At 37.4% G+C, this 267,491-nt stretch overlaps 8 protein-coding genes and 1 long non-coding RNA gene across 9 annotated transcripts; 5 read left to right on the top strand and 4 right to left on the bottom strand.

Moving 5' to 3' along the window:
* The first annotated feature begins 37,942 nt into the window (after positions 1 to 37,942).
* On the top strand, positions 37,943 to 47,088 carry LOC121372703 (IST1 homolog). Its single transcript, XM_041499172.1, has 3 exons — positions 37,943 to 38,338; positions 38,826 to 39,255; positions 43,670 to 47,088. The coding sequence occupies exons 1-3, from the start codon at positions 38,070 to 38,072 to the stop codon at positions 44,060 to 44,062; spliced, it is 1,092 nt and encodes a 363-aa protein (XP_041355106.1). The 5' UTR covers positions 37,943 to 38,069; the 3' UTR covers positions 44,063 to 47,088.
* Positions 47,089 to 52,112: 5,024 nt separating this feature from the next.
* On the bottom strand, positions 52,113 to 87,325 carry LOC121372702 (exportin-4-like). Its single transcript, XM_041499171.1, has 25 exons — positions 87,275 to 87,325; positions 81,600 to 81,705; positions 80,641 to 80,782; positions 79,897 to 80,038; positions 78,402 to 78,518; positions 77,702 to 77,858; positions 76,903 to 77,015; positions 76,176 to 76,333; positions 73,209 to 73,383; positions 70,577 to 70,753; positions 69,664 to 69,803; positions 68,142 to 68,290; positions 67,198 to 67,378; positions 63,979 to 64,138; positions 63,299 to 63,468; positions 62,031 to 62,205; positions 61,091 to 61,295; positions 60,178 to 60,266; positions 59,429 to 59,495; positions 58,937 to 59,053; positions 57,724 to 57,824; positions 57,375 to 57,505; positions 55,756 to 55,873; positions 55,233 to 55,325; positions 52,113 to 54,685 (listed from the first exon to the last, which is right to left on the bottom strand). The coding sequence occupies exons 1-25, from the start codon at positions 87,323 to 87,325 to the stop codon at positions 54,488 to 54,490; spliced, it is 3,432 nt and encodes a 1,143-aa protein (XP_041355105.1). The 3' UTR covers positions 52,113 to 54,487.
* Positions 87,326 to 87,756: 431 nt separating this feature from the next.
* Positions 87,757 to 98,141, top strand: LOC121372701. Its single transcript, XM_041499170.1, has 5 exons — positions 87,757 to 87,872; positions 89,271 to 89,616; positions 92,074 to 92,391; positions 93,132 to 93,458; positions 94,032 to 98,141. The coding sequence occupies exons 2-5, from the start codon at positions 89,484 to 89,486 to the stop codon at positions 94,349 to 94,351; spliced, it is 1,098 nt and encodes a 365-aa protein (XP_041355104.1). The 5' UTR covers positions 87,757 to 87,872; positions 89,271 to 89,483; the 3' UTR covers positions 94,352 to 98,141.
* Positions 98,142 to 105,092: 6,951 nt separating this feature from the next.
* On the bottom strand, positions 105,093 to 116,198 carry LOC121372700 (39S ribosomal protein L40, mitochondrial-like). The gene is made up of 5 exons (XM_041499169.1): positions 116,087 to 116,198; positions 114,173 to 114,265; positions 111,403 to 111,573; positions 108,612 to 108,810; positions 105,093 to 106,072 (listed from the first exon to the last, which is right to left on the bottom strand). Exons 1-5 carry the CDS (start codon positions 116,137 to 116,139, stop codon positions 105,959 to 105,961), a joined length of 630 nt encoding a protein of 209 aa, XP_041355103.1. The 5' UTR covers positions 116,140 to 116,198; the 3' UTR covers positions 105,093 to 105,958.
* A 9,837-nt stretch (positions 116,199 to 126,035) lies between these two features.
* Positions 126,036 to 143,782, top strand: LOC121369708 (organic cation transporter protein-like). The gene is made up of 11 exons (XM_041494759.1): positions 126,036 to 126,216; positions 129,767 to 129,986; positions 130,864 to 130,964; positions 131,323 to 131,481; positions 132,288 to 132,408; positions 132,719 to 133,005; positions 133,931 to 134,134; positions 135,044 to 135,270; positions 137,974 to 138,155; positions 140,311 to 140,462; positions 143,070 to 143,782. Exons 1-11 carry the CDS (start codon positions 126,074 to 126,076, stop codon positions 143,146 to 143,148), a joined length of 1,875 nt encoding a protein of 624 aa, XP_041350693.1. The 5' UTR covers positions 126,036 to 126,073; the 3' UTR covers positions 143,149 to 143,782.
* An 8,159-nt stretch (positions 143,783 to 151,941) lies between these two features.
* Positions 151,942 to 152,604, top strand: LOC121370721 (thyroxine 5-deiodinase-like). Its single transcript, XM_041496138.1, has one exon. The coding sequence runs from the start codon at positions 151,971 to 151,973 to the stop codon at positions 152,562 to 152,564; it is 594 nt and encodes a 197-aa protein (XP_041352072.1). The 5' UTR covers positions 151,942 to 151,970; the 3' UTR covers positions 152,565 to 152,604.
* A 27,482-nt stretch (positions 152,605 to 180,086) lies between these two features.
* LOC121372699 lies at positions 180,087 to 200,097 on the bottom strand. The gene is made up of 4 exons (XR_005957968.1): positions 199,958 to 200,097; positions 195,688 to 195,733; positions 186,997 to 187,048; positions 180,087 to 180,559 (listed from the first exon to the last, which is right to left on the bottom strand). It is a non-coding gene; the product is annotated as an uncharacterized LOC121372699 (long non-coding RNA).
* A 24,109-nt stretch (positions 200,098 to 224,206) lies between these two features.
* Positions 224,207 to 226,753, top strand: LOC121369707. Its single transcript, XM_041494758.1, has 2 exons — positions 224,207 to 224,219; positions 225,150 to 226,753. The coding sequence occupies exons 1-2, from the start codon at positions 224,207 to 224,209 to the stop codon at positions 225,917 to 225,919; spliced, it is 783 nt and encodes a 260-aa protein (XP_041350692.1). The 3' UTR covers positions 225,920 to 226,753.
* Positions 226,754 to 240,128: 13,375 nt separating this feature from the next.
* LOC121372698 (S-adenosylmethionine decarboxylase proenzyme-like) lies at positions 240,129 to 265,523 on the bottom strand. The gene is made up of 12 exons (XM_041499168.1): positions 265,369 to 265,523; positions 259,772 to 259,858; positions 254,920 to 255,046; positions 254,649 to 254,723; positions 252,649 to 252,676; positions 251,673 to 251,715; positions 251,249 to 251,303; positions 250,516 to 250,596; positions 248,799 to 248,891; positions 247,650 to 247,724; positions 246,456 to 246,536; positions 240,129 to 245,407 (listed from the first exon to the last, which is right to left on the bottom strand). Exons 1-12 carry the CDS (start codon positions 265,473 to 265,475, stop codon positions 245,264 to 245,266), a joined length of 996 nt encoding a protein of 331 aa, XP_041355102.1. The 5' UTR covers positions 265,476 to 265,523; the 3' UTR covers positions 240,129 to 245,263.
* Between the last annotated feature and the right edge of the window lie 1,968 nt (positions 265,524 to 267,491).

Genomic DNA, 267,491 nt, shown 5'->3' with positions numbered 1-267,491 from the left:
AGTTACGTCGACACCCCTGAGTAGAGTTAAATTTCGCAGCGTACAAAGAAACGACCACGCAAAATCCATTAAAGTGTCTTAATCAGGTTCTTGCAATCCAAAGATCTTGGTTTTAGGCGTTTTTTGAAACTGGATATATACCAGAAAAATCTTAAATAACCTTTACGAATTTCCCCAAAGCGCTTAACTTGGTTAGTTGTGTATTTGAGTAAGAAACCGACCATACAAGAAGTCAAAACTGCAATTCTAATATCACGTACGTGTGTCAACAACCCACGTGTTATCCAAAATAATGCATGGTGTTCTCACCAACGGATGTGTAAGAAAACAATATCATGGCTGATGTAGATACAGTTAAATGTTGAAAAGGATAAGTGGAATTCATGAACGAAAACAAATATTAAGCTTTTTTGAGGTGCACTAACATTATAAAATTCTATGCATATTTATAAAGATATACAATGTGGAACACGTAAATCAAACCATTCAAATCTACTTCTAATTCATGGTAATACACTGTAGTTCTGAAATGTTTCTTACACGTTTAAAACTGGGTTTCTGAATATTTTACCATCGGTTGATGATCCTACCCTGAGTTTGCTGTCATCGTAACATGTTTTCAACTAACAGATCCCTTCTAACGACTAAAATTACATATAAAATACTTCATGTTGTTGTTTGGAATATAAGTATCCGTTGGGCTTTCTGAGAAAATAAAATGTCAGTAATGAATATTGTTAAACCATCGATTACTTCTATTTGTTTTCTTTTTTCTCTTCCTTCAGTTTATTCAATCGTTTCTCATAAACATTTACTTTATTTATTTATTTATTTATTTATTTGTTTGTTTGTTTGTTTCTCACAAACATGTATTTATTTATTGAAAAATTGCAGTCGCCGTTATTGTAAAATTTAATGTTTGTAATTAGGATAGGACCTCGTAAGTTGGATAACTCGATTCCAATCCTTTTGTATATATACATTATATTCAATAAAATATGTTTTCAATCAAATAATTTCGTACGTGAGACTATATATATATATATATATATATATATATATATATATATATATATATAATATATATATAATTTTATTATATTTTTTTAAATCATATTTGGAAATTAAATGGATTTTGAGCTACTAAAAATCAGAAGCACATTGATTATATAGACAATTAATTATATTCTAAAAAAAACCCCAAAACCACCTGAAACATAGCAAACCAAAATTCACATGTCACCAGTTTTCTCAAACTCTTTTTCACCCAACGATTTTTCATATATGTGCGCGCGCATTCGAGTATATGTATTTCATTTATCACCTAAAACCGAGTGTTTCGATTATAATCAGCGATTCGTACGACAATAAATCAACAAATTGGTGGGTTCCTTCTGTGCACCGTGCTGTTCGGCTTTCTAGAGCAATGTCAAATGTGACAAAAGCCAGACTTCGATCAGCAGTTATCTCCCGATCAGGACCGGCCGGGTTACACCTGCTAGTGTTAAGAACAAGCCACCTCATCATTGTCAAAGGTAATTTGTTCCCTGATAGTCCCTAACAAACAACAAGACGCGTAGATGGAGATCTGCTACGCCATAAAGAACATTTTGACAGACCGTCAATGACAAACGACCATTTGGTGACACTGTAATGTTCAAGGTATCGTAATTTACCTGAAAACACCTTTGTGCGGGTAATAAGTTCTGCTTATTTCAGCAGATCTTCAAATGTAATTGTTTAAAATTTATTTGGGGGAGACTGTTAAACATGACTTGATATAAATTATGGTGGTGTTGGTTAATGAAAGTAAAATTTTATTAATTAGTGGACAAATCACCTTAGTAAAGGTAATACATTCTGATTACTTCAGCAGATCTTGAAATAGAATTAAAGCGAAATCTAGTAAACATGTCGACATAAATAATGGTGATGTTGGTTAATGAAAGCAAAAGTGTATTAATTAGTAGACAAATCACCTTAGTAGAGATAATACGTTCTGTTACCTCGGTAGATATTGAAATACAATTAGTTAAAACATTAAAGTGGAAACTATTAAATATGTCTTGACATAAATAATGGTGATGTTGGTTAATGAAGGCGGCATTTCATCAGTTACTAAATAAAACAAGCAATAAACTTTGTGTTAGTATATAGAACTTCTTTGTACAGTTACTACGTTCTGCTTACTTTTATAGATTTGTTTATTTCATTAAAGTGAAAACTATTACATAAGACAACTGATGTTAATTTTGGTCAACCACGGTGGTATTTCATCAATTAGTAGATAAAAACTCTATTGTATGTACAGGTTATTTAAGCAAATCTCAAACAACATAACAAACAACACTAATATAATATAGTAGAAATAGAAATATTACCTTTACTAGACATTTTAAAATTCAGATGTCAGTTTAACTTTTACTTGTAAAAAAAATAATAAAACAAGTCGCGCCCACCCACCCCCCAAAATAAATAAATAGTTTAAATTCAGATGTCAATTTAATTTTTGCTTGTAAACCACCCCCCCTCCCCCACACACACAAAACAAACAACCCTGCCCCCCCCCCCAAAAAAAAACACACCTAAAAAAACACCTTAAAAAACCCTTAAAAAAACAACCCAACCAAACAAACAAACAAACAAAAAACCAAAACCAAAACCAAAACAACAACAAACAAACCAATAAATAAAACAAAGACGGATACATGTATAAACTGATACACTTAATCTTTAAGAAAATCACATACTAAATATCGACATAAGGATAATATGTGGAGTGGGGTTTAGCTCAGTCGGTTGAGTGCTCGCTTGAGGCGTTTGCGTCGCAGAATCGAACCACTTAGGTGGATCCATTCAACTGATTGGGGTTTTCTCGTTCCAACCAGTGCACCACAATTGGTCAAAGTCCGTGGTATGTGCTTTGCTGTCTGTGGAAAAGTGCATATAAAAGATCCCTTGCTGCATTATGAAAAATGTAGCGGGTTTCCTCAGATGACTACGTACGTGTCAGAATTACCAAATGTTTGACATCCAATAGCCGATGATTAATTATCAATTTGCTCCAGTGGTGTTGTTGGGCAAAACAAATTTTAAAGATAATATGTAGATATATCTCATACATTTTCTCTTTTTATATCCGTAGTTAATATCAATGTTTTATTATCCATTTACAACAAAAATAGATGCTAGTTAAAAAGGAAAATAAAAACAAATTTTGTAGGTGGGTGTATAAGAGAGAGAGAGAGAGAGAGAGAGAGAGAGAGAGAGAGAGAGAGAGAGAGAGAGAGAGAGAGAGAGAGAGAGAGAGCGCAACAACCGACAGGTCTAGAGAAAGACAGAGGGAATTTATGTGCATCTACCTCTATCTCTTACTGTATGTTGTTCTCTCTCTCTCTCTCTCTCTCTCTCTCTCTCTCTCTCTCTCTCTCTCTCTCTCTCTCTCTCTCTCTCTCTCTCTCTCTCTCTCTCTCTCTCTCTCTCTCTCTCTCTCTCTCTCTCTCTCTCTCTCTCATTCACCCCACTCTCCCATTCTCACTATGATCTCTCTCTTTCTCTCTCTCTGTGTATGTGTGTCCTTCCCCTTTTTACACTACGCGTCCTGACGGCGGATATCTCTCACTTTGATAACTTCATATCCAAACACTTTTCCGTCTCAATTAAACTTGATTTTTGACCCCATCTCAAAGCCCCTTAAGGACTAAGCTCATCATGGAGTTTTATTGGCGTTGTATTAAGAGATCGCGTGCCGGAGCGCGCGCTGTCATTCGCTCAGATGATCGAAGTGTCTAGTTGCGTGCACGGAACGAAACGACTTAGGCTTTATCCCTGTCAAGCCGGCGAGCGGCGGGCACTCCATTACAGGGCGATTCTTCATCAATTTATCCGTAATATTTTTCTTGCTGTATTTAATTTTGCTTCCTATTACTACTGGAAACTGCATCTGCATTAATCAGTTATATAGATGCAGTCCTGTTTTAATGCTTGTCCTTTAACTGTAACTTTTTACGTGAAAAATGTACATACATACATACTTACATCCGTCTTACAGTAATATATAAATATAAATATAAACACTGCTGTATTTTGAAATATTCATAGGTCTTATGTTCTTGTGGGTGTTTTTTTCTTGTTTTTCTCGGTATTGTGTTCTATATTACTGCAAACCTATAACAAATTGACGTCCAAAAGAAACCATACCAATACTCTAAGAAACTATTGAAGAAAAAAGTGTTGCATGTTCAAAACATATATATTCGTGAGAATGGTGTTTTGACATGTTGTGGACACAATTGCATTCCATAAAAGCAGACACATATTTAATCACAATTTTATTTCGGTTATCCATATTATAAAGTAATTTAAATAACTATTTCTTGGTATAATTTCTTTTGGATGTCAGTACGTTGTTTTTTTTACCACAAATATATACTGTAAAATAAATGGAGAATAGGTATTTTTATATCTATATATACTTCGAAAAATGTTCAAAAGACAGTCTGCCGAGCGTTTAACAATTATTAAATCCACAACCACGATGTTTGCTTTGCTATTTGGACACACAACGAACATATAATATTAATGTTAATTTTAGGAAAGGTTAAGTTTAAAATGTAGTTTTACCCATTTCAAAATGTTAAATGCAGTGTTTTCGCAAATAAATGTAATGTCCAATGTATATATCATGACAGTTTTTAATATATATATATATATATATATATATATATATATATATATATATATATATATATATATATATATATATATATATATAAAACAGCTAATTTTATAAATTATATATTATTGCTCGCTGAATTCGCTTTTTGGCATTACTTTAATGCGGATAGTGTAATAAACTTTAAATATATATTTTGTGTTACATTGTTATACATTTTTTTTTACATTATATATTTGTAAACCTGTTCGTTTACCTTCCTTGACATTATATGCAAAAACGTGTTAAATAAAACATTTCCTTCCTTTTTTCCTTAAATCCATTTGAGAAATAATCATAAGGTCTTCCAGGCACATAATTTATATTCTAAATGAAATATTGTGATATGTACGTAACGAATTCGTATATATGTACATAGATGAATAGTAACCCACTGCGTCGCTAGCCATCATTCATGGACAATTAAAGTACTTATTTATTTATTTTTGTATATTTATTCATTTATTTGCTTATTTACTTTTTATTTACTGATTTATTAAATCTGCTAAAATTGTTTTTAGTGCAAATAAAACAAAAATATATACATTTATTATGTCAGTATCGAGTTGTTATTTTTCTTCTTCTTCGTCTTCTTTTTCTTACCCCTGCGCGTGCTGTAACCTCACCGTGGTGCAGGGGTGTAACATTCTCTTTGAGAATGGCCAATACAGCACAAATTGAAATTTTGAGTAAAAGTCAGTATCTATCTGTGATATTTGTATTTTTGCAAAGTTCTTTACACTGTTTTTATTTAAATCTTGAATTTTTATATTGATGTTGAACATCACATTATTTTTTACTTTACCATAGTGTGACACCCAATAGCCGATGTATTTTTCGTGCTGGGGTGTCGTTAAACAATCATTCATTCATTCATTCTACTTATTATTATTTTATTATATTTTATATGCAAGAAATTTTCTTCGGCAGTCTATCATTTTCTTCAATAGTAAGTGCTGCTTCTATATCTAAAATCAATATTTTTCTAGTTTTTGGCAGCATAGACGTTAGGCCTGTTGTCTGAATAACAAGTAAAACTATTTCTTTTTAATAATTAACTTTATCAAATCCAATATAGTCGGTAAGTCGATATTTTATTTATTTATTAATAAATATTAAATTTACTATGATATTAAAAAAAGAAAGAGAATAAATTATAGTTTAGAAACGAAATGAGTCTACACCTAGGAACAGATTTGCAATGTACGTGTACAAATACGTTTTGATATTTTACACAATATCCTCCTTCTTCCGCTACTGTTTTGTTTTGTGAAATTCGACTAAATTTAATTTCTAAGATATTAGAATAGTCGAAAAATTATGGAGTTCTCAAGGTTTAAGATGTGTAAAGAATGAAGCATTTACGAATTTTATTTTTATAGTATTAAAAACATAAATGACAAGATCGATTGGCTTAGTTCGAGCTTGAATCCCGTTATGAATATTTACATATTAAATTTATCTACGCGTTAAATATATAAATATGCATTACCACATTGTACTTCCAACTTTCCTTGCATATTTTGGACAGGAATGCATATTTTCATTTTTGCTAACATGATATTATATGTATTCAAAATGAACTGGTTTTAGGCTATGGGATATTCATAAGAAACGGTAACGTGACAAGAAAATCGATGTAAATACGTACATCCGCACACTTTGCAAGAAAACAAAAAAACATAGCAAGTTGACGATGGATAAAGATTTAATCACAGGTCTTTCAGTATTTGCGATCTCTCGTGAGAGGGCCTATTAGGGCTATTTCTCGTTCCAGCCACTGTTCCACCACAGATATGTACTATCCTGCCTGTGGGATAATGCATATAAAAAAAAACGTTCTATTAATCGAAAAGAGTAACCCATGGCGGGTTTCCTCTTTCATTATCTGTGTGGTCCGATCTTAACCATATGTCTGACGTCAAATAACCGTAAATAAAAATGTACCGAATGCATAACTAAATAAAACATTTCTTCCTTCTTCCTTTCAATATCTGCATCGTGAAAATGCCTGTACTGATATAAAATATATCACACAGGTTAAGGCACCGTTATTATTAGTTGAGCCCTGATGGATCCACCACATTGTTTCCCCCACCTATACACAGTGTAAATAAATATGTGATTGGTGGGTGTATACTGAACAACCAAAGAAACGCCAATGTTACTTTAGTTTTCTTTAATTTATTTTAAATTATTCAGTTTGAATCCCATAATGTTTTGTATACATTAAAGGGACATTCCTGGGTTTGATGCAATTTTTAAGATGTTACCGACTAACAGAGACTTTTTAACGATTGTAATTACATATCAAATATATTTGTCTGTATAAAATATTAGTGGCTGTATATTAACGTGTTTCTGATCTTCTAATATTTGTATTAGGTTAGATTTCATTTTATTTCCTAAAATATTGTTTTTTCGTACGTACGAAATAATTTGAAGACAAAATCCAGTTTGGGCTTCTTACAAATATTAAGACGACCAGAAACACATTGAATATACAGACATTGATATTCTAAACAAGAAACTATATTTAATATGTAAGTTTAATCGTAGAAATATTTTATTAGTCGGAAACATCTTACAATGCAGCAAAGTCAGGAATGTCCCTTTAAAATGATCATTGTCTTGTGGACATTTTAGTCCCATTTTAACAGTCTGTTTACAGAATTAATTGAATTATGAGAAAAAAGAAATATATTAAAATATTCGTGGTGTTTTTTTTTAACACACACATACACACACACACACACACACACACACACACTCCGCACCTTCCCTGTAATAAATTCTGAAACAGACTTTACAAACACTTGCTTTGAGGCGTAAATTAAAAAGAAGGTTTGCGCAATGATTTAAATAATGAACAGTATGTGCCTTCTGATTTAATGATACACATCATCCCTCAGACAGTTGAAGAAAGTCTGAATTACAATGGCATTTCTTTACCGTTTGCCTTTTTAGTGTACAACACAATCATTATGCATCTATCTGAGATTCAGATTTTAGAATAACTTACAGTCAGAAATTGCAAATGGTTAAAACCTATCTTCATTTACAACAGCAGTAAAACTAGATATTCCTTGCGTTCAGCAATAAAACTAGATGTTCCTTGCGCTCCATTATCCTGTTCCACTGGCAATATAAGAGAAAGTAGGTTGCACACAAAGCTAAAACACGGATGTAGTAATTCAAAAGCTGACATATCGAGTTAGACTTATTATTGATTCTTCGTGTAGTCGACGATATTATCTAGAAAACTGGGGGGGGGGGGGGGGGGGTTTGAACGTTTTTTGTAGTTGTTTCGCCATATTAATTTTTAGTACGCCTAAATGGTAAAGATGTATTAAATCATGAAGATAACCAAGTAATAGTTTTGCATGCGTATAAATTTAAATTATACGTGTACTAGAATAAAACGCATCCGTTGATTAGCCCCCTCGGTGTATCTTTCTCTGATATACTTCTTAAAAATTAAATACTGTGTTGCATGCGTATAAATTTAAATTATACGTGTACTAGAATAAAACGCATCCGTTAATTAGCCCCCTCGGTGTATCTTTCTCTGATATAGTTCTTAAAAATTAAATACTGTGTTGCAGGAAACTACCATATCCCTCGAGCGTTACTTTATTATGTTTTTCTATGACAAATTTCTTCTCTGTCATGTCATATAATATGACCAGTGGAGTAATAAAGTGTTTTGTTGTTGTTGCTAATTATTGTTTTCCTTGTCAAAGTCAATGCCCGTCGACTGGCATATCAAAGCCGTGATATGTGCAGTTCTGTCAGTGGAAAAGTGCATATAAAAGACCCCTTGCTGCCAATGTGAAAACGTAGACGGTTTCCTCTAAGACTATACTTTAGAATTGTCAAATATCAAAACGAACATTAATTTTTAACTTTTCGTTAATTAGTGAAGATAAAGTATTTTTATACATACGAATAAAGTACGCTGTCTTATGTTTTACAAACATGCTGTCACGTTACTATGGTCAGTTACCACGGTTTTTCTTTGTCTTTGTTTTTCTTAAATTTTCTATTCCGTTCGTAATATTATTACGGTATGGAGAGATTTCGAGCCAGGTAAGTTGAAATGTACCTAATCTATTTTTTGAAGGAATAAACTTCCAGTATGTTTAAATTGAATATAACTGTATTCATTATTATAATGATGTTTATTAAAGCTCAACGAAAAGCAATTATAAAAATGATTTATCTTATAAGGCAGAGGACACAGTTCTTCAATTATTATTTGATGGCACATTTCTTTCATTTCAATGCACGTTTCTGTAGTAACCAAAATAGGATACTGTTTTTATATATTTTTAAAATAAATTTTAAACTCGTTCTTTTTGTTCTTAATAAGAATACTTTATATATACAATACAACACATATATATATATATATATATATATATATATATATATATATATATATATATATATATATATGTATGTATATATGTATATATATATGTATATATATGTATATATATATATATATATATATATATATATATATATATATTCTGTATATTCTGATTTAAAAAAAATCGATGCGTACAGGTACACCGTTTTGCATGGCAAGTTCGTGACTTCCGCCAGTGCTGCGACTAAATAAAAGAGGTAAATTCGCAATAAAACAAGGTTTCGTGATAATAGTTTTGTCTACAACGTGGTTTCGTGCATGACCGGCGTGTGTACGTGTCGAAGAGAAATGACGAAAATCCAGCAAGTTCTTTCTTTTACCAAACCTTCGGTTCCAACCGTCATGCAATGTGGCCAGGGAGAGCGCGTGCAGCGAATTAAGGTGTTGGTGCGATGGTTTTAAAAGTGAGATGAGCCGCTCTCGTGCAGTGTCCATTTCGAGTAAAGTCTTGCAATAAATATCGTAACACGCAAACCAAGAAATCGTGTGCAGGAACCACCAAGCATGTGGATATGGCCAATTAAATCTATGTATCATTGGCAGTTGAAAACGAAGGCGCCACGTAAATTGCACGCGGCATGCAATATATGTCAGGATAAAAATGCGACCTCCATTGCTTTGGAAGTTAGTTTGAGTTTAACGAAAGGCGAGAAACGAAGCTGGAATTTTGTTCTGAAAACTAAACGGATTTTAGCTGCAACGGAATCTTGAAGAATTTCTTCATATATTTTCAAGCACGGGTAGCAATGCCGTCATCGTTGACAACCAAAAAGGGATATACACGTGCGATTGTTTATGAATTTCTAGAAAAAACCCAAACCACCTGTTTTTGGATCATTTGTATTGTTTTTGGATTATTTTGAATTCCACACGCATAAACTATTTTGTATTAAAATTCGTTGTCGTTGGAATTAATTGTTGTATGAAAGGTATTTGGATATTGGCTATTTTCCATATCAAATTATTTCGGAACAGCCGTGCAGGTAGGGAACATGACACCACTGCATGCAAGCGTTCTGGGATTCTTGTTTTTCTTTCTTAGCAACAGTAAACAAATGGTTCATAATAAGTTGTATGGGTTTGTTTAATAAGTAGTGTGTATAAAGCTATCTCTTTCAAGTGTTCCACAATTACACTTTATATCCGAAAATAAAACTTATTTTTACTCTTACAATTTTATGTTATGTTTTATGGTTGTTGTACTTGTTTGTCATTGTTGTTATTATTGTTATTATTCATTTTATTATTATTATTATTATTATTATTATTGCTATTGCTATTGCTATTGCCATTGCTATTGCTATTGCTACTATTATATAACGTGTTACTATGTAATTTATATATTTTAGAAGTATCTTATTTTGGGAGTATTTAATCTAAGATCAAAATTGTCTTGATATGGCTTGTGTTTTTTAATAACTTACAAATAAATCTATAAAATGTTGTATTTGTTTTCATTTTATTTTTTGCATAATAATTGTATTATTGATTTAATATGATATTATATATGTAACAATAAGTCGTTCATTTGTTTTATATTACAACGAATAGTGATTGATTTTAATATATATAATTGTGATGGTATTTGTTTGGGGTTTTTTGTATTGTTTTCAATTGTATGTTTCGGCGGAAGGGTGTATATTGTGTCACATCAGCTTTAAACTATTGCGCATCTTACTGTCGTGTATATTGCATTATACTTTATAGTTTACTGCTATATGTGCTATTCATTTATCAGAAATGATCACCCAAACTTCAAATTATGTACACTTATGAAATTCTTATACGATATGTAGGAAATAATGTAATAAATGTGATAGACTGATTATTTTAAAAACCCATGAATTAATGCAAACATATTACACACGGAAATTGTTGGAAATAATTTAAACGATATAAAATGATTATACGTAGTGGAATTATGTATTAAATTTCATATATAAAACTACAATTAATATTTGAAAATTATTTTTAAATAATAATTTAAAGCAACTTTGTTTTGCTTATAATTATTAACAAACTTTTTGTTATCGTTTCTTGGCATGTTTATTTTAAATGCATGCTTGTATTTGATGGATTAGCAACCACTGTTGCAACACCCCCACCCCCACACAACCCCCACAACCCCCCAACAAAAATCCCCCCAAAAAACCCTCAACAACAACAAACAAATAAACAACAAAAAACACACACAAACAAACAAACAAACAACCCCAACAACAAATAAACTAAAAAAATCCCCAACAAAATCCTCAAAAAAACAAAACAAAAAACCCCCAAAAAACCACGCAGTTATAGTTTATATTTGTTTATTTGTTTGTCACATATGGGATCGGGGTTTTCCGTTAAAATGTATATTCATTCTAGACTTCATTTTAACACAAACAGTTGATGATTTACAACAACAAAAATCAATATTTATCTAATTACATTAGCGATAATGACGGCAGTGCATGCATTTTTTTAATTAAAATTTTAGCATTGTTCACAATTTTGTATACATGTGTTCAAAAATAAGCAGAAGAAATTCACCCTCTCTCCTGCTTCCTTCACACGTGGAAATGATAGATAAAATAATGCCCTTTAAAATCACCGAAGAATGAACACATTTAACGGACGGACAGATGGACAGACAGGTGAACAACATTTTTATAACAAATACTTTGACGCAGAAGCAAAAGGCAAAACAAGATTTATTATCATCATTACAGAGACATGCTGCTATTGCATTACATGAAAACATTTGTGTTACAAATACGCCTGTATATATACGCAAATACGACTTTCTTTCATTCTGGTGAATTTGCTATTAATAAAACTTAACCAATCTTCATTAAATCAACTCGCTCGATGCGCGGTCGGTGTGGGATCGATCCCTGTCGGTGGGCCCATTGGGCTATTTCTCGTTCCAGCCAGTGCACCACGACTGGTATATCAAAGGCCGTGGTATGTACTACCCTGTCTGTGGGATGGTGCATATAAAAGATTCCTTGCTGCTAATCGAAAGAGTAGCCCATGAAGTGGCGACAGCGGGTTTCCTCTCTCAATATCTGTGTGGTCTGTAACCATATGTCTGACGCAATATAACCGTAAATACAATGTGTTGAATGCGTCGTTAAATAAAACATTTCTTTCTTTCTTTCATTAAATCAGTTGTATGTAAAAAAAATATACTTACTTTACAACTTCTAGCTTAAATTTAAAAAAAATTTAAATCCAGTGTTACTGGTCGGCCTTGGTGTTTTTAATAATTCAAAATGCACTTCACTTGGAATAGAAGAAACAGAGGTTTTGTTTAACGACACCACTAGAGCACATTGATTTATTAATCATCGGCTATTGGATGTCAAACATATGGTCATATCGAGACAGTCATAAAGAGGAAACCCGCAACATTTTTCCATTAGTAGTAAAGGATCTTTTATATGCACCATCCCATAGACAGGGTAGTACATACCACAGCCTTTGATATACCAGTCGTGGTGCACTGACTGGAACGAGAAATAGCCCATTGAGCCCACCGACGGGGATCGATCCTAGACCGACCGCGCATCATGCGTGCGCTTTACCACTGGACGTACCAGTAACAGTACATGTGGCCTCAGATTACAGTTATCTTCCCATTTGGTTGTCCAAAATCCGGAAGTTTCACCGCGCAAGTAGTCTGCTGTTTGACTGTGATTATTTCATGGCAGACAGCTATGAAGTGGCAACTGTTTGACTGAAGTGACAGGGGATAGCATGTAGTTTGTAAACATGTGTAACTTGTTGACATTGAAGACTTGTTTGTGGTAATTCCGGCCCATGCAAAAGTAGTGCTTTTTGTGTAAAATGGGTGTACTCCGGCCTGGTTTAGAGGGTGTGTCTGTTTAAACCAATATGCTGGGAGAAAGAGCTGGACAACAGGGGTTGTCCTTTTCAGGGTATGTGTCCCCCATGCAGGCAAAGGTACATACAAAACTTCACGGGCCTGCTGATATTAATAAAAATGTTATAGCCACTAAGGCTATATAGAAACATATAGCGAAATTAATTGTGGTCTGAGGCCATGTATAAGCATTTCTTTGACCTCATTTTACTAGCATGATATTATGAATATGAAAATAATTCTTGGCATTTAGTTTAACATTTTATGTATTAATACATTTCATTCAGCTCAATTTTGAATCATTGAATATTTTGTCTGTCGCACTAATTTTGATTGCATTAAAACTGTATAAATTTATACTAAAAACAATTATTTCATCGTACTAAATTTTATAACATATTATTCATTTAACAGGTAAATTGGTGGCTGGAAATTAGTAGGGTTTTAAATTCCATTAACCAGTATTGCAAATATTTATTTAATTATATATGTTATATTATTACAAAGGTTACAACTTAAAAAAATAAAATAACTTGAACTTGAACTTATAAGATGGATCGCCTTTGGAAGAACCGCAGGCTTTTTCTCGTCCCAATCAATCCCCACAACTAGTATATCAAAGGTTGTTGTATGTGCTGTCAACTGTAATGGAAAGACGATAAAAAATATCAGTTGGTACTATGAAGTAAGGCTAACCTAAAAGGAGACAGCGGGTTTCCACTTTAGGTATCCAGACCAAGTGTCGCAATAACCATTTATTTTCAACACCAAATTGAAATGTACTGAATTATCGTCAAACAAACTACATTTATTTCATTTTATTTTTCAAAGAGCACGTGTATCATGTGTTGCTAATATCCTAGACCGTAAACGTTTGTAGGTGACACGTTAATTGGCATACACCTGTCAGCCGATCTACGGTGATAATGACAGGGTGTTAGGTAATGCTTGACCCTCACATCGGTGGTCTGCGATTTTATGCATATTGTTATTGACATTATCAGAGGATAGACGTTTTTTCCAAACCTTCCACCCACAGAATTAAACAAATATTATATTGCAGAATCCTATAGAGTGTTTTTAAATGTAATGTTCACCGTGTATAAAAACATTTCTATGTTAATAAACAGACATCTACTTGTAGTGAAAGAAATTAAGTTAATTTTAAACCAGTTATTCGGAGGAGAAAAAATATATATTGTTGTAAATCAAGATAAAAACATTAAGGTATTTCAATGTCGATGGTAATATTAGTAGAGTTTGTAACGATTACTTTAATAGTGGTGACAAAGTGACGGCACTAAGCCGATTTTCATAATAAATATGCTTCTGCCGCTGCTGATGATCATGACGATGAAGACGACGACGACGATGATGATGTTGATGAAGGGGAGGATGAGGGTAGTAATGGTGACGTCCACGACTGTGATGATAATGGACATGACGATGATGATAATTGTGATGATGATGATATGGTACACACTGATGGTGGTCACAATTATGATGACTAGTGGTTGCCGCAGAATTGATAGTAAACGCGAAGGTAATATGACTTCCCACTGGCATGTTAAACGCAATATATATATATATATATACATATGTGTATGTGTGTGTGCATAAGCGCACGCGTGTGTGTGTGTGTGTGTGTGTGTGTGTGTGTGTGTGTGTGTGTTTGTGTGTGTGTGTGTTAATAAATATTATAAATGAAAACAAGTAATATATATATTCTGATAGTTTAAGCATAAGTAGACATACGCTGGAAATATTTAACGAGCAGTTTTTAAAATAATCTACGTGATAATTTTAAAAGTTAATTTACAGTGAACATAATGATATTTACATGATATCTTAAATCTGACTGATTTTAGGCATACATTAAAAATAAAATAGGCACACGATTCAAATCGGTTTCAGGTAAATACTTTTCAGTTCACGCAAGCGTTGGTCTCTCGTTGTCATCATGTCGTCACGGTTGATTACAACAAATAGAAGCAAATCATCTGATAAAAGATGGCCCCTGGCAATTTTACAAAAGTACGGCGATGTCAGTAATGCGTCAGTCGGGAAGAAAAAGAGGAAAAAATCACTTGATGAACATCGCCTATTTTAACGAGTTTCTCTGCAATAAGACAAGCCAAGCCGCTTGATTAGTGGCGCGAGACGGCACGTGCGATACACGTGGGGAATCCCCTAAGGGTTTTCTTCTGATGTTAGGACCGCTTGGCAGAGGAAGATAACGATCGCAATTTGATTTCTCCCCTATCCCGTGAATAATTTATTTTGACGGTGCTCTACGCTGCTTGATGGAAATTACTGCACTACCGCATACTCGTTCGTCCTTATCCCGGGACAGGTGTGCAAAAATTTACCTTGATTAGATTTTTGCCAGTCGGCACAGGTAAATTAGAATTTAATCAAACGTTGGGGGCAGTGTAATTGAATTGACGTGTTGTTCTTACTGGAATTAGCTTTCAGCCCATGTTGCTAAGTACGGTGATATTAATTATTCCTTTTGTTGCAGAAAGTCCATTTCGCCGTATGCGAGTGAATCTAGCTTCACAAACTTGGACCAACTGGGCATGTCGGTTAATTAAAGAAAGGGAAATTAAGGACATATGTTTATATTTCTGTGATTGCGGTTCCATGGGGTTATTGTCGGTCTCATTAAATGTAAGTTTTATTGCCGTCTGTCGGAGTCTATGAATCCAATTTGGAAGCAGAGTATAGCATAATGTAGTGCATTTGCTGCTCCAGCCATCCTTGGTCGACGCTCTCTATCTCTGCCTAGTTTATATGTTGGTTTCGGAAAACGACATATAAACCATCCCAACTCCGGACTCTGTTGCTGGCGATGTCAAAAGCCTCTTTGACCTTTAGTGATCAAAGAGTACCAAGACTGTTGAAGCTGTACACCACAACTGGTATGTCAGATGCGACGTGCTGTCCTGTAATGCGTTCTGAATTAGGCCACGAGATTGGGGTTGCCATGGTGCCACCTTGAACAAGCTGCTTATTAAAGTAACTTGGCTATCTTAGAGCATATTAAAGATTCTCTGATACATTCTAGGTACAATGATTAAAGTATTCAATAAAAGGTCGTTTCTTTGTGAATCTTACAGTATGGTGTGACATTCATGTCTAGAACTTATTTGCTTGTTTTCTTGTAAATTCTCAAATCAAGTCAGGTGAATTTTATTTCTGAGTGTATAACCATCTACAAACACGTCCGTCACTCTGCAGTCTAAACGTCCAAATCAGTTGGTTTTGAATTGCCACTCATCTTGACAGTTCCATGGGATCAATTTGTAAAGAATTTGTAAAAGGTTCTTACAATAAAAAATATTACAACAAAAAAACCCAAACCTCACTATCATCACATTTTGGCGCGTGCCAAAATTAATAGTCTCATAAAGACATTGTCTTGAACTTTCATAAACACCAGGAAAACAAAACCATGAACATACTTGATGCACAGAAATGAATATTCAGACCTCGGCGTGAAACAAGTGATTGGAGTGATTGATTGCTCCTTTAAGTTACATTACGTAGAGCCATTTAAAATATTTATTACCATACTGATACCATATAAATTCACATGCCAAGAGGAGCTCAAAATTACTGTCCATGAACTAGTCTCAGGAGAGATAGGGAGCGGGGTGATAGCTCCCCATAAATGGCGAGTCTGGATATATTCTAAGCAGGAAATTGTAAGTTTCAAACAAAAGCACTCCACTGTTTGTTAGGGACCATTAATTACAATGGTGTTCGCAAACTTTCACAACTGAAGTGTATGAGGATGTAGATTTAATATTCAGTGTTTAACTAAACTCCAACTTCGCGTTGGAATTTTGGTGCATGCCATGGTAGTGGTTAAGTTTAACTTAGTTTTAAAAGTAAGCTTCAACGTAGACACATATACTTGGAATTGTGGTGCATGCCATGAATAGTGTCTAACTTTTAAAAATAAGATTCAACATAGACGCATAGACTTGCAATTGTGGTGTATGCCTTGGATTGGACTTCGAGGGAATTAACAAAAGAAGAACATTGAGGAAGCAGAGAGCGAGAGAGAGAGAGAGAGAGAGAGAGAGAGAGAGAGAGAGAGAGAGAGAGAGAGAGCGACCGACCGACCGACCGACAGAGGCAACGATATGGACTGTTTATGCATGTGTGTGTGTGTGTGTGTGTGTGTGTGTGTGTGTGTGTGTGTGTGTGTGTGTGTTTGTTAATATTCGTTCCCAGGGTTGAACACCAACACTGACGTAGGTCAGAACCTATGCCCATTACTGGCTTACTATAAATTGCCGTTTTGCGAGTCGCAGGTTAAAGCTATAACTTGCCGTACCTTTCCTTACCATAAGCTACTGGTAACGAAATAATCCTTGAAACCTTAACCTGTGTTTCTTTAATTATATTCAGGTAACACCTACATTTTTCTTTATTGTGCCTTATACAAAATGGTGATAAAAGAAACTGAAAGATAATCTTCTGTGATTTTCTCACTAACGATCGCGCGTTTGAAAAAAAAATCAATTATTTCCACAGTAGTTCCTATCAGATGTAACGTGCAACGATCAAAGGAGCAACACGAAGATACATACGAAGATAGTATTGTGAAGAGCCACAAAGAAATGATCTTACAGCACCAGACTGTGTTTTAATCTGTTGTTAATCTGGTCACCAGATGGACATATTCACAACGAGTTCACCTTGACAAAAGTGTTATACAGACAGGTAGACAAAGAATCGACATCACAACAAATCGTTATAGCTTGTTTTACATATTCCATTGTTGTCTCGTAGTGATATTTGGTCTTTACGTCCTTTGTTTCCAAAAGGTAAAAAAACCAAAAACAAATTGAGGGATTAGTTGTTGTTCGGGCCTTTTTTCATTTCTTTTTCTTGGAGTTTTATTGTTTGAATAGTAGTTTTTGACTTTGAATGTTGAGCATGGCCTTATTAACAATAAATACAATGACATGTTGATGCAGGACCCATGAAATACACCGACAGATAAAAGACGGATAGACTCGCATGTACACATTCACAATCATCCTTTGGTGGCGAAATGCCCTGTACCAAGTGGTATACCGACGTTATTTGTATTTTATATATTAGATATCTACCTTATCTTTCGTTCATATCTAGTGTTGGTAGTCCAGTCAGCACGTGCCCTAACCCCCAGTCTCACAAACCCTGGGTCCGCCCCTGACCTTTGTACAACAAATGTATATAACATACACAGATAATAATACATAAAGTTTGTTTGTTTGTTTTGTTTAACGACACCACTAGAGCACATTGATTTTAATAATAAATAAGACATACAAGATACACGGATAATATATTAGACAAGACATACACAAAGAACAATAGGTAAGACAACATCACAAGTAATAAATAAATAATGATTAAATGAATGTATAACAACACCCCAGGACGAAAAAATACATTGGCTATTAGGTGTCAAACTAAGGTAGATAACAGTAAATAAGACGTACAATAAACACACAATATACAATACAATAATAAGATGTATGTACTGTATACATAATGCTATATTGTTTGTAAAACAACTATTTTGTTGTAAGCATTGCTTCACGACTGGTATTTCAAAGGCCGTCGTATGTACTACCAGACCAACTGCTCCTAACAAGGCTTCTAATAGCCGTTTATTAATCGTGTCTGTAGGGGGTGCACATCCTGTCCTGGACAGAGATGCCGGCCGAGACCGACACCTGTGCTCTTGACAGGCGTGCGCTAAAACAGCTTGCTCTGAATGTGCACGTTAAACCCTATGACCTGACTTGGGGTGCATGGTGTAAAACAGTTCCCTTTCTTTCTGTCGTAAGATACTCGTATATGATGGGTTTCGTTGGCAGTCATAATGCGTACTTAATATGTAGAGAAGAAAACCCATTGTGTTTTACAACTGCAATAAGAGTGTAGTACATTCTAAATGATTATCTGGTTATTTAAAACTGCAAGCTGACGCTAAATATGCAAGAAATTGACTACTGTAATAGAATGTAGCACATACTGAACTGGTTATTTAAATAAAACGTTTTAAGTGATCTGAAACTGCAAGCCGATGCTAAATATGCAAGAAACTGGCGATGTCACCAGATACTTTCTCGTTGTGATTCACAATCAACATGATACGCCACCAAGAACAAAAGAAAATAATGAAACGTCCAAAGTATAATTAGCATAAAAATGTTTGATTTATGTTGACGCCAAACTAACGCCCCTAACGTCCACGTCCATCATTAGTACGGCGGGCTAGCCAGTTCTCGAGTGATCGCGCCAAGTCTCGCGTGAGCACCGCAAAGACGGGATGCTGGGCTTATTATGTCGCGGCTTGGGCGATGAAATCCCTAGCTGAGAACTTAAGAATATGGCCAATCTCTGACAGAGATGAAAGATCCCTCGCGAGGACGAGGTGTCAAAACACTGTCAAAGTTACGAATACGATTTAGCAAATTCCTTGTATCCACGCGGGAATACTTCTCATACGGAACATTTGCATTCAGACCACACATTGACCGCTTGGAAATGCAGAGGTTAATTTGTGCTGGATCCTATTAGTGTATTCTTTATCATTCAGTCAAAGATACTTTAATGTATGAAAAACAATGTTTAAGCAGACGGCAAGAAGGAATTGGGTAAATGAAAACAAATGCTCATCCGTGGCCAAATATTAAAATTAAGATTGTATTTTTTGAACAATACATGATATGAATAAAGTTAAGATAGAAATATTTTAAATAACGACACACACTCAACATATTTTTATTTACGGTTATATGCCATCGGACATAATATTATGGTTAAGGGTCACACAGATAATGAGAGAGGAAACCCGCTGCCGCCATTTCATGGCCACTCTCTTCGGTTAGCTGCAAGGGATCTTTAAAACCCACAATCGTACAGACACGATAGTACATTCCACGGCCTTTGTTACATCGATTATAGAACACTCGTTGCAAATAGAACTAGCCCAATGGGTTCACCGACAAATATATAACATGAGGCAGTTATTAGATGTTAAATTCTAGCACAGTTATCCCTGAACCAACAGTCAATAGCACTTGTATACAGTATAATAAATTTCTGTGCTGTTTTTCTGTTCCGCCTATCCGTCCGTCCATCCATCCATTTATATAGCCTACACATCTACTAGTGCATAAACATAATATTCAAGCATTATTAAATAGTACAGACACAAAGGCATAGCCATGTACCTTCCATATTAAAGAGTCTCTGATACATTCTAGGTACAATGATTAAAATATTCAATAAAAGGCCGTTTCTTTGTGAAAATAAAGAGAGAGGAAAAAAAGAAGAAAACAAAAGAAAAGATATTCCTTTCTTTGGAATTACCGTGACGCCGTCGATCTGACAGTTAAAGTAGGCGGAAGTGTCTTCAACGATTACCCCCGAACCACTCCCACTTTCGTCGGACACTTTGACAGAATTTATTTCCGGAAAAATATTTCCTTCAAAGAAGACGCATTAGAAAAGAAAATTGTGCCGCGCTGTTTAATAATTCTAAAATTATTGCAGCTTTTATAGATTTGCGAGATTAAAACCTTACAAAATGTTACATTTGTGGAGGGAAATACTATACAAGTGTACGTCGTCGTTAGTATTTTGTTGTCGCAGACTTTACCGGATGACAAAAGTAATTATTTTTCTTCCGTTTGGCAGTATTGTGCTTGACGACAGTCGCTTTTAACAGCCTTAGCTATTAGTTCAGTCTTTAAAGAGAAAGAGAGAGAGAGAGAGAGAGAGAGAGAGAGAGAGAGAGAGAGAGAGAGAGAGAGAGAGAGAGAGAGAGAGAGAGAGAGAGAGCGAGAGAGAGCGAGAGAGAGAGAGAGAGAGAGATAGAGAGAGAGAGAGAGGTTTCACCGCTGTTTTAATTCCATATTCACGGTCCAAAAAGACCCGTCTTTATTACTTATTTAGATACATGTACATCAAACGTATAATAATTCATGTTATTTATATTATATATTTATTTAATTATAATTATGGTTTCTAAGGTAACATTAATTGTTAAAAGGAACTTAATTATTAGCATGTTAAATGTAGGTTTTTCTTTGTATTTTGTTTATTGTCTTGCGTGTGAGTGCGGGTGCGTGTGTATATATATATGTGTGTCCGTGTGTGTTTGTGTATGTATAATGGCTGTGGCAATATTCTTATATATATATATGTTAAAACAAATTATATACGTTTTAAAAAAAAAACATGCCTATTTTTTGTTTAGTACTTCTAGCATGTGCTGTACATTTTACCTTTAACTTTCGTCACATATAATCTGCTTCAATTCCGACATTTCTATCCTGTCCCTTCCTTTAACATGTATGTGCAAATCATTATATTATTTTAAAAAGATTTCAAAAGTAACAAGACTTATATGAAATGTATGTTTGCTAAGCACACCACGTAACAAAGGAACATACTAAATATCTGCATAGGATGTCATCTCAATGTTGACCTGCACTACTTTTAAATTTGTTCTGTTATTTCAAGCAACAAAGCAACTGTTTTAGGCAGTAGACAGAAATGACGAACAAGCTTGAAAGTGGACCAAGTACCTACAGAATGTACTAGGTCAATGAAGATTTAATAATCAATACATAAACATTCTAATACTTCCATTAAAGTATGTTAATATTCTAAAGAAGTCCATCGCATTTATAAGATTACCAAAATTACATTCGACAGTTTCAATATAATTCTGCAATATTCAACGTCGACTTCATTGACTATTTCCTGTATAATTTAAACCACAACTTATATTACACTGCGCCGACATGTCAACAGCCCATTGTATTTAATAAATATTTATTGTCGTCAGCAGAGTAACTATGATGTTGTCTTCACCAGGTTCCCTCGTCAAGGGTCGTCGCAGCTGAAAACCTCGTCGCTGACGCATCTATATGTGAATAGATGCTGGCAAATAAATCTGCTTCCGTTCTATTTTGAAGAAGGCAATAGGACAAAATGTTCTTTTGTCACGCAAGAAACCTTTAATGTTACTTGTAATGGTTTCTCTTTGGAATCTAGTTATGTAGAGACATTCCATGCATGGTCACCAAGACAACGAAGAGAGGGAGTTGTATATTCTAGCCTCAGTTATCAAGGGTCTGATCAGCAATGCTAATTGAAGGAATTTAGTAAATGTATATCTAACTTTGCATTTTGAATAAACATTGACTTCACATATGCCTGTAAGTATCGAAACGTACTGTTTACGGTCACATTTGAACCATCTAAAAACCTATAGGCCTTCAGTTCATATTAAAATCTTGGGTGTTTTCAAACCAAATGTATACATTTCGATACTCAGTTACTGTTAATTCCAAATATATCTATTAAATCTAACGTTTTCACTCGTAATAAATAAATACAAAATATATTTATTTCCACATGCTTGTTAATTATTTAAGTCAAACACTCATAATTAAAAAATTCGCTTCTAATCGACACTAACCCTTCAGTCTTTCCAAGCGCGCTATACATATTGGAATAAAACCCAAACCAATACTTTAATAACACACAGACGCTACTATAGTGGATAAAAAGTATTTACGAAGAGGCACAGATCAATACGTTTAGAAGCCATCAGAAAAAAATAATCTTTATTTCACTATGAAAATCCACCAACAGGTAACATCAAATGACTATATAGCCGGAATAAGAAAATATATACTAGTATGCATATACACAACACTAGGCCGTCAAGTCATAACTACATATTCTAAATAGATATACGTTTTAAAATAAAATATCCAGAAGATCAACTTTAAGAGGGGAAGTTACTATTTATAATGTCAATCAATTCCAATTCCAGTTTGTTTTTAAGAATACTGATACATTTACAATTGATGAGTTCATTCGGTTTAATCACATTATGTATAAAAAACATATTGGGTTGTCTTAGAATTTGTTACATACAGAAATATAACGAAACTGATCTCTGATATTATTTATATTACATAACGCATATGTTCTTTGTTCTCTCTTTTACAATTTACCTTTTTTTTCAATTGCATTATCAAACCATGATGAAACTAGGTTTTTGCGACAAATAAACAATCCCTTCTTTGCAAGTGACGCCAACAACTCGCTGAAACTGTTATAATGATTTTTGTTAGTCCTAACTTTTAAAACATTGCAGCCGATCACATGCCAAATACATATTCGATGAAAACAGTGGCTGGTAATCGAAGAACAAGCATAGGTTAAAACGAAAACAACCAACAGTCGAGTAGATACGTCCTTAGCTTCGAACATATTCATCAGTTCTGTTTTATTGTCTTTTCTTTCTTTCTTTCTGTTTTTTTTTTTTCTTCTTTATTTCAATTATATTCATTTCTGTTTACATTTAAATTGCATAAATATATTACTATATTGTGATATGTATGTATTATGGAGAAGATCTAGAAAGTTGAAAAACCTATGTTTAATCCATTTGTTTTTTAAAAGTAATACGTTATGTCTTAACAAATCAATTAATTCCTCTGTGGATTTATCCATTCATTTACCCATGAACCACACCCCGCCAGCTGTAACCACCCACCTACTCACTAATTAAGTTATCCGTCCGCGCGTCTGTACATCCATTAATGTGCTTAGTGGGTCATCGATCTCGTATTAAACAGAGCACAGAAAAATAAATCATTTCCGCGACATTTATATTTGTAAGGAATCCGGTCGGTTCTGAGACAAGTGGGTGGATCGCCTGCTGGATAAAGTTGCATAATCTTGTCAACAACAAAAAAATACTCATCAAAATTAATTAAGGGCAGTAGGTATTTTCGGCAGTCGCTTGACGTGTTTCTGTCACAGGATCGAACCTTCTCGGTGAACCCATTCTTTGATATATTTTGTTTCGTTTGAACCAGTGCCCCACGACTAGTATATCAAAGGCCGCGTGATTCACTGGTTAGAATCTACTCAAACAACGTTTAGAAATAATACATTATTCAAGCTTGTTAACATAGCATTAGGAAAACTTTAATACAAAGTCTACTGGCTCTGAATGAATTTTGTTTAATGTATTACAGGGTACTTCTATTTGAAAATTATCATTCCCTCCTTATAATAACAGTTCTGCACACGTGACGTATGCTTCATTGTTCTCACGTTAGAAGCTTAAAACGGTGTCTTCGAGTAACTTTGGCGTGCATTAGAATGTTTTTCATATTGAATTTTAGTACGTATCTTTTAGAACTAAGTAGGCCTACATCTTGTTGAATGATCACAATAACGACACAGATCCAGGGGGATTTCGGGGACATCGCAACACACACACACACACACACACACACACACACACACACACACACACACACACGGCTTCTGACAAATATTAAAACTTATTTTAAAGTGCTTATCCGTAAGTGCAAAACCTTCTCTCTTTTGTTTTTGTTCTTGTGGATAAGTAGTTTTGTAAAAAAACACAATCCCTGCAACAACAAAAAAAACCCCGTCTTGATCAGTGCCTGCAAAATGTGACAATTACTCAACGCTTTAGGTCATCATGAGCAAAAGCATCTACTCGTTTTGGATTGTCAAATGCAGGACGCAAAAATAAATTTCACAAGTCACCCATAGATACTCAATTATATAGAGACCGACAATGAAAAATTAGCGGCAGTAAGCAACACCTTTATACTCATTTAGGGGTATTTGTTACATAAAAAATATCATTTTATTTATATACCCATTTTAACATTAAATGGCTTTTATTCCAGATGTATGATTACAATACTGAAATGAGCAGGATCATAAAAAGTGCGATTTTGCCATAGAAACGTTTCGGTTTTGTTTGTTTGTTTGTCTTTATTGTTGTTGTTTTTTTGTTTTTTGTTTGTTATAACATCCGCAATAACTTTTTACTTTCAATTCTTTATGAACAGCTCATCAGTAAAACATAAATAAAAAACTGTGAAATGTTAAGTGGTATATAGTAGAAAACAATATAAATAAACGTGAAAACAATACCATGAATACTGCATATGTTAAAACCAATAACGTACTATTACCGAATCCGCCTAAAATGTTAAACTTTTAATAATCTTTCCAATAAAACTAGGGTGACTAGAGGTGACTGTTTGAATAATATAATTAATGTTGTCATATAATACACGGAAAATATTTACATAAATTAAAAAAAATTCACAAAACATACCAAAACAAAGTTTAATGGAAAGCTATATAAGGGGCCAACATGTTAAATGCGTGGCGTTACGGTTAATGCGAACGTGTGTTGTACATAACATCTACCCATATATTTTAATTCTGAAACTGGAAGTTCTTTTAATTTCGTAACGTAAACATTTTGGTTTATTTTCTGTTGTTTCAACGAATGAATGAATCAATCAAACATTTATTTTCACATATGAATGAGATCAAAAATACATAAACACACAAATATACACCCTCTATAAAAAAAATAAAAAAAATAATCTAACAAAACCTGATGATTAATACTGTCAGGTTAAGTTCTGGAGACTAAAAGCAGAAAAACGTTTGCATTAAAATATCTCATAACAGCATTGTCATATTAATGGCGCAATATGAAATGGGCAGAGGATTTGAAAAAAAAAAAAAAAAAAAAAAAAAAAAAAATATATATAAAAAAAAAAAAAAATATATATATATATATATATATATATATCCATCGAAAAGAAGCAAGTGTTTACGTAAATGATAACAAGCTCCATCTTGTTTGGTTCTGGGCACACCTATATCATGGCATAAACAGCTGATGACAAAATGTCATGTCTTTTCGTTGCTTGTGACAACTTCTCTGCTACTCACTACTATTATTATAAACAATACACTGTTCATACTATATTGTGTTATCATTGAATATCCCCTACTTACTGTGAACCTATATCCCCCACCCCCTTAGACACGGCTGTACAAGAGGACAACTTTGGCCTGGATAATCCTGCTATAGATGTCTATTGGCGCAGGACGACCACGAACCTCGGACGGACAGCTATTTACAACAGTGAAGAGAGAAGAAAAAAGTCTCGGCCGCATTGATCAAGTGTATGATTTCTCAATTTAAATATCTGGCATGTCACGGAATCCCAATTCTAGACTGATAATAGTCTCATTCTTATCTTATTAACTTTCATATAACCTCCCACGGCTTCGATGATCCGGTCGAAATTCGGCGTCATTCTCTCTCCGTTGTCGGTATTAGGGAATCGCGTGCGGGAACCGAAAGCTCGCGTGTAAACTTCTTGCACAAATGTCCACTTGAAGTTGCGACTGTAAAAGGCAATGTCGGACTGTTCCATCGCCCATTGCTGGCCAATTTATCGTCTGCTGCATCCGCCAAGAAGAGGACTCCCACTTCATAATTGCTTGTCTTTCATTTAATTAAGGGTGATTAACAAACTAATTATTTTAAAATTATCGGTTTTGGTGTTTAATCAAGTTCGGCGCGTTAGTAATGCCCCACCATCACGAAGAGTCCTTCAGACGGGCCGTTATGGAAGAAAATTCAATTATGTTCAAGAAAGTCGCCGTAATTTGATATAATAACTAAGGATACGGAGAAAATGATGAAATGACAACGAAGAGGGAAATTGTTCTGTCGTTGACGTTATTTATGGTAAATGCTGGTAGTAGAAAATATACGGTACACGATTTTAAAAGCCTGCCTTCGTTCACATCAATCAGTAATATTAGCAATGTTAATTATTTTTAGTAGAAACAATGTATTTTAAATGATGAAAAAAAAGTGATAAAGTTTAATATTAATTTTGTTTTAATGAGTTTAGAAAGTGGTAAATGTATATCAAAGGACCGTGGAAGTCGGACGGTGGATATGTTGAAAGTGACGAGGGTGGTGTGTGGGGGGGGGGGGGGGGGGGGGGGGGAGGGGGGTTGTCTGATACAAACCCCTCTACATTCAACATCCTGTTTTGTAACGACAGAAAATACGGTGTTTAGAACTACTGTAGTTTTAATACTGGTTTCTATTTACTGTCAACGTTTAGCCTGGACTGCTAACAATATTTAAAACAACAACAATAATAATACAATTTTTAAGAAGCAAAAATCCATATATACACGTCGCCATTTAAAAATATTTGTGAGCATTTGCGCACCCTCCCCCCCACCCCCCACCCCACCCCCACACACATCCGCCGTCAGGACGCGCAGTGAAAAAAAGGGGAAGGACACATACATAGAGAGAGAAAAAGAGAGAGTGGGAATGAGAGTGGGGTGAGAGAGAGAGAGAGAGAGAGAGAGAGAGAGAGAGAGAGAGAGAGAGAGAGAGAGAGAGAGAGAGAGAATGAGAGTGGGGTGAGCGAGCGAGCGAGAAGAGAGAGAGAGAGAGAGAGAGAGAGAGAGAGACCCCAACATTATATAATATATACATTATTTTAAAATAAAATTTTCAGCCAATCGCGAGTACAGTAGTGGTAGGAAATGGTGCTAATTTTATAAACAGTTGTGAGATTCACACTGCTATCATACTGCTAGAATCCTCACATAATGGACTTTAAAAAAAAAGACCCAGCATTTTGCCAAAATGTGGTACCGATATTCGAAAATTTTGGTCCTGGCACTATATTGGCATTTCTAGGTTCGAATGGGTGGACTTCCCCCAGCACTCTCCCCTTAGATCCGCGCCTGGTGTTTAGAACTGTTGCATGCTATAAAGAGTTTACGTCTTTAAACTCTAATAGCGTTCAACATACATGTAATTTAAATGACCGCACGGTAGTAGCTGACGCTCACGAAACGCGGCTAGCCGGTGTGCGTGTTGTCGCGTTGTAGCGTCACGTAATGAGAGTCGTCTACACGAAACGCACCCATCTCGCTTTCTATCTCAATGAGTTGTGGACAGCTCCATGCGTTTTCTGTTATAGAGCATTTGCACGTCACCTCCACCCCCCCCCCCACCACAACCGACACCCTCCCTCCTTCTTTCCCACGCGTTTCGTTCATGAAGAAAAGTCCAACAAGTCGATTTTAATGGTAATTTATCGTACGCACGCAAAATATGACACGAAACAAAAGTTACTTTCAAGTCACGAAATACTAAGAGAAAACAAATACAGTGAAAGAAAGAAGAAAAAAACAACGATTGACCTTCGCAGTATTTATGGTATAACTTAATATCAAAAGAGAAGTCTGAAAGTTGCGTAACAACCCAATTTTTTTTTTTTTAATGTAAAATTTATAGGCCTACCTTGAATTACATAGCATAACACAACGTAACACGTACGTTTTATTCCCAAAGAGACATACATATGGTACATGCCCACAAGACCCCCCCCCCCCCAACAAAAAAAAACAACCCCAACAACAACAAACAAACAAACCCCAAAACAACAATAACAAAACAAACACACACACCCCAAAAAACCCCAACAACAACAACCCAACCCCCCTCCCCCCCAAAAAAAAACCCCCACAAAAAACAAAAACCCAACCAAACAACAACCAAACCAAACAAACGAAACCAAAAAACCACAAAAAAACCCCCACAAACAAAACAAACAACCTTGTCTTCGTCCAATATATTATTGACTAGGCCCACAATATAAATGTATGATTATATATTTTTGCAAAATTCAATCAGTGTGACCAACAGGTTAACGCATGGCGTCACAGTTTGAATTTGAAATGTATCTTGATATTGTCAAGGAACTGTCTGCTGTTTTAATGATCACGCGATGACGATTGTCTATGTAGGCTTATTTTATTATTTTCGCAAAGGTTTTCTGAAGAAAGCACTGTTTACGCCGAGTTGTATCACATTACAATTCTGATATTTTTTAGTTCATTATACAAAGATTATTTTTTATCGCAAATACATATAAAAATAGCGAGATATGACACCAGTAGTGCCTTGGTACTACTGACACCTGCACATTGGAGAAGGCACCTCTTAAATCTTTTCAAGGTCAAGTACTTTCAAAAGAGGTTATTGAAGACTTGTGGCCGAAGGACAATACTACATGAAATAGAATTTAGCTTGTAAAAGAACAAGACGTCTTGACCCGATAAATAATGTTTCTTCACTAGACTGACTACTCTAAAATTGATTATTTTTCTCTGAAAAACAAACTCGTCCGTTATGATGGGGGACAGTGAACAACATAGAGGAAAACAAAAGAGCACAGTAATATGTATAGGGTCTTTCCCAGCTAGACAGTAGTAGTAGTAGTACTGGTAGTTTATGAACATCTTCAAAACAGATGTTTAAATCAGCACTTGTGTTGTCATCAGGGCCGTAGATAGCGGGGGGGGGGGGGCAAGGGGGCAATTGCCCACCCCCACCCCCCCAGAAACAAATCCGGAAAGCATTATAGAAACTTAAAGAAAATTCTCTTCTTAACTGTTTAAGGAGTTTTAGACTATTAACTACTCAGTTGCACCCCCCCCCCCCCCCCCAAACAAAGGGACATTCCTGAGTTTTCTGCATTGTAAGATGTTTCCGACTAATAAAATGTTTCTACGATTAAACTTACATATTAAATATATATTCTTGTTTAGAATATCAGTGTCTGTATATTCAATGTGTTTCTGGTCGTCTTAATATTTGTAAGAAGCCCAAACAGGATTTTGTCTTCAAATAATTTCGTACATACGAAAAAAACATATTTTAAGAAATAAATATTAGTATAGTATAAATGTTAGAACGATCAGAAACACGTTTAATATACAGCCACTAATATTTTATGCAGAAAAATATATTTGATACGTAATTACAATCGTTAAAACGTCTCTGTTAGTTGATAACATCTTAAAAATTGCAGCAAACTCAGGAATGTCCCTTTAAATGTAGTCACGTTTAAAGTGCAAATAATATTTTCACAAAATAAGACTCTGCGTGTGTGTGCGCGCGCGCGTGCGTGCGTGTGTGTGTGTGCGCGCGCGCGCGTGTGTGCGTGTGTGTGATAAACGCAGCGGATTCAGATTATAACCATAAAGGGAATCTAAGAGGAAGTGTAAAAAAAAAACCCAGGATAGCCCTTCTCCGAAATAATATTTTCTGCATTCACCAAATCTAAAGGTATTAATATCAGGAAGACTGGTGTGTAAACAATAACAATTATAATACAAGAATCTATATATAAATAATTGCATAATAAAGAGTACATGAAATTCCATTGGTATAACAATGTATGTTTGTGATATGTATGTTTAATTAAAAAATATCTTTCATTCATCGTCATACACTATATAAATATGCCCATAATTGTTTTTAAAATATGCTTATAGGATCAAAAAGGCGAGATTCAACGTGAATACAGAGAAAAGAAAGAAAGGAGCAGGAACGAGAGGAGAAAAAGAAAATGTTTCTTTATCAACACCCAGGTGAATTTCAAAATACTAACTGCTATAAATCGATGTTTAATATAATAAAAACAACACTTGGTTATTATACAGAGAAAAGGCAAATATGAATGTACATGTAGTATGGTGTAAATAGGTGCGCTTTAAATAGAAATATGGCAAACAAATATATTTCCAAACAAGCTACAATATTTCGCAGATAAAAAGCAAAATTCAAAACCCTATTTTGGATCAGAAAAAGGTTAAATCACTTTTCCCATCAACATTCGTAAATTTATTATACAATTTGTTAAAATAAATATATATATTTGTTTTACAATGTTTAATAACATTAATATTAAGACTATTATTAATTTATTATTAATTTAGTAACATTTTCCCAACCTTTGAGTAAGTTCTGTCAGTAATAGAAAGTATAATATGTGTAACTAAATTTTGTTAGGATACGTCAAAAATAAATTACAACTTATTAAAAGAAATTCAAATCTAAACTAGTTAAATGCAATTAAACTTACATGCATACGTTTCAATGACAAGTAAATACAAATAAAATGTTATTTAAATTTATTTATATTTTTGTTTCTAGTAATTTTACTAAAATCATCTTTTCAATGAACATCTTTTAAAAACGTAGATTCGTTCTTTTTACCGACATATTTACGTAAGTAGAAACAATGCAATTCTAGAACTGGTTAAAAGAAACAATTGTTGATTAGATTGGATGATAAGAACACAACTGTATAAATTTCATCAACACATATTGCACTATAAAAATGGAACATCAATTCATTAAATGAACCCATAGAAACTGCTTTCCGTCTTATGAAAAATACATGAATGAAAATGTAAATTTCCTGCAATAGAAGCCAAATGCAAACACTACAGAGACGATAATTAATTGTACGAGAAGGGAAATGTGGAATTTGTAAATTATTCATTTTAATAGAATGGCCTGTCAAGACACATTGAATTAACTCGTCGCAATTCCATCGCCGTGCTATGCTGCAAGCCGGGCCAAACAGACGGCCGTGGTTTCTCCCGTAATTAGATTGATTGGCTCCTACAGGTGAAATGGTTTTCAATCAAAGATTTCACCGGTGTTTTCGCTTCGCCGGTGTCCACTACCTGTGTTGTTCTCCGTCGATCTATGTTTCTAGTCCAAAATGCCGATATTTTTCATCGTCTCGGGAGAATTATTGCACACAGGGGAGGCATTATTATTCCATAAAGTTGTTTTATTCAAAGAGAATCTAATTGAATAGACGAATCTCACCTTCGTTACCGGTATGAGCAAATTTCTCCAGAGGAATAGAAAAGAAATGAAAAACTCGTTTTTATTTCTTACCGGCGCTCTGTAATTCGCAGAGTGATTAAAGCCGGGAATTTGATTAATACAGAAAAGTCAGGTTGTTAAAACTAATACAGTCTTTCAGCTAGGCCTATGCTGTTTTACACACATTCTTGAATACAACAAATATTAATTGAAATATGTAGGATTTAAAACTAAAACATTTTTGTGCTTTCATAGTTTTCGAGGAATATTTTATTTTGGTGCAAATAATAAAAGTTTTGCATTATTGTTTTCATGGAGAATTTATATAAATTTAAATTTAACATAGCGTATATATAGACACTCTTCGCCAACCCACACCCCAAGAAGGACTACATTTTGTGAATTTATGTAGAACATAAAAATAGTACTGATCGAAACAATACCGGTAATTTGACAATTTGTACAATTCGTGTCGTGGCTTAAGCAAAATAGTTGCAAACAATATATTTAAAGTTCTCAACAATGCTTTTAATAAAATTAATGAATTAATAATAATAACTTTGTTCACACTTTTTTAAAATACTTAAAATCCAATTTTAAAAAGTACATTTCTTGTAAGCAAAATGGGTATAAAGGTGTTGGTAAATTGTTTTCATTAATTCTTTTCGTTCATTGATATTTAATAAACCCTTGAAGAATTTTTGAAGAATTAAAAAAATAATAAACCGATTAAAAAACAAAACAATTAATTACCAACTTATAACTTAATTGTAAAATAAAAGAACGATACGAATTGAAATGTTTGCGAAAAAGAACAGTAAAACATCTCAACATTCAAAACTAGTTTACTATTAGGCCTAAAATACCAGCAGTAAAACAACGATGTTGTAACTGAATTATTAAAAGTAACGTCATCGAGGCATAAATTAGGGTGTATAACCAACGCACGTTTTTAACAGGTCTGTTACTAATATTAAATGTTAAAGGGTTATTAAAAAAAACCACCAAAAAGAAAATAAAAACACAAAATACAAATTTAGTTTTTACAAAAATACCAAAAATACAACCCCCAAAAAGTTTAATGGTGAGTTGTATGCAAAGTAGAATATTGACATTTTTCACAAAAGCAGTTTATTACATTGTGTATTGATGGAGATATTGTCATTTTGATACTTTATTTACTTTTAAAATGGCAACACGTAATGTTAAAAAAATGCTATACAAGTGAGAACCTCCTCAACATCAAATTCTGTCGTACGTGTCATCAATGATGGTCGATAGTCACACCCTTGCTATTTGTATACAGCCCATAATTATTTTTATAGGACAAAAAACACTTCTTTATTCCTTCCAGTGTTATTTTTGCCCCAACATTTCGAAATTTCATTTTAAGTTGCCCCGACTGCAACCCCGTGGTCTATTCAACATGGGACGCTCTCTCCAAGAAAGTCTATAATGGTGGTGTGGACAATTTCACCTGTAGAAAGCTGTAAAAGGAAATCTCGACATGTTGAGGGCAAAATAACACTCTAAGAAATAAAGTTGTATATTTTATCGTGTAGCAAAATACCTAGGGCTGTAAGGGGGAAATGTGGTAAAGTCGACCATTGTGCTGTTGATGTTGAATAGGTTTTCATTGGTGTATAATGTTTCAACATCATGCGCCAATTTAAAGTGAGACATAATATCAAAATGAACATTGTTCATCGATACACGACATAATAAACTAGTTTTGTACAAAATTGTACTGTTGTGCTACAACTGACATTAACAATAACTAGTTTTTACGTTTTAAAGTTATGGTAGGCCTACTAACTCTAAACAGAAGAGAGGAAAAACAAGAAGAAAAGTAAAATGCGTGAGAGAGAGAGAGAGAGAGAGAGAGAGAGAGAGAGAGAGAGAGAGAGAGAGAGAGAGAGAGAGAGAGAGAGAGAGAGAGAAGAATAATAGTAAATTTATTTTAAATTTCAAAACAAAACAAAACACAACAAAACAAAATCAATGCAACTTAAAATATAGATGGAGAGTTATTAGCAAATAATCAGATTGTAGCTTTAACGCATACAACATTTTCGAGTATACCCTGGGTGCAAAATGCGTACCCTCTGATAAACTGTGAAACCCAATACGTGCTATTTTCACAGCAGAACTGCCGTCGTCTGGGTTGGGGGAATGGAGGGGTCAGTGGCGATATGAGCTCTCCACATCCGGAGGCGCTCTGTACAACAATCGCAAGGCCAATAAATCGTGAATTTTTTCTTTATCGCCCGACAGATGATATTGGATAATCTTTTGTCGAACTCACAGAAAAGTTATCAAGTCATGACGGGTATCGCCCGTCGTAATTTACTGCCGCTGCAGTCAGACACCGTAACTAACTGTTATACGCTGGGTGAACTGAAGCTTGGGTGTTGGGGTCAACGTAGCCGAAAACTGGTGAACAAAATCCGCTGGTAGAAGTAACCAGGGCCGACCTTTCGCGAAACGAAGTTAGTAACTTCTCCCATTTCGTCGTCTCAAATTCGGGCGGGATTTAGTCGAGTAGTAGGCCTATTGTGGGGTGCAGTCAGTTTATGAATACGTATTTTATTGGGGGTGGGGGGTGGGGGTACTAAGGCCTTTGCTCTGAATGATTTTTTAAGGTAAAATTCAATCATTGCCCTATAAACATCCAATGTTTGCCCTGAAAAATTCAGTGTTTGCCCTGAAAAATCCAATAACAAAACACGTTTCCCTGAAAAATCCAATAACAAAACACGTTTCCCTGAAAAATCCAGTATTTGCTTAATTCCTAGACCCTCCACTCATCTCATGAGTGCAATATACGTGAATGGATAGGCTAACTAGTATAGGCTGGATTTTGCATTAGTGGTGGATAGAGGAGTGTCCACATAAAGACGGTATAGAGTATAGCGTCCCTCGTGCATTACTCGGAAATGGGTATGCCAGCGAATATCAAAAGTTGTGCTCTATCTTGCTATGGCAATACATGTAGTTTCTGGTGCAAAATCAGAAACTTTGCCCATAGCAGGCGTGTTTGAACCATACCGGACAAAAACCACATGAACATTGATTAATTATTCTTCTCTTCCTGTCAGTTGTAAAGCGCTCGCTTGATGTGTGGTTGGTTTGGGATCGATCCCCGTCGGTGGGCCCAATGGGCTATTTCTCGTTTAAGTTTGTGAATTCAGGTTTTTGGGGTTGTTTTTTTTAATTCTCTTTGCAGCCCATGTACTTATAGAAGAATTCAGAGTAGAAACGCTCATGATCCCCTCCGAAATAATGGAGTATTCCATCAATCAGTCCACAAATATAAATATTCATACGACTCTAAAGACTATATGTAACAATTATCATATGGTTGACATCCAATAGCCGATGATTAATAAATCAGTGTGTTCTAGTGGTGTTGTTAAACAGAACAAACTTTTTCTTTCTGTCAGCTATTAAAAAAACTACATATAAAAAGATCCCTTGATGTTAGTTGGTGGAAGTAGACTGCAGCTGTAGCGTGTATTCTCTCAGTTTGACAAATAGTTTTAGAGAGGAAACCCTGTACATTTTTCCATTTGTAGCAAAGGGATCTCTTATATGCACCATCCCACATATAGGATAGCACAAACCACGGCCTTGGTATACCGTCAGTGGTGCACTGGCTGGAACGAAAAATAGGGGATCGATCCCAGACCGACCACGCATCAAGAGCGCGCTTTACGTCGCGCCCCGTATGTATGTATGTATGTGTGTGTGGTGGCGGCGGTGCGTGTGTGTGTGTGTGGGGGGGGGGGTATGAATTTAAAAATTTGAAAGTTTTTAACGACTTGATTTATTAATGGATGTCAAACATTTGGTAATTTTGACATAGACCCTATAGTCGTAGAGAAGAAACCTGCTACATTGTTCTAGTAGTAGCAAGGGATCTTTTATATGCACCATCCCTGCGTCTGCGTGTGTGTATGTGTGTGTGTGTGTGTGTGTGTGTGTGTGTGTGTGTGTGCGCGCGCGCGACAACGATGACAGCTATACAGCGTTCGGCTTAATTTCCCCACGGCTGGTGTAGTTTGCGAAACGCAACTGATATAAAAACATATCCAGCAACGACAGAAGAGTTATCGCTCTTGAAAACGAGTTTCAGAGAAAGGAATCTATATTGACAATTAAAACTTCAATTCGCAATTAAACATTCATATATCACGAGCAAAACACCAACCAATGGACAAGGCAGATGTTACCCAATGACATTTTGTTATTGCAGTATGGGTTAAGCCATCGGACTACAGGCTGGTAGGTACAGGGTTCGCAGCCCGCTACCGGCTCCAACCCAGAGCGAGTTCTTAAGGGCTCAGTGGGTAGGTGTAAGACCACTACACCCTCTTCTCTCTCACTAACCACTAACCAACTAACAATTAACCCACTGTCCTGGATAGACAGCCCAGATAGCTGATGTGTGTGTCCAGGACAGCGTATTTGAACCTTAATTGGATATAAGCACAAAAATAAGTTGAAATGAATTATTGCAGTATGGGAGGGTCCCAGTAGCATAGCCAGAGGGGTGGGGGTATATAGGCCGAGTCCCCAATCAAACCTCCCCCACCCCACCACATTGAATATTTTATGGTCACCCCACAACACAACTGTTAGACAGTATGGTTGGACCTCCACCTACGTGGATGACCCCTCCCCCCACCCCCAAATATAAAATCATGTCTATGTCAATGAGACGGTAGTGATACGATACGTATTCTATATGTGGGCCGTGATACGATACGTATCCTATATTGTGGCCGTGATACGATACGTATCCTACATGTGGGCCGTGATACGATACGTATCCTATATTTGGACCGTAATACCTACCACACAGCTATATAGAATTGCAGACGAATTACTAGCACATTTCCCCCGAATAACTCTATCGTTTTTGCGCGAATTTGATAATTTGGTCCAGCACTAGAGGAGCAGTTGCCCCACCCCAAACCCCCAACCCCGCCCCCGTCTCATACGCTTATGTTTGTAATGGTATGACAAGGATTTTACAGGCTATTTTAAACATCTTTGATTAGCTGATTGGGAATTATGTGTTAATGGAAAATATGTTTTAACTTCGAAAAAGGAATACAATAAATATATAGTTTGGGACTACATAAGTAACTTGAGATAACGTGTCTATATTTATGTCGAAATTTGAAATACACACAGTCGTGGTACAAACATCCAAAAGGCAGTGTTGTTTTGCTAAATAGACGGGGTTTTTTTGTGAGAATACAAAATAATTAAATTAACGAATTATATTTGTCAGGTGTTTGCACATGATTAAGCAGATCGCATTGCAAATTGTATTCTAACAGTTGATTTCGAGAGCTTTTTACAGCAATGTTTTAAATATTATCTAAGTGAAATATACTAATTACAAAATTAGCAACAATAAAAAAAAATTATAAAAAAATAAAGTTATTAAACGTAGCTGATGATTTGTGAACGGAGATGGAAATTTTCTGGAACACGAAATCAAAAGTAATTATTATCATGATATTGTTCACTGTATTAAAATAGGGTTGCTTTTTCAATTTAACTTCAGTTTTGTGCTTGTATCCAAGTATTAAGGTATACACGCGCTGTCATGGGCATACACCTGAGACCACGGCTATCTGGGATATATGTCCATAACATACATCTATCGTTATATAGGGCCTGTGCGTTGTTATATCATGCGTTAAGATCCTTCATGATATCCTGGGTAAATTTCACCCATAATGCACCCGTGAACAAATTACTACTAGAAGCGAAGCTCTATAGGCACCAGAAGATACTAGCAACTGGGGTGAGGACTCATTATGTTACCTTTCAGTTGGGATGGAGTGGGGGGTAATGCACAATATCCATACCCTCACTAGGTATTTCGGAACAAGGTAAAATTAAAACTAACATTTCTCCAGAAATTCATATTTTGACTCACAAATAAATACATTATATTGTACATAAACATTGAACTGTAAATATGTGGACCAACTTTACCATATTTAATATTCACGACAATTCACACAAATATTATTAACCCTCGATAGGGCCTACATAATTAATTAGGCCTACATGACGATACCAATGTGCATCGATTTAGGACAGCACATTTATTTATTTATTCATTCATATTTTCATTCCTTGATTTTATAATATATTCCACATTGTGTTAATACCAAAACAAAAATTAAATAACAGTAACAGACGCAGCAGCTGAAAATTAATTTTGTGATTCGTTCCAGTTTGAAATACAATAAAGGTTTTGAAACGTTTTGTGACGTCACAACATGTCTGACATCAATGTCTTGTGACAGTGTTCCAAATATAAACAGGACTGATTCATAACCACGCTACATACGTTTACAGATTCGACATTTTAAGTTAGTTTAGATATCACCAGAAGGAGAACAAGATGTTTAAAAGCAGCGCTAATTACAGTAAACTGAAGACTAATCTGCGATTGGTAATCAACCGCTTAAAACTGCTGGAAAAGAAGAAAACCGAGTTGGCACTGAAAGCAAGAAAGGAGATCGCTGATTACATCTCGGCCGGTAAAGAAGACAGGGCGAGGATCCGGGTGGAACACATAGTACGGGAAGACTATTTGGTGGAGGCCATGGAGTTGCTGGAGATGTATTGTGATTTGTTACTGGCAAGATTCGGACTGATACAAACTCAAAAGTAAGTTTCCACTTCCGCCTTTTTGTTGTTGACATACAGATAACCGCCAAAAGTTTATTAAAGAGACCTGCTGCCAGGCATTGTAACATGGTTCTGACAGACAGACAGAGCAGGTTTAGTGATTAAAATTACATATAAAAGATCCCCATTTGTGCCTGTTTTGTTGTTGACAAAAGTTGATTAAACTTCTGACTTCTGGATTAATTAATGACATAAATGGCTGTGATATGTGCAAAACAGTGGAAAATGTGAATGTACTGTAGGCCTATGTGGTATACAGTGTCGGCTTGCGTGACATTGGACGTGATATGTCATCTGCAGTAGTCAGAAGGTTAATTGAAAGACACTGTTGAATTTACTGCCATTTTAATACTGGTTCCAACTGACAAAGCGCTTTTAGCAATTAAAACATCACTGACCATATGTTACATTATTATCACTGATAAACAGTGTTCTTATTTATATCCTTTCCAATAATGTTTTTCAGGGAGCTGGATCCGGGACTTGAGGAGTCTATTGCTAGCGTAATCTGGGCCACACCCAGACTTCAGGCTGATGTGTTAGAGTTGAAAACAGTTTCCAATGAGTTTACAGCCAAGTACGGCAAGGAATTTGCACAGGCTTGCCGAACGAACGCTTTGAACCAAGTGAGTGAGAAACTGATGCACAAGCTGAGTGTGCAGGCGCCACCTAAGATGCTGGTAGAGAGATACATGATGGAGATCGCCAAGACGTACAACATTCCGTTCGAACCGGATCTGTCCGTCATGGCCCAGGACGAGATATTTGCCGCGGAAAACATGCTGATTGATTTGGGCGATGACAAAAATGAAAAAGGAGGCAGTGGAGGAGGACCAAGCGGTGGGATGGGAACACTTCAGCCATTAGCTACAAATACAACCCCCTATCCTACACAGGTGTGTTGATCAATTGCTTCATACTGTAACAGATTCTGTTAACTGCAACATTCAGTGTAGTATCAGAAAATATACAGAGGCTATTTCATGGGTTTTTACGAATATGATTTTTATGTCAACTCGTGATGTGTGAAAACCATATTTTCACAAATTGCGAAGCGAGTGAAAATATGATTTTTACACATCACAAGTTGACATTAAAATCATATTCGAAAAAACACCATGAAATAGTCTATTTATTATATACGTACATCTTTCCTAATTTTTGACAATATTTTTTGCTTTTTGTTAATATCTTTCATTTATCCATGATATATTTCTTCCGATGGAACATTTTCAGAAAACTTACATAACAATAGACTTTTTGAAAGAAATTTGAATTAAAATATCTGTATTTAATTATTTATTTAATAATATTGCTGTGCAATCATTCCTGACAAAGCGATCCTCAAAAAACTCCACAAAAATAAAACGAATCAAATGCTGTTAAATTTTAACTTACACTTAATGACAGAACATTGTGTCATCATTATTTAGCTTCGTATTCAATTCGTTTTAGATATTTTATCGTAATTGCACTTGGTACATTTGTTTAAATTACATTTTTTTATTTTTCAAATATGATCAGATGCATTGGTAATCATCAAACTTAAATACGAAGAAAGGAGGCAAAGGGAGATAATTTAATCATGAACTTTGCAAAAAAAATTAAATACGATTTCTATATTTTCACTGTAGCTAAAATCAAGCCCGTAGCAGGAGGTGGTGGCCAGGGGTCCCGGGCCCCCCAATAATTTTGGCTGGGTTTTTTTTTTTTTTTTTTTTTATAACCTGTACATCTCGACTGAATGTAAAAGTTGTAGCGAGACTAACGGATCGAGATTAACGGCGAGAGTTACAGTAATGGACAAATAACCTTTGAATGAGGCCCCTGGACCCACCCCCCCAAATAACCCGCTCCTTCAGCGCTTGTTCAATTGCCCCCCCCCCCCCCCCCTCTCCAATAATGTCCACCATGCTACAGGCTTGATTTAAATACAGTGAAACTATGACGTTTCACAGGATATCACTTTTATGGTTTCTGTAGATCTATATATATATTTCATTTCTATGCATATAATAAAATAGTATACAGCAGCTATTAAAACAAACAGAAGTTCAGGTATCTGAGAAATTAATATTTACACAATATCAATGTCTTCATTAGGCCAAAAAAAAGAAGTTTGTTTCAGGTAACGTGGCCAAAAAAAGTAGGGTGGGTAGGTAGGTAGGATTTTTTTTTTTTTTTTTTTTTTTTTTTTTTTTTTTTTTTTTTTTTTTTAGTTCAAAGAAAGGTTACCCTACCTTAAATGTGTTTGCCAAAGAAAAACTCAGTCTCAAGATGAAAGACATGAAGGCAAGCTGTCTGAAAAATCTTAGTTTACTCTTTGCAGCCAGAGAGAAATAAAAACAATCTCACTGTCAATGTCAGTTTTAAGTTTCACATGCCATTTTCAAAAGACAGGAAAACAAAAAAAGTTCAAACTATTCCTTTCACCAATAAAAGTCAGTAGATGACTGCACAGAAACTTCACAGCTTTGTCCAGTTTTGTCAGAGGATGACTGCACAAATTTGTCCAAGTTGGTCAAAAGATGTTTGCACAAAACGTTCACAGATTTATCCAGTCAGTAGATGACTGCACAAAAACTTCACTGATTTGTCCAACTTGTATTGGAAATAACAAAACAATACTAATTTTGTGTGCAATTTACAAATCAATCGGCTTAGAAATGAATAACTTGTAGTAAATTTCATAGTAATAAAAAACGCGTTCCTAACCCAAGTACTCTGACTGTAAGAGAGCTAGACGGACATTTGGACATAAATAATGAGAGCGTGTTTATGTTCAAATGTCCGTCTAGCTCTCTTACAGTCAGAGTACTCGGGCTAAGGCGTTCCCTGTGGGACGGACTTATAGTTTTAATGTTTATTAGCCTATTGAACGGACCCATGCTAAAACCACTCAAATTAATTTATTCCCAGTTAACTGAAACACTGAAATAAACGTGAACTGTTTAATGTTAGTGGTTATTCTTGAATATTCCGTTTAATTATTACCCATGCTCAGCAGTTAATAGGCCTATCTACATCACTGGCGTAGGAAGCGGCATTGATGGTTTATATATTAATTTTATACGTGTGTGTACCCACCCACCCCACTTTTTGATATCTTCTTACAGGCTATTCTGGGTACTAGGCCTAAGCAGTAGCCAACAACGAAAATTGTACCAAGTCTTCTTCAAATGACCTTCACCTTTGCATGTGGAAAAAACGCGATGACTTGTAGTCTGTGCATGTGGTATCGAGAAATCCTTTATTGTTTTGTTGAGATCGCACGTTGTTGTTTTTGGAAAATAAACCTACATTGTATGAGATGACTGGAGTTACGATAATACGATATATTTTCCTCTATAGGCCTACAGTATTTAGCAGTTTGTAATAAAAGCCGTTTAATCGCCACACATGTTACCGTACTGTCATGCGATCTCGTGTGTCACCAATTACCATGGTACCTAATAAGAGCATGTGTTATTAACAGTGTTCTACACTTGGTTTTATAACTTACTCTTCTTTGGCTAGTGGACAAACAAAATTTACTAGCCAAGCTTAAAATGTTACTCGCCACAGTGCGACACTACTCATTTTGTATCATTTATGAATGTGTTGTAAGTATCTGGATTGTTTTTCGCCAAATTACTAAAATCAACGATGAGTTCCGAATTGTACCGACAATTAATACGGAATTCACAGTGATCAATCGGACAACTTCGTAAATAGTGAAATGTTCCGACTGCACAATGCTGTCAACAAATTTCATTTCTTTTCGCTGCTAGGACTCTGAACGCACATGGCAAATAATTTAATACTTAGACGTTTTTGGAGTCAGTCGCCAGATGGCGACAATAATAAATTCAATCGGTCGCCACGCCAACATTTTGGTCGCAACGTAGAACACTGGTTAATGATTCCAATTTCAGTGGGGGTGTATAAAAACCATCGCTGCTGCCCCCCCCCCCCCCCCCCCCATACACACACACCCCTCAACCTCCATTTAACACACACACTGACATGTAAGAGTTATCCTACTTGAATACTTCTGTCGTCTGCTTTGTCGATCCGCCACCACAACTTCTCTGTGTGCTTCACCCCACCCCACCCCAGCAGAAAAAAAAAAGTTCAGGGTCGGTGGCAAAATTTAGGGTCGGTCGGGTGACCAGAAACAAACCATTTTTTTTGTTTGGCCTTAGTAAGTGGTCATAGTGACTTTTGGCAGTTATTGCTACTTGTCAAAATAACGTCTTTGGTCAGTTGTAAACTCAGTTTTCAATGGATGTATGGTATGTTTTTTGATAATATATGACAAATGTATAATAAACAGGGCTTCTAGAATTTTTATAAAATCCACTAGCCATGGGATCAGTGATTAAAAAAATTAATAGCCACGATTAAAGATTCACTGGCCCTACTTTACTTTAAGTTAATACATTTTTATTAACTAAAAATAAGAATCATATATGTCACCTAAAGAGGGAGATAGAGCTTTAAAACATTAACATTGAGGGGTTGGGGTGAGGGCAGGATATTCATATTTACAAAATAAACTTAACTACAACATTTGACAACACAAATTTCCACTGGCCATTGGGCAAGGCAATAGTAGTTATTTACTAGCCCAACATTGAAGATGATTAGCTTCGGGAGTGGGGCTACCATAATCTAGAAGCCCTGTAATAAATAGAAAATGTCACGGTTTTTTGTTTTGTGAAATATATTTATATCTCATCTCGTGAAGTCTGCAATTTCATATCGCACTTGTGCATTACATGTATACCGTATGATTTCTTTAATTAATTTTCATAAACTTGCTGAAAACCGTAGAGAATTATCAGATTTAATTACCTCCCTTTTTTTTCTTTTTTCTTTTTTGCCCAGACTTTAATTAAACAAAAAACTTTCTCCAAATCCTTAACTGTTTCATGGCCAAACCATACAAATATTGATATTCATCCGAGTTAAAAATCTGCAAATATTGTAGTATTCACCTGAGGGCTAGCTTTCATTGTGACCTACATACATGTATGTACTTGTATACACAGCACATGTAACCTGTAAATTCCATTGCATTATAATATTGCTAATGTACATAATTATCTCTATCCTGTTGAGTTGTATTGTTTCCATACGACAGGCATTTAAGAATATAAATTATGCTTATCCAATTTCGAACAAGTAAACCATGTCCTAAATTAAATGTGCAAACAAAAATAAGTTGTGCAAAATGAATCCTGTGCGATTATCCACAGATTTTAGAGGAATGTGCTATAATTTTTATACATGTACAGTGTAAGATTATTTTTGTTTTCACTCTTTCAGTCGTCGTCTTCTGGCAAAGTGGCACCACCACTTCCTGGCCTTCCTCCTGCAGCTTCCCCTTCTGCCCCTTACCCGCAGTCAACCCCCTACCCCCAGTCGACCCCCTACCCTCAACCGACGCCATACCCAAACGGCTACCCAGATCCTGGCCAGTCTCAGCCACCACCCCCATCATTCAATCAGCTCTACAATGAGAAGCCGGTGCCAATGCCTCGCGGTCAGGGGCCGAATCCCGGTCCCAGGGTGGAAGACAACTTCCCTGATCTGCCAGCCGTGCCAACCAACACATTACCCGATCTGGGAAACACGGTCGGTTCACAGTCCGCTGGTGGGGAGGACGTTGATTTTGATGACCTTACAAAACGCTTTGAGGCTTTGAAGAAGAAGAAGTGAAAGCCTAATGTTAAGACAATGTGGTATAATGTTTTCTGTACATTCTTGTATAGATTATTTTCATTGACTGTATTAATGGAATTCGATACTAGTAATGTATATTATATTGCAAGTACAATAACTGATGCATTAGGTCGGTGCTTGGTTTAAACAATATTTTATTTGTCAAAACAACATACTGGGATTGGTCAACAGGCTTAGCCTATATTAAGACCTCTCCCTATGACCTCTCCCTAGGTCAGTATTTGCCGGCCTATCTACCATGTATCCAGTTTCAATGAACATTAAGGAGAGTTTCTGCCAGAGGATACGAAGGGTAAAAGTATGTGCCCTATAATTTTGGAAAATAATGGATATATTTTAATAAAGTTTAGAAAAATTAGAGTGAAAGAACTGCTGTTTAAAATTTGTGAAAGGACATGAAATGCAGTGTGTCAGTTCAAAAGATTTAAAACCCATAACCACCTATAGAGGCACTTATGATCGGTTTGGTTTTTAGATTCCATTACATTCTCTCAAATTATTTTTTCGCAGAAAGCCTGAAGGGATAATGTCATTTTCAAAACATTCTTTAAATATGAATTTCATTGAAACAGTTCTTTACATACAGGATTCCATTGACAGTGGTTGATCCTGGTCTGGGCTAATCAACAATATCAAATTCCAACTGCCGACCACCACTTGTTACACAGTTTGTTGTTTTTATTAAATTGTAAGTACATTGTACATGTAAGGCTCGAACATTATGGTGACAAAAAAATTAATTGCTGTAGTTACGATATGAATTGCCATAGATGAGGACTTTTAGCTATGGCAGTTTTGTGCCTCTGGATAAAAATTATTGTCATCAGTGGAAGAAATAAATGTTGGTTTTTATTTTGTGTTTATTTGTTGCAAAAGCTACTGGTTTAAAATTGCTTTAGGCAGGCTCAAAATTGTCATTGGTGAGCATTGTGTCTATGGCAGGCACGAAATTGTCATTGGTGAACATTGTGTCAATGGCAGGCTCAAAATTGTCATTGGTGAGCATAGTGTCTGTGGCAGGCACAAAATTGTCATTGGTGAGCATTGTGTCTATGGCAGGCACAAAATTGTTATTGGTGAGCATTGTGTCTATGGCAAAAACCTTTCAAAATTTCTATAGATAAATTCTCAAGTTCGAGACCTGGCATGTACCTTCCACATGTTACTTCCACCAGTCATAAATGTCTAGGCAGAACCCTGCTTTACTAGCCAGAGAAAACCCCCAACATGATATGCCTTTCATGTAGTAGTTTTATATGTTACATTAATTTATTCGACAGGGTTTAAAGTTCCCATCCTCCCCTCATTTCTAAAAATGCACTCTGGGAAACTAACCCAAATCCTGCCAGTTTGAAGAGTGGGTCACTACACTGTCTCTCTAACCGCTAACCAGTCCAGGGCAGCATTCTTGAACCTTTTTTGGATAGAATTCAGGAAATTAACGTGAACAGGGCATCATTGTGAAAAATGCTTCTAGATTTAGTTCGCGATAATATCCTGTTGTGAATATATTGTGTTGCATTTATAAATATATTGCTGCATTAGGAAAAATGTAGTGGGTTTCCTCTGATGATTACATATCACAATTGCAAAATGTTTGATATCCAATAGCCGATGATTAATCAATGTGCTCTAGTGGTGGTGTTAAACAAAACAAACTTTATAAATATAACTAATGAAAAAAGAAAAATATCACGTAAACTTGTTAAATACTTGCATTCTTGTTTAGCAAGGTTGATAGTGCACTAATGACAAAATACATTACAAATATAATATGCAGTTAAATATCTTCTAAAAAAAAAATGTCTTTCTTTGTAATAATTGGCAACAAGACTTAAAATAAATTCAAAATTTTATTGGCAAGATAACTAATTGAACTTGATCATACCAAATGAGAAATGCATGTCTTTTTGTCAATAAATACATGTACTTAATGACACGGACTAGTTATTAGTGTAAATATTTTCATCTGTTACATGTATTGTGAAATTACACTTTTTTTTACTTAATGACACGGACTAGTTATTAGTGTAAATATTTTCATCTGTTACATGTATTGTGAAATTACACTTTTTTTTACATGTTAATTATTTTTTGTTTTTTTATAGTACTCTGTAGCAGTAGGAAAAATTATTTTGTTGTAAAATATAATAATACATACCGAGGAAGGAGTGATATTAATATTTTAATTAGTTTCACTGTTGTATATACAACTATTCAGTTAATCATTTAATTTTTATCCTACTACATAAAAAATGTATGTATCAATTTGTCATATTGTTCAGCATAGAACTAGTAAATTGTTATTGTCAGATTTTGGAAGGATGGGGAGAAAATTGGGCATCAAAATATGTTACTGATAACCTGTATTTTTCAACACATTTATCAAGTTTACTATTCTTATTTATATATTATTATCATTCCTTCACAAACACACTGGTCTTTGTTATTCATTCATGTCAATGCAGGGCTAGCTCTGGGTTAGCAAGGAAATTCGCCAAATTGTCTGTTAAACTTAAACAATTAAAGAAATCAACAGTTATTTTCCGAAAAATGTCAGTTATTACATAAAATTATTTTGCCAAATTAAGATCAAATTCACCGATTGCTTTCAAAATTAGCAATTGTCGAATTTGGCGAGTGCCAGAGGTAGCCCTGTGACACTGTTCTCGTGCTGATACTTAGGTGTATCATTTATATTTAAACAGCAAACTTAAGATGGTGGTATTTTTGTGGAGAACAAAGTACCATGCTAGACTTTCTTGACATGCAGTAACCTGAATGACTATTCACAATTTATTTCGATGCCTTGGAAATTTATGTGTGTAAGACATTATGCTTGGCCTAATTTATGCAACTGATAATGTATAAGATGTGTATATATATATTTATAATTAGACCAGTGGTCACCAATAATGGTTTTAGAAACAGTACATTTCTATTGTATATTTGTGTTTTGCTACATACATGTTGTGTTGTGGAATACAATTTGTGATATTGGAGTTGTTTTTCATATACATTTATTTTAATACTTTACAAGACAGAGAAGGGACAGGATTCTTTAACAATACGGCAGCACATTTTAAAATTGTTCTTTTGGTGTGTAACCTGGTTATGTTGATACTTAGTCAGTACAGTGAGAGAAAGCAGACACAATGCTTTTGCTACATAGGCTACTCTTACTGGGATCTTTTATATGTACTTTCAGACAGAACAGTGAATACTATTGTCTGATTTTCCAGTTGAAGGCACCAACTAGGATACGGAAAAACCAAATCATCACAAAAGCCTTTCAGAGTGATCAATCCTACAGCCTATCATATCTCAGACGAGTGCACTCCTACGAAGCCTCACTGATTAAAAGGTTTTGGGTTTTCTTGTTTAATGACGTGATTAGAGCACCTTGATTTATCACCTACTGGATGTCAAACAACTGATAATTGTAACTTAGTCTTCAGTGCAAAACTGATACATTTTTCCATTAACAATAAAATAATCTTTTGTATGCACTTTTCTGCAGACAAGACAGCACATACCATTACCTTTGATATAACAGTCATGGGGCACTCGATAGGATGGAGGAAAAACATCAGACCACACAGATAAAAAAAATCTTTGCCGTTAATTGATGCAGTGTCCAATGTGGTAGCAGGTTTCTGCTCATCTTCTCTTGACATGGTGCCATAAGAAGTTGAGGCATATTTTAATGGACAGCAAGGCTTTACCAGAGCTCTGTTGGCATGTTCCTAGTGAAAGAAACTTGGAATGATGAAATGTTTTCTTGTAAACAGATGTGGGGTATAGCTCAGTGGTAGAGTGTTTGCTCAAGGTGTGATGAGTTGCAGTACTGTATACACTGTTCAGATTTATTAATCATCAGCTATTGGATGTCAAACATTTGGTTAATTCTGACATGTATTCTTAAACAGAAAACCCACTACATTTTTTCCATTAGTAGCACCACCTCATAGACAGGATAGCACACACTATGGCCTTTGATATACCAGTGAACACTTTACCACTGGGATACTGGATTAAACTGTTGGGGGTCAGTCCAAAAGAAGTCTTTCAGAAGTCTCATTTTGCATAAACACTTTTTTATTTCTGTATTAAATTTAGGATTACCTGAAATGTTCTCTTCTTGGAGGCCTCAACAGGAAAGAAATATTTGTTTAATGCAGAGATGAAAATAGCTTACAAAAAATATTGGTAAAATTATTGGACAATAAATTGGCGACCCCCAATCAAAATGTATGCAAAGTATCGGCCAGAACCATATTGTATTTTCTGTTTGAAGAATATTGAACGTTTTGGAAAAGGCGGAAAACCCAAAAACACTATACAGACTGTTAAAATTCAGGAATTCTGGATAAATGTGGAAAAGTTTCATCTGTTAACAGCACAATAGTGTCTAGCTATTGATATGTCAGCACTTAGTAAACCCACTGTAGCCAGGTTTACCTTCCAACAGGTAACAAGCCATCTTTTGAATGTACTTGTCTATACATGAGTACATACCATGCATGAACCGTACCAGCCATAGAGAACTGGTGGATTTGGACCAGAGGGTCACAGACCCTGCAACAAGCTACACCTGGGACAAGTGCTTTACCACTGAGCTATATCCCAAACAAATGTAAAAGGGGTTGTGGACTAGAATCATTTGCACACCCGGCGAGTGCTTTACCACGGAGCTATATCCCAAACAAATGTAAAAGGGGTTGTGGACTAGAATCATTTGCACACCCGGCGAGTGCTTTACAACTGAGCTATATCCCAAACAAATGTAAAAGGGGTTGTGGACTAGAATCATTTGCACACCCGGCGAGTGCTTTACCACTGAGCTATATCCCAAACAAACGTAAAAGGGGTTGTGGACTAGAATCATTTGCACACCCGGCGAGTGCTTTACCACTGAGCTACATCCCAAACAAATGTAAAAGGGGTTGTGGACAGAATCATTTGCACACCCTGAAAACTTCTATAAAATAACAAAACAAATATTGCAAAATAAAACAATGACTTTATTCTGTTAATGTCTGACCTGACATACATACAAAAAAAAAAAAAAAAAAAAAGCCAACAGACGAAAATCTTAGTGTATTTATCATCCTAACTGCAGTGATTAAAAAATATATATATATAAGTACCCTTATTGTTAAAGTGATCAACTGCCTGCATGCATAGTCATTTCCACATACACCACATCTGTGCATATAACAAAAAAACCTAAAAAAATTAATTTAAAAAAAAGTACACGCCAACAAACTGTACAGCTAAAAAATGTAACTCAGGTTGTTGGTGTTACTTGTCAAAGACATGGGACTAGAAGTATTGAAGACGCACAGAAAGTGACTATTAGATACCATTTATCTCCCATCCGTAGCTATCCAAGACGGACAATCCATGACGTCGGCCCATGCGGAATAAATTAAGGATTGTCTTTTATTCCATTTACTTTCACTGGGGCAAGAGCAGAAAAATAATAATTGCAAACTGTAAATCGGCAAAGCTGTTCACACATAAGTTTGACTATTAATTTTTCTTTCTTCATACCAGATGAACATAAAGAAGTAACAGACAATCCTTATAATTAAATTTGAAACATACCTAATAATAACATTAAAAGTTCATTTTTTATTTTGAATTATTTTTTATTCTTAAATAATGCCTAATAAGACAAATTATCAATATAAAGTAACGTCATCAGATATCATGTAGGCTGACATTAGTTTTTACGTTCATTGAGAAATGAACAAACATAGGTTGCTATGGCTGGACCAATGGTATGACGTTAAATTGTAATCAATGTAAAGAAAAGTTTATTATTCTATCTTCTATGATCCTGTGATCTAGTTGGCCTAAGTAGTTTTGGCATAGGATGTTTTTATTTATTTCAACAATAAAGCAATACATCTCCCCTACTGGGCCGAATAAATTTTCATAGCCCCTAAATTCAAGAGCCATATCTCTGTAAAAACTGCCATAAATTGCTATCAAAGTTAAATTTCATCTCTAACAGTATGTGATAAAGCTATAAAAAAAAAAATTCATCTCAATATCTTCTGAAGTTTAGACATTGCCAAAAAAAAGAGTATAGAAAACAAATTTTGATCTCTCCTAAAGTTGCCATGAAAGTCAAACTTGATCTGTAATACTGTCATAGAACATGATAAAGCTATACATAAAATGTTAGTTCAATATCTTGAGGCATTGGCAAAAAGGCCTGTAATTTTAGTTTTTAGTATCTCCTAAGTTCAAGAGCCATAACTCTGTTAACAAGAGTACCGGTGAGGTACATGATACACCCGTCAGGAGTTCGATGGAAAACCATAGATATTAATGAATATGTTACGGGTATGATTCAATTCTAATTATGCCAAATGTTTTGCAATGAATGAGATGGATGAGTTTGTTTTGGACCAACTACTGATGATAATATATCCATTGGAGAAGGCGCTGTCTGATTAATCAAGTTATTGTTCTTTATTAGAAAGGGAAATGTTATTGATCTGCAATTCTGGGAGAGTAAACCATCCAGAAAAGTAAACTGTCCTGACTTCTTCAAAGGCTAAACAAGATTTTCAGAATATAGACAAATTATTTGATTTATTTGTATCACAGTGACTTAGTAATTGTATGTGACACACCACCATCCCAAGTTGTTCCTATATGTAAGGTTTGATGGTCATGTATGCAAGACCTGGTTCGGACATAACTCGAACATAAATTAAAAAACATATACCCCCCCCCCCCCCAAAAAAAAAAAAAACACCCCACAAACCCAACAACAACCACCATCATGCATACTTCACACCATTGCATAAATTCTAATTAAATTCTTTTAAAAAAGAGCTTAAAACATTACTACATTCAAAAGCGAATTGCAGCATTCTATTGACAAATTCACATAAAACATGACATGAAATTTGCATGTACAAGTACATAATTATTTTGCATGTAAATATACAGAGCTATAAACGTTCCTGCAAATGCTGATTTTTTTTAATATAGCTGTTTGTACAAAACCAGTATCTTAAACTGGACGGAAATAAATATAAAATAAAACGTTTATCATCCGTAATAACTGTACCCTAACTATACTCAAGATTTTGTTTGTGTGTGTTGCCAAAAAACTTCTTTCTTTTTTTTCACAACTGTTTAACAAAACATATTTGTTTTCATTCACCGTGTTACTCGTTTTGAACGCGATTGAAACATGAAACACGTTTCTGTTTTTGAAAAACAATTTTATGTGCCATGTGTGCTAGGCTTAATGAGAAAAAGAGCTCACCATGCTTTTTGACATGTTACGTCTTCAACACTGGTCATTTAGTGGGTTAATCACTGAACCTTTTGCTGGTAGGTAGTGGGTTCGCATACCAGTACCAGCTCCCACCAAGAGTTTTAAGGGTTAGCACCTACTCACGTCATATCTGTCTATACAAGTTATTTGTCTATACAAATTGGGTTTCCGTGGAATCTTTTAAGGCATTGCTCACAATACAATTCATTAAAGAATACACAATCACACACGCCATTCAGCATTTTTTTGTGAAATATACAACACACAAACAAATAATAACATATCAAATTTTCTGCATTGTGTGTAGAGAAAAAGAAAATTAATTGCACTGTTTGCACAAAAACTCACATATAATTATACAGCACCACAAAACGTTTTTGATTTCTGTGAAAGACTGGACTGACGGCCATGAAGAAAATGATGCAACACGTATGATGATGATTATTACTGCTTGAGGTAAGGCCACATAAAACGATGAGATGATTTCAATAACCACACATTGGAAAAAGAGTGAAGGTGTGGTCTAAACATTCCATCTTAATGAACAGTCTAGAATGCACAGGGTTATACTTAGTGGGGGGCAATGGGGAGGGGGGAGGGGAGAGATGTAACCCCAGAAAATGTTTAACAATTCCCTTTTTTATATAAGTGTCCTATTTGTACCTAGTGTTGACCCTGTATTACTGTGGCCCGATTCGTTTTGTACTGCCTTGCCCCCCCCCCCCCCCCCCCCCCCCCCCCCATTATTTTAAGCCCTAATGCATGTGATTCATCATGGGCAGGAGAAGTTTTTGAAGGGAATGCAATTTAAAAAAAAAAAAAAAAAAACCCACGGCTACAACACTACATTTCCAGAGCTCCAATCTAATGTTACCAATAATTTTTATTTGACATAAGATTTTACTAGTACATTCTGTCAATTTATCTTTTTGACCATTGATGTATCAAAAATATACTGATGATCAATTGACTGTATTTCATTTAAACTAACATGCATTATTACATAGGAAAACCCAGCCGACCACAATGATTTCATCTCCAACACTAAAATACAAAGAATAATTATCATAGGCATATCCATCCATTAAATGCTGGATTTTTGGCAAACTTTAAAAGTTTGGTGAGATGGTGAATACCACAGCTCGCCCTCCCCACACCCAGATCTACCCTATTAATGAATATACATCGAGGAACAGGTGCAGCTGTATAGTCTCATGACTATTTTAGTGGGCAGACAGCCAAGATATTGTGTATGTGCCCAGAGCAGCTTGCTTGAATCATAACTGGATATAAGCAAAAAAATTAAGTGAAAATAAAAAAAGGTAGTACGAAGATTCACAAATAGTGTCATGTTTTTTTTGTTTGTTGTTTTTTTAACAACCCTCTCCACACCATACCTAAAAGCATTTTATAAAAAATGCTGATTTTGTAAAGCATTTTTTTAACAAAAATTTTTGCTCGTTTACAAGCATATGTTCGCAGTAACCCCTTCGTCATACAAACTGCATACTGTTGTAAAAAATGTTGAAATTTGTGAACTAAAGAATGTCTTTAAAAACAACAATTGATAAAATATATAAACTATTTTGAATTAATGGAGCACAAGGTTGAATATAGCAGGAATTAAAACCCAAATATTTAATAACAAAAAAAAACCTAAATCATTGACATATTCTATGTCAAAATACCAAAAAAATTGAATCTTCCTCGTTAAACAGGCTGAATATTGAATGAGGATAGAGTATACACATCATAAAATATAGTTCTAGTGAAACAGCTGTACATGGAAGGACTGAGGGACAGACAATATACCAATTACAAGAAATTGATTAATGCTCATAAAGTATACTTAAAATTTACACGATTAAGTAAAACAAAAAGGTTTACATGCCAACTGAGCTTTGTGCTTCATACAGAGGCGTTCTCATCATGCAATTAGTCGCACGCGACTGAATCGTACTGTGAGACCATCTAAATCGGAATGACTTTATAGCCTTATACTTATTAGTCAGTATGATTAATTGAATAGTGAGAATGCCACTTAAACTATAAACATGTTAAGTACCGTAGGCGACACATAGTGGGCTGAATCTACAAAAGGTCATCATCGTGCATTTATTTTAGATATGTGCAATTATTGTAATGGACAAAATATGATCCTAAATTATTGAATGCATGTCAGCTTTGGGAAATTACACGTGACTAAGGGATAATAACCATTTGTAAATTCAACCCACAATGTTTCGTCTATACATGTGAGACTGTTACTAATAAACAACAACAAATGGTTGATGAACCTGCAAGCATACAATACATACACACACCTACACACGCCACATACCAAACCACATGCAACCAGCATTAACCAGTAAGACTTTAACCTGTTCTATCACTAACTAGGTTAAGATGTGCTGAAATGAGTAAATTTCAAATACATCTATCAGTGGACTGGTGCTTTATCTACTGGCTTCTACACACCTAATCTGCTTTACAGATGGTCTTGAAAACAACCTGGTTGATTCAAAGACTTTACACATGTGATGTGTTCAGTGCCTTGGAATGTACTCTCAGGAGTTTGTGCAATAATTCTTCTTTGCTTGTAACAATTTTAGTAATTTTTACAAAGTATCAGTAAAATATTTATTCCAAGTCTTAAGCTTTCCCTCATTAAGGATTTTTTGAATCATAATTATAAACAATCCTCTTAAACAACCATAAATTAATAGTCACAAAAGTTACTATAACTTTGGAATCTTTTCAGTTTGAGAACTGAATAACAGTGTTAAAATATACTGATATAAAATACTTGTACAAATAGAAAATAGCTTCATGCATGTTCAACCACCAAACTGGCAGCGACAAGATTACGAATCTGTGTTTATTTGTCACAATAAACTGTAGCATAATGTGATAGCTGAGACATACGCCAATGGAAAGCCCACCAGTGGAAAACCCCAAGGAAATCCACTGCCTAACGAGATGGCTGGATGGAATGTCTCTGAGTATACTGTATTGCCTGAAGGCACTTGTTCTACAAAATGCATCTTAATATCATAAAAATAGAATAAATAATATGTCGTGTGTGTTCCACTGCATCACTTGACACAGAGAAAAGCACGGACGTTGATGAGAAACTGGTCGAAGTTGTGCATAAAAGTGATCTTGCTGTGTCGGTTTATTGTCATGTTCAGTGTGGGCGGAGTCAGGTTATTGAAAGCTTCGAGCAGACGCTGCTTGTAATCCGGTTCCATCTGGTTCTGTAGGAGCTGGTTCACAAGGTCTCGGTACTGATCCTGAAATATTGATACAAACTGATTTTTACTCTCTATATTAAAATAACGGTGTCAAGTAGCACAATGCCTCAAATTATATCTGAATTTTAAAATATACCTTGAATAACATGCCTGTAAAAATATGAATTTTAAAATATACCTCGAATAACATGCCTGTAAAAATATGAATTTTAAAATATACCTTGAATAACATGCCTGTAAAAATATGAATTAAAAAAAATTCATCTACTAGTAGAAACACAATAATTTGTTGAAAAATCTATAGAAAAAACCCAAAAAGAACCAACCAAACCTTGATTTTTTAATTTTTAATTTACGTAACAAAAAAGACATCCATTCATATTCTGTTTCTATAAGTGAAAAAAAAAAATGTTCGGTTATTTTTACAAAAGGACTTTATTAAATCTTCACACCCATAAGTTAGTAACTGCATCAATAATTTACTAAATGGATGCTGCTGTCTTGGCTTAATGACAACACTGTATGGACCATTGAGCAATGGAATGTATGTAGGCAACGCAGTGGCTCCGTACTGGGTAAGACGAACCTGGTGACAGCAGATGAGACAGAAGAATGTGCAGCTGGCCGTCTCGAGCAGGTCCATGTCAAAACTCTCCAACAGCAGCATGTGGAATACCAGCTGAAGAAGGAAGTCAATGTTTTATTTAACGACACACTGAACACATTTTATTGACGGTTATATGACGTCAGACATATGGTTAAGGAAGGAAGGAAGGAAAAATGTTTTATTTAACGAAGCACTCAACACATTTTATTTATGGTTATATGACGTCGGACATATGGTCGAGGACTACACAGATATAGAGAGAGGAAACCCACTGTCGCCACTTAATGGGCTACTCTTTTTGATTAGCAACAACGGATCTTTTATACGCACCATCCCACAGCCAGGATAGCACATACCACGGCCTTTGATATACCAGTCGTGGTGCACTATCTGGAACAAGAAATAGCCCAATGGGCCCACTGATGGGGATCGATCCCAAACTGACCGCGCATCAAGCGAGCACTTTACCACTACCCCTTCTACTAGGGAATTCTATCCTTACCTTGAGAAAGTGTGACAAGGCTGCCAGGAGGTAGCTGTGAGTGATGTTCGTCTGGAAGATGTGCGAGGCCAGCGAGGCAATGATCTCCAAACACATCTTGGTGATGTCCGGTCCAAATCTGCACATGGTTAAGGAATATGGACAGACAAAATTACAAACAGTTAGGCTTCTAATTCAAAGAGATCCAACCAAGAGACGAACAATATCAGAAAAAGAAAGATCAACAAACCTAATACAGCCAAGACAAATAACAGCTAATAATACAACCAAATCAGACTTGTGAGAAAGTGAATCATGGTGGATACAACTGTCATATTAAAGTTTGTTTTGTTTAACAACACCACTGGAGCACATTGATTAATTAATCATCGGCTATTGGATATCAAACATTTGGTAATTCTGACAAGTAGTCATCAGAGGAAACCCGCTACATTTTTCCTAATGCAGAAAGGGATCTTTTATATGCACTTTTCCACAGACAGAACAGCACATACCACAGCCTTGATATACTAGTTGGCTGGAACGAGTAATAGCCCAATGGGCCCACCGACGGGGATCGATCCTATACCGACCGCACATCAAGTGAGCGCAGTACCACTGAGCTACGTCCCACCCTCAACTGTCATATTGGGACCACACTTAATATACACTCCACAAAATTAGATGTGGTAAAAACAAATACAGCTTCTTCTGTTGCAAGATGTTCTTAAACTTAATGATTTAAACAACAATATAGAGTGAACAAAATGACCATCGTAAGGAACCAACATGTAACGAGTGTTAGCCATATGTGCATTTTTGTATTCTTTTATAACTTCATGAAAAAACCCAACACGTGCGAGATCTTTACGTGCATCCCAGGTTAGATTTTACTGAAACAATGTTTAGAAGTGATCATAACTTGCTAAAATAATACAACTCCAGCAATTAATTATCAAAAAATTTACTGACCCTTAATTAATCTTTTTGAGTATATCTGAAAAAGTTAGAGAAAACCCCCCAAATATAATTATTTGCATGTTGACCATTCCAGATATGAATAGTATTATTGGTAATAAATATTATTTTAATTACAGTGTTGTGTTAAGATAGGATAATAGTTCACCTAGGTCATAGGACCGATTCATATTAGTCGATCCCTTGGAGTTTTGTACCTCCTGAACAATTCACCACATCTGGAATAGCAAACGTCATAGTATGTGCTTTCTTGTTTGTGGGAACGTGCACATACCAGATCCTTGGAGTTTTGTACCTCCTGAACAATTCACCACATCTGGAATAGCAAACGTCATAGTATGTGCTTTCCTGTCTGTGGGAACATGCACATACAAGATCCTTGGAGTTTTGTACCTCCTGAACAATTCCCCACATCTGGAATAGCAAACGTCATAGTATGTGCTTTCCTGTCTGTGGGAACGAGCACATACAAGATCCTTTGTTTCTCTTCATGCTCGTTTACCACAGATATCAAGTGGACAAATAAACAGCTATTTTCTCTCACTAGTTAAACTAAGTGTCAAAATAAACATATTTTCCTAGTGCATATATCAATATTTTAAGAGTTGTTAAAGGTGTTGTTAAACAGCTATTCCTCTCTTTCTGAGTGTTGTCAAGGATACATGGACAGCCCAAGCTCCACGGATCCCATCAGAGTCTTGAAGAGGTCGGCTGGAAGACTGGTGAACTTGTCGGGGTGGACCTCGCCCAGGAACGACACCAGCTTGAAATACTGCGAGCACAGTGACGGGAACTGAAATCACAGGCAGTATATTACTGTATAATCAGGGAGGTGATACTAATATAAAATCACACTGAAATGATCTTTAAAAAGCTAAAAATTCGATAAAATACTTGATAACTAATTTCTTTGTTTCAGGCCTTAGCACTTATAATTAGTATTATTTAATGCAAATCAGAATGTACGATCACTTGTTTGTTAGAGAGGTGATAGAAAGTGAAGATCAGTACCTTGAGCAATTCTTCATTCATTAAAGGCACAATGATATTTAGACCATAGAGAACGACATCAGCTGCAGACATCTGACCTCCGCCTTGCGGAACTCCCTCTTCTGAAACACACAGATCACGGTTATTGTAAACGCACAGATCACAGTCATTGTACACACAGAGAAATAACTGTCATTGTAAACACAGAGAAATCACTGTCATTGTAAATGCACAGAAATCACCGTCATTGTAAACACAGAAATCACTATCATTGTAAACACACAGAAATCACTGTCATTGTAAACATACAGAAATCACTGTCAATGTAAACATACACACATCACGGTCATTGTAAACACACACAAATTACTGGGGGGTTTTTAAAAACATAAAACAACAATTCTACTGAATTTGCTTAACATGCATCTAGTAACCTTCACAGGTTCAACTATGATCAAAGTTTCCTGATGTTAAACAGTTTGAGTTAAGTGCAAAAAGTTAATATAAAACTCAAAGCAAAAATTGAAAAAGTAAATTGGCAGTAAGATGTAGAATCAAATTCAGAACAAAATATTGTTCTTCATGCATTACAGGTGCATGCGGTACTTCACATGGGAAGTCAGCAATGACATTTCATTGTGCCATCATCCCACCAGAGGTTGTCTATTTCACTAAACATACATCTGAATGTGACAGGGGTGGGACGTAGCCCAGTGGTAAAGCATTCGCTTGATGTGCAGTCAGTCTAGGATCGATCCCCGTCGGTGGACCCATTGGGCTATTTCTCGTTCCAGCCAGTGCTCCACAACTGGTGTAACAAAGGCTGTGGTATGTAATATCCTGTCTGTGGGATGGTGCATATAAAATATCCCTTGCTGCTAATAGAAAAGAGTAGCCCATGAAGTGGCTACAGCAGGTTTCCTCTCTCAATATCTGTGTGGTCCTTAACCATATGTCCAACGCCATATAACCGTAATTAAATGGGTTGAGTGTGTCGTTAAATAAATCATTTCCTTCCTTCCTTCCATATGTCCGATGCCATATAACCGTAAATAGAATGTGTTCGAGTGCATCATTAAATAAAACATTTCCTTGCTGAATGTGACCTAAATTGTAAAAAAGGTCTAAAGGAAATTGATGAATGGCATGTCTCAGAAGAAACCCACAAGTTGATAATCTATTCTAACTGCTTAACTATTAGAAATATAGCAGAGACTACAGCTATAAAGGTCACCTGATTCTCCAAAATCAATGAAGTCCTTTGACAGGAGATTGGTCAACAGTTCCATGACAATGAGGATGTCGTTGTACTTGTTCTCTTCTTCATCACTGAACTCCATCACACGCTTCCCTGAAACAAACAAAACAATGGCTAGTGGATGCTGAAGCATAGGAAATAACACAAAAATATAAAATACAAAATAATTTGTTAAAACCGATTATACCTCTTGACATACAGGGGATCCTTGATTCACTGTGCCCCATCACCAATTTAATGCACACCACCAACTTCCACTCATGTACTGTTTGTATATATGTAATTCCATCCACACGACAAACACACATTCACCTTCCTTCTCCCTCCCTCCCCCCAATCTTTGTCTCTCTCACACAACAAACGCACAATCTCACACTGTCTCCCCACTTTCCCTTTCTCTCTTCCTCTCACTCTATCTATCTCAATGCCATAACAGTTTTCTATAAATTATTTTACTGAAGACTGTACCTGAGTTGTGTTTGGAGTACATCTGGATCACCGACAGACAGAGATCATAGAGTTTTTGAGACTTTGTCTGAAATATAAACATATTCGTTTTAAAAAGGTACCTGCATCATCGCATAGTATTTCTGTTCTACATTTAGTCTGGCGCAGTAATGTTTTCAAATCTAATCTTGTGATATTTGTCAGACACTCTGCAACCTGAAATATTCAAATCTTACCAAGTAAACATTAAGGTTCAAAATCAGTTATCAACATTCAAATACAATAGATTATTTCTAATTTGTTTTATAAAAACAAGAGTACCGGTGAGGTACATGATACGCCCATCAGGAGTTAGATGGAAAACCATATCTATATTAATGACTATGTTACGGGTATGATTCAATTCTAATTATGTGAAATGTTTGCAATGGGATAGATGAACAGTTTGTTTTAGACCAACCACCATTCTTAGTTGTTCCTACATGTGAGGTTTGATGGTCCTGTATGCATCTACATGCAAAATATGGTCCGGACAAGGATTTACTGTTATGTGCAGTTGACTGTGAAAAGTAGGTCACAGTAATCTAGTAATAGAACATGACACACCGCAATCCCAAGTTGTTCCTACATGTCAAGTTTGATGGTCCTGTATGCATCTGTATGCAAGATATGGTCTGAACAAGGATTTACTGTTATGTGCAGTAGACCGTGAAAAGTAGGAGATGGGCGTATAAAAACAACAACAAAAATGCTCTACCAGCCATGCTTACCTCTCCAAGATAGCACAGGTGTCTGTTGACAACTTCCGAGAAGAGTTCAAGAATAAGCGGCACAACATCTTCGTAACTGTGGTACACATCTGCAAGACAGAAAATATCAAAAGCACATCACACATTATACAGTGAAACTGTTTAAAAGCTGTTTAACGAACTCAGGACAGTCTCTGTAAGGGGTGTGTCACAGACAGCATTAAGGAGAAAAATTCATCTTGTGAATTGGGAAGCAATCTGGATGCAAATGTTACAAATTCAACTCAGAAGCTGTTCTAGACTGCTTGTACTGATAAACTGATAAATAATTTTATAAAACTGTAAACTAATAATTTTCTCTCTCTTTTTCATTTTTAGGATATCTTAATTTAATATTGGTTGTCCAAATGTCAACACTTCTGTAAGATGGAAAGCAAAAGCTGCTTGTGAAACTAACTTTCCGAAAACACATTATCAGGGTTTCTGTCAGAGGGTACGAGGGGTAAAATTACTTGCCCTAAAATCTTGGAAATTAATAAATACATTTTTAAAATTTTCAGAAATATTATAGTAAAAGAAATGCTGTTTAAAATTCATCAAAGTACATGAAATGTAATGTCCAATTTCAAAAGATTTCAAACCCATTACCACCTAGTAGGGGCACTTACATGTTTTGTTTTTATTACATACCCTTGCATTATTTTCTGGCAAAAAGCATGATTATGTACTTTGCCTTTTGCTACTTGTCAATTTCAAACCTTTGCTCCATGAACCTTAACTGGACACTCATACTCGTAAACTCCATTAACATGCCTCTTTCCAATTAAGGTTCAGGCACGTCTCTCTCCCACACCCTATCTCTGGCATGGCCATTGGTCGAATGTGGGACAGCAACTGGACATAAGTGTGACAACAAATCTAAATGAATCCGTACCCAGAAGTTTGACGCTCTCGGCCAGCAGTGGGGAGAGAAAGAGGAACATCCGGTCGAGATTGTCGACCCTTGACCCTTCCGCGATGCCGAGCAGGGTCTCCAGCAGCACGATGACGTCCTCCTTCACCTCGCCCGTGTGGCGCAACTTTGTGAAGTTCTTGTTGCAGACTAGAGAATAAAACCTGTCATGAATCGACTGGAGAACCTGACGGAAAAAACATTAAAGAGAATCATTTATTATTCTGCGCAACTTTTCAAATTCATAGACTATACTAATGAATGAGTGAGTGAGTGAGTGAGTGAGTGAGTGAGTGAGTGAGTGAGTGAGTGAGTGAGTGAGTGAATGAATAAATGGATTGTTTAATGGCATTCCAAGAACATAAAAATATCAGCTATTGGGTGATAAACAAAGGTAAGTATATGTACACTTTACATTAAAGTCCAAGTATCATTAAAAAGCGTGTTCTGTATAAAGCAAATTCTATTCAGACAAGAATGACAAATCATGCTAATTTAGAAATTTAGCAAAATTATGTTTTTTAGTGATATATAACCAGACAGCATAAATGAACTGAAAATAGGAAGATTTATGGAGAAGTGAATGAATAAAAGGAAGAATGAATGAATGAATTTTTTTAATGACACCCCAGCTCAAAAAATAAGTTGGCAATTGGATGTCAAACCAATTACACAGTATTAGATGGAAAGACTGTAACCAAATCCACAGAATTTGTCTAAACTGCAATGTATTATTCATATTATCTTGAATTTCTTGAAATGTTATTTATCAATAACCTCATCAGTTTGAATGAAATGGGCTGTTGGATTTACTCAGGGGCATGGAATATTTGAATTCTATGTTTTAAAAATTAGTGATAGTGTTAATGTTTAGGTTGCTAAGTTATCTAGGGATCGTACTTGCAAAGTATATTACACTTACAATTTTCCAGTACTCTTCCCGTAGAGTCGAGTCGTTGAAGCCCGACCCCGCCAAGACTAGAGCTTTAGTGAGCAAACGACGACATGTGGACGTGAGGACTGAAACCGTGCTGTCATTGGTAGCTTCCATCTTCGCCAAGTTCCACAAGAGATCACTTTTCACTACATAAGAGGCTCTGAAAAATCCAATCATATTAAAAGCTCATGGTTTAATCAGGGTTATCAGGTCTAGTGTTTGAAAGAGGAAACCTGCTGCTGCCATACACTATTCCTTTCAACCAGCAGTAAAGGATCTTTAATATGCATGTTCCATGAATGACAGGACACCACATACCATAGATTTTAATATTAACTGAAATGGAAAAGAAAGAAATATTTCTTGACCATTCAGCACATTTTAAAATATGGCTATCTGGTGTCCAACATATGATTATTTTGATACCTTGTTTACAGATAATGCAAATCTACTGCTACCACATGGGTTACTACTACTGAAAAGCAGCAAGAGATCTTTTATTTTCCAACACACAGGGCAGTACATTCCACCACCTTTAATGTAGAAGTTGTGGTATGACAAAAAGAGGGTTAAAGATCCTTCGACCACTCTCATCTCATATGAACTTTCTGCCTCATAGTCTGCTAAGAAAAACTAATAAAATTCCATATTAGAATTTGGACATCTTATATCTTATATAAAATAAAAAATGACCAGAGTACAATAAATATCTATCAGCACTTCTTACCAGATGCTAACATAATTAAACATTAATGTCACTATTTTCATCATGTTCAGATTTCTCTATGTACCGACACAAAATAGTCAATGTGTATTTCTGTGCTGGGGTGTCATTAAATATTCGTCCGTCCATCCATTCATTCATTCATTCATTCTCTATGTACACAAAAGTGAACATGGCAAATAATTTTACCAGATAGAAAGAAAAGTTTTATTTAACAATGCACTCAACATATTTTAATTTTGATTATATGAAGTCAGACATATGGTTACGGTTCACAGATATAATTAGAGAGGAAACATGCTGCTGTCACACCAAGAGCTGCTCGTCTCATTTAGCAACAAGGGATCCCTCGGACCAATGCCTTTGTTACACCAGATGTGGAGCACTGGCTGGAATGAGAAATAGCACAATGGACCTACTAACAGTGATCGATCCTAAACCAAATACTTTACCACTGTGCTACATCCAAAAACAATTTATGGGAATGAATGCGCCAAACACGACAAATAAAGTGTCTGATTCTCAGCACCTGGTTTTGTGATCCACCAGCGCCACTAACAGCTGCAGTGTGTCTTCCATGAATTTCTCCTCCGCACTCCACACTGTCAGATTGGAGATGACTTTTTGAAGAAGAAACCCGATCGTCCACTGTGCTCCCTCTGTATCACGACCAAACGCGGCCGACAGAGCCATGCTGATCTGTAATACAAGAATATTCAGCATCACCTATCTTCACACTGATGGTTTATATTAACTGGAAATCGAATTGCTTAATCGTTTCATGTTTGTGCAGGAATGATGTCATGGATTCATCCTTTTTATACATTTAGACATCATACTAACAGCAGCGTGCAGCATATCCACAATGTAATTAAATTAAAGGCACACTGCATGCTAAAATGAAGTTCACACAACAGAGCTCTTAAAAATTATGTCAACGACTGTTTCAGCTAAAATGATAAAGGAACTGTTTTAACACTGGTTCAGCATATGGTCTTTCACTTCTCACTTTAGCACATATATAATCATTTTTAAATATACTACTTGGAAGACAACATAATCCACTTGCAAGATATCTGAAATCATAAAATGTTTGTAAGCAAGCAATTACTGCTAATAATGCTATGGATGTTTGTTTCCATTATATATTACATAAAATGTAAATATAAACAATACACGAAAAAAGAAGAAATACTGTCAGCACCGTACCTGTGAGTAAAAGTTTTCGTCGGGTAACAAGTAGACTCTTGCCCATCTGCTGAGGAACCACATGGCGGTCCTGCCAACCTGCGGACTGAGGCAGTCGGTGAGTTTGACGTTCACCGCCCTCGTCTCCACCTCACACAGCCGAAACACCGCTGAGATCAATCTACAAGGCATGAAACACATAGAAATAACACAGGGTAAAACAATTAGAGAATCATCTATAAAAACAATTTGACTTAACACAATTAGAGAATCATCTATAAAAACAATCTGACAACACAATTAGAGAATCATCTATAAAAACAATCTGACAACACAATTAGAGAATCATCTATAAAAACAATCTGACTTAACACAATTAGAGAATAATCTATAAAAACAATCTGACTTAACACAATTAGAGAATAATCTATAAAAACAATCTGACAACACAATTAGAGAATCATCTATAAAAACAATCTGACAACACAATTAGAGAATCATCTATAAAAACAATCTGACTTAACACAATTAGAGAATAATCTATAAAAACAATCTGACAACACAATTAGAGAATCATCTATAAAAACAATCTGACAACACAATTAGAGAATCATCTATAAAAACAATCTGACAACACAATTAGAGAATCATCTATAAAAACAATCTGACTTAACACAATTAGAGAACAATCTATAAAAACAATCTGACTTAACACAATTAGAGAATCATCTATAAAAACAATCTGACAACACAATTAGAGAATAATCTATAAAAACAATCTGACAACACAATTAGAGAATAATCTATAAAAACAATCTGACAACACAATTAGAGAATCATCTATAAAAACAATCTGACAACACAATTAGAGAATCATCTATAAAAACAATCTGACAACACAATTAGAGAATAATCTATAAAAACAATCTGACAACACAATTAGAGAATAATCTATATAAAAACAATCTGACTTAACACAATTAGAGAATCATCTACAAAAACAATTTGACTTAACACAATTAGAGAATCATCTACAAAAATAATTTGACTTAACACAATTAGAGAATCATCTACAAAAATAATCTGAATTAACACAATTAGAGAATAAACTATAAAAACAATCTGACTTAACACGGCCGAGATCAATGCACAAGGCACGACTACCAGTAAACACATGGAAATAACACAGAACGAAACAGCGAATCACTTATAAAAACAATTTGACTGAAGACACCAAAACACATTTTAAACATATGATTATTGTAACACTGGATCAAGATAGAGGAAACCTGCTACTTGGACCACTGATCCCGACTATGGTCCTAAACCTAGAGGTAAGCCATGTTATAAGATCAGTGACAGAATGCTCACTCAGTGGGTTACAGGATCAAACACCCTCCATGGACTCAGGTTCCACCCCCCCCCACCCCCCATTCCAAGCATGCCTCATGACGAGTCATTCAAAGGTAGTGGTATGTACTGTCCTGTCTACAGAAAAGTGCATATAAAAGATTCTTTGCTATTAGAGAAGTAAGCTTACATGACGCCAAAGGGTTTTCTTGCTAGGATAAAAATCAACCAAATGACAAAATAACCATATGTTAGACATCAAATCATCAAATAATTGTAGTTTAAAATATGCAGAGGAGTTACTCAACAAATATTCTTTTGTTATCTTTCCGAAAGTTCATCAGAAATGTACACTTTAATTATTACCGAAACATCATAATTGACCTACTATTATGTTCTGTGTTTGTGTATATAAGAACTATTTTTAATGGTACCTGACAACATTGTCTGTACACTGTTCATTGCCCGATATACCACTCATGTTAACAAACCAATTGTTATGTTTTGTGTTTGTGAATATAAGAAACATGTTAAATACCTAACAACATTGTCTGTACACTGTTCATTGCCCGATATACCACTCATGTTAACAAACCAATTGTTATGTTTTGTGTTTGTGAATATAAGAAACATGTTAAATACCCGACAACATTGTCTGTACACTGTTCATTGCCCGATATACCACTCATGTTAACAAACCAATTGTTATGTTTTGTGTTTGTGAATATAAGAAACATGTTAAATACCTGACAACATTGTCTGTACACTGTTCGCTGCCCGGTATACCACTCATGTTAACAAACCAATTGTTATGTTTTGTGTTTGTGAATATAAGAAACATGTTAAATACCTGACAACATTGTCTGTACACTGTTCATTGCCCGATATACCACTCATGTTAACAAACCAATTGTTATGTTTTGTGTTTGTGAATATAAGAAACATGTTAAATACCTGACAACATTGTCTGTACACTGTTCATTGCCCGATATACCACGCATGTTAACAAACCAATTGTTATGTTTTGTGTTTGTGAATATAAGAAACATGTTAAATACCTGACAACATTGTCTGTAAACTGTTCATTGCCCGATATACCACTCATGTTAACAAACCAATTGTTATGTTTTGTGTTTGTGAATATAAGAAACATGTTAAATACCCGACAACATTGTCTGTACACTGTTCACTGCCCTATATACCACTCATGTTAACAAACCAATTGTTATGTTTTGTGTTTGTGAATATAAGAAACATGTTAAATACCCGACAACATTGTCTGTACACTGTTCACTGCCCTATATACCACTCATGTTAACAAACCAATTGTTATGTTTTGTGTTTGTGAATATAAGAAACATGTTAAATACCTGACAACATTGTCTGTACACTGTTCACTGCCCTATATACCACTCATGTTAACAAACCAATTGTTATGTTTTGTGTTTGTGAATATAAGAAACATGTTAAATACCCGACAACATTGTCTGTACACTGTTCACTGCCCTATATACCACTCATGTTAACAAACCAATTGTTATGTTTTGTGTTTGTGAATATAAGAAACATGTTAAATACCTGACAACATTGTCTGTACACTGTTCGCTGCCCGGTATACCACGCATGTTAACAAACCAATTGTTATGTTTTGTGTTTGTGAATATAAGAAACATGTTAAATACCTGACAACATTGTCTGTACACTGTTCGCTGCCCGGTATACCACGCATGTTAACAAACCAATTGTTATGTTTTGTGTTTGTGAATATAAGAAACATGTTAAATACCTGACAACATTGTCTGTACACTGTTCGCTGCCCGGTATACCACGCATGTTAACAAACCAATTGTTATGTTTTGTGTTTGTGAATATAAGAAACATGTTAAATACCTGACAACATTGTCTGTACACTGTTCGCTGCCCGGTATACTGCTCATCCATTCACCAGGAGAAGCTAATACTTTTAAAGTCGTATGAATATTTATATTTGTGGACTGACTGATGGAATATTCCATTATTTCGGAGGGAATCATGGGCGTTTCTCCTTCTGATTCTTCTGTAAGTACATGGGCTGCAAAGAGAATTAAAAAAATTAAACAAATCTTTGGTTTGTTTTAACAATGTAAACCAACTCATTGTTTCAGTAGTTAGTATTTTATTTTTAACATATTTCTTATAAAATGAAAGTCAAAGGTTTATTTTGTTTAACAACACCACTAGAGCACATTTTCTTGTTAATCATCAGCTATTGAATGTCATTATCAGCTACTGGGTGTCAAACATTTGGTCATTTTGGCGTATAGTATTAGAGATGAAACCCACTACATTTTTCCATTAGTAGCAAGGGATCATTTACATGCACCATCCAACAGACATACCACGGACTTTGATATACCAGTCGTGATTCTCTGGCTGGAATGAGAAATAGACCAAAGGCCCCACAGTATTATAAAATGGAAAATATTTCTGTAAAATATTGCTAATAAACTAAATTGTAAATTAACTATAAATCAGTATATCCTACCAGTTAGACCAATTAACTGTAAATCAGTGTATCCTACCCGAGTCAGAACCATTAACTGTAAATCAGTGTATCCTACCCAAGTCAGAACCATTAACTGTAAATTAGTGTATCCTACCCGAGTCAGAACCATTAACTGTAAATCAGTGTATCCTACCCGAGTCAGAACCATTAACTGTAAATCAGTGTATTTTACCCGAGTCAGACCCATTAACTGTAAATCAGTGTATCCTACCAGAGTCAGAACCATTAACTGTAAATCAGTGTATTTTACACGAGTCAGTGCCAATAACTGTAAATCAGTGTATCCTACCTGCGGCTAGGATAAGCCAGTGAATATCTTCGTGGAGAACGGTGAGGATGGACATGTCAATTGTTGCATCGTGTAAACCGATGGACGATCTCTGCTGCTGGAAGCGCTGTAACTGGCCGTGTAGTCTGCTCACACGATCTTCTAGAACTCTTTAAGTGAAGATAAAACAAGCCAGTGAATATCTTCATGGACAATGACGAGGTAGACATGTCAATAGTTGAATCATGTAAACTGATGGACGATCTCTGCTGCTGCAACTCTGGTAAGTCAAAGTAAGTGACACAGTTCATGACTTCTCATGACTTTTGAAATGTATTTTTCAGGACCCTTTTTTTAAGAATTTTCAAAAAATTTCTGTGAATATCAAAATAACGTAACGATATTACAATGTCTGAATCTCTTCTTATTTTTAAAATTAATTTTCTATTTTTAAAATTATTTATCCATTTAGATTAGGCCAGCTTTCTTACTGTCATATTTCTGAGATACCTTTCGGCTATATGCACTAATCTAGATCAGATAAAAATTTATTATTGTCCATTTTAACATTCTAAAATGAAGTGTTACAAAGTATTATAAACATAACAACAAACATGAATATTGTATGCAATTAACACACAAGTTTATTAAAACCATAGTAACAATGTTGTCTTTGTATTTTGTCTACGTAAATGATGCCATAATATGGACATGACTGTTAAATCAAAGGCTTTGTGCAAAAATGCATACATGAAATATCCCTTTCTGCTGATAGTCAAGAATTCAGCAATTCACCTACAGTGAATAAAGAACTAATTTGTGATGTAACATTCAGGATTAATCTAGTTCTTAGAATTTTTTTTAAAAGTACATATTTTTGTTTTTAAACATGCATTGTGATGAACTTCACAGATGCACATATAACCACATTTTCATGGAACTTAATTTATATTTTGTGAAGGAATGGACTTAAAAACATGAAAACTTAACTCTGGAGCTAAATGCAATGGTCAATGTCTTGGCTGCCACCATAAAAATTGGATAAGCAAAACCTACATCTCACCTTTTGACTTCACTAAGGCAAGACAAGAAATGAAGCAGGTTTCCTTCGAAGATTACTAGTGTGTGTCATAATGATCAAATGTTTAACATCTAGTAATCAATGTGCTCTAGTGATGTAATTAAACAAGACCAACGGAGCAGGGGGAGGGGAGCACAAGCAATATTTTTACCTTTATTTATTTTGATTTGGTAAAACAAAAGTACATTTTTGTCCTCGAGTGGATAGGGCAGTCCCCCCAACCCTACCCCCCTGGCTCCTACAGGCCTGCATCATTAACATTATAATCTTGCTGTGTGCAGGGAACATTTTCTTCAGTATTGCAAAGTGATTCTCTACGCAAATTTGAGAGGTTGCTACCCAATTCTAAAACATTAAAAACTAGTTACTAATCAAATTTAAAATTCATGACTGTTGCTAATCAAACTTTTGAAAACTAAATGTTTCCTGAGGTGAGAAGACATCCTCAGTTTTATTTCTTACTTGGCGAGAAGAGGAATGCTGTGTTCTGGAATCAGTCGACCGAGCGTCCCGACACAGCACAGCTGATCCTGAAACCTGTCACGGTCGTCTTCTTCTATCTCATCAATCTCTTCGTCATCGTCGGTGCCACTGCAAGACGTCTACAAACACAAGTGACACATTCTTGTCAAAAATCATTGGAAAAAATCAGTTTCTAGTAACTTTTTAAAAATTAATTATTTAAAAATAAAAAGGATAAAATAACCATTCAAATGTTTGTAAACCATTTTAGATCATAATACATTATTGGAGCTATTTCTAATCTCTTGTAACTTTCTGTTGCGACTTCTTTTACAACAGGCTACATAATGAATTGTTTTTTAACCTTCATAAAAGTAGAATATTTTAATTTTCAATACTTTGAAATTAGGGGCAGAACATAGCCCAGTGGTAAAGTGCTTGCTTCATGCACAGTTCATCTGGGATCGATCCCCATTGGTGAGCCCAATGGGCTATTTCTCGTTCCAGCCAGTGAAACACGACTGGTATATCAAAGGCCATGCATGCTATCCTGTCTGTGGGATGGTGCATATAAAAGATCCCTTGCTACTAATGGTAAAAGTAGCGGATTTTCTCTCTAAGACTATATATGTCATAATTATCAAATGTTTGACATTCAACAGCCAATAATTAATAAATCAATGTGCTCTAGTGGTAACATTAAACAAAACAAATTTTTCTTTGAAATTATTGAAAATAAATTCTTTAATGGATAATGGGGCAGAGTACGTGCTTTTAAAAAAACACAAATCTTTTCCATTTGTTAAACATAATTTAACAGAAAATTATATAATTTAAAAACAAAAGAAGCTGAAATCAGTTTAATTTTTTTTTTTAAATCTCCTTCCCGGTGATTTATTCCCACACTACGCACCGCGGTCCTGACCCCGTCGGGAGCGCTGATGTGACACTGTACATAGGAGTTGAACACCTCGGTGGCATGAGGTTTCAACGCGCCGGCCGGCATCTGATTCAAGTCGGGCACCAGCTGCATCCAAGTCTCCAGCATCTTCTCATACCCCTCCATGTGGATTGTCTCGTCGCGGTTCACCTGGTAACAAATAGTATCTATATTACAATGGTCAACCATAAATTTTAGAAAAATGTTTACTTTTCCAACACAATAAATTTCTTCAGGCGGGCAATTTTTTAATACTTTAAAAAAACTAATTGTCCACCTAAAGAAGTTCACTGGAACTGAAAACGTTAGTGGAATTAAAATAAATACATTTTTCTTCTATATTTACTTATCTAGTGTGCTGAATTCTTATTTTCTTATATTTTCGAGTGTTGAGCACTATTATAGCCATTTTTGTCCTTTGATATTCTACAATTGTTATAAATATTTTTATTTATATATACTCAACAACGAAAGTTTAGCTAATGTTAAAAGAAATGGCATAAAATTTATAAATTAGCCTATTTTTATTAATTAGTATTTACATCTGAAATGTGTACTATTTACAAACAACATAAACTCATCAACCTTTGCCTTAACACAACAGGAGTACGTGGTTTTCTTTTACGTTTATTCAACCATGGAAAATTTTGACGTCATAAAGGATATATATATATACTCTTCAAAAAAAGAAACGCAAAAGGGTACAAATGGGTTATAACTCCGATTTTATGTTTCCTACCGGTTCATGCTTTGTGAATATAAGGTCATTGCATGTCCCAGACACATTCCCACGGTTACATTCGATAAAACGCAGCTACTGTACAATAAAGTTCCAAAATGTGAATATTCGCAAACACGCAGCCACGTGCAAACCATGTCACCACTGCACGTGCGTTGTCTGCACGTGCAACATGAACACCGACAGTATAAAAGTGCAGGGTGTTCGCTTGCCTGGCCTCTGTATCTGGCCGACAGTTGACAATCCAGGACATGCCACGTCTCAGTGAACCGCAGAGAAACAATGCCATCGGCCGACTAGACGCAGGCGAATCCAGAACGGCTGTTGCCAAGGCATTCCATGTGTCCCCAAGCACCATCTCCAGACTGTGGGGCCGTTACCAGCAACATGGATCAACACGTGACCTCCCTAGATCCGGTCGACCACGGGTCACTACCCCCGGGCAGGACCGCTACATCCGGGTACGCCACCTTCGGGAACGATTGACTACTGCCACCTCCACAGCCGCAGCAATACCAGGTTTGCGCAGGATATCCGACCAGACCGTACGGAACCGCCTACGTGAGGTAGGAATTCGTGCCAGACGTCCAGTTCGAGGTGTCATCTTAACACCACAACACCGTCGACTCCGACTGCAGTGGTGCCAGATTCATCGACAATGGCCTCAACTGCGATGGAGACAGGTGTGGTTCAGTGACGAGTCCCGATTTCTGCTCCGACGTCATGATGGAAGATGTCGCGTGTATAGGCGTCGTGGTGAACGTTATGCGGCAAACTGCGTGCAGGAAGTGGACAGATTCGGCGGGGGTAGTGTCATGGTGTGGGCAGCCATCTCACACACTGGCAGAACTGACCTGGTCCACGTGCAGGGCAACCTGAATGCACAGGGCTACATTGACCAGATCCTCCGGCCACACATCGTTCCAGTTATGGCCAACGCCAACGCAGTGTTCCAACATGACAACGCCAGGCCTCACACAGCACGTCTCACAACGGCTTTCCTACAGAACAACAACATTAATGTCCTTCCTTGGCCATCGATATCACCGGATTTGAACCCAATTGAGCATCTATGGGACGAGTTGGACCGACGCCTCCGACAGCGACAACCACAGCCCCAGACCCTGCCCGAGCTGGCAGCAGCCTTGCAGGCCGAGTGGGCCACCATCCCCCGGGACGTCATCCGTACTCTGGTTGCTTCAATGGGCAGGCGGTGCCAGGCAGTTGTCAACACACGCGGAGGCCACACCCGGTATTGACTCCAGATGACCTTGACCTTGGTGGTGTGTCCTATCACTTACTCACAATGGACTAGAGTGAATTGTGAACAATCCTGCAACATTTGGTAATTATCGGACTCACCATTCAATAATTAAATCAATTCTCCAAATGTTACGACAATGTGGTTTTGCGTTTCTTCTTTTGAAGAGTATATATATATATGCAACAAGACCTGTCTAAACCAGATTACACAAGAGACCTAATATTTATGTGATTTAGACAGGATCCGGTGTTTAGAGGATTGTATTATAGAATTTAGAAAATTTGGGACCATGAAACTTGGCAGGTTTTGGCAGGATTCTGGTTTGTTCAGGATCTAGTTTAGACAGGTTTAACTATATACATTAAAATGACCAGTGCAATACAACCAGTAAGATGCTACCACTATTTTGAGTCATGACACATATGCAGTATGTATACATGTATTACATCACAAAAAGCTGTTTGAGGGCCAGCTAGATTTCTTCTTCTGCATTCAAGCTATAGCTGATCATGTCCGGTTGTGGTGATAAAAAACACTGTCTCTGTCCTGCTATATTTAACTTGATGAGAGGTTAGGTTAACGTATACAAAGTAATGACTAACCAATTCCTCAAGAGCGGCTTGTCTCCCCAGTGAACAGGTTAATCGAGTCATGCAGTCAATGAACGCCTGGAAGTGACCCGGGGGCAGCGACATAAAGGATGAGATCGGAAACATCATCACCAGGTTCTTAAAACTGTTAGCCACTCCAAGGTTTTCATAGTCTTGAAGATCAATGCTAAAACAAGAAAAACTGTTTATTATAGCATGAGATATTAGGATTGACGAATAAAAACACATGCCAAACACTAAATATGTTTTGTAAACTTAATTTTTTAGATATCCATTAGAGACAGTACTGTGCACCCTTTTGATAGGACATGACAGTTTGATTGGCCACTTCATGGTGATGACCTAGACATCAAAGCTAAACCTTTAAATGAAATTAACACTATCAATACTGGTATCTGCTTGTCATATACAAGTTAATTGTGCAACTGCAAGGACATGAATAAGTTTTAGCTTGAAAAGACATTTGAACTTCTTTTAATCTTGTGTTTTAAAAATATGTTTAAAGTAGAATATTACACATTTTTCATTTACCTTACAACTTATTGACTAAACAATAATCCAACTTGTTTTTGATTGTTATCTCCATTTTAACAACATCTTGGTAGATAAGTATACCTAATGGCCACCATGTAGTATTATGTAGTATACATAAGATATATAAAAAAATAAAAAAATCTTCTTAACTTTTACTAAATGGAAAGTGCTAAAATTTAAATTACTTTAATATCATAACAAGACTGAGCTAGAAATGAGCATAATGCCTACCTCTGTAATAACTGGAGGAAACCGTCAGTGTACACAGTAAGATACTTTAATATCATAACAAGACTGATGGAGAAACGAACATAATGCCTACCTCTGTAATAACTGGAGGAAACCGTCAGTGTACACGGTAAGATATTTATTATCATAACAAGACTGATGGAGAAACGAACATAATGCCTACCTCTGTAATAACTGGAGGAAACCGTCAGTGTACACGGTAAGATATTTATTATCATAACAAGACTGATGGAGAAACGAACATAATGCCTACCTCTGTAATAACTGGAGGAAACCGTCAGTATACACAGTAAGATATTTATTATCATAACAAGACAGATGGAGAAACGAACATAATGCCTACCTCTGTAATAACTGGAGGAAACCGTCAGTATACACAGTAAGATACTTTATTATCATAACAAGGCAGATCTAGAAATAAGCATAATGCCTACCTCTGTAATAACTGGAGGAAACTGTCAGTATACATGGTAAGATACTTTAATATCATAACAAGACTAATGGAGAAACGAACATAATGCCTACCTCTGTAATAACTGGAGGAAACCGTCAGTGTACAGTAAGATACTTTAATATCATAACAAGACTGATGGAGAAACGAACATAATGCCTACCTCTGTAATAACTGGAGGAAACCGTCAGTATACACGGTAAGATATTTATTATCATAACAAGAATGATGGAGAAACGAACATAATGCCTACCTCTGTAATAACTGGAGGAAACCGTCAGTATACACAGTAAGATATTTATTATCATAACAAGACAGATGGAGAAACGAACATAATGCCTACCTCTGTAATAACTGGAGGAAACCGTCAGTATACACAGTAAGATACTTTATTATCATAACAAGACAGATCTAGAAATAAGCATAATGCCTACCTCTGTAATAACTGGAGGAAACCGTCAGTATACATGGTAAGATACTTTAATATCATAACAAGACTGATGGAGAAACGAACATAATGCCTACCTCTGTAATAACTGGAGGAAACCGTCAGTATACATGGTAAGATACTTTAATATCATAACAAGACTGCTGGAGAAACGAACATAATGCCTACCTCTGTAATAACTGGAGGAAACCGTCAGTATACATGGTAAGATACTTTAATATCATAACAAGACTGATGGAGAAACGAACATACCGTATTGGACCGGAAATAAGCCCAGGGGGCCAAGATAACTCATTGTGAGCTTAGCATGGGGTGGGCTTATTCCCAGACAAGGGGCCAGTTTTGTTGAGAAAAAAAAGAAAATAATAATTAAAATAAATAATAATAATTAAATGAACTAGGAAGAAAACAAAAAACGTTCAGTAGCATATCTATTAATTAGTGTCCCATTTGTTATTAATAAATAATAATTGTTTATCAATTAAATTGTTTTTTTTTTACTAGTATCTAATTATCAGAAACACACCTTCTATGTTACAATTACTTACCAGTGCTGTTTATTTACATCCAAAATTTAATGCTGAGAAGACTTAAAACAACAGCAATTAACAACAAATTCAAAAGCGTATACACACGTTTCTGACACAGGCAGCCAGCTTACACTACAAAAAATTGTCAATCTAAGGTCATTGTTCTTAGCCAATCAGAATATGGTATTTGCTTAATTAGCATTAACTGCGACCCAGTGTGGTGGTAAAAATAGACACTGGTTTTTAGTTCATACTTGGCTTGGATACTTCAGAGAAATACTGCAGGCATGAAATTGAAAACAATGTTACACACTGTTATTGTTAGACTGCTAAATCTCACTGGTGGTAAAATATTGTGTTACATTTGTGTTTAATTATCTGCAGGAGGTATGACCTTTTAAATGAACTTTGAGCAAATGTGCAATTTCGTGTTATTTATAAGGGGACGAAGTTGGGGATGGGCTTATTTACGAATGAGGGCCTAATTTCTTAAATGCTATCAAAACGGAGGGGGGCTTATTCAAAGACATGGGCTTATTTCCGGTCAAATACGGTAATGCCTACCTCTGTAATAACTGGAGGAAACCGTCAGTATACATGGTAAGATACTTTAATATCATAACAAGACTGATGGAGAAACGAACATAATGCCTACCTCTGTAATAACTGGAGGAAACCGTCAGTGTACACAGTAAGATACTTTAATATCATAACAAGACTGATGGAGAAACGAACATAATGCCTACCTCTGTAATAACTGGAGGAAACCGTCAGTGTACACAGTAAGATACTGGGTCTTCGCCTTGTCATCAGCAAACACTGAACCATTGAGCGAGGCAAGCTGTGAAAGGCACTGCATGGAGTGGTGGGCCATTTCAGAATTGTGGCGAGCTTTCTTGTGAATCTACAACATGAGAACAAAAATCTTCAATATAAATATTTGTTATAATAAACCAACTAAATCATGGAAATCTGAACACAGAAATAAACAATGTAATAAATTAGATATATCAAGTTCTTTGTGCAGTAAGCAATAAGGCTTATATAAGCTATTAAGCAAAACAATAAAATAATAAGCAGCCAAAAGCTTTTCCATTTCCTTGTCATGCTAACCCCCTCTGATTATGGCCTGCCCTTGTAATTCAACAGCCAGTTACACTATATCCAACAAATTTGTACAAATAATACAGAAGCAATCAGAGTCCTGTTGTTATTATTATATTATACATCAGTGTGACTGCAAGACTGACAAATAAGTTCAAATTCAGTTTACAAAAACTTAAATTATCATAATTTTATATTTAGTATTCCATGTATAGCATCTATGAAACTACAAATATACTGAAGATACCCTTTGGAACAATTAACAGTTGAAGAATTCATAGACCAGTGGTAAACACTAATATTTACTGACAAAACACAAGTTCCATCACAAAATAATGCTTGAAATTCCATTTTATTTTACGTACTCACCTTGAAGAACATGTTAAGCATATCAGCATCTAGAAGTGTGCTCCTCCATGTTTCGTTTGGTCTCAGTGTGATGTTCTGGTTACTCTCAAACGACCCAATGTGTTTGCGGACTACTGCTTAATGTTAAAGATATACAGAGGATATGTCAGGTTTTCTTCCATGCTGAGTTTTATTTCAGTAAAAGAAGTATGCACTTAGTAGTCGCTCATATAATAAATAAAAGTGATTTGAAATTGGCGATTTCAATAGAAACCAAATGAAATCTTTTATTTATTTATACATAACATTGGTCCAATTCACCTCTATTCACAAGAGGAACAATAATTACAACTAATCAACATTTGATGAGAGAAACAATATTAATACAAACTACCAAAGGATTAAGGTTTATAACTAATATAACCAATAACGAGCAGTTTTCTTTTTAAACCAATGATAAATTTTAAACAAAAGAAGAAAACATACTTGATATACATAGGTAATGCGTTCATACTCTTTGTTACCAATCAAATTCCTGAGTTTCCATGACTTTTTAAAAGCATTTTCTTTGATCTCTTGAAGACGTTTCAATGATTTATATTTATGTAATAACAAAACATCTAACAATATCACAATGTTTTGATGGGAACTACCAATCATTTCTTCTGTGATTTTAAATAATATAAACTTGATTATCAACTAATTTTCATTTTCCATGACCCAACTCAAAATTTCATGACTTTCCATGCCTGGAAAATTACTTTTGCATTGAATGGTATTATGTGGTACAAGTTGTGAGATTAGTGAATAAAAAAGATACATGTTTTGGGTGTAAATTCCCAGCAGAGAACTTGCTCTGCGATAGACAGCACTCTGTTTAGGACGGCGATAGCTTCACGAGTCAGAGGATTCGGTTCCTGGTCGATCTCATGCAGAACTTGGAGACAGAACATGAACACTTTCTTCAGGTCATGCTCCTGCAACATCAAATAATCAAACAAATGAGTGTGTTTACATCACAAAAATTATGAGTAAAAACAAAAAAGACAACAAAAAAAGACACGCAATAGCTGAAGTATTTTTTCTGCTGGGGTGTCATTAAACATTCATTTATTCATGGAAACTATGAAAGTATGCCAATAAATTAGTCCAAGTCTTGAATCCAAGTCATATGTTCCAAATGTAAACACAAGATTTTTCTTTACATCAGATGTGGAACTCAACTGTACATATGAAGAGGTCGTTTGCAAAATATGATATACACCAATTTCCAGATTTTGTATTTAGCAGAAAGTACAAGCCATCAATAGGATAAGGTTTCCGTCAAAATGCAATTTATGCCCATTGAACATTTATGATGTTCAAACCGCACTACTACATCAAGTTTCCACAAAACCATGGTATTCTCAAAATGACATAAATGTATATATAGTAAGTTGGAAATAAACTCTTCATATCAAAACTATTTATGGACTTCCCAGGAAAAAGTCAACTCAGTTGTACACATGAAAACTGTTTACCTCAAAGGCACGTTTACACCGTATGTGGAACTCCCACGTAAACCCTACACTGCTTGTTCTACTGGAACTGGAATACTCATTCAACAAGGCTGTCAGCATGGAACACGCTACGAGTTGCTGGAAAAAAAAGAAGAAAAAGTCAATTATAACAATAAAATATCTGTATGTTCCTGATTCACCTTTTCATCTATTATAAAGTTTGCTTGTTTTGTTTAAAGAAACCACTAGAGCACATTGATTAATTAATCATCATTGGATGTCAAGCATTTGGTAACTGACATATACACATGTAGTCATCAGAGAAAACCTGCTACATTTTTTTATTAGCAACAAAAGATCTTTTATATGCACTTTCCGACAGACAGGAAAGCACATACCACAGCCTTTGACCAGTTGTGGTGCACTGGTTGGAACAAGAAAAAAAAACCCAATTAGCTGAATGGATCCATCGAGGTGGTTCGATCCTGCAACACAAGTACCACAGGTGAGCGCTCAAATCACTGAGCTACATCCAACCCCAGATACTATGGTCAATGTATGTAACATCCCAAATGCATGTTAATATATGATTTTAATACAAATCTTTGAAAAAACCCACCTAGTTTTCTTTCTGTCATAAGAAAAATAAAACCTGCCTAAGACCCAAAACACTGAGCTTGTCAATTTAACTAAGCCATAAAGACATCATAGTTGCATGCAAATTTTTTATAGCTTATTTGTTATGCATTATTTTAAACCATAAGAATAAATATTATCAGTGTGCTAGGAAGCCACAAAATATTGTTAAAATACTTCTCAAAATACAGAACATATATGGCGATTTAGAAAAGAATAATATTTAAATAATGTACAAGACGGTACAATAAATTTGATTGTTTCATTAACAAGGTACTCCATGTATTCAAATGATCAGAAAGCCAGGCATCGAAATAAACAGTGTCTTTTAAGCCCTGCTCTAGTAGGCATAAAATACACACCTGATATCCTTTATGACACATTTATCAAGTATACAGTTCCCTTTTTCTTTTCTTTTTTATTAAAGCCCTTTAACAGATACTAATACTAACACTAATACTTCAATATTCATTCCTACTGATCCTTGTATGTGCATCGTATCTGAATAAAACACAATTATTTGGAATATTTGTTTTGTTCCATTAATATTGTCAAGAATGAAGTTCTTTACTTTGTTATCATGTGGAAATCTGGTAATATGAACAACTATTTTCGAATTATTCAAAAGCATTAAAAACAATATTATAATCCCAGTCTTACTTTGAGAATGTTCATACTCTGCTTCAATATGTACATGCTGCTTCTTTTAGTATCGGGGCTAGCTCTGGGTGTGCAGAAAATTAAGCCAAATTACCCATGGGATCATACAAAATACCAATCATTATTTGAAATGATTTTGCTACATTGTAATTGTTTTTAAAATGTGTTAAATGTGGCCAGTGACAGCTAGCCCCGGGTATTACTACATGACTTGACTGACCATGGTGACATTGCCAGAGCCAATGAGCTGAGTGACGTCCTGGAACAAACTGTCGCAGGTCGTGCCCTTTGTGTCGAGCGTGCTCCGCTTGAGAATCACTGCCACTGTCTGCAGCACCTGTTCTCTGACGTAACTCTGCAAACTAAACACCATCATTAAATCATCAGTTAGTCAAGCTGTCTGACGTAACTGCAAACTAAACACCATCATTCAGACATCAGTTAGTCAAGTTCAAGCATAAAAATGTACTCACTATCAGTGTCACTGACATTAGCTATTAAACAGAGTAAAATATCCCAGACTATAAAGGCTTTTCAAAACACTACATTTTCTTGCTTAGATCATCAATTATTGCAAATCCAATGTGTATCTAGTCATCCTGGTGTTTGCAGCAGCTCCTCGGCAATGAGACCAATTAAAAGGGTTCTTTACCATTTAGGTACAGTGTGCTTAGACTGTTTTTCCAGCATGGCTTTCTGGCACCTTTCTATTAGCCAACTGCAGTAGAAAGTTTTGTCTTAGTGTGTATTTACAAACAGGACATAAGGACATAAAGCAACTGAAATTAAATTTCATTTCATCCAATGACAAATGAAGGATAAACCACTAACGAGCTTTAATATAAAGTCTGAACAGGTTCAGATAAAATAATCTTCATAATTAAGCTGATTGTGAAAAGTAAACTAAGAAATAACTCCTAGAAACTTGTTTTCATGTTTAAACCACGGTTTTTACGATGGTTACCTGATATTCTTGGTGATGTACCGGAGCAGAAATGACCGAAGAGACTCCACATCTTCAGCAGACAACAACGTCCATTCTCGTACAATGGCCTCCTTGATTGTAGTTGCCCCTTGAAACAGCACATAGTCAATTTTGCTGTTTTCTATCAAAATAGAAATACTCATACTATTAAACTGCATACGGTGTTGTGAAATTGTCTTCTTTTAACAAAATATTTTTATGCCGTAAGAATCTGTGATATTTGCCTTAGAGCTTAAGAGAATTGCCCAGAAAAAAATAAAAATAAATAAATAGCAAAATCAACTCTAACTGTGGAAGGTAATTCTTACTCTTAGTGTGTGAGAATAACCAACCAGTTTTAGTGGATTAGTTTTGCATCACCAACTCGATCCACTTACATGTAGTACGTATATCTGTGTACTCCAATAGCAATGAATAAGTCAGAAATTATTCAATAAACAGAATACAGATGGCAAAAATCAACAACCATTAGATTAGTGACGGTTAAATGAATACAAAGAAAGAAGTGTTTTATTTCACGACGCACTCAACACATTTTATTTACGGTTATATGGCGTCAGACATATGGTTAAGGACCACACAGATTTTGAGAGGAAACCCGCTGTCGCCACTGCATGGGCTACTCTTCCGATTAGCAGCAAGGGATCTTTTATTTGCGCTTCCCACAGGCAGGATAGCACAAACCATGGCCTTTGTTGAACCAGTTATGGATCACTGGTCGGTGCAAGTGGTTTACACCTACCCATTGAATTTTGCGGAGCACTCACTCAGGTTGTGGAGTCGGTATCTGGATTAAAAATCCCATGCCTCGACTGGGATCCGAACCCAGTACCTACCAGCCTGTAGACCGATGGCCTGCCACGACGCCGGTAAAATGAATACAAGACTATGAACCAATTATGTAGTATATCACCAACAACAGATATCAATGAGCTTACCCATTATATACTTGCAGGTTGTGTAAGGTAGTTTGGTCTTCCTGAATGACAGTATAACATTCTCTGCGGCATGCCTCTGCTCAGAAGTTACGAGATTTGGAGGTGCCTGGAATGATTAGTTTCCGAATTAGTAAATAATAAAAATACATGTACTGCAAAGGCAATTGATCAGTGTGTAGTATTCGACATGTGTAGTTAATCAGTTATCACTCTTTCTTTAAACTGATCATCATAGAGATTTTCTCAAGGTATTAGACGCAACACGGTAAATATTCTTTCTTTCATGAACACTGTACACAGCAGACCAAAACCATGCAAGTAAACACAGGCATATTTTTATCACCTGTTGTGATAATATAAAATATAAAGGTTTGCTATTATAACATACTATTACAACATCCAACATTTCATGAACACTTGCAATAATTTTCAATCCACTGAAAATCCTTTCAAATGTCTGAATTCTTTATACAGTTTATGAAGAATTTCTTTATAAACTATATAAAGAATTCAGACATTTCAAAGGATTAGAAACAGTTAAAGTTTGTTTTGTTTAACGATACCACTAGAGCACATTGATTTATTAATAATTCGCTATTGGCTGTCAAACATTTTGACCTAATATTATAGTCTTAGAGAGGAAAGCCCAATCTAATTAAAATTAGCTCCACTATTACATGTGGATCTAACAGCATCCCGTTGGAGATCATGTCCAGTTGACCTTTCATTCGACCAATCAAAACCTTACTTGCAAAATCATGCCAGTGATTTGAAAAGAATTTGAAAACATTCAGGATTATGCCGAGGGTATACGAAATGATTCAGGTGAAATACGAAGTATGCCGGGAATTGCACCACGCCGCCTTGTTGAATTATCGCCTGATGATAAACTTAAAATAATTCAAAAGTTCGAAAGTGTAACTGTTTTATTGGCAGTTTTATTAGTTACTATATATCAGTAAAGACCACCAAACAACAAATGGTTTACTTCAATACTGAAACCTCTGTAAACTGGATACCCCTCAAACCGGACTTTTTCCTTAGTCACATGGCTGTCCGGTTTTGAGGGGTTTCACTGTATGTATGTATGTATGTATATATATATATATATATATATATATATATATAACAAAAGAAAAGAAATGTACGTGTGTATCACTCTATGTATTTAAAACAATTTTAAAGAAATAATTTCCTTTTACATGGATCATGTAAAAGGAAATTATTTCTTTAAAATTGTGTGAGTGAGCGAGTGTGTGAGTGAGCGAGCGTGTGTGTGTGTGTGTGTGTGTGTGGGTGGGTGGGTGTGCGCGCAGTCTGCTTCAGCAACTACCTGCTATAAAATGGTCATCTGCCATCTGATATTTGTTTTCCTTTCTGAAAACTCTGTTTGACATGGATAATAATATAGCACTTAACCATAGCATTCATACAGTTTCCTTTAATATGCTACATAGTGCATCTATACAAGAGGTAATTTAACCCAGGTTAAAGCAACTTAGGTTAAATATGTGTAGTCTAGCAGAAGGCATATTGATATAGATCAGTTTACTAACGGTCATGGTATTTGCCTCCATCTCCTTTCTCCAGTATATTGTCAAAAATTAGTTCTGTATTTTAATTGCAATAACAATTCCAATACAGCACAAGACTGAACAAGAAAATATCTGCAATATCCACTTTGACTAGATGTAAAACACCACCAATATATATATTAACCATTATTTACTCAGGTAAGTTTTTGTGTTTTATTAATAAATATACCACGTTAAACCCTATTATTAAAACATTTGTATGTTTGTTTGATGAGGTAACACTATGTTTTAGTAGGCTGTAGCCCGTGACATGAAAAATAACTGAGGGGAGTTATTAATTGTTCCCATAACTTAGATTATGGGGGCAATTTAAAATATTATTAATATTCACATGCAAAAGGGAGCTGTATATTATTCTCCTTGAACTAATCTCAGGGGAGTGATGGGTAGCTAGAGAGGGATATATCTCCCCTTAGATGACAAGTTCTGAGGTTGGCTATATTTTGTTATTGCTATTTTCTTTTTGCCTGCATTCAATTGGTAAGGAAGGCCAACATCATGAGATAATTTCACAATCTGTAAAAACTAAATCATTTCATTATTTCAAGAAACGGGTGGGGGTTTTTAAGAATAAAATAATGTATTCAGTGGAACATTTTCACTGTTGCCATTACATCCAGGGCTTCTAGATTATGGTAGCCCCACTCCCATGGCTAGTGATATTCAGTGCTGGGCTAGTAAATAATTACTATTGCCATGCAGGCCTTTCCCCAGGATTTTTTTAAGGCGCTTACATTTTTAGCATCAGTATAACACAAATCAAGCCAAAATAAGTAGGGTAGTGGGTTGAAAACAGTTAAGTGTTTGCCTTCAATCCAGCTAATCATGCTCTTTTTTAAAAACGTTTTTTTAAAGTAACCCATCAATTCCCCACCCCCAACAATTTCATAATTTCATAATAATGTTAATAAAATTAAAATTTACAGTCTTTTTAAAATACAGCTAACTTATTAAATGTCACCTCACAGTCTTACAAATATATATCTAACATTATCTAACAAATATGATTATTGTAAACTAATTCAGTGTACGTTTAACTGCAATTTGTATAAATACTGCATGTTCATTTCCCGCAATCGCGATCTCTCGACCATAGGTACAAAATTAACAAAGACAAAGGAAATAAATGAAACTGCCGTTAGGTATTCATTGTCATTGATGCAAACAACTATTGTTTTTCTACAAATTTACATCAAGATTTACTTCTGTGTGATCGTATTGTTCAATGTCCGCAACGAAGCCTCTTGACACGTGGGTGTCAGCTGACTATGAAGTGTGACGTATATTTGCATCGAGAGCTTTCCTCGGTTCAACCAACGAACGTTCTTCCTAATGTTCGTGAACTATTTGATTGGTGTCCGTCGTGTCCATTTGGTTTAACGTGAAGCACACAAACCAGTGTAGCGAATGTTTTGTTTTCGCTCGATCTGGCTGAACTCAGCTCTTGGGATAGCCTACATGTCTTTCAGCCTTGAACTGTCAGGTGTATTCAAATTGACAGGCATTGTCGGTTTGTTTTTATTACTTTGGTTCAAAGACTTTACAAAGTTAAAATAACAAGTTACAGATCTTCCAGACATTGAATTACCGTCACATTGCTGTCATACATGTCGAATGCATGCCGTTAAAATTAATAACAGTGATTATTAAAACAAACATCATAACGCCTACGCTGTATTCTGAATTTTCTCGTTACCGGTTGCGAGATCGCTATTACGCTAATTGAATATTTGGTATTATTATTATGTTTGAGCTGTCGGATAGATTATGTAACCGTTTGTTCACATCGGAAGATAGAAAATAGTTTAGCCAAAATTTTAGCCACTTGCAAATTTTATTAGCCTTTTTTTTTTCTTTTTAATTAGCCAATTGATAACTTGGCTACCAACAGCGTGAGACGTGGATGTTTTCAGTGTGTGGGAGTTTTGGGAATGGGGTGTTAGGATAGAAATGACTGATTGCCAACGTAACTGTACTTTTAAAAAGTGCTTCACCTATCGTTTATTCAGTTAAACGGAACAGTTGATTCTGTCAATGGGCATCTTCTTTGATCGACCTTGAAGCTTGATTGCTCGGCATGGGGATCCCGTTAGGCGTAAGCACCTTCCTGATGGATTAGCGGTCCCAGTAGATATGGTAAAATTACTAAACACCAGTTGTGAGCAGACTGGTCCATTGTTAGGTATTTAGGACGTGTTTTACCTGTCATAGTAATTAGGTGTGCTTGATATACTGGTACACAATTTGTTTGCAAGAGGTAGTCGACTGCCATGCTCGTACTTGTGAAAATAGTTTTTCTAAAGCACTTCAAATCAAGGTGTAGTGGCAATTGATTTAAGGAACTTCCACGCCATCAAAGTGCTTACTTTATGGACCAAGGCGTGTTGGGCCGCTACACCTAACAGTCCTGGGGAAACCCCTGCCATGCCCGATGGCTAGTAAAAAAAACCCGAGATAAAATGTTGCAATTAAGTCCGTTTTGTAAATATGAATATCTGGACCTCATCTCAACCCCCAATGTTAGTGTTTTTAAGCTCTATCTCCCTCTTTATGTGACCTATCTGATTATTACTATTATTTAGTAAAATTGTATTAACTTAAAGTAAAGTAGGGCTAGATAATTTTAAATCGTTGCTAGTAAATTTTTAAAATCACTGATCCCATGGCTAGTGGATTTTACAAAATTTCTAGAAGCCCTGGGGTTGAAAATTATATTTTTTTACCACTATCCCAAAGGAATAGTGAATTTCAAAAAACACTATTCCGTCTAAAAATGTACTATCCCTTCAATTATTAATGTACCACTAGTTTTCCTGACTGTGCTATGTTGCCCTGTACAACACTATGTAACGAACAATTGTTTAAATACCAGTTTATGCATTACTGCGTACTAGCTGGAATTACAAACGAACTCACTCCAAGACGTTTATTTTGTACATAAGTGCATGAGAAAGGTCTTAGTAGCGTGAGGATTTGTTCTGCAGAAAAATGTAGCTGAAGAAAAAGTGTAAGCGGAATAGTCGCAGGCGATTTTCAGTATTCCGTGCTTTATTTTCACGACGGAATATTGGAAGAATTATTTTACTATTCCGTTTCGAAATTTATTATTTGCGGAATAGCGTAAAATTCAACCCCTGCTATATAATAAGAATGACAATAAAAATACTGTAAATTAAAGTTGTAAAGTAACAACTTTGCAATTATTTAATTATTACATTTTATTTGGAAATAAAATAATTATGCCAAATCATAAAAATAATTATCTTAAATCATGCATACAAATTATATATTTTGTAGCCCAAATCATATTTATTATAATATTAATAATTATCTTATCATGTCAAACTTGTTAAAATTTATAATTAATATTACCTGAAAAGTGCATCAACAAAAATTATATTCTTCCCAACCTGCCTCTAGTCAGATCCCCTCGACATACAAGCTATACGGAAACACATCGGTAATAAATATAGATTATACTAATTCAGATTCCTGTTGTACGTTTCTCTTATTATTTATATGACAACCTAAGCTGCTATAATACTCATAAGACATGCTGCAACTATGTGTTAGCTACAGAAAATAAATGACAATATGCAAAGCATGCAAAAAGTTAATATGATAACTTTATTCTATGTAAAACAGTAATCACAAAGGCTTTGCTTCACCCCCAAAGACCCGGATGACCGGTAACTAGGCCGTGTGACATCACGCCGGTTCTGAGAATTGCCACCCCCCTTTTTTAGACAGCAAGAAGTGAAGAACACTGAAGATTTTGGAAGGACTTTCCTTAGGCACTGTGACTGACCCTAAACCTAACTATTTATAATGTTCTTTATATGTGACAGTGACGAAGGAAAGTCCTACCAACAGTCTTAACATAACGAAAAAAACATACTAAATAACCGACAAAAGGTAATGTTCGAAATTGGATACAAAAACACTAACAAACGATTTTTAACAGCTGGCTTGATTTTTAAGTTAAATATCTGAGAATATTTGAATATAATAGTAATAACGTGTGTACATACAAGGTATATTCACATATACCAGCATCATGTATGACATTTTAATACAAACCAAAATAATATGTGATGCTTGTTCAAGTTCAATCATCGCATGATGCGCCATATTCGTTTTCTTCTTTACGTATTTCCCTTTTAGATTTGCGCCTACATGATTGTAGGTAGTGTCGATTAAACTAGAAACATTGTTACACGTAGTTTGAAATTTAAGGGGAGTGTATTTAAAACGATGCGTATATCGAACAGATTTACAGATGTTAGAATATACTATTTGTACTATTTTTGCAATTGGAAGGGCAAAGGAAATTACAGTTTCGCCATTTACGGAAGTCAGTTCATAGTGTTTTAAAAGACAAATTATATAATCGTTCCCGTATATCCCCAATATGTTACGGAGATGGGGTGGGACGGCTGTGCCATTTATACCACTGAACCGTACCACCTATTCCTGCGCTTAAACTCGGGGTAACTTTACACTGTTAGGGACGTTGACGATACTCCTAATAAAAAAAAGGAGGAATGTAAAACCAACCCATCAGAAGCGTGTGTGTAGTACTTTAGTATTTAGAATGTCGAAAATACAAACGATTAACAAAATGTTTGATGATTTTAGTAAGACGTAAACCTTAAACAATAGTCGTGAAAAACAATGGGTAATACTTCCGATCGTTCTAGCATTTAGGGTTTGCGCTTAGAGCGATGCGTGTTGGCAATGCCAGTGTTTGAATGGTGAATGATACATCATTTATTCATTACATGATGATGTATAAGTCTAAAAAAAGACCCTACGGGGGTGGGGTGGGGGCGCGATATAACTCAGTGATACAGCGCTCGCTCGATGCGCAGTCGGTCTGGGATCGATCCCCGTCGGTGGGCCCATTGGGCTATTTCTCGTCACAGCCAGTGCACCATGACGGCTATATCAAAGGCCATGGTATGTGCTATCCTGTTAGTGGGATGATGCATATAAAAGAACCCTTGCTGCTAACCATATGTCTGATGCCATATAACCGTAATTAAAATGTGTTGAGTGTGTCGTTAAATAAAACATTTCCATTTCCATGTATAAAGAGTGCTTCCCGGAACCTCGCTCTAAACCTAAAACTAGTTCATCAAGATTAACATTGACTGCAAGTCGAAGTGCAAGACTTGTGCCTGTACTTCGACTTGCAGTCAACGTTAATCTTGATGAACTAAAACTAACCCTAAAACTAACCATAACCCTAACAATGGGGGATGGGGAGAGGTAATGGTAGGATATTTTACTGCTCAGTTAAAATATAAATTTTATTGTGGGCATCAAACATAAATATATTTATTATCCACATAGTCCAGATATACAGGGGAAAATAACCCATATGACACACGACTGTCATGTGATAATGATTTTACTTGCACGACGTAATTTTGGGGAACTACTTAATAACTTAATGTGGCTTCCCGGGTCTTAGTTGAGTAAATGTCATTTCGTTGTCTCCTTCTGGTTATGTTTGAAAATTTTCCACATGGTCCCAGGGCTAGACGTTAGCCGTAGTCCAGGGTGTTTTTGACCGTCCTTGTTATTCATAAAAATAATATGGTTAATGTGAATAATAAAGAAATTATTACACTCGCGTGTGAATCGTATGGATTTTACAAAACTTGTGTCAGAATTCATATATTACCCTTGCTCTTGCTTTGGCAATATAAGAATCCAGACACTCGTTTCGTAACATTGTACGTTTCGTAACATCAGTACGACACACAGTGTAATGATCTCTATATGTTATACCCACAAAATTAAATGTTATTTAAAATTATGTACGGTAGTCTATGCAAAATGGAAAAGATGCAGAAACCCACTAGACAAAACTAATTACTGTGCCCCCCCTCACCCCACTCCACCTGACATCACCACTTCTAGAACAACCCTAATTTTGCATTTTTGTTCTTCACCTAATATTGGATGATGTTCTTGTCCATACTGCAGTGTTGTTGAACACTCATTCATTATTCCTGTATTTGTGTGCATGTATTTCTCAGCAATAAAATCAGTTTCTTCCTGTTTTCAGATAAATATAGGACTGCATACAAATGATAAGTTCATCCACTCCAAAGGACTACAACTAAATGTAGCTGAACTGTCCAAAGACCTATAAAAGATTGGTGTTGGAAACACACAAACATCATTTATTCACAGCTTTAACAGTCCTTAAATAGGTGGACGTAAAGTTCTGTTGCCAGTCAGTTGGACATATCTTATCAGTGAAGTGGATTTGACAGTTATGACAACGATGGATGAGAAAGTGGCCATGTTTGATATGTTAAAAAGTCGGTTTTCTGATCAGCTGAAGAATAGTAACTCAGAGAATTGCACAGATTTATCAGACCAAGACGAAGTGGATGTTGAATCAAACGGTTTGAAATGTTTTTATGTTCTACTTTGCTAATAACTGTGCATTTGCAAATGTTTCTTTATTTTACTTTGCAAATTATTTATTAAATATTCAAATTATATCTTAATGTATATTGGCAGATAAACTGTGACATAATTTGAATATTTAAGAATTTAAGAGTACTTTTTTTATACACCCATCTATGATGGGTTGTATTATGGTATGGCGTTGTCCATCCGTACGTCCATCTGTTAACTTTTTCTTGTCTGGACTATATCTTGCATATAGATGCATAAACGACCATCAAGCCTCACATGCAGGAACAACTTTGGATGGCGGTGTGTTGTGTACTATTACTAGGTCACTGTGACCTACTTTTCATGGTCTACTGCGCATAACAATAAATTCTTGTCCTGACCAGACCGGCGTCGTGGTTAGGCCATCGGTCTACAGGCTGGTAGGTAATGGGTTCAGATACCAGTTGAGGCATGGGATTTTTAATCCAGATACTGACTCCAAACCCTGAGTGAGTGCTCCGCAAGGCTCAGTGGGTAGGTGTCAACCACTTGCACCGACCAGTGATCCATAACTGGTTCAACAAAGGCCATGGTTTGTGCTATCCTGCCTGTGGGAAGCGCAAATAAAAGATCCTTTGCTGCTAATCGGAAAGAGTAGCCCATGTAGTGGCGACAGCGGGTTTCCTCTCAAAATCTGTGTGGTCCTTAACCATATGTCTGATGCCATATAACCATAAATAAAATGTGTTGAGTGCGTCATTAAATAAAACATTTCTTTCTTTGTCCTGACCACATCTTGCATACAGATGCATACAGGACCATCAAACCTCACATGTAGGAACAACTTGGGATGGCGGTGTGTCACATACTATTATTTGGTCACTGTGACCTACGTTTTATGGCTTACTGCACATAACAGTAAATCCTTGTCCGAATCATATCTTGCATACAGATGTACTAATGAAATCACAATTTGTCCAGAATTTGTTACTCACTTGTCCTGTCCATAAAATATAATTACTCTTCCAGTATGCAATTCAACACCGACAATACATATGCTAATTTCTTGGCAGTTCTGTATTGTTATCAGTGTTAACATTACATACATAAACTGTTTCTCTGCCAATATAAATGTCACCAGAGTAACCATGCTAAACAAAATTTCCCTTTCTAATAAAGAACAATAACTTCATTAATCAGACAGCACCTTCTCTAATGGATACAGTATCATCAGTAATTGGTCCAAAACAAACTGTTCATCCATCCCGTTGCAAACATTTCACATAATTAGAATTGAATCATACCTGTAACATATTCATTAATATCTACCGGGTATGGTTTTCCATCAAACTCCTGATGGGTGTATCATGTCAAAAGTCAGTTATATACATGTATTATAAAATGTCAAAAAGAGTTATATGAGTTATGGGATGCAGTAGTCCAACATTGGTTAAGGAATTTTTATTTTTATTAAAAACAAATCAAAATAAACTACTACATTCAAGATGTGGCTATTGAAGTTATAATTATGTGATTGTTTAATATTTTTACACCTAACCAAATAATTATCACTTCCATAAGGTCATTTCAGTTTCCCTACTGGTGCCATGGAGGGCAGGAGCTGTACGTTTTGTCTGCACATATCTGTCCAGCAGACTCTTTTGTTGTAATGCCTGAAAATATTGAGCTGAAATTTTGTGTATAGCTTTATTGAGTAGAGTTACAGAGCAGGTTTCATTTTGTGTATAGCTTTATTGAGTAGAGTTACAGAGCAGGTTTCATTTTGTGTATAGCTTTATTGAGTAGAGTTACAGAGCAGGTTTCATTTTGTGTATAGCTTTATTGAGTAGAGTTACAGAGCAGGTTTCATTTTGTGTATAGCTTTATTGAGTAGAGTTACAGAGCAGGTTTCATTTTGTGTATAGCTTTATTGAGTAGAGTTACAGAGCAGGTTTGATTTTGTGTATAGCTTTATTGAGTAGAGTCACAGAGCAGGTTTGATTTTTATGGGGATTTACCTTTTTTGACAGTTATGGCCTTTGTACTTAGGAAATACCAAAATGTGTTTGGTCCAGTAGACTAGTTAGTGTTTTCCCTAGCTTGTTTTAGCATGGTGCCTTTTTCAGTAATTAATTATAAAATTGCCTTTATAAAACACCCAAAATGGTATTATTAATTAATAAAATATGCCTTTTATATCTTTTGCCATTCATTTATTAAAGCATGAACATAAATTACATTAATCTTTATTTCAATTAGTTTTTGTGTATTTTTAATGAAAAACAAGTGCCCAGAAAATGGTGAAAATGCCCCAAAAGTATTTGGTCTACCATGCCTTGCCTACTTTCTAGGGAAATCACTACTAGTGGACATGAATTGTTTTAGCAGGATGCTTGTTTTTAATGGGTATCACATCCCAGTTTTGTGGTTTTATAACTGTGCTGTCTGGTTTTGTTTTTCAGCCAATGACAACATGATGTCGAAGGCCCACAAAGACGTTCTCCAGGACAGCCTGACTGTGTTAGTGGACAACATGGTTCCTGATGACCTCTTCAACCTCTTCATCTCCAGGGATATCCTCACCTCGATGGATGTTCGTCGTATCAGGGCCGGCTCCACATGGGAGGCCGTGAACACCGAACTCATTAGCCACATCATGAGGAAGTCCGACTTCGCATTCACAGCATTTGTAGAATCTTTGAGACTCTCATGTCAAGGTCATTTGGCCGATCTGCTGGAACACAGTTCAGTCAGAGAGGAACAACAAAAGAGACCAGGAGGTTTAGTGTGACACAGTTTTATAAATTCACATTTTAAAAAGCAATTTTTTTAAATAATGTTTTGCAGAAATAAATGGGTGTTTTGTGTAACATTAGCATAAGGCTGCATACCACCATTCACTTTTGCATGCATTTCAGTACAATATGTATGTCAGAATATATTCTATGAAAACTACAGTATTGAAACAGCTGTATGACTCGTATGTTTTGGCTATGAGTAAATATGGTGGGTTACACATGCTTGTGTATGCCAGCTGTTAACTAAGAAGAACTAGCAGTCACTGGACAGTATACTCTTTCTGAAATTTAAAAGTACTGAAATTTGAATGTGAATGGCTTGAAAGGTCATTTGAAAATGTTAGCATGTTACTGGTACCATAAAAATTGAGAGTGGGACAGCCGGAAGGATTACTGGTAGAGGTAGAATGGGGACATCTTTAAGACTCAATGAGCTAAATTTTTGTTGAGTATAATAGCTTATGCATACGTCGGCTTAGATACTATTAATAAAGTACTTCCAGTACTACAAAAGAACACAACTGCATTATACTTTCTTTTTTTTTTTTTTCTTTTTTTTTTGTTCCAGTTGAAGATGTGTAGCCTATGTGGCGACAGCGGGTTTCCTCTAAAAAACAGTGTCATAATGACCATATGTTTGACGTCCAATAGCCGATGATAAGATAAAAAAATCAATGTGCTTTAGTGGCGTCGTTAAATAAAACAAACTTTACTTTTTTTAGTTGAAGATGTAATGTCTGCAAAGAAAAAACAACTCATCAATAAGCAGCGACCTCATCTAGTGAGTGACATGACGCCAGATGAAATCTACAACGACCTCATTTCCCAGAAAGTGTTGACCCTGACCGAGGTCAGTCGGATTAAGGAGAAGTGGAGGGAGGCCGCCAATGAGGCACTGTTGGACTACATTGTGCGGCGGTCAGACCGAGCGTTTGGAGTGTTCGTTGACTCGCTGAGAAAGACTCAACAAGAACACCTGTCCAAACTGTTGGAGTTACCGACCGATTCGTCTACTTCAGAGCCGGTAGTGAAAAAATTAAAAGTTAAAGGTGTGTTTCTTTTTCATTTATATAGGTAGGGTACGGATTGAGTGTTAGTAATTGGAATTTGACCTAAAATATGAAAGGTGTTTCATTCTGAAGAAACAGTTAAGTATTTCAAATTATCTCATAAGGTTATTCCCTTAAAAATACTTGATTTATTGTAACCCGACCTGTAATTTTAAGAGTTGTTTAATTTGGGTTTTTTGAGTGTTAGTTCTGTATATTGCAGTGTAAATCAAAGAAAAACATGAGGTCAACTTGGCATAAGGTGTGTTCTGACTATACAATGTTTAGTAATGATTTGTAGTATGTGATTTTTAGTAGCCTTCTGTCTTGTTGCAGAGTTCTTGTGCTGCGTAACAGTTGCATATAGAATCATTATGATTTAGCCGTTTTCACAAAACAATGATAGCAGACTATAAGTTGTTACTACAAGTCACTCAGTGAAAATGCACCTTTAGAATTAAAGTACTTTGTATGAATTAAAGGTAATTGTCTTTTAACAGTTGACCCAAAATTGGGTTACTTCAAGTTATTACAATCTAATTGTATCAGGGTTTTCATTTATCTTTTGAACAGAAGATGAGAAAGAAGTGAGTTGTGAAGCAGACGCAGAACCCCAGGATGCACATGTCTGCACGTTGGAGGATGTTCAGAACCAGATCGTGTTGATGGCGGAAAGTGCATTCGGAAACATCCGCCGGAAAGACGACACTCAAGAATCGTTCGATCAGTTCTGTAGCGAAATGGCTCAGACAACAACCAGTATTAATAATTCACTGGAACTGGTGCACGCTCTGAGGACATTCTGTGAACAGTCCCCGGTAAACGAGGACGAGGACAGTTCTGCTTCAAGTACTGCTGATAAACTCGCATCAGCAAGACTTGCTAATACATGATCCAGCCATTTTGAACCTTTGTAAATAGTGAACAAATGTGTACAGTGAAACCCCTCTAAACTAGACGCCTGTGGAACCAAGTAGAAAGACTAGCTATTAGATGTATCTGGTTTTGAGAGGTTGTGTTCTGTACTGATATTTAAGAACTGTTCTGATATTTAAAAGGAGGCTCTGAAAACATTTCTCTTTTTTTAGGGAATTCCAATTTACCCTGAGTTACGTTTCCGAAGTGGTTATAGGTTAATGTACACTCCCTTACAAAGAAAAACAAAAGTTGTTAGATTTTGTGTATGTCACATTATCCAGTGTCTCTCTAATTCTTGGAATTTATGGAATATCTCAATTTCAGTGCAAGCAAGGCAATCCATGCCACTCCTGAAGGTGACCTCCTTCAGCGTTGGTACTGAATTAGCCATGTCTTTCTGGTTACCTAGAATTGCCAAATGAGCATGCCCGTTTTGGTGGGGTTTTTTGCAGTAGTAGCTTGTGTTCTGTGATTGAACTTTTATTCTCTCTAATTCTGGTAGGCCTGGCAATCAGGTAGATGGTCAATTGATTTGTTGGTTCTTTGTGGGTTTATCCTATCCTATGATGGATATAATATGTCTTTATATTTGTACATCATGAAACTTAGGCATTTTCGGTTGAGGTGTTTATTGTCTGTGAAGTTTTCTGGATTGTTGGATGTGTTCAGTATGCTGATGTAGTTAACACACCTACACAGTGATACATTTTGGTGGAAGATGACTTCTTGGGTAACTGGCATGTTTGGAAGAGTAGAACATGCTGAATTATAGTCTTTCCATATTACTTAGACTGAAATTGATCAAGTCTTTCTACAAATAATTAAGTTGTGAATGAAGTTTGTTGCACCTCTGATGTACCTGTTGGTAAGTTCCACAGTGAAAAGGACTTTTAGTTACGGTTGTACACATTAGAATCTTCAAGAACATCAATATCTCGTTTTACAGTGTACATTAGATTATCTTCTTTGGTATATTCTTGAAATGGTCTTTGAGAATGTGTAATTGCTGGTCAAGTGTGTCAGCTTTTTCAGTGTTGCTCTGGATCAGTGTTGGTGGGTTAACGTTGTTGTTAAATTTTTGATGGGAGCTGTATGGCTTAGAGTTGTCATTTCTATTTGGTGGATTCTCGTTATGGAGTTTGTTGCTGGCAGACTACTGGATGGAGGCCCCATCTTTTTCTTGGGCTTTCCTAACAAGCTTTCTGTCAGTGTTATCAGGTGTTAAATGCTGAATTGGTAACAGATTCTGTATACCTCAAAAGCTAAGAGCAGTTCTAATTAGCCGTTACTTTTCAGGGGGGTAAAGATGGTACAATGTTTTGTTCAATTCACTGAACATTTGGTTCACAGACTCTGCAAGCCTGTTGAGCTGGGCACCGTTTCACGAAGCAATCTTTGCGCTAAGAACACCTTAAATGCACAAATAACCTAATGCAGTAGACATTCTTTCCATTTGTCTATACCAAACTTAATTCTGTTTTGCCTTGCCTGAGCTGTGTGTTTCTTTTTGGTGGGGTTGCTAGCAATGATATCTCTCTTTAAAGTAAAAGTTTACATATTGAATGCTTCACCATATTCAGTGAATGCTTCACCATACAGGGTGCATACACCTTTGTCAGGATAAAATTCAAAGCTTTTTTCAGGACTTTCAAGGCCATTTACATATACATTACCATCAGGTAGCCATCTATAAAATGAATGTGATGAATGCTATTACTGTCCATCATTGTGTCTTGATTTTCTGCAGTTGGTCATCTATTTCTCTATCCTAACTGCCTACTTGTATTCTTTTCTCTCTAGCTGATTTTCTGAGACTGTTTGAATTTCCAGTTGCTTCATCTTTCTCAGCAAAGTTGTCTGCAGATAGTTGCAAGGCTTCTGAATCTTTCTTGCACCGGTTTTTTTTGGGGGCTATTCCAGCACATCTGTAGCTGCCTTCCTTTTCAGCCTAGTTTCCTCACTGACTGTTTTGTTTCGCTTTTCATCTAGGTAAGAGTGCTACTGTGTCCTGGCACTCTCTACAGACACCATCAGTTTCTGGCTCCAGCTGATGTTATTGATGCCGCCAAGAGAACAAATGTGGTCACACACCATATGCTGTGCAACAAATGACTGATCTTGTAGGTTCTCCACTTCCACTTGCTTGTTAACAGAGAAACCACCTCTCCACACTTGCTTGTCCATGAGACAGGAGAAGGAGCATGGCAACAACCTTCCACAGGATGCGGTAGGCCGGCTTGTCAGCCAGGTGTTCCTTGAGGCTGGTGGAGGCAGGATCAAACTCACTAAACTGAGCCTTGTTTGAAGCCACAGTTACATCCAAAAAGTCTCGCAGCTGCTGCAGCACATCGTTGCACAGATCCTCCTTGATCCGACTGGCTGCCACTGAGAAATCTAGATGTAGTAATCTAGAAATTGCTGGTTACACGGCGATCTTTCAAAATTTTCAAAGCTTTTTTAGAAACGATACCTATTTTACCTATCTGTTCTGAGTACAATATTGATACTGTCATCACTCTCCTGCTTGTGGCAATATTTTGACACATTCATATGTAGCGGCACTAAGGGTTAAAAGTGACTTTGCCTTTTGATGTTTTAATACCAATGTCGGTTTCTTCTTGTCAGTTGCATGGGTTTACTCCCATTTGGTCCAAGTGTTAAATAAACAGTAGAAACGAATGAGTCACTGATTGGCTAATTACCTGCCGTATTCCGGTGATATGGAAAAGTTGGACCTGTCCGCATTTCATGTTTTTGGGTTTTTTAAAGTGTCACATGGCAGTAAACATAAAACTATACAATACTGACATAAAACGATGTGCTGTAAGACTTCCAAGAAATACAGAAGTCCTATTAAAATATACAACTTACAAGTAAAATATAATCTGGACATTAATAAGAACACAAGATAAAGGAATAAGGCATTTAACATAGCATTTGAAAGTAAATTAAAATTATTATAGAATAACTAAATAACGTGTGTTTATCCAAGTTTTAATTAAAAATCCAACTTGTGTTTATCCAAGTTTAATTAAATATCCAACTTGTGTTTATCCAAGTTTAATTAAATGTTTGGTAGGTACTGGAGAGGAGTCGTTTCTCCTGTCTGCAGTTGTGTTTTGAAACCCAACAGGTGGTTGTTATCCATTTCCCGATACACTCTCTTCCTGGAGGGTGCAAAACCGTCAAGTTGTCAGATGGTCAAACAATCTAGTGTATGTGATGATCTGTCGGTCGGATGGCAATACATAGACATGGGGCTAGGTATGGGATTCAGAACGAGCATGCAGTATCTTAGTGCGATTCTTGGAGTACACATATCCATTTATTAAAACTTGGTGTGCACCAAACGAAGACATGACAAACTTGACTTACTACTACTAGACCAGCCATAATGATACTGTACTTGGTTGTTGGAGTTATACTCAGCATGCAAATTTATACTGTGTTTATGTTGGGTACGGGTATATTGTTTAAACTACACCAGAGAACTGTTCAGAGAGTATTTCCAAGATTATACCCCAGGCGAGATGCGTATTCATTTAAACCTAAGCGAGCCCTTCTCCAAAACATGCTTTATCAGGGCTCCTTTACCTGATAGCCAGAAGCACGTTCATTAACTAATTAGGTAATGCCAGGTTGTCATCTAAGCGAGCCCTTCTCCAAAACATGCTTTATCAGGGCTCCTTTACCTGATAGCCAGACGCACGTTCATTAACTAATTAGGTAATGTCAGGTTGTCATCTAAGCAAGCCCTTCTCCAAAACATGCATCAGGGCCCTTCTGATAGCCAGAAGCACGTTCATTAACTTTAGGTAATGCCAGGGCTCATCTAAGCAAGCCCTTCTCCAAAACATACTTTATCAGGGCTCCTTTACCTGATAGCCAGAAGCACGTTCATTAACTAATTAGGTAATGCCAGGTTCTCATCTAAGCAAGCCCTTCTCCAAAACATGCTTTATCAGGGCTCCTTTACCTGATAGCCAGAAGCACGTTCATTAACTAATTAGGTAATGCCAGGTTCTCATCTAAGTCACCACTCTTATGGTTGTTTTTGACCAAATGGGATGATACCATTGCATGTAGCTGGTTTTCATTGCCTTTGATCTGCTCAGTTCAACTCCGTCAGTGGACCCATTGAGCTATTTCTCATTCCAGCTAGTGCTCCACAACTGGTGTAACAAAGGCCATGGTATGTATTGTCCTGTCTGTGGGATGGTGCATGTAAAAGATCCCTTGCTGCTAACCAAAAAGATGTGTTGAGTGCGTCATTAAATAAAACATTTCCTTTGCTCAGTTCAAAGTTATTTACTTTTACTGTTGACCGATTTGTTATTATTTGTTGATCAGACTTTGGATTGGTCATGTGCTTCTTTATACATAATCAATAGTTATCACACATCTTGTGGTCATTCCACCATTTTGTATTTTTAATGACTGTTATGGTTTTGATACACCTGTTTAAGAATTGACCACGATTATTTTTCAGTGCATGCAAATATGAACTGAAAAAACAATGTGCATACTGTATGACTCCGTGAAGAGAGTCGTACAAAAAGTGCACATCTGGGGGGGGTTTTCGGTTCATACTTGCAGGAACCAAAAAATAATTGTGGTCAAATCTTATAATTAAATTCATATGCATATTTTAACAGTACATGTCTCAGTTTATTTTGTTTAGTTTTAAATACGCCTGTAGTATTGTTTATATAAACTTCAATGATACTTGTGTCATGTAAGAATGTAATCATTTGTTCACTATTATTTGAATCAAGCAATTTAACACCATTTCTGCTAGTTTTAGCTGTGTGCATTTTGACTGCTTGTTCAGTTATGTTTGAAGGATTTGTCTGATTTGTGTTTAGTTTATATTTCATGAATGTAAATGAAGGGAACGAAAAAGTAAAGTTTGTTTTATTTAACGACGCCACTAGAGCACATTGATTTTTTATCTTATCATCAGTTATTGGATGTCAAACATGGTAATTCTGACACTGTTTTTTAGAGGAAACCCGCTGTTGCCACATAGGCTACTCTTTTACAACAGGCAGCAAGGGATCTTTTATTTGCACTTCCCACAGGCAGGATAGCACAAACCATGTCCTTTGTCGAACCAGTTATGGATCACTGGTCAGTGCAAGTGGTTTACACCTACCCATTGAGCACTTACTCGGGGTTTGGAGTCGGTATCTGGATTAAAAATCCCATTTATGCCTCGACTGGGATCCAGACCCAGTAACTACCAGCCTGTAGACCGATGGCCTAACCACGACGCCACTGAGGCCGGTATGAAGGGAACATGTCAAGCATTTACACGGGGAAACTGTTTAATTTTTGTCAACAGCTGTAAAACAACACTTGCAAGTAACTTTCATGCGTGAATTTTCCTACATTTCTTTGCCCACAGAGTCCCATTACATTTGTGATTTTTTCCCATCAAAGTAAAGTTTGTTTTATTTAACGACGCCACTAGAGCACATTGATTTTTAATCTTATCATCGGCTATTGGACGTCAAACATATGGTCATTCTGACACTGTTTCTAGAGGAAACCCGCTGTCGCCACATAGGCTACTCTTTTTTACGACAGGCAGCAAGGGATCTTTTATTTGCGCTTCCCACAGGCAGGATAGCACAAACCATGGCCTTTGTTGAACCAGTTATGGATCACTGGTCGGTGCAAGTGGTTTACACCTACCCATTGAGCCTTGCGGAGCACTCACTCAGGGTTTGGAGTCAGTATCTGGATTAAAAATCCCATGCCTCGACTGGGATCCGAACCCAGTACTTACCAGCCTGTAGACCGATGGCCTGCCACGACACCACCGAGGCCGGTTTTTTTCCCCATCAATGCGTATGTCTACTCTGCTGTAGTATTTTCTATTAATTTATTGTATCAAAAAGTGCACTATTACATCAGGGTTCATATACTTTATCACTAACCAAATTCCATGAATGTTTCAAGGCATTTTCCATGACCTTTTCAAGGATATTTTTTACAATCCTCGCTTAAATGTATGGGTATGTTTTTTTAAAGAGAATAACTGTATTAAGCATATACATAATACTTCCCATATGTGTATAACGTTTTGGTAATTGTCTTTTAATGTTAGAAAACTGTCTTCAAGTATAAACTAAATGAAAAAAAATTGCAACTGTTCAAAACATATTTACATGAAGAAGTTTAGTTTATTGTTCTTCTTTTTCTCCAAGTTTTCAATCTCTGTGTTGATTTCCTGGATTTCTGTCTCTTTATCTTTAGCTAGACGTCTCATGGCATTCGACTTTATAATGAAGGAGATGTTGTGTTGTTCTGCCTTGTCCGCAAAGCTGTCGGCCTCTGTTTGCAGTGACTCTATGTCCATGGTCAGTCTCCTCCTCTTCTTCACCAACACATCTATGTCTGAATCGAGGCCCATCTTCTTTATCGGCATGTTTTTTCTGTCACTTTTTTCTTTTCCTCCTCCAGATAGACATGGTAGCATTGCTGTCCCTTTAGCTGATGAAGCCAGCAGTTCATTGTTTGAAACAATGTTTTTCAGACCACCAGCATAGGTAACATGATCATGAATTATCCTTTGGCTCCTGAATGACTGCTCCCTCATGTTTTCAACCATGATCTGCTGGTTGGCGGAAAATCCTCTCCACTGAAGCTTGTTCGTGAGATAAAATGGGGAGACTTGTCACAACCATCCACAACTTTTCCATCTGTGGATCTTTTCCCAGCATAAAGCAAAGAATCCAGACGATTACACTTGATGTTGAAATGAACTTCCTTCATGAAGACGAATCCTTTCCAGATATTCCTCAAACAGGCATTTCAGTGTGTCGCAGTGATTTTCTCTCAAACGTTTCGCTTCTACCAACTTTGTCAGTACATTCTTGAACTTGTCTGCAGCAGCTTTCTTGTCATTTTAACATCAATTTTGGATTTAAACAAGACAAATTCCTGGCCAAACTGTATGCAATTGGTGTTTTCTGTTGTAGCTTTGAAACAGTCTTTTGCATAAAATGTTGCGCCTGCATCCTAAGTCCATTATTTAGGAGCAGGACGTGGCCCAGTGGTAAAGCGCTCGCTCGATGCGTGGTCGGTCTTGGATCGATCCGTCGGTGGACCCATTGGGCTATTTCTCGTTCTAGCCAGTGCACCACGACTGGTATATCAAAGACTGTGGTATATACTACCCTGTCTGGAATGGTGCATATAAAAGATCCCTTGCTGCTAATCAAAAAGAGTAGCCCATGAAGTGGCGAAAATGGGTTTCATCTCTCAATATTGGTGTGGTACTTAATTGTATGTCCGACACCATATAACCATAAATAATATGTGTTGAGTGCGCCTTTAAATAAAAGTTATTAAAACATTTCCTTCCTTCCTGAAGTCCATTAATTGCCTATAACTCGACTTCTTTTGTCTTTTCAGTTGATTCTCCACTGCAAACCGTTTCTACCTTACAGTAGTCAACCAGATTTTTCATCTCAAAAACATCAATTTTTGTTTAGTATGTCCAATTTCACAAATCTCCTCATTAATGATGTTATCATCTTGTGCAGGTGATCTGATAAGAATGGCAACAGAGGGTTATCACTTTGAAACAAAGTTAAGAATGGATTCAGCCGTTTTACCACAGACTCAAAGAAAGCCATCTTGGCTCATTTCATGCAGCAGCATTGACAATTTCAAATGATTTTGATTTTGGTTCTACAAATGATTTATCACTTAGAACTTTTGTTACATAAGTAACGATGGAGGACCAAATTTCTTGGGCTCTTGTCACCACTGGTACGGTTTCCAACCATCGGTGTCAACACAATTTCAACCTGTCTGATCCAGTTATGCTCATGAAACAGGGTTCATACACTTAAAGGAAGTCAAAATTCCAGGGTTTTTCAAGCACTTTCCAGGTCAACTTTACCAAAATTCCAGGACCGTACCGAGTTTCCACAGGTCGTTAAACACGCAAGTGCCAACCATCTTTGTGGGTTTACAATAGTTTCATTAACGTGACATGCTCCCTGAACTTGCTAAATACCCAGCGGCAAAAAGTGACAAACTTTCTTTTCCAATATGGCGACGCTGTCGCTTGGATCTCGTGGCCGCGTGATCCTCGCATCGCAAGATAAAAAACAACAACAAACATTCACACGTCAACCGAGCCGGTAAACATCGATTGGCCGGACGATTGGCATTTGATTGTGCCACAGAAATGAAACAAATAATTTAATTACATGTTAAATAAAGTAAATAAAGCCTCCGTTTTAGGCGTTTATATTTTATTTGACATCAAATTATCATTTTCAAGGGTTTTCCAGACCGCAAGATGATTTTCAAGGGTATTCAAGCACTGGAATACATTAGTTTATTTTTAAGGGTTTTCAAGGGTTTTAAAGGCGCGTACGAACCCTGATAAAATCATCTCTTCTTGCCAGTGTGTCAGAAAACAGCCAGTACATGGCAGATAAAATGTCATCAGTTAGCATCTCTGAGGCTTTTCCTCCATGTTTAAATGCATTATGCACCACATGCAAACCACAAGAGCCAACATCCAAAAACCGTATGGCATTTACATCCTTTTTTTTGCAGTTCATCCGAGAGCATACGATGAAGCTTCCAGTTGACATTCGGCCCATCCATGGATATCTGTATTATTTTTAATACCTCCAGACCATTGTATTTAATACCAGCTGTTAGTTTATGTGTCACAATTGTATTGCTTTTTGCATATTTCACAATAGCTAGTTATAGTTGCCTGAATAATCCGGCTAGTTACAAAAAAATAGTGTGAGTCGGAAGTGTAGGCATGGCTTAAAGTAAGCACCTCTAGATTGCTATAAAGTGTGTAGATGCAAAGAAAATTTAATTATATTTTTTTTAAACTGGATCTTGTTTACACCTATATGATCAGTGGGTGTTCTTGTTTATCTTATTTATCTTTGGTAATTTCTGAGAGACTCTTGTTCCAGCCAGTGCACCACGACTGGTATATCAAAGTCTGTGGTATGTACTATCCTTTCTCTGGGATGGTGCACATAAAAGATACCTGGCTACTAATGAAAAATGTAGTGTTTCCTCTACGACTATATGTTAAAATTGCCCAATGTTTGACATCCAATAGCCGATGATTAATAAATCAATGTGCTCTAGTGGTGTCATTAAACAAAACAAACTTTTTCTGAGAGACTGAAAAACATTCCCATTATGATGGAAAGTCTGTATATTTCAAAGCAACTGGGATGGAACTGGAAATATTGAAACAAATATAAAGAATGTTTTATAGGGTTTTGAAAAGTAAGGGGATGTTATTCTGTGCTTTTTATTAAAGTAAAAAATATGGGAAATTTTTTATGTAGTACTAAAATCTGGAATTTCAGGTAAAAATAAAATACAGATAAAGTAGAATATAACAGAAAGAAATGGCCAAAATTTTAGAGAAACCCGATGTAAAATTCACAATCAGTTCTGTGCAAGCAGAATTTAGTATATGTTTATTCTAGTGTTCCCGACTGTTTAGCCATGATGTTTAATATACATATATGCAAGTTGATGAATACAAAGCATCATAAATTAATTGTTGACAATACAGGTTAGTGCTAGTTTAGACTGAAAATATTATACATGTACATATATGTATATATTATATTTTTACCTTAGAGAAGTCATGAGTGTCACCTTTATAATAATCATTGGGACTTTTTGACCAAACATCTGTTTTTATTGTTATACATGTATACATATATTTTTAAAATGTTTTAGATGCTGTGTTCCACTGCCAACATTCCATGGTCTTACTGCCTTTTATTTTTAATCTATATACTTAATGGAGTTGTGATTTTATATTGTTTTTGCACATAATATAGATATAAAACATTTTAGATCTTCATGTACTACATGGATTTTTAAAAAATAAACTGATTAATTCAATTTAATTTATCTTTTATTCATAATTTATATCCTTTACTGTGAGGCTGTCGGGACAAATTGGGCAGTTGGATTCACAGGTCCTGTTCATTCCGGAGGGTTGGGGACTTCTCCAGATGCCCAAATATACCAAAAGGTCTAAAGCTGTATTTAAGTGGAAGGAACACTTTGACATCTTTTCACCTTTGCTGTTATCGTAATAAACGTTAATCGACTTTAGAATGGACATGGCTAAGGTGGATTAAAAATTGTTTGACAAATGCATCAAGCTTTTTTCTTTCAAAATGTAGTTACAATTTGTTTAGGTCTGAATAACGTATTTTAAGTAACACTTTTCTTTGTCGATACTGGTGTCATCTGGTAGTCTGATATTTAATGTCTGGGGTTTGTTATAATTTATAATCTGAAAAATTAATGTACAGACCAATATGCCATGCTAAAAAATTTAACATAATCTGCCAGTTGTCATCCCTTCCTTCCATGTGTTAGTTTTTTGTCTTACACAGTACTGTGAACCATACGGCTCATGGAAATGCTGCTTTTGGTATCCATAGAATTGGTCTGTGCCCACTCCATGCCAAAATATTCACACAAATGGAAAAGGTCTCTAAAGCTGCCCTCCTTTTTGATTGCCAAGGTCACTAGGTCAGTTTTTTTTGTTTTTAGTACATTTGTCATGGCTTTAAAGTGTTTTAATATTAATCTTTAAAAAAGGATCTCACGCTACACATTTCAGCATAAAAAGTTTGTCATATGCATGATCATATTGAACCATAGATCACTAAAAAGATCAAGCCACACAATTCTAAAACCTTTATTGACAATCCAAAGGCCATACAATAAAACCAGATATTTATCTTTTGTGTTTATGGTATAGGTCTACTGTACAGTACACCTTTCAGTCATTAAATGTCTGTCACATGCCCTCCTAATGAACCTGGACCCTTATTATATACATTTAAACATTAGAGCAGCAAATGGCACTCAAAAATCACAAAATGTGATTTGTGATCATCCGTTTTATAATCGGTTTTTATTTTGCATATTATTTTTTTTAAGTATTTCAGATATGTTCAGATTTTTTATCCATGTTTATCTCAAGTTTTCAACATTGTTAAATTAAAAAGTTATATTACGAGTCTCATAAGGAGACTAATTTTGTGACTAATATCTCAAACCACTTTTTAATTTCGAATATGAAGGGCTCAAAACGGCCTGTGGCAAGTTCGCCATATGCGACCAATGTCCTGTTTGGGCAACTTAAATATTAAAAAGTAATGGCGTCATTATTTGGGCAATCTTCTTTAGAGCTATAACATATGAGACACTATTAATATTTGTATTGCATATATTTATTCCACATTAAAATCTTGCTCGTGGTTCATGGTTTGCTTACCTTAATTTGCCAACATCCATTATTATTTGGGGGGCTACCATATTTGGCAAGTTTCGAGCCCTGAACATGTGCTTCCAAATTAAAATTTGAGCCTTGTAGGTAGGGTTGTCAGGTAAATTCAGATGTGAGTGAAGGGTGGATGGATTTGAACAAAATATTTGTTTCACTATGTGCCAGACATCCTAGTTATGTAGTTGGTTAGTAAGTTACACTATTTTGAAGAAAATACAATATACAATCATGTTTAACACTGGGAAGAAAACAGTTCTTATTTAAATGTTTTAGTTGTGTTGATGTAATCTCCATCAGGAGGTTCATAATCCCCGATGGGTGGGGTGTGCACGGGTCCATGTAAAACCACCGGAATCAGCCCTTCATCCATCTACAAAGAAAGGAAAGGAATGTTTGATTAGTACCGGTAACGCCCAGCATATTTTAAATTACAGTGGTTACCATTATTAGGTATGGGATACAATCAATGCAAATCTACAGTGAGAAACGGACCTCATCATTTAAGAGGAGCCATCACTCCCCGAGACTAGTTCAAGGAGAGTAATGTTTAGCTCCCTTTAGCATGTGAATTTATCCACCAATCGGGGCGGGACGTAGCCCAGCGGTAAAGCATCCGCTTGATGTGCAATCGGTCTGGGATCGATCCCCATCGGTGGGTCCATTGGGCTATTTTTCGCTCCAGCCAGTGCACCACAAGTGGCTGTGGTATGTGTTATCCTGTCTGTGGGATGGTGCATATAAAAGATCCCTTGCTGCTAATCGAAAAGAGTAGCCTATGAAGTGGCGACAGCAGGTTTCCTCTCAGTATTTGTGTGGTCCGTAACCATATTTGTGATGGCAATTGGCAGTGCCGCAGCAAAAAACCTTTTGAACAATTGATCTTCAACAGCATTTTTATCATTATCAGGTATTTATTATTCTTTGTACAAAATTGCTGTCGCCAGGTGATCTGAATTTTTATAGCTGGTTATATGGTATCAGTATGGATGTATTGTAAATGGTTGCCCACAATCACTTCCGTAAGTTTTTTTTATGGCAAGGTTTGGAGAAAAGAATCTTACTGCTCCCACATAGAATACTCGGGATAACGCGCAGCAAGAGGTACTAATATGCACTCAGAATAACACCCATTATGATGGTCTGTAACATACAAACCGTGGATACTAAAGAGGGATATATCATTTGACCCACTGCAACTCAAGATAGCACTCTACAATGATCTGCACCATGTCCACATTTGCAATATTTGCAAAACACAAAATGTTTTCCAGCAGACTAAATATAAAATAATCAGACCTGCAGACCTGATGCAGGGCTTCTAGATTATAGTAGATCCACTCCCATGGCTAGTGTTATTCACTGTTGGGCTAGTAAATAACTACTATTGCCATGCCCGATGGCTAGTGAAAAACATTTTGTAAATATGAATATCTTGACCTCACCTCAAACCCACAATGTTAGTGTTTTTAAGCTCTTATCTAACTCTAGGTGACATATCTGATTATTACTGTTATTTAGTACAATTGTATTAACTAAAAGTAAAGTAGGGCTAGTGAATTTTTAATCGTGGCTAGTAAATTTTTAAAATCACTGATCCCATGGCTAGTGGATTTTATAAAAATTGTAGAAGCTCCGGACATGGATGAAACCAGTAATGGAATCAACTAATAAAAAATGAGCTTCAATTTATAACATTCCCAGTCTGGAGCTCCACGCGGTAAGACGTGTTTGTTTCGCTTGTGCACACTGCACGTGCATGACTTGGGGGTCCTTCATTTCGTTGCTTTTGTCAGCGAAATGAAGTTTTCTACTGGGATGTATGCAGCCATTGGAACAGATTGAACGCTGGAACGCTTCTCGTTTCGACAGCCTGCACCACCAGGTTGGATTCTTTTTTTAGCGAGATTCCTTGCCTCCACGTCTTTTCTCCGTCTGTCGACTTGTTTTTTTTCGTGACTTGTATGACGGCCATTCTGCAGAACGCCACGGTTGTTCGCGTTTAGTCCCTACATGTCCGAGCCTGTCCTAACAGCATTGGAAGATTGACCGCCCCACTCTAAGAAGAAATAGAAGTGGGGTTGGCCCCTACTACTCTTTTTCTAGACTTTACCTTGCTTTATAGTGATACCATCTCGTATTCCTCCGGAGTCGGGCCCGTCCACACCACTATACCAACCCATGACGACTGGACTATACCCTAATCAGATACTCTCTCTCGTTCAGATGGATCCGGCTTCTCCAGATCTGTGTTTCAGCACAGCACTATACCTTCAACGTCTATCGACTGTCAATCTAGGGGTTTTCTTGACGGGATGCAACCCATCTCATTCCTTTAAGCTGTGCACCCAAACGGCCTTAATGAGGCCACTCACGTGGACATATCGATCGGACTTTAAACTTTTAGATCTGCGTTCAAAATGTTATGTCGAAATTACTTCTTTTTTTAAATATTATTAAATAGTCCGATCCTCTCTTCTTTCTCTTATTTAATTTTGGACTGTCCTTCTAAAATGCTTCAAATTATATAAATATTCGGCCGAGCAGTCAATTCTTTTTATTTTTGGCTTGTAACCTTTTTATTTTTTTATTTATTCTATTAACTTTTTTACTAATTGCTATTTTCAAAATTCTGCCCATTTTCACCCCCCCCCCCCCCCCCCCCCCCCCCAGTCAGGCCACAGATCTTATCGGAGGTCGGACTCGGGATGGGCGTGTTTGAAACCCTAGTGGTATATGGGCACGTTAAACTAGTTATCATCATCATCAATTTGTAATTCTGGGTTTTTTGCACCTTCATCTATCTAATATGTTTCAACAAGTATTATTTTTTATAAACTTAAAAACTAATAAAGAGACCGACCATATGACCAGTAAAACTGTATATATTGGTCATCATTAACCATACTGACCTGAATGGCTTGTTGATACAGGTCCTCCGATTCGTTCCTCAGCTCTGTCAGCGCCCGCTGTTGGTCCTCAGTAGCCAGCTTTATGATGGTCAGCTCGTGGATGTGCTGTTTGAGCTTGTAATTACACCACGACTTATGTAGTGCAATGCGAGCTTCACCCTCCTCAAACAACAGAGCACTGGTCTCGCGCTTTCGTAACCTACAGAAATAAGGAATTAAAAAATCATTAATTTTTTTTTTTTTAAATGACACCATTAGAGGACACTAATGGATGTCAAATGAGATAATTTCGACCCGTCTTCAGAGAAAACAGTTGACATTTTTCCATTGGTGGCAAAGGATCTTTTATAAGCACTTTCCCATAGACAGGATAACACACACCATCAGGTTTTCTGTCAGAAAATAATTTGTGGATAAGTATTAAAACTAAAAGCAAAATGGATCATAAGTGGTTTATGGGTATGAAATCTTTTAAAACTGGACATTGCATTTCAAGTTCTTTGACAAATTTTAAACAGCAGATATTTCACTATAATCATTCTAAAAATTACAAAAATTTATCCTTGGGGTATGTAATTTTACCATTTGTACCCTCTGGTAGAAACTGTGACCATGACCTTTGATATACCAGTCATTCGGCACTGGTTGGGGAAAGGACAGAACCCAACCCAGGTCTGTTCAGAGGGTCAATCCAAGACCCTAACACCTCAGGTGAGTGCTCTATCTACTGAGCTACATTCCACACGTAAACTATTACAACTATTACATGTCTAAAACTATTAAATGAAAAATACTACAGACTAACTTTACTTTAGGTACTTGGGAACTTCCAACTAAATCAGGTTATCTGAAGTGTGATTGGGACCTGAAGTTGGGCCTGAAATACTGAAGCTATGTGACCGAGGCATTTTTGCCAATACAGTAATTACTAACTTGAAACAACCGGCCTTGGTGGCGTCGTGGTTAAGCCATCAGACATAAGGCTGGTAAGTACTGGGTTTGCAGCCCGGTACCAGTTCCCACCCAGAGCAAGTTTTAATGACTCAGTGGGTAGGTGTATGACCAATGCACCCTCTTCTCTCTCACTAACCACTAACAATTAACAACTAACCTTCTGTCCTGAACAGACAGCCCTGATAGCTGAGGTGTGTCCAGGACAACGTGAACCTTAATTGGCTATAGGCACAAAAATAAGTTGAAATGAAATGAAAACCCCAAAACTCGTAATACGATTCTAATTTATTATCCAGTATTAATAATTATTGCTTTTATCTGGAACTTGTTTTAATACCTGAATGTGCAAATGTCTAATATATGTATCAGGGATAAAGCGGTTATTCATCAAATCGCAAAATGCGAATTAAAACTAAATTTATCAAATATATTTCATTTATATAAATTCTCCAAAAAGCCTGTTTGAAACCATGTATCATTTGTAGATCTGTTAATTTTGTCTGCACATCTTTGGGTGACTAACTGAAATTGACATTTTGTTCAAGCTATTCTGATCAAATTCTCCAAATTGCCAATAGGTTTTGTTGTCCAACTTAAATTCTGTTTATACGATAACCATCACCAGCTTGACAGTCTGGGCAATTCAAATTGTAAAAGAACAGACCATAAAGCTGGCCTACACCATGGCACTACCTAACAATCACTCAAACAAAAAAGAAAGTAAGCAGTTGATGGGGAATCGGTGGCAGGTTTTTGTGGAGGGTTTTTTTGGTGTTTCCAAAAAGAAAAGGAAAGCAAGCCAACCTACAGGCAGGATTCACCCTGGAAATAATTTTGTTTTAGCCAGTATTCAGTGTATTTGTTGGATTTTTTTTAAGGGGCTAATTTAAACCACATTTTATTAGTAAAATACTAAATGATGTAGTCACTTTATTATAATACTGTAATTATCAATTGGCTAATCTGGCAATGAGCAGGTTAAACAATGTAAAAGTTTAAAGTTTGTTTTGTTTTCACAATACCACTAGAGCACATTGGTTTATTAATCATCGGCTATTGGATGTCAAACATTTGGTAATTTTTACATATACCGGTTTGATGTTAACTGTTATACAGTGCATGATTGACTGAGTTTTTGCTCTCGGTCTGATGTTAACTGTTACAAAGTGCGTGACTCACCGAGTTTCTGCTCAGTCTGATGTTAACTGTTACAAAGTGCGTGACTCACCGAGTTTCTGCTCAGTCTGATGTTAACTGTTATAAAGTGTGTGACTTACTGAGTTTCTGCTCTCAGTCTGATGTTAAGTGTTACAAAGTGCATGACTCACTGAGTTTCACTCTCAGTCTCATGTTAACAGTTACAAAGTGCGTGACTCACTGAGTTTCTGCTCTCAGTCTCATGTTAACTGTTATAAAGTGTGTGACTTACTGAGTTTCTGCTCTCAGTCTGATGTTAAGTGTTACAAAGTGCATGACTCACTGAGTGTCTGCTCTCAGTCTGATGTTAACAGTTACAAAGTGCGTGACTCACTGAGTTTCTGCTCTCAGTCTCATGTTAACTGTTATAAAGTGTGTGACTCACTGAGTTTCTGCTCTCAGTCTCATGTTAACAGTTACAAAGTGCGTGACTCGCTGAGTTTCTGCTCTCAGTCTCATGTTAACTGTTATAAAGTGTGTGACTTACTGAGTTTCTGCTCTCAGTCTCATGTTAACTGTTATAAAGTGTGTGACTCACTGAGTTTCTGCTCTCAGTCTCATGTTAACAGTTACAAAGTGTGTGACTCGCTGAGTTTCTGCTCTCAGTCTCATGTTAACTGTTACAAAGTGTGTGACTCACTGAGTTTCTGCTCTCAGTCTGGGATCTCCCTCGATCTCCATCACAGGCTTCAGTTGTCGTCCCTGTTTCTCCAGTCTCTTGATTTGTTTCTCTATTCTTTTTCTCTTCTTCTGTTCCCGATGTAAGGCCAAAGTTGGGTCCAAGCGCCTCTTTTTCTTCATTGGTTCAGCTCTGTGAAATTGAAAATTTAATTAATGCTAACAAAATTTATATTATGATCCAGGGCTCACCCTGGATAAAAAATACCTGTAGCCAAAATATTAGCCAAATGGAATTTTTATTAGCCATATTGAAAATGCTTTAGCCAAAATTGTTTTACTGTATAGAGTATTTATATATGAATATGAAAATGCATCTTTTTCAGCTAATTGTGTACAAACTGGAATAAATCTGAATAACAAAACCGTATTACCTGATCAAAATCAAAGACAGCAATGGGGGTAGGGGCAGTTAATATATTACTTTGATTTTTCAGCGGTGGGAGGATGGGGTGATGCATTATCTTCAGAGTTGGAAGCCAGTACCCCGTACATCTGCCCCCACTTCTAAGGCCTATGACATTAAATTAACAAACATACAGAAATATGGGGGGTGGGTTAATGTTTATGGAGGGTGTTTTTTCTTCTTTTTTTCCCCCAAATAAAAAAACGAGTGGGTTTTTTTTTTTTTAAATATAGAGCTCATTATTTCTTGAAATAGCTATCTTTATGTTTAAATTGCTTCTTTTTTCTTTTCTTTTTTTTAAGTGACCCATCAATTCCCCACCCCCAACAATTTCATAATTTGCGCCATGTTGTTGTTGTTGATGTCAGCGTCGTGTTAAATGCTTGTGATTTCTGTTTGTAAAATACCTAGGCTAAGAATGCCGACTTCACAGTATATTCCATTTATTAAAAAAAAAAATAATAATAATAAATTTTAAAAATAATTTACGGTCTTTTTAAAATCCAGCTAACTTATTAAATTTCACCTCACAGTCTTACAAATCTATATCTAACAAATATGATTATTGTAAACTAATTTTATTCAGTGTACGTTTAACTGCAATTTGTATAAATACTGCATGTTCAGTTCCCGCAATCACGATCTGCATGCGTGCTCTCGACCATGGGTACAAAATTAACAAAGACAAAGAAATAACCAAAACTGCAGTTAGGTATTCATTGATGCGAACAACTATTGTTTTTCTACAAATTAACATCAAGATTTACTCCTGTGTAATCGTATTGTTTAATGTCCGCAACAATGTCTCTTGACACGTGGGTGTCAGCCGACTGAAGCCTGACGTATTTGTGCCGAGAGCTGTCCTCAGTTCAGCCAACGAACGTTCTTCCTAACGTTCGCGAACTATTTGACTGGTGTCCGTCGTGTCCATTTGGTTTAACGTGAAGCGCACAAACCAGTCTAGCGAACGTTTTCTTTTCGCTCGGTTTGGCTGAAATCAGCCCTTTGGATAGCCTACATGTCTTTCGGCCCTGAACTGACATGTGTATTCAAATTGACACGCATTGTCGGTCTGTTTTTATTACTTTGTTTCAAAGACTTTACAAAGTTAAAATAACAAGTTACAGACTTTGATTTTATACATGTTGAATGCATGCCGTTAAAATTAATAACCGTGATTATTAAAATAAGCAAACTTCATTAGGCCCACGCTGTATTCTGGATGACATCGTTTCTCGTTACTGGTCGCGAGATCGCTATTACGCTAATTGAATATTTGGTATTATTATGTTTGAGTGTCGGATAGATTATGTAACAGTTTGTTCACATTAAAAGACAGAAAATGACTTAGCCAAAATTTTAGCCACTTGCAAATTTTATTAGCCATTTTTTGTCAAAATTAGCCAATGGCTAATTTGGCTACCGACAGCGCGAGCCCTGATAATCATGAATAAATTGTTACCAATATAACTTCATTAGAATCATACTGTATGATTATACTGGATAACTTAATACTGTAGCCATGCCAAAAATACCAAAACCACTAGATTGATTAATTAATCATCGGCTATTGGATATCAAACATTCGGTAATTCTGACATGTATACAGTCTTAAGAGACAAAACCTGCAAAAATTTTCCATTAGCAGAAAGGGATATTTTATATGCACTTTCCCACAGACAGAAAAGCAATATCATGGCCTTTAACCAGTTGTGGTGCACTGGCTGGAACAAGAAAAAACTCAATCCATTGAATCGATTCACTGAGGTGGTTCAATCCTCAGACGTGCACTCAACCAAAAGAAAAAAAAGAAAGATGTTTTGAATTACTTATAATTATAATTATGTAGCAAATGGGTTCTAAATGAACCACTACATAATTATGCCTGGCACTCACCAAATTCACCAATTAGATTGCAAATTTTAAAAGCTGGTGAATTTTATTTTAATTTGGTGAAATACTTTAATGTACTAAATGATATTTTTTAATTGAAATTAACTGGGTTTCTGCAGTTTTTGAAGTTTAATGGATAATTTGGCCAAATCTTTCCACTTACCCAGATCTACAAAATGTATGGTAATCCTGCAAGGATTACAACTAATATTGTGAGAAGAATGATGGAAAAAGATGGTGAAATTTTTTCACGCCTGCTCAATTTGCTTGTTCACATCTCAATTTTTTTGGCCCAAATGCGAACATTTGCACTGGCACTGGTGGGGGGAGGAGGCATCTTTGTATGCTTATGGGGGGCAATGCCCTGAATGTATACATGCACATGTATGAAGCAAGCATGCCAATTTACATGACTTATAAAGCAAATACTGACCCGAGTGGAGCTGTAGCACGAAACAGAAGTGCGCTTCTCTGTGTGTGCAGACATCGGCATTGTACTGGTTTCACAGATGACGCTAAAGACAACCTGGAAAATAGCATCTGTTGGATTAGTTTACCGACTGATTATTAATTTGTCCTGCTTATTTTCAGTACTGGTAGCAGTCCGGTCATAATGACAGGGATAGAAACTAACTCTCACCTCCACCATCCTGCAACGTAAACATGAATTTAACATGCACAGATATGTCAATTTAGAACACTATCACAGTGTTATATAATTCTGCCAGAAAGAAATCTTTTGCGTATGGCGCTATAGAAATGAATGCAACCACAGTCAACAGGGAGTATGGGGCCCTCCCCCAGAAAGAAAATGGGTTACATTTAGTGTTAGGGTTAACAAAATCATATAGTAATGATGAGAGTAATTAATTTTGTCAAAAGGTTACCTTAGAAAAAAAAAATTTGGGTATTTACCCTCTGGCAGAAACCTAGCCCGAGTACTCTGACTGTAAGAGAGCTAGACGGACATTTGGACATAAACACGCTCTCATTACAGTCAGAGACCAGCATATGTCTTTTTTTGGCAATTCCTGACTACCAAACGGTAGGCAACGAGTCCCGCTCTAATACCACAACAATCCTATGTTTGACGTCAAATACCTTTACATCAATCATTTTCGAGTTAAGTGATACAAAAAAATCCACATATTAATCACTAATACACTTACTACAGAAAGAAACCCGACAGCACCCACATTTAGCTACGCTTCGTGACACTCAGTCGCAACAATTGCAAAGCTCGGCGATCTATTTCGAGACGTAGACCACGTGATCGCGCACTGGGCGATTCCGCCTTGTGCAGCAGTTACAGGGGCCGTCTCATATCAAGCGAAGTTACAACATGGAAGAGTTGGCTAATGCCGTTTTGGATGAATTTGGATTTCATTACGTCATTAAACCAAAACAATTACACATTATTGATTCCATTTTGAATTTGAAGGATACATTTGGGGTGTTATCGACAGGATACGGCAAAAGTATGTGCTACGTACTGCCTCCTCTTATGAGACGACCCCTGTAACTGCTGCACAAGGCGGAATCGCCCAGTCTCGAAATAGATCGCCGAGCTTTGTAATTGTTGCGACGGAGTGTCACGAAGCGTAGCTGAATGTGGGTGCTGTCGGGTTTCTTTCTGTAGTATGTGTATTAGTGATTAATATGTGGATTTTTTTGTATCACTTAACTCGAAAATGATTGATGTAAAGGTATTTGACATCAAACATAGGATTGTTGTGGTATTAGAGCGGGATTCGTTGCCTACCGTTTGGTAGTCAGGAATTGCCAAAAAAAGACATAGGCTGGTCTCTGACTGTAATGAGAGCGTGTTTATGTCCAAATGTCCGTCTAGCTCTCTTACAGTCAGAGTACTTGGGCTAGCAGAAACCCTGTATCATATATGACAACTTGTGATGTGTGAGAAAGACATCCAAATTTTAGCTTGATTTAGTTTTCTTGACCTAATAATTGTTACTCGCCTGTAAACAGTCGCCAGTGAATAAAAGTTACTCGCAAATGCGAGTGTTTCACCTATTGAGCCCCGACTAAACAAGAGTACAGGAAACAGTCAACGCAAGACATACTAGTTCTTGATTCTATTTTAGTGCTCACTGATAGTGTATTCAATGGATTCCATTGTGTTATGTACAACGATAAAAGTACCCGATCTATCATAATGGAACGGTAAGTTACGGTTTTCGGTCCACTGAGTCTTGACTTCTGCGTGAAGCAGGCGAAGCTCCTCACGTTATTATAAACTAGTTGCTGCCGACATTTTGAAAGTATTGTGTCCCTTAAACAGAATTCTCAAAAGTTTCATAAATATCACAAACAATATTACGCGTTTTACCTTAGAAATTGATTACAAACAACTTGCAACTTTGACAACATGGGCGCTGCCATTGTTACTGCTTCGTTCGAACATTACCCCCACTAAGCTAGAGCACCTATCCATATCGAAACTTGAAAAGTAGTGTACGTTCGTATTACATGTATTAAAGTATTTTCAAATCTTCCAGAGTGCAATATTTTACCAGGGAAAAATAAAAACTGTAAAACCTCTGTTATTTTGGTAACAGAAGGAACTTGTAACAGACTGAACAATACTGCACGAAATCATTTGATTTCTCTCTCCTGTCAAAGTATTTTCTTTTTCTTTTTGCTTAACGACACTACTAGTGCACATTGATTTGTTAATCATTGGCTATTGGATGTCAAATATTTGGTAATTTTGACATATAGGCTAGTCAAATCCGCTACATTTTTCCATCAGTGAATGTTTTGGGTAATATTCTAAAGACCCATGGTACAAACTATAATCATCCCATTATAAGACATACTGGTACCTGGGCAAAAGTAAATAAAGAACATATAACTTGATTATAAATCTAGTTAAAGATAAGTTACAAATAGAAAATACATATTTTATAAAAATAATGAAATTGATGACAAATGTACATCTTGGCAAATATGCTAGAAGTAACAATACCAATGTGAGACAAATACTGTTTTTTAATAACTTAGATGTTTATAACCTCACTAAACTACGTGTCTCCCTCCAGCTTTTTATATATATATTTTTAATTTAATGTTCTTATTTATGCTCCAATTTAATTTGCTATGGATTCATTCAAAACGATGCATTCAACACATTTGTATTTATGGTTATATGGCGTCAAACATATGGTTAAGGACCACACGGATTTTGATAGGAAACCCGCTGTAACCACTACATGGGCTACTCTTTCCGATTAGCAGCAAGGGATCTTTTATTTGCACTTCCCACAGGCAGGATAGCACAAATCATGGCCTTTGTTGAACCAGTTATGGACCACTGGTCGGTGCAAGTGGTTTACACCTACCCATTGAGCCTTGCGGAGAACTCACTCAGGGTTTGGAGTCGTATCTGGATTAAAAATCCCATGCCTCGACTGGGATCCGAACCCAGTACCTACCAGCCTGTAGACCTATGACCTAACCACGACGCCACCGAAGCCGATTAAAAGACTAGATCGAATATGACATAATACTTTTTAGAAATTCGTTAGCGCTGGTAGTCATATTGAATTTATTTCAAAGCTCACTGATTAAAACATTTCAAATGTAACATATAATTATAACAATTTATATATACGTAAAATATAGCAATTTATATAAAAAATATATATATATATATATATATATATTCCGTTACTTATCAACCGTTTTATTGGACAAACCATTATGTCTAAATTATTTATGTGCATTTTAGAAGAAAATGACATGTTAAATGAAGAATGCAGAGCAAAGCCTGTAGAATCTGAACGGGTATACAAAAGGAAAATGTTACACATAAAATACAGTAAAGTTTGTTTGTTTAACGAAACTTCGGAGGCACATTGATACTTAATCATCGGCTGTTGGATGTCATATATATGATCACTACAGTTTAATTTCCAGTGTTCAACATTATCAAAGAATTATAATGTCGGTCAGTATAACAACTCGGATAATGACGAACACATGCGCTTATCAAACTTTATTTTAAAACTACAGTTTGACTTTGTTCAGTCTCGTCATAAACTATTTCAACGACGTTAAATTACGGGGGCGTGGGAGTGATTTTAATATTTACTACAGAGCATACATACATACCTATTGAGGACAAACATTGAAAAATTGTTGGGGGGGGGGGGGGGGGGGGCATGTCCAAAAATCCTCCGCCAAGTGATGCCCACTCCAACACACATTACACACCTGAATTCACCGGTCTTGTTTTCTAGGTTTTCAGTTGCAACCGGCGAATGCGGTAGGCCTACCATCGCTAAAGAATCGCTGACGCCGTCAGTGACCCGTTTTGACACTTGCAGAGACAGTAGCAAAGAATTTGCGCATATCCATGACAACTGCTTAACAAGTGTCACAAAATCAAATAAACTTCTAACATTAGCTGCGGGCATTCAGCGTGAAAATAGATTCGTAATCTGAATGGCGGGGAGGGGGGGGGGGGGGGGGGCACACTATGTATGTATGTATGTATTGATGTATGAATATCTATATATTGTATGTATGTCGAGGTTGATTGTTACATACACAATCATATTAACACACTGGCGCAGGGATAATTATATCCTTTCTGGCCTCACAAATTGTCCCATGCCGTTGCTGGGACTCGAACCTATGGCACCGAATCGTCCGCAAATTACAGACTAATCACCATGCGTTCTGAGCTATCCAGACATCCATACAAAGGATGTTGTTTAACACAACCACATGCATGGGGCCTACAATCTACGCGCTCGATCTCGCTTACGTGCATGACACAGTGGGCAGACCAAGCACTGACTAGTATGTATTGATGTATGAATATCTATATATTGTATGTATGTCGAGGTTGACAGTTACATACATAGATATTAACGCACTTGCGCAAGGGATAATTAAACCTTTTGTGGCCTCACAAATTGTCCCATGCCGTTGCTAGGATTCGAACCTGTGGCACCGGATCGTCAGTAAATTGCAGACTAACCACGATGCGTTCTGAGCTATCGAGGCATTCATATGTATGTATGTATGTATGTATGTATGTAACTGGGCAACGTGCGGGTAATTTCTAGTCACAATAATAATATGAACTCGACGTTTTGTTTATTGTTGGGGTTTTTTGGTCAACACAGAACACATAAAACAAAGCGTCTAGACGGTATAGTCTGTAGTCCATGCTATTGGTAACATTGGTTGGTAACTTGGTATGAGTATAGGCTGTATAGTACTACTATACAGCTTATACTCGTGGTTTAGTTTTAACATAACGCAATAATGTCTTGGCTCTAATAAAATAAACCTGTTTTCGGGAGTTGGTCCCCCACTCCAAAGTGTGGGGGACATATCCCCCCCCCCCCCCCCCCCCCGTCTTCCACCAAGTGACGACCATGCGTGTAATAGTCTCTATTTAGTACACATATGTGGCAGCCATCTTGAAATAATCGAAATATTAGCTGCCAGCATATTTTGGGGGTCTGCAGCCTCGAGTTATGTAAGATCAGTTGAGTTAACGTTGCCACTTTGTGCAGGAAATGCTTTGAGTGTTCTTATAATGTATATTTTTATATACTAGTAACTATGGACCGGTCTATATATAATCAAACCAAAATGTGTTTGTGACCCCCACCCCACCCCCAACACACACATACTTCATATATAGTTCATATATATGGAAATGTAATAAATCTCCGTAAATCAAATTTTATATTTATATGCTACTGGTATAATGAGTTTGACAAAACCATTGTATAAACTGTGTAATATCACCATGGCCGTAGCTAGCGGGGGAGGAAGGCAAGCATCATAGAAACTTAAAGAAAATTCTCTTCTTGACTGTTTAAGGAGTTTTAGACTATTAACTACTCAGTTGCCCCCCCCCCCCCCCCCCCGCCCCCCGAAACAAAAAATCCTAGCTACGGCCCTAATAACACTGGATTGGGACATAGTTGAACACGTGCGCGTCCAATAGTTCACACCGTTTAATTAGGTTGATCCATATGGGCAACATAAAACATTATGTAGTTACATTTAGGCTTGTCAAAACATTCTTGTAACAGGTGTATTTCATTATCTACTGTATTCGGGTGCGGATCCAGGGGAAGGTTGCTATGTGCACACCATTCACACGAATATCGAAGTGCCGCCAAAATAAACGGTGTTGTTGCACCCCTCCCAATGTGGCTAAAATATAAATCTAAATCCTGGCTTCAACTGAACTAACAAGCCGACCAAGCCTATATTACATTTCCCCCGTAGAATAGGCGTGCGGCCTCCTATTGTTTGAAGAGGGGGGGGGGGGGGGGGGCAGGCTGGCTTTTGCCCGATTTAAACAAAAATGGCCGAATCTGCATAACAACATGTCATATTAGTATTACTGTCAAACAGCTAAATAAAGTTGCGAACGAATCACTATGCATTTTTTTCCCATGGATTACGACTAATTTTGAGAGTAGAATGATGGAAATACATAGTAAAAAGGTCTCAGGTTAGCACATTTCCCCCTAATATTTGTATTACTTTTGCCGGAATTTGAGGTTTTACTCCAGCACTAGAGGGGCAGTTATCCCACCCCCAGCCCCCTGTCTCGTACGTTTATGCCCCATAGGACCGTCCTCTCAAACGGTTTTTGGTGCAGCCCTAGCGCGGTGCCGGTGTGGAACGATGTACCCCTCCCTGAATACAATAGTTGCCTCTTTAAACGATGTACTTCCTCCCTGAATACAATAGTTGCCTCTTTAAACGATGTACCTCCTCCCTGAATACAATAGTTGCCTCTTTAAACGATATACCTCCTCCCTGAATACAATAGTTGCCTCTTTAAACGTTGTACCCCCTCCCTGAATACAACAGTTGCCTCTTTAAACGATGTACCCCCTCCCTGAATACAACAGTTGCCTCTTTAAACGATGTACCTCCTCCCTCAATACAATAGTTGCCTCTTTAAACGATGTGCCTCCTCCCTGAATACAATAGTTGCCTCTTTAAACAATGTACCCCTCCCTGAATACAACAGTTGCCTCTTTAAACGATGTACCTCCTCCCTGAATACAACAGTTGCCTCTTTAAACGATGTACCCCCTCCCTGAATACAACAGTTGCCTCTTTAAACGATGTACCTCCTCCCTGAATACAATAGTTGCCTCTTTAAACGATGTACCCCCTCCCTGAATACAATAGTTGCCTCTTTAAACGATGTACCCCCTCCCTGAATACAATAGTTGCCTCTTTAAACGATGTACCTCCTCCCTGAATACAATAATTGCCTCTTTAAACGTTGTACCCCCTCCCTGAATACAATAGTTGCCTCTTTAAACGATGTACCCCCTCCCTGAATACAATAATACAATAGTTGCCTCTTTAAACGATGTACCCCCTCCCTGAATACAATAGTTGCCTCTTTAAACGATGTACCCCTTCCCTGAATACAATAGTTGCCTCTTTAAACGATGTACCCCCTCCCTGAATACAATAGTTGCCTCTTTAAATGATGTACCTCCTCCCTGAATACAATAGTTGCCTCTTTAAACGTTGTACCCCCTCCCTGAATACAATAGTTGCCTCTTTAAACGATGTACCTCCTCCCTGAATACAATAGTTGCCTCTTTAAACGATGTACCACCTCCCTGAATACAATAGTTGCCTCTTTAAACGATGTACCTCCTCCCTGAATACAATAGTTGCCTCTTTAAACGATGTACCCCCTCCCTGAATACAATAGTTGCCTCTTTAAACGATGTACCCCCTCCCTGAATACAATAGTTGCCTCTTTAAACGATGTACCCCCTCCCTGAATACAATAATACAATAGTTGCCTCTTTAAACGATGTACCCCCTCCCTGAATACAATAGTTGCCTCTTTAAACGATGTACCCCCTCCCTGAATACAATAGTTGCCTCTTTAAACGATGTACCCCCTCCCTGAATACAATAGTTGGCTCTTTAAACGACGTACACCCTCCCTGAATACAATAGTTGCCTCTTTAAACGACGTACACCCTCCCTGAATACAATAATACAATAGTTGCCTCTTTAAACGATGTACCCCCTCCCTGAATACAATAGTTGCCTCTTTAAACGATGTACCCCCTCCCTGAATACAATAGTTGCCTCTTTAAACGATGTACCCTCTCCCTGAATACAATAGTTGCCTCTTTAAACGATGTACCTCCTCCCTGAATACAATAGTTGCCTCTTTAAACGTTGTACCCCCTCCCTGAATACAACAGTTGCCTCTTTAAACGATGTACCCCCTCCCTGAATACAACAGTTGCCTCTTTAAACGATGTACCTCCTCCCTGAATACAATAGTTGCCTCTTTAAACGATGTGCCTCCTCCCTGAATACAATAGTTGCCTCTTTAAACGATGTACCCCTCCCTGAATACAACAGTTGCCTCTTTAAACGATGTACCTCCTCCCTGAATACAACAGTTGCCTCTTTAAACGATGTACCCCCTCCCATAGACAGGATAGCACATACCACGGCCTTTGGTGTACCAGTCGTGGTGCACTGTCTGGGGCGAGAAGTATCACACATGAAGTTTGTTTTGTTTAACAACAGTACTAGAGCACATTGATTAATTAACCATCGGCTATTGGATGTCGAACATTTGGTAATTCTGACTCGTAGTCAACAGAGGACACCCGCTATATATTTTCCTAATGCAGCAAGGGATCTTTTATATACACTTTCCCACAGACAGGAAAACACATAACACGGTCTTTGACCAGTTGTGGGGCACTGGTTGGAATGAGAAAAAATCCAACCAGTTGAACAGATTCACTGAGGTGGTTCGATCCTGCGACGCAAGCACCTCAGGTGAGTGCTCAACCGACTGAGCTAAATCTCGCCCTCCGTATCACACAATACCTGGCAAGTAGGGCAATGCTAAACACATTATTATGTAACAGCAAGCACGTAGACAACAGCAACTAACTTTCTACATTCAAACAATCACAGACGCGTGTTCAGGAAATTATGTATGGTGGGGGTCTAGATTATGGAGGGGAGGTCCAGGACCGCGAGTGCCATAGGCGCGAAGTCACGCGCGTGGTGTGTGGATGGGTGGGTGGGGTGGTGGTGGTGGTGGTGGGGGGGGGGGGGTGTCTTTCAAGTATTGACCTTCATCAACAAGGCGGGAGAAAGTGAACATTGGGATGGACCGACTAAATGAGATCGAAGGTCTCGAATTTCTAAACAGTTTAGGGGATATGCCCCATCCACCACTCAACCCCCACTCCGGAAAATGTTTACAACCACATATCCTCAAATGCAATTTATTGCATTGTTACAAGCACAATACATTATGAAAATGCTGGTAAAAACTTTTTAAATCCATTTTTCACAACTAAATTAATGAGACAAATACTTTCTTATAATAATTATTACAGTATATTAATAACAAAAAGTCAATAATTTTCAAAATAGTATTTTCAAGTGACTATGTCGGACTTTGTATTTAAAAGTTTAACTGAACTGGTTTGACTCCCATAACCAATAAAAATAATATATTTTGTTGGGTACCTAACTTTGAATTTGGCCCAGGTCAGTATTGATGTCCTCCCTGCTATTATATTAAACTTCATATTAACCAATATATTTTTTGATTTGGTAAAATTATTGAAATGGTGCAGTCGTGAACAAGCTCCATGCTGCTAAGTCAATCCTGGGATTGGCAGTCCTCCTACAGGCGGTGCAGGAAGTATCAAGTGGTCTTGTGTTGTGTTCACATTGGCCATGCACATTTAACGCATCGATTTATGTTTAAGGGCCCGCCTCATTGTCAGTGTACGGTGACAGTGCGCCAGATTTCGGCGGAGTGTATTCATCTGAAGCCGATGAAAAAACACAAAACATTTGGCAATTTGTTTTTATTAGAACCTTTTAAATTCTACCCAGAATTAATTTTAAAGAGAGAGAGAGAAAAATTGCTTTGAGAAGGGGAAGATCCTATACCCGACCCCGCCCCACACACCACCCACCCCACCCTCCCACACGCGCACCTGAATCAACACGCCGATTTACATGGCTTACGAATCGAATACTGACCTGTTGACAGCTGATGCAGGTAGACGTACTCCGTGTCTAGATACCAGTATCACTGAATACGAACAGGTGTATACTGTTTTAAAATATCGGAGGTACCTTAGTGTCATTCGAGCATCGGGTTGTCAATCTCTTATCTTTTTGCAACATCAGAGGTAAGAAATACATAAATTATTTGCTTAAGATGACACAGTGACACAGATTGTTTGGGTTTTTTATATTAAGCTTCTAATGTCTGTCATTGTTTTTATAGTAAAACAATCCTATTTAAGATCAGACATTAATGATTGCTTTTACAATTGGCAACTATATATATATCATGTGTGTCGTTTGGGCCGACTTTCGATAGAGGAAGGAATATAACAAAACTTATAGTTTCTGTTGTTAACTGACACTACACCGGAAAGTAAAAGGCAAATGCATTGGATAACTGGGATTATAATTATTGTCATGTTAGTGTATATTCTGTAATATAAGATAGTGGAATTTAACTACTAATGTAACTATAATTTCGACACTTTGTCCAGGGAATAAGAGAAGACGTCGATTGCCATTTCATTTCAACTTATGTTTGTGCTTATATCCAGTTAAGGTTCAAGCATGCTGTCCTGGGTAGGTACACACACCTCAGTTATTTGGGCCGTTTGTCCAGGACAGTGAGTTAGTTTTCAGCCCGGTGTTGATTGTCGTTTTATGTGTGCCATTATATAATTATTGACGATGGAGGATGCTTAACCACGTCTGATAATATATGCAAGTATGCAGACGATGTATGTACGAGCAGACACTGTATGTGCGAGGGGCTGTTACAAGGTGTGTTGAACTATCTGCTGCAAGCGATGACAGACCTTTACTTGTCAGTAGAATTATTTTTGACCTCGGTGCATTTGGCTCAATTATCCCTCAAGCTGCAATTAATAACCGGCCCCGGGTTGTGTCGTGGTTAAGCCATCAGACATAAGGCTGGTAGATACAGGGTTCGCACCCCGGTACCGGCTCCCACCCAGAACCGTAATTGATATAAGCAAGAAAATAAGTTGAAAAGAAGTGAAAATAACTTCAGGCTGGCCCATCAACCCCCATTTTTGTGACCTTTAAACACTCATCAACTGGGATATAATCATCCTTGACGTCAATGAATATGGCCCAGTTATCCTTCAAGATACAATGAGTAACTTCTGGCTGGCCCATTAGCCACCATTTTGACAACCTTCTAACTTCCATCAACTGCAAACCAGGTACCACGAAAGAAGGTGTTTAAATTCCAGAATATATATAAAAACCACCAACCATACAATATCAGTTATCACTTTTACCTTCTTTGTTGAGAAACTGATAACGGTTCTTTGTTCCAAGCTGGTCAAATTCACGTTGTAAATATAAAAACAAGAAGAATCATGTTATTTGTAGGACAGTTGTATGAAAGATCAAGGTTTCCGAAAAACTCAAATTTATGATGATGTACCAAACTTTGGAATATAGGTCAACGAACGTTTTAACAGCCTCTCGTAGAGTCTATTTAATTTCAATAACGCTAATAATTATACGGTAGACGTTGGGGTTTTTTCTGCATTAAAAATGTTTCAGCCATATTTTATTTGGAAAACCCCCACAAAATCGTAGCCACTTAGTAACAAAAGTACCTTACCTAGCGCGGAGAAATTCGAAGAGGTAGCAAAGGGGTCAAATATAACAAAAAGTGTTATTTGTAGTTCAAAAGTGTTCTTTTTGTGTGTCTAGAAAAAAGGGTCCCCTATTGCTGCGCCCTAATTGTTTTTGTACAGCCTCTTACTTAGGCTAGATACGTCCCTGGATAAGCAACCAAGTTGTTTTATTTAAAGTGTCATATATCAGGAGCGTCGGAAGGAATTTGACATTGGGGCGGCGAAGAGGGTGGGTGTGGGAGGGGAGTCCCCCGCTTGCAGGTGGTGACGTAGGGGTGTTCCCGCTTGAAACTTTTTCAAAGATATCTACTTAAGATATTAAACAGAAAGAACACTAAAATATATACGAGACACGTTACACGCAGCACACCTAGAATTTTACGAAAGTTTTCAGTCGCGATTCTTTATAACTTGCAAACTTGTATTATACTGGCGTTTGCAGCTAGCGAACTATACTCCCACAATTAGGGATAATGTTTATTTCTTTTAAGGAAAATTGAGACTTTAAAAAAAAAGGTATTGCCGAAATAATATGACTGATGATTCACATTTTATTTACAGACTGTCTGGTGTATATAGCCAGCTCAAATTGCCGAATTATAACCATGCAGTTTGATGATATTCTTCGACATGTTGGCGTGTTTGGGCCGTACCAAAAGCGAATATGTTTGTTGGTCATGATTCCCATAGTAGCTCTGGCCATAGACTCCATGAATGTTATCTTCGCTCTTGCAACACCCGAACACAGGTGAGAGCGAGCATAATGAACAGGTGTTAAACTAGCAGTCTTTACATTATTTTAAATATTTAAACATTTAGGAGAGGTCATTAGCTTGTGTTTTCGTCCCAAGACGCGCAAATCCATGCTTTCTTTAGATTTTATCTGCATCTAGGTCACACCTAAACGCATTTTAATGAAAAAGACAACGTTTGAGAAACGCTGGAATTAATATTGATTGTCGGGTTCCCATTTACAATAGAACACGCACATGCATTACGAGATTAAAATGTTAACAATATTATTTTAAAGTTGCCTTTTTCATTTTATAGCTAAACTGCTTGGTTTAAGTATCTTTGATTCAGTAAGAGAATGTAAGGTCTGAAATTAAGTTGTCTACTATATTGCGGCCTTCGATCAGAAAGCAATCATTTAAACGGATACATGATACACGATTTATTGAAAAATAAATCCATATTGTGTTAGTGATCAATTTTTGAAGATTCGGATTTTAAAAAACCCACAATTATTTTAACCCTCTGTAACAGAAAACGCCTGACTTAATTATACAAAATATAAATACATTATTTGGCGATACCAATTTAACATTATAAACCAAGAAACGTCTAATGTTCATAGCAGTCCAACATTTCATTACTGAAAGCCAACGTTTTAACCGATAAAACTGTTTACCTTTCTCACTTTAATTCTTCAGTTTTCTCTTCCTCTGATTTGTCCTATCTGTGGAGAAAGTACGTATTAATTGCCCATTGCTGATAATCAAAGACAAATGTATTGGGTTATCCGTGAAGACTGTACACGATTTTCAAAATACGTTTGACATCCAGTAACCGATGTACTAATGTTGAAAGCATCTTTAAACATGTTAAATAAGATTCTGGTTTGTATAATTAACACACTGCTGTCTTTATTGGTTAATCGTGTTATATATTTCAGTTGTATAATGAAGAAAAGGGTATTTAAATAGGCTACGCCAGCTGTTAAATATTAACAGAAATAAATACACATGTAGTTAGAATTAAAATTGTGTGTTTAATATAGCCACGAGGTTTGAGTTGATAGTGAAATCACACAAGCTTATGATAACTTTAGTTCAGTTTGTATTTTTAATCAATAGTATAAGGTGGGAAAACGTGATTGCCTTTTTTTATAATATTTTGAGTCATATTATTTGTCTCAGTTGCTATAAAGACCGGAAATAAAGGACCATAATGTTTGTTTAAAACACATTCACATATTGTATGTCTAAATAGCTAACTAATGTTCATCTGCTTTAAATCTGCAATTGTATTTTTTGAGGAGTGTTGACTTTCAAAATGTGTGTTAACATTAAAGTTAAATAATGTTGCCGAAATGTTCAACGTGAGACAGATATATGTGCAGGCGTGACAGTTGACCAAACGCATGGCCAACATGAACACTCATTGAATGCTATAATGCCTGAAATAATATCGACATTGGCGTCGGATAATACCAGCAACTGTAGGGACCAGTTATATATATATATATATATATATATATATATTGAACAAAATAAGAAACTTCCGCTAACTTTGCTTGAACATAACTTGATGAAAGCAAACCGGGGGAATAATTGTTATATATGCGTTTAAAGAGTGTTCCATGATGCATCGTTTGGTGCAAAAATCATGGCCATAGGTTAACAGAAAGAAAGAAAGAAATGTTTTATTTAACGACGCACTCAACACATTTTATTTACGGTTATATGGCGTCAGACATATGGTTAAGGACCACACAGATATTGAGAGGAAACCCGCTGTCGCCGTTACATGGGCTACTCTTCCGATTGGCAGCAAGGGATCTTTTATTTGCGCTTCCCACAGGCAGGATAGCACAAACCATGGCATTTGTTCAACCAGTTATGGATCACTGGTCGGTGCAAGTGGTTTACACCTACCCATTGAGCCTTGCGGAGCACTCACTCAGGGATTGGAGTCGGTATCTAGGTTAACAGAAACTGGGTTAAAAAAAAAAAAAAAAAAAAAAACCCACTTAATAACGGGTATGACCACCTCTTGAATTGACCACTGCAGTGCATCGCAGGCGCATAGAATTGACTAAAGTGTTGATTTCTGCCTGTGGAATATTGTTCCATTCCTGAATGAGCGCTTGACGAAGTTCGTTGACGTTAGCGGGTGGGTTGGGACGACGCCTCAATCGTCTGTCCAGACTATCCCAGACATGCTCGATGGGGTTGAGATCAGGACTTTCAGCGGGCCAGTCATCAATGAAATCAATGTTATTTGTCCTAAGAAAATTTACAGTGTCTCTAGCTGTATGAGAGGTGGCATTATCATGCTGAAAAATCGGGATGTTGGCGTTGTTATGGAACAGAGGAATGACGAGATGAGCGAGAATGTCAACGCTGTAACGTTGAGCATTTAAATTGCCATCAATGACGACTAGTGGTGAACGATAACCATGGGCAATGGCTGCCCAGACCATGACAGAACCCTCACCCCCGAAACGATCTCGTTCAAGAACACAACAGTCAGCATAGCGTTCATTTCTCCTACGGTAGACGCGCACCCTGCCATCACGACGTTGTAAAGAAAATCTGGATTCATCCGAAAAAAGAACGCTATTCCAGCGTCGCCGTATCCAACGAGTGTGTACACGTGCCCAATTAAGACGATTTAGACGATGACGTTGCGTTAAAACGCATCCGACGTAAGGACGTCGTGCATGTAAACCGTTCTCCCACAGACGATTACGAACAGTTTGCCCACTGATTCGGTTATTATGAAGCCCAGGTGTGTTAGCAGCAGTAGCAGTGGCAGTTTGGAATCGATTGCGCAAGTGCGTGTTCATGATATTGCGGTCTTGACCACGTGTTGTAACACGCGGACGTCCACGACGTGGCAAGTCGTTGGTGCTTCCTGTTGTTCGAAATCTTACGCGAAGATTTCGTATCGCTCGACTAGAACTCCCAACATGCCTTGCAACGTCTTCTGTCGACATGCCAGCATCAAGCATGCCAATCGCCCGTTCGCGTAAATTATTGGGTATTCTTGGCATACTACAAATGCTACAATGTAAAAAACGTTAATTTTTTATAAATTTTGAAACGTTTTCGTTCACTGGACAACAATGTCAGTAAGACAAGTAAAACAAATTGACCGAATACTACACGGGACATGTCGAACCATGCATGCACGTGCAAATTGAATTTTACGTTGTCGACGATTAACAGTGCAAAAATAATCGATAAAATTCATGAATCCTGATAATACAGCTAATACTACCTATATAATTTCATTACACAATGAATTCTTTAACACAACAAATACTATATGTACAAATCGGAAGTTTCTTTTTTTGTTCAGTATATATATATATATATATATATATATATATATATATATATATATATATATATATATATATTATAATTTATTTTTGGGGTTTTTAATGTTTAATGGGTATGGGGACGCAATGCATGATCTCCAAAATTGAGGGGCCCAGTACCAGAATCCCACCCGTTTACGAAGCCAATGATTGGGTTATCTTTAAACCGACATCCGTTTCGTTTCTTAAGGTGTTCTGTAGCATCTTTGTCAAATGACACGTTTAGAAGTCAAGGTCAATGGCACGATGATCTAGTAAACCAGTCTATGCCAACTGAAGACGGAATAACTTCCAAGTGCTACACATTCGCCAACCACAGTGATGTGGCGTCGACACAGAACAATTCTCTATCAAAATGCTCTGCCTGGGTGTTTGACCATAGCGTGTACGAAGTGGCAGGTGGGGAAGAGGTACGTGGTGTCTTGTTCTGTTGTCCTGTTTATTTTAAAGTATAATAAAATTTATATTTAAAAATGTTTTTTCCTTAAATTAATTTAGTCGTCTGTCAGTCACTCACGAATTTAATCTAAATTTGTAAATACATTATACTTAATTAAATTAAATTAAATTAAATTAAATTAAATTACCTATGTACTAGTTAGCTTTCTTATTTACCTATTTGTGTAGGTCTCTTTAAATATTGTATGACACTTTAACAATTTCAGGCATCAGTGACTAAAATTATTTTGGAACAATATCTTATTTGCATACATATTTGGTAAAAATGACGTGTATTTATGAACGTTTGTTATTGTTAAATCACGTTTATCTTTATTACAAAATGATGTGTACTTAAAATAGCACCATTAATAAGAATATTAACCATTAAATTTAATTCACATTGTAATTAATCTCTTAGTCAACATTCTCCTTCGAGGTGAGAGTGTATGCCTGGGTGGTTGTGTTTGTGTCAGTAAATATTAGACGTGTCCAAACATTGACTGGATTAAATTTAAATTAACTTTTAAGTACCGGCTTCGGTGGCCATAGGGTAGGGAACTTATGAATGGTAGGTACCGGGTCCCACCCAGAGCGAGTTTAACAACTCAGTGGGTCAGGTCAGGTCATAGGGTTTTACGTGCACATTCAGAGCAAGCTGTTGTAGCGTACGCCTACTCAGTGGGTAGGTGTAAGGCCCTTTTATAGTTGAGGCGTGTGCCCAGGACAGTGTTGGAACTTTAATTGGATATAAGCACGAACATAAGTATACACAAACAAAATTTTAAGTTAGTGTTTTAGGTGCAAACCTGACAGCAAAATTTAATGTATATGTTTCTTTGATTTTAGTTTTTGCTGGTATGTGATCGGACATATCTTCGTTCGTTGAGCACCTCAATTAGCTACAGTGGCAATTTAATGGTGTTTGCGTTAGGAGTGTTATCGGATATGTGAGTATGTTTGTTTTGTTTGTATGTTTGTGGGGTTTCTTCTTATTATTGTTGTTGTTGTTGTTTTGTTGTTATTGACGGTTGTTGTTTTGTTGTTGTTGTTGTTTGTTTGTTTGTTTTAACCAATACTGTTATTGAATTCAGTAGTCTTTTCAACCAATACTGTTATTTCATTATGTTACGAACTGAAGATTTGGTCTATAGTGTTGTTGCCAGTGTTGTTGTTCTTGTTTAATATATGTGTGTGTGTGTTTGTGTGTGTGTGTACACACATGTTTGACCTTGTGTATATATATAATGGCTGGGCAACTAATTGTAGTGCTGGACATAGTTAATATGTGATTTGCTTTTTCTTCAGAATAGGTCGTCGGCGATGCTTCTTTCTGGTGGTGCTCTTGAGCGCAGTCTCTGGTGCTGGGAAGGCGTTTTGCAATACCGTCGAATGTTACACAGCTCTTCACTTCATAAACGCAATAGGAAGAACAGGGGTCTACATGACTGGTTTTGTTATATGTATGTATAAATGTGAATGACAAAATCGTATTCCGATATCAAAGTCGAATCAAGGCACAAGGCAGAGTCGAAAGAACGATAGGCAAAGTCGCGATTACTTCCATGATCCACTCTCAAGTGCCCGTCCTTAGGAGGACCGCCAATCCGTAACATGATGTTTCATCCCTCTTGCACTGCCCGAAGGAGGACTACCATTCCCAAGACTAGCTTAGAAAACTCAAACTTACACAGGATAGAGCTCAATGGAATATACACAGCTGTGGTGACATGCACCCATTAATCATTGTAAAAACAGTGATGATATCAGGTGTTCGCGAAAGGTGAGCATATCCTGCCCTATCGGTGGCACCTGTCATGAGCACAGCCTACAGCCATCAAGTCCATATATGAAATGATTTTCACCAAAAAGACGAAGAGGCATGTACAAGGTCATAATACGGTATTGCATCAGACATCATTTTAGCATTGATGCGTCATATCGTGAAATACAGTTCTTGTTTAGGACTGTACATTACTATGGAACAAGAGACTATGTTTAAACCTTTAAAATATCATAGTTATAAGTTCAATATGTGTAATCAATAATTACATACATAAACTATGCATAAATAACTCTAGAATAGCAAAGTTGTAATGTGCTTGCACAGAGTCGCATTGAGGATGGCCAGATCCCTGCCTTATCATGGCGTAACAAATCTTATAAAATCGGTGAATCCACATAATCTCGCACGTTTACTGCCAGCAAATAGATAGGGCTCTTAGAGGATTCAATTTGACAGTGTATCATCAATGTAAATGTATACTATACAGATGGTGTATGGAATCAACAGTGACAGTGATGGTCTTGATGTTAGCGATGCTGGTGGAGATACTGATGATGACAGTGATGGTCTTGATGATAGTGATGATGGTGGAGATACTGATGATGACAGTGATGCTTTATTTTTGTTGTGTTTGTCGAATAATGCAAAAGAGAGTATTTAGTCATTTTAAGCCAGACATTTCGTGTCATAGTCAGTGGGCACCTGATTTAACATTTTGTACCTTAAATACTTTTGATCATTGCGTGTTATAGTCATTTGGTACCTAATTTACCATTTTGTACTGAAGTACTTTTGGTAATTTCGTACCATAGTCATAGGATACCTAATTTACCATTTCGTACCTAAGTACTTTTGATCATTTTGTATACCTGATTTACCTTTTTGTACCTAAGTACGTTTGATCATTTTGTGCTACAGTTATTTAATACCTGGTATTGGATTTACCAATTTCGTACCTCAGTACTTTCAGCTATTTCGTGCCTATCATGTCTTTCATACTACATCACATTGGTTATTGTCTTCTACATTCCTGCAGGTATGGAGTTGGCTGGACCTTCCAAAAGAGTTGTCGTTGGCATGGCAGCGGACTTTGCATGGATTGTTGGTTTGCTGATCCTCGGAGGTTTAGCTTATGTCCTGAGAAACTGGCATTACATCCAGCTGTGTCCAGCGGCGGTGAACTTCCTTTACCTCGCCATGTGGTGGTAAGATACACGTCCTATAGCAGAACATTAAAGGGACAGATACTAGTTTCAGCCCATGAAAATTAATACAAAGTTTTGTTAATCTATACACCTGTAACACATTTGGATAAAGTTACAATTGAGTGAAACATGAGTCTGTGACTTTGAAATGGTGAAATACCCTTTAAACATAAACTAAAACTCGACTCTATAACTGTTACCTCTCAGATGCACGTGCGTTTTAAAATATTTTTTTGAATGAGAAATGCATTTTGTGATATTAAAAACACTAGGATGACCAAAAACATTTCGAATATACAGAAATGAATAATCTAAATAATAAAATCTAAGTAAACGGCTCCAACAGTAAAAAGTATGCCTTAGTGTTTAAAAACTAGGGTATGTCGCTTTAAAAATACTTACCTTAGTTATTCTGCAGTGTAAATGAAATGGTGTTTTGGTGATTGATTTAAACCGAAAATTAACCAATGTGTGTCAGGCCTTTAAAAATTGAAAATTTGTGTAAACACAAAGTTTAGAAGTTACGCAATTTTGTTTTTTAAATTCAGTGACCCATTTCAATTCGTGTAACACGTTACGATCATGCAAATCATGTCCTAAATGGGGGACGGGGTACAGATAACTTTCTTATGTGTTTATTCCAGCGTTATTCTATAGTATTTTATGCATGTATATTTAGTTTATATTTTTTAAGTATGTCAACGTGTACATACAAAGTGTTTTGTGCATTTATTCTAGGTTTATTCCAAAATATGTCAAGCTGTGTTTTGTGTGTGTGTGTGGGGGGGGGGGGGGGGGGGGGTTATCATTGTTATTGTTTGAGGGTTTTGTTTTGTTTGGTTGTTTTTTGTTTTTTGTTGTTGTTGTTTTGTTTTGTTTTGTTTTTTGTTGTTGTTTTGTTGGGGGGTTTTGTTGTTTTTTCTAGGATTATTCCAGAATCTCCACGGTGGCTCCTAGCTAAAGGTCGCAGCGAGGAAGCCAAGGTGATTCTTGAAAAAACAGCGAAAGTAAACGGAACAGATATGTCCATCTCTGAACTGATTAACACGAACTCGCCGAGAGAGAAACTGTTCAGCCTACTCACTGGTCGCACGATGCTCATCAGAGCACTCATTATATACTTCAACTGGCAAGTTACCACTGATACCAGTTTTCATTTTAGTTTCCAGTTGAAGTTGGGTGAGCAGTGCCGTCCGTAACTAGCCAATATAGCGAGTTGGTGGGGCAGTTTAAAAAAGTGTCGGTTACTGAGTTACTGGACATTTAAACAAAAATGGCAGATTTCGTGTTTCTTTCTTATTTTGGGGATGGTACCCGCTAGATACTTCTCTGGGTTAGGAAAATATTGTTTTTATTATTTTGCAATGAAAGGCTTTTACTTGTGTTATATATTAGTTAGAACAAATGTGGGTGGTATACTTAGGGGTTTTTTTTTTAGGGTGGGATTCTTCAGCTATTTTTTTATGGGAAGGGGAGTGGGTCTTATCATAGAGTTTCCTGTAGTCTTCTGTCTTTAAGAAGCCAAAACATGGATATTTATCTTTAAAATTCAAGAGCGAAATTTTCATTATTTAAACGAGCGTAGAAATATTATTCACTCTAACAAAAATTGTACAATATTGTCCGGGACCTTAACGTTTGTGTCTCCGTGAAATTGCCAAATTTGAACGTCTGCCAATCGTCACTTTTAGAACAATATTTTACAAGAATTTTCGTTTGCATTTAACCGATTTTCACAGAATTATCAAAATATGCATTAAATTGAATCCATTTTTCTTCACTGATGTAGAATCTTTATTCTAGTTAATGCGTTTATCTTCACTGATGCAGAGTTTTATTCTAGTGATATTAATTTTTCTTCACTGATGCAGCTTTAGTCCAATTAATGTATTTTTCTTCAATGATGCAACATTTTAATCTAATTAATGCATTTTTCTTCACATAACAATCATTCATATACATGTATGATATATTTACTCTTGTTTTAAACCTACCATTTTTCGTGCTGGGGTGTCTTTAAATATCAATTCATTTCCAGGTTTATGATCAGCTTGGATTATTACGCCCTTACTTACAATGTCACAAACCTCAGTGGTGACATCTACCTCAACTTCACCATCGGCAACCTGGCGGAACTGCTGGGCTACGTCATCGCATTCGGCCTGCTTCACAAGATTGGGAGGAAATCTTTCCACGCCAGCAGCATGATCATAGGTGGCGCTGCCTGTATCGTGACGATATTTCCGGTCTTGTACTGTGACCAATGTGAGTACTTTGGAAGTGTATATGTTTACAGTTGCATTCTGGGACATTTTAAATCAGCTTTTGAAACAATGCTGAGCAAGAGTTGTATTTGGGACATGATTCTCTGATTCCCTACCACCATAAGCGTGCGAAACAGTGGGCAGCCCCCCCCCCCCCTTTTTTTTTACCATGTAGTCCGAAAGGACTCAGAAAGTGTGGTTCTTTCTACATCCAAATATTGTTACATACGCTATATATATATATATATATTAATATCCAAAATATATTTATAATACGTAGATTGGAGGTTTTATATATGCACTCATTGAAAAGAAGAAACGTTCAAAATAATCACATTGTATGAAAAACTTGGAGAATTGATTTAATTATTGATTTCATGTTATACATTACCAATCGAGGTCAGCATTGTTCATTTGAAATGTCAAGTCCATGGCGAGTAAGTGATCAACACACCACACAGGTCAAGGTCAAACTGGAGTCAATACCGGGTGTGGCCTCCGCGTGTGTTGACAACTGCCTGCCGCACACCTCCTGCCCATTGAGAGCAAGGTTCCGGATGAAGTCCCCTGGGGACGTTGTTGTAGGTGGCCACGACGGCCTGGCGCTCGGGCAGGGCTGTGGCACCACGTTGTCGCTGGGCGGAGGCGTCATGTCCAAACCTCGTCCCACAAGTGCTCAATGGGGTTCAAATCCGGGCTTAAAGCTGGCCAGTCCATTGTGATGATGTTGTGCTCTGCCAGGAAAGCCGTGGTGGCCCGTGCTGTGTGTGGCCTGGCGTTGTCGTGCTGGTAAACCATCTGCGGTGGCGTTGGCCAAAAGGGACCACCACAGGCGTGAGGATCTGGTCGATGTAGCCCTGTGCATGTCAGGTTGCCCTGCCGTGTCCTCAGGTTGTTCGAAGATGACACAGTTGTACACGTGTCCCCAGATATGGCACCCCACAGCATGACGGACTACCCCCCCCAATCGGTCCCTTCCCATGCACACAGTTTCCGCATAAGCGCTCACCACGACGCCTATACACCCTCATCTTCGATGACGTCGGCCCTAGCAGAAATCAGGACTCGGCTTTCGTCGAACCACACCTGTTCTGCCACTGTCGGTTGAGGCCACTGTCGATGCAGAACAGCCCCACTGCAGTCGGAGTCGGCGGTGTCGCTGTGTGAAGATGACATCCGAATGTACGGTCGCACGACAGTTCCTCATGTATGGCGATCAGTACGGTCGTGGTCGGTAGGAAACTGCGCAAACCTGGTATTGTCTGCCGGGCTGTGGAGGTGGCAGTAGTCAACCGATCACGAAGGTGAGTACGGACGATGTAGCGGTCCTGGCGCTGTGGTAGTGACCCTGTGGTCGGCCGCTACGTGGACGGTCGACGACGTTGTTGTTGCTGTAGAAATCGGTCCCACAGACTGGAGATGGTGTCGGGGACACACCGAAAGCACGTGCAACGGCCGTTCTGGATTCGCGGCCTCCAAATTCCCCAAAGCTCTATGTCTGCGGTTCAGCGTTAAGACGTGGCATGTCCTTGTATCAACTGTCTCCAGTAAAATGAGGCCAGGCAAGCTGTCTGGCGTTTCTTTTATACTGTCGGCCTGGTCAGTGTTTCACGTGCAGATTCGCACTTTCATGGTCCACCCGGTTTTGCACGTGGCTCGATTTTGCGAATCGTCACATTTTGGCACGTGCGTGACGTCACACTGTACTCGTTTTTTCGATGCGTTACCGTGGAATGTGTTTACGACTGACAATGACCTTATATTCACTTAAAGCATGTACATAGTTAGGAAAATAAAATGGGTTTTTTAATATTTTAAAATTTTTGCGTTTCTTTTGGAGAAGAGTATATATATATATATATATATATATATATATATATATATATATATATATATATATATATATATATATATATATATATATATATATACAGTAGCTGGTATTCAAAACTTGTGGCACCATGTTTCAATCGTTTCTCAAATGAAATAGTGCAACAGTTGGACACACAAACCAAATATGTATAACCTACCGTACTCACTAAATCCCGATTGAAGTACTTGCATTATTAATAAAATAAATCTTCCAACGACAACATTAAAAAATTGCCCGCCATTTTAAATTTGCTGAATAGAGGGAAGCAACTCGCCTGCACATTAAGAAAAGTATTGACTTAATGTGCGCCCTGCACTATTTACCATGTATTTCCATCATTTAACCTTAAAAATTAGTTGTAATCCATGTAAAAATGCGCACTGATTCGTTTCCAACCCTTTATAGCTATTTGGTAGTAATGCTAATATGATTAAATGATTTTTTTTTCAAGATTCGGGCATTTTCGTTTAATTCGGGCAAAAACCAACAAGTTCATACGCCTATGCCTATCACGACTACCCTGATGATATAAATGTAGTGAAAATTAGCTATTGTCATTACTACTACCTCTACCACTACCACCACTACTACTGATGCTACTACACTTACTATTACTACTACTACCACTGCTGCTTCTTCTACTACTACTACAGCTGCTGCTACTTCTTCTATTACTACTACTACTACTGGTGCTGCTACTACTACACTTACTACTACCACCACTGCTACTTCTATTAATACTACTACTACTGGAGATTACTACTACAAAGAGATTATCACTCTAGTCTGTTTCGATATCGTCGATATTATGTATTTGATATACATTCTTAGCTCTGGCGTGGATTACGACAGCGCTGTCGATCGTCGGGAGACTGGCCATATGCTGCGCGTTCGCCACCATCTACATCTACAGCGCCGAGCTGTTCCCCACAGTCGTCAGGCAGTCGGCGGTGTCGGTGTGCTCCGTGTGCGCCACCATCGGCGGGATCGCGGCGCCGTACATCGCAGAACTGGTAAGTAATGTTTCACATTTAAAGGTAGAGTCTCACGGCAGTTAACCTTTGAAATAACACAAAATATAAATTTATATACTAAAAGTTTGTTACGGATCACATATTATTGTTTTACCATGGAACACGTTAGATCTTAATCCCGAGTTTGCCTAGACTTTACTGGCCATCGTTCCAGGGTGTGCAAAAGGTTTGGTGAACCATACAATGCTGCCTACGTTCATGAACATGACCGCAATGATGGTGGGTGGGTGGGTAATGGTCTAGCGAAGGATCAGCTAAAATGGGGAAAAAAACAATGATTTAATGGTCTAGCGAAGGATCAGCTAAAATGGGAAAAAAAGAATGATGGTGGGTGGGTGGGTGGGTAATGGTCTAGCGAAGGATCAACTAAGTTGGGGAAAAAACAGTCTCGATGTCATGCTCAGAGAAACAACTGCAGTTTTCCGTTACGGGATGACATACTGGATCCATATGTTCCGCCATACGCAGGTGCTTTGTGCCCTGGCTTCATTCTCATGCACGTCAATGTACGTCTACATCAGGCTTGGGTCATTAATGGCTATTGTCAACAGGAAACTACTGTGTGAGTGGAGTGGCATGTTCGGTCTCCGGACCTCATTCCAACTGAACATGTCCAGCACATGCTGTAGGTTGCCGTTTCACACCGACGATGCTTGTGGCAAGTAGTTCTTACACACGATGTTGATATCGTGGTTCATCAGTCAGAGACCAGCATTGTTCGTTATCTGTGACGACCTTCACGTATGATGGCCGAAAATACAGTTTTGAGAGGTGTGCTGATCATAGACCTTGCAGCTCATTTTCCCTCTCTCTGACTGGAAGGTTTCTTGCAATTTTCCATTCACTAAACATTTAATTGTGACACATTATTATTATTTAGTGATTAATGTCGAACCAGTGGCGTAGCCAGTGACGTGATCCGTGTAACTCTCCCTTTAGTAAATCACTTCGGCGGACACACTGGATACCCCTCCCCCGCCCCACCCCTTCATCCCAACCAGTGCTCCCAGTGGTATATGTTGTCTTGGCTGTGTTAAAGTGCACATAAAAGATATCTTTCTGATAATGGAAAAAGGTAGCAGGATTCTTCTGAAGACCGTGTCAGAATTACCAAATAATATTATTCGAAAGCCGACGATTTAAGTAGAGCCTAATCAATGAACTAGTGGTGTCGTTAAACAAAACATACTTAGCCTTTTTAGCAGGTTAGCTGATGTTATCGATCTTGCCATTAAATCGTTTTCTCCTTTCAGAGCTCGAACTTAAGAATGTATTAATACGGTAATCGTGAAAGGCACCAAATCGTAAGGCTCATATGCTTCAGCATTCACTCATTTCTGCATTTTTCACCACGTGACTACATGCTCACCAGGGGGCGTATTGCAGCATGGAAGAAAAATGGCAGTGCCCATTATATACAGTAGTCGGCACATTGTTATCGTTTTATTAATTAAATATGTCAATGTACTTGTTGATATTAAACAATAATGTACATTAAATATAATTGAATATGCCTACTAGGCCAAATGTCTTGCTTAACCTCTCCTTTAAGCCCCATTACAGTAAAAAAAATAACAAAATATCAACAATTAAACCCAAAATTAAAAGAAAAAATATATATCCTTTTAACCGACATTAATAATATTTGGTAAATTCTTTTACCTACTTGGAATCTTTACAATGTGTTGAAACAGTAATATGTGCTGCAACAAAAAGTCAATGAAGATTTGGCATCTGAAAGGTATGAAGCGCAGACGTGAAGGTTGGTTTGCTTGGTTTGGTTTTCTTGTTGTTGTTTTTGATTGTTTGGGGTTGTTTTTGTTGGTGTTGTTTTTTTTTTTTGTGGGGGGTTTTTTTTTTGGGGGGGGGGAGAGTTTTTATTATTATTATTATTATTATTATTATTATTATTATTTTAAAAAGTTGTCTTTTGACTTAAGAAATGTAAGTGCCTTCGAACCTGTTAATCCTCACCCCTAGCTGATAGCTTACCATGTTTAGTCATTCAATCATTCACTGATGTTTTGACTAATTAGGCTAAATAAATAATTCATTAATTTTTACTGAATATCCAGATACGTTAATGAATAGTTTCAGAAATCTTTCAAACATATAATTTGTTTACTTGATTAAGGGGGTTCTACTTGGAGGAGAACTAAAGTCGGTTTTGCCCCTCATTGTGATTGGCACGACGTCACTAGCTGCCGGAGTCATGTCGCTATGGTTACCGGAAACGCTGGGTGTCAAACTGCCCGATACTGTCCAGGACGCCATAGCTATTGCGAGGTACGTACGTCATCCGAGGTCATACGAGGCCTTAAGGCGGCGCCACACAATACGAGTGCCACTTAACAGAATGGCCGATCGCATAGCAACCGATGAAATCGTCATGTTTGTCTTGTCACAGTTGGCTGTTCTCGTGGCTATTCTCGTACTAGGCACTCGTATCGTGTGGCGTTGTCTTTAGTACCTTGATATATATAGGCCGATTTTAAAATATATAGAGGGCGGGACGTAGTACAGTGGTAAAGCGTTAGTTTGATGCGCGATCGGTCTAAGGTCGATCTCCACGGGTGGGCTCATTGGGCTATTTCTCGGTCCAGCCAGTGCCCCACGACTGATATATCAAAAAGCCGTGGTATGTGCTATCTTGTCTGTTGGATGGTGCATATAAAAGATCACTGGCTACTAATGGAAAAATGTAGCGAGTTTCCTGTCTAAGACTATACGTCAAAATTACCAAATGGTTTACACCAATAGCCGATGATTGATAAATCAATGTGCTCTAGTGGTGTCGTTAAACAAAGCAAACTTTAGCTATATCCGCTTGGCACTTCTAACCGGGGTGCTTTCATAACAAAATAACATTACATATAATAATTATAGCGGGTTTCCTCTCTAAAACTGTGTCAGAATTACCAAATGTTTCACATCGAATAGTCGATGATTAATAAATCAATGTGCTCTAATGGTGTCGTTAAACAAAACAAACGTTTAATATTCATAAAAAATAATTTAAAAATATATATTTATGGAAAGAAATAAGGGAACACATAAATAGTAAGAGCAATTATTACCTCATGCATATTCAACATAACTTCCGATTGATTAATGTTGTTACGTCACGTGTGATTCCGTTTGAGATCATATTGCACTGATCTGGTTTTGAGAACCTATATATCATGATATTGCACTATTTCCTTGTAAACATGGGGAATCTCCGAGAAAAATACTTGTGCATGCTATACTCCATAGTGATTGATGTTTTGTTTTTGTTTTTTTTTTTTTTTTGTATCTAATTTGTGTAATTATTTCTTATTAAATTGATTGAATTAATAAAACAATTATGGCCCTGTGATGAGACAAATATATTTTACGAGGCACAAAAAAAAATCGACCTTGGCTCCGGCGTTGGTTAATATCATTATTATTGCTCCATTAAACATCATATCAGTCTCATCACAGTGACATAATTGTTTATTATCGACTGCTTCTAGAACCCTCGTTTACAGCACGAGGAAGTTAACTGAGTTACAGACTTTTAATTCAGTCCCGCAGAGGCGGGACGTAGCCCAGTGGTTAAGCGCTCGACCGAAACACGTTCGGTATAAGATCGATCCCCGTCGGTGGGCCCATTGAGCTATTTCATCCAGTACACTACAACTGGTAAATCAAAAGCCGTGGTATGTACTATCATGTCTCTAGGATGGTGCATGTAAAAGATTCCTTGTACTAATGGGAAAATGTAACAGGTTTCCACTACCACTGTATGTCAGAATTATCAAATATTTGACATCCATTAGCCCATGCTTAATAAATCAATGTGCTCTAGCGGTGTCGTTAAAACAAAAACAAAATTTCAGCCCCACATTAAGGCTCTGTGTTTTATAAAAACATGACTAAAGCAGTAGGGAATTAAATTTGGTATCAAATGTCATGTGTTCTTTATATTTCTTATATGGCTCTATATTGATTTATCTTACATTAAAATACTAGTGATATACAATGTATATAGCATATTAAAAGGCAAAAGTTATTGTGACATGGATTGTTTGGAGTAATAAATTTGTGAATGGAATTATGGATGTAAACCAGAGAAAATGTGCATGAAACAGCTCGAAGAAATGCAACTAAGCAGTTGTTGCAGCGATTGCATGCTTTGTGCAACAAACATGGAATATTCGGGAGAAATCATGCCGTGTTCACCATAAAAGGCCAGACATTCATTTGCAAATCATTGGAACTCTGTGCAGCCTTCAGAAGTCCAGAAGTCAGAAAAACACCATTAGTGAACTGTTTGATGCAATTTCGTCATGCCACGCCTCAGTGACAATGACAGATGGCGAGTCATAGGGATGCTTGAATCTGGGACCTCGCAGCGTGACGTCGCACGTCAATTCAACGTCCACAGAAACACCATATGACACTTATGGCAACGATATCAACAAAACAACCAGGTCAGGGACCGTCCCCGTAGCGGCCGACCACCCGTGACAACCCCTCACCAAGACACATGGATCCTAACGACGCATCTGCGAAACAGGCATTTCCAGGAACTTTCTCCAGCATTTAATGGCCTCAGTTAGACGACAGTGCCAGACCTGTATCAATCTTCAAGATGAACACACTCGCTAGTGACTGTGTGAACTTCGCTCTGGACCCCATCTAGTGATGTGGCTCATTTGCATATGGCAGGTGCGCCCTTTTCATGGACTATTGCTCGTTTCCATACCTTCGGACATTTCTCTTGTCATATTATAACATTTCATACACGGCAGTAAAAACTTATCATCAATTATCTTTGTCTTTTGTGTGTCACAATAACGTTTGCCTTTTTTGTACATTTGTATTCCTATTTTCCCGTGGAAATGTATAACCATTTTATAATTTCAGAAACAATAGGACGACCACTGTGACTGATGGGACTATGCCAATGCAAAGACTAGAACAAAGAAAAGAAACCAAAGCCTGATTTTTACTTATATTATCATATATACAATAAAGATGAATAAGGACGTACGGCCAAAACGAAAAGTCGGTCTCTGGTCAGACCAAAGTTCCGTGCGGCAATGCGGGTTTTTTTAAAGCGTGGATTTCACAGATAAGGTGGGAATATTTGATACAGACATAAGGGGCATATTTGAATTGAAATCAGTATGCACGCCTTAGTTCATATGCGCGATGGCAATTTGGCTCCAAATGCGCTTTTACGCCATAGCAAGAAAAGTCCGGCAAAAATCGACGTCATACCTTTGAAACTTTTGTTACTTGAAACTTTATTTCGGTACACTCAGGCCGTCAAACAACAGCATATGAGGAAGTATTGTTCAATGGGTATTTACAGTGACAAGTAGGCCTACCGCGGGGAAATTAAAAAACAAATGTTGACGCGCGCGCTGACCAGAGACCAGAAATTTAAGTTGCAGTCTTGTCTTACTATAATTATAATGCAATTTGCTGATGTGAAATACAGACTATTGTTTTAATAAACTCCTGCTTCATACAAACTTTGAAATTCAAACCAATGGACGAACATAATGTCCATAATAAATTAGTATGGTAAATGGTTAAATAAATATATTACTTCAAATTGCAGCTTTTATAAAACTTGGAAATGAAACGAACACCTCAGTACATTTGGCATCTAGAACATATATTTATTTCTACACATGGTTGAGCGAGAAAGAGAAGAACCCCGCTTCAGTTGCACATGCTTCTACCGAAAAAGCAGCAAGGGATCTTTATTATGTACTTTTCAACAAACAGGACATTAAACACCACAGCTTTTCAGTTATCAATCGTGGTATATTAGTTGGAACGGGGGGAGGGCAAGGCCATTCCTTCTCTTATAACTTGGAATGAACTCATTATGTGCATTATATATCGTTGAATATGAATACCAGTCCACAAGCCTTTCCTAAGCATTCCTTAAAAGAACGCGACACATTCTGACATCCTACCAAATTGAATGAATATGTATCAAATACAGTGGCTGTGGGTACTTTGTGGCATGCTTCCACCAGAGAACTGTTCAAGCACGCTTGTCGTGGGCACAAAGTCTGACTTTGCCAGAAAGATATGTCCAAGACAGGGAGTGGGGGGTTTCGAGCTGTATGAAATACTTATGAACAATATGGCATATATATGCAACTTGGTGTCGGCTCATTACGTTCTGGTAGCTATGTTACTTTTTATAAAGGCTCTTCGTCTTCTACGTTCGACGGTTAGATATCATGATTCGGAACATCCTCCTCAGGTGTGCGGTTGTTCTCAGAATTAGGTCTTAGGAATTATGTAGTTATGCAACGTGATCTTAGCGCTAAGGTCGCCTTTACTTAGGTTTAAATGCACAAGGTAGTTATGCAACGTGATCTTAGCGCTAAGGTCGCCTTCACTTAGGCTTAAATGCACAAAGTAGTTAGTTATGCACTTAAGGTGATCTTAGCGCTAAGATCGCTTCGAGAAATGGGGTCCAGGGCCCCATTCCACGAAGCGATCTTAGTGCTAAGATCATCTTAAGGGCATAAGGTAGCTATGCACATACGATGATCTTAGAGCTAAGATCGTTTCGTGGAACGGGCCCCAGGTCTGATTTCACAACTGGATTGGTAGTAGACAGGGTTCTAGAACGTTCTGCAATACGCCGGTCGCACAGTGAGGATCCAGCAACACCAATCCCTCTCAGGTGTGCTGTCGGTCTGTATTGCCCTGTACTCTACCGGCAAGTGACAGTTTGGCCTGTACAGCTATGTTGGTGAGTGGAGTCTTGGTAAAGAAGGGAATGTTTTAATTTAACGACGCACTCAACACATTTTATTTACGGTTATATGGCGTCAGACATATGGTTAAGGACCACACAGATATTGAGAGAAAAAACTCGCTGTCGCTACTTCATGGGCTACTCTTTTCGATTAGCAGCAAGGGATCTTTTATATGCATCATCCCACAGACAGGATAACACATACCACGGCCTTTGATATACCAGTCGTGGTGCACTGCTGGAGCGAAAAATAGCCCAATGAGCCCACTGACCGAGCATCAAGCGAGCGCTTTACCACTGAGCTACGCCCCGCCCCTCTTGGTAAAGAATCTAAAATGCAACACATAATCATCACGGTGTGATAAAACACGTGTAAACAAAAATCTCTTGAAAACTACACGACGGTTTAGTCCCCCGTGAAGCACGGACTAAAAGCACAAGTACAGATGAACGGACCTATACTTTGATCTGTTTCTCTTAGTCCATGTTATTTCTCATAGAAAATAAAAGGAAGGAAGGAAGGAAATGTTTTATTTAACGACGCACTCAACACATTTTATTTACGGTTATATGACGTCAGACATATGTTTAAAGCTGTATCCTAACTGGACGCGTGCGACACAAGCGATGCGAGCGATTTTTTTTAGAAACCATTGATTTCAATTGCTGCATCCTAACCGCACGCCGTAGGAATTTTCTACTTTTTGTCGCACGACACGAGCGACAAACGTATATTAACTAAACAACTTTTACTTGGCGGTTTCAACTGTTGATAATAATTTTAAAAAGAAGACTGTTGTTATGGTCGCGTCTGGTTAGGATAGAAATATTGTCGCGTCGCTCGCATCGCTCGCGTCGCACACGTCCGGTTAGGATACAGTTTAAGGGGCCACACAGATATTGAGACAGGAAACCCGCTGTCGCCACTTCATAGCTACTCTTTTTCGACTAGCAGCAAGGGATCTTTTATATGCACCATCCCATAGACAGGATAGTACCACGGCCTTTGTTACACCAGTTGCAGATCAGTGCCTGGAACGTGAATTAGCCCAATGGGGCCACCGATGGGGATCGATCCTAGACCGACCGCGCATAAAGCGAACGCACTACCACTGGGCTACGTCCCGCCCCTCATAGACAATAAAACACGTCACAGCCTTTTGTGTATAAGTCGTGGGGTAGTGGTTGGGATTGGGAGGGGGGGGGGGGGTGACAATTCTGTCCACTAAGGGGGATTGATCCTACTATAGTCCGCACCTCAGGAGAGCGTTTTACCACACAACCAGACCATATTATGTTAAGGTTTTCAAAATCAGTATCAACATTTTGTATCATAACAACTTAAGAATGCTGTATGCTTCAAATTGTGTTTCAAAGATTAAAACAGTCATTCGACTTCAGTCTGTATATATATGCAACACGATATTTGTTCAAATATTCAGCCACAAAACGTTAACGTTTGCGAAATATTTTATTGGTTCCCAACGTTGCCATTTGGTTTAAACCAGTCTAGCGGACGTTTTTCTGCTCGGTCTAGCTGAACGCAGCCTTGAGTTACGTTCAGCAAGACATAGCTGAAAAACGTCCCCAGACTCGTTTATGCGCGTCACGGTATTGTTTGTTTCAAATTATTTTCGTGCTTATATCCAATTAAGGTCCAAGCACGGGTTAGTTGTTAGTGGTTAGAAAGTAGTGGCTAGTGTCCGCTATGTGGGTCACAACTACTTCACTTGTGTCCATGACCTTATGGCATTTTAAACCCACTAATAAAAAGTCGGTTAGTCGGTTAGACGTATAAGTGTATGCGCCTACAGGCTATTGTTTTGATATTATATTACCAAGTGCACACTCACGTTCTCAAATAGGTAAGATAATATTCAAATATTACCTTACGCTCGAGGGGAGTGGGTGTAGGTCATATTATTATGCGGCAGGTAGTTGTACTGAAAAGTGATACGTAATGCATTTTCCCTCCACTTTCTTTCCGTCTCTCTCACAAACACGGCACCGGCCTCGGTGGCGTCGTGGTAGGCCATCGGTCTACAGGCTGGTAGGTACTGGGTTCGGATCCCAGTCGAGGCATGGGATTTTTAATCCAGATACCGACTCCAAACCCTGAGTGAGTGCTCCGCAAGGCTCAATGGGTAGGTGTAAACCACTTGCACCGACCAGTGATCCATAACTGGTTCAACAAAGGCCATGGTGTGTGCTATCCTGCCTGTGGGAAGCGCAAATAAAAGATCCCTTGCTGCTAATCGGAAGAGTAGCCCATGTAGTGGCGACAGCGGGTTTCCTCTCAAAATCTGTGTGGTCCTTAACCATATGTCTGACGCCATATAACCGTAAATAAAATGTGTTGAGTGCGTCGTTAAATAAAACATTTCTTTCTTTCTTTCTTTCTCTCACAAACACACTCGCACAGACACTCACACAGACACACATACACACACACACACACACACACACACAATGAACGATCTGGTGGGCTTTTTGTTTTTGGGGGGTTATGGCGGGGGGGGGGGGGGGGGGTCTATTAATTACCGTATTTGTGTGTTTAAAACTAGTTTCATTTCGATCATCAAACGGATGCGATCTGACGATGGAACGATGGTTTTCCTCAGTTTTGTTGTGAATAAATGCGTTCATGTATTAGTACAAGCCGTCACATAGGCTGGTCTAAAACACGGAAAGAAAGTTTTACATTAGTACAAGCCGTCACATAGGCTGGTCTAAAACACGGAAAGAAAGTTTTACATTAGTACAAGCCGTCACATAGGCTGGTCTAAAACACGGAGAGAAAGTTTTACATTAGTACAAGCCGTCACATAGGTTGGTCTAAAACACGGATAGAAAGTTTTACATTAGTACAAGCCGTCACATAGGTTGGTCTAAAACACGGAGAGAAAGTTTTACATTAGTACAAGCCGTCACATAGGTTGGTCTAAAACACGGATAGAAAGTTTTACACCAAAACTGCTGAATATTGACTTACATGAAAGACATAGCATGCTTAGTTTTATGTTTGTGTTTAAACGCTGTCATCAAATGTCTCGATATGTTTAAACACTTCGATTTATTTCTGTTGTTGTGCGAGTGTACCATATACCACATCCTTACAACTATTTCAAAATATTGGATCGAAGCGTTTGAAAATATTAGGGAATTTCCTGAAACGAGTTTATCACATATATAAAGGTAATGATACTGTGTATTTGATGCACCAATGATGTTCTTAGCTAATAATGAGCTAGTATACACTAAACATATACATCGAAGCTAACATTTAATCCGCGCATTAGGCCAGACTGCGATATGTGCTCTCTATTACTTGAAATAGATAGATATCATAATTTATTACACACCAGTGCAAGATATTGCTGTCATGACAATCACTCAATATCTAACTAGTGTAATATTGGCGTGACGTAGATCACTTGCTGACCCAATTCGTAGAAACATAATGTGCATTAGGTCTCGACATCTGCATACGTCTGCGTTGCGGCTTGTTTGCAGTTTGTTTGTAATAAATAAAATACTAAACAAACTTGCCTATCATACCATTTTTTTTTTTATGAAACTCGTGAACAGTGTTGGTATTCCAAAACTGTTCACTCATTTCATAAAAATGGTATGACAGACAAGCTCGTTTAGTATTTTATATATACCTTACATCCCAGAGATTAGGTAAATTACGTAATATGCAAAATATAAACAAATGACGTTTTATGGTAATCCTAAAGTTGTATTAAATTTAGTCAGATGTGTAAATTTTGCAATGCAGAGACGCCAATCACTGCTATAACTACACGTGTTTTTCTATTTTTTTGTTTAACGACACCACTAGAGCACATTGATTTATTAATCATCGGCTATTGCATGTCAAACATTTGGTAATTTTGACATATAGTCTCAGAGAGGAAAACCACTACATTTTTCAGTTAGTAGCATGGGATCTTTTATATGTACACCATCCCACAGACAGGATAGCACATACCACGGCTGGAGCGAGAAATAGCCCAATAGGCCCACCAACGAGGATCGATCCCAGACCGACCACGCATCAAGCGAATGCTTTACCACTGGACCACATCCTGCATCCACCCTCTCCCTCCCCCCACTCTTATGAAGACAAATTAATGTTCAAATGTCTAGCTCTCGAACAGCAGAGTACTCGGGTTAGCAGACGTACACATAATAATATCTGCAGCAGGGCACTGTAAGTATTTTACAGAAATAATGCTGAAATTATTTTTAGGGCGAACTACCTTGAAATCAATACGTAATGTATAGTGTCCTCTTGGCCTAATTGTAAGTGCCGATTCACAATGCGACCGCCAGTCGTTTTTATCACTATTATCGCTGACCCAGCATATCACCGTTATTTCGATATAGGTTATTAGGTGAGCAAACATGTGTCGACATACATAGTATACAGGCTAACATCTTTGGACATAGCTACAGGTAGGTAATCTATATTGTGAAATATTCCTATTATATATATATATATATATATATATATATATAGTAGTACAAACCAATCTCACGAACATATAGATATGATGTATTTTAAGGCCTTTATAATATTATAGGTTCTCTTTTAAAATGTTGCAGACCTTCCCTGAATATTGTAGGCATTACCTCCCTAGAAAAATCCTGCATTGGCCCCTGGTTATAATATTTATGTTTAGTTTAAATAATAAAGAGTCATTGATTATTCAGCACTGAATCTCACATGGAGCTGAATCTGTGCTTCTATATAAATCTCTGCCGAGCTGAGATCGATTTACTGAACCATAGTTAAAAGTATCGATGAAATGGACTAATCAAACGTGTGTGTTCGGCAGCCATCGAAAGTTCTAATATCCAAAAACGGCATTTTAATGCGGAGGAGTGGGACGTAGCCCAGTGGTAAAGCGCTCGTTTGAAGCGCGGTCGATTTGGGATCAAACCCCTCGGTGGGCCCATCGTTCCCGCATGAGCACCACGACTGGTATATCAAATGTCGTGGTATGTGTTATCCTGTCTGTTGATTGGTGCATATAAAAGATCCCTTGCTACTAATGGAAAAAAAAATGTAGCGGGTTTCCTTTCTATGACTGTCAAAATGACCATATGTTTGACATCCAATAACCGATGATTTTTTTTTTTTTTTTTACACACCCGTTGGTGAGAATACCATTCGTTATTGTTTATAACACATAATGCTAACCCATATACATGTAATAACAATTTAAAGACACACGATTGGCTGCTCCTATGTGATGACCAGGTATATCCAGCCAGCCGTTTTTCACTAAACGTTCGCAAACTATTTTGACTGGTTCCGTAGTGGTAATTCGGTTTACTGTGCAGAGTAAAAGGTAATCCAGCAAACGTTAGCGACAAACGATTGTACTTGCCCCAGGTCGCTCCTGTCATACCATCCAATAAAAAGCACAGTCGAAATTGATTGCTTTGTGACGTATAAGTTAACCTGAAATTGACTTCTCTGTGACGTGTAAGTTAACTGCAAGCACAAACGTCGTAAATAGGTTTTAGCTGCAAAATACGTTTAAATTTATTTTAATTCTGTCTTTTTAAGAATTTGTAAGAAATAGAATACTACATTCGTGGCCTTTAGATACCAGGGCCCGTGCTTATAAAACATTTAGAGTCGACTCAATCTCTAATGACGTCACACGCATACAATTTGTATGGCGTTGTCATGACATTACTGTCTCAGACACTATTAGAGTCTTGAGTCTAGACTAAAAGTTTTATAAGCACGGGGCCAAGCTGGTCAGTTATCTAGAGCACTTTGATTTATTAATCATTGGTTACTGGATGTCAAACATTTGGTCATATAGTCTTAGGGGAAACCCGCTACATTTGTCCACTAGTAGCAAGCGATCTTTTATATCCGCTATCCCACAGACAGGATGGCACATACCACGGTCTTTGATATACCAGTCATGGTGCTCTGGCTGGAACGAGAAAAGCCCAATGGGCCCACCGACGGGGAGTCCGACCGCGCATTAAGCGAGCGCTTTACCACTGGGCTCCGTCCCGGCCCTGTTTTCGTAAGTGTGAAATTGTTAGAAGTAAAAATCCATTTTGGCCACTATTAACATTGGGATGATTAGAAACAACATGTATGCACATATATTAATATTCTGAACAAGGAAATGTATTTAGGAGATCAGAGAATTTCTAAGTAAGCTGTGTAACTTAATACGAACCATTTATGAAATGGTCATAAGCGTACGAGACCGGGGGGGGGGGGGGGGGGGTTACGGGGTTAGGGAGTTTAACTGCAAGTACTAGAGCAAAGTTTCGCATTCCGGAAAAAAACGATGGCGAAGTCAACAAAACGTATTTCTATAATTCTAATCACAATATCAGTTGTAATCCATTCGGTCAAAAATCATCTCTCTCCTGCCCCTGCCATTACAAAAATGGGAGCTCGTACGCCTATAGCAATGGCAGCAAAGTGGTATAATATATACAGTGTTCGAAATAAGCACTTGTTCGTTTGTCCCGATAAGTGAAAATCTATTCGGACAAGCAAAATGCGCCTTGGCTGTTGTCCATTGGACAAGTAGAAATTTTCAGTGTAATCCTATTTTGAGCAATCAAAAACATCATCCTGGTACTTGAATAAAACAAATCATTTATTTGGACAAGTGAAAATATTGGTGGACAAGTAATTTCTAGATATATTTGTTCGGTGGACTAGTGAAAATATTGGCGGACAAGTAATTTCTAGATGCATTTGTCCGGTGGACTAATGAAAAATTATTCTTATTTCTATCACTGCTATATAAGGTATACATTTGCATATCGTGTTATTGTTTGTTTTCAGATAATAGTATTAATATCGGAGGACGGCTAGATTTACAGCAATGATCCGTAAAAAACTATTCCTTGCGGGGCGCCTTCTTCACTTATTGTATTCCTTCAGTAGATTCCTCTTTGTTTTACTCTGGTGTAGTATTTCTCCAAAGAAAAAGAGACAAATGGCTGTAGAAGATCACAGAATAGGCGCCACCACCAATATGACGGTGGAGGACTACGAAGATAACATTCTCACCGTTGGCCACGTAATGCAGGTTTTCCACGCCAGATGGCTCGATATCTTCAAGACGGCCTCGCTGCACGAACGGGCCCCAAACCCAGGCATCTATTCGCTGGAAACGGCCGTGAAGCACCGGCTGCTGGATCTTCAAACCCAGGGCCGTCCTCTGGTGCTGAACTTCGGAAGCTGCACCTGACCCCCGTTCATGGTGAAGCTGGAGCGGTTCTACGACATCGTCAATAGCTTCGCCGACTCCGCCGACTTCCTCATCCTATACATAGAGGAGGCGCATGCGACGGACGGGTGGAAGATCAGCCACAACACCGACGTCAGGCAGCACAAGACGCTGGAGGATAGGTTCCAAGCCGCCAGGATCCTGGCGAGGACGAAACCTCCGTGCCCCATATACGTGGATGACATCACAGACGACGCCAACGTGCAGTATGGGGGACTGTATGAAAGGCTGTATATCATACTCGATGGTATCGTGGTGTACCAAGGAGAACGTGGGCCGGTTGGTTACAAGCTAGAAGAGGTGGAGCAGTGGCTTTCTAAACATACTGGGTCGCAGTAATAACTGTACTGAAGGCTAATTTTCCCCCAATTTAAGCATTAGCTGGAGGTGATTTCACAAACATCGTACGTTTACGTTTGTGACTAATATAAGGCGCAAATTCCATTTGGCCGTTATTCTTATGCCTAACGGTTATGCCTGGTGTGTGTGTGTGTGTGTGTGTGTGTGTGTGTGTGTGTGTGTGTGTGTGTGTGTGTTATATTCTTTAAAAAAGTAGGGGAACCTGAAATATCAACTATTAGTCTGAACATACCTTTTGACCACAGACCTCCTAGTAAAGAACGTTCAGGTCTGTTTATCAACACACCGAAACACATTCCATAGTTTGCACATGCATCACGCAGTTGCCCCGTACACGTGCGTGGGTTGTCATTCTCGATTTCATACAATTTCCAGGAAGGTCCATTAATCACCGTGGAACATTATTTCTGTCAATCTTTTTCATTCTGTTGATCATACAGTTGTTTTTGTTTTGTTTTTAGTAATTTTTATTGTTTGAATTTGCGATTTACTGATAAGAAAAATCAACTTTCCAATTTCACTTCTGACCCCAATCGTCTTTCAATATCTTTGGTGGTCATAAAACCTACTGTAATACTGAACTACCGGTTGTAATGTTTGCCTAATTAATTCACTATTATTATATAACCATTCCCCACAGCTAATATATCTTACAATTTTGACAATTGTAAATTCTTATTAGAGTTCCCCTACGTTTTATGTAGAATATATATATATATATATACACGTATATATATATATATATATATATATATATATATATATATATATATATATATATACTCTTCAAAAAAAGAAACGCAAAAGGGTACAAATGGGTTATAACTCCGATTTTATGTTTCCTACCGGTTCATGCTTTGTGAATATAAGGTCATTGCATGTCCCAAACACATTCCCACGGTTACATTCGATAAAACGCAGCTACTGTACAATAAAGTTCCAAAATGTGAATATTCGCAAAAACGCAGCCACGTGCAAACCATGTCACCACTGCACGTGCGTTGTCTGCACGTGCAACTTATTCAATTATTTGAACACCGACAGTATAAAAGTGCAGGGTGTTCGCTTGCCTGGCCTCTGTATCTGGCCGACAGTTGACAATCCAGGACATGCCACGTCTCAGTGAACCGCAGAGAAACAATGCCATCGGCCGACTAGACGCAGGCGAATCCAGAACGGCCGTTGCCAGGGCATTCCGTGTGTCCCCAAGCACCATCTCCAGACTGTGGGACCGTTACCAGCAACATGGATCAACACGTGACCTCCCTAGATCCGGTCGACCACGGGTCACTACCCCCGGGCAGGACCGCTACATCCGGGTACGCCACCTTCGGGAACGATTGACTACTGCCACCTCCACAGCCGCAGCAATACCAGGTTTGCGCAGGATATCCGACCAGACCGTACGGAACCGCCTACGTGAGGTAGGAATTCGTGCCAGACGTCCAGTTCGAGGTGTCATCTTAACACCACAACACCGTCCACTCCGACTGCAGTGGTGCCAGATTCATCGACAATGGCCTCAACTGCGATGGAGACAGGTGTGGTTCAGTGACGAGTCCCGATTTCTGCTCCGACGTCATGATGGAAGATGTCGCGTGTATAGGCGTCGTGGTGAACGTTATGTAAACTGCGTGCAGGAAGTGGACAGATTCGGCGGGGGTAGTGTCATGGTGTGGGCAGCCATCTCACACACTGGCAGAACTGACCTGGTCCACGTGCAGGGCAACCTGAATGCACAGGGCTACATTGACCAGATCCTCCGGCCACACATCGTTCCAGTTATGGCCAACGCAACGCAGTGTTCCAACATGACAACGCCAGGCCTCACACAGCACGTCTCACAATGGCTTTCCTACAGAACAACAACATTAATGTCCTTCCTTGGCCATCGATATCACCGGATTTGAACCCAATTGAGCATCTATGGGACGAGTTGGACCGACGCCTCCGACAGCGACAACCACAGCCCCAGACCCTGCCCGAGCTGGCAGCAGCCTTGCAGGCCGAGTGGGCCACCATCCCCCGGGACGTCATCCGTACTCTGGTTGCTTCAATGGGCAGGCGGTGCCAGGCAGTTGTCAACACACGCGGAGGCCACACCCGGTATTGACTCCAGATGACCTTGACCTTGGTGGTGTGTCCTATCACTTACTCACAATGGACTAGAGTGAATTGTGAACAATCCTGCAACATTTGGTAATTATCGGACTCACCATTCAATAATTAAATCAATTCTCCAAATGTTACGACAATGTGGTTTTGCGTTTCTTCTTTTGAAGAGTATATATATATAGGTCGCGAACATGCGCTAAAGTGCGTATTCGCGCAGAAAAACACGTCATAATATTAATCCGGTTTTACAGTATATATATATATATATAGAGAGAGAGAGAGAGAGAGAGAGAGAGAGAGAGAGAGAGAGAGAGAGAGAGAGAGAGAGAGAGAGAGAGAGAGAGAGAGAGAGAGACACACACTACGTGATTGTGAAATAACTGGTATAGGATGCGGAATGAAGAATAGTTTTAACTCTATTATGTTTGATATTTGAGTTCTGTTTATATTCACTTATGTTTGTACACAGCGTGTTGGCGAATGTTGAAGATAGTTATGCAACTGAACTCAAGTTTCAGTTTGTAGCTGATGAAATTTCAGTCTAAAAAAATGAGGACAGAAGTGGATGGGGCGCTACAACTGTAACTTTAGTATTGGGTTTGGAAAGAGAATTTGTTCAAACATATTTCAGAATAAACTATTATATTACATATATTTCTGCTGTTGTTATTGTTGTTGTTATCACATAGCGCTTTGTTAAAGTTTGTTTGTTTGTTTGTTTGCACGTAAGCGGGCTGTTTTTAATTGGGAACAACTCATTTTGCGTGGTCTTCCCTAAATATTTTTTGTTTATGTTAATTTAGTTGGCTGTATTTTAAATAGAGAAAAATACATGAGTGGCCGTTAGATACCATTTAACTAACAACGAGTTGTTTTAAAATGTATACACAAAGAAAAAAGTTAAGCACCCCTAGATGTAATTAGTACTGAAATAGCTCCATTCGTAAAAAATTGCAAATTACGTGACGAATATGTCAAGAATGGTGTTCCGTTGAAATAATAGGAGAGTACAATGACAACTACGACATCCCACAACAGAACGACATGCACGTCCATCATGCCACCCATGCTGGATCTTGTCACCACCCAAGGCAATCTCAATGGTGATCGGTACATTCGTAACGTCCTGCAACCAATTGTTGTGCCGCATTTTGACAACCATCCACTCGCCACCAGACCTCTGTACATGGATGACAAAGCTAGGTCACATCGTTCCCAAGCAGTAACAGTTTTGCTCCAAACTGAACCATGAGTCCTGACCTAAACCCGCTAGAGCATGTTTGGGACATCTTTTGGCGTTTAGTACAGGCAATGACCCCACCTGTACAGACTCTGGCACAATTAGAGGCAGCTTTTCATCGAGAATGGCAGCAGTTGCCCATGCAGCAGATCAGACGACTTACTGGAGGGATGAGACGAAGGGTGGAAGCTGTCACCCGGGCACGTGGTAGGTTTACCCGTTATTGATGATTTGTGTCATGAATGTCATCTGTGAACTTCAAATGACATTTTTCATCATCAATCATGATGTTGACTTGTGTTTCTGACTCTGCACCTCCATACTTATTGTGCCTCAGTTTTTGGCTCAAATACAGCACATTGGAATTCTTCTCAGAATCATGATTAAAATTTCAAAATTGGATACACTTGTTATGTTTTCTTACTGTCAAAGATGTATTCTTGCAAAACACATTTGTTTTTCCGAGGTTATGTTATCAGGCTTTCAACGCCAAACCTGACTGTCAGGTTAACTATACGTTACAGTCTAATCGCGCTGGGTTTTTTATTGGACGTATAGCATTGGTGATCTGGTCATCACCTAGGAGCAGCCAGTCGTATGTTTTGAAATTGTTACCACACGTACATGTGTTAACAAGTATGTGTAATCATAAGTAACATATGGTGTTCTCACCAACGGGTGTGTAAGAAACTATTTATTTGACATTCTCCATTTTATGAAGGTACGAGGCTATTTATGTAGGCAGGCTATTTTTCAACATTATTTTGAGCCAGGCGGGTGGATTGTAACCCGCGTAATTAACACTTTACTCGAGCAATGACGAACACGGGTAATAGCTCGCCTTAAAACAAGAAGGGCAATGGTTTATTTTACGACGGACACTCGAGCTGCAAGAGTAGCTGTCCTGATTAAAGAAAGAAAGAAATGTTTTATTTAACGACGCACTCAACACGTTATTTACGGTTATATGGCGTCGGACATATGGTTAAGGACCACACAGATATTGAGGGAGGAAACCCGCTATCGCCACTTCATGGACTACTCTTTTCGATTAGCAGCAAGGGATATTTTATATGCACCATCCCATAGACAGGATAGTACACACCACGACCTTTGATGTACCAGTCATGTGGTGCATTGGCTGGAGCGAGAAATAGCCCAGTGGGCTCACTGACGGGGATCGATCCCAAACCGACCGCGCATTAAGCGAGCGCTTTACCACTGAGCTACGTCCCGCCCCTACTTTAAAACAAATGCAGCTATGAATCACTATCATAACAGGGATTCGCGATATCAAACGATTGAGAAAGTTGAGCATATCCTGCTCCACTGATGGCACCTGTCATGTTTAAATGTAACATTTGTCAAGCTGTTGTTTTCTTCTTAACAATGGAAAATGGTTAAGGTTTAGCCATATTGGAAATTCAATATGGCCGCTCATCAAACATGGTGAGATGACATTAATCAAATCCTTTGAAAATCGACTCCAATGCCAGTGCTGGCTGTATACGTGAGTGACGTCAAATGACACTCTCGTTTTGATCATACGACATACTGCTTTAATGTCAGCGTATGAAGGCAGACTGTACCTTCTGGCGAACTAACATTGACAGTCCTTTGTATGGATATCAGCTCGCGTTCAAGACGTGATCAGTTGTACGCATGCGTCATAACCAATTAGCGACCCAAGCGCTTTAGGCTATTATTAAAAAAACTGAAAAAACAAATCCTCACAGATTTGGTCTACCAACGTCTTCTACTCTTTCAAATGTGAAGTGTGGGTCGGGGTAGGTGTCATTTTAAGTAATAAGCTTTCAGTAATACTTTAACATGCACCATTTTAAAAGAAGAAAAAAATCTAGCACCTTCCCTAGTTAAATTATAGATCCGCCCCAAACTTTGGTGGAATTAATTTCTGTTTTGATTGCACACACTGGACCTCAATATTGTGTCCATGAAGTAAATAGTTCCTGGTTGTTGGTCGCAGAATGGAAAAAAGAAATGTTTTATTTAACGACGCACTCAACACATTTTATTTACGGTTATATGGCGTCAGACATATGGTTAAGGACCACACAGATTTTGAGAGGAAACCCGCTGTCGCCACTTCATGGACTACTCTTTTCGATTAGCAGCAAGGGATATTTTATATGCACCATCCCATAGACAGGATAGTACACACCACGACCTTTGATGTACCAGTCATGTGGTGCATTGGCTGGAGCGAGAAATAGCCCAGTGGGCTCACTGACGGGGATCGATCCCAAACCGACCGCGCATTAAGCGAGCGCTTTACCACTGAGCTATGTCCCGCCCCTACTTTAAAACAAATGCAGCTATGAATCACTATCATAACAGGGATTCGCGATATCAAACGATTGAGAAAGTTGAGCATATCCTGCTCCACTGATGGCACCTGTCATGTTTAAATGTAACATTTGTCAAGCTGTTGTTTTCTTCTTAACAATGGAAAATGGTTAAGGTTTAGCCATATTGGAAATTCAATATGGCCGCTCATCAAACATGGTGAGATGACATTAATCAAATCCTTTGAAAATCGACTCCAATGCCAGTGCTGGCTGTATACGTGAGTGACGTCAAATGACACTCTCGTTTTGATCATACGACATACTGCTTTAATGTCAGCGTATGAAGGCAGACTGTACCTTCTGGCGAACTAACATTGACAGTCCTTTGTATGGATATCAGCTCGCGTTCAAGACGTGATCAGTTGTACGCATGCGTCATAACCAATTAGCGACCCAAGCGCTTTAGGCTATTATTAAAAAACTGAAAAAACAAATCCTCACAGATTTGGTCTACCAACGTCTTCTACTCTTTCAAATGTGAAGTGTGGGTCGGGGTAGGTGTCATTTTAAGTAATAAGCTTTCAGTAATACTTTAACATGCACCATTTTAAAAGAAGAAAAAAATCTAGCACCTTCCCTAGTTAAATTATAGATCCGCCCCAAACTTTGGTGGAATTAATTTCTGTTTTGATTGCACACACTGGACCTCAATATTGTGTCCATGAAGTAAATAGTTCCTGGTTGTTGGTCGCAGAATGGAAAAAAGAAATGTTTTATTTAACGACGCACTCAACACATTTTATTTACGGTTATATGGCGTCAGACATATGGTTAAGGACCACACAGATTTTGAGAGGAAACCCGCTGTCGCCACTACATGGGCTACTCTTCCGATTGGCAGCAAGGGATCTTTTATTTGCGCTTCCCATAGGCAGGATAGCACAAACCATGGCCTTTGTTGAACCAGTTATGGATCACTGGTCGGTGCAAGTGGTTTACACCTACCCACTGAGCCTTGCGGAGCACTCACTCAGGGTTTGGAGTCGGTATCTGGATTAAAAATCCCATGCCTCGACTGGGTTCCGAACCCAGTACCTACCAGCCTGTAGACCGATGGCCTACCACGACGCCACCGAGGCCGGTTGGTCGCAGAATGGATGCAAAGTATGGCAGCGATGACATTTAAGTCCAGTGTCTTACAGTGTAGGCTGAAAACATACGAATATTGATTTGTCATAGTACGTAACATCTGCTTCAACATAACAAAACACTGTGTTTAAAATATTAAAGAATAAATGCATAGCTTCTAGACCACATATATGCATTTGATAGAGGCAGTATATATAACATTATTTCATAACGTAAATCAGGTGCGTATGCAGGGAGGGGTCTAGACTGGCGAGTGAACTTTTATATTAACGAAAGCAAAAACACCAGCCCACCCGCACGCACGGATAAAATGTTTTAAATTATAAATAATAATAATAAAATAATAAATTAAAAACCCCAATTATATTCCTTCTTTCTATCGTTACTTTCTTTCCATTTTTTGGGAGTGGGGAGAAGAGTGTCGCCAAAATATTTAATATCAAAATGTATTTTCTAACATTAGGTTTCACTTGTTTCTCTTGATATATAACTTTTGTTCCCTAGTATATTCGTAAGGAAAGTAGTGTCCATAAATTCTTGCGCCGATTGTCTGGTAGTGAAGTTTAGTTCTGAGAGAACCAATTGACTGTTTATGCATCGCTTCTTTTAGGAATATTTAATTATTGAAGAAAAAAACCCTCACAATTTATAGTGATTTTTTTTCCTTTGTCGGAAGAAATGAACTTCAGTTTTAATCGTTTGTGAACACTAAAATGTGCATTCTCAAACTTACATAATAGGACTTCCCACCAAACTTATTTATAAAAAATTTCTTTTAAATGTAAGGATTATACCCAGAACAAGATAGCCATAAACATTTCAGTTAAATAATTTAATTTACTAGGAGAGAAAACCAATATATATCGGGTGGGCAAAAAAAAACCCAAACAAAAACAAAACAAAACAATACAAAAAGAAACCAACATCAAAAACAAAACAAAACAATACAAAAAGAAACCAACAACAACAACAATCCACTGTACTCCTTTTTACTGATTAATAATTTGGAAAGAATTTAAAGGAAATGGTTTATTTAACGACGCACTCAACACATTTTATTTACGGTTATATGGCGTCGGATGGAAAGTATTTAAGCCCAGACAATATCATTTAGCATACAAGAACATGTATGTGTGTATATTGTATGGCAATTGGAAAATCTTCAATAGACGACGAAATTGGGTGCGTTCAGTTAAGATGAACACTTCGTAACGTTCTTTCAGATAAATGTTGCCGAAGACATTTTTTTGTATTATTTGCAATATGCGTGTAGCTCATGATCATCTGTTTCTTACGGAATTAGTCGTCCTGAACGCGACTCTGTTTACACCATATAAGCACATTACAATTTCTGTATTCCTGAATTATTTATACAAATATGCAATGCAGCATGGGTCGATTAATGTGTAACTAGAACAGATGACACTTTTAACTATGATATAACATCTTTAATTGTCACCAAAAAAAAAAAAAGAAGAGAAAAGTTTGTTTTGTTTAACGACATCACTAGATCACATTGATTTATTAATCCTCGGCTACTGAATGTAAAAAATGTGGTAATTTTGACTCGTAGTCATCAGAAGAAACCCGCTACATTTTTCTTTATGCAGCAAGGGATCTTTTATATGCACTTTCCCACAGGCAGGAAAGCACATACAACTGCCTTTGACCAGTTGTGGTGCACTGGTTGGAACGAGAAACAAATCACTTGAATGGATCCACCGAGGTGGTTCGATCATGCGACCTTGAATAATTGCCAAGGCCATGTCAGGTGTTTGATGGAAACAACTGGGTCTGTTGACATATGATAGTCATATCACGTGCTCTAAATGTTAATCAGAATGTCAATGTTTCATTTAAATTCAGTTCATTTGAATTACCAAGGCCTTGAACCTGCTTCAAAGCGACTGGTCTAATGAACGGAAGAAATGCTCATTTCGATGTCCACGTGTGGTGTATATTAGCTAGTTTGATAAACTAGTGAAGAAATGCTCGTTTCGATGTCCACGTGTGGTGTATACTAGCTAGTTTGATAAACTAGTGAAGAAATGCTCGTTTCGATGTCCACGTGTGGTGTATACTAGCTAGTTTGATAAACTAGTGAAGAAATGCTCGTTTCGATGTCCACGTGTGGTGTATACTAGCTAGTTTGATAAACTAGTGAAGAAATGCTCGTTTCGATGTCCACGTGTGGTGTATACTAGCTAGTTTGATAAACTAGTGAAGAAATGCTCGTTTCGATGTCCACGTGTGGTGTATACTAGCTAGTTTGATAAACTAGTGAAGAAATGCTCGTTTCGATGTCCACGTGTGGTGTTAATTAGCTAGTTTGATAAACTAGTGAAGAAATGCTCGTTTCGATGTCCACGTGTGGTGTATATTAGCTAGTTTGATAAACTAGTGAAGAAATGCTCGTTTCGATGTCCACGTGTGGTGTATATTAGCTAGTTTGATAAACTAGTGAAGAAGTGCTCGTTTCGATGTCCACGTGTGGTGTATACTAGCTAGTTTGATAAACTAGTGAAGAAATGCTCGTTTAACTTGGTCCAGCGTGTGGTGATACGTACTAGCTAGTTTGATAAACTAGTGAAGAAATGCTCGTTTCGATGTCCACGTGTGGTGTATACTAGCTAGTTTGATAAACTAGTGAAGATATGCTCGTTTCGATGTCCACGTGTGGTGTATACTAGCTAGTTTGATAAACTAGTGAAGAAATGCTCGTTTCGATGTCCACTTGTGGTGTATATTAGCTAGTTTGATAAACTAGTGAAGAAATGCTCGTTTCGATGTCCACGTGTGGTGTATATTAGCTAGTTTGATAAACGGCCTTTGTTACATCAGTTGTGAAATACTTGCCTGGAACGATAAATAGCACAATGGGCCCACCATCGGCGATTGATCCTGGACCGACCACGAATCAGGTGAGTGCTTCACCACTGGGTTACGTCTCACCCACCGCCAGGGATGAATAGCAACCAACGTAAAAGGTACGAAAGTACACCTGTAAAATATTTCTAAAAAGCTCTTTTTGTCTAATTCAAGAATATACTTCATTAATATACTTTGCTGGGGGGTTTTAGTGTGTTTTTATTATTTTATTTACTGCTCTCTAGATAATTTATGACAGTTACGGCTCTGTTCAGGTTTGTTAAAAACGAATACTTCGCAATAAACGTAATGAACATGCATCGCTATCAGTGTCAAAAATGATTGCACGGTTCAAATACAAACCACAATATCCAATGTCTTGATAATAGACAGTGAAGCACATTTGCGATCAATTTGCAAAACTCCTGGACAGCTAGCTATTATTCGACTGACAGCTACATATCGCATACCCCACGTCGGCGGAAGTTCAGATCAAGTTGAAGGGTATAATATTATTTACAAAAATTACTGGTGTGAAGGCTAAACAGGGCTAGTGCAGTCTCAGAAAGTAGCATTTAATATACATTTCCGTATGATTGTTATATTGATACTTTGTAACCCCACACCTCTCATGAATAGTATGGCACATCTAAATATCATTATATCCTGAACAATCAATCAATCCGATACATATATACATTTGTTGTGATTAATGAAAAATATATTTATTGGACTTAAAATAACAATTTATGAGAGGAAGCCATTGATTGGTACTTTTGTCTGGGTTTTAATCCTGATTTTGTTCTCGTTACACATACAATTGCAGAAACACACAAAATGGTGTGAAATGCGTTCACTACATGCTCAATCATGCTGCATGCAATGCACGTGAAATGTCTGAACTGAACTGAACTGAACTTTATTTACACTTTGGCCGTAGTCTACGGCATATGAGGATATATATACATACAGCAGTCAATATAGTTGTAACAAGATGGTGGGTGTACATAAATGTACATAAATACAATAAATACATATTAATAAATACAAAAATTACACAGAATATCAGCCAGAGGATTTGAAAGTATTCATAATTAGATTACAAAATATAGAAAGTTTTCTAAGGACACCAGCTTTTTTAGAGTTGAATAATTTATAAAATTTACATATATTTGGTTTAGACTGACAGAAAGATGGTAAGTAACGCTTTCTTTCATACTTAAAAAACAAACATGTAAATATATAATGAAACTCATCTCCGATATCGTAATTATTACACAATGGACATATTCTATTTTGTAGTGGTACATTTTTCCAATGTACAATGGTAACATCTGCCCGTTTCAATTGGAAGATTATGATTTGATAATCTGAAGCGTAATAATGGACACCAATGTTTTCTCTCTATAATTGTGATGTATGTCTCAAATTCAACAGTATTTTTTAAATAATTTATAATTTGAAGCTTTGGATGAGTTATCAATATAAGTATACCATGATTGTAAGTATTGATCCGTAAGCTTTGTATTAATATACGTTTTCAACATGGAAGCACTAGTAATAGCATTGCATTGTGATAACCATATATATGTACAACCAATATCATCTAAAAAAGATTTAACATACATTATCCATACATAACAGTCACGTAACGGTGTCATATTCCTCGTCACATTAAGAATGCCACGACTCAGAGAAGAACAAAGGGAGCGAGCGTTGGGCATGGTTCAAGGGGGGACTTCGCAAAGCCAAGTTGCTAGGACCTTCAGAGTCCACCCATCAACTATTGGACGACTTGTTGAATGTCATCAACAGAGCGGGAGTGTCCGTGATTAACCTCGACCCGGTCAACGTCCCGTTACGACCCCACGCCAAGATCGGCAGATTCGACGACACCACCTCCGTGACCGGTTTAGAACTGCGACGATGACAGCAAGCAACACGATAGTATGTCATGGAAGGCATATCCATCCGATGACGGTCATCCATCGACTCAGAACGGCTGGATTCAGATGCAGACGCCCGTACAATGGTAACATCATGACACCGCGACATCGTTCTGCGAGACTACAGTTTGCTCTCCAGAATGGTAATCATCCACCAGCCTTTTACCGGAGCATTGTTTTCTCAGATGAGTCCCGTTTCTCTGTCTCCTTTGCCGATGGAAGAGCACGTGTGTACAGGAGACTCCATGAACGGTACGCTGATGGATGTGTGAGGGAACGTGATCGGTTTGGCGACGGTTGTCTGATGGTATGGGGAGCAATCAACTGTGATTTCAGGATTGCTCTCATCATTGTCCACGATGCCCTTACAGCCCAGCATTATCTTGACGTTTTTCTAAGACCAGTTCTCCAGCCACTTTTGCGCCGTCACAGAAGACCAGGAGGTCCCCTTCTGTTTCAACAAGACAACGCCCGTCCACATACTGCAAGAATTACCCAGGCATTCCTGCAACAAGCCGGTATCACCGTTATGAACTGGCCCAACTGAACACATGTGGGATGAGTTAGGACGCCGTGTACGTCACCGCCAGCCACCACCGCGTAACGTCGCTGAGCTTGCACAGGCGTTACAGGAGGAGTGGAGGAACATTCGTGTGGCTTATTTGAGATGTTTGTGCCAATCCTTTCCCCGTCGTCTTCACGCATGCTCACGGGCCAGTGGTGGACACAACAGATACTGACCTTGATATGGGGGGGGGGGGTGTTGAACTTTTCGATTACAAATGCAACTCGATTACTGATGATAACTGGCCATGTTTCCATGTGAATGTATCTCATGAATACCAGTCATTAATGACATATTACATTAATCCCTGCACACGCGCCTTGGAAACCTGCTACATTTTGTTTTAGCAAGGGATTGTTTATATGTACCATCCCACAGACAGGATATCACATACCATGGTCTTTTTGTATACCCGCCGATGGGGATCGATTCTAGACTGACCGCGCATTTCCAAAAAAACCCACCTTTTTAGGTCTAAGTAATGAATAAAAATAACATATACCGTATAACCGGAAATTTTCGAGGATTTTTATTTTCGTGGGTTTCGAGGGTAAGTAGTCAGCATCGAAAATATAAATCCTTGAAAATATTTGAAAAAATCTACAAATTCTAACTAAAATATTTATTGTGAAAACCATAACACACTGACAATTTACCGGAACATTTTATTTCCTGTCATGCGCAGTCCACCGGATACGACAAGAGAATAGTATAGTCAAAACAACAAGTTAGAATTTTTTAAAAGTTATTGCGTGAATCTCACTGTTTGTAGAATATAATGAAATATTTTTTTCAATGTCCGCCCGCACTGCATCAGAGATTCTGGGGTGGATGAATGCAGATTTCAACATTTCCTGGCGTATTTTTAATTCTGCCATAACTTTCATAATCCACCTTGCATGAATTGGTTTTATCGCCGAAGTACGCATTTCGATCTTGATGTCCGTTACAACTTCGCCGTGTTTCATAGCCAGGCAAACCCGCTTTGAATACCATGTGGTAAAATTAGACTTCATGGCGTCCTTAAGTGCTTTGTTCACACATACGTCGTAATTGGCTTTACACAAAATCAAAGACTGTGATCAGTTGTCTGTCGAATAGCATACCGGGTATCACAGTGGCCAATTAGGCTACAGGTGACTGTTCTATTGTTTAACTTTACACGTCGGTAGTATCGAACAACTGGCAGCCGAAGTGAAACTTTAATCAACAATAGCAAGTATTCTCGCAACTAGACTTGCCAAAACTCGAAAATAAAATCACTTTCAATTTAGATTTGGCAAACAACGAAAATAAGAAACCTTGAAATGTTTTTATACCCCAAACCACGAAAAATTAAGACCACGAAAATTTCCGGTTATACGGGTAGTCTTGAAAAATGTTACGTAAATCGAACACAGTATCCTCTTCCTCAACCCCTAGAGCGTTACGTAAGTAGTAACACCCTCTTACATGTAACGCGTATGCCAACAGCTGGCCACTGTCAAAATTTCAAGTCAAATCCCCCACTCACCGACCCCTGAAAAGGCGTTGTACCATAACTCTATGGATATAAATATGTTTTGAAGATATGAGACGACCCCTCGATCAAGACAGTTAAATTTGTTTAAAAATTGCGAAATCTCACGTGATCTCTTGTTGGGGAGTGCGGCGTCATATATGCACCAAACGTAATTGGATTTTCTGTTCTATATGCTTAAATAATAAAAATATTCCAGGAAATGTAGTTTTAACATGTCGGCAAGATAAATTCGTTGTAGAAGCATCTCTCGGGGTATATGGCTTTTTATGTACCATCTGTGTGCTCTTTTACCTCCTCGCCTTCGGCTCGGGGTAAAAGAAAACACAGAAGGTACATAAAAAGCCATATACCCCGAGAGATGCTTCTACAACTTATATATATATATATATATATATATATATATATATATATATATATATATATATATATATATATAACTTTATGAATTTTTGTCACTTTCATCTTGTTTCACTCATTTTGTTGTCTCTCTTATTTGCTGGACATAAACAAGGTATTTCCGATATTGCTGCCCTACTTTTCCCACGCAACATAATAACTCCATGTGGCAAACGTTGCGGGAGGGCGAAGAGGAAATGATATGATAATTTTTGAAAACGTTCCGAAACAGATTATAAGAGAAAGCGTGATTGATACTCAAGTGAAAATGGAACTTGAATCGATCCTAAACCAACAAAATCATCTGTTCGATACAATGTGGTAATGAATTACTGACCACGCAGTAACATAAGAACGAATCAGATAGCATAATGCGCAAATTCCATTTTTCCCATATCCATATGTGTATACGAATACATAATCCACAATGCAGAGTGATCGGATACGTACACACGTACGGACGACGCAGACATGGAATCTACTCAACCCAGTCGCTTAGAAAGTGATTGATGTGGATTACGCTTTACTGAATACGTTTACGATTACTGACAAATGGAATTTGCGAACAAGTTTCATTATATCTTTGTTGAGGTAATACGGTAATGCCAGGGTTGGGGGCCCTGGTATCACTACCTTACATTAATTTTATAGGATAAATAATATACAAGAATACAAATAATATGTTATGACAGTAATAAACTCGTTACCACGAAAAGGAAAGAAGAAATAATACAAGGAAGTAAAATAAACAAATAGATTAAGAAGAAGAAGAAGAAGAAGAAACATTTATCCGTTCTTGTGTGATTTTACTAACCTTTTATTTCTTTACTGGTATGTGATTTAATTAGATGTGTATTTCAAAACTGGCATCACCGGCCTCGGCGGTGTCGTGGTTAAGCCATCGGACATAAGGCTGGTAGGTACCGGCTCCCACCCTAAGTGAATGAATGAATGAATGAATGTTTAACGACACCCCAGCACGAAAAATACATCGGCCATTGGGTGTCAAACTATGGTAATACAAACAAATACAGTGATGATCAACATCAATACAAGAATTCAAGATTGAAATAAAAACAGTGTAAAGAATGTGCAAAAATACAAATATCACAGATAGATACTGACTTTTACTCAAAATTTCAATTTTGTGCTGTATTGGCCATTCTCAAAGAGAATGCTACACTCCTGCACCACGGTGAGGTTACAGCACGCGCAGGGGCCCACCCTGAGTGAGTTTTAATGACTCAATGGGTAGGTGTAAGGCCAATGCACCGACCTTTCTCTCACTTACTAGCCACTAACAACTAACCACTAACCCACTGTCCTGGACTTTTTTTTTCAAGTTCTTTATTTGCCTTAAGTTAAACAAACTTATCAGCATAAATACATACATATATAATCACGGTATATATACAAATATACAAATACAGGTGGAGAGTGATTTAAGAATTAATGGTAAAATTAACATAGTATACTAGTAATAGTGGTGGGATGTACATATATATGTGCTCTATAAACATTATCGTGGTATAGTGATAATTCTAATTCTAAATATATAGGTACATATTGATGTATACCAGATGAAATATGATTAATATACTTGCTAATGAAACGGCAGGTTTGTGGATGTCATATTTTAAGTAAGCTTCAGTAAATCGTCTCTAACTTTATTTGCCAAAACTAAATATTTTCCCAGGTTATTGATGTCTTTATTGTTTTCAGTTGTTAATAGTTCAATGAGCCTAAATACGCTTGGACGTCTGTGGTAACATTGTTTTATATACTTATTCCTCAAATCATTCAAAGCTGGGCAAATAAGGATAAAATGGTATTCGTCTTCTATATCATTATAGTTACAAATAGTGCATTTTCTTTCGGCCCTGTCAATTTTCCTATACCTTCCGATTTCTATATTTAATTTGTGTGCACTAATTCGGATCTTTGATATTTCTTTTAAGTGATTTAATGGTATGGGTTTTCAAAGATATGTTTGTAGCTTGAATTCAAGTAACAAAAATTTATATAAGGTACCTTTCGGTGAAGTCGTTATTCGACTAAAACAATGTTGTTTAAAATTATCGTAAATTCTTTCCTTAATTATATTATATTCTCTGTTACCAACATTTGGTATGTTCCATATATAGTTTAGTCCAAGCCTATTTAGTTCTTGTTTGACTTGTGTTACCCAGTTACCCTTTAATCGTTCCATTTCCTCATGTATTGCTAAAAGGATACAATTTTCAGTATTTCGTATTTTAATCCAATATTTAAAAATTCTTAATTTTCTCATAATATACAGAGGAAAACGCCCTAACTCACTATATATAAATTCATTACAGGCCCCTTGTTGTACTCCAAGTAGTTTTTTACAGAATTTTGTATGAATATTTTCAACATCCCTTGCACAGTGGAATCCCCAGACCTCTGACCCATAACTAAGAATACTGTTAACATAGGTGTCAAAAACAGATAGCATTGTTTCAATATTAAAATAATGTCTTTTGCATACGTTTAATAATGAAAACAAGGCTTTTCTTCCCTGATCAGCGAATCGTTTTTGAGTTCGATTAAATTTACCGTTATAACAGAATAATAAGCCAAGATAAATGAATTCATTTACAACCTCTAACTGTTCACCTTTGTATAACCACTTTTCGTTGTCTCGAATGATCCCCCCATTTCTAAAAATGACAACCTTAGTCTTAGTTGTATTTACAGTTAGGTCCCATTTGGTAGTATATTTTGATAGTGAATTCGAGCATTGACTGAAGGCCTTCTGGTGTTTCAGCTAGGAGAACCATATCATCGGCATACATAAGTAGGAATATATTTAATGATTGGATGTCGATATAGGGGCAATTATCTGATAAGAAATGCATTTCGCAGTCATTTACAAACATGGAAAATAATATCGGTGATAATACTTCACCTTGGAAAAGTCCGTTTCTACAACTGAAAAAGTTGGATAGCATACTGGACAGACAACCCAAATAGCTGAGGTGTGTGCCCATGACAGCGTGCTTGAACCTTAATATGATATAAGCACGGAAATAAGCTGAAATGGATGAATGAATGAATGAATGAATGAATAATTAATTAATTAATTAATTAATTAATTAATGAATGACATTTGTAAATAGAGGATATTTCGTGTTTTTTGTCAAATATGATTTATATCTCATCGAGTGAAGTTTGCAGTCATATCTCACGAGTCGCGCTTGCGCGACGAGTGTGATATGATTACAAACTTCACAAGATGAGATATAAATCATATTTGACAAAAAACATGACATTTTCTATTTATTATATAACTTTTGGCAATTTACCTTTATTTTTAAAATGCCAGCAGCAAAATAGTTCCGGCTTTCTTACAGTGAAAATAACACTTTCTTAAGTGACGATAACACATTTTGAAATGATCGGCAACTCAAATAACCATATTATTCGTATTCGCATTCGTAATGTTATTTCCCAATCTATAATATTATATTTTTAGTATACATTATTGGGAAATCCCGTATCTAGATCCCCTTAATGAGCTACTCTTAGCTTACTAAATTCCAAAACTATATACGTAGCTCTTTTCTTTACTATTTCGGCGGACCGTTCAAAAATGCGCCTAATTTCCTTCTCATAAATGCGCACCATTTCTCTTTGGACTCGTTCTTCGGGACTCAAAATTCCATAGCACCAAACCACCCCTCTGTCTGTTACCAATCGTGGTCGGACTGCAGGTGCTCCCTTGCACCTGACAGTGCAGGTGGTCCCCCTGCCCTTCACCCTCCCCACCCCTTTCCTGTCCTGGACGGAGGAATCGGCTGAGGCCGACACCTGCGTCCAGGACAGGCGTGTGCTACAACAGCTTGCTTTGAATGTGCACGTTAAACTCTCTGACCTGAACTGACCTAATCCCGTATGGGCTACTACACACATTAAAATGACTAGAAAACTAGGGTCTGTCCCTGTAAGGCAGTAAGATAGAGAAATAGAGTAAAGGAAAGGAGTATTTGTTTAACGACACCTCAACACATTTTAAACTACGGCTGTTTGGTGTTTAATATATAGTTATTTCGACACATCGGGTGAGAGAGAGAGAGAGAGAGAGAGAGAGAGAGAGAGAGAGAGAGAGAGAGAGAGGGGGGGGGGGGGGGGGGGGGAGAGGGAGACAGAGAAACCGAGAGAGAGACAGGGAGGAGATGAAGTGAAACAGAGAGAGATATGTGTGAGGGAAACCAACTGTCGACACACAAGGTTACTCATATCGATAAAGCAGCAAACACTATTTTTCACACAGAAAGATGAAGAACACACGTCGGCATCGACTGGCCTTGTCTTCCTGCCGGCGACGTTCCCCCGGAAGAAATGAAAAGTCTAAATAAACCATTCTGATTGACTGCCATCGCAATCTTCCTCCTGGCTCGCTTCTGCTCGGTTAGACGTCAATTAGCTCCTGGTTCAAGAAGAACCGTACCATTTCGCTAATCCTGAAACTAATATTGATTTCTGCTCCTGCCGGGCTGCTAGTGAGAAAAAGAAACCGAGAGAGAGAGAGAAAGAGCGAGAGGGAAAACCTCTATGAGAACATGTGCGTTCGCTGACTAATCGCGTTGAAATCTGAAATACCTGTCTGGCGAACGATCGATGATTTCAAATAAACGCAGAGCGCTACGATGTGCGGGCGGAATCACCAAAACGTGTGGTGCGCTTAGAACATCCAGCAGTACTAGCTTGTGCGTGTGCGTGTGTGAGTGTTGTTTGAGTGTGAGTTCATGGCGGGGTGCAGATGAAGCACCGAGTGATATATAATACAAGAAAACGCTGTGGGTTCCCTGCAAGAGTGTGCTGCATTATGGGAAACAACAGCAGCCGGAAAAAATCAAAGGAGGCCCGCCCAGGCTGGACAAGCAGGTAAAAGAATACTTTTTTCTTTCTTTCCAGATTATAACGGGGCGGGATGTGGTAACTAGTTCAGAGGTAGAGCGCTCGCCTGAGGCCTGATTGGCCCTAGGATCGATCCTCTAGGTGGACCTGATGTTGGGATTTGTCCGTTGTAATCAGTGTTCAACGACTAGTACACCGAAGGTTGTGATGTAGTACTACCCATACATAGGGAACTTCATACAAAGGATCCCTTGCTGCTATTCAGTAGCAGTAGTCTATGTAGCGGCAGAGGGTCTCTCTCTCTCTCTCTCTCTCTCTCTCTCTCTCTCTCTCTCTCTCTCTCTCTCTGCCTTTCTCACACTCTTTCTCTGATTCTTTCTTTCTTCTCTCTCTCACTTTGTCTATCTCCGTCTCTCTCTCTACCCCAGGTGTCAAAATAGCCATGCTAAACAACAAACAACCATAGATTGTGCTCAGGTACAGTAAAACAAATATTCCTATTCGAAGGTCATTGTTACCAGGGGTCTAAATAGTGTATAAAACACCTGTCTCTGTCTGTTTATGGTGACCGGAAGGTAATTATGTACCTCCTACACTGAAGACCTTGTTAAAGAGAATGTCCTGCGTTTGCTGCATTATAAGATGTTTCCAACTAATAAAATATTTTAATGATTAAATATCTAAAATATTTTCTTGTTTAGAATATCAGTGTCAGTATATTCAATATGTTTTTGATATACTTAATATTTGTAAGTAGCTCAAACGGGATTTGGTTTCCAAATAATTTCGTACATACAAAACTATATATATATATATAATTTTTTGACCTAATACAAACAGTAGGACGATTAGAAACACATTTTATATACAGCCTCTAATATTTTATGCCGAAGAATACATTTAATTAAGAATATGTCATTTCAGTTGTTAAACGCCTTAACAGTTGCAACAAACTCAGCACTGTCCCTTTAATGTCAGAAAACAATCAGTCACAACATTCAGTATGGACAGTTTGAAACGAAAGGCAAATAGCGTTTCTTTAACCAAGGCCTTCGCATACTGTAAACTATGTTATAGTGACAAGTATGTTCCATCTTCCTACAAAATATGTTTTTTTGTAAATAATTTCAGGTTGGTGTGACTAAGAAAAAGTAAAAGTGTTTTGTGTACAATTTAGAAAACAATCGGCTCAGAAATAACTTGTAGTAAATTCCATAGTATGAAAAAAGGTGTTCCCTGTGGGAAGGACTACTAGTATATATGTCTGTTCTACAAAAGTTATTTTGACAATTGGTCTAAATAGTGAAAGAGAAAATCCTCTTTCTCCACAGTGACTACAATTAAATTAACACTAAGTTTAGTTAATCTACAAACCTGTAACACATTTAGATACAGTTACAATTGAGTGAAACACGAGTCTGTGATTTTGAAATGGTGAAATACCCTCTAAAAATAGACTAAAACTCCACTCCATAACTGTCACTTGTTAGACGCACGTGCGTTTTTAAAAATGTGAGAAATGCATTTTGTGATATTAAAAACACCAGGATGACCAAAACCACTTCGAATGTACGGAAATGGATAATCTAAACAATAAAATCTAAGTAAAGTATGATTTCAGTTATCAAAAGAGGCTCTAATAGTCAAATATGCCTTAGTGTTTAAAAACTAAGGTGTGTCCCTTTAATCGAATAGCAGCAAAGAATCCTTCCCATGCATCTCCCAGAGATATGACAGCTCATATCAATCTTTTAAGTATACCGAGTGTGACATTCTGAACAATATCATTCAGATTAGCAAAAACCAATATTCCTGGTGTCTTTTGAAATGCAATTTTCTTTTTCACCTGCCATTAACGGTAGGTAAATGTATATATTATACATGTTGTTTGTTTGTCATTGAATCTTACCAGAATCCACCTGGATTTCCGCAGCTTTACGATATGGGAAACCACAAGGATTCAATTATTTTGATGTCTTTTTGTTTGCAATGTCCTAAGTGATTAATTAATATAAAATGTGAATAAATATATTCTACAGAGAACTAGCCTTAATGGATATTGCCTGCTCATTAAATGTCGGACTTAATGCTTGTTTTTGCTTTACGATTGATCTACGGGAATCTGAATTCTAATTGGATTCGTTTACAGTAATATAGCACAAGATAACGCAAACCGATTCCTTGATTCAGAAAATGAGTCCTGTGAAAGACTAAACACTTTCAACTTTTATGTAGTATTTAAAATAATGACCACTGAGTTGGTAGAAATCATTCTGTTTATGTTTTCAACAATATTTTAAAATTATACATTACACACATATATATGGATATCATTCTGTTATTCCATTCTGTTATGCGACTTAATGTTTTTTGAAAATAACAATCATTTAGTATTAAGTAATATTGTTCTGTTTAATATGTTATATATACTACTCAAAAGAATTTAAGGGTCAGACGATATTTTCGACATTATATTAGCTAGACCATAATGTCACGCATGGTATTGTTCCATTTTGACGAAAGTGGGTCTAAGCAACCCATAAATGAATTAAAATCCACTGTCATTGACACTGTCGACTAGTTCTAATGGCGAAAACATGCTTACATTTGCACGTAAATTAGGGCGAAAGCGAAAGGTCTGCTAAGTGCCCATAACTTGCTTTTTCACAAAGCGCTTCATTTGCACGCTTTGCACGTGTATTCCATGTTCCCAATGCTGAATTTCCGTATAATTGGAGCTTGCGTTCGTGTACGGTGCACACTCCAAATTCGACAATGGTACGACTTCAACTATCGAAGATCGAGGAAGGGCTATTGCTTGGCTTCAGGATGGCAATACGCAAAGAAATGTTGCTCTGAGACTTGGTGTCAGTCAGAGTGTCGTTGGCCGACTGTGGCAACGGTACCAAGCAACGAATTCTGTTCGAAATCGTCCACGTTCGGGAAGACCCCGAAGCACTACAAATAGAGAGGACCGCTACATCACCAATATGGCTCTACGTCAACGCACAACCACTGCACGCCGAGTACGTGACAATCTGCGGACTGCGACTGGAACTCGAGTGTCTGATCAAACCATACGCAATCGTTTGAGAGCCAATAATCTACGCTGCCGTAGCCAGGCTGTTCGACCACCACTCCTACCACGTCACAGAACGGCCAGACGTCACTGGTGCACGCTTCATCTGCGGTGGCAACGTGTTCAGTGGGGTCGAGTGATGTTCACTGATGAGTCCAGGTTTAGTCTCCAGTTCAACGACGGTCGGGTTCGTGTCTACAGACGTCCTGGGGAGCGCTTCGCTGACGTTAACGTTAGACAACTTCACCGGTTCGGTGGTGGCAGCGTCATGGTGTGGGGCGGCATCTCTATCCACCACAGGACCCCCCTCTATGTGGTGGATGGCAATCTGAATGGAATCCGCTATCTGAATGAGATAATCCGGCCGTTGGTTCTCCCAGGCCTTCAGCAGATTGGCGGCGGGGCAGTTCTGCAGGATGACAATGCCAGTTCCCACCGCGCCAGGGTGGTAACGGACTTTCTCAGACAACAAGGTATCGCCAGGATGGATTGGCCAGCATATTCGCCTGACTTGGCCCCAATAGAGTAGGCCTGGGACGAATTAGGCAGGAGAGTTCGGGATAACCATGCCCCTCCGGCCAACCTTCATGATCTGGGTCAACTTCTTATGGCAGAGTGGCAGGCCATTCCCCAAGAGTTCTTCAGACGTCTGATCAACAGCATGAGGCTACGATGTGTCGAGTGTATTCGCGCCAGGGGTGGATTCACACACTATTAAACGAATGTTCTAATGTGTAAAATCCATGTTTGACAACCTTCAACTTTGACAGCATGCTATGTGACTTTCTTGTATACAGTGACGTTTATTTGTGTTTTTTTGCAAATATGGAACAATAAATAAAAAATTTGGTGTAGTTTACATCATCAATCTAATACACTCTGAAACTTATTTGGTTATAAATTTTTGACCCTTAAATTCTTTTGAGTAGTATTTGAACGTGTAGGTTACTTTTTTATTGTTATTTTAAAACATTTACTTTTGAATTAGCAGTTTATAATATTTGGATATTATGTTACTTATCATTTCTTTCTTTGAACATTAATTTATACAAAATCTAAATATCAATGTCTAGGCGTAGACGGCTATGGAATTTTTATTTGGGTCATGGATAGTTGGTCAAAATGTTTTCAAATGACTTGGCAAAACCAATGAATTCATTTGCTTAAACTGGATATATTGTGTTTATCTGAAATGATAAGCGAGACCATATAAAAAGACGAGAATTAATAAATAATTATACAAATCAGACCCGTAGAAACCGGGGAGCCTGGGGATGGGCACGTGCCACCCACTTGTGAGCCTTTTTTTAACCACATTAATGTTTGCCATTTTAACCAAATCTGATATAGAGTTTGTATCCGATCCGTCAATGCCCCCCCCCCCCCCCCCCCCCCCTCCGAAAGTCGTTCCTACGTGCCTGCAAATGAAGTTGTTAAGATGATCAGTCCATTAGCTATATGCTGGTACATGAAAGTAATTAGGATTAAAACACTCAACATTCGATGGCATGTGGCAAAAAATCACAAACGTTCTACTCCAGTTTCAAGTTTATTTATTGTCTTAAAAGTTTTACAACTCGTCAGCATACATAATAAATACATGTCTGTGTACAATAATATGTGCAGTATAATGGTGGGGAGTGAGTTTTCTTACACACCCGTTGGTGAGAACAACATGCATTATTTTTTATAACACATGGGTTGTTAACACACGTACGTGTGTTAACAATTTCAAGACATACGACTGGCTGCTCCTAGGTGATGATCAGGTCGCCAGTGTTATACAGCCAATGAAACAAAAACCGCGGTGGAACTAGATTACACTGTGAATTATAGTTAATCTGACAATCATGGGTCTGTGACGCGTACGTTAGTTACAAGTGCAACAGCTGTAAATAACTTCTTGTCGAAAAAGATGTTAAAATTTGCTTAAAACCTGGGGTTTTTTTTAGGATAAGTAAAAAATAGAATAATACATTCGTGTCCGTTAGATACCACAACTCGTTTGTTAAAAATGTATCAAACTCGCTTTCGCTCATTAGATACATTTTAAAACAACTCGTTGAGAGATAAATGGTATCTAACGGCTACTCATGTATTATTCACCATTTTCATAATATGGTAAGTGTCAAAAACACAATACAACAGGGAACATTTTGTTTCCAAAATCTTGATTAGCAAAATTTCTAGTCAGTTGAAAGTTGATTAGCAACTACTGTTTAATGTTGTAAAATTGTATAGCGATCTTTGAATCGCGGAGCGATACTGAACAAAATGATCCCTGTACTATACAACATCAAACTAGATTAAATCAAATTATTTCTTAAATTATTTGTTTGAAAATAATGTTATATTTTTAAAACATTTTTTTAAAAATCAATTATTTAAATTAGTGAAAAATATTCAAATTTATTTTTGAAATAATTCGTAACTAATTATGCTATGTTTAAAAATAATGTATTTGAATCTGAAATACATTTTATTAACACACCATTGCTAAATTTCGTTCCTCCAAAAGACATAAACTATTTTTCAATTGTGAGAATAAAGGCCTATAGCATACAAGAGATTTATTTCTTCCAATTGGTGAAATTAAGTCTTAAATCACTACACGGCGATTATGTGTTATTTTTTAAACTAATCCGTTTTATTCCCAGGATAGGACTCGTAAATTAAAATAAAAGATCACAGGTGTAATACACTAATACTATTCTCAATAAAATGAAAAATAATACATTGTAAATTTATGTTTTAACCTACAATCCATTCAGGCAAACCTGTTTTCACAGTAATAGATTTCGATTGTCATTTGTTTTTATTGGATGGTATGGCAGTGGTCAGTCATATGTCTTTTAATTGTTATCACACGTATATGTGTTATCAGTATGTGTTATCAAAAATAACGAATGATGTTCTCACCAACGGATATGTAAGAATTTAACGTTATTGTTATTTTAATTTCATTTTTGATTATTACAAAAACAAAATAAAAATATATATCCTAGAACCCCCACTCCTTTTTCTGTTACAGTTATCTATACTGAAGTGTGTATTCTCCATGAATTTAAAAATATTCTGTACCTACAATACTACTAATTATTCTAAAGTCTCATGAGTACAGAGGAAATGTAAATATGGTAAACTGGGTTTTTGTAATGGTAAATGAGTAACTATGCAAGACAATTAGAATATTATATACATGTACTTAGTAAAGGTTTGTTGAAAATCTTCTGCACCTACAATATTACTCATTATACTGAAGCCTCGTGAGTATAACGAAAATGTAAATATAGTAATTATTTTTCAAGGAATAAACTGTTTTTATAGTAAATAAGTAAGTGCAACGACAATTAGAAAAAGTCTGCCATTCGAATAAGCTTGCAATTGCAATTAGAAAAGCCTGTATTACCAATCAGAATAAACTCCAAGGGAAATTAGAATAAACCTCGAATTGTAATTAGGGAAAAGCTAGCATTTTCACTTACATAATTATAAAAAGACTGCAATGGCAATTAGAAAAAAAGTTACATACAATTATTACACAAGAATGTCCTCTGTAACATTTGCGAAAGAACTTGCTTATTGTTATATTCTTGAAATAAGAATTCATACTCGTTCGATAAATTTCGTAACACACGCATTATGGCAATACCTATTGTGAAGTAGGTGGTGGTGACGGGACACACACACAAACACATACGTGCATTCAGGGGGAAAAAAACATCAGCAAAACACACCAATAGATTCTGGGACAATCGAAGACAACTAAAAGCTTTTCCGCACATTTCTCGCGTAAACTTGCTGAGCGATAATTTGGCGTGGACCTCTAAGCATTGTATTGCGAGATGTAAATAATTAGTAAATTGTAATTTCCCCCGAAAAACACCAACAACCCCCCTTAAAATGCCTTATGATTTGAACGTGTTCTTTTAATCTTGCCGTGAAAAAACAAATAGAGGGGGGTGATCAGTTTCTCTCTTAACTTAGATTATGAGGAGTGAGGAGTCATTTAGGGGGGTGGTCAGTTTCTCTTTTAACTTAGATTATGAGGAGTCATTTGGGGGTGGGGGTGGGGGGGGTCAGTTTCTCTCTTAACTTAGATTACGAGGAGTCATTTAGGGGGGTGATCAGTTTCTCTCTTAACTTAGATTATGGAGTCATTTGGGGGGGGGGGGGTGATCAGTTTCTCTCTTAACTTAGATTATGAGGAGTCATTTAGGGGGTGATCACGTTCTCTCTTAACTTAGATTATGAGGAGTCGTTTAGGGGGTGATCAGTTTCTCTCTTAACTTAGATTATGAGGAGTCATTTAGGGGGGTGGTCAGTTTCTCTCTTAACTTAGATTATGAGGAGTCATTTGGGGGGGGGGGGTCAGTTTCTCTCTTAACTTAGATTACGAGGAGTCATGGGGGGGTGATCAGTTTCTCTCTTAACTTAGATTATGAGGAGTCATTTGGGGGGGGGGGGTGATCAGTTTCTCTCTTAACTTAGATTACGAGGTCACATTTAAGATATTACCATATTACAGGAACCAAATATTACTCTCCTTGAACTAGTCTCAGGGGAGTGATGGGGAGCGGGAGTGATAGCTCCCCTTAAACGGCGAATTCTGGATAGGTACTGCCCAACACATTCATCTAGCAATCTATCTGCCGAGAGAAACAAACAAGGGAAGCCTTGGTATTGTAGATCAAATTCAATTCACTACTAACGTAGACTGTATTCAATACAGAGATTTAATGTTGGACTGAAGGTGAGTGGTGTGGAACTGAGTGTGAGCAGTACTGATACTGTTAACTTCCTGACACTCAAACACCATGCATGAGAGTATTGGTTGTAGTCACTTTCTGCTGCAATGCTAGTGTCAGACTATCAACTGTCATGACGAAGTTGGCCAACTCGACGTTTGGGTTGTAATTTCCCCCCAACTCCCGACTTATGACGTGTGCGCTCTGATTAAAAACACCAATCGGTCGTAGAAGTCGTATACGACAAAAATCGAGTTGTAATAGGACAGTCGTAGAAGTCGTGAGAGCAGAAAGTTGGTCACTTTTGTCGTGGCAGTTGGTAGTGTGACGCTAGCATTAGTGTTTCTGTGATCTTTTATTTTCCCCCATCAGTATATGTGTTTGTATTGCACCATTAAATACGCATTTCAAAACGGTTCTTCTGCGCCTTCTGGTAATTTGTCAATTTGCAAGGAACATATTTTTTCATTTGTTATTGGAGATCGTCTCTTGAGCAATTACATCTCGTAATACAATGCTTAGAGGTCCACGCCAAGTTATCGCTCAGCAAGTTTACGCGAGAAATGTGCGGAAAAGCTTTTAGTTGTCTTCGATTGTCCCGGAATCTATTCGTGTGTTTTGCTGATGTTTTTTGGGGTTTTTTCTGAATACACGTGTGTGTGTGTGTGTGTGTGTGTCTTTCACCAATACGTCTAAACGACTGGACAATTCCATTATCACACGACGTTGTTAACCATATGCACGCTGCTGTGACTCTCTGTCTGTGTTTGTTGGAAACCAGAGTGGTGGTGTTTCAGAAATGAACACAACTGGTGGAGAGGTGATAAGGGGGAGACGGACAAACTGGGTTCCAATCCAAAGTGCGAAAAACAGAATGTCAAAACTGGATGTAATAAGTTCATTACTGGAAATTTCGTATAAGAGTTTCATTTTGATTCCATCCAGAACACTCTTTACTCCGAATAATTTAAGAACTAAAACAGTGATTGAAGCTCGTTTATTTTAATTATTATTCCTATGCCCAGCACTGCACATATGAAGCTTTTTGTTTCTACAAATGAATTCAATCTTCAGACATTTGATCATAAACGTTGTTCCGAATGGGACAGATGGCGATCTTTTTATTGAATTACTCTTATGCGATATAGCAGTAAACCTGTAATGGAAATGATAATGGGAAAAGTCATGCAATGGACATTAGAATAGGAATAATGGCAATTAGCCTATTATGAGCCTGAAACAAATACCTAAATAAGAGGTCTGCTTTAATAATATAATTATGAATATTCCCTGTGCTTTCTCGTCTTTGAATTCCGTCGTATTAAAATGTTGTTCTCCCTAACCCTTCTATCATGCAACGTCTTTTGCTGTCTATATCCACATTCCAGTCCTTATCTCTAGTGGCCATCTGTCATTTCCCATCATCTTATCGCTGTGGACTTATTCTGACCACTTTGGAATGTGGTCACACCTGACACTGTTAAGAGGCAGATGGAACCATCTATTATACTCCCCCACTACCGGAACCTATTAGTGGCAGAGGATGAGGATGACAGGTGGATTGATGTGTGTAGGTCTTACATCTTCTCTTACTCTCCATCGTGGAAAGTTAAGTCTATAAAACAAAACCTTACTTTAATAAAATACAGGCAGTGGTTACATTTATCCATGTTGAAAATACACCAAAACAAATAGTGCCAAATAAACGTTGTCACTAGGTGGCGCTGCAGACACTCAGGGGATGCTGTTCAGTGGGCATTATATCTGAAAATATTCAGGGCTCCAGTACTATATGTATACAAAATGCATAATTCTATCACAAAGTGCACAATCTTCTTTCTTACCCGCCTCACTATATAGCTAGCCTTTGTCGCTGCTATTCATGGTGTGACATTTGTTTTATCTGCCTTTTTCGTGTTTATCTACCAGTTCTTGCGTAAGTTATATTATTAATATTTTATATTACAAATGATTCATAATTCATGTGTCGTGTTGATATGAACTATATCGATCAGGGAGTTTATTTTTAGTGCAAAGCATGATCAAAATTAGGTATGTATTCTTTGATGTACAAAAGTAATGTTTGAAGATGTCATCTGTAAGAAATGTCATCGCAATCACACACGAACGTAATAAATGTAGAAAGAGAGGAATTTCAAGTTATTACAGACATATCTATACAAAGCTGAGTATGGGACTAGTTGTCAGGGCGGTGTCCATTCTGTCAGTTGAGATATACCTGTATCAGCTGATAGTGAGCAGGATCACTGTGCCAAATTTATTTCTTGTATCATTATTTGCACGACGTTTCTATTATCTGCTCCGCTATGAGCCTGCAAGTGTCTGCTATATCTAGGAAATCATCCGCCATGTTTGGGTAAACTACTCAGAGGACTCGCCCTAACTGCATCTGCGAATTGAACGAAACTCAGGTTTACGCTGTCCCCACTGAGCTTAGCGGTGCACCCGCTTTTGAGTTGGGAGTTGGTAGTGAAATAATAATCATTAAAAATATCACAGCTCTTTAAGTCGGGTACGAACTCAGATCCTACCAGCCTTGAATCTGATTAACCATTTATTACACAACCGAGTCTGGTTCATCAACGATTTGTTGTGTCAATATTTTATGATGAAGATGATGATGGTAATGGTGGATGTTTATGATTGTGGTGTTTTTATTGGGATGACGATGGTGGATGTTTATGATGTAGATGATGAAGATGATGATGATGATGGTAGTGGTGGTGATGATGATGATGATGAAGATGATGATGATGATGATGATGGTAGTGGTGGTGGTGGTGATGGTGATTTTAATGTTCATATTTCTTTTCAATTAAGATTCAAACCCACTGTGTAGCGCACACATCTCGGTTACAGGAGAAGTCTGTTCAGGACAGAGGTATGATAGGAGAACTATTACATGGTCTACTGACAACGTCTCATTAAGATAACGAAATGTAGCTTTGGTGTATCATGAACCGTGCTATGTGCTGTCCAGTGTGTGGACGGGAATAGGAAGTATTTCTTTCTTTAATCCATTTTCCTTTCCTTTTCATTATTTTCGTGATTTTATCCAATTAAGATTCAAGCACGCTGTCCTGGACACACACTTCAGCAGTCTGTCTAGGATTGATAGCTAATTGCATCGAGTTGTTAGTTAACGAGAGAGAAGTTTAAAATTCTCTCTGGATGGAAACCGGAACTGGGTTGCGAACTCTTAAACCTACCAGCCTTCAGACTGATGACTTATTAGCACTGCTGCACAGAGGAGGTCGGTCTGTAAGCAATGTTTGCAATTAATAGCATATGTATGACGACAACAGTCGTTGATTAAACACTGTGCCGCGGGGTCGTTAAAATAATCTGTCTTTCAAAGGCACCAACAAACAGTTTAATTATCGCCCGACTCACTGCTACAGCCGATATCAAACTTGGCGTGAATCTAGGTATCAAGATACCAAGACCTGACGGTGACAATAAGAGTTTACAGATCATGTGACAGATGAATTCGTGAGAAAAAAACATATAGTGTTTGCTATTTGTAATAAATACGTTGAACATTTTATTATTTCTTTCGGTAAATCTTTTTTTAAAACTGATTCCTTGATATTATTTTCCCCCTACTAGTACGTTTAAACGCCAAAAAAATGCAATAGATTATGTTGATGGAACATTGACCAATAATTAAAATACATCAGTGTAAATAATGATGTGCAAAGGTTTTAACTTGTAGAATTTAGAATTTCTGAACATTTTGTTTGTTTATTTGTTGTTGTTGTTGGGGTTTGGGGGGGGGGGGTGCTCTTAGTGTTGTTGGATCTTCTTTTTTTTGTCTTCTTTTTCTTTGTTAATTCGGGGTTGGTCATGTTTGAAGTTTTTTATTTTTCATTTCTGTTTCTGTTTTTGTTTGTTTTTATCGCCCTCGGTATATTGATTGCCTGCCCAATATTAACTATTAAAACAAAAATCACCGTTGAGAGCTCTAGCGTTCCCGTTGTCATGGCAATGACACACACACATTTCCCTCTTTGTTTTGCAGACCCATAAATTAGATAGTTGGAGGGTATAGAACAAGACAATTAGCAGATCGATTGTAGCCCGTGGGAGGATAAGATTAGTAGGCCAATTAGCGTGACATATAGGACGAATCAAGTCCGTCTGTTTGTGGCAAATGTCTGGGTTTGGTTTTCACCGATTTCATTTAATCGAAGACTATTTCTGCATCTTAGTGGTAAAGCGATCGCTTGATGCGCGGTTTGATCTAGGATCTAGGATCGATCCCCGTTGGTGGGCTCATTGGGCTATTTCTCGTTCCAGCTAGTACACCACGGCTGCAGTATACCACGGCTGGTGTGTTCTATCATGTCAGTGGGATGGTACATATAAAAGATTCCTTGCTAATAATGGGGAAAATGGGCCATTTCTCGCTCCAGCCAGTGCACCACGACGGGTACATCAAAAGCCATGGTATGTGCTAGCCTGTCTATGGGATGGTGCATATAAAAGATCCCTTGCTGCTAATCGAAAAGAGTAGCACATAAAGTGGCGACAGCGGGTTTCCTCCCTCAATATCTGTATGGTCCTTAACCATATGTCTGACGCCATATAACCGTAAATAAAATGTGTTGAGTGCGTCGTTAAATAAAACATTCCCTTCCTTCGGTTGCTATGAAATCGGCTATTCTTGTACGAGGAACTCGCTTCGTGTGGCGTTGGCTTATGGATGAGGATTTTTAGTTTAGTTGCAGTCACTCTCTGCTGCTAGTGTTGGTGTGATCTTTAATGTCCTTCCTTCGGTATATAATTCCCTAAATGAACACCCACGAGCGGGACGCTCTTCCACTGTTCTGTGCTACAGTATTAAATCCATGGGACAGAGTTGTATGCTATATTTTGTATTATAATAAAAGATATTATTTTTAGGGTGAGGCGAGAATGCAGCTAAGAACCAAATGTGTAAGCAACAGTTGAAATGACCTTTCGTTTCCCCACTAAGTTCAGAAAATATATAAATAATTGAGTACATTTAAAATCAATTGACTATGTCATTAAAACACGATGATGTTTGTTTTTGGTTGTGAGTATAGTGGTGTTTTTGAGGCGAGGTTTGTGCTCTTTGATTAAACAGTTTCGAAACGACTACTGCATATCTGTGAAAGTGGCGCCGTTCTAATGCACCACGGCACAACGCTTTGCAGGTCATCAATTAAAACATACAGATCAATGTAAAGAGAAAAAAGAAAGAAAAGAAAGAAAGACCACCCACAGGTTTTCCAAGGAAGTTGAAAGCATTATGTGGCATGTGAATCGATCATACATTTACTAAAGACTCCTTCTCACGATACGATTTCTAATAGTCATCTGGAAGATGCGATTTAATTGCATCTTAATTAGTCATAAATAATGAAAGGCACGTTTTCCAATCGTTCCGACTGTTTCGTAGTTTGTAGCATACAGTATATGAGGCTACAATAATTTTAATTTAGACCACATCGCTATATATTTTGTTCTGTAGCTGTTGAATGTCGTACCGAGAACGCCCCTTTAAGAACGTATAAGATTTTAATGCTGTAGTTCTGAACTTGTAGGTCACTGTACCCCATGGGCTTATTGAGGAGGGAGAGAGAGAGAGAGAGAGAGAGAGAGAGAGAGAGAGAGAGAGAGAGAGAGAGAGAGAGAGAGAGAGAGAGAGAGAGAGAAACCGTTGCCACCACAATGGGTACTCTGACCGAAAAGCAGCAAGGTATCTTTTATATGCCGTGTCTCATAGATAGGACTGTTCATACCATGTCACTAGTTTACGCTGGGGAAAACCCTAGTCTATTTGTTTGCGCATGCACGAAATCGCGAAATGTATTTCTCGTAAGTTTCACTACAACTGTTTGAATGAGGCCTAGATTTTGGAAAGTGTTTAAAGAAATGTCGACAAATGGCGTGCCGAGGGAAGAAAACAAACGGGGATGATCTATTATAAATATTTTAACATTAAAAATACACTCGACATTTCAGCTGTAATCCAGGCTGTATTTGTTTGAACATTTCAAAGTGCACCGCTACATTTGTCTTAGGCTAAGTAACTCTGTGTACGACCAAATCAAATCCTATAGTTGATAGTGACATAGAGAATATTTCATGTTTTTTGTCAAATATGACTTATATTTCATCGAGTAAAGTTTGCAATCATAACATACGAGTCGCGCTTGCGCGACGAGTGTGATGTGATTGCAAACTTCACGAGTAACGGTAACACATTTTAGAGTGAAATAGTGCAATTTTCACTCTAAAATGTGTTATCGTCACTGAGTGACTGATAAAACTTTTATTTCACAGATATTTTAAGATATTTCACTAAATGTTATATAATAGAATGTGATATCTGGCCAAAGCATGTAACCTCTCAATCAACATATACACCTTAAAATATAAATAGTATAGCACGTTACCCTTCACATTTTATAACAACATGGGACCGTATATTGCTCGTTTCAGATATTTACTGGCCAGATAAAACAAGACTTGAAACATGTCCTCGTATCATGTCGCATACCTCAACATTGACAGGCATGGCAGTATTCGATTACTCCATTTAATGTTGGGATCACTTTGAACTTTGATCCAGTAAAATGCTATTTGCTATAATGCTTCCTATATGCTGCTGTAATCGAGGTTTGTTCTAGAGTTACGTCCCACCCCACCTACCCCATCCCACACCCCACCATCACTAACAACAACAACAACAACTACAGTATGTGATCATTTCTGGCCCGTATTGACTATAACGTAAACAAGTGATCAGATGGCCGTTTTACGAAGCGATTTTAGCGTTTTAGTTACCTTAGGAACTTACGATGATCTTAACGCTAAGATCGCTTGGTAAAACGGGGCCCTGGTAGGAGGACGTGTAGTAACACGTGTATAAGCACGTGTTGCGTATTTGCATTGGTGAATGTGTTTTTCTAGAGCGTGTTTTTAAATTGCTGAGTTTTCCTCGCGAGGAAGCTGAATGACAGAACGAAAAGGTTGTGGTGTTTCCCCAAGTAGCACCTGTTTAGCGTAAACACTGGCATGCTCCAGGGCCAGCCACCAAAGACATAACAACACCTGTACATTGTACGAACATTAGACGATTATTTTAATCAGGACAATCTCGTTCCAGCCAGTGCTCCACAACTGGTGTAACAAAGGGCGTGGTATGTACTATTCTGTCTGTGGAATGGCGTCGGTGCATATAAAAGATCCATTGCTGCTAATCTAAAAGGGTAGCCCATGAAGTGGCGACTGCGTGTTTCCTCTCTCAATATCTGTGTGGTCCGTAACCATATGTCTGACGCCATATAACCGTAAATAAAATGTGTTGAGTGCGTCGTTAAATAAAACATTTATTTATTTATTTAATCAAGACAACTACTCTTACAGTTCGAGTGTCCGCAAACTACACCTATATCTGCGTTCAGTTCACGACTTTGAAAATCGCTTGCTAGTCCGATTCTGGGACTTAACGTTCAAGTATCCTACTACAATTGTATTTACATAGACAGCATATAAACATTAGCCCACGTAGTAATTAAACCGGAAAAAAACAATGTTTACCTTTTTACTTTGGAAGAGAATTCAATAGCCCCGGGCCTGTGACGTCAACCTACTAAAACAAAATGTTAGCCATCTAGAGTTTTAAATATCACAACTCTTTTCATTTCATTTCAACTCATGTTCGTGCTTATATCCAATTAAGGTTCAAGCACGTTAGTGGGTTAGTTGTTAGTTGTTAGTGTGTTAGTGGTTAGTGAGAGAGAAGAGGGTCTAGTGGTCTTACACCTACCCATTGAGTCGTTACAACTCGCTCTGGGTGGGAGCCGGTACCGGGCTGCAAACCCAGTACATACCAGTCTGTAGTCTGATGGCTTAACCACAACACCATCGAGGCCGGTACCACTCTTGGCTTCCAAGGGTCCGAAAAGGGAAGTAACTCTTATTAAACCTTGGGTTACAATCAAACCACTACATGGAATGGTATTCAGTTATGGATACACAAATCAACGTTTCTTTTGTTTTTGACATACTAGTATCAAATATGGGAGTTGTCCCCACCCACCCCCATCCGCCACTACTATGAACACTGTATAACCCAACAGTCAAGTCAGTTATGATTCCAGGCGACACGGCAGCAGTGGTGTAATCCCCTCAATCAATGTTGCAACGCGGGAATCAGTCAGATCGTTAGAAGGAAGGAAGGAAAAGTTTTATTTAACGACGCACTCAACACATTTTATTTACGGTTATATGGCGTCGGACATATGGTTAAGGACCACACAAATATTGAGAAAGGAAACCCGCTGTCGCCACTTCATGGGCTACTCTTTTCGATTAGCAGCAAAGGATATTTTATATGCACCATCCTATAGATAGGATAGCACATACCACGGTCTTTGATGTACTAGTCATGGTGCACTGGCTGGAGCGAGAAATAGCTCAATGGGCCCACTAACGGGGATCGATCCCAAACCGACCGCGCATCAAGCGAACGCTTTACCACTGGGCTACGTCTCGTCCCGGATCGTTAGAAAACCCACATGCTAAATTTGAACGACAAAACAGTTTCTGTCATCAAAACCGTATCTCAAAAGGACATTTTGGGGGAAATCATGATTGTTTCTATCAGGTGCCTAGTCTATAGGAGGACTGCCAGTCTCCAGAATATCCTTTACAAGACGCTACATCTTTCTTGCTCGCCTGTAGGAGGACTTCCACTCCCAAGACTGGTTTAATAAATCAAAATTTATACAGGACATAACTATTGCGTGCGCTCATGAAATTTTATTTTGTTGTCGGATGGGAATAAAAATGTCATACATCTCATCGGTATAGTTCTAATGAACACGTTATATCACATCTAGATTTATATTTTAAAGTGTTTTTCTTTATCATTATACTTTATTAAGAACTGACAGTCGCGTCTCTTAATGGGATGTTTCCGACTTTACAGACATTAAACATGTCCCCTGCTAACAAGGCTTTTAATGGATGAAACTGGATATTACTTACATTTTCTTGCTTTGAATATCAATGTTTGTACACCATGTGTTTCTCGTATTCCTAATGTTTATAGTAGCTTAAATATGTTTGTTTTTTACGTGTTCTAAATTATTGAAGGCAAAATCTAGTTTGAGCTGCTAATTTGAATTTTGGGGTCTACTTTTGAAATATGCCCAAATGTATTTTGTCCCATTTATAAAGCAAAATGCCGAAAATACTTTCTCGTTCGAAAATAGTTTTGTTGCGTTTGCGTATAAAGATTTAAAGGGACATTTCCTGAGTTTGCTGCAATTTTTAAGATGTTATCGACTAAACAGAGACTTTTTAATGATTTAATTTTTCTGTATAAAATATTAGTGGCTGTAAATTAAACGTGTTTCTGATCGTTCTAATTTACTAGGTTAAATTTCATTTTATTTCCTAAAAATATTTTTCGTAAAATTATTTGAAGACAAAATCCAGTTTAGGCTTCGTACAAATATTAAGACGACCAGAAACACATTGAATATATAGACACTGATATTCTAAACAAGAAAGTATATGTACGTTTAATCGTAGAAATATTTTATTAGTCGAAAACATCTTACAATGCAGCAAACTCAGGAATGTCCCTTTAAAGGAAATCGACGAATGGTGCGTCACAGGTAGATATTAAAGTAGAGAATCCATTTTAAATGTTAAAAATATTCCAGACACTGCATCTTTAACGAAGCGTTCATGACCGGACGGCCATATGGTCATACAGCTGGGTGCCAGAAAGTTCCCCATTGTGCTAACTCGTTTTATGCGGTGCATGTGAGCCCAAAATATACCAACAATGTATATAAAGCATCCACAACGTGGAAAAGCGCTTCGAATATAAACATCTTCATAAATATAGTCGTGTGCGTCGGTGTGTTATCTAGCGCAGATCATTCTCCTTCTGGAAGGTTGGGTAAATTACACAGGTTGAAAGTGTAGCATCTATTCTGAGTCCTCATTTTTACCAGTTCACCACGACTGGTATATCAAAGATCGTGGTATGTGCGATCCTGTCTATGTGATGGTGCATGAAAAAGATCCCTTGCTACTAATGAAACAAATTTATAGCAGGTTTCTTCTCTGGGACTATAGTTATGTACAAATTACCAAATGTTTGACATCCAATAGCCGATGGTTAATAAACCAATGTGCTCTAATGTTGTCGTTGAACAAAACAAAACAAACTACTTTGAGTCCATGTCATCACTTTTACCGTCACTTTTACTGTCCGTGCAGTAGGCCAACAGTTAAAAATCACACTGTTTGTATAAAGTCTTTGTCCTGCACTGTTAAATATACGGTTTGTATAAAGTCTTTGCCCTGGACTTTTATATAGTATACGGTTTGTATAAAGTCTTTGCCCTGGACTTTTATGTAGTATACGGTTTGTATAAAGTCTTTGCCCTGGACAGTTAAATATTATACGTCGTGGACGTGTTCTCTGGCGCAAGTCTGATATCGTGCCCAGCGCGAACATGCTTGAACCTTAATTGGATGTGGGTATGATAAAGAGTATTAGTTAACTATATTGATGTAGCAGTCGATTTAAAATGTGTGGTTGATTTGTTTTTAAAGGGACATACCCTAGTTTTTAAACACTAAGGCATATTTTTTTTATTATAACCGTTTTTGATAACTGAAATTATACTTTACTTTGATTTTATGGTTTAGATTATCCATTTCCGTACATTCGAAGTATTTTTTATCATCCTGATGTTTTTAATATCACAAAATGCATTTATCATATTTTTTAAAACGCACGTGCGTCTGAGAAGTAACAGTTATGTAGTCGAGTTTTAGTCTATTTTTAGAGAGTATTTCACCATTTCAAAGTCACAGACTCATGTTTCACTCAATTGTAACTTTATCCAAATGTGGTACAGTTTTGTAGATTAACTAAACTTAGTGTTAATTTTCACGGGTTGAAACTAGGGTCTGTCCCTTTAATAATAGCATTGTGAGCCCTAACTGTTACAGACTGTCCGGAGTTTACTGCCATTGTCACGTATTCCACACTAATAAAACCTTCTTTAAATGACTACAAATACGTATTAGAAATATGTTCTTGTTTAGAACATCACTGTCTGTATATACAATATTTCTAGACTTCCTACTGTTTGTAGTAATATTTCTTTCCAATTTGTATATGTTTTTGTACGTACGAAATCACTGGGAGGAAATATCTCGTTTGTGTTACTTAGGACGATCAGAAACACATTGCACATAAAGGCAGTGGTATGTATTAACGGGCGTTACTGTGGTATTTTGAACAAGAAAATGCAATTAGTGTGTAATCTGTAGTGTGTTCCGTAAAATGCTTTGTACGTCGGAAACATGTTACAATCGAAGCAAACTCAAGACCTTCTTTTTATATCAGTAGTATGAGGCACGGATCCAGTAATGTTTTACGGTGTGGGGGTCCAAAATTGCTTATACATGAGAACCAAAAACAAACGCTTTGCGCTTACGTATAAGCACTTTAAAATGAGTTTTGTTTAAATCGGCAGCGAGAGCATCTAAACTCCCGATCCCCTCCCTGAATGTACGCATGAGGATATTCCATCATAATCGGTTTCATTTTACAACATATAAATGTCTGGGTTCATTAGATATTGGTCAGTTTCAAAGAATTCGTATATTTATTCCAATTAGATTTTTGTGCTATATCAAGTTATGGTTCAAGCACGCTGTTCTGGACACACACTTGAGCACTCTGGGTTATCTGTCTAGGAGATGTGTTAAGTAATAGCTGTTATTGAGAGAAGTCGGTGTAGTAGTCATAAAGCTCCCCATTCGATTGTAAATCCCAGTGATAAAGAGTCATAAAAGTAGTTCAGTGTACCAGTTACACGGTTAATAATTCAATATTGTTATTTCTGTACGATTGCAGAAAAAGGTCACCTGGCATTGCATTATTTATTTGATATTCAACATGCTTTGTTCCAACATTGAAGGACGTCGATTGTATCATAAAAATAGTACTGATATACTATACTTTCCAGGCACGGCGGAAGCAGGTAGACATTGGGGTGAGGGCTGACTGAGATCGGGGGCGCAAAGCAAAGTGTTTCGGGACTTCAGGGGTGCTATCCTGTAAAATTTTGAAAACTAGTTCTCCTGAAATGCAATTTCCTGCATTCTACAAATAAAATTCATCTCTGCCTTAATATTTACTACCAATAACATTTTTTATTCAGAATGATTAGGGGAAGGAGCTATAGCCCCCCCCCCCCCCCCCCAGCCCCCCGCCTGCTCCGCCGTGCCTGCTTTCAACTACAATGTATTCTTCCTTATTTTCCTCCTCAACTACATATACTTAAACTAAGCGAACCAACGACGTAGGCTACTACATTAATGGTGGATTGGGTTAGAGTAAACAAATATGTTTTGTTTTAAGAATCGCCTACAAACATTTTTGTTTAGAAAGGATCATGTATTTATAATGCACTTAAATAAGTGATTATATATAAATAAAGTAGTAAATATCAAATGTGACAGTGTCGCTTTAACTTTTCGAGGTGTGAATGTACTCGTGTGTGGCACGGGTCTGGAAACGCTCTCGCTCTGTGTGTTATTTGTGGTTCATTGACGTTGCTTTGTTTTTTTTGCTTTTTGTTGAAGAAACCTGTCATTGGCAAGCGAGCCACGATTTACAAACGAAAATAATTGCAACGCAAAGTTGTTGGGGTTATTCCTTTCTTTCTTTTTTTCTTTTTTTTTTTTCTTCTTTTTTTTTATGTAGCGATTTACATTAGCTTGGAAGAGTAAAAAACGGAGGGATTTAGTTTTATCATTACTGAAAACCGAAACTGCTTCAAAGAGTAAATAAAAAACCAGAAATGGAAAGTATTCTATGAATACGCTGAATAATATCACGTCAGCACGTTAAACAGTGGCTGTAAGATTGAGTCGTTTAAGATATGCCTTCCCCTGTACCGTATCTCTCCTAATAGCGACTGTTACAGGTTTTCATCACCGATGACACTTCAATTTCTTGCTACGAATATTATGTTCTGAACAAATCCTGTGTTTTTGTCATTCTAAAGTTTGTAGGAACCGAACGAGTCAGAATATGACCAGTAATTCCTAAAGAACTGTTTTTCAGTGATTCTAAAGTTTGTAAGAACTGAAAGAATTAAACACGACCAGCAGCGCGTTACATTATAACCGTCCAATCTTGTGCCTGTTATATTAAAGCAGCAATATCGAGGATATTTTAATTATTTAATCATTTAAAAATTGCACTACATTATAACTGTTTAATCTTGTGCGTGTTTTATTGAAGCAGCAATATCGAGGATATTTTAATTATTTAACCATTTAAAAATTGCGCTACATTATAACCGTCCAATCTTGTGCGTGTTTTATTAAAGCAGCAATATCGAGGATATCTTAATTATTTAACCATTTATTTTACTTTAAGTATTCTTACGTTTATATTCTGATGGATGTCAAACATTTGTTAATACTGACACGTGGTCTTCAGAGGAAACCCGCTACATTTTTTCCGTTAACAACAAGGGTCTTTTGTATGTACTTTTCCACAGACAAGACAACACATATTAAAGTTTTTAATATACAAGTCATGTTTCAAGACATCCGTGTCATTTATGCACTTAAAATGTACCTCTCAGATAGTCAGACAATACTGTGTGCAAATTTGTCGAATTATGTTTGAAAATGTACAGCAAATTGGATTTTCTTATCCAATCACTATAACACAACAATAAGGACTCGTTAAACACCGAGCCTAACCGCATTATTTCATTCTTCCAGACGGTCGGTCTTCGACCCAGTTGTCTTCCGTTTGAGACAAACATATGGCGCACATTACCAGATACAACAGACTCCTATTAGAACAGAGAGTCGCACCTGGGTTTGAATTGAAATATCAGTTTATTACCGGGTACCAGACCAACCGATTTAAATGTCACGGAAGCCTTTCCTTTATATCATACATCATTTACTAATGTAAATTACAAATATAAGTTTATTACCGGGTGTTAGACGCATATATTTATATGTCACGGAAGTCTTTCCTTTATATCATACATCATTTACTAATGTAAATTACAAATATAAGTTTATTACCGGGTGTTAGACGCATATATTTATATGTCACGGAAGTCTTTCCTTTATATCATACATCATTTACTAATGTAAATTACAAATATAAGTTTATTACCGGGTGTTAGACGCATATATTTATATGTCACGGAAGTCTTTCCTTTATATCATACATCATTTACTAATGTAAATTACAAATATAAGTTTATTACCGGGTGTTAGACGCATATATTTATATGTCACGGAAGTATATTCTTTATAGGCTATTAAATATCGTTTACAATTGCAAAATACAAACACAACAGTCATTACTATAGATTTGGAAAACTATAGTCCGTCCTATTCTCCAACAATGTTTTTTAATAATCTCAGTTTGGTTTGACGTAAGAAGGAAAGTAAAAGTTTTTTGGAAATAACACCCCCCCCCCCCCCCCCAAAAAAAAAAAATATCTAAAAATAATAATAATATTTTTGTGTGAGATTTAGAATTCAGTCGCCTCAGAAATAAATAAATAAATAAATAGTCTGAAAAAAGGCGTTCCTTGTGGGAAGGACTATCGTATGTCATTGCTATCAGATGTCGTCTTACAACATGTCAGGCGTCATTTAAAAACTAAATACTAGTATGCTACGTTGTAACACCAGCTAGTGGAAAAACAAAATACTAGTATGCTATGTTGTAACACCAGCTAGTGGAAAAACAAAATACTAGTATGCTACGTTGTAACACCAGCTAGTGGAAAAACAAAATACTAGTATGCTACGTTGTAACACCAGCTAGTGGAAAAGCTACCGCTTGTGACAGTGTAAAGATAGCAAATGAATTTTACTTTGTATACTTTATACTCTCTTTAAGTAAGGTTCAAGCACAGCTGTTCTAAGCACACACCTCAGCTATCTGGGCTGTCTGTCCAGGAAAGAGGGTTAGGGATTAGTGATTAGTGAGAGAAGCATTACACTTACTCAGTGAGGCGTTAAACTCGCTCTGATTGGGAGCCGGTCCCGGGTTGCGAACCTAGCACCTACCATCCTTATGTCCGATGGTTAACCACTACGCCAGCGAGCCGGTGGCAAACGAATTAATTTTACATGACTTCAATTAGCGATTTCAGCTAGAAAATAACGAAGAATGGCATGTCGCGGTAAAAACAATTTGCAACATGACTGGTCTCTTGTAAATAGGAAGGAATTAAGGGAGGAAGAAATTATTTATAGACAAACACAACCGATTTTTATTTATGGGTATTGTGGCGTTGGCCATATGGTTAAAGACTACACATATAATTAGAGAGGAAACCCGATGCCGCCACTCCATGGGCTGCTCTTTTTGATTAGCAGCAAGTGTTCTTTTATATGACCGGCCTCGGTGGCGTCGTGGCAGGCCATCGGTCTACAGGCTGGTAGGTACTGGGTTCGGATCCCAGTCGAGGCATGGGATTTTTAATCCAGATACCGACTCCAAACCCTGAGTGAGTGCTCCGCAAGGCTCAATGGGTAGGTGTAAACCACTTGCACCGACCAGTGATCCATAACTGGTTCAACAAAGGCCATGGTTTGTGCTATCCTGCCTGTGGGAAGCGCAAATAAAAGATCCCTTGCTGCCTGTCGTAAAAAAGAGTAGCCTATGTGGCGACAGCGGGTTTCCTCTAAAAACAGTGTCAGAATGACCATATGTTTGACGTCCAATAGCCGATCATAAGATAAAAAAATCAATGTGCTCTAGTGGAGTCGTTAAATAAAACAAACTTTACTTTACTTTCTTTTATATGAACCATCCCACAGACAAACTAGTATGTACCACGGCTTTTGTTACTCTAGTTGCCGGCCTCGGTTGTGTCGTGGTTAAGCCGTTGGACATAAGGCTGGTAGGTACCACGACACCCTCTTTTCCCCTAACCCATCAACACTTTTATTGGATGTATTCAGTGCCCAACTCGAGACTTCCTTTATTCCAACATGTACATTAAATTCATACATTCACTCTGATCCATTATAACCATCTAAATTACACTAATATTATCCTCAGTAATATTTGCCATCTTCAGTCTTTTATCTATGTAACATTATCATTTAGAATTATGCATATTATAAAGGACTTGCCAGTCATAACACAATATCTTGTTGGACCATGGCATAGCTATCACGGCATAATCCCCATACCTATTATCATTGTTCGTCAACGCAATCTATGGAGCAACTCCGAAATCTGCAAAATACAAAATAGTATATTAACATTTCATTACCTTCTTACTTCACGGACTCTTACCTTTTATACCTTAACATAGAGCGCCATCTTTATTATAATTAACAGTTACCCTCCTCCCCTTTGTTTATTTCCTTCCACTAGGAGAACATAATTTCTTTTTAATTCGATCCTCTCAAACGAAAGAAATATATCTCTCTCACTAACCACTAACAACTAACCCACTGTTCTGGACAGACAGCCCGGATAGCTGAGGTGTGTGCCCAAGAAAACGTGAACATTTGAACCTCAATTGGATATAAGCACGAAAATAAGTTGAAATAAAATGAAATACTCCAATTGTAGCGCACTGGCTGGAATAAGAAACAGTCGAGCCCACTGACGGCGATCGATCCTGGATTGATCGCACACTAGGTGAGTGCTTTACCAAGTTCTATAGGGTTACTAATAATTAATGTGGAAAAACCCCAGTTGTACTCGAGATTGTCACTTTAAACTTCGTTATGTACAGTAATCTCGGGTTGGTGCCATTCTGACTGACATAAATCTCACGTTCTTCGGAATGTAAGATAACTCGTACAGTAGCCATAGATGTATGGGAGGGGGTTTGTTAGGGGCAGCCCTACCCCCCTCCCCAACACGAGCCACATGATTAGGTAGTTACGCATTTTTCTCGAGAGGTAAATGCAAGTCATAATGGAATTTACATGAAATCATTGTTCTACATTACAAGAATGCATTTCATTCACCTCCAACTGTTTTTTTTAATAAATTGCGTTTCTGCTGTTAATCTCTGAATGTTGAAAACAGTACTGTGAACACGATAATACATTGATAATCGCGGAAAACATAAGCCCTGGTTTGGTAGACAGTGTAAAATGTTCAGAAGAAAATATACTGAAGCAAGAGAAACATATAGAAATAGAAAAACACCAAAAAATAAAGAGAATGAATGAATGAATGTTTAACGACACCCTAGCACGAAAAATACATCGGCTATTGGGTCTCAAACTATGGTAAACGCAAATCTAAAGTGATGATCAACATCAATATAAAAATTCAACAGTTAAATAATGAATGAATGTTCCCAGCAGGAAAAATACATCGGCCATCGGGTGTCAAATTATGGCAATGCAAACAAATAAAGTGATGATCAACATCAATACAAGAATTCAAGATTTAAACAAAAACAGTGTAAAGAACTGTGCAAAAATACAAACATCACAGATAGATACTGACTTTTACTCAAAATTTCAATTTTGTGCTGTATTGGCCAATCTCAAAGAGAATGTTACACCCCTGCACCACGATGAGGTTACAGCACGCGCAGGGGAGAAAATAAAGAGAGACTTATAAATGCAAGCAAATGTTATAAAAACACTATTTTAAAATATTCAAATTTATATAAATGGAGAAAGGAAAAAAAGTTGACAGAATTACATAAACATGATTCTCGATCGTTCTGGAAACTTCTGCGGAAAAACTCGATTGACGGAGAATTTTTTTGAATATTATAAAGATATCAACAGCAGAAATAATGACACAGAGGAACACGATGGACCATCGAATAAAGAACGAAGGAACTGATTCGTTGTTAAATACACTGGTAACAACAGAAGAAACACTGATCATAGTTACAAATCTTAAAAACAATAAAGCACCTGGAATAGATGGAATAATAAATGAATATATTAAAGAAACAATTAATATTATGATTGATATATATGTTAAACTTTTTAATATCGTTTTTGATAAGGGTATTTTTCCAGAGTCCTGGTTAGTTGGTATTATTAGACCTATCTATAAAAATGGTGATAGAGAGATAACCCAGACAATTACAGGCCTATAACTTAGTTGCCTTGGAAAGTTGTTTACTGTTGTTATCAATAAACGTATTACTTTATTTCTAGAAACAAATGAGTTATCATCTGCTGCTCAAGCCGGGTTTAAAAAAGACTATTCCACAGCTGACTACATTTTTACATCATATGGCCTTATTGAACTGCTAAAAACCAGAAAGAAAAAAATTATACTGTACTTTTATTGACTTTAAAAAAGCTTTTGATTCTGTGTGGAGAGTTGGACTATGGGATAAAGTAGTGAAAAATGGTAATAACAGGTACATGTTTTAATGTTATCCACAGTATGTATCAACATATTAAATCATGTGTAACTGTTCAAGGTGTTTATATAGATTATTTTCCATGTTGTATAGGCGTGAGACAAGGAGAAAACCTATCACCTCTTCTGTTGTCATTATTTCTTAATGACATTGAAGATACTTTCAAAGCGCATGGCTGCAATGGACTTAGTCTTGCAAAAACGATATCTGACGATATGCTACATTTGTGTAGTTTTATTTGTTTTACTATATGCTGATGACATGGTACTCCTCGCAGACAATTATAATCATATGCAACATTTATTAGATGTCTTTGATGTGTATTGTAGTACATGGAAATTAACTGTCAGATGCACGAAGACTAAGGTTTTAAATTTTGGTGGCAACAAGAAGGACTATAAAAAAAATATTTAATTTAGGAAACATAATTTTAGAGAATGTAGTTATCTACAAGTACCTTGGAATAATTTTTCATAAGTCTAACTATGTCGTATACCCTCAGGATAATTCGGAATGTTTTCAAATTATTTTCAAATCACTGGCATGATTCTGCAAGTAAGGTTTTGATTGGTGGACATGCGCTCCAACGAGCTGCTGTTAGATCCACATATAATAGTGGAGCTAATTTTAATTAGATTGGTTACCATTATTACATTTTCGACTCTCGACTTCCCATTGAAAAAGGCAGATGGAAAAAAAAAAACTTTAACAAATAGAACATGCTTAACATAACGAAATTGGTAATGAATTTCATTATATAATGTGTTGTCCTTTTTTTAAAGATGAAAGAACAAGACTTCTGCCAAAGTGTTTCCAGTCTAGACCAAATATTTATACATTTAGAATGCTATTTGACAGTAAAAAAAAAAAAACCTGGTGTTCTCAGAAAGCTAGCAGTTTTCTGTAAACAAATTATGCATATTCTTAAGTCCCATGGCTGAAATCTATGTTTTTACAATTTCATTTTATTTGTATATGCATTGTATGTCTTCAAATGCAAGTATGAACACATAGATATACACTTGTTTTATCTGATGTACATTATTATGACGAATGTGCCATCTTGTCATTTATTTATTTAATTATATTTTTACAATGTACCTCATATGACGTTGAATTACCGCCAGAGTTTAAATAAAGTTCAGTTCAGATTCCAAACCTAGTGCAGAGTAGCCTTAGCGATCTTTAAACATATTGGCTAATTAGCCATCCCCGTGGATGTTTGTCAGGTGAAGAGGTTAATACCGCGATTAAGGAGCTTCTGAATTCCAACAATGCCAAGTTCGTTATTCACCAGAATTCTTCATACCGGTGCTAGTCGCAGCCTGGTTTGTGTGTGTGTGTGTGAGTGCGCGCGCGTCAGTGTATGTGTGTGTGTGCGCGCGCGTCAGTGTGTGTGTGTGCGTCAGTATGTGTGTGCGTCAGTGTGTGTGTGTGTGCGTCAGTGTGTGTGTGTGTGTGCGTGCGTCAGTGTGTTCAGTATATTAATATGAAAATTTTAATTTTAGGGCACATGAATTATCATTGTGTTAAATTACGTAAGATTCTGTGGTTTCATAAACATTTCTATGCTGTACAAAATGTTCGGTTACGTCGACATTTTTGTATAGTCCCCATAATATGGATACAACGGTATTCGAATATACAATTAATTCATGTTAGTGTATTTTGCAGTACTATAGGTGCTCTTGTTTACGTTGCATCCTCGCCGTTACAAATCCCATATTTTGCATTTAAAAGTATTACTTCCATAGGTAAATGCCTTGAGTTAATACTGTGCATCTAAATTATAGTGATCTATTTTTGTGGCTCAATAAGGAAGTAGAACTTCAACCTTTAGATTTAATATTTAATAATACACTGCGTATTATGCATCAAAATAGCTTTCAGTACACCAAACTGTTGTTATATTCTTTCACGGACTTAGTTTTGTGTTATTCGTGGACATTTCTATTTTATGAAAAAGAAAAAAAGTTATAAATAGAGCTTGCTTATTTGAACACCTGTAATATGTTGAATCGAGACCACGGCTTAAATCAGCTATTGGAAGAAACATTTAACATGCGCTTCTTAGTGCAGGTGGCTGCACGTGGCATTACACTTACTTGGAGAAACGGAAGGAATTTCCAGGATGCCCCGACTTTCACGCGACTTCTATGTGTGGGATAGGCCTAAGATAACATAAATGTTGGCAAAACCAATCACCACCTGTTACCCTACCTCGTTTATTAAATTAAATAGCAACTTGTTTTTATTAATAATGACGATAGCACGCTACATTAAATAGATTTGGAAATCTATTAATTCCTACACACTAGTCTCCCCTGAACCACGTTTCCGGCATGTGTCAAAACTCGTTCTTAGGGTTGACGTGCCTGAACCTCGAAACAATAAAAGAACTCGCAGTATCGTAATGATCTCACTCCATAAGCGAAGCGGGGGCGGGTGATAGGGGTCAATCCCCCCTCCCACACACACACACACACACACACACACACTGTTGGAGCCATGTGTTTCCATAATTTTACTCAAAATATTAGTTGTAATTTGTGATGTAAAAATGCGCAGTGTTTCGTTTGCAAACCTATATAGCTGTTTGGTAGTAATGTTAATATGAAAAACACTTTGTTATCCAGATTCCTGCATTTTTGTTTAATTCGGGGGGGGGGGGGGGGGGGGGGGTTGGTCAAGTTGCCCTCTTTACAAAATTGGGATGCCGAACCCTAAAAATGCTCAGTTCTCTTGATGGGGGTTTGGATGGAGCTACCAATCTCCTTTTTATATGCCAGCGGGCTGCTTTATTCAAACAACAATTTGCTCACGTGAAATAAGACTTATTAAAACCATTTTACTGATGAATACATTCGGGACTCCCTTCGATGCAATTATTTAAAATGTAATTTTGCTCTTGTTAAAAACAAAGTAATTTGTTATGTACAAAATTATTGTCAGCGCAAAATCTATCATTGAGCTAATTCAAATAGTTCGGTGACAAGAAATGCTTTGATGTAGAAATATTCATATTCTAAGAATAGATTTAAAAATGAACTCAAGATCTGAAAAACTTCAATGGCTCAAACCACAAAAATAGATACTAGTATCTAAACTTATTTTGTTAACGACACCACTAGAGCACATTGACTAAGTAATCATCGATTATTGGTTGCATATTTTGTATTTCAGGGGAAACTGGTACAGTGTTTCCATTAGCAGCAAGGGATTTGTTATATGCACTTTTTGAGTCAGGACAGCACATACCACGGCCAGCCGTGTTGAACAGGTTTGGCGACAATAATAATTTTTAAAAATTTGCTTCATCGAGGTGATTCGATACTACGACCCATGCACCTTATGCGAGCACTTTCCAAGTTAAATCCCGCCTCGAGAATAGAATCTTAAACAGGTGGTTGTTTAAAGCAGGTGGCCGATTGAGAAGGTTTGATTATATTCTGCTTAGAGCTGTCCCAGAAATAAAGATTAGGGGGAGTGGGAAAGGCACTAAAAATATTATATATTTCTCGAGGGTGTTTTTTGTACTTTTACTTTAATACAATATATAATTTTGCCTTCATTTTATTTTGAGTTGTACGTAGTAAACACAATTTCTTCCCGCCACCACACACCGGTTCAAGCAATCATTTCAGATACAGCCCTAAAGAACGATCTAAATGAGATATTTAATTAAGGATGGACGATAATGATACAGATAGAACTTTTTTGGAAAAACAAGCTGGCCTGGAAAATTTTCACAATTTATTTTATTCTTTTTTTATTTTATTTTATTATTATTATTTAGCGACGCACTCAACACATTTTATTCACTGTTATATGCCGTCGGACATATGGTTAAGGACCACACAGATATTGAGCGAAGAAACCCGCTGTCGTCACTTCATGGGCTACTCTTTTCGATTAGCAGCAAGGGATCTTTTATATGCACCATCCCACAGGCAGGATAATACATACCACGGCCTTTGTTACACCAGTTGTGGAGCACTGGCTGGAGCGAGAAATAGCCCAATGGACCCACCGATGGGGATCCATCCCAGACCAACCGCGCATCAAGCGAACTCTTTACCACTAGGCTACGTCCCGCCCACTTTTCACGATGTATCTGCATCATCCTACTGACAATATTAATTGTATTCTATGTGAAAATTAGAAGTGATTCGTTTGCTACCCTACATAGTTGTTCGATAGTAAGCTGATCCAACTATGAATAAACATTGGGCATTATTGTTTCATTCGGATATAAATCAGTCTCCGCCCCTCCCCCACCCCAACAAAATTAGAAGCCCGCCTGCCTATGAATTTGTTCATTATAACAGTATACAAGGTTTAAATACTGCGTCAACAAAATGATACAGAAAAATAATGATTAGTTTTGAAGACATACTTTAGTCTGAGATTCCATCTCATTGCATCCAGTGTACACGTATTACTAAGGTAAGAAAATGTGGAAGACTCCGAAGAGCCTCATTTCAAGTGTTAATTATTGTCTGTAGCTAATGCAGTATTACACACATTCAAAAAAAAAATGTCGTTACGTTTGTAGAGAGACTTGAAGAAAGTGAGCGTGTTTCGTGCGCAAGTAATTTTAATGATGGATTTTTACTATTTTCCGTTTGATTAAATTCAATATGTCTAACACGCAGATGATCGCTGGTCTGAGGTAATTTGGCAGTATTAGCACGGAAATACCCGAGGCGTCATAGTTTATGTTAAAGACGAAATCGGCTGGAACTAAATGCTCTAACCAATAGCAAAATATGTGCTAGAACCTTCATTGGATGTAAGTATGTCTGTTGATACTATGTCATCACCAAACTGTGTTAACAACAACAAAAAACAATACCTTATTGAAAAACACTGAGACCTATGTGGGACTGAAGGTTTAAATTATTACACCAGTTACAGTTACTCCACAAATAATAATCACAAGGGGTGGCATCGCAGTGTGTTTTACCGGTTGCCCGTCTGCCAGAAATAGTTTCACATTGCAAAGTCATCCTTTAAAATGTCTGGGGCGGGATTTAGTTCAGTCGGTTGAGTGCTCGCTTGAGGTGCTTTCGTCGCAGGATCGAACCTCCTCGGTGGACCTATTCAGCTGATTGGGTTTTTCTCGTTCCAACCAGTGTACCACAACTGGACAAAGGCCGTGGTTTGTACTTTCCTGTCTATGGGAAAGTGCATATAAAAGATCCCTTGCTGCATTAGAAAAAAATGTAGCGGGTTTCCTCTGATGACTACGAGTCAGAATTACCAAATGTTTGACATCCAATAGTCGATGATTAATTAATCCATGTGCTCCAGTGGTGTCGTTAAACAAAACAAACTTCTTAAAATATCTGGTCTGAGTTCAGCCAGATCGAGCAGAAAAACGTCCGCTAGACTGGTTTATGCGCATCACGGTTAACCAAATGGGAAATAATCAAATAGTTCGCGAATGTTAGCGAAGCGTTAGGTGGCTGAACTTGTGGCCGGTTTTTCTGTATAACTCGACCCAGTGTTAGCGGTCCGTCTGGATCTAGTTCAGTCGATACATTGCTCGGCAGGGGTACATGGGTAACAGGATCGAACCCTCCTGGGGGACCAATTTTCTTATTCAGATTTTGTTTGTCATCTGAACCCTTGCCCCACGACTAGTATATCAAAGACTATGGTCTGTGTTGTCCTGTCTGTGGGAATGTGCATTTAAACTAAAGAATTAAGGCACATATGAGCTGGAAAAGGCACACATAAACTGGGGAAAGGACACTTATAAACTGAAGATTGACACATATAAACTAAAAAGGCACCTATGAACTGAAAAAGCACGTGTAAATTGAAAAGGGCATATTCCATGTTGTGTTTAGGGGTGTTCCCTGTCCCACCCTGTCTACCACTGGGTTTGGTTACACAAAACACAAAACGTGTTATTTTTAGTTTTAAAATGTCCTTTGTGTCTAATTGGAAAAGATGGTGCCTGGATTTTGTTTTGCTCACTGCTCTAGTAGTTATTGCAGGCTACGTGCTACCTACACAGTCCCACCTTCTACACGCCGCCTCCTCTCGGATATTCAATTTAGGAATAGCCATAAACCGTATGATCAAAATAAAACATATTTCACACCCAATCTAGGTTATTTCTAAGAGAAACGTATCACTGTGCCGATTCGGAAATATCCCCATACTCTTGGGAACATGTAGTAATATACGTGGTAGTAACACGGCGACATAACCGTGGGATCACACCAATTAGCGAACTACTAGTTCTTCTGCCTCGCCAACATGTTCGCGTTTCTGTTCCACGCTGATTCCCTCAGGGACAAGCGACATTCAGCAATCTGGCGTGTTTAATGGATTAGCTCTCACCGAAAACAAACAGTGTGTATGACATTTGTAATCTACTTTTATCACTGGCGCATCAGTTTGAGAGTCGTGTAGAATATAGCATTGTGTTTGTTTTGTCCCGCTTCGTCCACTCTCTCGGACGGCCAACGTGTGCCAAGGCAGAGGCGTTTTTAATGGCGGTCTGCCCCCCAAAATGAAAGACAAAACCATTAATGTATTCAACATCGTATCTGCCAGTAAGATACGTAGTGTCTAAAGGATGTTTTGACATAGTCGTGACTACCAGCGCCCTCAGAGCCAAAACTTGACACAGGGGTTAGTGTGCATGCTTCTTTGATAAAATATTGAATTTCAGGTGTTCAATTATGGCATTTGTTTTGTTTTCTGGACACAATTCTGGGGCATAGCCAGAGAGGAAAAAACGCCGAGGTAAACCCAGACCTGTAAAATAAATATCAGTATCATGGAATAAATAAAATACATCTGGGGAAATTCCAGACGAGGTAAGCGCCTCGTCTGCCTCGTGCTGGCTACGCCATTGCAATTACAGGGGAAAGTGTGGGGGGTGGGGCGCATCGCATTGCCCTTGCAGCCTCCCTGTTTTGCGGCCTCTGATTACCAGTATGTATCGCAGTCAGGTGATTCATTTATTAGAGAACTGACATGAAGCAGCATTTCTAATTCGTCTTAAGAGGACTGCCTCTCCCAAGATCAGTCTTAGACAGTTGCCATGGCATGCATTTACTAATCATTGTTAAAATTTAGTTGTTCGTGAAATGACAAAAACAAACATCCATTCATAAAATAAATAAATAAATATCTTTTCATAATAATACCAAGCAAATTCAAATCGGAAGATTGCAGTTCCCCTGCAATTAAGAATATGTCCATGGAATAAAAGTCATATATATATATTCCACAGCCAGAAAAAGGTACTGTTGAGAATTAAAATCTCCACAGCATGGATAATTGTATGGGTTGGAATTGGTAGTATCTAGGAGAGGCAGGGAAGCAGTTGCCCTCACCTCGGAAAATGCCCTTTTATTTAGTTTACAAATCGGCCCCGGTGGCGTCGTGGTTAAGCCATCGGTCATAAGGCTGGTAGGTACAGGGTTCGCAGCCCGGTACCGGCTCTCACCCAGAGGGAGTTTTAACGACTCGATGGGTAGGTATAAGGCCACTACACCCTCTTCTCTCTCACTAACCACTAACAATTAACAATTAACCCACTGTCCTGAACAGACAACCCATATAGCTCAGGCGTGTGCCCAGGACAGCGTGCTTGAACCTTAATTGGATATAAGTACGAAAATAAGTAGAAATGAGATGAAAAAATAGTTTACAAATGACTTCTTTTTCTTTCTTTCTGAAAAATACTTTATTTTGTTTCTTTGGTTTCATTGGTTTCTTTCATGTTATATATATGGCCTTGCTAGCTCTCTGTTCTCTTGTTATTGAAATAATTCATTTCTTGTTATATATTTCACTTTTAAACAGACGTTGTCGCAATTATTCAACACATAATAACTCACCCCACGAGGCAGATACAGAGATAGAACTCTTATATATTAATGACTTTACACCCTTAAATTGATTAACAATGAGAACATAAATTAAACGAAACGCAAATGCGGTTAGGAACATAGTTTTCATAGCCACGTAAATGGGGTCATAAATTATTAAACATTTTTGTTTCACATGGCCTGATCTTTAGAACTCGTCTTGTTTAATATGATATACTAGTAATCGATGTGGATTGCGAAAGGTAAAATCAATTTGAATAATGTAAACATTCATATCTTGGCACTCAAGAATTAAATACATGTATATTTTATTAAACAGACTATCCCGAATGTTATTGTAATATGTTTTCGTTCTAATAGACTGAACAAAAAATAATTGAAAAAAAAAACATTGAAAAAACCAACCATTTTATATATACATAGTACATGTATATTTCTATATAATCCAATTAATTCCATAAATATGGGCCTAAAATGTTCACAGGACATTAATGATTTTAATAGACACAAAACTCAGTGTGATTCAAAGTGAATAATTTTAAATGGATTTTTAGAAAACCCACCTAAATTACTGCTCGCGTTTCTTGTATTGTTCAGTATATTATCAGGGCCATAGCTAGAGGGGGTAAGGGGGCAGTTGCCCCCCCCCCCCGCCCCCGAAAAAAAATTCTACCTAAAGACGGTCTCGAATTGGCTGCTGTTGTAATGTTTCCTTCATTTGCTTGATTAGAATACCAGTGTATATTCAGTGGGCTGTAGCCTCGAGTATGTTATTTAATCATCCAGAATACACCATCCACGTCACTTTCTTTCAAAATTCTATTGGTTATTATTGCTAATCTAGATAACATACAATGTATAATTCTCAGAAGCAGAGCGCTAACCCACTTTTTTTTTTTTTAAAGTATCGCAAAGTTTCATTAGTAGCAAGGGATCTTTTATATGCACCATCCCACAGACATGATAGCACATACCACGGCCTTTGATATACCAGTCGTGGTGTACTGGCTAGAGCGAGAAATAGCCTAATGGGCCCACCGATGTGGATCGATCCTTGACCGACCGCGCATCAAGCGAGCGTTTTACCACTGGGCTACGTTTTTCAGTTGTAGATTTACGTTTACGTCCAAAATTTAAAACCTACGATGTTTTGTGAAATTGGTGCCTCATCCTGTTTATAATTTTGTTATATTGATCCATGTAAATTAATTTTCTTCTTAGAGAAATTATATTGTTCTATGTAGTTAAAAGTATGGGTTTGAAAGGCCGTTGAAAATTTGATGTTGGGTTGTTGGTTGTGGTAAGATAGTGGTAACAAGTAATGTGCCCCTTCTTTGTTCAGACACTTTCAATGTCCCTAGTATTCCTATGATATTAATTGTAGATAAGAAATTAAAATGTTTAAAGGGACATTCCTGACTTTAAAGCTAATAAAATAGACAGTAATATGGATTAGTAAACTCACCTGTAATACATTTGTGTAAAAAAATCAATGAAAAGTGCGAAATTGAAATACTTACATAGAACAATACTTTGGGGATTCCCCATGACACGATTATTTGAAATCCTTGCGGAAAGGTGAAGGTCAGAGGTCGCAGTGATGACGAGAACACAAATTTCCCACAATGCAATATTCAACACGTTTTTGGGATGCAGTCGATTCGTCCACTGGACAATTTGTCCACGGACGATTCGTCCACTGAAAATTCGTCCACTGAGGAACTCGAGACGATTCGTCCACTACAAAAAATCAGTTCCGGACGATTCGTCCACTGGGTTTTTATTTCGCCAGTACATTTCCATGGGTGAAAGTTTTCCATATGCCGGATTTTCCGATTTTTCTGGGTCTCTAAGGGTCGTTTTTCCAAATCGTGTAAATCCGTTGAGATTTTCATACGGGGGGTGGGTAGGGGTTATGACCCAACTTCTCCGATTGTTGATAGATGATTACTCCAAAGTTCAACAAAAAGTTCGATTCTACAACCTAGTTTTAGCAATGATTCAATCCGAGAAAGTTCCCCGATTTTTTTTTTTTGGGGGGGGGGGGGGGGGGTTACGGAGATCGCCGATCCTTTCATTCGATTCCGACAAAACTGACTCAATGCGATCACCAGTCAACGGAAACACAAAATCGCAGTCCGTGAAACGAGATCCGGAAAGTTGAATCAAGTCGCGTCTAAAACAACACGCTTTGTTTGAATGACATTTGTTGTTTTGTTGAATTGTTTTTTAATGTACATTTAATTATATTGGAATTGAAGACAACGAGTTTTTATTTTATTTCGAGGTTATTAGGCATATGGGGATAACATGTGACAAGGGAGGGTACAGTGGATATAATGTACGCCATTGAAGGAGAACATGACATGGGTGGGGGGGGGGGTAATAAAGTCTTCCGACGCGGAGGCTTGCATTACCTATTTACCACATCGTGACATGCGAGATAATGTACGAGCGAGTGGACGAATCGTCAGTGGTTATAGTATACCATAAAATAATGTTAAGAAACGATTACAATGTCAAAGAAATAACTATTAATATGTATGAAAAAAAACGTTGCAGGATTCTTCAGCGCAAAACTCAGACCACGTCAAGTCACATGGTTACCATGTGAAATTGAAGCGCTGTCGATTGCCGCTGCCACAAAGCACTTCAGTCCTTATATCATCCAGTCCAGTCTGAAACCTATCATCCTCACTGATAACAAACCTTGCGTCCTTGCTTTTGAGAAGTTATGCCGTGGCGAATTTTCAGCAAGTCCTCAGGTTTCAACTTTTCTATCTACAGTCAGCAGATTTCAAGCCTCCGTCCGTCATCTAGCTGGTAATGCAAATATCCCATCAGACTTTGCTAGCCGAAATGCTCCAGAGTGTCACAATGAATCGTGTCAAATATGTACTTTCATCCAAGAAACTGAAAATTTTGTGGTTCGACACATTCTCATAGATGACATACTATCAGGTAAGACTCGGATACCCTTCACCACAAGATCAACTTGGCACTCACTACAAGAAGAGTGCAAGGATTTACGGCATACCCATTCTCACCTGATTCAAGGTACTCGCCCTTCGAAGAAGCTCACCAACATCAAAGATGTTAAACGTTACATCAATACGGTAACCATTGCCAAAGATGGTCTCCTCGTCGTAAAGCGAACTGATCCACTATTCCCCACACGAGAATGTAGTGTTGTTCCCCGACAAGTTCTAGAAGGTCTCCTCAATGCTTTACATATTCAGTTGAATCACCCATCAGCATTTCAACTAAAGAGGGTAGTTCAAAGATACTTCTTTGCGCTTGACATGGATCGTTCCATTGACTCTGTATCCAACAACTGCCATCAGTGTGCTGCTCTGCGCAAGACTCCATCTACCATTGTCGAACAAAGTTCAAGTAATCCACCTGAGACTGTAGGCCGTCTCTTTGCTGCGGATATCCTTAAACGAAAACGCCAAGTCATCATAGTTGTGAGGGAATGTGTTACAGCCTTTACAGTCGCCTGTCTGATTGATAATGAACGTAGTGATGTCATTCGACAGGCATTGATTCGTTTGTGCATAGAATTACGCCCTCTTGGCGGACCCCCAGCAGTCATCCGCACAGATCCTGCTCCAGGCTTTCTCGCGCTGGCAAATGACAGTTTCCTATACAAACACAGAATCACTCTTGAAATCGGTAGGGTCAAGAACATAAACAAAAACCCAGTTGCTGAAAGAGCAATACAAGAATTGGAAAATGAACTCCGTCATCAAGATCCTACTCGTGGTCCTGTTACTCCTACCGAGTTAGCCATAGCAGTCGCTAGTCTCAATTCCCGCATTCGAAACCGTGGCGTATCATCTCGTGAAATGTGGACTCAGAGAGACCAATTCACAAGCAGCCAATTACCCCTTTCTGACCAACAACTTATTACAGACCAACACTCCGCCAGATTATCAAACCACCCACACAGTGAATTATCCAAAACTCCTAAAGGAATCCAATCAACCATGCCTTCAGTACACATTGAAGATTTAGTGTATCTGACGGGCCATGGTGCGACATCCGCAAATTTGTTGGATCACAACTTAGAAATAACTGTTATCGTGTTAAACGTTCTGAGTGTTACCTAGTACCAAACAAGACTTGTCAAATTCCCCATGTACTTCCGGTGACACAGATAATGATGATGAAACGCCCTCAGATCCTGACGTTGACACAAGTTATGATCTTCCTCCGATTCCAACTGAGATCGCCTCGCCTCTACCAGACATATCTTCACAATCACTGGACAACATCCTGGACACAACAACGGAGGACTCGCTACTCCCCTCCAGACCACGACGACGGATAAATCTACCAGGTCGATTTAAGGATTTTGTGTTGAACTAACATTCACCATGTTTTTTGTTCTAACCACGACATAGAAATATACTGTGTCAGTGTCATGAATCTGCATTTAACTATCGTTTACCATGTTTTATTCCAGACCCCAATGACCAGAACATCTACTGCGTCGATTTTGACGATTTTGTGTTTTGTTTTAATAGTAACCATACATTTATTATACTCACAGACAGTAAGTTCTAACCTTAACATTAACAGTACAAAAACAAAAAGAAGAAAAAAAGTGGTTACGCCAGATATTATGTTAGCAACCTTAGTTGGAGTTAACTCCCTTGATGTATTGGGTGAAAGTAATCACCATTGTTTTTCACTCTTCCTTCTCCTTTTGTATTTGTCAAGTAAAGTTGTGTTTTACTTTCTAAGTTTGTGTTTCTGATGAGTAACTATTAGGGTGGCAACTTTTCTCTTAACTGGCGTGGTGGCAGCAGGTATCGAAACCACGCGTCTGAACACAAGCAGACTTTCTCGTAAGCTGTTCTGTATAGTTTTACTACGTCACGTAGCTGATCGGTTCGACGTTTAGCTCGCCTGTAACACACATTCTTTCATCGTAGTTCTACAACACCAACACACCATGGCACAGACACACCGCGCTCCAAAACAATGGTCTCTAACAAAAGTAGAAACAGTAAATTCATTCGAAAACTGGCGTCAAAATATAGTGTACACGTTGTCACTCGATACCAACTTCAGCCGTTTCCTGGCCGATGGATATACGTGGGATAAGAAGTCCCGTGCAGAACCCACAAGAGGTTTCGCTGACGATGGTGAACATATCCCAGCAAGACAACGTCTTACAGCTCAACAAAAAAGCAACTACTTAGACTTGATGTTGGGACAAATTGCAAATTATTGCCCCATCATATCTCGCAACACCATAATCAAAACATCCACATCTCTGCCTTGCATCTGGCAGTCAATACGCCTACATTTTGGCTTCCAATCCACCGGGGGTCATTTTCTGGATTTTGATGAAATTCATCTACAGCCAGAGGAAAGACCGGAAGATCTCTTTCAGCGCCTAACTGCATTTGTAGAAGACAATCTACTCACACATGATAGTGGCATCAGTCACCATGGTGACCAGGTTGCTGAAGATGAGGAAATGTCTCCATCTCTTGAGAACTTCATTGTTCTTCAGTGGCTGAGACTTATCAATAAAGACCTACCTAGACTTATCAAACAAAGGTATGGCACAGAACTTAGATCAAGAACTTTAGCATCAATCAAGCCAGAAATAACACAAGCTTTGCCGTCATTAATCGATGAATTACGCACATCTGAAGATGCAAAGGTCATGCGCTCTTCAGCATGGCGGTCGCAACAAATACCCAGACACCAACAGGCTAAGCATTTTACCTCTCGGACGCCATCCAAAGTATGCCCCATATGCAAAGCAGCAGACCGTTCCTATGATCATTTCCTGAGCCGTTGCAAACACCTTTCTGAAAGTGATTGCAAATTCCTTCTAAAAGCTCGACAAATAATCAACATAGCTGACAACCAGGACTCTGCAGACACTGATGACGACGAACAAAACGAATCGCCATCTGAATCTCACCAGTCTTCTAGTGCTTCTACACTGAGAGTGCAGATCAGACAGTCACCCTACATAAATGTGTTTTACAAACATAACAATGTTCGAGTAACTCTTGACACCGGCGCCACTGGAAACATGGTCAGGTTATCAACTGCACAAGCATTGGGATTTCACATCAAGAAAACATCACAATCAGCTCATCAAGCAGATGGCTCATCTCCCTTGCATGTGATTGGAGAAACTACTGCCACTTTCTCTCGGGGAGATAAGGAATTCCATTTTGAAGGCTTGATCGTGGAACAACTAGACGTAGACATACTTGCTGGGACACCATTTATGGAAAGTAACGACATCGGCATTCGACCTGCAAGGCGTCAGATAAGTCTTAAAGATGGTACACTTGTTCACTATGGCTCTATATCTGAAACAAAGGATCAACACACCATTCGCCGAGCTTGTGTACTCAGAGCACTACCCACTACTACCACAGTGTGGCCCGGTGACTATGTTGAAATACCAGTGCCTGATGACTACACACTTCAAGATGATTTGTATGCTGTAGAACCACGAACCGATAACATTCATGCTACACAAGCCAAAACATGGCCTCCACACAGTCTCCTCCAAAGTGTTTCGGGGAGAATTCGCATACCAAACACAACCGACAGTCCACAACTCCTGAGGAAAAATGAACATTTTTGCCAGATTCGACCAGTATTCATCCCAGAAGTTGACAATGTCAGTGACAAACCACATCTCCCCAGAACAAATACCAAATCACAGTCATATGGCAAGTTCTCAGACCAAATTCAAATAGACCCTCACCGTATTCTCTCTCCAGAAATCAGAAAGGAATTCAGTGCTCTAGTTCAGGAATATGAGGATGTATTTGACCCTTCCATAGAATGCTATAATGGTGCCAGTGGTCCATTCCAAGCAGTAGTTAACATGGGTCCAGTACAACCTCCTCAGAGGAAGGGAAGAGTACCCCAGTACTCCAGAAAGCAACTCGGAGAACTTCAACAGATGTTCGACGACCTCGAGGACAAGGGAGTTTTCAAACGTCCTGAAGATGCAGGTATCAAGGTTGAATACGTTAACCCTTCCTTACTTGTCAGAAAGCCATCAGGCGGCCACCGCCTGGTCACATCATTCGGTGATGTTGGTCGTTACACCAAACCTCAGCCGTCCCTGTTACCCGATGTAGATTCAACATTGAGACAAATCGGTCAATGGAAATATATTATTACCACTGATCTGTCCAGCGCTTTCTACCAAATACCACTTGACAAGAATTCCATGAAGTATTGTGGTGTCGCTACTCCGTTTCGCGGTATCCGTGTATACACCCGATCGGCAATGAGTATGCCAGGTTCAGAAACTGCACTAGAGGAACTTATGTGTAGAGTTCTGGGAGATTTATTGACGGAAGGGGTTGTCACTAAACTCGCTGATGACTTGTATTGTGGCGGAAATACCCCTGAAGAATTAATCAACACTTGGCGTCGGTTGTTGACAGCCCTTCGACACAACAACTTAAGACTGTCAGCACACAAAACAATAATCACTCCACAATCAACCACAATCTTAGGATGGAAGTGGCAACAAGGCTGTATTCAGGCTAGTCCTCACCGCATCGCTACTTTAGCGTCGTGTTCGCCTCCCAACACAGTCTATGGTTTGCGCTCATTCATTGGTGCATACAAAATTCTCGCCCGCGTTATACCCGGCTGTTCGAAGATCCTTGCCCCTTTTGATGATATTGTCGCAGGTCGCCAGTCAAAAGATGAAATAGTTTGGAGCAATGACCTTCATGATGCCTTTTCTCATGCCCAGACAATGCTCTCGTCAAACAAAGCAATCGTTCTCCCAAACCCAAAAGACCAACTTTGGATTGTTACAGATGGAGCTGTTAAGGATCCAGGCATAGGAGCAACCTTGTACGTAACTCGCCACAATCAACTTCGCGTTGCAGGATTCTTCAGCGCAAAACTCAGACCACGTCAAGTCACATGGTTACCATGTGAAATTGAAGCGCTGTCGATTGCCGCTGCCACAAAGCACTTCAGTCCTTATATCATCCAGTCCAGTCTGAAACCTATCATCCTCACTGATAACAAACCTTGCGTCCTTGCTTTTGAGAAGTTATGCCGTGGCGAATTTTCAGCAAGTCCTCAGGTTTCAACTTTTCTATCTACAGTCAGCAGATTTCAAGCCTCCGTCCGTCATCTAGCTGGTAATGCAAATATCCCATCAGACTTTGCTAGCCGAAATGCTCCAGAGTGTCACAATGAATCGTGTCAAATATGTACTTTCATCCAAGAAACTGAAAATTTTGTGGTTCGACACATTCTCATAGATGACATACTATCAGGTAAGACTCGGATACCCTTCACCACAAGATCAACTTGGCACTCACTACAAGAAGAGTGCAAGGATTTACGGCATACCCATTCTCACCTGATTCAAGGTACTCGCCCTTCGAAGAAGCTCACCAACATCAAAGATGTTAAACGTTACATCAATACGGTAACCATTGCCAAAGATGGTCTCCTCGTCGTAAAGCGAACTGATCCACTATTCCCCACACGAGAATGTAGTGTTGTTCCCCGACAAGTTCTAGAAGGTCTCCTCAATGCTTTACATATTCAGTTGAATCACCCATCAGCATTTCAACTAAAGAGGGTAGTTCAAAGATACTTCTTTGCGCTTGACATGGATCGTTCCATTGACTCTGTATCCAACAACTGCCATCAGTGTGCTGCTCTGCGCAAGACTCCATCTACCATTGTCGAACAAAGTTCAAGTAATCCACCTGAGACTGTAGGCCGTCTCTTTGCTGCGGATATCCTTAAACGAAAACGCCAAGTCATCATAGTTGTGAGGGAATGTGTTACAGCCTTTACAGTCGCCTGTCTGATTGATAATGAACGTAGTGATGTCATTCGACAGGCATTGATTCGTTTGTGCATAGAATTACGCCCTCTTGGCGGACCCCCAGCAGTCATCCGCACAGATCCTGCTCCAGGCTTTCTCGCGCTGGCAAATGACAGTTTCCTATACAAACACAGAATCACTCTTGAAATCGGTAGGGTCAAGAACATAAACAAAAACCCAGTTGCTGAAAGAGCAATACAAGAATTGGAAAATGAACTCCGTCATCAAGATCCTACTCGTGGTCCTGTTACTCCTACCGAGTTAGCCATAGCAGTCGCTAGTCTCAATTCCCGCATTCGAAACCGTGGCGTATCATCTCGTGAAATGTGGACTCAGAGAGACCAATTCACAAGCAGCCAATTACCCCTTTCTGACCAACAACTTATTACAGACCAACACTCCGCCAGATTATCAAACCACCCACACAGTGAATTATCCAAAACTCCTAAAGGAATCCAATCAACCATGCCTTCAGTACACATTGAAGATTTAGTGTATCTGTATTGTGACAGAAATAAGACATGTGCACGTAATCGATATCTTGTTGTGAACATTGACGGGCCATGGTGCGACATCCGCAAATTTGTTGGATCACAACTTAGAAATAACTGTTATCGTGTTAAACGTTCTGAGTGTTACCTAGTACCAAACAAGACTTGTCAAATTCCCCATGTACTTCCGGTGACACAGATAATGATGATGAAACGCCCTCAGATCCTGACGTTGACACAAGTTATGATCTTCCTCCGATTCCAACTGAGATCGCCTCGCCTCTACCAGACATATCTTCACAATCACTGGACAACATCCTGGACACAACAACGGAGGACTCGCTACTCCCCTCCAGACCACGACGACGGATAAATCTACCAGGTCGATTTAAGGATTTTGTGTTGAACTAACATTCACCATGTTTTTTGTTCTAACCACGACATAGAAATATACTGTGTCAGTGTCATGAATCTGCATTTAACTATCGTTTACCATGTTTTATTCCAGACCCCAATGACCAGAACATCTACTGCGTCGATTTTGACGATTTTGTGTTTTGTTTTAATAGTAACCATACATTTATTATACTCACAGACAGTAAGTTCTAACCTTAACATTAACAGTACAAAAACAAAAAGAAGAAAAAAAGTGGTTACGCCAGATATTATGTTAGCAACCTTAGTTGGAGTTAACTCCCTTGATGTATTGGGTGAAAGTAATCACCATTGTTTTTCACTCTTCCTTCTCCTTTTGTATTTGTCAAGTAAAGTTGTGTTTTACTTTCTAAGTTTGTGTTTCTGATGAGTAACTATTAGGGTGGCAACTTTTCTCTTAACTGGCGGTTGGAAAGATGGGAACTTTGTCCATTAGTCAACTCGCCCCAACCCAAGCATTATACTCATAATACTGTGATGGTGCAATTTTATGGGTATCTGGTCGTTTCGGCCGGTTGCTAGTCACTTCGTACCTGGGTCCTTTCGTACCATAGTCATTTCGTAGCTTGGTTCTTTTGTACCATAGTCATTTCGTACCTAATTTGGTCCTTTCGTACCATTGCAAAATTGAAAGTCATATCGTACCCAATTTAATTAGGTATATAAGATGCAAACACCACCTGCAACTGACTTTATAAATCATTAAATATTTAATTTTGTCCCTCAAAAAAGATCAAGTCATTTCGTACCATACACTGAAACAAATTTGTTGTTAATTTAAAGGCGTTTCTGATCAGCAAAAACAAAAAAAACATATTGTCATTGTGTATAAGTAATAAACATGAGCAATTGGCTGATTTGGTAATCGATAGGGTAGTCAATGTTTTCAGTGGTTGTTATTGTTTATTTCTTAAACAAATAACATAATAAGTAATATTCGACCATTTCAGCTGGTAACTGAAAAAAATTGTTCATATTTATTTATTTATTTATTATTATTAGCATATTTATTAATTATGAATGTAAAAAAAGCACACTTTGGTCAATTGGAGCCAATTTCAGAAAACATCGAAGTTGGCCGTTAGTAGTACATACCAAATACGGCTCTTGTCAGGTAAAATGGAAATAACAGTTGACAGGTGTTATGGTAAATCAATAACGATATGCTGCACAATAATGTGTTCTGATTTTCAAACTGTCAAAGTAAATTTAAAAAACAAAACAATAAAACACTGCTTTTATGCTATGGTCGATTCGTTTTTTATATACTGGTATGAAATGACTATGATATGGAAAGACTTCTCACAATGGTACGAAATAACTAAGGTACGAAATGACTTTTTGCAATGGTACGAAATGACTAGGGTACGAAATGACCAGGCAGCATGGTATTTACATGTGCCCTACGTCACAAAAAGGTCACGTGATGCGCTTCAAATGCATGACAAGTCGAAGGGAATTCGCCGTCTAAAAATAGACTTTATTTGACGGTTGAAGGGAAAAATAAATTGATACGTACGAAAAAATATTTGGCAAAAATGCATATTGAGCTACTAACAATTAAAAAAGGTTTTATTAGCCGGAAACTTTATAGCATTGCAACGAAGTCAGGAATGTCCCTTTAACCACCTATCAAAATGTCTAAAAGAAATTATTAGTGTGCATATTCTGCTAGAATCAGATGAGTGGGGTTGGAGGCTAGTGGGTATCGGCCTGTCAAAGTATCATTAATTACAGAATATCTTCTTCTTGTTTTTAATTGTCCAAAATGCACTTAGACCATCTGCGGGTAAATTATCCTAAGCAACTCAACCATTCCATATGTATATACTGTTTCATCCAACCCCACCCACACACCACACACCACACCACCGCCACAACAACAACAACAACACACACACACACACACACACTTTAGAATGTTTGAAAAAGGGTTTTGTCCTCTTATTCCACTTTTAAATAACGGAAATAGTGTTTTAAAAAACGAAAACACTTCAACGTTTGTTTAACTACACTGATTAAAACCCAGGAATTTGCAGGTTGCATAATTTTCGTAAGTATACTAATAATTTTATGAATGGCATGGTAGGGGTAATTTTAATAAGATGTTTACGAAGTTCTGGACTTTACCCACTTGAGACGCAATTATTTTGTGTCTGCAACACACCCCTGAGTGGTTGATTTACACTTCCGTTACCTCCTCCGGAATTCCCCGGATTCCCGTGTTGCGTTAATAGAGATCGGGTCAGTCTGTTAATGCGAGATATTCTTCGGTTATCAGGTGGTTTGGTGCTACTAGGCCTGTACACAAGACTTTATATCATGTGTGTTCAGGTCGCTTGTCAAATCTACAGTCTTTGTATGCAGCATAATTATAGTATAGTGTAGCACTTAAAGGTGCTTTCTCAGGTTTTCATAATTAAACATGTATTTCAGGTTCGTACCTAAACTAAAAATGACTAAGGAGCAGTAAACTCAAAACAATTAGGAAACTATAATATAGGGAACTTTTAAAATAAAAAGGGCACTTTTTCATATGTGAGGGTCAACTGCTTCCAACAGAATAAGAATAGAATAGATGTTTAACGACAATCCAGCACGAAAAATACATCTGCTATTGGGTGTCAAACTATGGTACACGCAAACATTAAACTGCTCTCAACAATGCTAGATTCGGGCCATTTTTAAAGTAACATTTTTATTTTATTTAACCTTTTATTTTTGGCTGTGAGCATGTGTGCTAATACGTTTTCAAATTATCTTCCAAACTGGTTACGTTAATTCTGGTTGAAATTTACAGTCAATGCGAAGTTTTGACAGAGAAATCATACGAGTTTCAGAACGCTGAAAATTGTTTTGTTTTTGGGTTTGGGTTTGGGTTTGGGTTTTATTTTGTTTGTTTAAAAAAAAAACAGACTGCACGACAATGTTGCAACCACGTTCCAACCAGTCCCCACGATTGATATATCAAAGGCCATAATATGTGTTGTCCTGTTTGGGAAAATGCATATAAAAGATTCCTTCCTTGCTACTATTGGGAAAATGTAGCTAAATCCCTCTGGGGATACAATGACCAACTGTTTGACATTCAATAGCCGATGATTAATTAATCAGTGTGATCTATGATTTTTCGTTAAACAAAACAAACTTTAACCGAATAGGGAAAACCTGATAGGGCAGCTGACAGCGATTGGTCCTATAGTCTGTCGCACCTGAGGCGAATGCTCTACAACTGAACTATATCCTGCGCCTGCGCATTAAAGATCTTGTGTGTAACCGTTTCTCATAAGAGTACGAGATAGTTGCGCCTCCCCACCCCCCGGGATGGAGCGAATCCTCAAATTTGGTTTAAATTGTTTTTAAAATAAAATAAAATAAAATAAAATAATAATAATAATAATAATAATAATAATAGAGGTATTCGGGCAAAATGAGCTTGCCTGAAACCTTTTCACCGTGTATTTCCATCATTCTACCCACAATATTAGTTGTCATCCACGTAAAAAGGCGTGATTCGTTTGCAACCCTATATAAACGTCTGGCAGTAATGCTAATATGAATAAATGTTGTTATCCTGATTCGGGCATTTTCGTTTAATTTGTGCAAAAATCAATAGAAATGGAAGCCTATACCATTTTCCAATTCAATCTACCGTTTTTTTCTATGTATATCATTTATTCATTTGATGCGAACGATATGTTTGTATTCAGTTAAAGATCCATATCAGAACATTTCATAAATTACAAATCAAGTTAAATGATTAATGGGAATTCCAAGACCAAACGGATGTATAGTAATTTAAAGAAAGAAAGACAGAAAATAAGACGGTAATTTAATAAAGAAAATAAGATACAGTAATCTAACTAAAGAAAGAAAGACATGTTTTATTTAACGACGTAGGCTACCCAGCTAGAGAAAGTCGATGTTTATGTAATAGTTAGAGGGTGAGTAATGATGCTTTGTACGCGTATAAAGATTATGTTGCGTGAGACAACGGAAATCGTTACTTGAAAACATCTTGTGTTTTGCATTACATAAAACAGCAGGTGTATTGTTTTGGATTTATTTACAGCCGAATGATTTACAACTTCCCTTAAAGGCCATAGTAAAGATATTCCATGTCAGGAAGATAATGGAGATACAGGTTTAAAAAGGTTTTAATCTTATTCTGGGTTTATACAAAATAACCACTAAGTATTAATGGAATATACAGTGGCGTAGGAAGGTGCCAACAAATGGGGAGGACACACTTTTATATTTATACACGTTTACACTATTATATAAAGCAAATATAAAACAAAATATCTGAAAAGTGGGGGGCACATGCTTCGCAGTTCATGAAAATATGGTTATCACACATCACTCGTTGACATAAAAATCGTATTCGAAAAAAACCCATGAAATAGCCTCTATATATTATTTACGACTATATTTTCAGGTTTTAAACTTCCAGCGAAATCAATTTATGGATGTTGGTACTAAAATTACCGTATTTGAAGATTTGTTCTAACTTAGTACATTGTATTTTTAAAGTAAATCACAGAACATTGGGAAGGGGTATGTTGCTACTTTTAGATTTGACAGGAAGTGTCCTTGACTACGCCAGTTACGCAGACAAAATTACATGGTAATGTTAACGGCACCCCGTACGTTTTTAAACAATATTTTCTGGCACAGATACTAGTTAATATCAAATTACATTAATATATCAGTGAGATGAAATAACTCTTTATGACAAGTCCTGCCACATAGCTTATCCCCTAATGGCAGGTATGGTAGTATTTAATAGTTAGGGACACTTCGAACTGGATCTGATGAATGCATGTTACGTACACTGCTACTTGTTAAGATTAGGCGTCTCACCACAATTGTTTTCCACATATTATTTCAACTTATTTTCGTGTTTATATCCAATTAAGGTTCAGGCACGCTGTCACACACCTCAGCTATCTGGTCTATCTGTCCAGGACAGAGGGTTAGTTGTTAGTTGTTTAGTGGTTAGTGAGAGAGAACAGGGTGTAGTGGCCTTACAAATACCCACTGAGCCTTTAAGAACTCGCTCTGGGTTGGAGCCGGTACCGGTCTGCGAACCCAGTACCTACCAGCCTGTAGTCCGATGGCTTAACCACTGCGCCACCGAGACCGGTGTTTTCACATAGCCGAGTTTGTGAACATGAGCTAATAAATGTAGCAATTAAATAAGAAAAACAGTGTTTAATGTTTTACTTTGGAAGACCATAATAACCGCTACGACCCTATTCTATTCCAAGAAATACAGGGGTAAGTTCAGTCAACCGCTTGTTGCTAACGTTCGCTAGACTGGATTTTACACTGCACAATAAACCGAATGACCACTTAGGGAACCAGTGAAAATAGTTTGTAAACATTAGCGGGAAACTGCTGACTGAAGTTGGGGCATGTTCGCCGTCTGGAGTTTGAAATAGTGCTCCTAATTACTTCCAGTTGTCCAACAAGGGATCAACTCACCTTAAACTCCGTACACAGACAACACACTACATGGTCTGGCATCACTGCCGTGTCACACCTTTTTTTCACCCCAATACCTTTTATAAATATTTGCATGTCGCGCCATAACACAGGCAGTAGATGTGAGTCCACCACCCACCAACCCCTTCCCATTATAAAATCCTGGCTATCCATTGTCTGGCATTCAGTTCTAAATGTAAAAATTAGACCTGTTTTTACAACATAATCAAGGGAATTAGATCTGTTTCATAACCTAACAGTCATTCAGTTCTGACTCGAACAACATAAAATAATTTTTTAAATGGGCACTTCTTTCTAATCAAAATAAATTTGTCGCCATTGGCTGAAATAGTGTTGTGATCCCTGTATTCATGTGCACATACTTGACGTCCACACATGCACAAAATAATTCTGTCTTGTTGATTCAGTTTACATTATCAATATGGAATACAATCCTCTAATAGTTATCTCTCTAGGATTGGGAAACGTGTCCACGCATGTTAGGATCCGAACCAGTAATGTATAATAACGCAAATTGTTCGAGAATGCAAAATGTATAGTGAAATTCGGAAATATGGATTTTTGTTATATTAGCATTTATATGTGGATGGCTTTTTTAAACATTAGAAACTTACGCGCGCTCATGTCCTGTATCGTTATTATGCCTTGATAAAACAACTTAAATGTGTGGTGGTTTTGTTTTCTGTTTTGGACATTTATGTTGCTGCTGCTGCTGCTGATGTTGCTGCTGAAACAGCTTGTTTGTGTATGTTAATAGTTAGTAGTGGTTAATGAAGATGTTGGTGGAGCAGTTACGGGATTGTGTGGATAGTGGGGACGGAAGAGTGAGATGGGACATGGTTGGTGCTAATAAACTAAATTTTAGCGAGGAACAATTATGGTAAGGTTGTCAACAAAGGTTGGCGCATTGCTGGTCACCTTACGCACGCATTCATACAAAATACCGTCCCCCAACGTTCAGTGACGGCGAGCGACGCTAACGTTCGCGAACTATTTGATTGGTTCCCAACGTGACCAGTTGATTTACCTTGAAAGCGCACTTAAACCAGTGTAGCGGACGTTTTTCTGCTCTGGCGTAGGTTCAGTCGACGGCTTGTCGCTAACGTTCGGTAGACTGATTTTTACGCTACACAGTAAACCTAATTACTACTTCGGGAATCAGACAAATAGTTCGCGAACATTAGCAACATGTGTACTGGCTGAACTGGAGACTGGATAAACGTAGCTAAGTTCAGCCCCAAGTTGAGCCAGCAGACCTTTTACTAATGTTCGCGAACTATTTGACTGGTTCCTCACGTGTCCATTGGTTTACCGTGAAGCGCATAAATCAGTCTAGCCGACGTTTTTGTTTTTCCTCGGTGTGGCTGAACTTATCCCTACCATTTGTCGCTAACGCTTGCTAAACTGGAGTTTTTGATGTTATATGTTGAAGGGACAAACACTAGTTTTAACCCGTGAAAATTAACACTCAGTTTAGTTAATCTACAAACCTGTAACACATTTGGATAAAGTTACAATTGAGTGAAACATGAGTCTGTGACTTTGAAATGGTGAAATACCCTCTAAAAATAGACTAAAACTCGGACTTTATAACTGTTTCTTCACAGAGGTATGTGCGTTTTTAAAAATATGAGCAGTGCATTTTGTGATATTAAAAACACCAGGATGATCAAAAACACTTCGAATGTGCGGAAATGGATAATCTAAACAATAAAATCTAAGTAAAGTATGATTTCAGTTGTCAAAAAACGGCTCTAATAGTCAAAAATATGCCTTAGTGTTTAAAAACTAGGGTATGTCCCTTTAAACCGAATGACCACTTCAGCAACAAGTCAAAATTGTTTGCAAGGGTTCCGCGAAAAACGACTGACTTGGTTCGTGTTCAGGCTCGTTTCATGTCCAGAACATGTTTTATCACCTTGCACTGTGATTCAGGTCATGATTCTCCTTATCTAATTAACCATCTTATCCTCTCTTAGTACTGAGTGAACTTTGCCATTTTTACTTAACTCCGAAGTCCTAACTCCGATCGGAAACATTATTTTCCTAATTCCATCATTTCACCGCATGCGCCTCTACTATCTGTTAATTCCAGGTTTTTATCTCCCGTATAATGTCAGCCATATTGAAATCTGGCGGTTGTTCCCCGCTAGTTTTAATGTGTTGCTTGTAAGAAGTTGATGTGGCCATATTTCTCGCTAATTGATTTCCGGCGAACGACCTTTATCACAGAATGTTATACTCGCGTACACTGAAAGGTTCAAAGTACAACAGAAAATGAAATTTGTGCCACTCAGCATCTTTACCCCCGGAATAAAGAGAACCCCTAGAATTATTAAATCTAATTCACTGGCAACAACAACGACGCTGCTGGTGCATTTGGCGTTGAGGGTCGTAGTCTTCATCAAATGTTTAATATTCGGTGCAGAGTAAGTCCATGACCCTGCTCCCTAGGTTGCGTACCTGGTCTGTTTGGCATAAAACGCATTTGGAGCTGCTAAAAACACCAGGGCAACCAGAAACTCGCGAGAGTTGCCAAATTTGATAATTTAAGCACGAAGTAATGTGTAATTTGATGGTAAAAATAAATACACCATTTTCTCTCTTGCTATAAGCACTGAGATTCATTAAAAACTAACCATTAAATCTAGTTCCGAACAGCCGAGATGGCTAAAGCGCACTGGTGAGCCCCCCCCCCCCCCCCCCCAATCACACCTCTTTGCCCCCCCCCATTTCCTTTTATATTTGCTTGTCGCCCCATTACACGACTCAAACAGTGTGGGTCCCCCCCCCCCCCCCACACACACACACGCCCAATATAAAATCCTAGCTACGACACTGCCAACGCGTCCCTGAAAAAGCGTGCTTCAACCGTAATTGGATGTAAGCACGAAAAGCAAGCGAATCAAATGCAAAACGAAAATTTAAAAAGTTGGAACGGGGAAAAGATAATAGCTGTTATAAATGATTTACATTATGTGACATGATTCGTGTGGGTTGTTGCTGTAAATCTCTCTGAAATTAATGAACTAGACAGTAAAAGCAATCCAAACGTTTGTTTGCGTGTTTGACAGGTTTGTTGAAAGGCTATTTAATGTCCTGTATGGATGTTAAGGCCAGCCTTGTGAAATATGCCGTTTCCTGTAATCCGCCCCGTTTCTGCTTTTATGTTTTAAGTGCGGGGTGTGGCCCAGTAATAGAATGTTCAACTCAGGTGCGGTGGGAATTAAGATCTATCACCCACCACCCTCACCCCCGTCCTTGCCAAAACTCCATGGCTGGTATATCAAATATCCTGGTATGTGTTGTGCTGTCTGTTGGGAAGTGTATATAAAAGATATTTTACTGCTTTTAGGTAGATGAATTCCAGGTGGTTACAGCGGATTTCCCTTTCTCGACCGAGTGTCAAAATAACCATATGACCATATAACCATAAATCAAATAACATAGTTTGGTTGATATATGTAGTATTTTTCACTATGGGATTTGATTTGGTATAGTGCAACCATATAACAGACACCAACTAGCTGCAGTTTAAATGGGTCGACGTTAAACACGTATTCCTTTCCTTTTCGTTTTTGTTTCGTGTTGCCAGCTGAACAGCAAAAATGTTCTTCAGAAAATACACTCTTTTTTCTTTTCGCTCTCTGTCCTTGCATTTCCTTCCCCTCTCTCTCTCTCTCTCTCTCTCTCTCTCTCTCTCTCTCTCTCTCTCTCTCTCTCTCTCTCTCTCTCGCTCTCTCTCGCTCGCTCGCTCCCGCTCTCTCTGTCTCTCTCTCTCTCTCTCTCTCTCTCTCTCTCTCTCTCTCTCTCTGTTTTTCGCTCTCTTCTTAATCCTTAAAATGGTGCCAATGTGCCAGATTGCAGCATATAAACTATTTTTAAGGATTGCCTTAAATGGTCACTAAGCGAAATTGTTGACGCGAGAGCACTCAGTAAGCTGCAGACGTCACCAATTAAATCTCGCTTTATGTAGGAGTCTGGCACTGAAGACCGATGATCTTACTCCGATTGGTTGCTGCTGAAATGTCACGATGAAAATTATTTTGTTAAATATCTAAACCATTACTTCTGAGACAATTTCTTCGTTTTCTTTCTTCTTTTTTTTTCTCTATTCAATCATCTTATATTCGTCTATTTTCAGCCCGCACATTGAACAAAATTGAGAAGCTGCGTGGTCCGTCGGTCGACTCGTACGACAAACTGATCGCTTGGTTGGCGGAGATGGCCGAAAACGACAATGTGGAACTGGACACGTCGAACTTCGTCCGGCAGCTGAGTAAAGTGTGCAGCGACTCCAAGCACGGCGCTCGGGACCAGCCAATCAGACAGAACTCGACCTCGTGCGAATCTCACGCCAGTTCCGGCTCCCAGAGGTACACGAAGTCTTCTCGCTCGGCAGACGACAACCACAGCCTTGACCCGAGGTCGATATTTCGTCACGGGAAGACCAGCCGACAGGGCACGTTCAGCGACGACGTGGACGAAGAGCAAGACGACCTGAAGAACGCCTCGATGGAGAGCCTGTACAGCGACTCGGACAGAGACTTTGAGTTCGAGACTGCATCGGTGTACGACGCGAAGAACGGCAACACCGCCGGCTTCAAAGCCTTTCTCAGCAAACCCAAACAGTTCGCGTGCAGCTCCAGTCTAGGGGAGTTAGACCGCATTGAAAACTCGCCGATTGAAAACCAGGCCCTCTTGAATTCGAGAAGGAAGAGTGTCAGCCTGCTGAATCTCTGTCCTCCCGATAAAGCTGCACGCGGGAACGGTTACGAGTACGTGGACAATCAGCCCGAGGAGGACCGGGAATTCCCGACGCCGGATAACGGAAGCAGTTTTCTTAACGACAAGCTGCTCGACGGAAATATTGCAGACATCTTGTTTTCCGTGGAAGCCCTGTGGGGGAAGTGAACGTCTAATTAAGACACTCTGGCTTCACTTTGAAAAGGCGTCATTTGCCTTAATTGTTCTCGGTGGATTGGTGGGAAGGGTCGCGGGCGATGTGTTCAGCTAATTGGCAGACGACAAAAGATCTTTTGATGTCGTTGTACCCACAAGTCTACTGATTCTTTGTCTGGTCCATTCTTTGTTGAAGCGTCCCTTTGGACTCACTCTTGAGCAGATATGATTGTGGAAATATATTTGACTTGAGACAGATGGAACTGAAGTGAAAATAGTCGAGTTTTGAAAGTTGTTTTACAACTGAAACTGAAGTGAAAGTAGTCAACGTTTGGAAGATGTTTTTGAGCTGGAACAGGAGTGACAATATTTAATTTTTGGAGGTTGTGTTTTGTTGTTGTTTTTTAAATTGGAACTGCATGAAAATAGTAACGTTTTGGAAGTTGTTTTTAAACAGGTTTTTCGAGGGAAAAAAGAAGAACATGATCAACAACGAACGATATACATGTATATTCTTGAAGGGTTTCGCAAAAACTGCACGTGTCCCACGAACATTTGATGACTTGGTTATTAACACACTTTGGACCAAATAATAATTGTGTGTGTAAATATAAACCCGCTGTTGATATCGTGTTTTGTATGCACGTGTGAGTAACTAACAACGAGTTTGCTAGACATAACGTGTCTCTTATCTCATATTATCTGTTCGATTGTGTGTGTATTTTACACAAGAACAGATGCTTATACTGGTCCACATTCGACCGTTAATCCATATTAAATACCTGTCTATTTTCATATCTGATCACAATGATGGTGACTTGTTTAATAAATGAAAGTTCTATTGTCGTTTTGTCGGTGGTGAAACTCATTAACTTGTCTTCTTACAATTAAGATTTTGCTTTTAATAAAATTATATATATAAACTCACTTAACCATCCGCAATTGTGTGCTTCTAAAGCTGTTTAGTTGGGTAAATTAATAATGTTACTAAGTGCAAATATTGTAAGATGTTTCCGTCTAACAGTCTTTTTGATGACTCAAATTAATATTCAAAACATATTTGGGGGGAGGGGGAAGGGGGCGATAGGAAAGTTAAAGAATTTGACACAACTAGAGCAAACTGATTTATTAATATTCGGTCAATAGATGTCAAAAAATTTGATAATTCTGACATGTAGTCTTATAGGAAACCCGCTACATTTTTTACTTTTTGTTGAGGGGGGGGGGGGGGGGGTGTATTAGCAGCAATTGTTATTTTGTGTGCGCAGGGCTTCTAGATTATGGTAGCCCCACTCCCATTGCTAGTGATATTTAATGTTGGGCTAGTAAATATCTAACCATATTACCATGCCCGACGGCTAGTGAAAAAAGTTGTTAAATGCTGTATTTAAGTCTATTTTGTAAATATAAATATCCTGATCCCAAACCCATCCCCTAATCTTGGTGTTTTTAAAGCTCTGTATCCTTCTTTAGGTGACATTATTACTATTAGTAAAATTGTATTAACTTAAAGTGAAGTAGGGCTAGTAAATTTTTAATTGTGGCTAGTGAATTTAAAAAATCGCTGATCCTATGGCTAGTGCATTTTATAAAAATTCTAGAAGCCCTGGTGTGCGCTTTCCCCACAGACAGAATAACATATACTATGTAGCCTTTGATATACCAGCCGTGAGGCACTGAATGGGGCTGGGAAAGTAAACAATCAGAAAATGGATCCACCGAGGGTGTTTGATTCTACAACTCAAGTACCTCAGGTGAGCGCTCTATCGACTGAGCTATATATCCACCAACCCCCCTCCCCCACACTATTTCGATAAAACGTATTCCTGGGGGATGTTTACAAGGGCGAGCGATCTCCACACACACACACGAACGCACACACATAATTTAGATTAAAACATTCCTGACTCACGTTTACGAGGTCGAGCGATCGTGGGCATTCGCTAGTATCTTACGGTGCTCATGAATGTGATATGATAGAAGATATGGTTCCAGTGAAACTGTCCGCGAGCGGTCGGCCTCATGAAGACACATCAAGTAGGTCTACCTATTGGTTTTTGTGCCTCAACGACAGTGACGTCTAAGATATACTGTTAGTATTGCCACTCGTATGGTTAAAACGTTTGTTTTGGTTAACGACACCACTAGAGCACATTGATTAATTAATCATCGGCCATTGCATGTCAAATATTTGGTAATTTCGACATATAATCGAAGGGGGAAACCCGCTACATTTTGACATATAATCGAAGGGGGAAACCCGCTACATTTTGACATATAATCGAAGGAGAAACCCGCTACATTTTGACATATAATCGAAGGAGAAACCCGCTACATTTTGCTATAAGGGTTACTTTAAGTGAGTAGCCTGTCATATGTACCTGATTTTACACCAAACCCAAAATAGACGCATCTCAAGAACAGAATTCGGGTCGGTGTCTTTAAATTGAACGGGAGGGAGGGGGGGGGGGGGGGGGGGGGGGGGGGGGGGGGGGGGTAAAAGCAGCTTATATAAAATAGTTTTAAAACAGTAGAATGCACGTTTTAGACTCAAATTATATTTACATGGAAATATCAAGTTGTGCTCAGATAATCAAAACAATGACAATAAATCTTTTTCTTACTTATTTCTTTCTTTGTTATACTATTTAAAGCTGATATTTTCAGTATAATATATTTAATCATTTAATCAGGTGCGTGTGCAGACATTTTAGTAGGGTGGTGGTGGTGGGTTCTAGACGGCGGCGAGCGAAGTTTATAGGGGTGTCGAGTCATGCTCCTCCATAACAATATATTGGACAGGCAAGAGAAAATTTTCTTGAGCAGGGAAATTCTACCTCCCCCCCCCCCCCCCCCGCACACGCGCCTGCTTTCCTGTCGAACATCCAAGAACTGCCCTTGCGTGGGGTGTGGTTGTGGGATGCAGTAATTAGAAAATAATTATGGTACTCTAATATAAGGTATGGGGTTTTTTTCAGTCAGACAAAAAGAAGGGCGCTTCTAAACTAATATATATATTCGTGGTTGTTCTATTGTTTATAGAAGTTGCTGTTCGTGTTTTGGCGTGGTCGTTTGCCGTGCGCCAGACTTTGGACGATGATTGATTTAGTATATACTCTTCACAAATGCATCCTGCTAAATCGTCAAGATATTTGGCCTTGGCTAATCGATCGTCAAAAAAAATAAAAAAACCCACGAAAAGGAAAATTAAAGTTTGTTTTGTTTAACGATACCAGTAGAGCACGTTGATTTATTAATCATCGGCTATTGGATGTCAAACATATTGTCAGAGGAAACCCACTATGTTTTTCCATTAGTAGCAAGAGACCTTTTATATGTACTTTCCCACAGACAAGGCAGCACATGCCACGATCTTTGATATAGCTGTCCCGTGACTCTCGATGGGACGGGAAAAAGCCAATCAGCGAATTGGTTTACCAAGGGGATTCGATCCTTCGACCCAAGCACCTCAGGCGAGCTCTACTGACTGACCTAGATCCTACTCGTCAACGAAAACAAAGAAGACGGGGAAAAAAAGGAAAATAAAAACAAATTTGTTAACAAATAATTTAACAAATAATATTTGAAAAAGTTCGTTTTGAGAAGGTCACACGAACTAATTGAGGATCGTCCTTCAAACGAAAATTGCTGTTAAGCTAGAAACTAAGTTCTAGTGACAAATACTCTACAGTATAAGAAGAAAGAAATAGGCATTTTGAGAGTATTGCTAAAGCAATACATGTCCCTACCAGCTTCGTAAATTTTCTTATTTCCTACGTTCAAGAGCCATATTTGTGTGAAAAAAAGGTTAAATCGTCATGAAAACCTGATCTGTAATTACATCATAAAACTATTCACAAAATTTCAGCTCAGTATCTTGAGGCATTCCGAACCAAAAAAGTCCGTAAAACTATATGTGGAACGGACGGAGGGACAGACAGGCAGACAGACAGACAGACAGAATGACGGTGATAAAACCTATAGTCTCCTCCGGCTGGACTGGAAAGAGACTAACACGAAATATAGAGATACTCTACAATTATGCTAGAAGACAGACATCTGTAACTATCTGCATACATAGCACAAACAATTATTGTGTATCCTGGACACCAAGTTTAATTAAATAAACACACTAAAATAACCTATACTCAACTAAATTAATTAAGGCGTTTTTCTAGCTTCTTCCGCTTTAAGGTGTGGACGTTGTGATATGTTCTTAAAGTTAATCATTTAAGCAATAATTTCGAGCGAACAAAATGTCAAAAAATCGTTACGTAAAAAAAACCTGCAATGAGTCCTAGCCAAATGCCTATTTCTGTAGTTTTCATATACGCACGAAAACTCCACTGTGTGCAATAGTTTTGTATGTACTGTGTATTACGAGTCAGATCTTGCTGAAATAATGTTTAAAAACTATTTGTGATCAAAAGTTGCTAAAATAGTAAGACACTGACAAAGAATTACCAAGATTGTACTGGCGCTTAATAATTAATTTTGTTGAATATATTGTGTGTGTGTGTGTGTGTGTATATATATATATAGATATATATATATATATATATATATATATATATATATATATATATACATATACATACACATACACATACACACGCACACACACACACACATACATACACACACACACACACACACACACACACACACATATATATATATATATATATATATATATATATATATATATCGCTACTACCTTACAAACACTGCCACTGCATTGTCCGTCGGCTACCCCCTTTCCGCCATCTCTACCATCAAACAATAGCTCACATTTCCTGATACGTTTGTAAACCGTTAAATTGAAGACCGTTGTTAATCATATAATTAGTTTCTTAACTTAAAGGTTTGTGTTATTTTATGCCACACAGAGTGCTTAGGCGGACGTCGGAACACATAAACAAATTTTAGAGCAAATTCCTACCGATCCCCCGAGTTTTAATACTAGTTAAGTGCCATCTCGTATGTCTATATACACGAGGATGCGATGAATCAGCTCCACAAATACATCAAGTTTTATAGCCCGAGTACTCTGACTGTAAGAGAGCTAGACGGACATTTGGACATAAATACGCTCTCATTATAGTCAGATGATGATGATAACTAGTTTAACGTGCCCATATACCACTAGGGTTTCGAACACGCCCATCCCGAGTCCGACCTCCGATAAGATCGGTGGCCTGACTCGGGATGTGGGGGGGGGGGGGGGGGGGGGGGGTTAGTGCTGAAAATGGGCAGAATTTTGAAAATAGCAATTAGTAAAAAGGTTAATAGAATAATTTAAAAAAAATAATAACAATAAAAAAAAATTACAAGCCAAAAATAAAAAGAATTGACTGCTCGGCCGAATATTTATATAATTTGGAGCATTTTAGAAGGACAGTCCAAAAATAAATAAGAGAAAGAAGAGAGGATCGGACTATTTAATAATATTTAAAAGAAAAGTAATTTCGACATAAAATTTTGAACGAAGGTCTAAATGTTTAAAGTCCAATCTATATGTCCACGTGAGTGGCCTCGTTAAGGTCGTTAGGGTGTGGAGGTTGGCCTACGGCGAACTGATGAGCGGAGAACCGGCAAAGGCGGGGATGAAGTGCTTCCATCTCTGGTCGGCGAGGATGGTTATAACACTCCGGTAGTCGTTGCCGAAAAGGGCCTTGACGATCCTGTGGATGGTGTGGCTATCCATCTCTCTAACTAGGACCGCTTGTCGGTAGACTCCTTCTCGGCGCTGAGTTAGTACCAACCCCGTCTTGCCGGCTGTAGACTTGATGGTGTGTAGCTCGTAAGCGCTTCCATTAGGCAGTTTTTTCAGCTCTGGTTCCACTAGTCCGCCCATCAGTGATGCCGGATCCGAGGTGTCCCCCTGCATCCGAGGGACCGCCGCTGGCGGTTGAGCCGCCAGTTTTGTTCCCCCCTGAGCCGCTCCTGGCGCACGTTTCTTCTTCCTCCGTCTTCTTCCCTTCCTCTTCTGCGAGTCCGAGTCGCCGTAAACCAAAGTCACGGTTGCCCGTGACCCGGTGTACGCGACGCGAAACTCCAGCAGTGATCCAAAGCTTGCAATCAATCCCCCCAGGTGGGGTGGCAAGTCAAGAGCACAGGCGACAGCGTGCAGCTTCATCGAGAGTTAGCTTGGAAGTTTATAGTCAGAGACCAAGCTATGTATTTTTTTGGCAATTCCCAACAACCAAAACGTTGGCAAAGATTTCCGCTCTAATATCACAACAATCCTATGTTTGACGTTAACTACTTTTACATCGATCATTTTCGAGTTAATTGATAAAAAAAAATCCACATATTAATCACTAATACACACACTACAGAAAAGAAACCCGACAGCACCCACATTCAGCTAAGCTTCGGCAAACTCCGTACAGCAGAATTCTAAGTTCGCCGACCTATATCGTGCCGTTGCGTCACATGATCGCCCACTCAGCCATTCCGTCTACTACGCTTCGTGACAGAACAGAACAGAACTTTATTTCACTCAAAGCCACCATCCGGTGGCATCAGAGGAGTACAATATATACTTTATATATACATATACACGCATACGTTAAGTGACAAGTGTTTATAACAAACAAATAAGTAAGATTAAACTATATAAAATGGGGTTTTAGGAGGTAAAGTGGTTATTTATAATATTAATAAGTTCACAAAGCTTTTTAAGGATGCTGACACGTTTACAGTTAAACAGTTCTCTAAATTTAATTACATTTGGTCTAATAACATAGTATGGCTTTAGTAATCTTTTTCGTTCCTTGTTAAATTTAAATGTTATATAATGAAACTCATCTCCGATATCACCTATATTACATAATGTACATGTTCTATCTTCTTTTGGAATATTGGACCACCTGCCCTTTTCAGTTGGTAAGACATGATTAGATATACGAAATCGGAGAAAAGTGGTATAATTTTTCCTGTTAAGTATATTAAAGTAACTTTCAAATTCTATTTTCTCTTTAAAAAGCAGGTATGTAGAACATTTCCCTGATTCAGTAATACTGTTGTGCCAGTTCTGAGTATATTGGTCTTCTAGTCGTAGCTTAATGGTTCGTTTTAGACATAGAACAGATATAAAATGCTGTGCGTCCCATACAGTATTATAACTGAGTCTGTAAAATATATCTTGCATATGTACAATCCATTTATATTCTGTGCCATATTGAATAAAGTCATAAAACATTAGTTTGTAAACACACAAGGATAATTTTGTACTTTTACCTGTTAAAAGTCTAGCCCAAAAACAAACCATTCTGCAAAATACAATCAGGTAAAGGGGTTTTCTTCCAAATTCATCATATAACATATTTATAGGAGTATTCTTTCGAAATGGAGCTAGATATTTAAAAAATCGAATATGAAGGTTTTCTATATTATCGAGATTGGCAAAACTCCATATCTCGCACCCATACAACAAAATAGGTACAACAACTGAGTCGAACAATTGGATTCGGTATTCTATAGACAAAAAATATTCATTACATTTTCTTAATATATAAAACATAGTTTTCTGAGCCTGTTCAAATAAGGTTTTCTGACATAAGTTAAATTTATTTGTTTTATGAAGCCAAATGCCAAGATATTTATATTCGTCAACATTTTCAAGCTGAACATCGTCTATAAACCGTTTACTTCTATAGTCCTTTTTGTTTCCACCGAATATCACCACTTTAGTTTTTGTTATGTTGATTTCAAGTTTCCAAGTTTTGCAATAGTCCTTGTATGCGTTTAATAGTTGTTGAAGATCTTCAGATTCTGTTGCTAATAGGGCGGTATCATCAGCATACATCATAGTTAGTAAGTTAAGACCAAGACCAGAGTATATATCTATGTCATACGCAGCAAATGAAACACCTTTACACTTAGCTGCTTTCAAAAAGTCCTCCAAGTCATTTAAATATAAAGAAAATAAAAGTGGAGACAAATTTTCGCTTTGTCTAACGCCAATATTGCATTGAAATTTTTTCGATAAGTAACCATCTTTTTTAACACAGGATTTTATGTTATTATACATATTGTGAATTATTCTAAAAAAGTTTCCATCTATATTATTATTTAACAATTTAGACCACAATTCCACTCTCCAGATTTTGTCGAAAGCTTTTTTTTAAGTCAGTAAACGCACAGTAGAGCTTCTTCTTTCTTCTTTTTAGTAGTTCTATAATAACATGAATGGAAAATATATGATCGATAGTAGAGTATCCTTTCCTAAATCCTGCTTGAGCCTCAGTAAGGATATTGTTTTGTTCAATGTACACAGTCAGCCTATTATTTAAACTATTTGTAAATAACTTGCTTAAACAACACAATAATGTTATTGGTCGGTAATTTTCTACATTTTCTCTGTCTCCTTTCTTTTTATATATGGTTTTAATAATCCCCAGGGACCATTCTTCTGGAAAAACACCACTGTTAAGAATACTGTTAAATAATATTACATATAATGTTAAAAAAAACTATCAATTGTACATTTGATATATTCATTTATTATTTCATCATGACGGCCGCTTTGTTCGTTTTCAACCAATCTAATTAAAATTAGCTCCACTATTACATGTGGATCTAAAGACAGCCAGTTGGAGTTCATGACCACCAATCAAAACCTTACTTGCAGAATCCTGCCAGTGATTTAAAACTAACAACACTGCGTAGTCCCCAATGTCCAGGTAACATTTCGTCTGTAAATAATAATTTAAATATTGACCAATCACACTTCGCCTTTTATAACGTTATTTGGGAGCATACAAATTCTAAAAATATCGGGCGAGTCTATTTTAGTGGCTGCAGTACAGTGAACCATACCAATACGTACGGGGTAGGTTATCAGTCTTCAATTTTACATTAAACATTATTTATTTATTTATAAAATTAAAAAAAACTAAATTAGTCTTCAGTTTTACATTACAAATTATTTATTTTATAAAATAAAACATGTTTTAAGGCATTCGTAATTCACACGAAACATGTTGTATACCCTCAGGATAATTCGGAATGTTTTCAAATTATTTTTAAATCACTGGCAGGATTCTGCAAGTACGGTTTTGATTGGTGGACATGAGCTCCAACTGGCTGTCTTTAGATCCACATGTAATAGTGGAGCTAATTTTAATTAGATTGGTTTTCAACTCCTTGACTGCTTTGAGAACCTCCTCTCTGGTTATTGGCGCTTTCAAGAAAGTACTCCTGTCAGGTGACGCTGCAATCGCGTCGACATCACACTCCGCTTCTTCGGTCAACTCAGAACAGTCGTTAATAACTTTGAAATAATCATAAAACTCATCAAGAGAGGGACTTGTTCCGGACTCTTCTTTGCTTTTAATAATTTTAAAAAGTGATTTTGGATAATTTTTTATGGCTTTATTAATATTTTTCTCCAGTTTGCTTCTATGTTTAGCACTATGGACTTTAATAACGTGACGTAGATCACGTCATCGCCCACTGGGCGATTCCGCCTAGTAGACGGAATGGCTGAGTGGGCGATCATGCGACGCAACGTCACGATATAGGTCGGCGAACTTAGAATTCTGCTGTCCGGAGTTTGCCGAAGCTTAGCTGAATGTGGGTGCTGTCGGGTTTCTTTCTGTAGTGTGTGTATTAGTGATTAATATGTGGATTTTTTTTAATCAATTAACTCGAAAATGATCGATGTAAAAGTAGTTGACGTCAAACATAGGATTGTTGTGATATTAGAGCGGAAATCGTTGCCAACGTTTTGGTTGTCGGGAATTGCCAAAAAAATATATAACTTGGTCTCTGACTGTAATGAGAGCGTATTTATGTCCAAATGTCCGTCTAGCTCTCTTACAGTCAGAGTACTCGGGCTACAAGTTTTAATACTAGTAAAGTGCCATCTCGTATGCCTATATACACGAGGATGCGATGAATCAATTATATAAATACATCTAGCCCTCCATGTTTAAAAACATAATTACTACAACAACCGTAAAAGATTAAATCTTTCTGTCGTATATGTGTATATCCATAATATATATTCTGTCTCTCTTCAGAATCAATAGTAACGTGTGTAACCCTAAAAAGGTCATTGTTGCAGTAAACAACTACACAAGAACCCGTTTTTAATTCAAAATAAATATCTTGAAGCTGTCTCAGTATGCACACCAAGACAACCAAACCCAGTAATAAAGGTTCGGACACACCCGAGCCAGTTAATGTATGCACTATCACTCGATGAAAATAAACAAAGCAGGATAATCCGAGAACGTTACCCAACTTCAACAAGTTCTAAATGACCTTGACCTTGTACTGTGGTCACATTCCTAAGGCTAAGAGTGTGCAGTTGGTGAACATCCATACTGAATGTGAAAGTCATAAAGAAAAGGATTAAGCAATTAGATTTTTTTTAACCGAACTAACCAAGCTTATTTACGCATTACAAATTATAATGAAACTGTACCAGAATGACGTCCTTAAACGTGGGCAAAAAGAGGTGGGAATGTGATCATACACGAAAAAACTTCAAGAAACAAACTTTAATCAAATGCAAACGGAAAGAAAAAAAAATGTTTTATTTAACGACGCACTCAACACATTTTATTTACGGTTATATGGCGTCAGACATATGATTACGGACCACACAGATTTTTGAGAGGAAACCCGCTGTCGCCACTACATAGGCTACTCTTTCCGATTAGCAGCAAGGGATCTTTTATTTGCGCTTCCCACAGGCAGGATAGCACACACCATGAACTTTGTTGAACCAGTTATGGATCACTGGTCGATGCAAGTGGTTTACACCTACCCATTGAGCCTTGCGGAGCACTCACTCAGGGTTTGGAGTCGGTATCTGGATTAAAAATCCCATGCCTCGACTGGGATCCGAACCCAGTACCTACTAGCCTGTAGACCGATGGCCTAACCACTACGCCACCGAGGCCGGTCCAAATGAAAACGGTGTCAGATGGAAAACATAATTCTACAGATTAGCATAAGCACTTGTAATTGTGGGATGTCCAATGACTTTTTAACTAATTATGCATTCATAAATAAATTTCATACGACTAGATATCAAAAATTAAGATATGTTGCGTTCATTATTTTCACTGTGGTACAGAATATTCTTCCTTTTTTTTCAACTTTTTTTTAGGTGATCCATCTTCTAGAACTCTAACCCTACTAGAAAAAGGAATGTTTATAAAAATCAAAACTGAACTTTACTGAACTAGCATCTTTACCGTCAACTGAAAACACTAAATATCAGAAATTAAGATATTTTGCGTTCATTATTTTCACTGTGGTACAGAATGATCTCCTTTTTTGGTGATGCATCTTCTAGAACTCTAGCCCTACTAGAAAAAGGAATCTTTTTAATAATCAAAACTGAACTTTACCGAACTAGCATCTTCATCGTCAACTGAAAACACGTTTATTACCTAACATTACTGAAAGAATGGATGTTACAGGCCAATTACATCCCCCTTCAATAGTTAACAAAATGACTAATTATACATTAAAGACCCTCCTCCTGTATAATCTCCATGACCGACGGGTATTGTGTATACTCAAAACATTGATGAAAACAAACTTCAAAACGGATCGGACTCAGTAAACTGACAAGTTAAAAGTTTGTTTTGTTTAACACCACTAGAGCACATTGATTTATAAATCAGCGGCTATTGGATGTCAAACTATTATTCATTACTTGCACCATTCCATAGCCAGGATAGCACACACCACAGCCTTTAATACACCATCGACGGGGATCGATCCCAGACTGACAGCGCATCAGGCGAGCGCTTTACCACTAAAGTCATTTATTTCTGAGATGAAAATTAATTTTAAAACAACAAAAAGCTAATCTAAACTAATTTGGTTTTACAGTCTGAATCGAATTGTTTATTACATTTCTTAAACAAATTTTTTTTTATCTCAGAGGAAAGTGTTAACACAATTAGTATAATTCATATAAGTTGACATTTGATCTGTTCCTGGTACGGCGAAAATCGAATCACACTGTCACAAAAGTATAAAAACGAACCAACTTTAAATTGCATTGCTCAGAAACGTACCAACTAGTTATTTTAATGCAATTCCAAAACAGGTGGTCGCAACTTAAATTTTGAACTTGAATTTGTTTCCAATACAATTGAGTATAACTAAGAAAATAAAACTACAGACTACTGGTGTATGGAAGGAAGGAAATGTTTTATTTAACGACGCACTCTGCACATTTTATTTACTGTTATAAGGCGTCAGGCATATGGTTAAGGACCACACAGATATCGAGGGAGAAAACCCGCTGTCGCCACTTCATGGGATACTCTTTTTGATTAGCAGCAAGGGATCTTTTATATGTACCATCCCATAGACAGGATAGCACATACCACAGCCTTTGATGTACCAGTCGTGGTGCACTGGCTGGACTGGTGTATGGATTTAATGTTACACAGTGCAAGTTTCACGACCCTTAAAGGGACAGCCATGAATTTGTTTCCATTGTAAGATGTTTCTGACTAACAAGTCTTTTTTTGGTGACTAAAATATTTTCTAGCTTCTGAATAAACAAAGTGTTTGTTGTCGTCTTAACGTCTGTAGTAGTCACTTGGGGTTTTTTGGGGGTTTTTCGTAAGTTCAGTACATACAAATTACCTTTGTTCCACCAGTTGCCGAGCACTGGCTGGAACGAAAAACAATCCAATGGACTCACCTTGGCTGGAACAAGAAACAGCCTCTTGGGGCGGGACGTAGCCCAGTGGTAAAATGCTCGTCTGAAGCGCTGTCGGTCTAAGATCGATCCCCGTCGGTGGGCCCCATTAGGCTATTTGTCGTTTCAGTCAGCGCACCACGACTAGTATATCAAAGGCTGTTTTATGTGCTATCTTTGTTTTTGGGAGGGTGATGATAAAATATCCCTTGCTACTAATGAAAATTTTTAGCGGCTTTCCTCCCGACTATATCCCCGTTGGTGGGCCCATTGGGCTATTTCTCATTCCAGCCAGTGCACCACGACAGGTATATCAAAGACCGTGGTATGTGTTATCCTGTCTTTGGGATGGTGCATATAAAATATCCCTTGCTACTATTGAAAAATGTAGCGGGTTTCCTCTCTAAGACTAGGGATCAAAATTACCAAATGTCTGACATCCAATAGCCGAAGATTAATAAATCAATGTGATCTAGCGGTGTCGTTAAACAAAACAAACTGTTTTTCCCTCAAGACTATATATCAGAATGACCAAACGTTTGACATTCAATAACCGATGATTAATAAATTAATGAACTCTAGTAGTGTCATTAAACAAAACAAACTAGAAATAACCCAATGGGCCAACCAATGGGGATCGGTTCTACACCAACAACCCATCAGGCAAACGCTTTATCACTGGACTACATTCAACCTCCACGGCTACTCAGGATTTACAGTGGGATCTAGTTTGTTGTGTTTAACGACACCACTAGAGCACATTGATTTATTCATCAATGGCTATTGGATGTTAAACATTTAGTAATTTGACATAGTCTTAGAAACCCGCTACATGTTTCCCCACTAGTAGCAAAGGGATCTTTTATATGCACCATCCCACAGACAGTATAGCACAGATCACGGCCTTTGCTATACCAGTCGTGATGCACTGGCTGAGGCGAGACATTTCCCAATGGGACCACCGACGGGAATCGATCCCAAACCGACCGCGCTATCACTGGGCCACGTCCTGCCGCTCCAGTGGAATCTAGCTGTCGCCTAAAATGCTTAGGTGGGGAGGAGTTGGAACCCTCCCAGTGAACTCATTCTTTCACTGGGTTGGACTCTCTGCCCAGTGCCCCACGACAGCGTTATCAAAAGCCATGTGTGGTAAAGTGCATATAAAAGACGCCGACTGCTAAATGAAAACATGTAGGGCCGAACTTACGAAGCCCGTTTTAGACTTATACACGTGTAACTACATCCATTTACAATGCTTAAACACCTGGTTATGTCTTACACGCGTGAAACTACATCCATTTACAATGCTTAAACACCTGCATTTAAGATAAACAGGCTTCGTAAATTTGGCCCGTAGTGTTTATTTCTGAAGACTACACGTCAGAGTTATCAAATATGATTGACATCTAATAAAATCCAGAAATTTATATCAGAAACTTACAAGGTCCAGAAATCCTGTCTGTACCAAAAATTGGTATAATCCAGAAATGTCATAATATTGGTTTATTAAAATTAAAAACCACTATAAGACGTTTGTCTACATCATATTCTTTATTTGGTTTGATTTAGACAGTCCACTGAATTATGATGGTACACAATGATAGACTGGTACAAACAATAAACACATAAAACAGTACAAAAACTACAACTACATCACAACTTGTTATACACCGTGAATACTTATTCTTAATATTATACTTTAATGAAGTGCTAAAAGATTTTCTTGGGGTTTTTCTTTAATATAAATGTAAACAAATATAATATTTAAGCAATTAACAGGTATAAAATATAAAAAAGTCAAAACAGCATCATTTAAACTCTGTTGTAAGGCAAACTTCAAAAAATGTAGCACAAACCTATATTAGGAAAAACGCTAAGCAACAGTGGCAGAATGACCAATCATTAAATTGAACATACACGGCACATGCACTCTGAAGTGTCCCAAAATTCTCATGTTTAATCAATGTATATAATCATTTTTTGTTCTTAAGCAGGGTGTTTGTGTGGTGGTGGGGGAACTGTTTTTGGGGGACAGACTGCATCATATATATGACATGTTGCAGTTTTAAACATTGCAAATGACATTTTTTTAAATTACACCCACATCCCTAGAAACATCCTGAATCTAATCGTGAAGTATAATTTAAATTTGTTTAATCAGTGTTGTATGTGCATGAACTGATGTCCGTGATTACATATAACCAGGTCACAAATGTAACAATTTAGGAACAAAGCAATCCTCTTCTCACTTTACTCCAGTACAGGAACGATGTGCACAGCTGGGGTCTGATTCACAGAGCTCTTTTAAACATGTCTATTGCATTGCACCATAAAGACCATAAAGTTGTGAGCATTTAGTGAATTAGACAAATAAGACTTACTGAAACTTTGAGGGAAAAAGAAGAAACATACCCCCAAAAACAAAGTAGATTGAATGATTTTTAAATACCATTTTCATACTTCTATTAGATGACTACTTAACTCAATTTCCAATATGGATGCAATCTGATGGATTGTTTTTTCGCCATTAACATAGGTATTTACTAATCTCAGAGATGAATCTAGGGGGGCCCAGGGGCCCACCCCCTCCCCTAAATTTTGCGACAGTTATAATTTGATTATATTATATTAATTTTCATCCTCCCCCAAAGTTCCCTTGAAAGTCTTATGTCATTGGCACACACCCCAAATAGGATTTTCTGGATTCACCACTGAATCTGCCATCACAAGCATGTTAAATAAATGGACATATATATTTTACACCACTTTTAAAACCACTGGTGCTTAACGTTTTTAAATGTATTTACAACATACTTTTTTTTATATATATTGTATATATATTTTTAACATTAAAATGTACTACCACTTATTAAAAAAAACACCTATTTAATAAACGCAACTCTTCGATGAACTATATAATAAAAATGTGTTGTCAAAACTACATGATGTATTCTGGCTCCTAGGTATTTCTTGTTCGTGATAAACACATAACAGTAATGCATGCTTTTTAACACACAGACAAGGATATCAAAATGCAGTCATGAGGGTAAAAATGTATTTTAACACTTCACACTCTTATAATTAGTAACATAACAACCTAATGTGATGAGTACACAACTAAAATGCATACTTCTTAATAAGTATCCAAGGATATCAAAATTAGTCATGAGGTTAGAAACGTATTTAACACTTTGTACTATTTAATTAGCACTTTGTTAACATAACAATGCGAGATCAGTAACAAATGTACTACCGTACTAAATATACTATTAACTTGCTGCCATGGTTCGGTTTCATGATGGAATTAGAAGATTTTTCTAGTGAACGTCACATCACTAGGAAAATGGATAAGTTAGAAAAAAACCAAGAAATTATATCATATCAAATGCCAATATTGACAATAATAAAATAAGAACACATAATATTTAATAGTGCTAATGCTATTTTTGTATATTTATATTTATAGTGTACATTATTCTTAAGAACTTGTCGATTTCTTAATGTTTTGAAAAGTAATTGTCATTTGGGTTAACCTACTTAAATTATTAACTAGTTTAAACATTTTTGACTCAAAAGATCAATTATAAAATTAGCTCATATTCATCATTATTAACAAAGTTTTGTATTTGATTTTTTTTCCCCCATTGTCAAAATGTTTCTTCCAATTTGAAAATTAAAGCTATTCAAATTGACTAAACAAAAATCTTCAAATACTAGCATGGAACACAGATATACCATTTTATGTAATACTTGAGTCATCAGACACCATGTGTAATTAACGTCATAAAAAATGGCATACTCAGGAAGATCATTTAGTATTTATGTACAATTTTGTTGTTGTTTTTCTCTCCTCATTTTGGGGCCATTCCAATTACATTTGTTGGATCATGTTCAAGAGAACATCAATATATGAACAGAACAAGCGCAGGATATATATTAATGTTAAGTTCAGTTAAAAAGCTAACAGGAGACAAAAATTTTAAAACCTGAGGTACAATGCATTCATCACCCTTTCCTCTCCCAATGCTGGGTTAGACAATATATCTGTTAATAATATGATCTTAATCAAATACACAGAAATAACAGTGGGTTACACACAACAGATCAGGAAATACTGGTGGTTGGGTACCAATATTGGCCCTAAAGTTAGGGATACAAAATGGTCTAAAATGGTGGCCCCTATACATAATGGATGCAAAGCATGAGCCAAAACAAGATTGTCACTTTTGGACGGACAATATGGAAACTTTTGGACAAACGATGGAAAACCCGGAAACACTACATACAATTAAAATTTAGGAATTTCGGATAAATCTGAGAACTTTCATCTCTGAATACATACCACCATATGTCTTCATTATGTTGCATACAAACTTTACTGTAATAAGTTGTGATGAAAGAAGTACGTTGCATTGTAACATGTAGATAGAGCAAATATGGGATTTCAGCGTACAGTGGCTAGCATGGATCAGGCTAAACGAGCATCTTTAAATACCGTCCAGCACTACTGCAGTAAACTGTGCTGCATCAGCATTTTATAGTCATGAATTTCACACAATGTGCCAATCGAACAGCCCGTCTTTGTGGAATTTCAAACACTTATAGATTTATTGGCAGAAAAAAGAAAACGAAGATTTATAAACAGACCTGTTCAATACCAAATGAATGTATCTGTTGTAGACATGTTTTGTAATGTTGAAAACCAGTAACATGAGCTTCTGCATATCAATTAAAGAGTACAAGAATTAACAAACAATATTAACTCATGATCCTACAAACCAACTTGGAATGGCTATAAGGCAAAATGTAAGTTTAGCTGTCATATGTCCAAGAGCTGGAGACCACAAAATTAAGCTCCATGTAATATCATACCAAAGCCTACAAAACAAATTGTGTGTTTCTGGGAACCTGACCTTACCTGAAAATAAGATTGACCCTAAAAACAAATGTATTTAATTTAATAAATAAATAAAAATTATACGTAGGTCAGTGAAGTACATACGTAACATTTCATGTGGAGCCATAGGGAAGAATGTAATTTTAAAACAAGAAAAGAAAAAACGAGCTAACCTACCCTACCTATTTTTATTTAATTTTTACTTTTATTTGGGGGGGGGGGGGGGGTTGGGGGCAGATTACCTGAAACACACAATTTTTTAAGGCCAAAGATTAACATGATTATTAAAAACCACTAACAATGTATGTTCGAAAACATAGCACTTAATAATTGTTTTATCATTGTAACAATATCTACTAATGTGCATGATAAAGCTACCTGTTCCCATAATCCAACAGTGTATGCTATGTTAGACTAATATGTTTCTTCCTTTGAATATTAAAGGCAGGCTTGCACAGCAGTTCATCTACCAATGCCAGACGCATGGTGAGCTCAAGTCCTGTTTACATGTGGGATCAGGGCTAGAGACTACTCGGAGTAACAGAATGTCAATTTTTGACAACCGAACAGTTGCTACGTATTGAGTCTTAAATACACATTTTCTTATATCGGATGCTACACCTTTAGTTTGATCCTTTTTCTTAGTTTACTCAAACATTAAACCAGACCTTTAGTTTGATCCTTTTTTTTTAGTTTACTCAAACATTAAACTATAATTTTAGTGACTACTACAAACCTGACAATATTTTGTTGGTCCATTTAACAGTTTAACTACTATGCGAGCCTGCATTTAATTTCAGTACATACCATGTGTTTTTGCTAGCATAATATCTGTAACATTAGCAGAAGCCAAGGCTCTGTATTCATAAAAGTACTTAAGTTAAAGTATGATACTTATCTATGTCTTTTAAGTACACAGATATTTAACTATCATACATTGACTTAAGTATGTTTATGAATACAGAGCCAGAAGTCTTTTAATTAATAGAGCATATAATTCTCAATCAAGCATTCCGTATATATGCTCACATTAATATTAATATTAATATTTCGCCCAACTAGTTGTTCCCAAAATATATTAACCCATCAGCACATTAATGACGCAAATACTAGTTATTAGGTGATGTAAAATATGTTTGGCAATTACACCTTCTTAAATTATCAAACAGAAAAGGTCCGTACTTCATGAAGTACGGGGAGTGATTTTTTAATTTTTACTTTCACGATTATGAATATTTTATGAGTGTTTAATTTCACACCATTGGGAACATGTATCTTTAGCTGGAATAGAAAACAAAACAAATATAAAACTAAGTACATCTAAACAAACACGACAGTTAACCAGTACCTCAACAACATTTAAATCGGTGACGACAACAGCCTAGAACAACACGAAATGGGCTTTATAACACATAACACAGCCTTAAAATCTTCACTCTGCTGCTGGTATCACAATAACTTACTATCTAACAATATGTCCCAAAACTTACAACTGACAAATGTCTTATTACATTATATAAAAAAATAAAAATAAAAAATCACAACAGCAAGTCAATTAGCGAGGTGTGCGGGTGATGAACCCGCAACTGATTCTGTATTTCTTCCTAGCTCGTCGGGACTTCCACATAAATACATAAGCATAAAAGAAAGTAGCACACAGGAACTGCAAAAGAAGACGGCAACGACAGTAAACTAGTGGCGTGCAGACAAGCCCTGGGGGTTGCGCCGGCGACGTGGCACACCCACATGTGGTAGGACCCCTGCACACCATATCCTAAATGATGGGCCGCGAGAAGTACATGTACGTCAGATTGTAGTTCTTGAAGTTGCAGTACTGGTGGTCCTGGCACACGTACTCCTTTTTCAGGAACGTGTTCTCCCGCTCCAGTTGGCGATGGCTCTCTCGCGCAACAGACTCCTGGGAAAACGAAACAAGCAGAATATATTTACACAGCACTGACTGGAAACTGGAAGGGATGGATGGAGGGAGGAAGGGACAAAGGAAGGAAGGAAGGAAGGAAGGTTTTTTAACGACACACTCAATACATTCAAATTAGTTTGTTTTATGGCATCGGATAAGTGGTTAAGGACCAAACAGATATTGAGAGAGGAAACCTACTGCCGACACTCAATGGGTTACTTTTTCAAATTAGCAGCAAGAGATCATTTATATGCAGCATACAACAGACAGGATCGTACATAAAACAGCCTGTGTTACTTACATCAGTTATAGAGCTCTAGTTGAAACGAGGAAGAGACCAATGAGTCCAGTGACAGGAATCAAGGACAGGTAACAGAGTAGACATATTTGGGAGATATAGAAATTATTATACGAGCTTGTGTGTCATACTGATTTTACGAAATGAGTCAGGATTTTGTATTACCCGAGCAAGAGCGAGTTTCGTAAAATTAGTATGACACACGCGAGTGTAATAATATCTTTATTATCCGTATAATTATTGTTATGTTTTATGAATAACAAGGACTGTCTCAAATGCTTCAACCACAACTAGAAGGAGACGATGAAATGATGTCATATTCCACATGTGAAGTCTTAGCTAGGACTCGAGAAAATGTCATGTTATGACGTCACTTCCCAAAATTACGTCATCACACTTGTTATTACTCGTGTGCTTCGTATGATTATTATTAACTCGGTTATGTTGAACCATGTGGATAATAAAGCAGAACAATGCACACAGCCATACTAAGTTTGTTTTAACACCACCACTAGAGCATTTTGATTTATTAGTCATCAATTGGATGTCAAACATTTGATAATTCTCTCATATAGTCTTGAAGGAAACCTTTGCAGAAAAACATCATTTACATGCACTTTTCCATGGGCAAGACAGCACATACAATGGCTTTTGATATATCAAATATGGGACACTGGTTAGGATGGGGAGAAAATGGTATATAAAAAAGCAGATATAAAAATATTCTTGGGCAAAACTGGAACTCACCTCGTTAGCAAACACTGTCATCAGAAACTTTCCTGGTCGGAACACATCCAGCACCTTCTTCAGGAGGTCTTGGTAGGACTCCTGCAAACACAAACATCAAACACACCCAATCTAATTAAAATTAGCTCCACTATTACATGTGGATCTAACAGCAGCCAGTTGGAGCTCACGTCCAACAATCAAAACCTTACTTGGAGAATCATGCCAGTAATTTAAAAATAATTTGAAAAACATTCTAAATTATCCTGAGGGTATACGACATGTTTCGTGTGAATTACGAATGCCTTAAAACATGTTTTATTTTATAAAATAAATAATTTGTAATGTAAAACTGAAGACTGATTTAGTTTAGTTTTTTTAAATAAATAAATAATTTGTAATGTAAAACTGAAGACTGATAACCCATCCCGTACGTATTGGTATGGTTCGCTGTACTGCAGCCACTAAAATAGACTCGCCAGATATTTTTAGAATTTGTATGCTCCCAAATAACGTTATAAAAGGTGAAGTGTGATTGGTCAATATTTAAATTATTATTTACAGACGAAATGTTACCTGGACATTGGAGTCTATGCAGTGTTGTTAGCAATCTGATTAAAATTAGTTCTACTGGTCTAAATACGGCATTCGTATTTGACATGAAACATGTCGTATACCCTCAGGATAATTCGGAATGTTTTCAAATTATTTTCAAATCACTGGCATGATTTTGCAAGTAAGGTTTTGATTGGCTGCTGTTAGATTCACATGTAATAGTGGAGCTAATTTTAATTAGATTGCAAACACACCGTGTGTTAAACAACTATAGTCCTTCCCACCGGGAATGCTTTTATCATGCTATGAAATTTACTACTTGTTATTTATTTCTGATCAGACTGTTTTCTAAATTGTATAAAAAATAGTTTTTTTTTAATTTCCAAAACACTTTTACTTTTCTTCTTAAGTCAAACCAAACTGAAATTATTTACAATAAAACATTTTTGTAGGTGGATGGGATGGACTACAGAACAATAGCTCGGAAGTTTCTCTCTTTTTGTCTTCTCTCTTTCTCTCTCTCCCTCTCCCATCTTTTCCTCCCTTCTCTTTCTCCTGCCTCATCTCTATCTGTCTGTCTCAATATATTGCAATAGTAATTTATAACTATGACATTATTTAATTTGATGTAACTCATTTTAAAATAGGCAAATCACCTACCGTGGGAACATTGCTTTCAAAGCTGACGTAACTGCACTGAGGCTCTGGTGTCACATGGATCGTGATGTAGTAACCCTGCAATCAGTATATAAAATGCAACAAAACAAATTAAAGGAATGTTTGACCTATTGCATTCAAACCAAATGCTCTGCCATCAAGCTACAAACAGTTACTAATGGTAACATTAATACTTAAGATACACAATCTTTTACAAAAGTTAAACCAACATTTTCAATAAAGACCCATCTTGCTCAAAGGTGGTTTAGAATCAATATGCAAAGTAGGAGATTGTGAAATCCTGAAAACACTATTAAAGTATTGCACAATTGGATCTATTAATCCATCAATTTAAGGGCTTTAATACAGTTTAAACCATAGAATATTTTACTATAAAGAGTTATCTTCCTTGTATGTGTAGCTTGGTTAATGTTGAAAAATAAAGATCTTTGACGATGATGAAATATGACAAAACATTGCTGATCACTGATACACTGATTGCGTGTCAAAGCATGGCATACATGCTGGTATGTTCATTATACAATAGTTTTTGATACCAAACCTAAATTCAACTATTAAATTTAATTCCTGAATTTTAATTTCAACTTGTAGTCCTGATAACTCAAGAGATAAAATACTGGCGTGCGCTACAATAGCTTGTTCTGAATGTGCACGTAAAACCCTATGACATGACATGATAAAATACTGCAACACTTTTATAAATAATACTTGAAAAGGACTAAAAAACCTAAAACTCAAGCACACTTCAGGCATCAGCTTCATATTTACAAAACTGAAGTACCTTTCAAACACCAACCTAAAATTCAAGGACTTTTCAATGTCTGTATGAACCTTGTATTCATTTCTTTTTAATCACTAACTTAGGAACTGTGTTTATCACCCATCTGTCAAGAAATATTCCACAAAATTAAACGTTTCACCTGTCATAAACAATGAATGAAAAAATAATGTGTTCATGAATCTATATCTTAAGGTTTGTGATAAATGGACCTAAACAAAGTGACTTAATGCCGAAGCTCAACGCAAAGTTGATGCTATTGGTGTCATCAGAAATGTAATACCCACAGCACACCTGTTGGTGTCACCAAGGGGAGACAAAGCCTGCTAATTTATTTGTAAACTATTGCTTACGCCAGGCAGCAGACCATTCATCGAGTATCCATGGGGATCAAACAGGAAGTCATCAATCTTGGCACCAGGCATGATGTCACATATTCCAGAAAGCTACAGAAATAAAATAACTGTAAACAAAAACATTACGAAAACTTTGCAGGGTCTTGAGAAGTAGAGGTGGTTTTGTGAGCTTTTTATCAAAGAAAAACAACAAGAACAGTTTTAAAGTGCTACTAGAGTCTAAATTTTTAGTCTAATGGCTGTTCTTTAAATAACTACATTTCTTTTACGCCTGCTATTTCTATCACCAATAAGGCCATTATAATTGAATTGTTAGATTTTCATATTTCAAAATGGGGTGGGGTATAAAAAAAAATATTTTATATTTTTGGGACATTGGAAAGATAACAGTACACACAGAGTAAAAAAAACAAATTTGGGGCTAATAAAAAAAATGGAGATGAGACTTCATAAAAATCTATTTATTTTATAATGACCAAAAGCAAAATTATTAATTAATTAATTATTTATGTCGGTGAGGATTTAAAAATATACACTCAGAGCACTTATGTAATAGACCAAGATTAAATTTTACATATATAGTAAATGACCTTTGATCCAGTGCTCGAAAAAAAATCTGTTGTCAGACAGGCCACTACTTGTAACTAGCAGCAAGGAATGTTTTGTTGTGGTTGGGGGGGGGGGGGGGGGGGGGGGGGTGTTCAAACCCATATGATCATATGATTCAAAATACATAGCGGATATTTCATGTTTTTGTCAAATATGATTTATATCTCGAGTGACGTTTGCAATCATAACATTTAGCAATTAACCTTTATTTTTAAAATGCCAGCAGCAAAATAGTTCCGGCTTTCTTACAGTGAAGATAACACTTTCTACAGTGATGATAACACATTTCAGAGTGAAATAGTGAAATTTTCACTCTAAAATGTGTTATCGTCACTGAGTGACTGATAACACTTTTATTTCACTGATATTTTAAGATATTTCACTAAATGTTATATAGTACAATGTGACATTTCCCACTAAAGTGACATGTTTTACTGCTGCTGTACATTATGCATTATATTATCATGGATTTGAACATTTACTTTGTTCATTTCCATTCTTTATATTTTATTAGCTGGGTTTGACCTTAATGATTGTTCATATGAAAATAATAGTGGCAACTCAAATCTAATGTCTAAGGTTGCTCGTCTGGACACAAAAAATAAATACAAAAACATTTGCGTCAGTATTGCATGTCGCAAAATCTAGGTAATCTTCAATGCCTAACATAAGTGTTCTTGTATAATATGCTGTTAGATGTTACAAACAAGTATTAATTTATATTTTCGTATGCTTAAACTTGCAGTATCAGCATGATATACTGTCATTAAAATGTACGTTCAATGCAAGTTTGAATTAATGGAATAGGTTACACAAATATAATATAATATAAACCAAACAATCAGTTACTTAGGTAATAATCACATAAACCAGCTTGCAGCTTCTGAAGATTTTTAAAGATTGTCTCATTTAATCCAATATACATCCTCACAGTAAACATGCTAACCACTGGCCTACACCCCATTCCGAAGAGTTTTGAATTCTGTTAATGGGAGGACAGAGCTGGACCTAATGACCATAATGTGGCACGGTTTAGCTACTCACGTGAATGCCTGGGGGCAGTTTTTAAACAAGCCTAATTACCAGGCATGACATTCACACAAACCTTAGTGGCTTCGGGTCCATTGGTACACACATCCCGCGAGAAAATGTTCATTCTGTCTGGACACATGTCCCACATCAAAATGTGCAGTCGGTCAAGGAAATTTAACAGGACTGTCCAAGTTAATTACATATAAAGACATGTACTAGAGGTGAAATAAAAAGTGTTTAACAAGGTTTGTTTTGTTTAGAACTACATTAACTTAAGTACAAACAAACCAAACATAATATAATATTTATAATAAATTATATTTTCAACTTCATATATGTTCTGACCATAATAGTTTTAATTGTATATAATCAGTTAAAAACTAGTATATAAATCTACGATTTGAAGTCAGGGTTTTCTTGGGGTGGGGGGTTCAAGATCATTGCATGGTGTATTTTATGTTTTATATATATATATATATATATATATAAAATCTGTGTTAAAATCAGTCTTGCATATTTGTAAAATCAGTGTTTTTAAATTTTTTATAATTCATATTTTGATTATTTTTATGGGTTTTTTTTATAGATATTTTAAAGTGTTTTGCAAATCTAATTTTAATCTGGCAAAATGTAATGACTGATATTTTGTTGTGTAATTAGAGGTTTTTGTAATGTTTTATGTTTCCTAGATAATTTGGCAAAATTTGTGTACTTATCCAAAACCAGCCCTGAGTAATATGTATTTAAAATTAGTTTTCGTGTATTGTAAAATCATTTCATTTTGAATGTACAGTATTAAAGGATATTTCAAATGTCTGGTCAGGCATGAGTACTCCTTCTTGATCCAGTGTATACAAATACCTGCAAATTAATTTAAAATAACCTTTAAACAGTTTTGTTATGACTAACAAAGTAACAAAGAGTAAACTATTTAAAAAGTCAGTACATGTACACAATAATATTGAAGCTTAAATAAAAACACTAAGGCAAGTAGAAAGAGAGATTATTTCAAATACATGCTGACACACGTAAATAATATCTTACATCAGATTTTTCATGAAAATTGTTTCTTTTTACATTGATAAGGTTCACAGAATACAAATAATGTTAACTGTTCATTGCATGTAGCCAATCAAAAAGAAATGTTCAGAAATCTCAAAAACCTTCAATATTATAAATGAATTTTAGTTTTCATGAAGTTTGAAGACAAACTGTTGAAAAGAAACCTACCAGCAATCTCGATTTACTCGTCCAAGAGTGTATGCGGCACCATCTGTAGAAAAAAGAATACAACTGTTACTGTAAAGTAGGCCTACCAAGACACTCACTCTCAAACTTCCATCTGTGTACTTAGCAAGAAGCTAAACAGATTAAATTGAATAATCTAAAAAATACAGAAATCCAACATGTGGTCTTCAGAGAAAACCTGCTATATTGTTCAAACAGGCCAGCACAAACCATGGCTTTGATATACCAGTTGTGGAGCACTGGCTGGGAGAGAAATTGAACGGTACAATGATATGTGTTATCTCAACACAACATATCCAAAAAAATTATTTTAGAAACACAAAACCAACAGATATTTCAGACCATGAAAATGGTGCATAGAGCTGTTGTGTTCAACATATTTCTTTAATTTCAAGTGCCATAACTCTATCAAAAATGGGTCAATCACCACAGAAGTTGAACTTAATCTTTAAGACATATGATAAAGCTATATACAAATGTTCAACTCAATATCTTGAGGCACTGCGAAAGAAATCAAGAAAACTATATTTGTGTGACAGATGGGACAGAGAGGACAGAAACGAAACCTATAGCAGGGCTCGAACTTAACGGCGGCTTCGACCGCAATTGCCTTCGTTGAGATATAAAGAGATATATAGAGAGCATCACCGATGGCACAAGTAAAGCTCCTCAACAATGGCGAATTGTATACACCTGGTGTACATTATCTGCCCATATTTAACATTTGCACATTTAAAAGATGTCTACATATAACAAGATAGCCTTTCAGTCAGGTTTATTTGCTGCAAATGTCACTTTTTAACAAATTGCCATAAGCAGGCTCAAACTTGCCGTCGGAGGACTGTTTCACCCATTGCAATTCTTTTAAAAATTGCTGTGGGAGACAAATTGTTAAGTTTGAGCCCTGCTATAGTCCCTGCTGGCTGTACTGTTAGAGGACTAATAAAAATACACTCACTTGGGAAAAGCTCATCCAGATGTCTGACCTGCAAAAGATGAAACAATGGATTGTTATTCACAGAAACTGGACTGTTAACTAGTGTCCGAACCATACATGTAATATGAATACAGGACTCGTAGAATTGAAAGTTTGTGTAAAACCAGTTATGGGTTATGCAAAACAAAATTCAGGTAACCCATTTCGTTTTTATGTAACCCGTCATGATTATGTAAATATGTTATAAATTCAATGCGCGAACAAAAAATGGGTCACGCAAACTATACATACATAAGCAATACGTGAACGAAACTATCGCTCTCACAATCTTCAGAGGCCTGTGAATAGTTAGTGTTATTAACATAAAACATCAATGAATCACTCCCCTCAGGTATTTTCATGTTGACGTTGGCGAATTCATTAAGAGTAACATTATGTAAAAGTATCGATTTTACAATACTTAAGATATAAAAACAGTGTTCTATTTCTTACATATCCTCCAAAAAAGCACATAAAATCAATTTCAATGCCTTGTTCAAGCTAACAGTACACTTGCACACATAATCAATACCATTGAGTGTCTATTGTTTCATTTCAGTGGACACGGAATCTGTTGTTTTTAAACTGATTCCCAGTATACAGTGTGTTGGATATTATACTGATATAATAAATTACTAACCTGTTGCCATTACATGAATATATTTCAAAGCCACCAAAACCTGATACATTGTTTTGAAATAGTTTACTTTGTATGTAAAATACTGATTTGGTAGAATCACTACCATAAGGAGGTGAACAAAACAGCTATCTAAAAATAGTAATAACTTAGTAACACATTGTGGAGAAGATAATCTATATGTACTATACTGAATTACATCAAGGCTCAGCTGCTTGTGACATCATAGCCTGTATAGCAATTAGTGATGAAAGAATATGGAATTCACAGACTGGGTATAGCGAATGTTCCGTATAATGTATAGATCACCAGTAGCAGTAGTGATGGTTTATATACATTTATATCAATTTATATAGATATCATTATGTGTGTGCCCCCCCCCACCCCCACCACCTAAGCTTCCTAAGCCACTGTAGACAGTAAAAAATTACCATTTTTCGATACCGGCCTCAGTGCTATAGAGCTTAAGCCATTGGACTTAAGGCTCATAGGTCCTGGGTTTGTATCATGGTACCAGCTCCCACCCAGAGCTGGCAAAATAATGGGTACATGTAAGGCTACTACACCGACTTCTCTCTCGCTAACCACTAACAACTAACCACTAAAGCTTGTTTTGTTTAATGACACCATTAGAGCACATTGATTAATTAATCAACTTGTAGTCATCAAAGGAAACCTGCTACATTTTCCCATTAGTAGCAATAGATCTTTTATAAACACCATCCCAGACAGGATAGCACATACCATGGCCTTTAATATACCAGTCTTGGTGCACTGGTTGGAGCGAGAAATAGCCAATAGGTCCACCGATGGGGATCGATGCCACACCAACCACTCATCAAGCGAGCGTTTTACCACTGGGTTACGTCCCACCCATCAACCCTCTGTCCTGGACAGACAGCCCAGATAGCTGAGGTGAGTGCCAAGCGTGCTTGAACCTTAACTGGACAGACAGCCCAGATAGCTGAGGTGAGTGCCAAGCGTGCTTGAACCTTAACTGGACAGACAGCCCAGATAGCTGAGGTGAGTGCCAAGCGTGCTTGAACCGTAACTGGATATAAGCACGAAAATAAGTTGAAATGAATGAAATAATTTTCTGACTAGTAGTGAAATTGTAATCAGTATGCATAGCTGTGCATTTTCTGACTGATTTATAAAATCCATTTTAAAAATAAGTACTGAAAAAGGTTGGTTTAATCTCAAGTCAACATGATGCTTATTGGGAAAAGATGACATTGAAGTATAATGGAGTGCCATGCTAAATCAGGATATGGAAAACATTGTACTGATAAATGTTAGTACAAAGTGTTCTCTCAAACGGGTGGGCAAAAAAACGACTCCTTACCTCATTTTCAAAGGTACGATGTATTCCAAACTGTAATTCTGGTCGTGAGAAGTTCTTTCTGGAGTAGAAGATATCCTGCAGGCGAAAGGAATAAAACTGGTTTTAGTTTCACTATCATCATTTCCACAAAGATTAAATACAAAATTCCCACACTTCATACAATTATAAATTTTGGCAAATTCAAAGTGTTTCTCGTTCTGATGTTTGTAGTCAGACACTAGGGTCAGTGACATAGGGTCAGAAATAAGAAAATCCTTCAGGAATCACATACCACCACTTTGTCGAAGCCACACTTTTCTCGCACCAGTTTGACGAGAGGGCTGATGGCAGACAGAAGAGTTGTGCGGCCACACGTCTTCAGTATAAACCTCTTCTGTGTCACAAACATGCTGCTCTCACTGAAAAATAAACAGAGCACCTCAGTGTGGTAAATCGCCAGCCAGCTGCATGAGTCTAGTACCGTTTTAAGTTGACAAATACAAACCTACTAGCCTGACTGGCTAGTGCTTAAAAAACAGAACAAAAGCTTTTAGGTTTTAGAGCTTAACTATTGAGCAGTGATAGAAATAAGCAGAAGTTTTCACTAGTCCACCAGAAAAATACATCTAGAAATAGACTTGCATGACACCATTTTCACTAGTCCACCAGGCAAATACATCTAGAAATAGACTTGCCCGACACCATTTTCACTAGTCCACCAGGCAAATACATCTAGAAATAGACTTGCCCAACACCATTTTCACTTGTCCAACAGGCAAATACATCTAGAAATAGACTTGCCCGACACCATTTTCACTAGTCCACCAGGCAAATACATCTAGAAATAGACTTGGCCGACACCATTTTCACTTGTCCAACAGGCAAATACATCTAGAAAAAGACTTGCCCGAAACCATTTTTACTTGTCCAAATAAATAGTTTGTTTTATTCAAGTACAAGGACAATGTTTTTCATTGCTCAAAATGAAACTTCACTGAACATTTTCACTTGTCCACTGGACAACCACCAACGTATATTTTGTTTGTCCGAGCAGATTTTCATTTCTCAGAACAAATGGACAAGTGCTTCTTTCGAACACTGTATAGATATGCATATTTAGCCACCAGTAATTCTAAAATTAAACTATTTACCAGTGGGTGTTTTTTTTTTTTTATGAACTTAGGAAAGTTTTTTTTTTCACAAAACAACCATATGCTTCTACTTAAATGCTCAACAAGATGAAATAGCAATATGAAATGAAAGCATCTAAAGTGATGTTCCTTGATAACATCGTTTTTACATTAGAGAAATTAACAAACTTTCCTTGTTACCGCTGGATCAATGTCACAGCTTCAAATTGTAACAAATATATAACAGACATTTTATTATTTATGTCATATAAATTAACACATCATTAATTGATCATCAAACCCACTAACTGACAAGGTATACTGATAGTAAAAAATTTAATTAAGTGTATGAAAACTGTAGTTGTGTTTTACTTTAGGAAATGATGTTATAGTTCTGCATTAGAGTGTGCTCGGTAAGCAATATTTTTAGTTGTAATCTTTTAAAACTAGAACTTATATGTGTTTGTTTATAATTTATTAAAACACAGATATACTTAGGTAATAACTAGTGCTGCAATGAAAAACTGGTATACCACAATAATTGATCAGCTCAATACGAACCGCGGTACAATTTTGCGTATCATGATTTTTATGCTCTATTTTGTATCTTATTTGACTTGAAATACGCAAATAAACAAATAAACAAACAAAAAAACCCATCATTTTATTAATTGGTGATGACAGGAAATGTAACAATCACGTCAAGCGTAGTCAGATTACTTGTTGGCATATGAAGTGGTAGGTCGGTTATACTTGGTTCTAACTTCTAAAACAAATGTGTTAAAAGTCCTATAAAAATAACCAGTTAACAATAATTACAAATACATGTTTTGTTACTTACACATTATTATTCATTGTTCATTTATGTTGGAATACGGCTACGGCTTTCATCTTCAAAGAAATAAACCAACAAGTAAGAATCGCACTTGGCTATTTTTCCCTGAACTCGGAATACGTCGGCCGATCGTTTAAAACACCTTGGCCAATAACCTCTGGTTCGGATCAATCTGCCGAAACATTGTGACTCAATACATACATTTCCGTGTCAAGCAAACAGCAATGGAAAAGCCTGATAGTAAGGATTTCTGAATGTGACAATTTATATATAGTTTGACACCATCACGCCGGTGTTCTAGTAGACTAGTATTGTATTAAAAAATAAAAACGACCAAGAAGAACATCATGCTACTAATAAATGTTGTGGTTTATATAATCATTTAGGTCTATGATGGAATCAATATTACAAATATTTTGGTTTATATACTTAGTATTACTTATTTAACTCCAACTAGCTATATTAAGTTTTATGCATGAAAAATGCATACAATTATTTAGCAATTGACCATCAAAGAAACACTGATGTGTTTGATGTTTATGATGATGCGTTTAGGCTGACAGCTGAAACTAATAAAGATCATTAAAAAGTTTATGACTTCTGCTTTCATTAAAAAACAACAACATAAATATTAAATTTTTTTTTTTTTTTTTTTTTTTTTTTTTTTGTTTTTTTTTTGTTTTTTTTTTGTTTTTGTTTTTGTTTTTTTTTTTTTTTTTTTTTTTTTTTTTTTTTTTTTTTTTGTTTTTTTATATTAAATTTAAATAACATCAACTATATTGCAATGCATATTGTAATACTGTTTCTTTTATCGCAATACAATTTTGACTGTATCATTTCACCCTACTTATAACTGTTGCCTCTTAAACATCCTCTGAGAATAATATATCCTATTACAATCTCATCTTGCATACATGTAGCAGTATTCAATATTATAATAATTTTAAACTTAGCAGCATTATCAGCATTGACAATGTCAGCTACTACACATACAGGGGTCGAATTCCAATTTCGGGGGGGGGGGGGGGGGGCACGGCAAGTGTTGCCTTCGGTTTAATGATAAAAATTAGGGCTCCAAGGCAAGTTGGAGGGGCACGATGGCAAACGTTTCATTCAAAAGAGGGGCATGAAGGCAACTTATTTTTTATCAAGTTTCTGAGACAAAAATTATTTCACATTATGGTCTTTGACTCTTTGATATAGATATATGCCATAATAATATATTTTACAAGGTTAATGCCCAATGTAGCAGATATGCTATATTATTAAAAGTATATACAAACAGTTGAAAATTCAAAAATCAACATGGAAATGTTCAATGTATGCTAACACCTGTAAGTTGAATGAATATGATAATTTTTTGGAATTTATATTGAGTACTTGGGCACTAGAGGGTTAAAATAAATGAATGTGTTAAGTATGAGGGCACAAGACTACTTCATCCTTCCTGCACCGCTGGTGAGAAGACTGCCACTCTCAGCACCAACATGACGGAATGAAGCTTGTTCGTGACCGCAACAAACCAATCAACAACAAAAGAAAAATAATACATCAAAAAATTCCGAAGGGCACAGTGGCAGACCAGGTAAGGCAGTGCAGCATTTTTCTTGCCGTCAACACCGGAAGATTTTAGGGGCATAAAGGCAAGTAAAGAGGGCACCTACAGCAATTGCCATCGGTGCTGTGGTGAAATTCGAACCCTGCACATAAATACATATGTGTGCTACTACTACAGGCCTATCACACTTATTATCCCCTTCATAGTGCATTCCTTGATGTGGTGAGGGGCTTGTATGTCTCAGTGGCCCAGAGAACTATGTCAGCAGGAGCTTTGGCTTCTGTTAGGGACACCCAAGCTGGACTGGTCAATGGGTAGAGGCTAGCCTGATATGGACTAAGGCAGGGGACAATATTTAGAAATCTGAGGGAACCGAAGTCGGTTCACATGATTTTTACCTAGGTAACCAATTGTTCGGTTACATGAATTATATTTGTGTAACCTGTGGGTTACCTGATCAGTTACCTCAAAATTATTTTGAAATTATATTTTAAATACATAGTTTTTAGCTCAAACATAAAGTTAAAACAAATACAAAAGAAAACATTTTCCCAAAAAAATAATTCTTTAATGCTTGCTAAAGTTAACAATATTATAAAAGAACTGAATATCAGCCCCAATACTGAAACAAAATACAGGGGCTTAACCAGAATGTTTTTTAGCAGGGCCTCCCCCTGTTGAGGATTTTGAAACTCAGGACGCCTGTAAATGCATTCTGAGACTTTTTGGGGGCATTTTTTCCTATCTTTTTTCGATTCAATTTTAAGAGGATATGTTATACAACAATTACAGACAGCCTCGACCTATTCCCGGATTTTGTTTTTGCATTACGAACATGTGTACTGTGTGTAATAGGTGCTACGTCTTTGAAATAGATACAATAATCATTTGGAGGGATTCCTTTTTTCGTTTTGCGGGGGCTATGCTACTTTCACTTTATCGATGGTACTTCTATACTACAGTGACGTTCTAAATATTAGTTTTTTAAGCTCATTATGCGATGTTATTATTTTTCAATTTTTTTTACACTTTTGGATTCCTTCTTTACGTTAAAACTGTTTTCAACATATGTAAAATTATAGCCAATTCAATATTATGTCTACATAATAATATTCCTTTAGAGATAAAATAGCAGCAGATACTTTAGCCATCCCCAGCAGTCCGTGCACATTTCTTTAAAAATTTTGGCTCGACTCTATACTGAACATTTAGTTTAGACTGGTAGCAAGTTACAACTGTTGCAATATATCGTTGTTTACTGGTTTGCTGCGCATCAAGTATCTAAAATTCAGCCTAAAACATTTGTCAGAATGTCTGCGTGAATAAACTTACTGTAATCGCGAAGTTTGCAAGTTTTAATTTCTAAACGTTTACAGGTCATGATGTAACCAGTTTGCGGTTCGCGTAAATTTAATTTTGCGTAACCGACACGCAAAGAGAACGGCGGTTCGTGTAAAATATCGTGATCTGCTAAGGGTGAGGTAACCCTAACAGAAAGCTCTAGTGCTGAAGTGAGAGGTATTGGGCGACACGGCGCTCTAATAGACCACAATGCCATGCATCAACAGCTATTATGACTACATCTTATTATTGACAGTTGCAGTTTACATTTAAAACTCACCTGAGAACATATGCATCCATGTCATCATCTGAAATGCAGCTAATTATTTCACATTTCACCAGGGTCAGTAGTTTCTCCCATTCCAACCTAACAAATAAAGACAAAAAGAGAGTTAAACATGTAAAATACTATTAAATAATAATACAGGTATTCATAGTTATCACTTAATATATAAAATAATTCAACCATAATAAAATAATCAAGATAAATGTAATTTGGAAGAGAATATTTTGTTTTCAAAACCACTGATTGGGGATAGTTGCTAAGGTACAAACAAAATACATATAATCTGTTTCTGGTCAAACCAAAGATCCAGAATTGATGCAGTGATGTATTGTTTTAGTTTGGGTTTCTTTGTGGGGGTTTGTTTTGTTTCAATGTTGTTGGGGGGTTTTGGGGTTTTTAAAAAGCATGGATTGCACAGAAAAGGAATATTTGGGGGGAGGGGGGTATGTTCTCCTTATTTGCTTTGATCCCTACTCACTGACCATGGTGTTCCTTCATTTACTTTGGTACCTTCAATGATTAATTAATCAATGTACTCTAGTCGTGTCACTAAACAAAACAAACCACTTTTATCATTGATCATTCATTCTATTGAGCTAATGAAATGCATTGTTTCGTTCCTGAAATCTGGAGGTCATCAATGCGTGCAATACTACATGTATTAAAGCATTCTCTGGGTTGGCAAAAAAAAAAACCTGGCAGACATCCAGTCTAAAATAATCAGATGCATTTAAAGACAGGTTTATCTTGATGAACTAGAAAGACAAATTATTAATAAATGTAAGAGCACACCATGACAGTTGACAGCAGTTTGTAATTGGAAATTTAGAAATTGCCAGTTTTGAACACCAACAAGCACACTCTAACTCTATCCTTACATGCTGGACAGAAGTCACTGGACTTGAAATTAAATTTGGAGAACTGACAGTCTCTGCGTTACTGTCACGTGTGTAGCGTAGTTCACCAAGATAAACCTTGCGTGCAAGCACAAACAGCGAGGTTTGTCTTGTCTAGGCATTCCGCCATTAGCAGCTTCTGGACAACGGTTCCGAGGAATTTAGCTCGGAACAAAATTGCGGTCAAAATCACGATTACCATCACATTTCCACACCCTAATCGTATATTGTGATCTATTTCGAGCTCACTGAGACCAAGAAATACTTACTTTGAAACAATCTTCACTTTGAATTAAAGGAAAAAAGTCTGACTTTACCGAGCGGATTATAGCAGCCACTTTCTAGCAGACAATTTCAGCTGACACGCATGGCGACGTTCTAAGTACCGGACTCATACGCCTTTCGAAGACCTTTTAAGACATAAAAATCAGTCTTGGTTGTTATTTTGATTTTGTGTGTTTTTTATATAAAGATACTCTTTTAAACTCTGAAATTCTTAAGTTATAGTGAATACTAATAATTAGCATATCGGTGTGTTTGAAAGGCGTATGAGTCCGGTGTTTAGAACATCGCCATGCGTGTCAGCTGAAATTGTCTGCCAGCGTAATTGTCTGCTATAATCCGCTCGGTAAAGTCGGACTTTTTTCCTTTAAAGCAGCACACCCTAGTTCCATCCAGCGAAAATAAATTATAATTTGGTTAATCTACAAACCTGTAACACAGTTAGATCACGTTTTTATCAAATGGAGTGAAAAAAGCAGGTTTTATATCGATAAATACCATGGGAATCCCCATGTCCCAATTGCTTGAAATAATTTTGAAACTTAGTATTCTGATGTCACCGATAGATGTCGCTCGAAGCACAACAATGCCTACGTCATGACAAATTTCACAGACTTGGGGTGCGTTCGTTTCACCTCTCCTGGACATGTTCCAACTGTTCTGTCCTGGTTTTATCCCCTCTCCAGATATCGTAAGACTTAGCAAAATTATTGGTTTTAAGGGTTTGTAACGTTTTGTATTGAGACACTTACTTGTCTGAACTTTATTGTTACTGAAAATGTTCATGAACTGTGAAGAAAAATCTCACAAATGAACAACAACAAATCAAATGTTGATTGCGCGAGCCGTGCACGAGAAAACAAACCGAACCAAAATGATAACGGTCACGTGATATACCAACGTCTGTGACATTGAAATGGAAATATCCCCTCTAAAAATAGATTGGACCTCGCTTGCTTAACGGTTTTTTCTTGACAGAATGTCTTGTGAAAAAATGCAAAAAAATGCATTTCGTGGTTTTACAAACATCAGGATTACCAAAAAGCACTTCAGGTGAATGGAAATGTGTATTCTAAATAATAAAATGTAAGTAAAGTGCAATTTTATTTGTGAAAAATGGGGTTTAATAGCAAAAAACAACGCTGTAATGGTTAACAAATAGCAGTAACTAGGGTGTGTCCCTTTAATTCAAAGTGAAGATTGTTTCAAAGTAAGTATTTCTTGGTCTCAGTGAGCTCAAACTAGATCACAATATACGATTAGGGTGTGGAAATGTGATGGTAATCGTTATTCTGACTGCAATTTCGTTCCGAGCAAAATTCCTCGGAACCGTTGTCCAGAAGCTGCTAATGGCAGAATGCTTAGACAAGATAAACCTCGCCGTTTGTGCTTGCAGAGGTTTATCTTGGTGAACTAGTGTGTAGCGTTGGTGGCTGTCACTGTCAGAACATGTCAATGTGTTAAAGACGAATCCGGGTCGTTTCGGATTATAGCAGCCACTTTCTAGCAGACAATTTCAGCTGACACGCATGGCGACGTTCTAAGTACCGGACTCATACGCCTTTCGAAGACCTTTTAAGACATAAAAATCAGTCTTGGTTGTTATTTTGATTTTGTGTGTTTTTTATATAAAGATACTCTTTTAAACTCTGAAATTCTTAAGTTATAGTGAATACTAATAATTAGCATATCGGTGTGTTTGAAAGGCGTATGAGTCCGGTGTTTAGAACATCGCCATGCGTGTCAGCTGAAATTGTCTGCCAGCGTAATTGTCTGCTATAATCCGCTCGGTAAAGTCGGACTTTTTTCCTTTAAAGCAGCACACCCTAGTTCCATCCAGCGAAAATAAATTATAATTTGGTTAATCTACAAACCTGTAACACAGTTAGATCACGTTTTTATCAAATGGAGTGAAAAAGCAGGTTTTATATCGATAAATACCATGGGAATCCCCATGTCCCAATTGCTTGAAATAATTTTGAAACTTAGTATTCTGATGTCACCGATAGATGTCGCTCGAAGCACAACAATGCCTACGTCATGACAAATTTCACAGACTTGGGGTGCGTTCGTTTCACCTCTCCTGGACATGTTCCAACTGTTCTGTCCTGGTTTTATCCCCTCTCCAGATATCGTAAGACTTAGCAAAATTATTGGTTTTAAGGGTTTGTAACGTTTTGTATTGAGACACTTACTTGTCTGAACTTTATTGTTACTGAAAATGTTCATGAACTGTGAAGAAAAATCTCACAAATGAACAACAACAAATCAAATGTTGATTGCGCGAGCCGTGCACAAGAAAACAAACCGAACCAAAATGATAACGGTCACGTGATATACCAACGTCTGTGACATTGAAATGGAAATATCCCCTCTAAAAATAGATTGGACCTCGCTTGCTTAACGGTTTTTTCTTGACAGAATGTCTTGTGAAAAAATGCAAAAAAATGCATTTCGTGGTTTTACAAACATCAGGATTACCAAAAAGCACTTCAGGTGAATGGAAATGTGTATTCTAAATAATAAAATGTAAGTAAAGTGCAATTTTATTTGTGAAAAATGGGGTTTAATAGCAAAAAACAACGCTGTAATGGTTAACAAATAGCAGTAACTAGGGTGTGTCCCTTTAATTCAAAGTGAAGATTGTTTCAAAGTAAGTATTTCTTGGTCTCAGTGAGCTCAAACTAGATCACAATATACGATTAGGGTGTGGAAATGTGATGGTAATCGTTATTCTGACTGCAATTTCGTTCCGAGCAAAATTCCTCGGAACCGTTGTCCAGAAGCTGCTAATGGCAGAATGCTTAGACAAGATAAACCTCGCCGTTTGTGCTTGCAGAGGTTTATCTTGGTGAACTAGTGTGTAGCGTTGGTGGCTGTCACTGTCAGAACATGTCAATGTGTTAAAGACGAATCCGGGTCGTTTCGCCCTTATTCCTATTCGCCCCCCAGTCATTTCGCCCTTATTCCCGTTCGCCCCGAGTCATTTCACCCTTAGAATGAGTCGTTTCGCCCCTATGTATTGGGGTGGTCCAAAACAAGAAACTACAATAATTTTATTTTTCGTTAGATTTTACCCACATTTTGTCCAGACAGAAATCTTGAAAAAAAAAAATCCCCAATGGCATGGATTCCACATACTAGATGATAACCATGTCACCTGTATCGACTTCGCTGAGATCGCATAGGGCAAAAAAGCATGTCATTTTGTGCCGGCTTCAATTTTGACTTTTTATGGAATATTCTACAAGAGGGGTGACGTCATATTATTTTATTATTATTAATACTATTTGATTGTTTAAAGATATCACTAGAGATCATTGATTTTATATTAATATTTTAGTCTTTCACCCCTCTTGAAGAGTATTCCATAAAAAACCAAAATGGCAGACAGCAGAAAACTGCATGTATTTTGCCCTAAACTGGCTGTAACGAGAACAGACATCGATATGTTATAGCATACAACAAACATTTTTTTTAATGACTTTTTTAATGTAAACTGAAGCAAATGGACCTAATTAGAAGAAAAACACACAAAATGTAATAATATTTCAGACTCGCTCTATGATTACATCTGTATGTGATTTTCTAACGGGAACTCTTAGTTAAAACCTGTTTAAAAAAGCACAAAACACGCATTATTTTAAAACATTTTAATAACAAAATACGCATTATTTTAATAACAAGGACAACAATAATGCCATATATAGCATACAACAAGCATTTTTTAAATGTAAACTGAAGCAAATGGACCGTTTAATATTTCATCAGCATAGATGTAAACATGACACGTCAATGGATATTACAGAGGCCAATTTCGCAAATTTGCAAAAAACGGTCTCTCCCCCCCCCCCCCCCCCACCACACACACACCAAAACACTTTATAGCTAATATGTCCTATCGACAATATCATTGTGTAGGCTAGTCTTTGTACTTATTAATATAAAATACATCAGGCCCGTAGGAACTGGGATGGTGTGAGGGGAGGGGTTCTTTAAAATACTGCACATAATAACATATACATATAAATGGTGTTTATGGTTGATAAAGGGTTACAAATTGATAATCTATATCTGATTTGCAACTAGAGTCACGTAAACAAATTTATTCATCATTCACAAACATAAACATGAGGGCGAAACGACACGAGGCGAAACGACACGGGGCGATCGGGAATAAGGGCGAAACGACCTGATACCGTAAAGACAACTGGAGTGATCAACAGAAGACAAAAACCTTTAAACATATAACAGTATTTAGATAATATATATGCACGGAGTCAGATCGCATTTTATTTTTGTCACTGATGGCGTAAAAAGTCACGAATTAAAGTTAACAACGATAACTCATACACAAATGATATAAACCGTTCTAAATGCAAATGAGGGTATACTGATATGCAATACGTTTACCTGTCAATTGTCCGCAAATCACAGTCCTCGTTTGTGGAAGATGCAAACCAAACCTCTAATAACTTCTCTGTTCCTTCGAAGAAATCATTTTCACTTGCCGCCATCATGACCAAAACATTGATGCCGCATAACAAATGCTTTCGGAACTCTTCGGGTGTTTACGACGTAAACAATTCGGAACACTTCGGCTGATTCCCGAATGACGAGCAGTCGAATTTTATATCACGTCCATCATATATTATTAATATTACACAATTCACCTAAGGGCGAGATCTACCGCAGTCGGTAGAGCGCTCGCCTGAAGTGTTTGCGTCGTAGGATCGAACCTTCCCAGTATCCCACGTGGTATGTGTTGTCCTGTAATTGGGAAAGTTCCTTTATTGTTAAATGGAAAAATGTTCGCCCAGCTCTTACCGTCAGCGTAGGCCTACTCGGGCTAGGAAAAATGTAGCGGGTTTCTTCAATGTGTTTATGTAAAAAAAAAAATTACAGATTTAATTATTAATATATCATTATTATCAGTGTACTCTAATGGTGTCGTTAAGCTAAAACTTTAACCTTTAAACAATCACCTCTGGAAAGTCAAAACCATTAAAACATTTAAGTTGGTATTTCTGCACAAAACAAAGTCCAAATTAAGGTTTGATAAGGTCGTGACGACTTGCTCTCACGAATCATTGTCCAGCGCTTTGTTTAAATTGGAGGTCATCCATTCTGCAGGACGCAACACATTAATTACTAGAGAATATTAATGACTGTTCTGGCAAATCTTAATCACAAAGTGGTATATCTGCACAACACAGACTCCGTATATATGCACTCACCCATCACCAATACAGTTATGGCGCTAGGTTTTTTGTCAAAGTTGTTGCTTTCATCTAAATGATGAACGTTTTGTATAAGATTGTCGCAAAAACAAAAGATAGAAAGATAAACACAATGTTAAAATATTTTAATTAGGGTATCGCATACCATAGGTGTAAAACATCTTCTGTGCCAATGATATGGCGTTGTTTGAAATCAGCTATTAAAGGTAGGCCCCTATCTCAGAAGTTGAGATATTTAGACTCCAAAAGCTGAAGCAGAAAGACTATTGTCCTACTCGACATAAAGGGAAAGCTGGTCACATTCCACTGTAACGTGTAACCGAGATACATGCCATCTTTGGTGAACATATTCACTTATATCACTGATATATGTTTGAATGCAAAATGTCCTCTGACGGGTTTTACCCGTGACGTTAGTAATACATTCTTTGGGGGTAAATACAAGTATACCATACTATTACCAGCACCAACACATCAGTGTAAATAGCAGGCCTACGAGTTTAATTTTGTGTGAATGAATCCAGCCTTTGACATTTGCTTACATCCACCAAATGTTCAAGCACGCCATTCATGGGCACATCGTCCGAGTTACCTGAACAGATCTATCTGTACAATGCACGTCATTCATAATTTACATATCTAGTGGGGATGGGTTGATGACACGAGGCGGTTCCCCTCACCTCAAAAACTACAGAAAAGAGTGACCCTTTTCATCTGGAGAAGTCTTTATATATTGCGGGGGTGGCATTTAGCTCAGTCAATTGAGCGCTCGCCTGAGGTGCTTGCGTCGCAGGGTCACAGGGTCGAACCTCCTCAGTGGATCCATTCAACTGATTGGGGGGTTTTCACGTTCAAACCAGTGCACCACAACTGGTCAAACGCCGTGGTATGTGCTTTTCTGTCTGTGAAAAAGTTCATATAAAAGATCCCTTGCTGCTAATGGAACAATTTTGCCGTTTTCCTTTGGTGACTAAGATTCGGAACTAACAAATGTTTGACATCCAATAGCCGATGATTAATTAATCAATGTGCTCTAGTAGTGTCGTTAAACAACTTTCTCTATATAATACTGTATCCTTATTGTTCTTTTACTGCCTCCCCGACACCCAGTCACCTTAATTATTTTAGGTTGGTACGGCTCTGGTTTCTTAATACTGGTTATGCTAATTTATTTATCTATTACACCTCTTTGAATGGTTCACTACAAATTCAATGATTTCGACCTTGATATGTGAGCTCGACTAACCATACCGCTATACGCTTTTCAAACAGACATACATACGGGTCCTCTGAATT

This window comes from Gigantopelta aegis, chromosome 4, assembly GCF_016097555.1.
Source record: "Gigantopelta aegis isolate Gae_Host chromosome 4, Gae_host_genome, whole genome shotgun sequence".
Taxonomy (NCBI): domain Eukaryota; kingdom Metazoa; phylum Mollusca; class Gastropoda; order Neomphalida; family Peltospiridae; genus Gigantopelta; species Gigantopelta aegis.
Note: the sequence above shows the minus strand (reverse complement) of the source record. Positions and strands in the feature narration are given on the sequence as shown.

Bases quoted from the DNA above. Each gene is read 5' to 3' on its own strand.
- LOC121372703 (XM_041499172.1), top strand. From the start codon at position 38,070: ATGTTTAAAAGCAGCGCTAATTACAGTAAACTGAAGACTAATCTGCGA. The intron at 38,339-38,825 runs GTAAGTTTCCAC...AATGTTTTTCAG, and splicing joins GGACTGATACAAACTCAAAA to GGAGCTGGATCCGGGACTTG. The intron at 39,256-43,669 runs GTGTGTTGATCA...TCACTCTTTCAG, and splicing joins CAACCCCCTATCCTACACAG to TCGTCGTCTTCTGGCAAAGT.
- LOC121372702 (XM_041499171.1), bottom strand. From the start codon at position 87,325: ATGGCGCATCATGCGATGATTGAACTTGAACAAGCATCACATATTATT. The intron at 76,334-76,902 runs GTGAGTACGTAA...CTCATGTTGTAG, and splicing joins TGCTTAACATGTTCTTCAAG to ATTCACAAGAAAGCTCGCCA. The intron at 67,379-68,141 runs GTAGGATACACT...TTCTCTTTGCAG, and splicing joins CTGGCTTATCCTAGCCGCAG to CCCATGTACTTACAGAAGAA.
- LOC121372701 (XM_041499170.1), top strand. From the start codon at position 89,484: ATGACAACGATGGATGAGAAAGTGGCCATGTTTGATATGTTAAAAAGT. The intron at 89,617-92,073 runs GTTTGAAATGTT...TTTGTTTTTCAG, and splicing joins AGTGGATGTTGAATCAAACG to CCAATGACAACATGATGTCG. The intron at 93,459-94,031 runs GTGTGTTTCTTT...TCTTTTGAACAG, and splicing joins GAAAAAATTAAAAGTTAAAG to AAGATGAGAAAGAAGTGAGT.
- LOC121372700 (XM_041499169.1), bottom strand. From the start codon at position 116,139: ATGGCAGCGCCCATGTTGTCAAAGTTGCAAGTTGTTTGTAATCAATTT. The intron at 108,811-111,402 runs GTGAGTCACACA...TTATTTCTGTAG, and splicing joins AGACTGAGAGCAGAAACTCA to GTTACGAAAGCGCGAGACCA. The intron at 106,073-108,611 runs GTCAGTATGGTT...CTTTCTTTGTAG, and splicing joins TGTATCAACAAGCCATTCAG to ATGGATGAAGGGCTGATTCC.
- LOC121369708 (XM_041494759.1), top strand. From the start codon at position 126,074: ATGCAGTTTGATGATATTCTTCGACATGTTGGCGTGTTTGGGCCGTAC. The intron at 133,006-133,930 runs GTAAGATACACG...TGTTTTTTCTAG, and splicing joins CTTTACCTCGCCATGTGGTG to GATTATTCCAGAATCTCCAC. The intron at 140,463-143,069 runs GTACGTACGTCA...TTATAATTTCAG, and splicing joins GACGCCATAGCTATTGCGAG to AAACAATAGGACGACCACTG.
- LOC121372698 (XM_041499168.1), bottom strand. From the start codon at position 265,475: ATGATGGCGGCAAGTGAAAATGATTTCTTCGAAGGAACAGAGAAGTTA. The intron at 252,677-254,648 runs GTAAGGAGTCGT...CATCTTTTGCAG, and splicing joins ATCGTACCTTTGAAAATGAG to GTCAGACATCTGGATGAGCT. The intron at 251,304-251,672 runs GTAGGTTTCTTT...ATTAATTTGCAG, and splicing joins CGAGTAAATCGAGATTGCTG to GTATTTGTATACACTGGATC.